At 40.8% G+C, this 239,051-nt stretch overlaps 7 protein-coding genes across 21 annotated transcripts; 6 read left to right on the top strand and 1 right to left on the bottom strand.

The window, feature by feature from the left end:
• Nucleotides 1-2,753: 2,753 nt before the first annotated feature.
• On the bottom strand, nucleotides 2,754-9,535 carry cxcr3.1 (chemokine (C-X-C motif) receptor 3, tandem duplicate 1). 2 transcript variants are annotated; one of them, XM_034696967.1, is made up of 3 exons: nucleotides 9,478-9,535; nucleotides 5,183-5,581; nucleotides 2,754-4,877 (listed from the first exon to the last, which is right to left on the bottom strand). In XM_034696967.1, exons 2-3 carry the CDS (start codon nucleotides 5,570-5,572, stop codon nucleotides 4,158-4,160), a joined length of 1,110 nt encoding a protein of 369 aa, XP_034552858.1. In that variant the 5' UTR covers nucleotides 5,573-5,581; nucleotides 9,478-9,535; the 3' UTR covers nucleotides 2,754-4,157. The 2 variants fall into 2 exon arrangements, with proteins under 2 accessions (XP_034552858.1, XP_034552857.1); XM_034696966.1 differs by lacking the exon at nucleotides 9,478-9,535 and adding an exon at nucleotides 6,492-6,869.
• A 14,663-nt stretch (nucleotides 9,536-24,198) lies between these two features.
• Nucleotides 24,199-29,900, top strand: trim35-28 (tripartite motif containing 35-28). Its single transcript, XM_034698278.1, has 7 exons — nucleotides 24,199-24,479; nucleotides 24,560-25,033; nucleotides 26,381-26,476; nucleotides 26,614-26,844; nucleotides 26,938-26,960; nucleotides 27,126-27,244; nucleotides 27,703-29,900. The coding sequence occupies exons 2-7, from the start codon at nucleotides 24,611-24,613 to the stop codon at nucleotides 28,236-28,238; spliced, it is 1,428 nt and encodes a 475-aa protein (XP_034554169.1). The 5' UTR covers nucleotides 24,199-24,479; nucleotides 24,560-24,610; the 3' UTR covers nucleotides 28,239-29,900.
• Nucleotides 29,901-33,463: 3,563 nt separating this feature from the next.
• On the top strand, nucleotides 33,464-57,463 carry megf8 (multiple EGF-like-domains 8). 2 transcript variants are annotated; one of them, XM_034697829.1, is made up of 45 exons: nucleotides 33,464-33,641; nucleotides 33,728-33,911; nucleotides 35,860-36,049; nucleotides 36,168-36,331; nucleotides 36,425-36,634; nucleotides 36,761-36,941; nucleotides 37,222-37,310; nucleotides 37,783-37,996; nucleotides 38,101-38,284; nucleotides 38,924-39,069; nucleotides 39,162-39,272; nucleotides 39,759-39,910; nucleotides 40,062-40,163; nucleotides 40,301-40,448; nucleotides 40,784-40,947; nucleotides 41,339-41,542; nucleotides 41,945-42,142; nucleotides 42,302-42,550; nucleotides 43,731-43,849; nucleotides 44,179-44,310; nucleotides 44,530-44,643; nucleotides 44,792-44,875; nucleotides 45,945-46,184; nucleotides 46,276-46,460; nucleotides 46,577-46,790; nucleotides 46,981-47,221; nucleotides 47,342-47,474; nucleotides 47,771-48,021; nucleotides 48,397-48,507; nucleotides 48,608-48,726; nucleotides 48,817-49,054; nucleotides 49,164-49,335; nucleotides 49,436-49,599; nucleotides 49,723-49,858; nucleotides 49,953-50,184; nucleotides 50,275-50,401; nucleotides 50,499-50,709; nucleotides 50,865-51,079; nucleotides 51,173-51,368; nucleotides 51,485-51,653; nucleotides 51,772-51,964; nucleotides 52,055-52,225; nucleotides 52,372-52,502; nucleotides 54,097-54,229; nucleotides 54,327-57,463. In XM_034697829.1, exons 2-45 carry the CDS (start codon nucleotides 33,888-33,890, stop codon nucleotides 55,815-55,817), a joined length of 8,652 nt encoding a protein of 2,883 aa, XP_034553720.1. In that variant the 5' UTR covers nucleotides 33,464-33,641; nucleotides 33,728-33,887; the 3' UTR covers nucleotides 55,818-57,463. The 2 variants fall into 2 exon arrangements, with proteins under 2 accessions (XP_034553720.1, XP_034553719.1); XM_034697828.1 differs by having other exon boundaries at nucleotides 33,464-33,911.
• A 2,157-nt stretch (nucleotides 57,464-59,620) lies between these two features.
• LOC117823213 (oocyte zinc finger protein XlCOF6) lies at nucleotides 59,621-63,559 on the top strand. Its single transcript, XM_034698313.1, has 3 exons — nucleotides 59,621-59,758; nucleotides 60,011-60,493; nucleotides 61,743-63,559. Exons 2-3 carry the CDS (start codon nucleotides 60,055-60,057, stop codon nucleotides 63,125-63,127), a joined length of 1,824 nt encoding a protein of 607 aa, XP_034554204.1. The 5' UTR covers nucleotides 59,621-59,758; nucleotides 60,011-60,054; the 3' UTR covers nucleotides 63,128-63,559.
• A 2,326-nt stretch (nucleotides 63,560-65,885) lies between these two features.
• Nucleotides 65,886-171,578, top strand: erfl1 (Ets2 repressor factor like 1). 5 transcript variants are annotated; one of them, XM_034698761.1, is made up of 13 exons: nucleotides 65,886-66,302; nucleotides 68,528-68,609; nucleotides 69,385-69,484; nucleotides 69,891-70,037; nucleotides 89,931-90,013; nucleotides 90,931-90,977; nucleotides 101,142-101,214; nucleotides 101,324-101,430; nucleotides 162,157-162,230; nucleotides 162,743-162,977; nucleotides 164,793-164,970; nucleotides 167,179-167,308; nucleotides 168,954-171,578. In XM_034698761.1, the coding sequence occupies exons 7-13, from the start codon at nucleotides 101,203-101,205 to the stop codon at nucleotides 169,781-169,783; spliced, it is 1,566 nt and encodes a 521-aa protein (XP_034554652.1). In that variant the 5' UTR covers nucleotides 65,886-66,302; nucleotides 68,528-68,609; nucleotides 69,385-69,484; nucleotides 69,891-70,037; nucleotides 89,931-90,013; nucleotides 90,931-90,977; nucleotides 101,142-101,202; the 3' UTR covers nucleotides 169,784-171,578. The 5 variants fall into 5 exon arrangements, with proteins under 5 accessions (XP_034554652.1, XP_034554653.1, XP_034554654.1 ...); XM_034698762.1 differs by lacking the exons at nucleotides 90,931-90,977; nucleotides 101,142-101,214; nucleotides 101,324-101,430 and adding an exon at nucleotides 131,259-131,450; XM_034698763.1 differs by lacking the exons at nucleotides 89,931-90,013; nucleotides 90,931-90,977; nucleotides 101,142-101,214; nucleotides 101,324-101,430 and adding an exon at nucleotides 131,259-131,450.
• Nucleotides 171,579-176,453: 4,875 nt separating this feature from the next.
• arhgef1b (Rho guanine nucleotide exchange factor (GEF) 1b) lies at nucleotides 176,454-231,783 on the top strand. Of its 9 annotated transcripts, none has more exons than XM_034697178.1 (32): nucleotides 176,472-176,737; nucleotides 200,280-200,363; nucleotides 200,486-200,599; nucleotides 203,989-204,087; nucleotides 206,707-206,749; nucleotides 206,849-206,954; nucleotides 208,220-208,360; nucleotides 211,764-211,793; nucleotides 212,643-212,754; nucleotides 212,946-213,018; nucleotides 213,274-213,303; nucleotides 213,687-213,887; nucleotides 215,922-216,063; nucleotides 217,024-217,032; nucleotides 217,810-217,974; nucleotides 220,408-220,598; nucleotides 220,714-220,860; nucleotides 221,179-221,261; nucleotides 221,641-221,766; nucleotides 222,057-222,171; nucleotides 223,193-223,293; nucleotides 223,483-223,557; nucleotides 223,641-223,716; nucleotides 226,219-226,386; nucleotides 226,476-226,563; nucleotides 226,665-226,772; nucleotides 226,979-227,031; nucleotides 227,117-227,260; nucleotides 227,362-227,487; nucleotides 227,666-227,850; nucleotides 228,517-228,621; nucleotides 228,765-231,783. In XM_034697178.1, exons 2-31 carry the CDS (start codon nucleotides 200,313-200,315, stop codon nucleotides 228,589-228,591), a joined length of 3,177 nt encoding a protein of 1,058 aa, XP_034553069.1. In that variant the 5' UTR covers nucleotides 176,472-176,737; nucleotides 200,280-200,312; the 3' UTR covers nucleotides 228,592-228,621; nucleotides 228,765-231,783. The 9 variants fall into 9 exon arrangements, with proteins under 9 accessions (XP_034553073.1, XP_034553069.1, XP_034553070.1 ...); XM_034697179.1 differs by having other exon boundaries at nucleotides 200,277-200,363; nucleotides 227,669-227,850; XM_034697177.1 differs by having other exon boundaries at nucleotides 200,277-200,363.
• Nucleotides 231,784-232,745: 962 nt separating this feature from the next.
• cd79a (CD79a molecule, immunoglobulin-associated alpha) lies at nucleotides 232,746-237,818 on the top strand. Its single transcript, XM_034697186.1, has 5 exons — nucleotides 232,746-233,218; nucleotides 234,708-235,037; nucleotides 235,744-235,859; nucleotides 236,448-236,510; nucleotides 236,687-237,818. Exons 1-5 carry the CDS (start codon nucleotides 233,179-233,181, stop codon nucleotides 236,813-236,815), a joined length of 678 nt encoding a protein of 225 aa, XP_034553077.1. The 5' UTR covers nucleotides 232,746-233,178; the 3' UTR covers nucleotides 236,816-237,818.
• Nucleotides 237,819-239,051: the final 1,233 nt, after the last annotated feature.

Raw genomic sequence — 239,051 nt, 5'->3', positions numbered from 1 at the left:
GACTTCAGTGTTTCAGGGAATTTCCCCTTCAGCGAATCCCGCGACCTTTTTGTATTTTTTGTGTCATACAACATGTGACATGGACTGTAGGACACAGGATGACACAAACAGGTGGTGATGTCATCGATCAGGTGACAGAGCGAGACAAAGGAGGAGGAGGAGGAGGAGGGGGAAAAAAAAGTTCTCTGTTTACTGTCATCATCTAAAGTTGTGTGTTCAGTGGAGACAGAACAGAGCCATGCTTTGTCTGTGAGGGAAATGGACTGGGAAAAAGAGTGTCAGTGGCAAATGAAGGAAAAAGAGGAGTTAAAGAACATGATTTGTTTTTTTATTTTGGAAACATCACAGCAGATGTTGTTCTGAGCAGAGAATAAGTGGTTTCATTTACAAGCTGTTGAGCAGGTTATGACCTGCAGTGCAAGGTGTACATGATTTCAAGGCTTGAGGAAAGACAATCACAATGACACATTCTAAGACCTGAAATAAATTGTATTTCCCAAATGGGTGTTTTTTTGTTTTTTAAGAAGTTATCTGCATTTATTTAACACAAGGAAAGACATTCTTCTCCTTTTTCTCAGACAGTCTATTTTCTTTCTCTTTCAGTCTCGACCGGAATGATGTTGACATTCATCTGCTGATTTAAGAGACAGTCTTGTGAGAGGGCTGGTTAACTGTAACAGCTGCAACGCCCTAACTTTATAGCCCTGCTGGTATTGTCAGCGTGTTTGACTGCATCAAATTGAAGTGTAATTTCCTGCATTAGTTGCAGCTTATCAGTTCAGTGAAATAGATTCAAGCTGCTACAGGGGAGCTAATTTAATGAGTAACTAACATTATCAGTACAAACACAAACTTTATTGCATCCTCCATGAAAACAAAGGGCCACGTTTGAGGTTTGACCCTGCTGGAGCTGAATTTCTGCATGACGTGATTTATGGGTAATTTATTATAAGGGTTAGCAGTGGTGGCACATCTAGGTTTTTCAAGTTATGGTTGGTTTAGATGTGTTCGCATCGTTTCTCTGTGGTCATCTGTTTCTTGTAACTTCTCTACTGTAGCCCTGTGCTTAAAAACATGCGGCTTCCTTTTTAGACACTTAGTTTCAGGTTCCTGTATAAACGGATGTAAGGTATTTCCACTGTAACTTTTACATGTGGGTTGCTGTGTTTGTGTTCCTGTGGTAGGCCTATCTTTTTAAATACAAAAGCTCAACATAAGCTTATAACATGTGTAAATTGTGTGATCTACTCTGAGCATATTAAGATTTCTTAGAAGTTTCATACAGGAAGAAGAAAATGGAAAGGGATGTTACACAATAATGTCTTTGAATGTGACAATTTCTGAGTTGCAACATTAATCAGTGTATATGCTGTATATTTGACAGATTGCTTAACTTTTGATAGCTTATGACAGGGGTGTCAAACATACAGCCTGTGGATGACTTCCCAAAGTGAAACAATTACAGAGAAGACATTAGCTGTAATTTTTCAATAAAAGTAACTGCTATTTCAGATTTTTCCTCTGGGGGTCGCATACAATCATAGTGCTGATGGAGGCGCACCTGAAAGGCACTCCGGGAGAATATTTGCAGTTTGCATAATCCAATGGAAATTCATAGACTTTTTAGAGCACTTCAAGATCCAATCAACACTAAGTTTTCGTATATGTAAACTTGTAACAGCAGAAGCGGTGGATCCACATTGTTATGCTTACCATACATGTGCGTACGTCATAGATCCTACTCTGAGACTCACCATGGAGAAAAATACAACAGCTGTTTTTCTAAAAAAGATAGTTCATGTAATGTGAACATTTTCAGAATGTGTTTGTAATTTTTTGCACTAAAACAAAGGGAAACATTTCTGAGTTGTCCTTCTCTATAGGTTACTATGTTATAATTTTACTGGTCTGGCCCACTTTAGATCAAATTGGGCTGTATGTGGCCCCTGAACTGAAGTGAGTTTGACACCCCTGGCTTATGAGATAAAAGCAAAGAAATATCTGTTTCTGATAATTACCCAAAAGAAAGAATCAGAATACAAGAATACAAGCAGGATGCAAACTCCAGTCATCGTGTGTTTGTTTGCACAGAGGAAGCTGCATACGGTAAGACAAAGCTGTATTTAAACAAAAAGATGAAGCTTGTCTGTGTGCGCAAAAAAGAAGGCCTAAGGCACTCATACAAAGAGAAAGAGAGAGAGAGAGAGAGAGAGAGAAAACGGATAGCTACTAATCAAACTGCACAACATTTTCTAGGTCCTACTTTTTAGTGTTCCTGAAATTGACATTTGATCTTTTTGTTTATTTACCTAACCTACACTCAGTTATACATCATAATAATTATAATAATAACAATACATTTTATTTATAAAGCACTTTTCATCTCAAGAAATCTCAAAGTGCTACAGGCACACAGTAAAAATAAACTTGAACATTTCTTAAAAGTAGTACTTAAAATAAGTTAAAAGCCTCTTTAAAGAGGAAAGTCTTTAAATGTTCATGTTAATCAAGACATTGAGGCTTATGATTAAATTTAAAAATATATTTATTTTCAAATTTCATAGTTTGAAGTCTCCATACGACAATATGTAGTCATGTGTATAAAATGATCTTTTAATATTTACAAGAATAAAACCAAAAAAAGTACATCAAAAATATAGAATACAATGTTAAATCTGGTTTATATTGTTTTGTCATGCAGTAAGAAACAGGAAACATGACATTTCTGCCCAACAAGAAAAACAGTACAGGTGTAAAACCGCAAAAGTTTTTTTTATTCAGTGAGCCGTCACGCTCATGTTTAGCTGCCATGTGGACTACAGGGAATTAAAGGAAAGCAAAGGAAAGAGTATAACAAGATAAACACAAGAACACATTATATACAGTCCTTCATTCCTCTTTCTTCAATTTCAGTTTTAACTGGTTCCCAAGGTTTAATAAGGTCTATGCAAGGACGTAGTATTGATTTTGACATTGGTGTGTAATAATGATTTCTGAACTTTACATGAGAGTTGATGATTTTTGGTAGAAGTTTAAGGCAACCCATGGATGTATTTTTTCATTATAATAATTAATCTTATAATTTTTCATAGTTTCAACACTCAATTTGAGTTCAGAATTTGCTTCATGAGTTAACTTGCTCTCCTGGACAGTATTCCAAGCAACTGATGTTCATGTAGTTCACATGCACTGTATTATTTACACCATTAGGTGGCGCCCGTGAGTCAGGGGCAAAACAACTCACAGAAGTTTTGTGAGAGGAAGAATGTTGTACTAGAAATTTAAAGCCTCTGTGGGTTATGAGTATGCTAACAATGGCAATGTAGTCTAATAGAATTCATTATCATGGCTTTTTATCTGGTCCCTTTTGTCAATACAGCTGAAGACCCATGAACATACTGTATCAGGTGGCCCCAAGAGCTCACCTTCAAAAGAGGATGTTAATGACTTCAGGTGAAATGAGGTCAATAGCCAGGCTGACTACCATTCCACCAAAGTGATCATAAGCATACTTAAAACTCACAGAAGCTTATATGTCTAGCACTGTCCACCAGTCATTTTGAAACTGAAGAAACCTTTCGGATGAGAAGTGAAATGTCTCCAGAGCTTCAACTAAGTCCAGTTGCCTTTTTGGATCAAATGAACAATAAAGCATACCATGGTTATTGTCTATATTACACTAGGGGTATTTTTATAACCACTGCTGGCCATGAGATTGTCACGACCCGGCGCAAAGTCATGGGAAACAAGGAGGAGAAGTACGGGTTTTACTAAAGGAACAAAATATATTTATTTACAAAACATAACCTCAAAAGGTTACCAACTCAATAAACAGGAACTAAACTAACAAAAGAAGTAATTAAACAAAACATGGTGCCGAGGAGGAATCACCTCGCTGAAGAACAGAGCTGCCAGTAAGAGGATAATAGCCAGCTCTTTATACACCTAGGGGATCAACCTAGGGAATCAACCCAGGCGTGGCAAGACAAGAAAACAGAAAAAAGGGAAGACAAAGCAACAGCAGGCCCTAGAGGCAGGAGGCTGTCACAGAGATCAACTCAGTTTTACTGCACTTCTGAATATGATTCACTTTTCCAGGACAGAAGGCTTAATCTTAATCTTATACAATCTATGATCAGGTGTCTGTTTCTCTTTAATCAGATAGCGATGGAGTTTGAAGTGTTGGCAGACTCTGACCAAAAGGAGCTTCTCCTGCTGCCAACAGATTGGAGTTGGACACTTGTCTTCAGCTTGCAGCCCAGATACCTTAAAATGTCCAGGAGCTGGCGTCGAAACTTCACACCCACAAAGGCATACAGGATGGGATTGAGGCTGCAGTGGAGGTAACCCAAAGAACATGTGACAACTATGGCTTTCCTGAGGGCTGCTCTGACTCCACAGGTGCCATTAGAAATAAGTGTGTCCACCATAAGTGTGATGTTGTACGGTGTCCAGCAGACAAAGAACACTATCACAACAGCCATGATGACCCTGAAAGCTTTCTGCTTCTGGAGGCCCTGCGAGCCACACTGCAGTCGCCGCAGGATGCAGGAGTAGCAAAATATCAGGACAACTGAAGGTAGCAGGAACCCCACTGTGTGGTAGATCACCCTTGATGACAGCCGCCATCCCTCCACTCCAGCGTGAAGGTAGTTGCGAACACACTCTGTTTTGTTGTCTCGTCTGGGAGCCATCACAGCCTCCAAAAAGTACCAGTCAGGGATGGAGAGGAGCACAGAGAAGATCCACACTGTCGAACAGCTGATGTGAACAACCCAGGGCTTCTTGCTGGAGTACATCTGTGTGGCGTGGACAATGGAGAGGTACCGGTCCAGACTGATGCAGGCCAGGAGAAAGATCCCACAGTAGAAATTGATCTACAAAGACACAAGTCAAAGAAAAGTGAAAAAAAATATTAACAACTACTTAAAATTCACTATTCTGCACTTTGATGCCGACACTTGTGTTGAAGTCTGGCATCCGTTACTGCCTAAAATATAATATCAGGTATCTGTGGTGGTGGAGTGTAACAATGGCTAAGTTGGATATTTTGTATCACAATGTTATCATAGGGCACTCTGTATTGGCTTGTACTGAAGAGGGTGTCTGAATTGGTAGGATAAGAAGAATTATACCAAATATCTTCAGTTTTGGTAAGACTTTCCTACTGCAGAACTCTCACCGTAAAAACAGCTCCCGTGATCTTGCAGAGGGGGGTGCCAAAGGTCCATCCGTCATCCTGAGCAGCCTGAGCGGCATAGAGGGGCAATGTAAGCAGCAGCAGGACATCGGCCACACCCAGGTGGAGAATGAAGGTGTCTGTCACACTCCAGGCCTTCCTGCTCCGAGCGAGAACTCCCAGCAGCACTCCATTTCCCAGCACACCCACAATGAAGGTCACCGAGTACAGAACCGGGATGAACACCGCCTGAAAATGCATGCCTTCATTCAGGTCACAGACATCCCCCTGATTACAGCAGTCGTCATATCCATAAGAGGTGTTGTCATACAAGTCATCTAGGCCTTCGAGGAGACCAACTCCTGTAAAGGTATAAATGTCCTCTTCGGTCATGAGTGAAACCTTCAGAAAAGATAGGAAATCTGTTTGTTAATCACGGGAACCGTTAAAGAAAACTTTAAAAATGACAAAAACTGCAAAAGTAAAAACAAGGCTTCACAAAAATGTCCATTTATTTGAGAAGCACACTGACAGACATGTATCATTTATGGTTTGGTTAAAAAATATAGATTTTTAATTGTTTAATGTTTTGAGTTTTTATGACAGAATACATTCATGTTCCCTGAAAGTAAATACAATAAGTTCAGAATTGACCTGTGTACCCTTTAACAACCACAAGGTGGTGCTATCTATCTATCTATCTATCTATCTATCTATCTATCTATCTATCTATCTATCTATCTATCTATCTATCTATCTATCTATCTATCTATCTATCTATCTATCTATCTATCTATCTATGTTAGTAAAGTGATACAGTTTGATTTCCTGTTCATATTACAGTCAATTAACACACAATTAAAAGCCAAGGACACATCATCATTTTAAATTTGCATTAATTGGGAGGCTACATTTAGCTGTTGGAAAACACATCTTAAACATAGTAAGCTGGCCGAAATAAATTGACCTCTGACCCTTCCAAACTTTTTAATGCTTAAACTAAATGCTCTAAAAGGGATTTTTTTTATGTGGCATTTATTCAGTCACTGGTATATGCACAATAAAGCATGATTATTGTGTATATTATACTAGGGATATTTTTACAACTCAGTTTTAATGCACTTCTGAATATGAATCACTTTTCCAAGACAGAAGGCTTAATCTTAATCTACAATCTATGATCAGGTGTCTGTTTCTCTTTAATCAGATAGCGATGGAGTTTGAAGTGTTGGCAGACTCTGACCAAAAGGAGCTTCTCCTGCTGCCAACAGATTGGAGTTTGGCACCTGTCTTCAGCTTGCAGCCCAGATACCTTAAAATGTCCAGGAGCTGGCGTCGAAACTTCACACCCACAAAGGCATACAGGATAGGATTGAGGCTGCAGTGGGGGTAACCCAAAGAACATGTGACAACTATGGCTTTCCCGAGGGCTGCTCTGACTCCACAGGTGACATTAGAAATAAGTGTGTCCACTAGAGTGTGATGTTGTACGGTGTCCAGCAGAGAAAGAACACCATCTCAAGGCTGGGGCCAAGGGTGTTGTCAGAGGGACACATTCAACCCTGACAAAAGAGACTGAGAAGGGCGAGGACCGGTTGAGAACAAACTGGCAAAACATCAGTGCATCCCTATATACTAGACATATATGCTACTGTGTACTATATCAAAATGCACTGTGACAGAAGTGTTCATGGTCTCCTCTAGATAAAGAAGTGAGCGGTATAAAAGTGGTGTATGCTAAATACCACCAAACAGTTTTTTACTTTTATATATCATTGAACATAGAGTCTTTCCAATATGTTGCTTTTAAGAGCTGTGTGACTTAATATAAACCAACATCTGAGAAAAAATTATGAATTTAGTTCTCTTCCTGTTGGGTAACCAAATCGCTCACTTGTTTTGTGGTTCCAGACATGACTGTGAGGAAGGAAGTTAACTAGCTAAAGAGGTGCTTACTTTTTAGAATACAGCTTTTATATTCACCTGTTACCTGCTTCATACATTATCTTTTGCCCTGTTGCATGATCCAAAAGTCTTTTTTCACCTTTCACCTCCCCCCTCATTGCTGTGTTTCTTAGATTTTTAAGCGCAGTGTCGTAAACCCTCAATCTACAGACCACATCACAGTGAAACACACTGGGCCCGATCTACTAAAGGTTTGATCATAAACATGTTCACAGATACATTTAAGCTGGTGAATCTTTGAGACAGTTGCTGGATGATGATATCAGGCATTGAAAACGTTCACCCGAAAGTTGCTCCCTGGGACAGTGAGGCGGCGGTCTTCATCCAAGTGACGCCTAACTTTTCTAGAGCAAGAGTGGCAGACTAAGCCTCATCAAATCGCTCTCTAAACTCCATCAAAACACTGATTGCGTTTTGGAGAAGAGTAGATGCGTTTATTTCATCGGCAGATCTTCTGTTTTTTCACAGCATTCACCTTTTTACAGATGGCCTCCCAAATCGCGTTTCTAACACTGAGAGGTCTCTGCTGGAGTTCACCGATGTGTTTATTTCCCTCCTCCACAAAGACCTCCAACTCCATAACTTCAAACTTCATTTATCGCTTAAGACCACTCTGCTTTCTCAAACTCTCTATGGTGACAGCCCATAGCACACGCAAAATCCTCATTAAAATAGGGCGGTCCACACCACTTTTGCACTCGTTATCATTTGCGCACGCAGTCTTAGTAGATCACCCGCAACACGCCCAGAAATAGCACGTGCAAAATTATTATTTGCACACGCAAATTAGCGCTCGTTATTTGAGATCTTAGTAGATCAGGCCCACTGTGGTCTCTGGCTATGAACTGGCCACTAGTGCCCCCTCTGTGCCACTTTTATAGGTCCATAAGATTCTATTTTTATTAACTCTAAAAGAAAAAACTGCATTGCAAAAAACTGCATTGAATAAATAGCTAGTCAAAAAGTTTACTTTAGAGAGATGCATAGTCGTTATTGCAAACTGTACTAGTAAGTGAGAATCATAGATAAGTTGTTTTTTTCTGTGGAAACAGTTTTTTCTGAATGCTACCACATCCCCTTTAAACATATATGACTCTGTGATAATGCTACACTGTGGTTTGTCTCTGGTCTAAGTTTTTGCAAACATTAGTAACTTGTATGAGAAAGTCTGTCACTGTGAGGGTGTGTCAAAATAGAGCATTCATTCATCTTTCTTTATAAGGCTATACTGCATGAACTGCCCTCTTATTTATGTTCTTCACTGACTCCCTAAAACTGTCAGTGGCTGTAGTCTCACTCTGTCTTTGGCAGAAGTGCTTCTAATGTTTTGGCTCCATCATCCTGGTCTGAGCTTCAGGGTCACCGAAGACCAGATCATTTTATTGCATTTTGAAAAAAAAAAAAATGAAATAGAAGCTTAAAAACCCTACAAACTTATAAAACCGACCCTTAAAATCAGAGCTAAAATTAAATAAAATCACACAATAAAAGCTTTCCTGTAAAAATGTGTCTTGAGTAATGGCATAAAACACGGGACTGACTCTGCAAGTCTGATTTCCTCTGGCAGGCTGTTCCAGAGTGTAGGACCCCTGACTGAAAAAGCCCTGTCCCCTTTGGTTTTCAGTCGAATCCTTGGAACAGCTAACAGAGCACTGCTAGAGGATCTCAGACTGCGACTAGGTTTGTAGCGGGAATAAAGCTCAGAGATATATAGAGGGGCAAGTCCATGTTGTGCTTTAAAAGTCAGTAAAAGAATTGTAAACTCAATCCTAAAATCAACAGGCAGCCAGCGTAGATGGATCATTAAGGATCATCTGATCAGCGTATGCACATGTTTTACCACTGAAGGCTGATAATGTACTGATGTAAGGGTTACTGGTTATCGTCTGTTGTTTGTCTTATTATTCTTTGTGTGAAACTTTTGATGCGGCTTTCTTGGCCAGGACTCCCTTGGAAAAGGGATTTTGCATCTACTAATTAGGAATTTTCTTGGTAAAATAAAACATACATAACTAACTAAATAAATAAATGAATCAATAGATAGATAGCTAAATAAATAAAATGCAAATGCAATAATACATAATCATGTTGATGAAATAGAACAGTTTGTTAAATAAATCATTGTTTTCATATATTGATCATAAAGTCAGATTTCTCCTGTGCTGTGAGCCTGCCACTTTCACCGTGTGGGTATTTCCCATGTCCATGTGTGTGTTTTATAGAAAAAAGTTGCAGCTCCTGGTTTCTGGTGTGTCTATTATTCTTAGTCAGTGATATACCTTGCTAAAGCATATTATGCATCAACTAAAAAGATGTGTAAGGTGGTAACTTACGTATTTGCAATCCTCTGGTGTTATATAATCCTCAGTGAGTCATGTGTTGAGCAGAAATGAGCTGCAGCTGAATCTTTAGACAGATAACAGAGGACGCAGGGGGAGTAACCAATGATGCAACATGCAGTGTTTTAGTGGTTAGTTATTACTGTTGTATTATAAAGATTTAGTGAAGTTAAGACCAAGTGTTATTTCTTTATCAGTTTTATTTTTATTTTTAAAAGACCCCTTGTACTCAGATATGTGTTCCCTTTTTTGGTCCATTTAAATACCAGATCTTCAGATTTTTCACAGTCCTCTGCCTTCTTCAGTGGTCTCTGCTGACAGACAAGTATTTCCAATTCTTCTTTTTCTTATCTGCCCTCTGATTGTGTCACATTTTCAAGTCATTTTGATGTGCTCTTCTTGCATCAAAGGGTGAATGAATTGAGAATTTCTCAATGAGAGACAAAGAGTAAGTTGGAGAACTCAGTGGACTTCATAAATATGATCCCTCTGAAAATAAAAAAAAACGGCTTCAATATGTTTGTGCTCACAAATGTATTTTTTAAATATCTATTTTCATCCAAAATCATGAAGTGACTTACTTCTCAAAACCATTCAGTACTTCATCATTTGATACACCTTCCGATAAACTGATTCATATCTCCACTGATTCATTCAGTAAAATACAGTGGTTTCTTTAGTTTCAGTATCTGTTGGCATTTAAAGGAAACCACTTTGTCGCATTTGTTACGTTTCTCTGTACGTTTTGAGATAAATGTGTTCATTGTCATTGGGGAAACATTGACAACCTTGAGAGATCTCCTTTTACTGCTTCTTTGGTCTTGAACAACAGCGCAAAGTTCTGCTTTCAGGTGCATGACTTTCAGATCACCTTTGTTTGACAGAAGTGCATCTCAACTACCTTTATGAACCAAAGAGGAGACAGACTACAATCATGCCATTTGAATAGATTATTATGTGAACTAACTGGCATGATAACTGAACGATGACTATCAAAAGGATTCTTAATGGAGTATTTAATGCAGATGTGTATGTGTATCTACTGAACTGATTGCATCTTCTGTGCTGCACATTTAGATTATATTATTTTATTAATTCCTGGAGGAACAGCAGACAACACCTTAAACATTAAAGACAAATACAGATTCAAGTTTGTCATGCAAAATACAGCATTTCCTGAATTTAGGTCATATTTCTCTCCATGATTAGCCTGAGTGGCAGGAAACACAGATGTTTGAACTTGTGGTTATTTTGGTTTAGATGCACTGACACACAAACACAGCATGCGACAGAAAATTATCAAATGAACACTCTACTGATTGAAATGAGGATAAATTTAATAAATGTATATGCAGATCAAACATAACTTCATCACTGAATGATATGCAACATCTGGTTTATCCAGAAGCCAAAGATCCTTGGTTGCACAGTGAAGATCTGGTGTTCTTCCTCAGGCTGTTGAGTGTCATTGATTCAAAAATCTCCTGGAAGGAAATAGACTTTGTGAGTTGTGTGATTTGAATGAAATGGAAACTGAGTCCCATTTTACTTTGTACTGTACCAACTATGATGACTGCAGAGAGTTATTGTTTCATGGAATTGCTTGTAAAAAGCCTAAAATATTGTGGTGGACAGATGGGCAAAAATTTGAATGGTTGTTTAATTTGGCAAGTTTAAGCTCGCTAATTTTGTCTCAAAAGCCTGGAAAAGAAGACACAATAGTTTATTTAAGTAGTGTGCATTTTTATTTTATTCTGTTTAAATTTTCTTCCTCAGTTTCTTGACAATGAATGAACGTGCTGTGCGCTCTGACACTACTGCATGAATTCATGGTGTCTTGTAAGCCCATGCAGGTTGGGCATATGTTTATGTATGACACAATAATGAAATATAAACTTCAAACTTCAAACTGTTGAACAGCTTCTTTGCAATATTTCCTTGCAGAAGTGTGTGATACACATTTTGTTATAACCAAGAATCATATGTTCACATGACTTTCATTGAATAAAAACCTCTCTAAAGCCTGTCAAAGAAGAGACTTATCAGTGTTCAATCTCTGTGTCAATCATTTTTACTAACCATTTTACATCTGCAAATATCCGCTCCTAAAACCTCAACCTCTTTATCACACCTTTATTTTTTTCTCAGTATCACTGATGTCTGCATGCATCCTGTATGCAAAAAAATGACACCTGTGAGAGACAATGTTTTTTGTGATTGTCTGTTTCACCTCGTGTGCAAAAGTTCTTAGTCTTTTCCTGTTTTTTCACACCTTCGACTCTAGTTTCTAACTGTGCGGTCAGATAGACTGACTGTGGTGCACACCACGGCTATGACAGTCTGACTTCAGCCCACTGTATTAAAATTATCATAATAAACTCTGGAAACAATCTGAATTGTGATATGAGCCTTCCGTTTCTCATCAAATGGAAACTTATTGCGCGCCGTCTGCTGTACTGCATGATTAAACTGAGATGCATGTGCTGAACTTGCACGTCTAAAACTCCAAAATATCTCTTGTAGCATTACAGAAGGTCGGCATACGGAAAAGTGTGGTTTAATATTTGAAAGTGTAAAGGTGTTGTTGAGGGATTGTTGATAGCCTTTAATGTGGTTTTGGACCCAGCCACTAATTCAGCCTCCATTTTCATTTGATTAAGCAGTTAGCAGTTTTCATCATTATTTGTGAAAGTCTTTTTCCCCCGTTTAGACCATGACATATGTACTTTAAATGTTCCATTAAGTGAAAAAAATCAAGCGTTTCTTCTAAATGAGGCCTGTTAAGATGTAAGAGAGCTCCTACATTTATAGCTCCTGTTTATATATATATGAAGCCAAGGCAACATGTAACTTGAGGAACTGAAACAACATAAAAAGGCACGTTTCCTTGGTGGTTTTGTTCCCTAAATTTCTGGCATTTGCTTCTCATTTTCCGTCTAAATAGCAACCAATCGTTTGAAACAACCAGCTGTAACCTTATCACTCATTATCACACATCAAGGCATACAAATCTTTGACAACAGTAAAAACATTCCCATGTCCCTGTCTTTCAAGTGTCTGAAGTTGAGACTAAGTTGTGTTTAAGCAGATTGCCACTGCTCTGCACTGGCAAAAAGATGTGCCAGGGCCTGACAGTTATTTTTCTGTATGTGTGTTTGGTGAACATCTTCCTGCAACTAGTGATAACTCCTTTATTGGAAGGAGAAGCAGTTCAGCACGGATAGCGACCGCATCATTCTGACACCCACTTTAACTTTTTCATATAATGAGAGCACAGTAGGTCACTGTATCAACAGATATAAAGTTTAGTCAAATTGGCACAGCGGCCCACATGTTCACATACAAACAAAAAATCAATATGAAGTATACTCGTCCTACTCACCACTGTTTGGACGAGCCTTAAGCTCCGCGGACTTGTCCACGATGCACTGTATGTCCATTTTCTTTGATCTGTCATTCTCAATAGATAACATGACATGTCCACTCAGTCTATTCTGTCCCATCGTGCTCATCAAGGGGTTTTTAATTAGTTTTAACGTGAATGAGCGCTCACTGAGCTGCGTCAGGCAGCTCTGCGTAACTCCTCATCTCGTGCTTGCAGCAGTGTGTTGGGGCGAATTGACTCAAAGATGTTCCCAGTTCCATTTAAGCTGGTGAATCTTTGGGACAGTTGCTGGATGATGATATCAGGTATTGAAAACGTTCACCCGAAAGTTGCTCTCTGGGACAGTGAGGCGACGGTCTTCATCCAAGTGACGCCTAACTTTTCTAGAGCAAGAGTGACAGACTAAGCCTCTCAAATCGCTCTCTAAACTCCATCAAAACACTGATTGCGTTTTGGAGAAGAGTAGATGCGTTTATTTCATTGGCAGATCTTCTGTTTTTTCTCACATCATTCACCTTTTCACAGATGGCCTCCCAAATCGCGTTTCTAACGCTTAGATGTCTCTGCTGGAGTTCACCGATGTGTTTATTTCCCTCCTCCACTAAAACCTCCAACCCCATGTCTTCAAACTTCATTTATCGCTTAAGGCCACTCTGCTCTCTCAAACTCTACATGGTGACAGCCGATAGCACACGCAAAATCCTCATTAAAATAGGGCGGTCCGCACCACTTTTGCACTCGTTATCATTTGCGCACGCAGTCTTAGTAGATCACCCGCAACACGCCCAGAAATAACACGTGCAAAATTATTATTTGCACACGCAAATTAGCGCTCGGTATTTGGGATCTTAGTAGATCAGGCCCTTAGAGTTAATTATTTGTTTTTGATTATTGCTGTAATTCTCATTACCAGTCTTTATACACTGCTCAAAAAAATAAAGGGAACACTTAAACAACCCATCCTAGATCTCAATTAATGAAATATTCCAGTTGAAAATCTTAATTCATTACAAAAGGGGAATGTGTTGAGAACCAAACAACATAAAAATGTGCCAAAGTGTTTGGAATTGATAATGTTGAGTTTGCCCAGCCAACTCCAGTCAGTAACGTCCCCCCTTGGCTGTACCCTGAGGTTAAAGTGGACATGAGTGTCCTAGAAATGAAGAGAGAATGGAGAATGAATGAGGTTGTAGTAAAAGCAAGTGTGTATCTGAGGGGCAATTATTTTAGATACCTTAAAATATATACAGATGGGTCTAACAACGCAAGTGGGTGTGTGGGAATTGGTGTATGTACAGTATCTCACAAAAGTGAGTACACCCCTCACATTTCTGCAAACATTTCATTATATCTTTTCATGGGACAACACTGAAGAATGACACTTTGATACAATGTAAAGTAGTCAGTGTACAGCTCGTATAACAGTGTAAATTTACTGTCCACTCAAAATAACTCAACACACAGCCATTAATGTCTAAACAACCAACAACAAAAGTGAGTACACCCCAAAGTGAAAATGTCCAAATTGGGCCCAAAGTGAGTGAAAATGTCCAAATTGGGCCCAAAGTGTCAATATTTTGTGTGGCCACCATTATTTTCCAGCACTGCCTTAACTCCCTTGGGCATGGAGTTCAGCAGAGCTTCACAGGTTGCCACTGGAATCCTCTTCCACTCCTCCATGACGACATCACGGAGCTGGTGGATGTTAGAGACCTTGCGCTACTCCACCTTCCGTTTGAGGATGCCCCACAGATGCTCGATAGGGTTTAGGTCTGGAGACATGCTTGGCCACTCCATCACCATCCCCTTCACCCTCAGCTTCTTTAGCAAGGCAGTGGCCGTCTTTGAGGTGTGTTTGGGGTCGTTATCATGTTGGAATACTGCCCTGCAGCCCAGTTTCTGAAGGGAGGGGATCATGCTCTGCTTAAGTATGCCACATTACATGTTGGCATTCATGGTTCCCTCAATGAACTGTAGCTCCCCAGTGCCGGCAGCACTCATGCAGACCCAGACCATGCTTGACTGTAGGCAAGACACACTTGTTTTTGTGGACGTATACACTTCTGTGCCAGCACAAGAGGGGGTGAGAGGAAAAGAGGATGCAGATAAACTAGCAAAAGGGGAACTGCTAAAAACACACTTCTTGACATCCATCACACTTTTCACAACACTATAAGCACAAAACCCAATTTTCAAACTACATTCACCAAACCTCTGATTCCTCTTGCAAAACCAAACAATGTTGTCAGATCATACCCAAAGTCAATCAAAATTTAAAACAATACTGAGGGTATGAGGGTGAACCCAAAAGCAGAACACTGGAGCCCAGGGAACAGCAGGTAACAGTCGTGACCAACTCAGCGGGTGGGCAAAACACAGGTAAGTGATCGAGTCTCTGTAAAGCCGGTTAATCTGCTGCTGGAACCAGCGCTCGTTATTTGGGATTTTAGTAGATCAGGTCCTTGGTCAGGGACAGAAGGCTGAGGTAGTTACCAGAGCACAGATGAGGAAGGCAGGTCGGGGACAGGCAGGGTCAAAACTGGGAGATCACTCCGAGGGAGAGTGCTGGAAAGTCTTGCATCGCAGAGAACAATCTAGCACTTAGTGAGCTGAGACCAGGGCGGGGCTTAAATACTGGCAGTAAGTAATGAGGAACATGTGTGTTGGCATAATGAGGAGGGTGTGGTTCAGGTAAAAGGAGAGAAACTGAAGGGGAGTGGCAATGCACTGGGGCTGAGAGGCTGAGCAGGTGAGGCAGGTGATAATTGTAACACTGAGCAGTCATTGCACACTACATCAAAAAAATTGAAGACACAATGCTCAGGACATGAAGCTGTGGAAATTATGTTTATTGTTCACAGTAGGCTAAATCAATTTTGCAAAAAAAAAATCCTCTTTGAATTTAGCACATGTATATAGTCAAAATAAAGTAAAAACAATTATAAATGGGAAGAACATTACAGTTCAATCCACAAAATCAAACTGAAGTGCTGACAGTATCTGCAATCATTCAGCCACAGCATCATGTCTACGTGTCGGGTCAGGCCACAGGACTTCATTCACATCACAGGCCACGTGCTCCCTAGCAACACAAGTGCATCACATTGCAACATGTGTTTTAGTGAGTGAGAAAGTGTTTGAAAGTTGTGTCTAATCAGATGAAAAGTGCTTATGGTTTTGCCAAAAGAGTGACTGATTCAATACATGGGTTCAGGCCACTAAGGAATTTGGCTCACACAATAGGGTTTAGTGTTTTAGCAATTGAGAAATACTGTAACAGTCCAAATACCTCTTGGGACAGGAGAAGGGAAAGCAGTGATTAAGCAGAAAGGAATTTAAATATGGCAGGAAAGGTGGGAAGAAGACCAGAAAGGAAGCAGCTTTTACAAAATACAAAAATCAGTAATAACAAGAACGATAAGGAAAGGAAACGAAGGGAGGAAATTATCATAATGAGACTCAGGGTGGGTCATACAGGGCTAAATGATACTTTGTAGATATTAGGACAAATGAATAATGATTGATGTGAGAGGTGTTGAGTGAGTGAGAATGTTGAACATGCGATTTTGAACTGTAGCAGGTATGCACCTGAGCGAGAGCAGTTCCAGGAGAGGGTTAGAGCAGCAGGACACGAGTGGAGTCTCACAGGACTGCTGGGAACAGAGGGAGAGGCGGAGGGTATAAGAGCAGTCAGGAGGGCGCTCTTTTTTTTCCTATTGGACACTAAGATTGATCACATTGTGTTTTCTGATTTGCCGTTGTGCTTTGCACTTCAGGGCCACTGTACACTCAAAGAAATAATTTGTTGGGTGAACGTAATAAAATTATGGAAAGAATTTCCACCTCATTAAAATGTTTTCATTTAGCAAGACACAATTTTGTTGAACCAACTAATTGTAAATATGTTGAGTGAACATAAAGTATTGACGTTACCATTACTTATTTGCAATGTTTGGGTCCAACTTAGTTTTAAATGGTACAATAACACTTATTAATCATGCTGACTGAACAAAACTAAAGTAAGTTCAATCCATTCATTATCTTGACTGCTTATCCCGTTTGGGGTTATGGGGAGCTGACTTCGGGCAGGAGGCAGACAACTATTCATGCACACACACACCTACGGGCAGTTTACAGAGACCAATTAACCTGGTGAGCATGTTTTTTTGGCTGTGGGAGGAAGCCGGAGTACCCGGAGAGAACCCATGCATGCACAAGGGAAACATGCAAACTCCATACAGAAAGGCACCTGACTCAAACCTGGAACCTTCTAACTTTGAGGCAACAGTGCTACCTACTGCACCACCGTGCAGCCCCGATGTTCAATCATCAGAAATGATTTGAACTGTGAGGCCAAACTTTTTATCATGTGAAAATAAACTCTCAAATAGTAATTATTGAGAAAATAAGACATTTTTGACATATCAAGAATGTTTACATTTAGCAGTTTAAACATGCCGACTTAGTTTACCTCCAGTTGGTGTCAAGTTTGGAAAAAGACCACAAAACAGACCGGTTTGTTGGAATAGAACTCTAACCCCAGAGAAGGCAAACAATGACAAACAAAAAATATGGATCTTGACTTGGTCACCTTTGAAATAAGTTCTTACTGATTAAGACATTTTTCCACCAGAGATATTGCACGTTACTGCCACCTTCTGCTCTGGAGAGGTATTGCAGATGGGATTCCTACCTAAACCCTTTAGGTTGTGTGGACATAAAGCGATCTTGTAGTTTTAAAAATTTTGCATTTCATGTTAAAACTACATGAATTAGAAATGTTTAACCACTAAACATGAATTAATATAATAGAAGCTACATGTCATACTTATGTTGGTAAAACAGACACCCATGTTGGTTTTTTTGAGTGTAGCTAGAAAATACAAACATACAAAACACTGGGTGGAGAAGACAGTTGGAAATTAATCATGTATATTTAAAGAAGAAATCAAACAAAGTGTGTGTGGGGGGGGGGGGGGGGGGGGGGGGGCAGAAGACCCAAATAGGCGAGGTGTTAATTCCTAGTTAACATTTCTTTGGAGCATTAGCTTGCTTGTTAAGCTGAAGCCTACAACTTCTTACCAGCTGCAAGTCCCCCTTCCTGCCCTCCCCATATTACAGTTTCTCTTGGTGATTCACAATAGCACCTTAAGGTGCACTGTGTGACATCCTTTCTGGGTAGTGAAGCATGAAGCTATAGCAGCCACACAGTGGAACCAACTTGTTTTTGTATAGAGTCCTCAAGGAAGACAAGATGACGTCTTTGCATCGTCTGTACATAGCCTAAATAGACTGACGGAAAATTGGATAGGGGCATGGTGACGCAGATATGCAAAGGTTCTTTGAGTGAAAAAATATCACATTTCCCAGATACTGGCCTCACAATACACACGCTATATAAGGGGAGTACTGGCACTTGTTACATTTGTCCAGGGGTCAATGGTTGTATCTCACAATTCAATATTTTACAAAGAAGACCCTTTTTTCACTTGAAACAGAAGCATGTGCCACTTCCTCTTGCTTTACTTTACAAGCTAAGCCTCGTAGGTTTAACAAGACCACAACATAACCCCGTCTGCAAACTCCCAAGAGAGGATAGAACTCTAACTCTAACTCTTGTTCTATTTTCCATTAAAACAGAACTTAAGTATCCTCATTTATTTCCAGTTCCGCTGTTACTGGAACAAAAATATTTTTAGCCTTCATTCTTTAGCAGTGCAGAAGTGGTCATAGCAATGGATGAAAAAACATTCAGTACAAAAGTGTAAAAATGCAATGAAGCGTCTTTCACTTTCATACATTTTTAGCCGACTGTGTCATCATTCACAAGTTTGACACTTAACACATTTACTACTGACAGGAATAAATGTGACAAAAAAACACCAAACTTTGAACAGTGTGATGGTGTTTGAAGAGCTGCCCTTCTACTATCAGTGTCAAATCAATGGTACTATTTTATCTTGCCACTAATGTAACATAGGTCTCCTGTATATGATGAAAGGTGTTTAAATGAGTAAAGAAAGAGAGCAACGTGTGAGTTACAGCTTCCAGTCCTTCCTGTTTGGATTCATGTGTTAAATGAACTATTTCTAAACAGAGGCAGTGAATTTATCATTTATGTAAACTGATAAAACACATGGAAAATGAAGGGGAACAAAAAGAAAGAATATCTGTCTTTGGTTATAGAGAAAACGTTTCCTTTTTATATTCCAGTTAAAGTGTTTCATGGTGTCTGAGTTTCATTATTAAACACTGAGCAACCTTCTGTAAGAGGGACGGGATACAGACTCCAGTGTGACGCAGTTTTATTTTAGGCAAGTTAAAACAAACTGTGTAACATTTTGTTGAGTTCATTGTAACAAAGATATTGAATCAAGTTTAAGCTAAAACTTCCTCAGCCTGTATAATAAAAATAAAGGCAGCGGTTAATGGTTCAATGCTAGCCCTCTTTGCCCTCTAGCCTCTAGTATCCACTCTCCTGTTCAGAGTCTTGGTGTTCACTTTAACAGTATTTTCACATTTGACAAACACATTTCTTCTGTAGTGAAGCCCAGCTACTTTCAGTTGAGACTCATGATTCCCTACTAGAGTTTTAGCATACGCGTAACCCCTCATCTTGAAAACTATCATTCTTTGTATGTGGCCCTAGATCAGTCATTTTTTTCAGCACCTGCAGCTCATTCAGGATGCTGCTGCTCGCCTCCTGCCTGGAAAGTGAAAGAGGAACAACATCGCACCTGTGATGCTCTCTCTCACGAGCTTTCAGTCCGTCTCAGGATCCACTTTAAAAATGTTGTTTTAACTCTTTATAGAATGGCACTGCCTTAATTAGCTAAACTTATCTATGTCCATTCTCCAGCTAGAGAACTGATCAACAATTAAGCTGCTCCCAGGATGCGTCCCCTGGAAAAACCAGGGATGATCGAGTCTTTGCAGTAGCTGGCCCTGTTTGAAATGACTTACAGGACATTTAAAGGACTGACACACACAACAGAGTACACTTATTTCACACTTCATGTTATTCTGAGCTTATAATGTGGTTGAATGTGTTGCTTCAGCACGTTTGCAATTGACCACAGGTGTCACATTGATGTGCCCTGTAATGGCACTATGGCTCCACCTGCTGGACATGCTTTCATCCTAAACTCCTAAAGCACTCTAATACAAAACCCTCTAAAGAGTAGAAAATGTGTGTTTGTAAGAGAGTTAACATATACATAACTGTTAATATGAAAACACTGCAGTAAAATACTGTACCAGTCATGCAGTTTTTTTAAAAAGGTTTAATTTCTGGCCTTTTTTGCCTATTTTTTTTTTACATAGGACAGCTGAAGAGAGACAGGAAACGTGGGGAACAGAGAGAGGGGGAAGACATGCAGGAAATGGTTGTGGCCGGGAGTCAAACCGTCAACCTCTGCTAGTCGTGTACTTGTGATGAATAGTGCAAAGTTGTGATCCTGGAGCACAGCTGAGAGTCTTACTGGAGCACAGACTAAACATAGATACAGTTAACCAGATTAAGACACCTAAAATAAAAAGTTTATGATGCTTAAAAATAGTCATAAAGGTTTTAAAGACATTCTAACACAAGTCAACCTAATCTAGTGAGTCTCCAAACATCATCTATCCATGATACAGCAGAATGATACAGCAACTGTTGATTCTGTTATCTTAGACCTGCAGAAATACAAGCTGGCATGCTCTTTACTGTGCAGGCGAAACTCAACAGGACATTTTTAAATTGTATTTTTCCTATAAGTTTGATAAAACTTTTTTCATAGTGCAATATGATATAATTGACAGTTAATTTAACAAAATCATTTAATGGGAATAGAAAATTAGTGCTAAATATCTGGTTGGTTAATGCAAGTTCTACAAAAGAGGGGTTATAAGGCAGGTCTGATTTTATTATATTTTCATAACTCTCCATCTGCTCATTTCTTCCATGCATTTTTGTATTATTGTAATCACAACTAATGTTGATTTTTTTAAACTTTGTTTTAGAGTTGGCCTATATCTTAAGACATGCTGCTGCATGTGCAAAGTGATTTAAAAAAAAAAAGCTAGAGTACTTGTAAAGGAGAAAGATATTGCTTTTCTGGTTATTACATTGATAAGGGTATGCTAAATATTGAATGTTAAAGCTCTATATCAGCATGTGAGGGAACGATTTCAACCTACTTGGCTCATGTTAATGATGGACAGGAAAGCCAAGATATTAATGTGTTTTTTTTTGTTGTTGACCTATTTGTGCTGCTTGAATATGACCATTAGGACAGTGTCCCCTGAAAGTCATCTGCACAAACATTTCATGCACACAAAAAACATCTCACTGTATGTCAAAAACATTTCACTAAACGCTTAAACAATTCACAAAAATCCCACAAATAATGTTGATTGAATACAATAAACATTTGTCAAAATGCTAAAAAAAAATGTATGAACAATTAAAACAACTCACAAAATAAAAAATATTGAATAAAACACAAAAATATTTCTGGAAATTCAAATACATTTTACAAAATGCTTAATTTTTTTCAGGTTTTGTCATACATTTTTTGCAGTTGATGAAAGGTTAAAGGTTGTTACAATGTTACAATGTTACAATGTCATTTAGCAGATGCTTTTATCCAAAGCGACGTACATATGAGAACAAGAACAACACAAGCAAAGATCTAGACAAGAGGAAACACGATCAGTAAGAGTAACAAAGTGCTTCAAGTCAATTTGGGTGCAGGTACTGCCACGCAGTGTAAAGGCAATGCACAAAAGTAAATAATGATTTTTTTTTTTTTTTTTTTTTCTTAATAAAATAAGGAACATCTACAATGAAGCAACCACACACTTTAAGACCTTCCATTATCATCATCAACAATTAACATCATCACAATAATGACCTAAGTACCAAGTGCTGGGTCACTCCAGAGCTGAACACAGATTCCCAGAGTAGAGCAGGACAGTGCGAGTCAACTGTAGCTGGAAGACATTATCTGCCACTGGGGACAACAGTGGACGCAGTCTAGCTAAGTGCATAGTGCTTCCTAAAGAGCTGGGTCTTTAGCTGTCTTTTGAAAGTAGAGAGGGACTCTGCAGATCGAATGGAGTTGGCCAATTCATTCCACCATTTAGGGACAACAGAAGAGAAGAGTCGAGCTAGTGATTTTGAGGCCTTATATGCTGGAAGGATTCCATATGTCATTAAATGTATTTTGCTTTTTAAGATATTTCTTGTGTTCTGTTTTTACGGTTTATAAAACAATTTTGAATATACTTTTTAAAACTTTTTTTTTTTTTTACCTTTCCACAAATGTCATTGCATTTTGTTCAGTTTTTCCGAGCTTTGCAACACAAATTGTCTCCAACTTTGTAAAAGTGTTTCATCTTTTGTAAAATTGTTTCCTTAAATATACATTTGTTTTGGCCTTGGTAAAACTGTTTTGCTGATGTAATTTTGTTTTATAAAATGTAAAAATGTTTTCCAAAATGTAAATTTGTCTCCAACTTTATAAGTGTTTCATCTTTTGTAAATTTGTTTTGTCCTTCAGGGCCACCGTAGATTGAATACGGGTGAGAGAGCACAGGTCAGGGTTTTGTTGGCATTCCTAAAGAGCACAGGGGGTTTTCACAGGGTGTGAGGTGAATTGGGGGGATACTGAGGGGATTAGATAGTTTGGATAAAGGGGAAGTTAGGGTAAAGGGGTGTATAGGGAGTATAAAAAGGGACTGCAACTCCCTTTTTACAGGCCTGCCCAAAAAGAAAGGAAACCGATCACATCCCCCCTCTTTTAAAAACTCTGCACTGGCTCCCTGTTTCTTTTAGAATTGATTTTAAAGTCCTTTTACTTGTTTTTAAAGCTCTTTACAGCCTTGCTCCTTCCCTTGTAAATGTTCCTCGTGTGTTTCACACAAACACCGGCCAGAGAGCTTTCTGTTTTTATGCCCCTAGACTATGGAACTCTTTGCCTCTGGACATCAGAACAGCGAGCTCTCTGGGTGTTTTTAAAAGTAAACATAAGACTTACCTTTTTAATCTAGCTTTTAATTTGGAGTAGTTTATTTTAGCCCTGGACTATTATTATTATTATTAATTTTTTTTTATTAATTTTTTTATTATTTTTTTTTTTATTATTTTTAATCATTATTATCTAAACCATTGTTTTAACATGTATTTATTTATCTTATTTATTTTGTGTTCATCTGATCTCGTTAACTCTACCTTATTTTAACTTTTCTTTCCACTCTTACTTATTTTATTAATTTTACTGTGTTGATTTTCTTTTATTTTTTTAAGTATTTCTTTTTTTTAATCATGCCTTTTATAATTTTACCATTGCTGTTGTTTTCTGACTCTCTGTTACTCTGTGAAGCACTTTGGGCTACATGTTTTTATGAAAGGTGCTATATAAATAAAGTTGAGTTGAGTTGTATTGTGGTTTTGGTTAGGTCAGGCATGTCCAAAGTATGGCCCTGGGGCCAATTGCGGCCCAAGGTCCATTTATTTATGGCCCCAAGCTTCCATCTTAAAATGTGTTATAGCACAGAAATTAATCACATGCTGAATCATCTGTACATTTGCAGTTTCTTTCAAGCGCACAAACAAAACTAAAGTCAATCCAGAAATGTCTCAAAAAGCTTCATATGGACTACCTGTCCAAAGCCAAAGCTCTGGGGATACCGCAAGACGGCAATAAAGAAGAAACACAAGAACTCTTAAAGCTGACAGGTTTTCAAATTAATGTTTTTATCATGATGTGAAAATGTTCTTGATGAATGCTAAAAGTTCAGAAGACACAAAAGAGAACACAAGACAAGATCAAAATCAGGAAATTGTACAGGAAAGGGAAAAATTTGGTGCAGAAAAAATGTTCAGAATGCAGGAAAATAATTATTTTGTTCTAAAAGTGTTGTCTGCTGATCAGACAAGTCTAAAAGAAGTGTGATGAAATCCAGATCGTGATCCTGCTATAGGAAAATAATGATATGATATTTTTTCCCACATTGCCCGACCCTTATTAAAAACATTTCCCCCAGAAGAAGATAAAGTCTGCTAATGTTTACATGGCTTGTGGAAAACTGAAGACTTCCTAGTTACTGTTTTATTGAGAAAAAAATTAAAATAATTGTTATTAAATAGATATTTCATATATAACTTTTAGGATTCCTAAGTCTCAGTAGGAGTCACTGGCCCCATGTATTCTGACAACATCAAATGTGGCCCTCTTTGAAAAAAGTTGGGACACCATTGGGTTAGGTTTTCGTTTTGTTTTGTTTTCTTGAGCTCACTGTTTGACTCCGGAGCAGAAGGGGGCGGTAATGCGCCATTAATCTGTGAAACATGAAAAAGAAGAAGAAGAAGTTGCCCGAACACGGAAAAGGAGTGTGACATCAACAGACTGATGTTGGGACATTATGACAGCTCTCTAGTTAACTGGTCTGTGTGAGAGACCTTGAAACACTTAGCTAACCAGTGTTTGTGGTCAGTACAACCAGCCGGGGAAACCAGGACCACCACGAAGAAGACTCACAAACTTGATTTGCACTGACATCAACTTCTACAGATCTTTGTTTACGAGCTTTGTTTACACTATATTTCCCTCCTGTCTTGATCTTGGTAAGTTAAACTAACAAGTGGAACCTTTAAATATCACGTAGAGTCGAGTTAATGTGTATATTTCTGTGTTTATCCGTCAGTTCAGAGTTTTGTCGAAATCGAAAGTACAGCACTGAGGGCCCGAGGAAGTCATGGCTGACAGTATGGACGAAGACATGTCGGAGGAGCCTGTACCTCTCAGGCAAGACCTCACCTGCCCCGTGTGTCAGGGCATCTACCAGGACCCCGTGCTGCTCCCGTGCTCACACAGCTTCTGCCGGGTCTGCTTGCAGAGGAGTCTGGAGATCAAGAAACGCTGTCCGGTGTGCCGTGGGGAGTTTGAGGAAGGCCAGGAGATTGCCAACCGTGCGCTCAGGGACGCATGTGAGACCTTCCTCAAACACTCAAGCTGGCGGCCCAACTACAAACCGGCCAGTGAGGACATCTGTAACATTCACCTGAAGCCTCTGGAGCTCTACTGTGAGAAAGACGAGGAGCCTGTGTGTGTTGATTGTGTGTCTCTGCACAACACACACAGGCTGTGGTCACTGAGAGAGGGAGCTCCAATATGTAAGGTAAAGTGTTACCAGGTGTTGAAACGATTCCATAAAAAATGTGACCATTTAAAACAGGGGGAACCTATCCTGGCAGCTTTATTAATGTCAGATACTGTTCCCAGTCTGTTCCATAGGAAATGAGACTCACACCTCTTTTAAATTCATACTACTGACTTCTTTCCCCACAACAGATAAGTCCTGTGATTTTCAGGCTGGTAACATTAGATTTGACCATTTAAAACATGGGGAATGCATCCTGACAGCTTGGAATACTACTGTCAGATACTGTTCCCCCTCTGATCCATAAGAAAGGAGGCTCACACATCTTTCAAATTCATACTACTGACTTCTTTCCCCACAACAGATAAGTCCTGTGATTTTTAGGCTGATGACATTAAATTTGACCATTTAAAACAGGGGGAACACATCCTGACAGTAATATTCCAAGCTGTCAGGATGCGTTCCCCCTGTTTTAAATGGTCAAATCTAATGAATCAGCCTAAAAAAGTCAGTTTTGAACCTTAGCTCTCTCCACAGTGCCTCTGTGGTACGAGCACAACAGCTTGGGGGGCGAGCTTTTTGTGAACGCGCGCTTCCTTCACCCTTTGGGCCATTTCGGACGGGGGCGGGACTAGGGGAAACATACTTCGACGACGAGGAAACAGAGCTTGAGCTTGAACAATTTGACATGAAAAACACAAAAAGTCCTCTCACCTCAAGTTCAGCTGTCTTACTCCAGAGAAGACTATGTAGATGAGCTCTGATCCTAATTCTGGATATCACCATACCCCAATTTAAGAGACAGCGCCCTTTGGTGGTGAGATATAACGAGTGTGACCGACCAACCGGTGTGACAACCAATCCCGTTCTCCCCTATACACCTCATGTGCTCTTTTTTGTTTTTAAAAGTTTGCTTCAGTGGCTTTTTATGGAAAATCTGATACACTCTCATACAGAAAGATTTAGCAGTGGTATATTCATTAAATAAATATAAGATTAGATGTGTTACATGATATGTAATAAATCCTTTGTAATGGTAGCAGAGCAATGATTACGATTATGATATTAAAATGTTGTAATCCTTCTCTGAGCCTTTAGTTCCATTAGACTTTGCATCAATCAGCCATATAGTCTATGTTTATACATCTCTTTAAGTGCAGCCTTTATATGCACCTCGCCTTTGGTTATAATCTGAATCAACAATTAGTGGTCACTTGTTGTAACCTTTCAACCACCAAAATGATCTTGTTATAAATTAGTACCCCCGTGTTTATGGGTTATTATACCAGGCACCAATCTTAAAACATTTTTCTCATTCAGCTTTCTGTCTTTTGTTACCTTGTGTTCTGCTCTATCTCCATGCAGAAGGAGCTTGGGTTCAAGGTCCAGATTTTTGAAAAGAAAATGGAACTCTACAAGAAAACAACGCAGAAACTCAACAAAGCTGTGGAACACATCACGGTAGTTAATGCTGCTGCTGTTACTGTTTTCATCAATCAAGACGTCCCATACTGTACAGAGAAACAGCTCACTTAACACTCTATACCGCACTGATTTAGATTTCATAATAATAAATACTCCTCTTTGGCTTAATGTAGCATCAAGCTGGGCAGGCAGAGAAGCAGATCAAGGCAGAGTTTGAAAAGCTCCGACAGGAACTTGTCAAAGAAGAAGCTATTCGTCTGCAGGCCCTTGGTTCTGAGGAGGATGAGAAGATCGCTGCCTTACGGGAGCTGAATGAAAAAACGAAAAGGGACATTGTTGCTCTGAAAGATATCATCGACTCTCTGAAAAAAGAGATGGGCAATGAGGATCTACCCCTCCTGCGGGTAAGAAAAGGAGGATCATCACCACAGTTTTATGAGTGTATCTTTTTTTCTCTTATGTTTATTAATCTGAATTTCTCGTTTTCTGTTTTTTAGAATTTCAAGACTTTAAAAAAAAAGTGAGTAACTGGAAATAACACTGAATGAATATGTTGCACTTGATAATCTCCACATAAATATGAGCAGTAAAGTGACAGAGAAGTACACTTCAACACATTTACATTGCATTTGCTTAATTTAATGTAATGTCTGTTGGTAAATATATATTACTATCTTTGCTTTAGAGCCCAGTGGACTGGTGAGGACCCTTGCCTTCGTGAAGACTCTCTTCTGAATATGGACAAGCATGTTGGTGCTTTGAGCTTCAAAATCTGGAAAAGCCTGCAGGCCCATGTCAAATATAGTAAGTAAATCAAACAACCAATCAATCAATCAGACTTGATTTATTGTAACACAAAGTGCTGTACATAAAAACAACTTAAAATAGAATAAATTAAGAAAAAGATCCCATCCCCAAACCCCCCCCACACACACACACACACAATCCTAAGGTTAAGAACACAATATATGCAACAATAGTAATAAAAACAATAAAAATAAAATAAATAAATGAAAAATAAAAAAGAAGTTGCTGAACGAACTGAGGAAACGCTCTCATGATATCTTAATGAGGAAACACTGGAGGTAAATTAAGATGTTAAAACTCAACACAGTCCTTATTAGTGTGGGGGAGTACCAACTTGAATGTTAGCACATTCAAAAAACATCCTTCTTTATGCTTTAATTAATTCTAAGGGCAACAGTGTGTTCAACAAATGTTGCGATAACACAAAACGGCATCTTGTCTTGTCCTGTGTGCAGATCCTGTGGTGTTGAACCCGAACACAGCCTCTCCGTGGTTCTCCTTGAATGAAGACCTGACCAGTGTGAAGGAGAGCAAAGAGCGACTTACCGTCCCTGACAACCTGGGGCGCTTTGATTCCTGTCTCTTTGTCCTGGGTGCCGAGGGTTACACCTCTGGGAAACACAGATGGGACATCATTGTCGGGGACAACCCCAAGTGGGTGGTAGGAGTGTGTAAGGAGTCAGTGGCCCGTAAAAAGAAGTTCACTATCTCTACAAAGCGAGGCGTGTGGTCCATAGGACTAAGCAAAGGGGTGTACACTGCCTTAACACCTGAGCGTACAGAGCTTCAGGTGCAGCAGCGCCCTGAAAGAATCCGAATCAAGTTAAATATCGATAAAGGAGAAGTGTCGTTCTGGGATGGGGGGACAGCGAAGCACCTGGTCACTTTAGAACACAAGTTTGATGAGAAGATGTTCCCCTTTTTTGGCCCTGGACTCCACGATTCACCAATGATTCTGGCTCCAGGGAAAATAGCAGTACACACCTCATGACTGGCTTATACACTGCAGTGAGATATGGAATGAAAAATCCATTCTAATAAAATTAGGATTAGCTTAAAAAAAGAAAGAAACAGGAAATACAGAAAAAAATGAGATAATCAGACGGAGATAAACTAGTTTGGATATTCAAAAATGGCACAACTTCAATCATTTGTTACACAGTATATATATGTAAGTGTATTAATGCACTGCTTCATAAATACTCATAGTCATTTGAGAAATGGCTGAAAGGATGAGACTGACACTTAGATTTGGCATAAATATCTATATCAGAAACAAAAGTAAATCAAAAATAGAACTTTAAGTGTATAAACCGTGGTTAAAAACATGCCAGCCACCAATGAATGGCTAACTTATGAGTAATCAAAAACCCTGTTATCTGTGTGATGATGGAAAAACTGGGAAGAAAATTAAAGACTGAAACTAAAATGTCATAAAAAGAGAAGGATACTTGTGGTTGGCAGAAAGACCAAAGATGATATGTGTGCCTTAGGAAACTAGATTGGCCAGTCGTGTCACCTCATGATGACAAAACAGAACAGAAATGTAATACAAACGAACAGGCAGCATGAAAGATGCTTATGACTAATAGTAATTAAGTCTGAAAGGCTTGATTACACCTCCCCGACTTATTTGTGCACTGAGCAAAACTACGCGCGTCCAGCTCTTCATTGTAAAAGAAATGGGAAACGGGCTTGTAACTATTCAAGTTGCTTTGCTTTTATGGCTGTTTTGTACATTTTTTTCTTGTTGAAAGAGGTGGTATCGTGCTTTTTCATGTTTAAAATATAAACATTTACTTAAATGGAGCATTTCACTTCCAATTGTGATCAAAGTGTCATACTGTGAGACAAACAGTTGAAATAATCACAGGATGAGATCCCAGGCTGCTCTGCTTGTTCAAAAACTCACATTCATGTCAGCTTAAGATTTGTTTAAATTGTGACGTTACTGATTTGTGAATCTTCTCAATAGAACAAAATCAACACTGAAAACAAAAATGTCCTCTGTTCTTCATTGTTGGAGATTTTCTCTTTTTTTTTGTCCCTTTCCAGACTTTCTGTGTCAGACTTGGAGTCCTAAACGTATGATCACATATGTTGATTAGTCATTTTGAAAAGTAAAACACAACTTAGTAGCATGGCAACAATGGAGGAGGCTTCCAAAGTACTGGGTTACGGGGTAGCTGGGCAGTCTTAAAGAGAGCGTCTAAATTAAATGTTTTGGAGGCTGAAATTAGGGTTTTTAAAAACACCAGCCTGGAATCAGTTAAGACATTTTTTGGAAGTGTAAGCTACTTCAAAAGGTTTCAGAAGGACAATATAAAGCTTGAAATTAAGCATGATACCCTCTCTTGAAATAGTTTCAAACCAAAGAATGGGCAAGCTTTACGCTTGGGGAATGAGTTTTTCTGTTGGTGTACTACTTTTATATGATGCTGATTCTGCTGTAGTCTAAAATGTTTATGGAGTTATGGAAATTGTTGGTTTTATGATTTTTATATTAGATTGGCGTTTATCAATCACGACATGTATGGGCAGGAAAATAGTAATGTTTAGCAGTGCTTTCAGTGGAATTTAGAAACTTCTATGGCAAATGCTCCTGCTTTGATGTTTCTATTTGAACTCTCAATAAAAATACATACAAACTAAATTTGTTCTGTTTCAATAAGAATCTCACATAACTACATATGAAGAGAAAGGAAATGCTTCCTTTGGGAAACAATGTGCAACTCTCATTACTTTAGTGAAGTACAGATACTCCTGGCCAAATGTTACTCCAAATTAAAGTTGCTCTGTCAAATTATTAAAATACTGAACCACTTGCTTTTAAAATATTTAAGTATTCAAACTATTTTTTTTTAATCACCAACAATCATTGGTGAACATTGTGCTACGTTATTATATTTTTTAAGTACATGCTACGGTTTCCAGATTCAATGCTCCAAAAAGCAATAAAATTAAAAACCAGCCATAAAATGAAAAATGACTACCATGTTATAGCAAGCACAGACAAGACTTTGTTTTAAATGCTCATCTAGAGGTAAACAAATGTTTAGCTACATACTTTGGCATGCTTTCTCGTGGTGGATGGTGAATTTTTGTTGGCCATAATTAAGTTTGTGTGTGTTAAACAGTAAACATGTAAAACAATACAAATCATTACTTATTTCAAAAACCTCAAACATGGGCTGAAGATATGTCTGTGGGTGTTCAGGTGCAGAATCCTCCTCCTCCTCTGTAGAAGCCATCATTACCACCACTATATGACCTGCCTAATCTGAGTGGCATTTGCTCAGTGTTTGCTTTTTTGTTCAACCATGGATACATGCAACATATGGGTATGGCAACACCACTTCGACAAACCACTTGCAGAATGATAGAGACAGTTTATTGCATTTTGGAACTGAACAGATTTTAGAATAGAAAAGAATATTCACCTGCTGACCTCAGAGCAAAGGCAGTGACTAACACAAGCATTCATAGAGAGATACTGGAGTCAAAAGTCAGAATGCTGGTGGATTTTCAAAATAAAAGCCATCTAAAATATGGTAATTATGTATTTGGCATTAAAATAAATTTCAGTTTCCACTGATATGTTTTGAGTCAGACTGAAAGGAGAAAACCTCACAATGTGATGCTGCCAATTTCAGCTACACCTGATTTGGAATTTCAAAATAAAAGCCATTGGAAATGTAGCATATTAGTGAGGACTTTGGATATTTTCAATGTGAGATTATTTAATAAAGCCGTGTTTCCACTGACTAATTTCAGTTCAGACTAAAAGTAGACAAAATTCTGACTTTTATCTTAGAATTCCGACTTCAATCTAAAAATTCCGACTTTATTCTCAGAATTCTGACTTCTTTCTAAACAAGTGAAATAGCCCACCACTGCCATCCAGCGGAGGAGAAACAAACCTTTTTAACATCTGGATAGAGCCCTCTGTGCGAAAGAGGATTAAGGCCACTGAAAAAAATAAGGAGATTATAGTCAGAATTCTGCGATTAAAGTCAGAATTTTGAGATTAAAGTCAGAATTCTGCAAGAGTACCCTACTGCAGGCAAGATGGCGCCGCCACAACATCCACACCGGAAGTCCATACCGGAAGTCCATACCGGAAGTTACAAAGCTAAAAACGTTGCAATAACACCCACACCGGAAGTCCATACCAGAAGTTACAAAAATAAAAGCCTTCAAAAAACAGGAACGTGAACGCAAAATAAAAGCCTTCAAAAACACGTAGGTTTACGCGTAATTCTATGAACTTTTTTGCACTTACATTTTAATCGTATCAGTATTATTGACTAGTTGATTGACTCCAAAAGTGTATAGGCTGTTGAGAATTCAAGTTACTTAGAAGCCTGCACGAATCACTAAGTTATAGTGTTAACGTCTCAGCCATGCACAGCCTTTTGTTCCGAGTGTGTGTTGAAATACTTAAAGCTGATTATGATGCTGCCATGATGACATCTGCATATGCCTCTCTTGTTTTGTCTGGGTCATATGTTATTTTATGTTGTGTTAGCCTGACTGTACCTCACCTGCCCACCAGTTCCCTGTGGTGTGTGTCTTGCCCCTGCACACCTGCTTGCCTTTGACTGATTCCCCCAGTGACCCCTCTTCCTTCCTGCACAGCTGTTCCCCACAGGTTCATTATGATAACTGTGCAGCGTGCAGGAGTCTCTTTCCATGGGGACTTGTCACATTATCTAAGTTTGCTGTAGTGTTTGTTCCAAATTACCTTGCATGCTGTCTGCCTATGTGATCACATGTATAGATTAATGAATGAATGAAATACAGATCCAGAGTAGATCCACAGTCACGAGAGAAGAGCAGAATGTTATCTATGGTGCAGGGGCGAGTGGAGGAGGAAAATGTAGAGGTGTGTGGTGACTGTTTCTTTTTTAACATAATTTGTAACACGTTACAATGACACAGTGACAGGGGTGTTCATTAACCACAAGAACAAACGGAGGGAATGGTTTCTCCTTCTATTTTGAGACATTAGATGGGCATAAACACTCTGAGCTTGTCAAACAGTTTTATTCAGATTGAATGCTTGATGCATGTACACCAATGTCTTAACAAGATCACTTTATTTGGCGTCCATGAAAACATTGAAGTTGGAACCTTCAATTAGAATGACTAGAAAAACTGCAAATGTATACATAGCTACTGTTTCTTTCCATCCAACCCCTACTTGAAATGTAGAATTATACTTTATTTTATGTTCTTTTAATGTTATATGTATGATGTCTTAACCCTTTTGTATTGATAATGTTGTACTTGAAAAAGAACAATGCACTTTTGCTATTACAAACTCCAAATCAACATAGAATATTAGGACTAAAATATTTCAACTTGAGGCACCACTGTCAGCCACTGATGATAGATGTACAGTACACATTTCTGGGGAGCCTCTGTTGTTTTTGTGGTGAATATAGATCTCTGTGTACAGCTTGAGTGTATTTTCCCTCTTACTTACAGTCTTTTCCTTCTCATCCCCTCCCCCCACACACACTAACACTCTACATTATTCTGTTCTTCATACACAGCGGGATCTCTCTCACTCACTCTCTCTATCACAATTAGCTTTCTGCTAATTGATTTAGCAGCGACAGACTAATGCAATCAATACGCTACACGAAGAAGAAACTTCCAGTTCGAAGCATCCGGCATTGGGTAGAGAGGGGGTTAAAGAATCACTTCCGGTATGGACTTCCGGTATGGACTTCCGGTGTGGATGTTGTGGCGGCGCCATCTTGCCTGCAGTAGGGTGCCTCTCGAATTCTGGGATTAAAGTCAGAATTCAGAATTTTGAGAATAAAGTCAGAATTCTGAGATTAAAGTCAGAATTCAGAATTTTGAGATTAAAGTCAGAATTCAGAATTTTGAGATTAAAGTCAGAATTCAGAATTTTGAGATTAAAGTCAGAATTCTGAGATTATATTCAGAATTCTGAGATTAAAACTCAGAATTCTGACATAAATGTCAGAGTTATGAGATTAAAGCCAGAATTCTGTAATTTCAGAAGTCTGACTTTTAATTTCAGAATCCTGACTTTTTTTTTCAAAATTCTGATTTTTTTCTCATTATATTAATAATATATATTTTTTAATTTACCTTGTTTTTTTCAGTGGCCCTAATCCTCTTTCATAAAGAGGTCTCCAGCTCTAATCCAGATGTTAAAAGGTTTGTTTCTCCTCCGCTGGATGGCAGTGGAGGGTTATTCCACTTGCGGCGCTGCCTTTTGTGTTGGCAACCACCACTGGTTTCTGCTAGTCAGCCACAAACACCAAAACAACGGGCATCTGTCCCTGGGATGGACTGCAGCAATCGGCCCGATACTGCTTCTAGGTTTCGCTGTTAGCCGGCAGCTTATCCTAACGAAGTAATGTCCGAATCTTAGAAAATGATTCTGTGATTACTCTCGGATTAAGTACACTTCAGAATCACTTGAACTGGTTGCTTTTGCAGCTTCTCGCTTTTGCGCATCTGGATCTGGATCCGTCTGAGCAGGGACTCCGAATCAGTTGCTACCAGCTAATCCAGCTAGCTGTCAGGATTGGCTCTCGTAGACGCCAAGTTAGCTGATGTGGTAGCTGGCTTTGAGGGGTCGCTGAAAATGTAAATTGTCATGGGGTCGAAGAGACGGAAACTGGTGAGTACGCACATTGAAAACCAGCCAGCTAACGGTATTCTGTTAGCTAGCTTAGCCTAGCAGCCCTACACGTTAGCTTTGTTGTGATAGCCTGCGGAGACCCCTGGGTGCGAATCAGTAGGCTTCTTTAAGGTATTCCTTCAATCAACTACATTCTGCTTTGTAGCATCTCTTTCAGTATCTCTGCCTTTGTTAAACTCGCGGTGTCACATTATTGTTATGTTTTGGTGCACTGGTGTCTGTAGCTAACAGTGTTTAGCTCTGGCAGGGCAGGATTTTTTTCCCCTTAAATGCGCATCAAGCAGTTTACTGTTAAACCACTGGAAATCGATTTCATTCTGCAAGTTTAGATCTTTCAGTAAAGAGATAAATGTCTTCGGGTATGGAAAATCATGGGCCACATGACATAGATTGACCCATGGCTTTCTAGAGAAATAATCCTCTGTATCCTGTCGGCATAGTTCATTTTTCTTGTGTGGTAGATGAAGAGCTGGACTCGACTGACATGTTTGGGCTGTCCACCTTTGCAGCATTATGCTACTGCATATGTATATATATATATTGTAACATGTTTTGCAGCTAGCCAAAGTAGAAAGAATTTTCCAGAAAGTACAGAGATACAGAAAAGATTCAAGATTCAAGAAAGCGAGCTCGCACACACAAGGAATTTAACGTGGTGAATGGAACACTGGTACTTAACAACAAGACAGTAAGGACACAACAAGACACTAAGGAAACAAGACAGTAAGGACACAACAAGACACTAAGGTAACTACAAGACAGTAAGGACACAAAAATACAGTAAGGACAAAACAATACATTAAGCACACAAGACAGTAAGGACAAAACAATACATTAAGCACACAAGACAGTAAGGACACAACAAGACAGTAAGGACACAACAAGACACTAAGGAAACTTTAAGACAGTAAGGACACAAAAAGACAGTAAGGACACAACAAGACATTAAGCACACAAGACAGTAAGGACAAAACAAGACAGTAAGGAAACAACAAGACAGTAAGGACACAACAAGACACTAAGGAAACAACAAGACAGTAAGGACACAAAAAGACAGTAAGGACACAACAAGACATTAAGCACACAAGACAGTAAGGACAAAACAAGACAGTAAGGAAACAACAAGACAGTAAGGACACAACAAGACACTAAGGAAACAACAAGACAGTAAGGACACAAAAAGACAGTAAGGACACAACAAGACACTAAGGAAACAACAAGACAGTAAGGACAAAACCAGACAGTAAGGACACAACAAGACAGTAAGGAAACAACAAGACAGTAAGGACACAACAAGACAGTAAGGACACAAGACAGTAAGGACACAACAAGACAGTAGGGACAATAAATATATAAACCTAAACATTAACCTTAAAAATACTAACTAAAAATGAAAATAATATCTGTACCAACAAAGGTATAGAAGTTATTTTAAAGGCATGAAATATGTCAAATTAGTCAGCCAGAGTGCACATGTAGTACATGAATATAATAATAAATATGTTATGGAATAAATAACAATATTGCACATGGTTATGAGGTATTGCACTGGAAATAAAGTATTGCACACAACATGTAGAAGACAGTTGTCTAAACATTCTTATAAAATGAGGTGATAACAGGGGTGAGAGAAATAAATATTTTTTTAATGAGAACCAAAGCTTGGCAATGCCATTGTGAATAAAAGTAGTATGCGGGGATTGATAAACAAATAGGATTGTTGTCATATACATCTATATACATGTATACACCCTCGCCTAGATAGATCAGTAAAAGAATGTAAATAAGCTTACAGTAAATATACTCTTACGTAAACCAGTACCCAAACTTACAGGTTTAAATCGCTACTGCATATTTTGATGGCAAATGTCTATTTAGACCTGGACTTAATGATTCTCTCTCATCATAAATGCTTACCATTATCCAGGCTGGGCCAGTGATGGCCTCCCCTCTCCCTGTCTCTGCCATCCTGGTGGTTCTGTTGTTGGCTGAGTCACCTGTGTGTCAGACCGGGGACTGTAAGGGCCACAGGCAGGTGTTAAGGGGACCACCAGGGTACGTCACAGATGGGCCAGGAAACTACTCTGTCAATGGGAACTGCGAGTGGCTAATCAAAGGTATGATAAGCTATGATTTAGTGATATGTTTAGAAAAACAGTAAGAGATGGGACTTAGAGCTTAGAGACTATATCAATTACCTAGTCTTACGCATTCCCCCCGTTTTGTGTCTTCCAGCTCCCAGCAACAGTCACCGCATTGTCTTAAATTTCACCTTCATGGACACAGAGTGTACCTATGACTACCTGTTTGTGTATGATGGAGACTCCTACCAGAGTCCTCTCCTAGCCAGCCTGAGTGGAAACACTCTGCCTCAACCCATCGAGGCCAAGTCTGGAAAGGTAACCAATTGGAACAAGATGAAAGAAAGTCTGATGCAATTTAACTTTGGAAAATGTTAAGTTTGTGTCTGTTATTGCATGTTCTTGTTCCAGATGCTGCTTCATCTCTTCAGTGATGCTAATTACAACCTGCTGGGCTTTAACGCCACCTACACATTCTCTGTGTGCCCTGGAGCCTGTGGTGGGCATGGCCGCTGTGATCCCTCTACATTAAAGTGCCACTGCCATCAGGGTTGGGGAGGAGCAGCATGTACAACCCCTCTTTGCTCCCAGGCCTGTGCAGTGAATGGCCAATGTGACAAGGTAAGAGTGGGGAGGTCAAATGAACACAGAAAAAAAACTAGTCAGATGGTCAATCATCCTTCCCTAAAAAACATTTATAATGTGCAGCTTTTTAAATATCATTGAATTCTCTGTATTTTGCTTCAGAAAGGAGAGCGGTGCCTGTGTAACCCCGGCTTCTTAGGTCATAACTGCCAGCTTGGTTTCCATGATGACAGTGGGGCTGGGCAGTGGTGGCGAGTGAGTGAGGGAACCCCTTACACACCCCCTCGGACAGGTTCTGCTGGCGTGTACCTGTCCTCTGCTGAAGCCATGTATTTGTTTGGTGGTAAGAGTGACAAACATCTTTATATACTCTAGTCTGTATAATCTTTTTATTCCAATGTTGTTTATCACACATTTTCTGTAAATTCTTACCTTTTTATTTGAATTATATGTATGTTCTTGTGGCTTCTGACTTCATTATTTACTTAGATTAGAAATTAAAGTCAGACTTCGACCAAAAACATTGAGGTCCTTGCTTGAGCTGGTGTCCTCTATTTCACTGAGTCTTCCTGAGTGTCTTGATGACAAATAAGTGAATTTAAATGTCTATCTTTTTTCTCCAGGGTTTGACCTGAACAGAGCTCTTGGTGACTTGATCAAATATAACTTCACATCCAACCAATGGGATAGCAGGTCTTATGGTCATTCTCCTGTAAGTGGTTTGCAGATACACTCACAAACATAAGCATGCACATACACACACACACAAAATCAAGTTTGGCCTCACAAAACAAGTTACCTCTTACCGATTTTAAGAAAACCCACAGCTTAATTTTTGTAGATAACTGGTTGTAGGAAAAATAAGCTGAAGGTCATTCAAACAGGTTCTCAAAAGTCATTGTGAACTTCAGACATGATTCTATATTGTTTTCACTGGAGAGCTTGTTTTATCCCTGTTTGCCTGTCTAGTGTGACTTCATCTAAAATATGCCAGAAGTGGTTTAAATGATAAATATCTCTGTTGCTACCTAAGTGCATAATGTTGATTTGAAATGTATCAGATTGTTGCTAAGCATGCTAACAACTTTATTTTTTTTGTTCATGTAAACATAGTCAATGTGAGTACAGAACTCCTGTTATTATTTTGCATTTCATCCTCTGGTTTTCCTCCCCCATGTTGTCAGGTGGCTCGTCACTCCCACACTGCAGTAGAGTGGATGGGTAACATGGTTATCTTTGGAGGAGAGCTGGCAAATGGCTCCCTGGCAAGTGATGTCTGGATGTACCGGCCACTCCAGGACGACTGGCAACAGCTTGGCTTTTCACACTCACAGGGTGCTCCTAAACTGGCCAATCATGCTGCAGCTGTAGTGGACAGTCATCTCTATGTTTTTGGAGGTGGGGCTCACGGTATATGTGTTATGTGTTTGTATCGACACAGAATCACCTCTTAAATAATGAATCATACTCATGCAGCTTCTTTCTTGTCTTTTATTCGCCAGGTCGCACTGAGGAGGATATGTTTTCCTCCTCTCTGTATCGGTTCGGCCTGCATGGCTCTGGACGCTGGGAGATTGTTCAGCCAACTGGTGGGAAGCCCCCGGCAACTGCTGGACACTCAATGGTGTTTCACAGTCCGTCCAGGACTCTGCTGGTCTACGGAGGACACCGTCCAACAACTGCCAGGTACACACCCTCTCATGCCTAGGCATTCTGGATACACATGCAGGTTATCCACATTTTGCACACACTTGTTTTAATGTGATTGTTAAGTGAGGGGGTTAAAAAATGGATGTTTCTTGGAAGAAAATCCAATCCATTTTATTTTATTTATATAGAATTTTTTTAAAATAACAAGGCTACTAAAGTGCTGCACAACAAATACAAACAGTAGAAATTGTATTAAAAGTCAAGGGTTAAAAATGAGTTTTAAGACGTGATTTAAAAGTATCCAGGGTGGGGGTCGTTTTGACTTGGGTGGGTAGCTCATTCCACAGTTTAGGAGCTACCACTGAAAAAGCTCGGTCACCCCTCGTCTTTTGTCAGCTTTTTGGCACGACGAGACGCATCTGATCAGCAGACTTCAGTGCTCTGAAGGGGGCGTAGATGTGTATGAGGTCAGAGATGTACTGAGGTTCCAGACCATTAGTGACTTAAAAACAAACATTAAAATCTTAAAATTTATTCTAAAATGGACAGGGAAAAGCAGAGGTAGAAATGATTTAAACTTGTACAATAAAGAACATGCTGAGAACACTTCAGCAGGTCATTATAAATAGACGTCTGTATGGATATTAAATATACCCTTTCTGTTTTTTCTCTAAGGTTTAGTGTTAGGGTGAACAACACCGACGTGTTCCACGTGGACAGGCGGTTCTGGACTTCCTTCCGTTCCCGTTTCCCAGCAACAGGCCCCAGAGAGAGAGCTTTTCACTCAGCCACCGTGATCGGCAACTACATGGTGGTCTATGGTGAGCATGGAGAAATGCAGACCTTATGATCCGATGTAATCAACACTGTTCTGTGTGTGTTTATCAATGTTCTTACTGTGTGTCTCTCATAGGGGGGAATGTACATATTCATTACCAAGAGGAGAAGTGCTATGATGAGGAGATCTTCTTTTACCATCTGGGCTGTCACCAATGGGTGTCTGCTGGGCAGAGATGGTCACTCAGTAAGTTTTAATCAGAGATGCACCAGTTCTCATCGGTCATTATCCACCCTGTTGACGGATAATAAGTAATTTGATATTCAAACGGCAGTAACCGACTGGTATATAGCTTGTATAAAGCAGGCTAGATGCTTTTGAAGAGGTCATTTTTTTATAGAAAATGTTTTTCATGTGAATTAAAGATTGTTTCGTGCTCATTCAGAGATTGTGTAATAAAGGCCAAAATGACAAACTGAACTAATGTTTTCTTAACAAAGATTTATAAGGATCTATGGCCCAGGTGGGGGAATCAATACCATTAAAAACAGAAAAAACAAACAAACAAATTAATAAAATCACTATCCAAATCTGCTTCTAACAACGCCATCTGATTTCCTGAATTAGTGCATCCCATGTTTCAGCTCACACATACCACATGTTTCATCTACAAGTGTTATTCATTTGGTTGTATATTTTTCCTGGGCTCATAAAAACTTACTTTTGCCTAAGGGGGAGATGCTGTGAGAGGGCGTTATTCACACGTTGCTGCTGTGATGGAGGGACGAGTGCTGCTGGTTGCTGGTGGTTACAGCGGTGTGGCACGTGGGGACCTGGTGGCTTACAAAGTACCACTGTTTGTCAGTAGCGATCAAGGAGATAGGGTGAGTGAAAGCGTCATAACAGGGAGTCACGTTGGGAGGAATGGCAGATTTGTGTATGCTCTGTGGGAGCAGTGGGAGAGATTAGTAAACTGGGATGAAAAAGAGCATTCAGGGAAAGATTGAATGTTCATGTATTTGTTTGTTTTACCAGGATGCTGTTTGTGCTGAGGCGCTGGATGAAAGTATGTGCCTTAAGAATCCAGAGTGCAGCTGGTGTGAAGGTCGCTGTCGAGAGTATCAACCCACTAATCCGGTAACTCTCCCCTTTACACAGCTTTGGTCATCCACTTATTATTCATTCCTCACATTGTGAGACATCCAAATCATACATTCCCTATGATGTGTCTGTGGTCCTGTAAGAATGAACAAACCATTGTTTTATTTTCTCAGTGTGGCAGTACTGGTTGCCTGGGCCTGGCTCGCTTTCTCTCTGATTGCCAGTCGTGTCTGGTGTTCAGTGGCACTCCAGCTTCCCTAGCCCGTGCTCCTGGGGAGTTTGGTTGGTGTGTTCAGAATGAGTCCTGCCTACCTACGTCAGGTGAGACCCAGGGAGGGAGGAAGGAGGGCAGAAGAGAAGGGTTAATAAGAAGATGTTGGGTGCTGACATGGGAGGGATGAGACTCCTGTGTGGCGTGTTTCACAAACGGAGAACACTGACTTGATTGCACCCTGCTGAGATTGGACAAGCTACTCAGACTATGATTTGACTTGCCTGTCCAATCACAGCTTTTCTCTAGTGCAATGAGGTCATGTGGTTGTACTCTTTTGGAGCACACGTCACACAGGAGTCAAAGATCAGGCTGCAGTATGATGAGATTTTTAAGAGGTCAGGTGTGTTCCTTGTGTGCTGACCTCTCCCTCTCGGTCTCACAGAGCGAAGTGCGTGCCGTGTGGACCAGATCTCAGGGGCGTACGGCTGGTGGGGGGAGCGTACCCTTTTCCTAACCTCCCTCCACTCCTGTCGCACCGAGAACTATGTCCCGGGACTGCACCTGCTCACCTTCCAGCACCCCCGCAACGACTCCCAGCCTGACAAGGTACGGAGTCCAAATCTCAAGTGCTAACTTTACCAGCTGTGGTTGCATATACTCCCCTCTCTACTAATATTTATCCCTCCTTCCTTCCTCCAGCATTACTTTAAAAATCAACGTAGTTCTCAAATATCACTTCTATAGTTGCTTCTTTTTTTATTGTTATTTTGTACTCTGTTCTCTTGGCTTTCTAACACCCTGACACCATTGCTCACCTCTCTTTTTCTGTTATGTCTTCACTGTCTATTTTGCAATACGCTTTTAGTGAAGATTCCTTTTTCCAGTAGTCTGTCAATCTATGTGGAGCAATTTGTAGAGAATAGTGCTTCTGTTGATGTGTCTCCACTTCCATCCACCTTCCTCCACTATCCTCCATCCTCCTCACCCCTTTTGCCAGGTGTCCATCCTCCGCAGCACCACCATCATCCTCAGTCCCACCACCGAAATGGACGTAGCGTTACAGTTCAGGGGCTTTGTCCACCCGCTGTGGGGGGCCCCTCCACCTGCACCCCCTCCAACAGACACTGTCTCCATGTGGGCTCGTATCCAGAGGCTCCACTTTGAGGCTCGGATGGCTACAGGACCTAATGCAAGCCAACTGGTGAGGGAAAATGCATATGAATAACTCATGTTTGTAATATTTTCAAATTCACTCAGTGGTTAAAAGAGGAAATACTCGCTGGAATAACTTCAGGACAAAATATTCCACATCTCCGTCAGCCTGAATTTGGTCTTTGTTTGCTTTGATTAAATCAAATCTGTAAAATCAAGGCTCTTTATAAGTATTTAAACATTTGAAATCATGCCTTATAATGGAATGGGACACAATCCAATATCTGGAATCATAATTAATGTAAAAACATTACACACTAAATTTTGAATTATGTGACTAAGAGATATTTATAAAAAGATAATAGTACTTCTTTATTGCCATTTTTACTTAAGTCTTCTCCACTTTCTCTTCCTGTCAAACCTTCCATGGATCTGTTATCCGTCCAATCAGGAGGTGGTTGGTCGTTGGGCAGCCCAGCAGGAGAAGGAGTTGAAGCTGCTGGCTCGCTCGGATGGGAGTAAACTGTTCTCTAACCTGACCAGAGGGAACCATTACCTTGTTCAGGCTGAGGGCTACCTCAACAACTCAGGCTCTGGACAGACCAGTGAGATGGCTCTGATCTGGAACAGAACATTGCCTGGAGGGAGTGTGAGTACTTGCACATTCAAACCCGTGCTTCTCCACAAAAGCAAAGAGGTTTAACTTTTGCATATCTGTCATTTTTCTGCACAATGAGCTTCCTTCAGCGGAACAAACCAGCTGACCTCATGCCCTCCTTTCTTTCTCTGTAATTTGCTCTACTTTCAGGAGATCTCCTTCTTGTTTTTGGAGCCCTTCCGCTCAGGTTCCTGCTCAGGTTACATGTCCTGTTTGGCCTGTCTGTCTGACCAGTCTTGCGGCTGGTGCCCATCTTTGTCCCGTTGCCTGCTGCGGGACAGCCCAGACCTTGAGCCTTGCCCTGAAGTAGAGAAGGAGGAAGGTCAGCGCCATCTGCTGTTGGCACCTCAGCACTGCACCTTGTGTGAAGAATACAGAGACTGCTCTGCTTGTACTCAGGTACATCACCTTGAAGTGTTCTAATCAGTTTAGAATGCAGTCTGTCTTTGGGGATCTTTGAGACGCAACAGGGTTAACCTGTCTTCCTGTGGGACCATTTCCATTGCATATAGCAAAGTTTCTGTGCAGCTGTGCAGCTTCTTTCTAGTACCACCTCTTTGTCATCTGCCATGTGGAGTTTGCAACCCTGGTAGCTACTGGTATGTTAGTTGAGCTCAGCTTATGTTAACATTGACAGTTTTGAGGTACGGCTCCACTGCCCAAGACCAATTCAACAACAGTTGCAACACCCACCTCTGCTGGTCTCTTGTTATGTTAAACTGAGGAGTCTTTTCAGTCAAACCAGAACTCCACAAGGTTTATTTACTTAATGGTGTACCACCGCTTTCTTTAAATGCATGATTATGACCAAGTGAGGGAGCAAAGCTGTTAAAGAGTTGCACCCCAAGCCTGGTCTTTGTCGCTTTGTATCCCAGCATGCCTTGCCAAGCGAAGCGGCTGCTTGCTTATTATAGCGCCATCTACTGGGTAACATGCCAAAACACAACAAAATACCTCTCTGCATTTAACACTTTTATATTGGTTGCACTAGTGCAGGGACGTCAAACTCATTTCAGTTCAGGGGCCACATACAGCCCAAGTTGATCTGAAGTGGGCCGGACCAGTAAAATCACAACATAATAACCTATATATAACGACAACTCAAAATCTTCCCTTTGTTTTAGCGCAAAAAGGTACAAGTACATTCTGAAAATGTTCACATTTAATGAACCATCTTTCTACAAAAACAGCTGTTGGATTATGCAAACAGAAAGTAATCTATTTTCTCACTTTGAGAAAAAAAGTCCTGGTAAAAGAAAAGCGCTGTTCAGGTGCGCTCCCTCAGCACTATGATTTTATGCGACCCCCCAGAGGACAAATTTGAATAGTAGTTACTTTTATTGAAAAATTACAGATAATGTCTTCTCTGTTACTTTTTCACTTTGCGAAGTCGTTCCACGGGCCGGATTGGAACCTCTGGCGGGCCGGTTTTGGCCCGCGGGCCGCATGTTTGACACCCCTGCACTAGTGTCTATTAAAACTGCATTTTGTGTATCACATTTTAATGTAGTTATGATTTCAATATAACTTGGAGTTAGCTGGTAATTCTGTCTAATGCTAAGCTCACTCTGGCCAACAGGACCCTTACTGTGAGTGGCAGATCAACTCCAGCAAGAAAGGAGACTACCAGTGCAGTCGACGAGGCAGACTAGACGGTTCCATTCGTGATTCAAGAGGATGCCCTAAAGTCTGCAACCAGTGAGTTGGAAAAACTGCATGGGAGCACCACACAAGAGCTGCAGTTAGCTCTGACCCAGAAGTCAACCATCAAAGTTTGGCCCTTGTCAAAGTCACCTACATCCTTACTTTTACCCATTTTCCTGCTTGTCCACTTTCTTATTAAACACAGACAGGTGGCATCGTAAAGGGATAGCCAATATTACTCACTTCATCTACAAATGGTCATGATGTTATGGCTGATCATTTTATATTCTAAACAAAGATGCATTTTTAGAATAACTTCAACATGAAACTACAGCTCATTCATGTTGTCCTCCTCTCTCTAATCATCTCCTTGTCTTGTTAAGGAGGAAGACGTGCGGTGAGTGCCTCTCTAACTCCAGCCAGTGTGCATGGTGTGAATCAGCCCAGGCCTGCTTCTATTTTGCTGCGTACCTCACAAAATACCCCTATGGAGAGTGCAGGGACTGGTACGACAGGTAAGATAAGGAGCTTTTTAAGATTTTTCTATATTTAATGTTTGGCAACTTTGATAACTCTGATAGTTGTGATGGTTTCTAACTTTCTGTTAATTTTGATCACATACAATAGTGCACATACTAAAGTACTGTCTATGTTAAATACATTTTTGAGTCAGTGAGTGAGTTGAAATAAACCTTTGATCAATCTAATTTTCTCCCTTTCTCTTTGCTCCTCAGTGTCCATTCAGTCCCTCAGTGTAAACAATGCTCAGCTTTAAACACGTGTACAGACTGCCTGCGGACATTCCAGTGTGGCTGGTGTGGTGACTACAACAATCCCACCATTGGAAAGTAAGTATGGCACATGTATATTTCTTTTAATCATACAATGCACAAAGAAAACTCCTGTTATTGTTATCAAATTAGAGATAGATAGAAAGTCATCAGTTTAATTTGGTTCCTGCACTGTTTTGTTCATTTGTGCCTTTTGTCTTTTCAGATGTTTGAGGGGAGACTGGGCAGGAATGGATGACCCCTTGGTTTATAACTGTAGTGTTGCTGTTGCTGAAGCTCGGGCTGCTAAGTAAGAAATGTCTTGGTACACTTCTGTGACATAATGATTGTTCAATTTTGTACAAACATGATTGTGCAGGGATTGTTTCTGATAGTTTGACAAGTTTTTGGGGAGGTGGACTTCAAATCTGGACAAAAATAGACTTCACTTTTGAAAATGATAAGCCTCTTCATTTTTTTTTTCCAACTTTTTCTTTTTATTTTATTTATTTGCATGAACAAATAACATGTGATCATCATGGGTGTTACAGTCAAGAACATACTATTCTTTTACACTTACATCATATGCCATACTATTCAAGGTGCATACACATTCCATTTTTCCCAGCGTTCAATGCATTTCTCCAACTGAAGTCTTAAAACAAAAGTAAGTCTCTCCATACAGTAAATTTCTTTAACAATCTCGCACCACTTGTCCACTGTTGGGGGACCTAGTTGCAACCATTTTCTAGTTATTGCTTTACTGCTACTTGCCAAAAGTATCTTCAATAGGTATTTATCTTTCTTTAGGACTGTTTCTGGTATTCTACCGAGATATAAAGTAACAAAAGAAAAATCGAATTCAACCCGTTTTATTTTATTTATCTTGGTAGCCACCTCTCTCCAGTAAGGCTGGATTTTTAGGGCAGGCCCAAAAAACATGAAAGTGATTAGCCATAGATGTACCACATTGTCTCCAACAGAGGCCTCAGCTCTGTGTGCCTGTTTGCAGAGCTGTTATTTTAGGGGTTATAAAAAATCTCACCACTTTCTTCTAGCCGAATTCTCTCAAAGACCTTGAGTTTGCAGTGGTTGCTTGTGTCGCACATATTTCCATCCAGATTTCTTCTGATATTCATATTTCTGACTCCCTCTCCCATTTTTGTTTAATGTATGTTGTAGAGTGATTTTTAGAGGCTTGTATACTTTCATATATTCTTGAGACCAAAATGATAAGCCTCTTGTCAAAGTAAAGCCTGCATTATGTGTTGTGTTTTTGTTCAGACAAACTATAACAGAGCTTCTGAATAGCGCTATGGGTGGGCAGGTGGATAGCGTATACACATCTATTTTGACCTCCTCTTGTCCTGCTCTTCCAGCCCTGAACCCCAGACCTCCGCCCCTCCCAGACCCCTGGACATGGAGATGGAGTTTGAACACTTGGAAGACGAAGAGCAGGATGCCATTTGGTCCTACCCCACCTGCCCAGATGTAGAGGAATGCAGGCTGGGTCTCCACAGCTGCCACAATTTCGCCACCTGCATCAACACACCAACCTCCTATGAGTGCCACTGTGAGAGAGGATACACAGGGGATGGCACACTGCACTGCAACCAGACGTAAGACTCTCTCTCGATTTATGTCCAACTCTCTCTGCGGCCATCAAAGCTGCATTTTGACCCCTTGCATTGTCTTCCCCGCCTCCAACAGGTGCTATAATGAGTGTCGTGAAGGCCAGTGCAGTGGCAGCCCGCGATTTGAGTGTGAATGCTCCCTTGGGTGGACATCTGACCCCGCTACCCTGGTTCTCAGTGGTGTTGAATGTGATGTGGACTGTGGTTGCAACTTCCATTCCACCTGTATTACAGCACCAGGGATCTGTGATGAATGCCAGGGTGAGACTTTAGTTTCTTATATTAACCTTATGTGTTTATTAAAACTGCACAAGGCCAGAAAGGTGGATTCATACATCACACATTTCCTCTGCTGATATCCCTCCTCTGCCATTCAGATTGGACCACAGGGCCTCACTGTGAGCACTGTCGACCCGGTAGCTTTGGATCAGCCTTGTCTGGTGGTGGCGGCTGTGTGCAGTGTGAGTGTAACGGCCATGGTGACTCTCTGCGGGGATACTGTCACAATCAGACCGGCCAGTGCTATTGCACCCACAACACTCATGGACCACACTGCGAGTCCTGCCTGCCTGGTTACTATGGGGACCCCAGGTAAAGAAATTTAAACAATACACCTTGAGTAATATACCTTGAGTGTAAAGCATTCATTTGTGTTCGAACTGTTTGAAAACAATGCAAATCTAAGAAATGACAATGAGAATAACATATTAATGAGAGTAAAAAAAAACCTTTAAATTTAGATTTCTTACAAATGACTGATCCATCTCTCTCTTCTCAACAGGAACAATGGCACATGCTACCGGCAGTGTCAGGGCCGTTCAGTGCTGCTCTCCTCCACCTCCAATTCTGCCATTCCTCTTTCCTCATCTCTTGGATGGCGAAGTGGCACAGAGGGGAAAGGAGGACTTTCTCATTGCCTGTGGGTTCTCTCTGTGAGTGAGAATCTGGCACCTTGCCTACCCAGACAGCTGTGTCCACCTATCGCCTTAACTCTTCACCCAGACTCCCACACACACTGTAAAGTGAGTACAAACGAGGCCTGGTTATACACATAATTTGCTTGCATGCAAATGATCATGTTAGCTTTTGAGAGAGCATCATAACGGTATTTCTTTCTCTGTAATTATCTTTTTGTTATGCAGAGCTCCTATGTCTATGTGTTTGATGGGCTTCCTCGTTTCCTGGGTAACGGCGTTGTACATTCAGACCACAATCTGATTGGGGCATTTTGTGGCACCACAAGGACTCAGCCTATCACAGTGGAGGCCACCTCAGGTATCCATTGATAAGTTATTAAGCAGTTAACACTGGTTGAAAAATGGAAAGTGCTTTGTTATTAGCACTGATATTCAGGCGCTGCAAGAGTTGAGTTCCCGTCCTTTGGGGCCACCATACACCCCTCAAAACAAATACATTACAAATGTATCATGTAACTTAACTCTTAAAGATGTTTTTCTTTAGTCCAGTCATAAGAAGTACTTAAATTACATCATGCATTAAAACACAGACAGATAAAAGTCACAGTGCCACTTTAACTATATAAAAATGCATATATATTTTCTTACCACCAGGTGTGATCTCAGTCTACTTCGAAGCCAACGTCACCTCTAATGAACCTCAAGGCTTCAATGCATCTTTCTGGGTGCGGCGGTGTCACCACAGCTCTGATGAGGGCGAAGACGGGTCACCTGTGTGTCCAGGTGGAGCCCAGTGCCAAGGTGGTCTCTGTCAGTGCCCTCAGGGATACGCTGGGCCGCACTGCAACCGGCCCATGTGCCCCCAGGACTGTGGGGTAGCAGAAGGAAGAGGAGCTTGTAATATAGTAAGAGTTTTAGAAATTTATACGAAGAGGCTTTGATTTTTAAAAAGAATGCCATTTTGGCACAGATATCATTTATAAATAATTATGGATTTAATAAAGAAGGGAAATGTAGGAGGAATATACTTACATTCTGCGTTAAACTGCTTTAAAATATGAGGTTATATTTATCCTTTTTGTAGTTGTATAAGTGCTCCAAGCTATTTATTTTTTGAGAAGTGATCATAATAACTTTTAGTAAATAACACTTTATAATAACCTATCCTCGATTTTCTTGCCTGCATACATCATATTTCATGAGACAAAAATATTGAGATACCTAAAGTAGGTGAAACACATTTTGTAAAGTTTGCTAACCAACATGTTTGTCTGCATCAGTCTCTGGGAGTATGTGTGTGTACGGACAGCTGGGCCGGCTCTGACTGTTCTGTCCCTCGGGACTCTAACAGCCTGGTGTGGGAAACACTGCTGGATACACAGCTGACACTGGTAAGAGCAGAACACAACTCAAACCAAGTGTCAGTTTTCACATTTCAAAAAGTTTACAAACAAACAGAACATTCACTCAGTGCGTATTAATGCTCCACAGAACCAGGCCCATAGGTTCCTCCACAGGATGGGGCACACTCTTGTGTCTGGACCACAGGGCTACCTCTGGATGTATGGAGGGCTCTCTCTGGCAGAGGGAATTCTGGGAAATGTCTACAGGTAGGCGGAATGTAACATTTTTTGGCAGTCTTATACTGCGTTGGCTGTCTTTGTATGCAAAATAATGCATTCTGCCCCTGGTTTGTTCAGGTACTCTGTGTCAGAACACCGATGGACGCAGATGTTAACGAGCTCTGTGGAAGAAGGCTCCACACCGGAACCTCGCTATCATCACGCCGCTGCACTGCTGACCAGCCATGAGCCGGGCTCTGGAAGCCTCACGGCTAGTCACAGCTTCATGTTGGTGGTGGGCGGTATAACTCAAAATGCTGTTGCCATGGATACCTGGAGTCTCAATCTCAGCAGTTTAGTCTGGAGAGAACACAAGGTAAGAAGTAGATTGATCATGGGGTAAATAATATATGTATATAAATAAGCACAGAGGGTGTTTATTATTTAACCACAAACTAAATGTATATTTTTTCCCTCTCTGACAGAGCTCACTGCTGCCCCCAGTGGCGGGCCACACCCTCACTGTACGCAGAGACTCCTCTGTGTTGCTGATTGGAGGTTACTCTCCGGAGAACGGATTCAACCACCATCTGATGGAGTTCAGCCCTCATACTGGAAACTGGACAATCGCCCCCCATACTGGAACACCACCCACAGGTTCTTTTACTAATCTTCCCCCTGCAGAAGTGCCGAGTTACTTATTGAATATTTTAAATAGATAACACATTTCTTACGTTACTCTGTAATGTTCCTCCAGGTTTATACGGCCACTCAGCAGTGTACCACGAGCAGACTGATGCCATTTTTGTCTTTGGAGGCTACCGCTTTCATGTGGAGACTGTGGAGCCTTCTGGAGAGCTCTATGGTCTGTACTACCCTAATCTCACCTGGTCTCTGCTGGTTCCCTCACAGGGCAATAAGGTAAGAGTTCGATGTTATCCAGTTTCTAGCCATTTTACAGGCCAGTAGATTTCACATTCCGAGCATTCATCCTCTTCTCAATGCCTTGCACAGAAGATAACTTATCTCTTATTTGCTGTATAGCCCCTGTCTCGTTTCTTCCATGCTGCGGCCCTAATCAAAGACACCATGATCATTATTGGGGGGAGGACAGAAGCAGAGGACTATAGCAACTCAGTTTCTCTGTACCAGATCAACTGTAACACCTGGATACAACCAGGTGAGTGTCTCAATGTCTTTCAGCACATTAATTCATGGTCACATTGTAACCAACTACTCCATAACCTGACAGATCATCCTCTCTTTACCTTTAGTCTCAGCTGTAGGAGATCCAGTTAACCGTTCAGTGTCTCTTGCTATGACAAGCTTGGAGGGCCGTCTCTTCCTGTCAGGAGGCTTCAACGGGGTCACGCTGGGTAGACTCCTTACCCTGTCCATGCCCTCTGACCCCTGTGCCCTGATGCAAACACCTGAAGCCTGCAACACGACCACAGGCAGCTGCCTCTGGTGTAGAGGAACCTGTGCTTCTTCCGATACCGCTGAGAGGTAATGTGTTTGTTCAAATGAGTTATTAGCACTATTATTAAAGGTTATTTCAGCTGCTAAACAAAATACATCTGTCCCTCTCTTCTGTAGAATGGGCTGCTTCACCGGCCAGTCTCCCTGCTCCCCAACCCCTCGTCAGCCAGACCAGTGTCGCAGACTGAAGACCTGCAGCGAATGCCTCGCCAGACACCCGAAAACATTCTCCAGTCCAACTCAGGTAACGTGCAATACCCCTATTTGTAACTATAAGAGTTGCTTGAAGTAAACCAACCACCGTCTGCCAAGTAAAACCTGTTCTTCTCTAAATTTCCCAGACTGCTCTGCAGTGTAAGTGGTGCACAAACTGTCCAGAGGGTGCCTGCATCAGCAGTTCTGTTAGCTGTACATCTGAACATGACTGCCGGATCAACCAGAGAGAGATCTTCCTGTCCAGCAACTGCACCGAGACCAGCTGCGAAGCTTCTGACTGCCCCAAGTGTACCGCGTCTGGAAAATGCATGTGGACTCGCCAATTCAAACGCACAGGTACAGGCAATTGAAACTGTTGCCTCCCACTAATTTATTTACATGTGACATAGATCAATTATTAAACATTTTGGAGATGAACATATCCATGGTTTTATCATTTGGAGTCACCCCAGTTTGACTTTAACTGTCTTCTGTGTTGTGATTTGTTTAAGGTGAAACAAGGCGAATCCTGAGCGTGAATCCCACCTACGACTGGACATGTTTCAGCTACGCCCTCCTTAACGTCTCCCCCATGCAGGTGGAGTCCTCTCCCCCCATGCCATGCCCACCACCCTGTCACACCCTCCAAAACTGCACCCTCTGTCTGGGCTCCCGAGGCTCTGATGGGGGCTGGCAGCACTGTGTGTGGAGCATGGCTCTGCAGCAGGTAACACTGCCCTTACTTTACTTTTACAGACTATTTTTGAGATATTTCACTGACGCTGGATTTTAATGGCTAACCTCTTTGTCAATCCTTCAGTGCATGAGCCCGTCATTCATGCCCCTGCGATGTGAAGCGGGTCAGTGTGGTCGCCTGCTCTCTGGGGGGGACTCCTGCTCACCTCAGTGCTCCCAGCTAAACCAGTGCTCCCAGTGCATTGGCAGGCCTCAGTGTGGCTGGTGTGCTTCTCGGGGTGGAAATGGGGCTGGACGCTGCCTCCAGGGAGGACTTGATGGTGAGAAATACCTCAAATTCTCTGTTCAAGCTTTACATTTCTTACTTAGTGTATCTTATCTTAGCAATACTTTTCTCTTTCTGATTCACTCCCCTTCGTTCATTCTTGTCACCCAGGTGTGAGTGAGGGTGTTTGCCCCCTGAGAAATAGCAGCTGGTCCTTCCTCCACTGCCCTGAAGAAGACGAATGTGCCAACAGTCATCACCACTGCAACAGCACCCAGGACTGCCACGATCTGCCCCAGGGATACCACTGTACCTGCAAACACGGTTATATACTCAGCAGGTAAGATCAGGAATCAGTGTTTGAGCAGAAATAATACTTTATGTTGGGGGAAAAAAATACTTTTTATGGTTCATCGACGAGTTAACTGAAATCTCCTCCCCTTGCTTTCCTCCTGTAGTATCTCTGGTCAGTGCGAGCCAGTGTGCGCACAGGGCTGCGTGAACGGGACATGTGTGTCTCCAGGAGTGTGCCAGTGTCACTTTGGATTTGTCGGAGATAACTGCTCCTCTCAGTGCAGCTGCAACAAACACAGTAACTGTGCTGGTGTCAGCAAACCAGATGTTTGTATAGAGTGCCACAATAACACCATTGTAAGTGCTCGTAGTAAAACACAAACACATAGTGTAAACACAGGTCTTCCTTGAACACTGATGATGATTTATTCCTTCTCCTGTCTCCAGGGTAAACATTGTGAGAAGTGCAAGCCGTTGTTTGTAGGCTCTGCAAAGGGGGGCGGCACATGTCGTCCATGTCGAGAGTTTTGCAGGGGAAACAGTGGTGTGTGTTTATCACGAGATGAACATAAGAAGGCCCTTGAGAATCCACGGCTCTTTCCTCTAGACCCCAGCACAGTAAGTGTCTGCTTTCATTGTGGCCTCTTTCTGATTTACATGAAAACAGATACACAAGGAGTGTGCTTACTCTGGTGTTCTGTCGTCATTCTTCATTCCTTTGAAGTTTCCGGGCTCTACCTCTTTTTTTTTTTTTCCTCTTTCAGATTCAGGACTGGGTTTCTGAGGGTCCCACAGAAGAGAACGCTGTGTGTGTGAACTGCCAGAACAACAGCGTAGGGGACAAGTGTGAGAGTTGCCTCAGTGGCTTCTTCCTGCTGCAGGGGAAATGTGAAAAGTAAGTAATGGACCCTTTTCCACTACACAGTTCCAGCCCGACTCGACCGACTCGACTTTACTCGGTTTGGGTACCTTTTCCACCAGCCCGAGTACCAACTCACGGTGGGCGGGGTCTTCTTAAAGGCCAAATTCCACCAGATCCGTCTCCGATCCGTCACAGCACCGTATCTGATGGGTTTCTATTCTAGTCAATCTATTAACCCCCACTGGATCCGCTCCGTTGCGTTCCGGCTGCATCTCTGATCCGGCAGGTCGGAACACAACGGATCAGATACGCAAGTAGCATCAATTCAGCACACAGCAGATGGAGCAGGACAGGAAGTCAGGCACCAAAACAAAATAAAAACCCTGTTCATTGTCAGAATAAAACACTCCGTGCTATTGTTAGATAGTTTTTAACTTAACTATGACCAAAAAAAATGTCATTTAGTGCGGAGTTAGGCCCGTAGTCAGACCCGGAGTCAGCAGGTCAGAGGTTTTCAGAGGCTGATAAAGACAACATGGATGAGTAGAGGAGGAGTAGAATCCTTGATTCAGTGATTGCCGCAGGAAAACCTCGGTCACATGACTCCAGCTGCCCGGTAGTCCTGCTCCGTGCTGCGTTCGGAAAACGCAACCGGTGGGTGTTGAGGAGAGAGCACGGAGCTGGACTGCAGCGGATCGGAGACGGACCGGACACGGATCTGGTGGAAGTCTCGTTTAACACAGCTGCGCAAAACTGTGTTCATGTCATTTTGAACGCGACACAAACACAGCAATCACAAACAATGGAGGACATGGAGGCAATGGTGTACATGCTAACTCAAACCTCGTCAACGGTCCACGGAGAAACTTTGCGTGCAGACATTGTACAGTACTGATGTCGTTTTTAAAAAATGGCGGTTTGGTTTGATTCCTGTGTTGGGCGTCACGCTCATGACTCTTCGGTGACAGCATTCTCTGACCAATCAGAGGCCGGCAGTCCGTCTACTTCACCTTTTAGTATCGGCTCAGCTCGCTTGGAATCAGAACAGAGCAGGTACGAAAAACTGGCATCTGACACGAGTTACCGTGCCTGTGGAAACACAACACAAACCGAGTAGAGTCGAGTCAAGTCGAGAGGAGTAGGGCTAAGACGGGCCGGTTGAAAAGGGCCATAATAATTGCTGGATCGCTGCACATCAGCTGTACATTTAATCTCCTCTGACGTCTCGTCTCTATTCTTCCTTGTTACCATTGCTGTATGATAAACAGCAACATGTATCAGCTCTAAATTAACACGATGCGTCTGGAATCACTGTGAAAAAGTAAGCAGAAAGTAGCAGGGCCGGAGATAGGCGACCCGACTATCAGATAAACCACACTGCCCTCAAGCATTTCGACACGACAAGGACACCTTGGCACAAGTATGTGGTGCTCACGTCCACGTCTGGCACTGTTGCTTAGCGTCAATTCAAAAGTATAAACCATCAGATACATTCTGCATCATTCGAAAAAGCTCAGCATGTTGTACTATTAATTGATGACACAGTTCTTACTGCTTCAAATACAGAAGTCTCCCCCTCCTCCTTCTCTCCTTTTTAAAGTTGATTTTTTTCTCCTCCTCATTGCAGGTGTCAGTGTAATGGCCATGCAGACACATGTAACGAACATGATGGTACAGGCTGCCCTTGCCAAAACAACACAGAGACCTCCTCTTGCCTCAGCAGCCCTCAGAGTGACAGGAAAGACTGTTACAGACAGCAGGTCAGCACACACAAGACATTATCTGAAACGTTTGTAGACTACAAACAATATGACATGGTTTTGCTCAAATTTAAAACTGCTATGCTCCTCTGTTTAGTGTGCAAAGTGCAAAGACTCCTTCAACGGCACACCTGTGAATGGGAGACAGTGCTACCGTCAGTTCAACGTGGACACTGAGTGCTGCTTTGACCCCACGTCCCAGACCAACTGCTTCCACGACCCCACCATTCGTAACCTCCTTAAAGGGCGCACTGTTTTCTTTTCTGCCCAGCCAAAGTTCACCAATGTGGACATACGGGTCACCATTGATGTAACGTTCGGGGAGGTGGAAGTGTACGTGTCCAACTCTCATGACACCTTCATCGTGGATGTGGATCGGTTCACAGGGATTCACACCATCAAGATTGAGGACGAATCTGTGACTCGGGGGACATCAACAGACAAGGATTCAGCGCCGTCCCCCATTAAGGTGTTTGCCAATTCTTCATCCAGTCTTGGAGGTCCTGTCCTTTCCCATAATCCACTTCAGCTGCAAGCCAAGGCTCCAGGGGGAGAGAGAGAAATAATAGAGGAGCGGGCAGAGGGCCTTATCTCCTACATTACTGTGTGGAAACCACAGACGGTGCTGATTGTTCGAGCTGTTCGAGATCGTGTGGTCATCACCTTCCCCCACGAGGTGCACTCCTTGAAATCCAGCCGCTTCTACATCGCCCTGAGAGGTGTAGGAACAGAAGAGAGACAGGGAGAGTCCCAAGGCTTGCTGTTTCTGCGACAGGACCAAGCCCACATCGATCTGTTTGTCTTTTTCTCTGTTTTCTTTTCCTGCTTTTTCCTTTTCCTGTCCGTCTGCGTCCTCCTGTGGAAGGTTAAGCAGTTCTTGGACTTCCGTCGGGAGCAGCGTCGCCACATCCAGGAGATGACCAAGATGGCTTCAAGGCCTTTTGCTAAACTCACCATTTACCTTGAGCCGGAGGAGCCTCAGCTCATCTACCTGCCTTCGACCGGGGGAGTGGTGGGGGGCAGCACTGTATCGCTTGCTCATGCCCGAACGAGCAAATTAGGAGGGGTGATGGTGGGCCAGAGGGGCAGGGCAGGAGCTGTCTCCTACAAACATGACCCAGGCTCAGGACCCACAGCCCACCACCACCATCATCTCGCCCTGGGTGGAGGGGGCAATGGCGGGCAGCACCTGCCGCTGCACTACCTGAACACCCACCACTATGCCAGCACTACAACTGGCACCCAAGCCTCACATCATCACCCATCCACCTACAGCGGCTACCAGCACTTTTGCCGGTCTGACCCTTTCCTTTCTCAACTCATGGGCTTTTCTTATTCCTCCTTTAAGGTCGGGCCCATCACTCTGGAGCCCACAGACGACGGCATGGCTGGGGTGGCCACTGTCCTCTTTCAGTTACCTGGGGGTGTTTTGGCTCCAAATCGTGCCTGTCTCGGCTCTGCTTTGGTCACTTTGCGTCAGAACCTGCAAGAGTACTGTGGCCATGGCAGTGGAGGAGGGCATCCAGGAGCTGGTGCAGGGCGCAAGGGGCTTTTAGGAAACCAACATCTGACCACTATGGCTATGTAGGAAAGCAAAGATATACATTTAAAGAGGGCAGGGATAAAAGAGTTAAAAAATATGGGATAAACCTGTAAAGTGTGTGATATATAATAAATTAATTTTTGAAAGAAAAAGACAAAGTCAAAAAGAAAGAGTTATGACAGAGCCAGTTAACGTGAGCAATTTGAACAGAGTTGTACATACACTGTATAATGAATTATTAAGTGTCTTTTATTGTATTATGTATTGCTATACTGTATTTCAGTGCTTCACATGACCAAGCCAGCTGTTTCTGGAATGCACTACAACTGCTATACGTATCAACAAAGCAATGTTGCAACCCGTCTGCGATCACTAAAGAGGTATGAGCGCATCAGAAAGTCAGTTTCTTACCATACTGAAGCTGGACTGTTGCTAACATCCTTCTCACTGACCAACAAAGGTGTGGAGGAAAAAAAGTGCATCTGCCCTCTTTAGAACCAACATGTGCTTTATACCCCAAAAAGTGACAATCAAAACTGCCGTTAAGAACAAAAGACTTCAATAGACTCAATGTGCAAGATTTTGATTGTCAGCTTAGTGCAGGAAAAAAAAGTCCACGTTGCTTGTGAGATGTTTTTTTTTTTTTATATCATAGTCAATATGAGTAATTTATAATTGTATCTCAGTATATGGCAGGCTTTTAAGCTACATGTTTCTGTCAAACAGACTCGTTCACCTGCTCTGTTGTTTGTTTTTCTGCTCATCTGCCTTCACTTCTTGCCTTGTCTGTGAGTCAACCGGCTTACACTTAGAACTTGTGTTGATGGAAATGGGTGGTGCAGCTCCTGGAGAACACAGTAACAAAAGCATATGTTACATTTTATTTCATGAATGGTTTTGTAATAGAAAAATGAAGGATAAAAAATCTTTAGTTCCTGGCCCTAATATAATATGAACTGCAGCAAATCTATTCCATGAATAATGAAAGAATTAGGCGTCCTTTTGAAACATTTCATCACATTTTATAGGCATAAAATGTACATTGGTGTTTGGCTAGTTTCGCTGGACTGCTTTTTCAGGTAACATGCCTGCTTAGATGATTGTATTAGTCAATCAAATCAAAAAATTGGATGTGAAAAAAAATACTAGAGAAATACTGCTCGTTGGAAAAGTTACATTCGGAAGTTCTCCTGGTGAGAGTTGTGGGAAGACTTGACAGCATTTTTATTTGTGATGAGACTGAATATCTTGTTCACTGTTGATAATATTGTTACTATTTTTCTGTTTTTCTTTTTGCACTGCATGGAGGCAATGAGCCCCATAAATCATGTGAAACACTACGAGGGGAAGTCGTCCGGCCTCAGTTAGCGCACAGTCATGGATGGACTCAGAACGGTGCTACTGGCTTTTTTTCAAATTAACTAAATCCTTCAAGGTTTTGAAATAAATACTGAGAATAAAACTAAAGCTCAAATAAATACTGTCACTATTTATAGCAGCCATCCACAAATAAGCATTAAAACTGTTTTCTGTCTTGTATCTATGTGTATGTTGTTTTTTTTAACATGCTTTATTTTTGTACATAACTGTTGTTGTTTTTTTCTTGTTTTCAAAGAAGGGAAGTGTTGAAAAGAAGATTGTGTCAAGGTTGTCTGACTCGAGTCAGCTGAAATAAAGTCTGTGGAACATGAGTGAGTGTGTTTTATACAGGTTAAAGATTAAGACTTTATTAATATTAGGTATATTAGGTACTGAGGGTCAAATTGGTATTGATCTTATAAATTACAAACCAGGAAGGCTTCAGATGATGCTGCCATTAAGTAGATGCTCTAATTTCAACTTGTAATTATTTTGTTATATCTGCAGTGAACACGATAGGAATGGAATAGCAGTTGTGTGACTTATTAATATAAACCTCAAATTTTTTGAAAACTGAACATTGTCCTTTACTCGTTAAACATTTAATGCTACTTCATCCTAGTGAGTTTGTCTTTAATTAAACACTGATTAGGAGACACATTCGGTTAATAAAGTATGCTCTTATAAACAGGGTGTAAAAAAGTCAAAGTATGAATGGAAAGGAGGAATAAATTAAGATATAAAATTGAAATAAGATAAAGTATATACAGAAGCGCAGAATAATTTAATGAATATGTCTCTTTGGAAAGCATGGTTTAATTTTAAAACAATATCCCAGCAACTTCCAAATTTTTTAAATCAAACAAAAATGAAAAAGGTCCTGAGATATAAGCAAAATGTTCCTTTACCGATTCCATGCTTGACTCAGGCAGAACAAGAACAATGGGCTCAACTTCAGTTCTAAGAAATTGTGATCTCAAATATGGGGCGCCGTTTGTAAAGCTGCGCACACTGAAAATAACAGCAACAATTCTCCACATTTAGCTCCAAGACGTCATAAAAATATAGAGTGAATTTTAAAAGTCACTGTATTATCATATTTAGAGGAATATTTGTGATCTTCTTCACATTTAATTTTCTTGTGAAATATGAATTAAGTTAAAATCATTATTAATTCCAAATGCTATGCATATCAGCCAAATATTTAGGATTGCAGAGCAACATTTAACATTTAGAGTTAACATTTAACATTTAGATTTAAGATTTAGATTTAGATTTAACATTTAGATTTAGATTTAGATTTAACATTTAGATTTATCGTTGAACATTTAGATTTTTATTTAACATTTAGATTTAGATTTAACATTTAGATTTAGATTTAGCATTTGGATTTAACAATGATTTTAACTTAATATATTTTCACAAGAAAATTAAATGTGAATAACATCATAAATATTCCTCTAAATATGATAAAAAAAAGTGACTTTTAAAAATTCACTCTACATAGATTTCAATTGGTACAAAATTCAGCAGCAAGACTTAACTAAAACCAAGAAGAGAGAGCACATTACTCCTGTTTTAATGACCCTACACTGGCTGCCCATTGCTTTTACAATAGATTTTAAGGTTTTACTAATCACTTTTAAAGCACTTCATGGCTTGGCCCCTGAATACATCTGTGACTCACCCTACCAGCCAGAGCCCAGCCTCCGATCCTCAGGCAGGAACCTCCTTAAAGTTCCCGTCTCAAAGTTAAAATCTAAGGGTGACTGAGCGTTTGCTGTGCAGGCTCCACGACTGTGGAACGACCTGCCCAAGGATCTCAGGCAAGCTGCATCAGTATCTTCTTTTAAATCACAGCTGAAAACTTATTTTTATCCAAAGGCCTTCCTGTAATATTGTTTTATCCATGAGTCTACATTTATTTTTAATCTACTTTTATTCATGGTTTTCTTTTATTCACTCATTGTTTTTATCTGTTTTACTTATTTTACTTATTTTAATTGTCTTATTGTTTTAATTGCTTATAGTAGTTTCTGTTTTACTCTTTTTTCAGCTGTTCCTCTTAAATTGTCTTATCAGCCCATATACCCCCCCAGGCTTTGTTCTCTTTATTGTGGGTTTTTATGATGTAAAGCACTTTGTAACATCTGTTCTGATGAGTGCTTTATAAATAAACTTTATTATTATTATTATTATTATTATTATTATTGTTATTATTATTATTATTATTATTATTGTTATTATTATTATTATTATTATTATTATTATTATTATTATTATTATTATTATTATTATGGCGTTTTGGAGCTAAATGTGGAAAATTGTTGCTGTTTTTTTCAGTATGCACAACTTTACAAAGGGTGCCCCACTGATAACAGTCAAGTTGAGTTAATCATTGAATGTCTCATGAGGGTAGAAGTTATTTGTTATATCACTTTTAGAGCTTTGTGGGCGGTAACCTGGACATCACTCCTGAGAGCTGATTGGCCAGACACACCGGAAGTCCGGTTTTGTGTTATTATCTTATTAACACAACAACCACACTTACGCCTAGTGTAGGCACTGAGGGGTCGCTTGCTAAAACACTTTGAAGATGTTTGTAATGAACCGTGGACTTTGCAAAGGTAACTTATGACTCTCCATCAGACATGTGCTGAATGACAGTGACAGAAGCTCAGTTATTGTCAAACTACAGCAGAGGAGACACAGTGGTAGCTTTCTGCTAAGCTAAAACTGCGGTAGTGTAGCGCAGCAACGATGCTAACATTTGGTGGTATGTTTGTTTTGCTTTTGCATTGCTGTTAATGACTTGTATTTAACTATCTTTAGCTTTTATGATACATGACAAAATAATGCGACATTCCTCTGGTCCACAGCACACTGAGGGGACCAAATCCTAATCCGAATTAATGCTGACACCATGAAGATGAAAGCTGCTAAGCAAAAGTCTTTGCACAACAAAGCAAAGACAGGAAAGACACAAGACGATGTGGTTGTAGTAAAAACTGAATGTAAAGTAGAAGAAGACTCCCATGAGGTTGACACTAACGGAGAAGGCATCAACATTCAAATCAAGGAGGAACCACACTCACCAGAGATCAGTGAGGAGCTCAAATTAAACTCATTAAGCTGCTCAGACAGTAATCCTGATACTGTAACAACCTGCTCAGATGTTCCCAATCATCAGACACTCATTAAGAACGAGTTTGAGCAATGTGGACTCACTGAGGCTGCTGTGAAGACTGAGCCGGAGACGTGGGTAAAGGAAGAGGGAGAGGAGGAGGAGGAGGAGGAGGAGGAGGAGGGGGATGCAGACAATATCCAGGAAGGTTTGGGAGAGGATGGGCAGGTTTGCACAGGTAAGAGAGAGGAGTAATAAGACACTGTCCCAGAATTTGTTTTGACTTTTGTTGGGTTTGGTTGTATTCAGAATCCCAGCACTGTTTTGTGATTAATCAGGAAAAAAAATCATGTTCCTCTGGCTAGTATTTTTCAAGTTTTGGTGCTGGATTTTTTTTGACAAAATAACATTTTACCAGAAGAGAGGCATGCTTTGTGACTAGGGTTGCAAAAGGGTGGAAAATTTCCACGGGACGCTAAACTGGAGAATTTTGGAAATATTCCTAATTGGAAATTATGGGAATTGAGGGTAATTTAATGGGAAGGTATATCCTAGCATAAATATTTGTTTCGTTATAAGCAGACATCCATCCAAAATAATACAATTAAAACAGATTTATTTGTAAGTAGAACTTAATCAAGTGTTAAATATTTTAATTAACAATCAATTCTTTCATTGAAGAACAAAAACATGAATGTTGAGTTAAATATTACTCATCCCCCCCGACCCAAAACATTTAAAAATTAACAACATTGCAATCCCAACAAAGTCCCATTCAAAATGTGAAATGAAAAGAGCCCCTCTCCCTCCAAAAAAGTCCCATTCAACATGCAAATAAAAAAGCATCTTCCCTCAAGCTTCTCAAGCCTAGCCTCTGCAGGATTCTAGAAATCATCTGTGCATGTGATGGAGGAATGCACAGTGCATGTAGGGGGCGTGGTCTCAATAGCCCTACAGCAGTAAGCATGAATAGCATCGATATTCAACCTGGTTGTTTTAGTCAGAACTATTCTAAAATATATTTTCCCCAACTTTATTTAAGTTCCCTTTTAAGAGCCAACCTTCAATTTAGTAAAATCCTGGTTTATTCCCGTTAATTCCCATGGAAAGTTTCCAACTTTTAAAATTCCCAGAATTTTGCAACCCTATTTGTGCCTTCATTTCTAATTTTTTTATTGTTCTTTTTTTAAACTTTGCCTTGTACTGTGACATTGAGTGCTCTGAAAGGTGCCTTTAAATAAAATGTATTATTCTTATCCTTATTCTTATTAATTTAGCTTCTTACAAAGAAGACTCAGTAGAAGTATCAGATGTGTTAAAAGTAGTTTATGCGTCATGTGATCCTTATAGCATGAAAAGTTGTCATTTGTTTTCACAATAGCAGGACTTTTCAGAACTTTAAGTGAGTATATTTTGGATTGTCAGTACAACAAGAAAGTTTAAATCATTCATATTTTCTGTATTCTCTCTATGTCTTCTCTCATTAGAGTCATCATCTGAGTTCTTTCCATGCCCTCACTGCTCTGTGTCTTTTACTGACTTGGAGTTCCTAGAGAAGCATGTGAAGTGGGTCCATCAGAAACAATATCTCGCCAGTCTGAAGAAATGCCTGTCAAGCCGCACACTGAACCTCGTCCCAAAACACATCTGCACTGTATGCAGTAGCACCTTTACCTCTAAAGTACAGCTGAGGATCCATGCACGTGAAGCCCACCCTGCTGCCCCTCCCCGCCGGCTTTACCCCTGCCCAACCTGTGCACGCAGCTTCCAGTACCTGAAGAATCTCAAGAATCACTGTCAGCGATGGCACAATATGTCTGTGGTTACCAGAGGAGGGCATCTCAGCTGTGCCGACTGTGGGAAGAGTTTCAAAGCTACCTGGGGTCAAGGGCCTCATTTGTGTCATAAACCAGATACCACAGAATCTGAGGATAAGCCAGTCTGTCTGGATATTGGTGTACCGTGTCCAGAATGTGGCAAGATTCTGCGCACACCTCAAAGCCTGGCAGATCATATGCGCACCCACACCGGGGACCGTCCATTTGTCTGCAAGGATTGCGGCAGAAGGTTTGTGGAACGAAGCGGTTGGCGGCAACACATGAAAATTCACACAGGAGAGAAGCCGTACAAGTGTCAGGTCTGTGGGAAGGCCTTCTTACGCTCACACCACCTCAACTGCCACCTAACTACCCACTCTGCTAAGAAGGAATATTCTTGCTCCGTATGTGGAAAGGAGTTTGGATTAAAGGCAAGTCTGAACCTTCACTTGAGGACACATTCCAATGAGAAGCCTTTTCACTGCAATGTGTGCGGGAAGAACTTTAACACAAGGAAAAATCTGAGGGTTCACAGCAAACTTCACAACAGCGAGAAAGCTCACCAGTGTGGGGACTGTGGGCTGAAGATTGGAGATCTAGGGGCTTTGAAAATCCACCTGCGGACACACACCGGAGAAAGACCCTACCACTGCACAGTCTGTGGTAATAGGTTTATTCGTCTTTCACATTTACGCAACCATCAACGCACCCACACTGGTGAGAGACCCTACAAATGTGATGAATGTGACAAGAGTTTCACTCAGTCTGGCGACCTTGTGAAGCATAAGAGGATACACTCTGGGGAAAAGCCCTACGAATGCCCAGACTGCCATCGCCGTTACACCTCCTCTGGTGATCTGGGCAAGCATCGGAGGAGTCACACTAACCTGCGTCCCTACACCTGTCCCGAATGTGAAAAGAGCTTTCGCTTGTCAGGCCACTTGAAAACTCATATGTTAACTCACACAGGGGAGAAGCCATTTTCCTGCCCTAACTGCCTCCGCAGGTTTGCTCGCTCTCACCATCTTTCTGGGCATGTGGCTAAATGTCGTTAAGCTTTCCAAAGAGGACTGCTAATAACCTTGCCTGATTTAAAGTGGTCATTCTGAGACACATATATCTACTACTAACTTTTCTAAATTAGTGTGTTTAAGTCAAAACCATTATCTGTATATATCTATTTAAAATAACTTCCCGTAACAATCTGGAGCCAGATGACTGTTTAACTTATTACAAAAAGAGAATTGAACACATTAATTTTGTTTTTTATTGCACAGAACTCCTTCATAAGCCTACCCAATGTGTTTGATTTTTTTTTACCCCCGGGTAGATGAACTGTTTTTTGCAGGACACTATTGTATTTGAGGTTTGAGGATGTGGTATGAATCATCATGTAATGGGACATGCAGATTATGAATTATTTTGTTTCACTTGAGATCACTGCTGTGTAATTTAGATAAAATGTAATAAAGTACATGATGAATGCACATACAGTGTTTGATGCTATTGTGTGTTTAGGGAGTGCAAGAGGCAGAATTATCACAAGTATTTCTGCACATTGTGACAAAATAGCTATGTTTCACCAGAAAATCTAAACTGGAAAGTTGCCGCAAAAACTTCTGAGAATTACAGATTTCATAAGATTACTGACAGGAAAGAAGATAATCTGTTCCTCTAGGAATCTAACAAAAATATATTTAACTCAGTTACAGCTTTAAGTAAACAATTATATCTGGAGGATTGGTATGACAGTCATTTTTTCTGCTTTATCGCAATTATGATTTCCCCCTTTGCTGTAAAGAAATGTGACTCTTATATTCAAAAAGCAATTAGTCCTTGAAGGTCTCCCAGCTCAGATCCCGCTTATTAAACTACCTATCCTGCTCAGTTGGATCAATGTTGCATTAAGTATCTGAACATTGAAGTTGGGAGTTTATCATTTCAACATTGACACTGATCATTACATTTAAAATTATGACATTATGTGAGGAACTACATCTTTTTCCTAAAATCTCTATAAAACTACATATTTTAATGTAAAAAATAACAGCTGGGGAAAAAACAAAACGTATATGCATCCAAGGAGGGAAAATTGACAGTAACGGCCAAGTATTTCAAAGACTGGAACAATAAAAATGTTCTAAAATATTTGTCATCATATGCTAAGTGACCAAAAGGGGATACAATTAGAGATGGACTTACGTTTATTATTCATGTTGGTACAGTACTTTTAATTAATTTATTTTCATATTACTTAGCATTTCAGTAAATATACCAAGAGTTAGCCAAAAGTCAGATGTTAAAATAAGCTCCCTAAAGAAGAACAAGATACAACAAAAAGGTGGGAGAAGAAGAAAAAAAAAGGAAAACTGTTTATCGTGAATGTATTAGTTGTGAAAATGGTGGCAACTAAAGACTATGTTTACCGTTTTCAGACTATAGACTGTATACAATCTGTGCTCCTGACTCATAGAAGCAGGTCATGGAGGGTTTGTTCAATGGACGGTTCACCCAGGTGGGGCTGTGCCAGCATCTCCATTAATGAAGAAGCCCCAGAAGCGAGATCTACGGTGGACCTGAAGGGCAAAACACAACAACATTTCACAAAACACAATGACTGCAGAAAACACAACATGTCAAAAAACATGACAACATGTCACAAAACATGACAACATGTTGTCATACCTTAACAACATGTCACAAAACCGAAAGGGTAGGAAGAACACTTCTTGTTTTTTGAACAGCTCGATGTAATTTCCTGTCTATATAACTACTACTCAGCTCAGGCCCTCCACAAATTTTAAACTGAGTTGGAAGGAATGGAAGGGGAGATGGAAATAATAAAGGAATATTTCGACAAAAGATACACGTTATGGAGCCTAATACTCCGAGTCAGGTTTCAGACCTCAGATGAGAAAGCATCAGGTTTTTTAAAACTTTTTTCATATCTCTATATATTTTTTTTCTATAGGTTAGGGAGAGGGTACTAACACCGTACTAATGGACTTAGTATACGTGAGGTCACCCATCTGTTCCTAAGAGCTGTTTTGAAGCCAATTGACGGAAGCAGCCATATTGGAAATGTGGAACTCAACTAGGCAGAGTGTGACGTAGTGTGAGTCTCTTAGCCAATGGCTGTGTGTTCCCGACCGGGAGTCACGTCAGTCATGTCCTTATTTGGGCAAAACTCGTAATCCTAATATCTTCTGAACCGTCACGTTAGAAAAAAATTCACTCCCCGTACAGTGTGTGCCATTAGAGAGATTAGCTTCATAGGGCCAAGCCGTTTTTTGAACCAGGCTGTAAACATGTTTATTAATGCTGCAAAGATTGTCTTTTTCCCATTCATGTCTATGTAGTTTCCGGTGTTTCTGCAGCCAGCCTCAAGCGGATTCTCGATGTACTGCAGTTTATAGCACTTCCGCATGGGCTTCATCGTTTGAGACCGGAGTTTGCCGCTTGCACAAGACGCTGTGTGTCCTTTGAAGTTTCCCTCTACAGCAGCTGTGAATCAAAGGAAACCCGGAAGTAAAACCCAGTTTTTTAAACTCTAATAACTAACGAAAAAGAAAATTTTCAGAAAAAAGAGGCATTGGATACAAAACAGGCAAATACTAACTACATATCACCACAGCATACGGATGTGAGAAACATTCGTACAACGTGTATTTATTTTTTAAAGTTTGACTGCTCCCCCCATCGACGGATTTTTTTTACCTATACTGCAGCCAGCCACCAGGGGGCAGACACTCTGCTGAAAGCTTCACTTCCAGCTGGGCGAGTTGCACCCCTGGTTTTGCCCTTCAGGGCCACCGTACAGGTGAATGTGAATATACAAAAACTCCTACAATTGAAGCAGGCAGATTTTGCTGTTTGACTGTCAGGTAGAAAGCCGGCTACACGATTTGTCGAACTAGTGTGTTTTTCAAGGCTCCAAACAAATAGCGGCTTGCACATGTTTAAACACCTCTAAATAACACACTGGAATATGATTAAGAGCTTAAAATCGCCTACAAGAGCAACGTGGCTAGCTAGCAAAGCAAGTAAAGTGAGGCAGTTGGAAAGCCGTGTTATGTTGCCCTTGCTGGTTAGAGTGAATAACAAAGTTAAACAAAAGTGGTTCGTTCATAAACCAAGAATATATGGTTTTAAAAAGTGTACCGAAAGTATTGCATGGGTGCTGAAGCCAAACCTCACCTCTTCAGTGGACGCCTAATCCTGTGTTTCCAGGTAAGATCTCGTGCAGCACAGAAAGTGGTTGTTCTGGATTTGTATATTTTGAAATGTTTGATGGAGATTTATGTGTGGTGGTCAAGGAAAGTTTGAATTTTATGAAACAATCCAGTGCAAATTTAAAACGGCATCTGATTTTTACATCAATTTACCCCATTTAGGAAATTATTGTCTCAGCCTACATGGAAATGCTCCACAACAAGTATAAATCAGGCTCATACACATATTTAATCTCTATTATATCTCCCTCTAGTTAGTGCTGGGCATACCACACTGTTATGATTTCTATGATTCGATACATACTGATTACTTTATTGGCAATTTATTCGATACCCGATACCGATACTGATACTTTCAGTAAAGTAAAACAAACAAATTGATAATAAATATACGTAAGCGAGTAAAACAGATGAGCATATATTCTCCAGGCTAAATAGTTTCAATTCGAATGTATCCTAATCTGACTTTCACATTCCAACAAATTTACACAATAGTGTGTGGATGGCCTATTAGGGTCTCTACTTATCATACTAAAAGGGAACACTTCACATCCCCACATTCCAGAACATTCTCACCTCTCCCTGAACAATACAACAAGCAACCCCGCAAAACATTCAGAACCTGTTTCTGCCTACTCTAATGCAACAAGAAGCTATTTGGGCTAAAAAAAACAAAGCCCAGGATCAGTAAAATGATGTCTTTTTAAAAATCTGTTAATTATATTTAACTGATGAGACACGGATGCAGTTTCAAATACTGCTACATATAGAATTTCATATACGGCAACCAACAATAATTTAATTAATTATTGTCTAAACTCAAAACTTTAACAGAAATCACATTAATAGTTTGTATTAATAGTAATCATCATATGAATTATATTTTTAAAGCATATCTGTTCATATATGACCATGTGAGAAGTGCAGTGTCCCCGTGGAATGTGTCAGGTGCAACTGCTATTTTGACTACCACGTTAACCCAGGGTTGTAGAATTACAACATAGACATAACATGCTCAAAATCACATTTGATGAATGAATTCCACAATAACTAAATATAATCATGTTATAGACATTGTAATCATCATTACAAAAATATTTGAGACATTTTACTCACTTGAATCATGGGAAATCCAGTCCAATAAGATAAAGAGATGAGTCTGAAGAAAAGTCTGCAGGTTGTGTGAGTTTATTGCCCGCTTGCCGGACCTATGAACACATTGACCACCCAATTGCAATGCAGGGTTAAACAATAGGACCCATTGACTATGTAAATGTGGTCTTTAAAAAAAAACTTTGTAGATTTTTTTTTAAAGAATATCTTAAACTGATTTTGTAATTTTGCAACCGTGGGTCTTACAGGGTTAAAACAGCCTCTTCACCATATCTACTGTTAAGATGACACTGGGATCAGGATGTCTCTGAATTTGTCGGTACAAAACTTTGGAGTAAGTTACCCTAAAAGAATCAGAAGTGACACATGCGCTTTTATTTCACATGTATTAATTAGTATCGATATTTTATTAGAGTAATCGATACTCAAATGAGTAGTGTGTAAATATCGATATATCGATACCACAGAATCGATACGCCCACCACCAGTTCTAGTATTCTGTTCATACATTGGATGCTACCTCTGAATTGTTTTCTTTTCTATCAAACATTCAGTCATTATTCTCTGTATTATAAATATATCAGGGGGGTGATGCTTATGTTATAATGGTCCTTGTAACTGCATGCCCCTTTTACCATACTCTATTGTTGAAATAAAATCTTTACAGTGTGACGCAATTTTTTAGGTATTTTAAAGCTCCTATGGGAAGTTTTTGAGCGGTTGTGAAACAGATCCATATTGATACTGATGTCCCTCTATGACCTGCAAAATCAATCTAGACCATCAGCAACACGATTGAAAATTTCCATATACTTATTTTTTATGGATGAAACTGCTGTGAGGGGTTAGGTGTAAGACCAGACGATTGAAAGCGTGCTTAAAAAACAGCATTATTGTATAATTTAAAGTAATATATTCACAGTAAGTGATCCATTGGACTGTTGGTCAGAAAAAAAATCTACCGTTACAAGTACATCATCAAGGATTAAATCGAAGATTTTCAGGTCAAAGTTATTGTTCAATTGATGTTCTGAATTAAGCAAATGCAATGCCTTATTTTCAAGTTGGTGCATTAGCAACTGTGTAAGTGTCTGCCTTCTCTATTTTAAGATCACTTTCTCTCAACAAAAGATGAAGGCAGCAGGTGAGATGATCCAGTCTGCTGTGATGTACGAGGTAACTCCTGGAAAAGGTAAGTTAAAGACCCCCTTGTTCAAAAGGAGATCATGTAGCTCTGCAAAAAACTGAAACCACATACACATAACCCCTCATAAATCAAATAGTAAAATCAATAATGGCAAAAAAGTGCAGTGAAGACTCAAAAATGAGCAGGACAGGGTTCAGCTGGTACCCTGTTAACAGAACAAAAGAGACAGAAAACACTGACACATGCATATCAACCATTTAACAAAGTTTGGAAATTAGGAGTGTGTAAGCTTGTAGCATTTGTAGAGAAAGAAATGGAGACAGTTGAAAGTAACACAAGTAAGTCACCTGACATATTATTTCTTATGTATCCTGTGGTGCAACTTCAATAAAATCTGTATTGCTCCTTGGAAAATGTTCTTTGCACCAAGAGCTTAACTTACAAAAACATCAACAGCAATACAAGACGGCACATGATACACATTAAGCAAAGTCATTCAAAATTACATAATTGAAAAAAAACAGTCCACAAGACGAGGACTGGTAATTGATTCATGGTAACTACTAAATACAATTTGAATGTGTGTCCCTGAAAGTGGTGTCAAGGTTTTTTTTAGTGGAGATTTGGCTTGGAGTTTCAGAGACAGAGTTTGATTTAATATTCTGGTTACATGCTAATACTTCTTTGCCCTAAAACGACTTCATTGTGTTGTTGAAATCTACAATCATTAATTATTACCTCCCTTTAAGCTCTGAAAATGTGAATTTATTCTAAATTAAATGCTCCCATTCTATTTCTGTCTTCTGCTTTGTCTCTGCAGGACGCTCCACAGTTTTACCGCTGTATTCATTCAGCAAACTGAGTCCGGCTTCCTGCAGCAGTATGTCTCGGCCAGTGTCGTCACCTGGCTGAGCACTGAGGTATAATTATACACCTGTCCTCTAGATACAGTCCTTCCAGTTTACACCCCTTAAGTGTCCCTGGTGAAATTCTACTTTCCTGACTTTGATGCAGCTCACAGTCCACACTAAAGAAAGCCATCCTTAAGCCATCTGTTAAATAACTATATATATATATATATATATATATATATATATATATATATATATATATATATATGTTTATCATTCAGCATCCTTTGCACTCCTCATCATTGCAGCATTATCTTTCACAATCTTATAAGTAAAACATTTAATGTGGGTTTGTACACATTAGTGTAATGTTCAACAAATATAGCAAAGTTTACCAGAGTCAGATTCCTTGTATGTGCCCACATACCTGGCCAATAAAGCTGATTCTGATTCTGATTCTGATTCACCTTTCCAGGAAACTTCCCACTGCCCAGTCCATTTTTGCATACCTGGAGACCTGTGGACTGTCAGAGTTGGCCAAACGTGCCAGTTCTGTATGTCAACAGGAACCAGTCAGACAGCAACGTTTCTGCAAGTCCTGCAGGTCCTTGTTGGTGTGTTGGTAAGAATCTAATTTTCTCATAAAAGTGCAACCCCTAATTCACTTTAATGTGGGTAAGCTGTCAGGGGTGTGATGGGGTATTTATAAACCTTACATGGGTTTTTGGACGCACATGCATATCCTCACAGGTAAAGAAGATTGATTCCCTATTACTGATGCTAACTGTTGGCCCGACAATACACACATTATCATTTATTTTCTGATAGCCCAGAAATAATTTGAACAATAATTCTGTCAGACCATTTAAAATATTTGTAATAGTCTAGAAGGGTGTTAACATTAGCCACATGTAAGAAAAAAATCATGCTTCTGTGGCAACATATTTTCAAAATCCTTGACTACTTTTTAAATTTCTGTAAAAATCAGTTCTGAAAATTATCAGTTCTTATTTCTTAATTTACTTAAATTAACTGACACTGTTCATGTGAGAAATGAACAGTAGACTAGAATAAGAATTCCTGATTTGCTAGGTGGAAGTCTGGTGTAGTAAAATGTCCAAACATTGATGTATTTTGGAAAAGAATCAAATCATAGTTCAGTTTTCCACATGACAAAAGAAACCCCAGGAGGCGTAGGAAATGCATCAAAAACACAAGAAATGCCTTAAAAAAAATCACAAACTGGTTATGTCAAAGTGTCTCTGAGGTGGAAAACACTATTTTAAAAGCAGAATGCATGAAAAACAATTCTGGAAAGAAGATGACTTGCTAGCTTATTTGCTTTAAAAAAAACTAAGTCTTCTTTTATTTTTAGTCTCACTGTGTCTTGTGCATTGTATTTCCTGTGTGGATTGAATAGATGTCGGTCTCTAGTAGAGCAGTCATCAGAGGAAAACCTTGCTCACACATTAATTTACATCCAGGATATGCATCACCAGGACAAGGGCCACATCCAAACCTGTCTCGGTCAATTCAGTGGGAATTGGTCTATTATTTTTATGTCCGCAATTACGAGGACAGAGCAGTAACTACGACTCCGGCACAGATAACAAAGATATATTTAGTAGTAAATAATATTGACTGTACCTTTGTTTAAAGCTGGAATCAATACTTCTTAAAGCGTGTCCATTTTTCATTTAGCCGCGTCATGTCTGTGCGGAGGAGGGGCAGAGAGATGAATGGGTGGATTCTCTAATTCCCCCTGTTGCAGTTATCATAATTGTTGAACAACCACGGTTTTTAAAGATCGGGCTCGAGGAGAGGCAGGCCACACAAAGAAAGTTAATAGATTTGGAAAATTGAGATAGATTGCACAGCAGCCGTTTTTGGAATGTTCCATCGGCGTGGCAGGCAGATGGACAAATATGATCCAGGGATGAGGAGGTGGAGGGTGGGGTAGGGGTTCACTGCAGCGCACAAACATGGGGTGGCAGAGAATGCATCCTGATAAATAAAGGTGTTAGTGTTTACCCTTTTTGTGCAGCGTGTGTAACTTATCATCTGGTGCGTGATAGCCGGATACATCACAGTGTGAGGCCTACATCAGCTGTACGGCAGATGAGTCGGCTGATGAATCCTCCCCGCAAAGGCCGCAGTGAAGCAGCAGTAGTTCCTCTCTTGAGGCACCAGGGGGAAATGGATAGCTGTGGAAAGGATGCTTCAGGGAAAAGGCGAGCTCAGGAAATGCCTCTTGCTCAGAAGTTTGTCAGAAGTATGATGTGGGAAAAGCCGCTGGTTGGGATTGCATATAGAAAATATCTTTTATGTCCTGTTGTAAAACACTATACCACCTCCTCCATCATAAACAGTGTTGTTCCAGCTGATAGTGCTCCCCCTGTTAGACCTCTGACCCTTTCATTTGTCTGCTGACGACAGCTTTTAGAACCTCCTAAAGGATATTTTACAGCAGTGATTTATCCAGAGAGGAGCCTGCATTTGTTTCATCCGTTTTGATACCGGTCATTGTTTCCACATTTGGTGCATTCAGGCTCTTCTCTCCTCCTCAGAAATCTTTCCCCCATATCCAATTTTCGCCTTTCCCATCTCCAATTTTCCCTAATATTCAGATGATTATGGCATGATGCTTTCCTTTCCTCCTTTCAGTGTTCCACTATTTTTCTCTCCTGCTCCTATTTTCCCCTGGTTCTCCTCCACTCCTCCCTATCAGATTCTGACATACAGCTACATGATGTGAATGTTTATAGAGCGAAATAATGTTTAATCAGCGCAGATATAAATACACTGAGATGGCTGAGTGTCTGCTGCAAATCATCCACAAATCGAAACATAAATCCTTACATTTATTTAGCCTTCTCTTCCCGAAAAAACCAAATAGCAAAAACATTTTCAATCTGCCCTCTTTGACAGACAGTTGGTGGTGCTTTAGGTTGCAGTCTGAGGATTAAATTACCTCATATTGAATCTTATAAAAGTGCAGTTGAGGGGATTTTCTTTTTGTGATGTAATTTGAGCCATCCAATTTTCCTTGTATTTACTGTCTATATTTTTGTCAATTTGGCAGAGGAACACATCTTGTGCGTTGGCGCTGGGTGTCACCGGTGTCATCACGCTGCAGTGGTTTTGGTGTTGGCTGGCCTCGGAGGTCAGTGTGTGGGAAGAGATGGTGGCTCTGCGGGGCTTTGCAGCGGCTCTTGGCCTGTCCCTTTGGGCTCCGGCAGGCCCACATCCACTCCTCTTATTCATGAAGGGGTCAACACACGGGTCAAAACACACCGTTTGACTCCCCGCAACACACTGGTGTGTGTGGGTGTAGATGAAACCGGGTATTTTGTGGGCCTTTGGTAAGCTTCAGCTGGTAGCGGCTCTTACTCCTCTCCCTCTCAAGTCAAAATGTGCCTAAAAGCATGGCTCACACAAAGGATGGAGCGAGAAAACTCCATTAAATTGTGTTGCATTGAGTGCTGAGAGTGGGCTGCTGAGTTACACACAAAGAGATGGAAAGACGCTGTTTATTCCCTATTAGTATCACCACATTGACAGGTTGGTCAAGGGGTAAGGAAGATTTCTCTCTCCCTCAACCACCTCTAATGCTAGCACTGAGAAACTACGCTGCTCAGGACTAATGTGTTCCCCACCAAGCCGACTGCTGTCGTAGTGACTCCCGGAGTGGATCTCTTGACCACGGCCTCCCTCCTCCTCTCATCCCACTGTAACCTCTTGCTCCCTCTGTCTCTTTAGTGGAGGGATAGAGATGTGGAGGGCGAGAGAGACTGACAGTGTGTGCTCCCCTGCTCAGTAAATATGAACTGCACCCAGCAGACAGACTCATTCATCACAGGGGAAAGAGATGGGGGAAAGGGGGTGTAGAGGCAGGGTGGAGGGATATAGAAAAGACTAAGAGAAATGTCCAAAAGACACAGAGAGAGTGAGTGAGGGAGGGAGGAAGAGGAGGAAGAAGAGAGGTGGGAGGAATAGGAAGCAGATGGAAAGAGGATGAAAGAAAGGAAAATGTTCTGGGTGAAAGGAGTGGGAGAAAAAGATAACAGGCTGGAAAGGGGGAGAAAGTCCTGAGTGATTGAAGGATAAATAAAGGATAGCGGATGTGCATGAGGAGGAAAAACCTCAAGCATGGGGAAACTGATTTAATATCTGAGGACATTTTATATCATCACCAAGAGATCCTGTTTTGTCAAAGCCGACTTTAAGCCTCTTTGTATGAGAGCAACATTAGTTTTGTTGCCCTGTAGGCAGGGAGCTCATTTCTCACTTTGGACTTGTTGCTTATAACATTTTGACTCTGGATTTCAGCTCTTTATTTTATGTGCTTTGATCCGGAGGTCATGCTGTATTTTCGAGCATATTAGAGTTTAAGTGTGACTTGGGGGGTATTGGATGACATGTCATAGTTGTCTAAACGCTACTATTATTAAAGCAAAAAGCTTGCCGTAGTCAGTGTTTTATATTCTTGTCAATAATTGGCGATTAATTGACGAACCCAACAAGGTATTAAAAGACATCTCAAAACCTCAAACTTCGGCTACATTTTTAATTACAATTTCAGCTCCAGAAACTCAAACAGGAGTTAAAGGGTATTTGTAGGAGACTATTTTCAGCTGTTGAATTTGGTGCTTTTGTTCCTAAGTTCCCAAACTCTTTAGGCAATGTGCCACCACCTATCAAATGAAAATATACGACCACTGCCCCAAAAAAAAGCCACCTTCTCTGTAATAATGGTGGTCTTGGAGGATCGAGTAGGAACTGTTTTTGCACTAATTCTGCTTTAATCAACAAATGAAAGGATTCCATACAACTGCATTGAGATTTCTGTAATGTTACTGCTTCAGCTTTTCTTGTACATCTTATCAAGTCCACACTCATTTGCCACTTTTAAAATCTTCAAATGTTTATTGTGATGGAATTCATAAATAAACTGGACACTGGACACAGAAGACACAGGAGACTCTGACGGATTACGTTGCAATAGTTTATGTAGAACTTAGCCGAGGAGAAATAACATAACAGTACACATGCAGGGGAGTGCAGTGCAGTGCAGTGCCAAGTCAGTTCTGTCAGACAAATCCCCAGGCATGTACCTTTATTCCCCCAAATACGACACTACAGTTAGATAACCATATTTGGACAATAGGAAACAAATAATTGGGAAGAAGAGCTGTGCTCTAGTCTGGAGACAGTAAGTTGGTCACAACACACAGATAAAGACAGGAACAGGGGGAGAGACCTTGATTACTACACTGACCCTGTCTCGTCTACCCCCCCCCCCCCCCTGTAGCCACAGCTGACATGGGAGAAGTTACTCTGCCCCTGACACCTAGACTGGAAGAATACAAGAGTTAAACATTCTATTTTTTTTTTTTTTAAAATATTTTATTTTGCTTTTCAAATTTAAACACGTGGACCGAAAATAGACTTATACAAAGACACTAAGAAAGAGAAGGAAGCCTACTGTATGAGAATAGTTAATATTAGTTAAACATTCTTACATACATATAAACAGGACTATGAAAATTCCACAACATTTATCAAATACTTTTACATAATTTGATGAAAGTAAGAAGTCACTGTTGTCTGTAATTAAATTGATTTAAATAACTTTTTTTGTTTGTTCCTTTCAATTAAAGCTCATAGGACACTCCACATGCAGTTAGGCTTTCAAGGGCAAAGCTTGCATACTACAGATTAGGCATCACTGCTTTATCACTATTAAAGTACCAAGTCTGTGTATTTGAGATTGGCTACAATACACCACAATCAATGCCCATGTCTAATGTAATGAAGGAGCGTGTCACCCAGGCCAACAGTGGAGCTGGATTATTTATTTTAATCAGATTTATAAAACAATAGAACCCTATAGTAAAAAAAATAATCTACACCATGCTGTGCTCAACGGGGCGATATTTGAGAGTGAAATAAAAATATTTTTTGTTCGATCATTTTAGGGTATTTATGTTGATGATAATAAAGTTTATGTCAAGAGTAACCATTTTGCCATGTGCATTTAAAAATACCAATTTTAACTTTAAAGCAGCTTATCTTCTTATTAGTGCATGATTTATATCAATGGCTGCTGAGATCTGAACATTTCATTATTTTTGGTGGTATGTTAATAGAAATTCCACTACTATGTCAGATAATGTGTAGCTTTTATACATTAGCCATGGACCAGAACTGTAAACATAGATCTGGAGGGGGACAGGTTCTTGTATATCCATTTGAGGTGAGAAGAACAGGCTTAAGGGAGTAAAACCCAATATTTAATTTGAATACAGGCTTGGTAGTTTAAAGTTGGGGTTGGTAGTCAGATTTAGATACGCTCTTTGTTATGGTTAAAATGATCTTTATGTCCCGATGGCAATCAAAACATAATGTGTTCTTAAAAAAGAAATATATTACACCATTGCTCAATGGGGCTTTATTTGAGAGTGAGAAAAGTATTGTTTGTTTGGTCATTTTAAGATTTTTTGATGATTATGATAAAGAGATTATGTCAAGAGTCGAGAGATCATTTTGCCATGTGCATTTAAAAATACATTTTTAAACACTGGAGCTAAATACAGCTTATCCTAGCAAATTCAGTCAAATATACAAATATCATATTATCAGTCCCGATGTTCTATTTGTTCTCTTTTGCATGTATTTTAACAAACCAATGACAAAATTCCTAAACAACAGGAGAGCTGTTTTTCGTGGCATCCCTCAGTGGTAGTTTCAAGAATTGAAGCAGCAGCCGGCAGCAATGTACAAGATGTATTTGATTACTGAGATACGTACAGAAGTTATTGTGTATTGATTATTGGTCACCCCCAGTGGCAAGCAAATAAATCCAGCTTTTGTCAACCTCAGTCCAAGAAATCAGTCACAACGACTGACATCAGAACTGCAACTTATGTCTTTAAAGCTATAACTACACAGGTCATGTTAGTCCTGTTCTCAAATTGAAACTTGACTTGACCTGTGCCCTGTACTACTTTGCAACAGATATAATTTGTAACATGTACCCTTGAAACACCATTGTTATGAAATTTTCTTATTAATACTTTATTAGCATTTTGAACAATCCAAATATTTGCCAAAGCAGCAGTCAACAACTCAAAAAGATTTCTTAAAAATCCTGAAGACCTTTACCCTTTCCGGTCCATGTCTTCAATTTCCAACAACTTCCCCCTTTTCACTCCCACCAAAAGCACCTCCTCCCTCCTTTTCCACTCGGCAGAAAGACAGGAGAGAGGGAAGATGATGTGTGACAGATGCCATATTTCGACTTTCTGTCAGGGAGATTAATATTGACACAGTGTTTCTTACCAGGGGCGTCTTGGCTGTGTGTGTTGGGCTTTGATTTCATTATCCTCTGCTCAGCCACTTTTTTCTTAAGAATCAGACAATAACAGATGTGGCGACTGAAATAGAGACACTGATATTGGAGGGGCTGAGTGAACAAGTCATATTGCTGGGTGGGTCGGCCATCAGTCCTGTTTGCTGTGGAAGTGTAAACCCCCCAAGGATACCCAGAGCCCAGTGACCCTTCAGTTTTATCAACCTCTTCAGCTCGACAGTAGCACAGGCCGCAAGCTGCTGTACATAGTGCTGTGGTTATTAACTGACATATCTGTTTGGAAGTATCTCTTAGCTTGGCTTTAATCTGTTTGAAAGGTACATTTGCTATAGAGTAAATCAAGGATTCTTTATTATTGACCTTTCTACATCCCAAGAGAATCTATTGTTATTTAAACTCAACTTTTATTTCAATGACAGACACATTACAATACTTTTTTGAAATAAGGATTAACAGATAAAAATGTGGGTCTGAATTTGCATACAAAATTTGATAGATTTTTAAAATGATAAAAAATGGCCCAAATGATAGTAGATTTTTGTGTTTGAAACAACTGATTAAAAGCAATATATAATCTGATTGTGAAACATTTTTTAAATAGAAATGCATGTGAGGCAAGGACTCTCTACATCAATCTTATTTAAAGCTCCTGTGAGGAGTTTTTAGCTGGTTGTAAGACAGACGGGAATAAGTATGGGTCCATACTAATTCCCGTCTGTCTTACAACCTTAAAAAGCAGACCAGCCCAACAAAAAGAAGCGTGACTATTTCGAAAGAAGAAGAAGAAGAAACGTACTTTATTAATCCCAGGGGGGAAATTCAATTTTTCCACTCGTGTTATATTTTTTTAGGTCATGCTACATGCACAGTTTGGTGTATATACATACAATTTTTTTATGCACAAACATGCAGTGGACATGCACTTAGGGAGACATGTCAGAGTGACGACGCTGCGACCAACCAGCGCTACCCAAGCAGTTCGGGGGTTCGGTGCCTTGCTCAAGGGCACCTCAGCAGTGCCCAGGCAAGTGAACCAGCACTTCTCCAGCCACCAGTCCACTTGCCAGACATCGTCCATGCTGGGATTCGAACCGACGACTCACCAGTTGCCAAGCCCCTATGGACTGAGCTACTGCCGCCCCTATATAGTTGTTTTTAAAAGTCCTAAACCACTAGCAGGTGGGGTAGGTGTCAGTCCAAGTAATTAGCTGCATGCTGATGATACAGCCTTTTTCCACATGCCTTGAATGCTCTCTGACTGATACACAGTGAAAAGAAGCAGTATGAAACAGCTTTGTCCTCAGGTGGTGCTGAAATTGATACAATCTGAGAGTTCCTCACAGTCACAGGAGCTTTAAACCGAGATATACAGAGCAGGGGGTTTTGTTGTTAGAGATAGAAGTTGTCAGTGGACTCTATGGACAACTGATGTAATGGCCTAACTGTTTATAGATTACCTGAATTACATCTTAGCCCAAACTGATACGATTTGTGTTTCACTGACATGTATGCTTCACTGGATCTGTACTGAGGTAATATCTGCTCAATGGTTTAGCTGTGATCTAGTAGATTTTTTTTAATTCTCTTTGGTGGCACAAAGTGTTTTAGTTTTTTTGTACTTCAATCAGAGAGAGGCCCTTGGGCTTCTTTTGAACATCAGATTAGCCTTATTCTTTCAATTTGCATTTCTTTGGATGTTTTATTGTCTGAAGTCATTCATATTTTCTTTGTTCAGCCATAGTGCTCATACTCAAAGCCTATAGCAGAGATTGGAGAAAACGGTACACGTCATCTCACTGATCCTTCTGGTAGACAAAAGACTGCAGGCTGATGATTGCTGCTTTTACTTTTTTCCTGAAAGTCAACATGAGCTGTTAATACAAAAAAGATACTGGGCTTCATCAGCAGGCTGTTGACTCCATAAACACTGTGTTGACATATTCAGCTGAACATACTGACCTACAAAAACATAGACTGCATAAAACATGGATGTAGTCTCAGCGATGTCACACATTGGGGTGGCTTCAAAAAGCTGTTTAGGAAATTCTGACTGAAGCTAGCTTTAGCAAAGAGGGGGAGTCAAGGCGGGTGTTTGGCCTCCTGGAACAGAGCTACATTGTGTAATAGTGGTTCACTTCATATTAGTGCATGATTTATATCAATGGCTGTTGAGATCTGAACATTTCATTATTTTTGGTGGTATGTTCATAGAAATTCTGCTACTATGTCAGATAATGTGTAGCCTTTATACATTAGCCATGGACCAGAACTGGAAACATAGATCTGGAGGGGGACAGGTTCTTGTGTTTATCCATTTGAGGTGAGAAGAACAGGCTTAAGGGAGTAAAACCATACACTGTATAAATAATGAACGTAGTATCCGTGACATCACCCATCTGTTTCTGAGATCTGTTTTGAAGCCAATCGACGGCGGCAGCCATATTGGAAATGTGGAACTCAACCAGGCAGAGTGTGACGTAAAGAGGCGGATTTTGAGCCTCCTAGCCAACAGCTATGTGTTCCCGACTGGGAGTCAAGTCAGTCATGTCCTTATTTGGGCAAAAACTCATAATCTTAATATCTTCTGAACCATCTCGTTAGAAAAAATTCATCCCCCGGTACAGTGTGTGCTGATAGAGAAATTAGCTACGTAGAGCCAAGCCGTTTTTTGAACCAGGCTGTAAACATGTTTATTAATGCTGCAAAGATTGTCTTTTTTTAATTGGGGTGTATGTGGTTTACGGTGTTCCTGCAGCCAGCCTTAAGCGGATTCTTGATGAATTGCAGTTTATAACACTTCTGCATGGGCTTCATAGTTTGAGACCGGAGGTTGCCGCTTGGTAAAACACCATATTTAAGTTGAATACAGGCTTGGTAATTAAAGCTGGGGTTGGTAGTCAGATTTAGATACACTTTTTGTTATACTGGTTAAAATTATCTTTCTGTCCCGATGGCAATCAATACATAATGTGTTCTTAAAAAAGAGTGGGAAAAAAGCTGCTATCTACAGCCGGAGTAAACCTGGGAAAACACCAACCAATCCCTGCCATCAGGAGCCAATCTAGATCGGAGTCCTGAGGAAATGCTACATGCAAATTCATGCTAGTTTTCCGTGGCTACCAACCCTAGCTTTAAATAATTTTGATGTGTAAAAACTGTCAAGGCTCACTAAAAATAAGTGTTTCTTCAAACTGACTAAAATAGGTACCGTTGCTTTAAAACTTTGGCTAGCCACTCCTAACGAGTAATAGTGTTAATGTAAGACTTGCTGCTCTTTTCTTCAATTCAGGTCAGTATCCTCCTCACCTTAGATCGTACAGGGTATGTCATCAGGGGTTTTGAAACTGGTTGAGTTGAGTTTTGAGCCTAGGTTTCAGTATTAATCTCTCTGTCAAATATTACAAAGTTCTCATTTCCTTAATCCCTTCCTCCCTTCATAGCCTTCACGTTCCTGTAGGGCTGTATGGACTCATGGGTTTGGCAGACCATAATAACATCAGATTGATTCAAATCTAATTCCTTTGTTGATTTTAACAATCTACAAGTGGTACCATGTCTGCGAGCCAAAGCTCACCGGCCTTCATCTCCAACTTGTAAGCCTCTGAGAACTTTCTGCCGCTTACCGAAACATTTCTGAGGTGGATACAAAAGATGGATCCTACAGCTTCCTGATTTTGTAATTTCAAAGCGTGGGGCTTGCTGTTAGTGGGAGGATAAAATCAATAGGACTCCCTGGAGAGGAGTAGGTATAGCTTGTAGTCCTATGATATGAGAGAGGATCTGAAACAGGAAACACAGCGGATGGAGGAGGAAATAGGGAGGAGCGAAGCAGCTTCAGTGCATAAACAAATAGAAGGCAAAGCAGGAGAGATAATGCAAGAAGGAGACAAGAGACCGATGGGGGAAACAGTTGTCGCCAGAGACTTTTATTGACTTTTTCCCCCCTCCTCTGTCCACGTGACTACCAGATAAATTCACACAGAGAGAGGGAAGGGTAGTGAGGGGAGAGAGAGAAATGAGAAAATAAATTACTCTGGAAAGATATGACGATAGGCTACACGCGGCTTTAAATCTAAAAGGGAATTCGCGACACACTCGACCAATTTGTCACTGTGCTTTTTGCCTCTTTTCATTTCTTTTTTGGTACTTCCTCCCCCCTATTATTTTTCACCCCCCCAATACCCCGATGCCCCTAATTTACCCCACTTTTCCTGTGTAGGCCTGTCCAATTCTTCTTCACTCTATGTTTTCCAAATTTATTCTTCAGGATCTAGGAATTGTGGAGCTGTCATGAGAGGATACGGTCTTTCTTTCTTTTTCTCTTTCTGATTTCTACCTGGCTTAAAGGTGTTTTCCTCATGTCCAAGCCTTTATGTGTCTCTTTGTATTTTATGACAAATCCATAAATCCATCCACCTGAGCACCTCTTTCAATAGGTTTCCCTTCATCTGTAACTACAATCAGATTTGTTCGTCTTCCTCCTCCTCCTCCTCCTCCTCCTCCTCCTCCTGCAAACATTGGTCTATCAAAATCTGAGAGAAAGGAGGAAATGAGATGCATCGTAAAAAAAGAATGAGCTGGCTCACGGTAAAGGATGTCTAGAAAAGAGGTGGAAGAATGGAATGGAAAAGAGAAAAGAAAGAAAATGCAGACTTAAAGTATACCCCCCTCTCTTTTATTTAATTTAGACGCCAGGCGAAAATCGATCCTGCCATTCGATACGCAATCCGAATCAAGGCGAATTAAGCGGGCGGAAATTAACTCTGAAAATATTTTTGATGGAGTGGCTTGTAGTCTCTCGGCCAAATGGACTGCAAAGTGGAACAAATGACAGGGGCCTAGTGGTGGAGACAGCGCCGCTCCATCTTCCATTAGGCCGTAATGGGATAGGTCCAGCCCCCTAGCTCGACTCGGCTGCATTAATCAAAACAGCCGCTATATGAAGATTTATGGTTCTCCACTCCAGCGAAGCCGGAGCCGGAGCCAGTTCTCGGTGTGTATGTTTGAAGGAGGGGGTCGGGAGTCCCCCCCTCCCCTTTACCCAGCCTCCTTCTCTCCCTCTCTTCCTCTTTTTCCCTCTCCCTTTCTCCATCCATCCTATAGTCTTTGCACCTACCTGTGGGCCTGTACACAACATGCGTGTCTTGCTTTACGCACACACGCACACCTTTAATCCAGAGACTGTGTAATCGCATCCTGTCATTATTTGTCAAGAGGCGTGACAAGCCCTGATTCTTATGTTGAGTGGGTAATATACCTGTGAAAGCTGGTCTATATGCTTATGAGCATGGATAGTATAACAAGTGTTCTGTTAAGTGATGTGGTGGGTAATAAAAAAAGGATCTATATGACCTTCAAAATACAGAACAAACAATATATAAAAAAGTCAGATATCTTTAAACCTTAAACATGTTCTTTCTTTAAAAATCTGTATTACATTTCTCTAAGTTTGATGTCTTATAGGTTTAAAATGTCAGTCAACTATTGTCCAGATAAAAAATGTACAAACTTTGTGAGTTTGCCCTCCTCCAAGAAAAATCACAAGCCTGATTATGTTTTTGATTTGTTGTTTTGAAGTGTTTCCAGGGCCACCAAGAGCAACTTCTCCTAAATCTCTGAGCTGTATGGTTCGCCTGTTGTCACCTCTTAGCCACCCAACATAACCAGCAGACAAACAAAATGGGCATCCTCTGGCGTTCAGTGGTGAGACTTTAGATTACAGCCCTGTATTGCTGCAGCTCCTCTCTCCATGGCAGCCTATTAGGAGTGTATAGCCGGGGAGCGGGCCTGCTGCTGTGACGAGCCAAAGGGACAGACAGGGGGAGACAGTGTGACGGAGAAGAGTGTGGCGGCTCGAGTAGATTGGTGCTGGGATCCATCCAAAAAACTTCAGCCAAGTTTTGATGAGATGAGACTGATCGGACCCACTGCTGAGAGACCCTGTTTTACTTTCTTTCTCTTTCTTTTTGTGTGTGAGTGTGTTTCTACCACAGGGTGAGGATGGATGAACTCTTCCCAATAGATAGATCGCACCTCCATCTATTCACACACACAACTCTCTATTACCTAACTTTCACAGCTCTTTCCTATCCTCCCCTCCCTTAACCCCTGTATCTTGTCAGTGTTTTCCCCATTATTTGTGTCCCCTCTATTTCTCCTCCATCTAGCTCCCTATCTTATTCCACTTCTCTCTATATATTCCTCCATTCCCCATCCTCTGGCCTCTTACTCTCCCATGCGGATAAGCAAACCAGCATGGAGACATCTCTATATCCATCTATCTATCTCTACTTTCCTTTTACCCTCCCTCTTTTCCCCTTTCTCTTTCTTCTCCCTCTTTTCCTCTCAAGCAAAGGGGAAGCTCGCTGCCAGTTTGAGTCTACAAAAGGGTTTATTTAAATTAGAAACGCTTCAATCTCCTCACTCCCCTCCCTTTCCTTCGCTCCTCATGCTCTCTCCCCCTCATTCGCTTTCTTACCTCTTTCTCCCGGCCGAGGGTGACTCCCACCTTTCCTGGCCGGCAGCCTCCAGGGTCCCGTCAATGCCAGGCAACTTTGTTTTGTAGATGGAAGTGGTGGAAAGCAGAGTTGCAAGGAGAGAGGAAACGAGGGAGAAGAAAAGTAGAGGCGGGAGAATGGGAGTTGGAGAGGGGTCAGGGGAGACCTGTTAGTCAGTGTACTTTAGTTCCTTCTTCCTCTCACGGCTCATTCCTCCCAGATTAGGACCTGCAAATGGCTTTAGGGCTACCTCACCTGGCTTTGGATCTCCCTATCTCGCAGGATTTCAAGCAGACTATTACTTTTTACTCTCATTATCACACAGCCAGATGTATCATGTCCTTTAATTTCTTTACCTCCTGATTAATATCTATTTTCTAAAGTTTTTTTAACCTCTTTTTTCCCCCCTTTACATATCTTCTCCACTGTCTCTATTACCAGCAAGGGTCGGTCATCACACCTCATCATCTCGTCTGTTAACATTGACCCATCCCCACAATAATCCCACTTTCCTCCCTCCTCTGACTCTAATTCCCCCAACCCCCTCACCCCTCCTCCTCACCCATTAACACACAATTATTTTGGGGGGGGCCGACTGGGGCGAAGGGGGAGGAAACGAGGTGTGGAGAACACAGAGAGACTGTCTCCCTAATGGCTGAGTGACACCAGACGAGCTCATAGATCATGGAGATTATTAATACCACTGTTAAACACCCCATTCAAGGGCCGCCACCATCCGCACAGGCAGACACACAACCAAAACGTGCACACACAAATCCCCTTCATCTCTCATTCCCAGCACACATCTTCATATGAGCTGTCATTCATGCTTGGTGAATCAGCATCAATTTCATTTGAGTCATTTAAACAATGCCATGTGCTCATTACAGCACGGGGTTGAGGGGTAGAATCAGATTTACAATTACAACTCTCATTGGCAGTGCAAGCTATTATTCAGCAGGTCGTTTCCTTATGACTCGCCTCCTGCAATATTTCTAATGACGCTAATTCCAGGTTTGATCTGATTATCGTGCATACAGTGAGGTGAGAGATTCCCTTTGACTTACCGGTAATGGCCAGGGAAATGCGGCCTTTATATGGCAGAAGAGGGCCATCAAGGGAGAGGAGATTGAAAGGCAGGCGGGGAGGTTATGTGTGTGTGTGTATCAATGACCTGTCCGTTTAACTGTTTGGGTTCTTGGGAGGTGGCAGGGGGCGTCAGGCGTCCCTGGAGAGCAGGGTCTGGGGAAATCACACTCTCACTTTCACCAAACAACCTGGAGGCTGCATGGCAGCTGGCAGCAGCCAATGCACACTCTCCCACTCCGCATATCCTAGTTTATATGCAAAGAGACTCCTAAACACACTGGATCTGTGATGTATGGCCTGCATAAAGCATCTGAATTCAGTGAGAATCACACATCTAGCTCCTGTAGCATCAACAGCTGCATGATCTGTTAGTTAAATAAGATAAAAGAATCTAAAAAGAATACAGGACCTCATCCATTATTGATCATGCTAAAGGCACTTGGATTCCTTCTTTTGTTGATGTGGTGTTAAACAACATCCTAACTCCCAAAATTTAAAGTTTACTCTTGCAGGAACCAGCCAATAACAAAAGGTGTGGTAGTCAAAGCAGGGCTGTAAAAGCTTACTTTAGTGTTCAACCGCTCCATTAGCTGATCTCAGGTCTCCCTGTGAGCGCTGCTAGTGCCAGCTCATTGATTCCTTAACTAATCACTCTAATTAAAATGCCTTTTATTCATTCAATGGTTTACATGGCAGCCCAGTACTTGCATTTAAGGTTGAATTGCCACACAAATAACTCTGAAATTTCTTCCAGTTTTTTGTTGTTGTTTGCTTTTTTGTCCAAGTGCTACACTTTTAAAGACTCCTTTTTCCCTCTGAGTACAGCTCACTGTTAAAATAAGCAGGGTACCTTTTTGAACAAGTTCAAGACCTTCAGTACATAATGAACACAATGTGTTGCTACCAAGCTGGCTGTCTTTTAAAAAAAATATTGTCACCTGAGGAAATTGGTTTCCTGTAAATGCTGCATGTTGTAAATCGTTCTCTTTGTCTATGAAAGATTCTGGCAGGAAGAATTTACACCCTCATTATTTGGAGAAATTAGAACAGTGCAGTCATTAAATAATTAAAAAAAACTACCAAAGAATTATACGTTGTCTCAAGCTGTCTTGTTTTGATGGATGTCTGTTTATGACTCGTTCCGCTTAGAAATTCCTACAACATTTCTTTCCTGATAATATATCAATTTATCAGCAGAGGTTTTATGTTAATTTCCTCCCTCCCGCACCTCTTAAAATAAAGTATCTCTCTCACAAACGATCTCGAACTAATTAAGCAAGCGTTAATTAAAAATTCAAGAGAGGATAAACGTGGTGGGATTGTTATGGAAACGTTGAAGTTAATCAAGCTTTCAAATTATTGATAACATCCTTAGAACAGTGATCGATCGGGAAGACATTAAGTGGCAAAATAAAGCAGCAGCGTTCAGATTTGATGGGTGCTGCGAGCGCGTGTGTGTGCGTAAAGCAATGTGCAAAAACAATTAGGTCCATAATACATAATATTAGTCCGCATGACAAATAGGATATCTTTTATGTCATTCCAAACTCGCATGTGTGCACGTGCGAGTCCGTGGCTCGTGCGTGCGCAGTGGGGATATAGCAGGGGGGGGATCTCTTTATCACACGAACGCCATTAATCAAATGTGTGCGTTCAAATTGCATTGTGGACTCCAAGAGACCGAGGTATTGACGTTTGTTGATATGAATATTTCCCCTCTTTGCGCAGCTTTGCGCTCATTCTAAAAGCAGCGTGCTTCCCCGCGTGTTTACATGTTTGTCCCCTGCCTGCATGTCTGTTTACGCGGGTGTCAGAGCCTGTGTGGCATGTACTTACAAGGCGCTTCATCATCCCACCAGCGATAGGAGCAATTCACCCATAAAGTGGGTCTTTCGCCCATAAATAATATTCAAGTCGCTCTATTGTTAAGTGAAAAGTTGACTGGTGTTTGATTTTTTCTCTCTCTTTTTTTCCTCCTTCTTCTTTTCCACGGCGACCTCGGGTTAGGACTCATACATCACGGGATGACAGCTATAGAAAGGCCCTAAATTAGCAACTAAATCGAATATTGATCAGCTATGTGCGGCCCTGCGAGTCGCGCCTCCTTGCCGTTTTTCCAGAGAGAAAGAGAGAGAGAGAGAGAGAGGGAGGGAGGGAGTGGGGGGGGTGGGGGGGAACGAGAGATAGAGGGGGGAAGGAGGGGGAGTGGGGGGCGGTGAAAGGTGCTTCTGTCTCTCTTTCTCTCTTTTCTTACTCTCTCTGTTTGAGTTTAAGTATTTGTGTGTGTATTTTATCGCCCATTGCTTTGGAGTCAGAATAAAAGCATCATCCTTGGTATTGGATGTTTATTGTTATATATGCAGTTTTTTGCATTCACAGCCAAATAAGGCAACAGAGTGATGCTAATCAATACATGTCTCAGGGGGTAAGCAGGCTCCAGTTCCGTGCGTTTTCTTGCTTTGGCTGTCCATCCATCTGGGTTACAACCTTCAGATCTGCCCTGCTTCTTACTGCTTATTGTTTACATAAAGTTCAAATGAAGTCCCTCATTACCCACTCGCCTATTGGCTTCTCTTTATGGATCATTGACTGTGTTGGCGCTGTTGCATCGACTTCCCCCTTATCCCCGCTGCCGGGACGAGTGGGAGGTCGGCGGCGCGCGCGTGTTCTCTCAGCGGGGACGCGTTTGATGAAACGATCAAGAGGCTCTCTCTCTCTTCCTCCCGGGAAGTGTTGTGTGTCCGGGGGCGGCGATGGACCAAGCCCAAGGCCGGGGGAGTATAGGTGGTCAAGGTTGAGCCGGGTCAGTGAGATTAGCTCCGGCGTGCTCTGTAACAAAGGGCCGGATCGCCAGGTGCCGCCGAGTCTGGATCAAAGTATCGGGTGTTGGACAAGTGGGGCGTAAGACAGGGATGAGCTGCGGATGACTGCGGGTTAATTGGAAAGGATGCTTTTAGTCCATTAATTGGGATCATATAGGCCAGGGGGTTTCAGTTTGTCGCTGTTTTCTTGCTTTTGTGCGGCAAATTTTCTTCAGTTGAGTTACTTTTTTTTTTTTAACATTCTTTTTATTTATTTTCACATTGAAAACAATAGCCCAGGACAGTTTAACATACATACTGTTTGCATAATTGGTATAATAGTCGCATCCAGCATTCATCAGTCCAGCATAGTACAGTTGTCATAGACAGTTGTATCGTACATTAGTAGAACAATCCTTAAGCATCTTCATTAGAAGTTGCACTTAATATTTAGAAGATTCAGAGGTTCCTCCCATTTTCTTTTAAAAAGATGAACTCTTCCTCCAATACAGTATCTCAACTTCTCCAAAGTGACAACATCAGATATCAGAGACTTCCACAATATGATAGATGGAGATTCATCTCCCACCCACAGTTGAGTTACTTTTAAGGGTCATACCTCCATCCTATCTCCTTATATTTTATTGGTTTATTTGTATTTAATGTTGAATTTAAAGTAGAGATAAAACTTTGCTTGAGTGAACGTGGCGATATAAAATAAATAGGTAAAATACAAATAGTTACAAGTAAAGTCCTGTATGTTGGAATGTGCTTCTCAAAGGTTTCATTGACATATTGTATTCAAAGATTTAAAAAGTAGTCATGATGAAGAAGACCCCCTTAACTTTAAAGTCACAGTTTTTGTGTTTTAATTGTTGTTGAAGGAGCTGACACGTGAGATATTGTCTGATAAATGTTTATGGATCATCAAGTTTAAGATGTCTTTTGTTTGAGAATTCTTCACATTCAAAGTTACTTTAGCTGTGAAAGGGATGTGGTTGAAAAGATAAAGATTTGTCTCTGAATGTACAAATCATCATTCAATGAAAATATCCAGGTAAAGCAGTAGTACAAAAGTGTATGAAAGTACTTATGTAATTAGAAATTTTTCCCAAAGACAGTTGTGTTGTTAGGTCTTAACACCTCTGACAAAACCAAGTGTAACCTTAACTTCTGTCACAAATGAACTCCACATGATTCTCATACGGTACATGAGTACTATTGTGTCTTCTTCCTTTATTTGACTGTTTAAACATACCCGTTGGAGCAATCTGCATCACATTTCACATAGACATAACACATTCAGTACAAGCTTGGGTATGTCCTTATATTATCTTGAACATATAACTTCAGTACTGTTGTTTCAGTAGGTCATTTGTACCACGTTGTTCAAGTGTGCTTCAATTCGCTGTCCAAGGTGCTGAATTTGCTGGAGTCACGGTCATCAGCTGTGGACACCCGTTCGTTGTCCAGGGTGCTGAAATCACCCGATCTGCACTTTGTATCCTCAATCAACAAAAGGCAAACCATGTTCCTTCAAATAACAGCATCAATCATTTCATCAGTTCAGAAAATAGTACCTCAAACGCTAATACCTAATCAAGCGAAGGGAAAACCATCAGTCATCCTATCGATGTCACTTAAGTTCGTGTTGATTTGCTCAGGGTTTCCCAAGCGTTGTCATATTAGCGACAACGCTTGGGAAAGCACACATTGCAACGAGGAAGTTTGATGCAAATCAAGCTCTGACTTGTATCACAAAGGGAAAGCGAGACACATTTTACACATGGCGCAAGTGCGTAAAATAACAGAATCAACCCGCTTCTTTAACTGCTGCTGAATCTGTACTACGTGATACAACGATATTCAACTTCTAAACAATTGTTAAGTATTGTAGTCGAAAAGGAAGACAGTCTAAATGTGAAAGTCAGATGAAGTTAAGTTTGTAGCAGAAGACACCGCGCCCCTCCCTCCTTCACGCGCCTCTCGGGCTACTAGCAGCTCTTCGGAACTCTGCTCGAGGACATTCCGGGAACCATCTGTTTCCGGCAGAGCACCGTGCGCGGGGCATGCAGGAAGCGAGGCTCACAAATTTGCGAGGAAAGGTGGTTGTCTGCCAATGTGCTTGTTGTGAAGTATCGCCCTCCCCCTTCCACCTCCTTCCACTTGCATTCTTTTCGGTCGTGTCTTGCACACAACAAGAGAAACAACAAAGTGTTGCGAGAAGAGAACGTACCAATATAACTCTGCACGAGAGGAGGGTGTCACATTTAGTGTACTTTGTAGAGATATATCACCAATGACTGGATAAGGGAAAGTTGTTCTGGTGCATTTCCGTTTACCTGTTCACACCTACACAATCCCCATTATTGATATCAGTTAGAGCAGGTGCACTACAACTGTTCAGGAAAGTGTTTATGCACGTGTGATAGAGAGATAAAGAGTGAGTGAGGAGAAAGGGAGGGAAGAGATGGTGTCAAGGTAAACTGGCTGAGAGACAAACTAATCTCCACCTTTCTGATGTGAAGTGCCCAGGGCATTGTCTGTAGAATGTAATGCTGCACAGAGAGGATGTGATCTCTCCATCATTTCTAGTTACAATGTAATCTAAATAAGATGCATTTCTCATTGTGGCCTGTTTTTTTTATCTTAAAAATTAAACCTGTTTAAAGCATACTGCTTTTAGCTAAAAGACACTATTGTTACACATTGTCATCCAGCGATATGACAAGACCCCCCTCTTTCTCCCAATTTAGTGGGCATGCTTTCTCCTATTCCCCTGCAAAGGTGAGATGACGGGGCCTGCTGATCCATCACCCGAGACCAAAGAAACTTGCAGGTACTTCACAGTGAGTTGTAAATGTTAGCAGGATCATAGCCTAAGGCAGAGGAAAGAGGTCTTGATTCATGTGTGAACAAGAAACCTCCTTTCACTATCATGTTTGTATTCTCTGTTGCAGTGCAACACACAAGAGTTGAAACAAGGCTCCTAAAATGAAATACATAGAGGCTGTTCTCTTATTTGGCATAATGATGAATAAATGTGTTTTCACTTACTGACAAGACAGATAAAAATCACAAAAGTTGTTCAAATTAAAATAAAAGCTAGACATTTTTTTCATCAATGAGATGTTAAACAAATAGCCAATTTGTGGAATGTTTTACTTTTCTTCAAGCTAACAACTATATAGTATAAAAAAGAAATATATCGAAAACGTAGAATGACTTATCACAGTTAAAAACACTTCTACAAAGGTGTTTTATATTCAATACAATGCCAATTAGCAGAGCACTTTATAAAACAGGTCTGGCAATTAGCACTTTGATCTGTGAGTTTTCAAAGTAACATGAAGCAACTCAGGGCTGACAAGAAGGCAAGTTATGAAAAAACTGGGAGCGTGTAAATAAGTAAACAAAACTGCAAAATTATGAAATTGCTTTTGAAGAAAATGTGGACAAATATACCAAACACAAACTTAATTGACTGATATGAATGTTAGCCACAAGCTACACAGAAATGGGTGTTATTGGACAGTTTAAACAGATTTCAAAAATACTGCAGGCAACCCAATATAACCTTCCCTTTTTGCTGCAAAGTCTTTGATGATGAAGCAGTAGGTATTTTTTTTCTAACCCCTGTATTTATCCACAAGTATTATGTAGCTTTCTCTTTGCCATATTGTAGGGGCTCGGAGAAGAATGTTATCACATTTGGAGAGTGATATTGATGAATGAGAACCTTTTTGTCACACACAGAGGCTACGGGAGACTGATCACTAAAGATCAAAACAAAAGAGAGCCAGGTAAGAGCAAACAAGGAGAAACAATAAGTACAACCGACAATGGTAGATGCAGTGTTGTTAGCCTGAACATGACTGAAGAGATAACATAAAAGAGGGGGGGGGGGGGGGGGGGAGACAAAAAATGTTACAAAGTAAAACAGAAAAGTACCATAAAAAAGAGAAGGACTGAATTAGGAGAAACAGAGGGGTAAACAAGGGAAAGAGGAAGGAAAGGAGGAATGAGGGATAATTGCATTAGAAAGAAGAGAGGGCCAAAAGGAAGGAAATGATTAGAGGAGAAGGGACTGATATCCGATAGAGAGAAGGAGAGACGGAGGAGGGGATGGGCGGGAGAGGAGGGTTCACTTACTGCCCGCCGTTCAATATATACTGACACTCTCTTTCTGTGTCAATATACAAACACGCTGTGTGTACCTGTGTGTCTGTGTGTGTGTTTGTGTGCGTGCTGGAAAAGGTCTGTTAATCCTAGTCTAGCTTCAAATGCCCCGTCTGCAGTCTCAGAGGAACGTTCATGTCAATCTGACTCATTCACCATGTCACAGTCATCTTGAACTTCTATGTTGCCTTCTCCAGTTTCTGACAAAGCTGAAAAGATTTGAATTCACATTAAATTGCTTCTTTACTCTATTTCACATAATCATTAGCTGAGTGTAACTCTGCTACTGAACAATTGTAAATATTGTCTTGTTTGATCTGTGGGACACCATCTTTGAAATTTAAACCACCTTTCATCTTCATGTGTCTTTGTTCCTCACTTTGGCATGTTCTTTCTTCTTTCACCTTGTATTTATCTTACCTCTAAGTTATACTATCTCGCCGCATATCTCCTGTGCCTCACCATCTATCAACTGCCTTCCCCTTCTTGTTTTTTACCTCTCTCCCTCCATCCCCGCGCTGCCTCTCTCCAGGCGGCCTACCTTTTGTCATTGACCCCTGCCCTGGGTGTCTGGGCATTGACTGGCTCTCTCCGTGTCACTGGAGCTCCCTGTCAATACTTACCAGGTTTGGCCACCCTCTGCGCTGTGGTCGGAGAGTGGGGGGAGAGCGGGAGATACAAGAGATGCTCCACAGCACCGGGAGATAAAATAAAAATGAATGAGAGGGAGAGTAAAACAAAGAGGGATGGAGAAGAAAATGATGGAGGGAGGCAGTGTGTGAAGCAGCTGGTCAGCAACCTTATAAGGTTGTTACACTTTAGTAGAGCCTTTTTGGTTTTTGACATTTGAAGCTTTACAGTGTATGAGCTCAAGTACAATGTTACACCACTATTAGATTCCCTAGATATCTGCAGCCATCAAATACAATTCTTCAGTTTTAACAATCTATGTGTCTACCTCTTCTTTTACTTGATTAAACTTTGAGACGAGGCAAGTTGAGATAAAAAGTTCTGGATTGCATTTTTTTTAGAGTTATAGGTTCTGGGGATGTAGACAGACATATTTGCTGTTATATACTGTGCAATTTAACATTGAATTTCAGAAAACTTTGCTTTCTCACTTAATTTTCAGTGTAAATCAGACATGTTTTTGCAAAATGTCCTCAATGGGTCATGTGTTTTTCTGTAAGCAGTGTGTCCTACCTTTCTAGTTGCATTTCAATATTTATTTACAAGGTGAATGCTCATCAACCATATGTTTTTAATAGCATAAGCCAATGAGCAAGGTTTTAGCTGCAGGTTTTTGGCAGGAGCTCCAACCCCTCAAATAAATAAAATTACCCCTTAAAATCAATACAGTCACAAATATAACAGCATAGGACAGTAAGACGCCACAATGACAGCAGAATCTGCAAATAAGTCTGACATCTGTCTGTATTAATAATTCAAATTACATAGAACATATAAATATCAATACAGTGTAACCGTAAACACAAATCAAAGGTTGATAAGTGTTTTGAAGAGTTGTTAAACATTAATAACACATATGACCTAAACATCATAAAAGGAGACATTGGCCTAGCTTTTAAAGCACGCACCCCATATATAAAATGTATATATATAAGAATATTACTTCTAAATGTAATGTCATCTCTTAGGGCCTGTGTCCATTAATGGTTTTTATTTGTGCTGGCTGGCAGTGCCTATTTTCTACCTCAGCTTTTGCAGTGTTTAGTGCCAGGGGTGCGATAATGCCTTTTAGCACAAGCTATTTTTGTCGCTGAGCTCACAGCACTCCTAGTTGAAAATAGTTCAACTTTTGGGGCACCACCAAACTCGTCAATGTCACTTCCCCATCACGATCAATTAAAATCAAGAAGGAGTCAGACTTTTGATATCAACTTTGCCAACCACAATGGTGGATGTACATACAGAGAAGAAACTATTCACACTTGTTTTCTTTAACCCTCCTGTTATGTTGCGGGTCAAATTGACCCTTTTTAAAATCTGTTTTAGGCAATATATGTCTCCCAAACCAGCTAAAGGCAGCATAAAAATCTGGGCAGCATGTGACAGAAGATGTATTGTGTTAATTAATCAACATCACTTCATGAAAAAAAAAAAAATCAGAATGTAAAATAAAATAAACAAAATCTATGTCATGTAAAACTATTGTATTTATATTTAGGGCTTTTCAATGTACATTAAAAAAAGTTTTAATATGAATTTTAATGAAAAACGAGTGAATTATCCTCATTTAACCATGATCTGAGAGAATTAAAGAACGCAAATGGACTAAATCTTGATTTAAATGGTTAGTAAGGGAGTTAAGGATTAGATTAAACAAAAAAGTGATTGGGATTTCTTTTGGGTTTTGACACTTGGATAATTGAATATGCCCCGGGTCAAATTGACCCAGGAGCATTATTGCTGTTCCAGAGGAACAAACATAACAGGAGGGTTAAAAGCACTATTTTCAAGTCTAAAGCTGCTGCCAATGCTATGAAACAATTTTCTATCTTTTGTTTTTACATTTTCATTGAATTAGATAAAAAATGAAGTTTACAGAGCGATTCAAAACAGACTTATCAGTCCATATCAAGGGAAGCAGAAGTACAGCGGGACACCTCTGTAACCTGGCAACATTAAGCACAGGTGAGATGTGTTATGCACTCTAGGTTTTGGGTGTTACCGCACACAAAAGTGGACACAGGCCCTTACATTGGTGAAAATATTCAATTTGAACCAATGGCTTGTGAAGGGCATTGGGAATTTATGTGGATGCTGACATTGGCTCACATTTCTTAAGGAGAACAAAGTAAAAGCTAAACCATGCTGAAACATACATGTTCATACTTACTGATAAAGATAGATGTATTGTAAGTCAAAGTGTTAACTCAGGCAGACAACAATAACTATGTGATAACCCAAATCATTTTACAGGCTATATTACGAAACGTGATTGTGTACATCCTCATCTGGAATTCATACAGTATAATTTATAAACTCACTGAGAGCATCACTCCCTATTTTACAGTCTACTCCATCTGCAGCGCGCTCAGCCTCCCATTCCCTCTTTCCCTCTTTCCTCTTTACTCTTTTCATTTCCTCTAATCTCTCACTCCCCCTTGCTCTACCTCCGTGTCACTTTGATTTCCCTATCCACTGGCCTGTGGGATGTGTGGTGGTGTGTGCCTGTGCGAGGGAGAATGAGAATGTATGTGTGAGCATGTGTGTTGTCTGTTAAGAGAGCATGACTTAATTGTGTAAAGCAGTTTCACAATCGTTGTAAGTGAATCAGTGGATGTGTCCTTAAGCACATCAGCGTATGTGGCATTGGCATTACATGGAATGTCGCATGTAATCCGTGTACCTTTGAAACAAGCACACGCATTTTGCTGTTTTGGTTGCAGGTGTCCCATCACATTCTCTGCTTATGTTTCAACTACATTTCTATGGATATCAGCATGAGGTTTTTCAGGCATACGTTTATATGCCTGTTTTAGTATATGATTTGTGGTCATGCTTGTGTGTCGGTTTCATGTATATGTCTGTCTTTTTGGATGCGTATGTGCATGAGTAAATATGTGGTTTTTGTACTTATGTGTGTGCAGAGACGCCTCTGCGTCTGGGCTGCAGCCTGGATGGGCCTGTCTATATGAGAGTAGACAGTGTGCGCGTGGAGAGCAGGGGAGTGAGAAGGACGTAGCGGCAGTTGGGGGGGGAGAGGCAGCGCCTGGCCGAGGGGCCCCCCTCTCGTAGACAGTTTGACTGATGACATGCATTAAACAGTTAATCTGTCTGATTGAATGTTTGCTTCCTCCAAATTGAAACATTAAACAACAAGGCGAGAGAGAGAGGGAGGGGAGAGCCCGAAGAGGAGAGAGGGATATGGCTTCATCTATTGCCCAAATCATGCAAAGCATGAGACTGGAATATATAATACTGTCCTGCGAGCTAGAGAGAGGGGGAGCTTGAGGAGGAGAGAGATTGGAAGGGACAGAGAGAGGAGTGTGAATGAGGGGAAGGGAAAACAAGTGAGGGAGAGAGATGAGAATGGAAAGGCTCTGGGTAGGTTTAGGGGGCAAGAGGAGAGTAGGAGAGGAGCGTAAGCGGGGAGGAGAGGAAAAGAGAGAAAGGGATCAGTGAGATGTAGAGGATACACGAGAATAGGTCCATAGAGAGAAACTGCAGAGCCAAAGTTCTCTTTAGCTGACAGTCCAAAAGAGACAAAAAGCAAAGATTAAACTGCATCACTTTAAAAGGATTATACTGGTGTTAAAAAGAGAGGAAGACTTCAACAATTAATGCAATTTTGTCTCTTGTGAACCTCACACAGCCTCAGCCCAAACATACTTCTCTATATTAATCCCAAACGGGCTGAAAGAGGCATCTTCATCCGGCTATACGTTTCATTCAGGAAGAGGGAAGGTAGTTGTCGCTATTTCCTAACCTGGTTTTACTTCCTGGGGTCATGACCCCTCTCACAGAGCCTGGTACCTCCTTATGTTGTCAGCTCTCTCCCACTGGGACTGACACGGAAAGCAAGATGCACCCTTTTAGTCTACGTCATTATGTGCTCATATTATATAGTGTGCTTCCTTGATGCATTCACCCATAATGCTCAGTGGTAGTGAGGCTAAAGAAAACAAAACCAGACATTTTTGATATTGTTATGAGATAAGCCTCCACATTAAGTATTAAAGTTTTTCCCTTATGCCTTTTCAATGCAGAATATTTTTGCCTATATTAGATAGGACAGCTGAAGAGAGACAGGAAATGTAGGGAGAGAGTGGGGAAAGACCAGTTGAAAATGGCTGTGGCCCAGAGTCAAACCAGAGATGCGACAAGGACTATAGCCTCTGCACATGGGGTGCACTCTTAAACTGCTAGGCCAACAGCCCCAATTATGCAAATCAATACATGACTTTCAGTCTTGATATATCCAAATAGTGTCCATGAATTAAGAACATAGCTATTACGACCATAACTATATACCAAGCTGTAAACATTCTGAATAATTGGGTGTTTTGGAGTCTGCCTCAAGTGGACATTCTGGGAACTGCAGTTTTTCTCAAATATGCAGTTGAGTATTTATCAACCCCCGGAGGCTGCTGCTTGTTTTGTCACGGCCTCTGGGTACATCTACTAAGGTGGGGGATCTTGCAAGCATGAGCAGCCAGACTTTAATGTAGCGTAAATACCAAATGACAAAACTGTCAAAAATAATAGCCCTGTTTCTTTAGCACGCTGAATGCTATCCCATGACAGGAATGATGGTATTAAGTTTCTTACATAGTTGAGGTAAATCAAGAAGTGCCTGAATCCCAAATGTGAACAACAGATAAAAATGTCAGTCCACCTTCAACTAAAAGCTAGGGTTGGTAGCCATGGAAAACTAGCATGAATGTGAATGTAGCATTTCCTCAGGACTCCGTCTATCCCCCCCTCGGAGCTCCTCCAAATGAAGCCCCTGCTAACATGCATGAGCACCCCACCATGGTTTGTGTTTTGCACTATGTCAACTCATGTCTCACTCAGCTGTAAGAAAACACCAAAACATTATCTTAGTGAAAGTTAAAAACACAAACAAACTTGGCTGCTGTTAGTACTCACAACTGTCATGCTAGCATTATCCAGTTGTACCGGTGACACGATATCAGGAGAAAAGCTATAATACATATAATACATCTACATTTTCTGTTGGACTTACTAAATGTCATACTTTTTTTTGCTTGTCAGAGCCCCCATGGTGAGAGCTTTTTAGACTCTGATCCGGACTACAGTCCTGAGCAAAGCACCTCATCGGGTCAGAGGGGACAGGCCTGAGGTCAAGCGAGAGGGGCAGTAAATAGAGGCAGAGGCAGGGGACGGGGAGTACACACGCACAAAATGTATGCGCAGGAGACGGGCAGAACAAGAGGACGGGATTTGATTGGTTTCATAAAATTGGACCCTAATGACCGTGATTGTTTGGTGTTTTCCCAGGTTTACACTGGCTGTAGATAGCGGCTTTTTTTCGCTCTTTTTTAAGAACACATACTGTATTGAATACCATCGGGACATAAGGATAATTTTAACCAGTATAACAAAACGTGTATCTAAATCTGACTACCAACCCCAGCTTTAATGCTGTTGGTTAGACCTGAATGGTGTGATGAAATATTTTTCGTGAAACATTTCAAATTAGTAGTAACAACAAAATAAGAATATAATTAAAATGTAGTCTGTCATAGTTTTTGTTAGATAGCAATCTAAAATGATTCCTAGTAAGATCCGTGTCTAAGTTTAAGTTTTATTTCATTTTTTCATAGCCCAGAAGATGAACCTATGGGCAGAGGAAGAGCAGGACTAGGAGACAGACAGAAAAACAATGGGTTAGCTTTTATCAGAGCTGTTGCCACAGAATTGCTGGTAGTAGATTGGGAGAAATTGGGTGACCCCGAGCTGGTAATGTGATATGTCATTTAGCCTTAGCCCGACCCTGTCCCCTCACAGGGTTCACAGCCGTCACCACGCTCAAAATGGGCTTCCCTTCCCTTTGTCTCAAGTGCATATTCTCGTCAGTCAAAATGACCATCATTTTCTCCACCAGCTGATTTTGGTCCAGCTCCAAGACTGCGGTATAATTGCAAAAACAGACAGCCACTAGGTCTTGAAGAGCACATAAGCTTAAAGCCACTTTACCACCCAACAGTCAGCAGCCAGAGAGAAGAAAAAAAGACAACAGAGGAAGATGAAAACATTAATGGATAGGTTGCAGGATGGACGGATAAATTGATAGATCTTTTAGAGAAGGTCAAACTTCTGTGCCCACACACGGGACCATCATGGAGAGAAGAGAAATTGATTGCCGCTCACAAAGGCGCTGAAATGACTAGAGAAATTATTTTCTGGGCAATGAACATTCTAGGAGGTATGGGGGGATGTGTGGGGCCGAGAGAGAGTGCAAACCTTTCTCACAGGGAGCAAAATGGCTCGAGCAAACTGCTGTCAAGTGGAGTTGTTGGTGAAAGATCATTGAGTTGATCCTCAAGTAGATCCCTACCAAGCTGGCTGAATAGCTGTGTATGAATGTGTGTGTGTATATAAATGTATTCATGTGAATTCCTACAAGTTTCTAAGAGTTGCCATCATTGTCACAAAAACTAACATGTAGTTATCAGCGTGAAATGGTCAGTTTGATTAGGTTTAGGCACAAACACTACTTGGTAATGCTAAGACAAAGTGATTACTGGGTTTGGTGTCTGAATTTAATTTCAGAAATTCGAGTATGACTTTGCATTATCATGTGCTTTACAATGTTGGGTTGTATTACATTAATAATCAAGCGCAATAATACATTTAATATCAGAGGCCATGTGCAGTATTACTGATCCTTAATGTGAATTGATACCAATATTACTTCAACTGTCACTCTCATGTGAAACCTAACTTACACATTTTTAGTGTACAATTACATTTAATACAAGTTGTTATAATTACATTTGTTATCTGCTGCAATTTTCTTTTTTTATTACCTTTCATTATCACTGCCATTACTACTGCCATTACTATCGCCAGTGTAATTGCTTTTACTTCTTTTTCTGCTTCGCTAAAGGCAATGTTTTTTTAAACCTTAAACACTTCGAATTTTATAAGTGACTTATATATGAAGCTTTGCAGTGTCATGCTTATTTTACTTTAACTGGAATTTAGGGGCAATCTGCCACTCAAAGATCATTTGGGATTACTGAAGTTGTCTTTTCTTAAAAGAAGGGGAAAAAAATCACAACATGTTTCTGTCAAAACCAAGCGGCAACCTCCGGTCTAAAAATATGAGTCCAATGCGGAAGTACTAAAAACTGCAGTTCATAGAGGATCCGCTTGAGGCTGGCTCCGGAAGTACCGGAAGTCACATACACATGAATGGGAAAAAGCCGATCTTTACAGCAGAAATAAACATGTTTACAGCCTGGTTCAAAAGACGAGTGTAGTCTGGATAGCTCATTTCTCGATCGACACGCACTGTGATGGGGGTGAATTTTTTTCTAACGCGGCAATTTTGAAGATCTTGAGATCTCGAGTCTTCCAATGAGAGGCACAGCTGACTGCAGGAAAACTGTAGCTGTTGGCTAGGAGGCTCAAACTCCGCCTCTTTACGTCACAATCACTCGACAGCAGCAATTTGGCTGCAGCCGCCGACTGGCCTCAAAACAGCGCTTCAGAAGTAACTCAACTTTGACTTGAGCTCTTACACTGGACACAGATCCTGTGTTTGTTCGAACCATCCAACCACATCATCAGCTCTTGACGGCTACTTCCTTGCCCTTTATACTGCCTCACCTGACTCTTTCCTTTGCTCCTCCTCTCCCATCATAAGTATTTTCTGACTCCCTGACACATTACCTCAGGTCGTCCGAGGCCTGCTATAGGGAAGCCAGACGTTGACCATGATCCTCCACTTGAAACCAGACTTGGTCGACTTGATTATCAACAGGCCAAGAGAGGTTTTGCAGTCAGCAGTTAGAGCCTTGTGGTGCTGCTCCAGTTGCACTGAGATTGCATCAACGGTTAAGCTAGCTGCTGGCGATAATTTGTCCTTTTTCCCAGATTTACCACTCTTCATAGACATTTTGAGGCAGATTATCCTTTTAATTTGGTCAAAATATAAGAAATTATCCTTTGAGGTTGTAAAATGTTGATATGAAGGAGTAAAAGATGATAACAGGCAGGAGTGATGCCAAGCTGCTTCTACTCCATGTCACTCTACTCTACCAATGGATGATACTGGCTAACTCAAGATGCTAGAAGGTGCAGTAGGGCCCAATTACCCCATATCTGTGTTGACATGGAAACAGGAAGCAAGCTGCGGCATTACCCCATCAAAGTCCAATGTTACATGGACCTAAAACACAAGTTGAGTGACCTTTACAAAGTCAAATTTCAGTAGCTACTGTAGGACTGTCAGTGTCATAGTTTGGAGTTTGCTGAAACAATTATCGTCCTGGACTCTCTTGAATAATGATTGATTGATGGGACTTATAGTTATATAGTTAAAGTCTACGACTAAATTTATAGTAGTATAGTTAAAGTCTGACATTTCTCTTGCATCACAGCAGCTCTATTTTCTGCTCCAACATTAAAGAGAAGATACAAAGATACATACGTTTGATGAAAAATTTGAAACACTGAGAAAAATGTTTTTAAGGCCCTTCGAGTACTTTGATCTGGGATTATGCTCAATGTTTGATTTTAGGATTGACTGACATAAAAGAGTGCTTCAGTTGGACCTTATTAAAACATGGAACCCTGTATCTTTGGTTTTATGGGAACAGTTTAAATTGACTGTTCATAGTATGGTTGGAGTCAGAGATGTTGTTTACCAGCCTCAGCAGGTTTTAATGTGGACTGATTGAATATTATACAAATTGTAAAGCTGCATAGGACATTCTTTTACTTGGGATTATAAATAGAATTGACTTGCTTTAACTAGTTTCCCCTTTTTCTTGGTCAGTCTTAAACAATTCTTACGGTACATCTCAACATGCACTTTGAAAGAAGACTTGGTCTGTGCTGTCTGAGAAGCTTTGCCGCCTAGCTTCATGAATACTATTGGAACAAAAGCAAAAGCAAAAGTGAGAGATAGCAGTTTGATTTAAACTGTTCAGATATTTGAAACCACGGATCAGGGCTGACTAATCTTTGTGACATATGTTATCACAAACAAGAACCATAGCTCTCATGAAGTACACAAATATGTCTTTCCCCTCAGCTAGCCTTACAAATAATTTCCCATTTCCTTTCAGCCATCAACACTCTTTGGACAACACATATGAACTTCATCTCAACGGACCTTAATACAGGTGTATGACCAGGATGGTAGGTCTTAACTATTTTGAGATAGACATGATGATTGTTACCTTTGATTTGCTTTAACTCCCAAACTGTTGAATCTCTGAAGCTCTCACTCCACTCTTCCCGTCATCAGGTTTTATTCTGGTCCCTGTCTCAAAGGCCTCCGTCTCATCCCAAGCATTGCTCTTTGGATTACTCCACCACTGGTGCATTAAACACCACCACCACCATGGGGTATAAGTGAGTGCAAAACAACAAACAAACAGCACCCAAGAGGCTCTAATGAAATTAGTTTCTCTCACATTACAAGAGACCCAGCACTTAAGCATTCCCCCACCTTACCTTAAAAATGACAGCAATAATAATCCGCTTCACTCTTGGGGTTTGCTCTAAGTACTCATCAACATACTCATTTGATCAGTGACAATAAGTGATCCTTGTACACATGAATCCTTCTCTGTACAAACTTTGCACAATTAATTTTAAAGATAAACAAATCTTTCACTTCTACATCCATACCCCATCATCAAAATGAACAATCCTCCCTTCTCTTGATGATCCCCCCCCCCCCCCCTTTAGATGACAGTGAGGCCCCTTCCTCTTCTTCAGCTCTCCTAATGACACTCAGATTGATAGGGAGGCCTCAACCAGCAGCCCAACAAATGGCCCCACAGCAGGACCGGAGGAATGGTGCACAGTGGCAGATATGTAGATTGCGGAGTGCAGACAGAGATGGATCAGGGGGGCTTTTGTGCGGATAAACAAAGTGAGGTTGATTGCTAGCACAGAGAGGGGCCATTACGGCGAATCCGCACGCTAATCATAATGAATCACTTACTTATTAAGCGTTAATTATGGCACGCAAATACATCCCATGCAAGCCAGCAAGCAGGGAGGCAGGCCGCTGTTCTGGGGGGGGGTTCAGGAGGAGGCGAGGAGGCCACATTAATTTATTCTTATTTATTAATTTCCCTAATTAAAACAACAAGGCTGTGGAATAGAAGTGTTTTCTTTGGGTGAAACAAATGAAGGCCCTGGAAAAGCAATATGAAACCAGGCGTGGCTTGGTGTAAACATTAAATCAAGTGAAGTGATGGTGCTTGTTCAGCTGTTCATTATTAAAATAGCTTTATCCAATTGGGCTGCCCTCTCTTACCCCCTTTTCTTTGTTATTCTATCACACAGCAGCCCAACACACACTTGTACTGTGCTGATTTGGATGGATGGCAGATTTCATCATCATTATTCAGTGAGTGGTTTACTTGCAACACCATAATAAGCCGCAGTCGTCCTTGAACGCATCCTCATGAAATGCCATAAAATCAGACAGAAACGTCCCATATTTCCTACTTGATTGTTTAATGTTTACTCATTCTCTTCCACAACTGTACAGCCCTGTTACTGGAGCTGAACTGCTTCCCCTATTTTCTCAAATTCGTTCATTCACCCCACCGTCCTTCTCCCTCCTTTTCCACACTACCTTCTCTCAATTTCCTGATCTCTCAGTCCCGGAGCCCACCTGATCGGGCGAAGGGCGGTAATGGCGTTAATGCCCGGTAATACGGGCCAGATATTATAATCTCAACACTGTCACATTGCGTTAGCCGTGGGAGACTGACGTGTCAATGCCATGGTGAGCAGGTGACGCGTGGGGCTCAGGAAGCGTGGCCCGGTAATCGCCCAATACAGACACATTTATTTTGGACTTGAATATTTTCACCATGCTGCTCTTGCTGCAGAGCAGCTGCTGAGGGAAACTTGAAATGGTCCTTTAGGTCAGGAAAGAGGGATTACACCTCATTTTTAAGTAAAAGATTGAAACTTTACGCAGAGCTCCAAAACAACTTTGATAAAACGCACTTCTTTTTCTTTTGCAGTTTCAAATTCAGCATTGATAGATTTTCTAAAATATAAAATACCCCGGGAAGAGCTAAGGGTCTGTTTAAAATCAGAAATATCAGTGACATTTTTATGGAGGCTTCTTTTAGAGATTGTTTAAAGCACATCAGACAATATGTACCAAATATTTAGAAAATAATTCATGATGATGTTTGTGTGTGGCCTCACTTAGTCCTGTGCTGTAACTGAAAAGATTAATGTTAAATGTTATTATAATGTGCTGTTTTTATAGAGTGGGGACAAATTTAGGGACAAATTTAGCAAAAAGGATGAAAGCTTTGAGCTCTTAAGTTTGAAACTTAAGGCCCTCTGCAGTTGTTGTTGTTTACAGTTTGTCAAAATTGAAAATGTAGACATGCAGTGCACACCTCATCAATGTAAAGATACATGAACAACACAATACATGATACATTGAATCTGTCACGTTGTCAGAAAACCAAAAAGAGAGGGATCCAAGTGCAGATTAAAATGATTAAAATAAAAGACTTAAATTAACAAAAAAAAAACAGAAACTTATTTCAAACAAAAACACAGGAACGCAGGAATACACTTGACATGATCACAGACCACGCATCACACCACACACAATGAACCAACACAACAGGGAGGAAACACAGAGACTAAATACTCACAGGGGGTAATCAGACACAGGTGAGACTAACGAGACACAGGTGGAAACACTCAGAACACAATCAGAAATGGAGGGAAAACAGACAAGCACAGGAAGTCAAACTAAACGGGACACACACACGGAGCAATAACTACAAAATAAAACGGGAAACACGATAGACAAGGAACACACACAAAGATCACTAAGAAACACAAGGAATAAAGAACACAATTACCTCCAGAGGAAACAAAAACAAATCTGAACAAAAAGCAACTCATGATAGACCCTGTTTGTTTTTGCATGTTGGATATACAGACTGCTCACTGTGAATGTGATGCTTTCACTGCATTCAGCGCAAGCAATTAGCACTGTTACATCAAATATTGTATTAAATCTTATTGATCTGTATCAGCACAATATCCAAGTTTTTAAGACAATGTAAAAAAAGCATCTCCTTCAGTTGTTTCTGAGGTTCTGTCTGAGTCTGGTGGCACAGTTTGGTGTCGCACAAACTCTGATTTTCTTCTAGCCACCAGCACCTTCATTTGACATTGTAGGTGTCCTTGTGAACTACCGGCTACTTAAACAAACTTTGATTTTAGATTACACCTTCATTGTCCTGCAAATGAGCAATGCTACATATAGAGAATGTTTTTGACAAGAATTAAACAAGATTTTGTCTGGATTAGTTGTTCAGTTGTATTTATTTGATCCAGATCACATGGAAAAATGATTACAGGCCCTGGTTGCTCATCCTGACATATGTAGGCCATGTTGGCAAAGCTACACTAGCTCAAGAACCATGTTATTTGCACATTATAGAAAGCACTGAGGAAGTCTTTCCAATCAGTTGACTCCATTTACCATCATCAGTTAAGCGTCAAGAGTGTTGTGTAAATTCCCTTTAGTGCACCTGAATTGTTGAAAGATAAAGGTCAACCTACGGGGAACTAATGCGGCATAGGGTGATCAAATGAGCTTGAGATAAAAAGGCCAACAACTTCTTGGTGTGAGCTAATGGTATTCACAGATGAATTTTGGCAATGGTCCTGGGAGTGGGTCTGAGCTGAGCAACTTTGGAGACACCACTTTTTAAAAATCTGACAAATTGTCCATGTTTTTGAGGGACATTTTTGATTGTTGGAAACGATCCTGCAAATGCCTCACAGAACTGAAAACACAAACTAGAATCTAACAGACAATAAAACGACATATAAAGAATGACTCACTCTTTCCATACAGTGTCCCATCAATTGTAGAAGTATTTTTTTCCCTTATGAAAAGGCAGTGCCAAAAGAAAATGATCCATCCCTCACATGGTAGCCTCCAGTTACGCTCTCCTGGGTGCACGACTCGTCAGTGATTTATGCGTATGTGTAATTGAGTGTTAATAAAAAGTGTGTCCGGAGCGCATGTAATTGTGTGTTTTCAGGAGCCACCATGTGTGAGCTTATGTGTAATTGGGTGTTATCGATGTTGTGAGTGTATGTCGGGGCTGAGAGAGCGGATGGACAGGTCAGAGTGTGACTGCAGTTTGGACACTGCCTTTAAAGTAAACACTTTTTCTTTTTTCTTATAGATCAAAGGTGGGAATCTTTTTTGAGTTTTTTTTAATTTTATTTAATTTACTAAATAAGTAACTGAACTGAACTCCTCGTTAAAATTCATTTTAAAACCGTCCTTCGATTGTTATTTATTGTCTCTTAACGATCAGAAAAAGTGTTCAAAATTCTAAACATTGACATGAACGGATAATGACAAATTTGTTGCATATCAGCGTACTGGTGTTGAATATTTCAAAAAGAACACATTATTTGTTATGGTATTTTCATTTTGGCTATGTATATAACATTGTATGTTGTCGTTATGAGGAATATTTGTAATTTAGTCGTATCACTTTTTCCTGTTAGTGCTCCTCTAACATAATAGTGATGTGTCTAAACGGTATATGTTTGTGGCTGTGATGGCAGTCTATAGAATAGGTGCATGTGTGTGTGTGTATATATAGTGTGGTACGGGTGCTGTTTAATTGATGCGGGCTGGCCATCGATCCCTCCCGCCCAGCCTAATGAAGGCCTGATTGGTTTGTGAGGGCTGGCTGGTTCTGCTTAGCTGCCTCTGCCTGCTGCCCCGGCTGCACTCACTACAACACACACAAAACGTGCACACCCACATGCACACACTCAATTCACCATCATTCTTCTCTTTCTCTTTCCCTCTTGGTCTCATGCTTAGTCTCTGTCTCCCACTTTACATTTCTGCTCTGACTTTCTTTTTTTTGTCTCACTGTCTATAACTCTCTCTATCTTCTTCCCTCTTCGCTCTTTGAAGTGCAGCATCTATTCTCTGTCTGAAATCCCCTAAAATGACACCTCAATTCCCCATAATTTACTGCAGAGTGCTACACTTACTGATAATGAAAATTCATTTTTTTGGTGAAATTTCAAAATACAAAACTCAATGATCCATCAACTTTACACTTTTATGTTCAAACTTGACCCTGGCGGTGTAAAATGTTTGCTCTTTTTCATAAATTTGGACAACTTTGGCCCTCAAGTGTCGATACAAGGAGTGAAATGATGCTAACATGGTTCACGTTTAGCTCTCAGACAGGCTTGTAAAACATGTGAATCCTCTTCTCTTTCTGACAGGATTTGTGTGCTGTCTTTTGTCACCATCACTGTCTCAGTGGTGTGGGTTTCTCCGTCTTCCAGCTCGAAATCCAGTCAGTCAGTCAGTCAGATGTCACAGTGCTTCTCCTGTCATGGCAATGCCCATAAATGTCTTTTTGTGTCACACAGCTCACTACAGACACAGGTATTACATCGCCCTGTTAATAGCTTTGTCAGATGGCCTTTTCACTGAGCCAGTCAGGAAGACGGACAGCGGACTGCTATCAGTCTGTGTGTGTACGTGTGTGTCAGAGTGTGTACATGTGTGTACATGTGCATGTTTCAGTCCCAGGCATCGAGACTCAGAGCAGGAAATAAAAGGCCACCCAACTATTGGCCACAGTCATGTATCAGCAAAATACCTCTGAGGGACTTTCCAGTCAGCCAGTCTGTTACTGTCCGTCACAAAGCCTCCATTACATTTGGTAATGTGTATGATGTTATTTCTTAAGTCCCGATCAGTACAGTAATAAACACTTCAAATAGTGATAATATGAATTAACAGTGAGGCAGTGTCTTATCTACCTAACTCATTCCTATAGTGTCACGAATGATGACATTAGATACAATAAATAACTCTTGATTATATCTAGTGTTCTGTTGAATAGTTTTTTAGTGGTTATAAGACAGACTGACTTTAACAGTGAAGTCTCTTTAACAGCTAAAAAAGCAAACATCACCATCAGTAGCAATCAATCAATCTTTATTTGTGCCAAATCACAACAAACGTTAACTCAAGACACTTTTTTGCAAACATAGCAGGTCTAGACCATACTTTATGTTAAATCATTAACAAAGACCCAACATCAATTGCACCTCACAGTATTTAGTTACAGCGGCGAGGAAAAACTTCCTTTTAACAGGCAGAAACAGACTTGTGTTAGACAGTCATCTGCCTCGACTGAGTTGGGGTTGGAAAGAGGGATAGAGGAGATTAAGAGAGAGAGAGATGATAGTGATGAGACGGATTGTAGTAGTTGTTGCCGCTGGAGTCTGGCACGTCGGTAGCAGCTGTAGTCTGGAACGTCAACAGTAGCAGGCCGTCTGCAGCAGCGACTCAGAGGAACAAGCCTAAAAAATCCTACATTGTTATTTTCAACATTTAGAGGGGGTAAAAAACTGACAGCATACTGATTTTTTTAAACAGCAAATATAAAAAACACTTAGTATATTCATTTATCCGTTAAAGGAAAGCAGGGTGAGATTTCTTATCTGAAAGCACTTCTTACACATGTACATCAGCGAGGGGGGGTCCCAAAATCGTCATGAACAGAAGTTTGTCAGAGAAGCTTCAAAGAGACTCAATGTTATCTGTAGGAAACCATTTCCAACATGATATATTTCATATTGTTTGCTCAAGAAATCCTCTTGGCACTCAAAAGACTTCAGGTGCATGATACAATGCCAAAATGAAAGGTCTTTCTCTCAGGGAGAAAACCACTTCAGCACCCTCTGCATGGACAGCGCCATGCTCAAAGCTACCAGCACTTTATCCTTAGTACTGTATGTTCTCTTACTCACTCATATACATCCAAATTGGAGGTTTACGGTCTGTTTTGGCCTTTTCTACTGTCTTGGAAGAAAAACACTATCCATTTAGAAGATGTCCTCTATCAGTCTATTGTAAAGCAGTCGCCCACTTTCATAAGCCATTTTAACATTTAACACCCTAACTCTTAAAGCATTTTTAATGAATTCTGTCTTTAAAAAAATACTTGAATGATATTGCAGCTTTGTGGTCTCCACCAGATTTACTGTAAAATCTAATTTAATTAATATACACAGTTTTGTGTTGAATTAAAGATACAGCGCATTCTGAACACTCCCTGAAGTTCCTCGTTTATATGTAGTGTTTAACTTCAAAGAAGTAGCTGAATTTCTAACTTTGGTAAAGTTTTATTTTAATACACACAAAGTATTGCAAATGAAGTATCTTGGATCTGTTACATGCTCAGTGATACCCTAGAATCTAGTGAACTTAACCCTCCTGTTATGTTGCGGGTCAAACTGACCCTTTGTAAAGTCTATTTTAGGCAATATATGCCTTCCAAACCAGCCAAATGCATCATAAAAATCTGGATAGCATGTGACAGAGGAGGTGTCTTGTGTTAATTTATCAAAAAAATATATATCAAAATGTAAAATAAAATAAACAAAAATCTAAGTCATGTAAAACTATTGTATTTATATTTAGGACTTTCCAATCTACATTAAAAAAAGTTTTAACATGAATTTTAATGATAAACAAGTGAGTTATCCTCACTTAACCATGATCCGTGAGAATTAAAGAACACCAATGGACCAAATCTGGATTTAAACGGTTAATAATGGAGTTAAACATTAAATTTAAAATAAAATGTGTATTTGGATTTTTTGGGGTTCTGACAATTTTGGATGATTGAATATGCCCCGGGTCAAATTGACCCAGGAAAATTATTGCTGTTCCAGAGAAACAAACATAACATTTGGGTTAACACTTAGCTCTCACACTGCATACTTTTAGCCTCAGATTAAGTCACAATTTCTCCTCTGCTGAGTTTTTGTGGTACCATAGTGAGTTGGGATCGACCCAAAGTAAAAAGCTCTTTCAGACTTTCCAATAAAGAACATGTTGTATGTGCAGCAGTGTCTCACTCATTATTTTAGTTAAGAGTAGATTAGCTCAGCAAAAACTGAGGTCTTTGCTAAAGGGAAGCCTCATTCAGACTGGGATTAATTAATTGACGGTTTTGCTCTTTCTTTGTGCTTTACTGCAGATAAACTCAGAATCTTGATAACAGTATCCTTTAACGTCTGCTGAGTCTCCCAAACAGATAGCACAAGGCTTGTTCCCCACAGCTTGTATATATACTCAACATACTCTTTAACTGTGCACATTTCAGCAGTTGCAGTCTTCAAACAGGAGGCTATAGTGAGCGACCAACAGAGCATTGATCAAACTGCCTTTCAACCTGTGGTGCATCTTTATTTCACATCTCTCCATCTGGCACTGTAGCCCACACCTCTGGCCCCATATACCACAGCCTTCACCTCGTCCAGCCTCTACCAAACAAATACACAACAGCATACACTGCGATAAGTGGTGTGTGTTTACAGCTTGTTCATTTCCACTCTCCAACTCTCAGCAGAGGAAAAAGAACGGGGGAGAGTGGGGAAAAAAAAGGAGAGGAGAGAGAAGGGCAGAAACGATGGGGAGAGAGAAGGGGCTATCGGAAAGGAGAGGGAGGGCTTGCGGGGAGTGTTTTTGTCCTGGAGAGAAATAGCCCTCTAGGTTGTAATTGGAGGTAGAGAGAGAGGGAGAGAAAGAGGGGGAGAGAAAGAGGGTGAGAAGGGAGGAAGAGACAGGAGAAATTGCTTGGCTGGGGCTGTGTGGGATGATAGTGTTTTTGACAGGTAAATAAGGCTGTGATTGTCGACAGTTACACTGCACCTCGCTGACCCTCACACACACCGGCCTCCTCCATCTATATTTCACTCTGACACACATGCTGACTCTCCTCTCTCTCTCCCTTGCTCTCTCTCTCTCTCTCTCTGAGACTATGCTCACACACACACTCACACACCCACACACATTCACGGAAGTGCACGTGCATGCACATGCACAGGAACACTCAGATGCTAGTTGTAAATATGCCACAGAGTTCACATGCTAACACTCATGAAGTTAAACCAAGCTGCTGCTACTTCATCAACTTCTTTATTGGTTTAATAGCCAGTCACATGGCCTCATACTGAAATGCAACTTCTGGGTTATTGAGCATGTCTCATGCATCTCACTTTTCCTTAATATAACCTGACAGTCCTTGAGTTTGTAAAAAATACCCAATCTGAAAGAACAGCTAAGAGGGAATCAAGATTTCTTCTACATCAAGTGGTTCCACAAAATATCAAGTACAAGGAACCACAGCTGCAAAATAACTGAATTTAACACTCACATGACACAATTTGAACGAAAGAAGGGAAGTTAAAGTGCCAAAAATGTAGTAGGTATTATTGCAAGAACATGTTATGTAGTATTGTGTAAGTGTTGTCGACTATTTTGAGTCTACATGAAGCTATGTCTCCCCAGCCTCTTATTTCCTTCGTGTTCATAGAAAGAAAGAAAAATGGAAAGAAAGACAGAAAAATAGAATGAAAAATAGAATGATAGATAGATAGATAGATAGATAGGTAGATAGATAGATAGATAGATAGATAGATAGATAGATAGATAGATAGATAGATAGATAGATAGACTGCTGCTGTTTTTACAACACCACCAGTAGTATCTCTTCTTCCTAACCTCCTTTCCCCTTCCTTCTATCTTCCCATTCTCTTTTATCAAGTCAACAGCCGTCTCCCCCTCCCCTCCTGCCTGCCCTTGCCTCCCTCCACTCCCCCCACTCCCCCACCCCCTCTCTCCCTCTCTCACTTCAATCTCAAGTGTTTTCAATTTTATTCTAGAGTGGAATTAACTACCCCCGATGTCAAATTGCCGACGAAATCGATAATAATATCTTTACAAAAGAGGATATTCCAGTCTCTCGCGTCGGCTTTTGAAAAATGGAAAATTTAGCCGAGATTGATTCATTAGTTGACACGTTATAGGACGGTATAAGTATTGATCGCGGCCTGTCATGTCCCATCTCGGCTAATCGAAGCTGAGGCGCTCTGTCGATGGGCGCATTTTTCATAATTCCGTCGCCGGGGAGAGAGAGCAGCCGGCAGAGGCGACTGCAAGGCACAGAGAGAAAAAGAGGAGAGTATAGGGGGGCAGAAGAAAGATAGACGGGGGGAGAGAGATGACTTGGGGGGGAAATAGGTAGGGGGCAAAGAGTGGAAGAGTGAGAAACAGAGTGAAAAAGAGGCATGGGGTAAAAAAGGGAGAGAGAGCAGGTTTTTTGTGTGTCCGTGCGTGTGCGCGCGTATCCGTGTGTCCGTGTAGCAGCTCCAGCCCAGAGGCCTCGGGGTGAGGCAGAGAGGGAGCCACGGGGAGGAGAGGCTATGTTAATGGTGCAGGTATTGGGGCGTAGATAATTAATGCATTAACTAATTAAAGTCAAACGGGGGAGATAACGAGGTTGAGGGAAGTATGAGGAAAAGGGAAAAGACGGCGGGATGGATGGAGGGAGGAGAATTAGGGCGACAACAGGGGGAAGAGTGGGTTTTAATAGCGAGGAGAGGTGTGGAAAAGGAGAGATGAGAAGGAGGATGAGGGAGAGCGAGGGGGGTGTAGGGGTTGGCGGGGGTGAGGGAGCTCGAGGAGTGGAGGGTGGAGGAAGGGGGGGTTGAAATAAATAGAAATTGAATGGCTTGGGTGCGAGCAGAGAGAAGTTCTGAGGCGGAAAAAAATATAAAGAGGAGTGAGAGAAGACACAACGACAATGATGGAGAAACTTTTGATAGTTGTGCAATTCGTTTGGAAAAGTTGGCATTGGCGTGCTCAGGACTTATAAGTCCAACATAATGCCACTCCTCTGGCAGTCTTGTCACGAGTTTGCACAAATCCAGGGGCCCTGTCAATCAACAAAAGGAGGTTGTTGCAAAGGAATGGAGTCTACCTGTTTGTCTTTGGGTCTGAAAGTCTGAAGCCCCCAGACTCCTTTGTTCCCCGGTGGACAGATGCGCTAGATTAGAGATCATCATTTTGCACAGGGGGCCACATAGGTTTGAAATAGAATCCAAAATGGTGCATTGACTTACCACACAGAAAAAAAATAGCCAAAAGTAAAACAATGTAGTCTGCTAATGCATCTACACTTTCAACTTTTTGACTTTATTTTCCCAAATTGTTGCCCAGTGTACAGCAATCCTTGAGTTTCACCAAGTAGATGCCAGGATTTCTTTCATCAACCATTCAGTACCACCTTAAAAGGAAACTGCACAGTCATGAGAAAAGAGGTTCTCAAAAATCAGCATAGCTTATTCTTCCTTCTTCTTTAGTTTGGTCATTGCGTCTGCAATGTCTACCTGTGCGCCTTTATCTTGTCCATATTTGCCCTCTGTAAGATCATGAAATTGTAGCTCACCGTATTCTGCAAGACATTTTACAAGATTCAAAGTCAATACAATTCAACCACGTTAAAAAAACAATAAAAAAGAACAATCCAGCGGTCAGTCAGTCTGACCATCTTCCTATAATCCGTCATGCTTGTTCCTGGTCTCCACGCCTACTTTCATGGTCCAGCTAGTTCCAGCGGATGGCTTTCTACCAATGAGTCTTGTTCTGTTTGAGGTTCCTGTCCATGAAAGGGGTAGTTTGGTTGCACTATTCGCGAACAGTGCACATATTTGGTATTTTGCTTGCAAAAGAACTAGCCTTATTACTTTTTCTTTGGAAGCCTGAACAGCTGATTAATGCACCACAATGCAAAAACCAATAGGCTTCTTGCAGCAAAGTAAAGCACTGAAAGAATTGTAGATACAGATACAGTACACTTACACCAACATCAGTGTTTGGGTTGGACTTACTCAAATTAGCTAAAACCCTGGTAGAGTCATCCACGTCTGCAGCGGTTGATAGCCTAGCTTCCATGCTTCCGGCATCCCCTGTGTAATTCAGTCACTATTGACAAGTACCTTATCCAACTCAACTTAAAAAAAAAACGAGTTATACCTTTAAAGGGAAGTCTTCTTATCACTGCTGCCAATGGCAGTGGATGGTTGGTGGATTAATGTTGGGTCTATGTCTTCATACTACAAATAATGGTCTGTTTCCTGCTCTATGTAAATGTAATGAGGTAACTTTGTTGGCATTGTAAATGAAAGTTGAAGGATGTTCATATTTTCTCTTGTTTGTCATTATTATTCAACATAGCATTGCCAAAGCAATGATCGTCTGTCATGTCAGTTGCTTTGGTTTTGTTGGTTGGTTGGTTTGTTGGTCTGCAATGTTTACCCGTACTGTTTCATCTTTTGGTCCATTTTTGTCCTCCATAAGACAGACCACCAAATTCTTGTTCAACATTTCTACGACTAGTTTTACAGGTTTTCGCAAATTCAGTCCCAAACATAAATTCACCCATCTTAAAGGAGGAGTGTACCAAATTGGAAAATAATCCAGTAACAGGCTCAAAAGTCAGCTCACCAATCCATCTGCAGTCTGTCATATTTATACCTTTGCTTTGCTCGTTTATTCACCATTATATAACAAGTCATAACCCCAAATATGAAATCTGTCAAGGTCATTGCTTTACTATGGTTGTTGCGTGCAGCAATGTTTATCCGTTGGCTTCTATCTTATAGTCTATATTTTGTCCTTGGTATGATGGACAATCACATTTCAGCCCGCCACATTCTACAAGAAGCCTTACAGGTTTTTACAAATTAAACATCAAACATGAAATTACCTCTTTTAAAATGTAATAATGACAATTCATGAACAAAGGCATTTAATTTGCCATGGTTGTGCTTTAGTTCTGTTGATTGTTAACTGCTCCTTCAAAGTTAAGCCTGATGTATCCTCCGGTGTAGGACCTAAGCCATAGGTTTGTGTACCCCTGTGCAGAAGTATACGCATGTAGCATGATGTTCGCCTCCTCTGATGTAAAACGTGTAAAAATGTAGCTATGCACTGAAACAACGCATACCACAAATCCTCTGCAGAAGAAGCCATGTAAAATTCCACACTTCAGAGCACAATTAAGTAGTACTTAGACCAGCTTATGCCACTGTGGTGTAGCTATGGCATAGAGTCATCGCAGAAGTATAAACCAGTTCATATAAACTTTGGACCAATTTTTTTTGTGTCCTCCAATTACCAATATACCATTTTCTGCAACTAGACATGTTTTACACATTAAATGTAAAAAATAAACCAACCCACAATGATAGGGAACTCTTTCCAAAAGAATAGAGAAGAAAATATGGAAGAGTCTTCTCAATATTTACAACATTTTAGCATTAAAACAATTGTGTCCTTTAAAAACCCAGTGTAATTTATTAACATTATGCTGGGTTAGTTAGTGTCTTCGAGGGCATGTTGTGTTGAAAATGTGCTGAAAATGACACCTGAGTTGTCAAATTAAAGCTGAAGCAGAGTGTGCCACTAGCTCAAATGAGCCTGTGCTCTAACACCTGAGTGAAAGCAATGGGAATCTCAATCTCATAATTGATTTTGATAAACTAACATGCATGGTGTGAGGAAGTCCTCTTGCACTGGGAGAAAATTGGGAGTGTGTCCGAGGGGCCACCCCCAAATCAGCAATGATAAAAGTGGAGCTGAAATGGGTTGTGGGATGGAATCAAGAGAAATGAGATACACCAAATTAGAAGAGATTGGCCTGATGGACTTGGATTAGAAGGAAAAGAGGTGTATAGGGAGGGGATGACGAGAAGAGGAGGGGAGGAAGGGAGTGAGGGAGTGCATATGTGGAAGATGGGGAGAAGTGGAGGGGAGGGGAGGGGGGGGTCTCGGTACTTGGCAGTCTCTGGGTATCTCAGGTTCTCTCCGGCCGGGAAAGCGGTCGATATTTAATTGTTATTGCTAGCATGGAACGCACGGAAGCGGGGCCTGTACGAAAATTTCTCATTTATTTGGTATTCTTGTTTTCTCTCCTTTTCCTCCTTCCACCCGCCGCCTCTCTTTGCGGGGGTGAGGTGGTGGAAAGTGAGGGTGGGGTAGGGGTATTGTGTGGGGGCAAATAGAGAAAGGGGGAAGAGATGTTTGGATGGGGGTGAAATTTAAAGGGGGAGCGAAAAAAATAACTGCGTCCTCTTCTCCCAAGTTTAGTTTTTGTCCCTAGACACATCATATCCACCCCCTATCACCTCCGCTCTGCCCCCCACCCTCCTCTATCTCCCCCCCTCTCCCCTCACTCCATCAACCCCCACCTGTCCAAAATGAAAAATCCGTCATTTTCATCAAACGTCCAACCAAATATTATCTACACTCCATTCGCAAAGATCGAATCTTATTTAGGGGGCGACGGGATTCGCCATCTGTTTTCAAATTTCATTCCTCCATGAACTTTATTTTCCCTCGACTTTGGACAAAATTATAACCCGATCGATCCGCTTTCTGGCCACCACCCGTCTACATATATTTTCCTGGTGCGGGCTCTTCACTGTGCAGGTCAATTTGTCAGTCTCACGTCCACGAGAACACGTGCAGATCAGAGTCTGCAGCTGATACAAACTTAAATGCAGTCAGGCTCATGTGAGGTTGGAGGTTCAGGCTCAGCACCTTCTCTCCTTTTTTCCTCCCCCTCTCTTTCTCTCCCCCTCTCTGTCTCTGCGCTCAGATCTCTCCCCATGCGCGCTTTCTCCCCCCTAAACACCTGCCTGTTTCTCCTTCCTTTTTGGTTACATGTAAACTAGATCCAATCCGGACAGCCGCCGGTTGCAGTGGAGTCCCCCCTTTTTTCCCTGTCAACTTTTTGTTGCTCCGAGGACAACTTTTCTCTCGCTTTAGTCGCGCGCGCTGCTTCCCCACCTTACTCATCTTGATTTTTTTCCCCTTCTTTCACTCATACTGGAGCTTTACACCCATTACCACACACAAAACATGCTACTCTTCATCAGCGTAGTTTAATGCAGGAGGAAGGAGGCGCGGTCCGATCTGTTAAATTGCCTAGATTTCCATCAGTCCTCTGCGCACGTCGACAGGATTCCCAACAACCCAAGTGGGAGCTGCCGGACAAGTCAATGAAGGTGCATCGGTGAAGGTAAGCATCCTACTTTCCCTGTTGTGTTACGGACAAGTGGCATTAATAATTGAAAAACGCGTCAGAAATGAAAATCTCTTGAGTAATATAATGCACTTTGGAGAGGGGGGAAACATGCGCGCCTCCTGCAGAAATTGATTGATGCAGGCTGTGTGCGCTCGTGCGCCGGAGAGCGATACGTTTCCCTCCAAACAGATCGGCAACAATTCCTGATGGGTTTCTGCTTGAAACTGGAGACGTGTTTGTGCGATGCATTTGAGCTTTACATCCTTCTGTGGGTTGAAGCTCTTGAGCTGTGATGCTGGACAAATGTGAGATCAAAGTATTCTAGCGGCCGAGGAAGGGGAACACGAACTTGGGGATTTTCACTTAAAAAAGAAAAAAAAAGTTAGCCAAGTCGACACGGCAAAGGTGGGAATGCGTGTGTTTGCGCGTGAGCAGCCAGTTCAATATTTTACAACTTGCAGGCTACTATGATACACATATTGTATGGATACTGCGTGTGTGAATGTAGTCGTAACCAGTTATATACTCAGTTTAACATGTACCATTACTGGCTTCATTACAGAATAACCTTTGAGCTGATTTTTCATTTCATTTCAATTTCATAAACCTTCACCAGTCAGTTGCTTTACCTGGAGGATATTTATACTGCTCCTCCGTGGTGCATTTTGCTGCACTAATACTTTCCATCACAATCTGAATCTGCTGTCTTAATATAGTGAAGCAAAAATATGGTCAAACTGAATGAATGTAATGATGAAGATAAACCTCCCTCAGTTTAAGAACTCAGCATCATGTTGTTGAGGCCCAGGGTGGTCCTCTCAGTTCTGTGATATGAAGAACTCTAAAATAAAGAAAAGGGAGACTATAGTAATCCTTGATGTCTGTCTGATAAACAGACTGTGGAAATGCTGCTCTGATACAAACACGCTAACTTTGTGAACTCATGTTTGGTTGAGTTTTCATATCTTTGCAAGTTTTTATGTTATCCTCAGGGTTTCGGTTTTGAAGCAAGGGAATGTGCTCCAGAGGTCAAAAGTTTCATTGACTCACTCAGCACAGACATTACTTATACTTTTATTGAGGTCCTTGAGTGAATGCTGTTTTGATATTGTCACCATCATATACCTCTACATTGGGGGGAAATTCCACTATCACTATTAGATTATTTCTTTGAATTGAAGTTAATCATTCCTACATTTAGCTTAGACGGCACTAATGAAGTCCTTCTTCATTATCACTGGGAAGATTTGAAAAATGTAAAACTGCCTCTGATACTTGTGTAATGGTTTCTCAAACATCATAAAATGCCCAATTGGATACTTTCAGCATGATCTTTTCATTGATTTAAAGTTCATGTCACATAAGGTCAAAAACATCCCTTGTAACACTTCCATCGGCTACAGCTGTTCTTTTTATTTATAAATCAAAATCCAATAAGCAGCATGACATCAAACTACTCAAAGTGTTTGTAAAAATACGCTGTTTTCATCTGAGTCTGTGTTGGCCATGCAGTCACAGATGGAAAATCCCAGCTAGTGACACTGCAATACTTCCTCTGTTGCTACATGGTGCAGATTTGGTTATCAGACCTTTAATTCAGTTAAAGATATGATCACAATAGATGAGTTGCCAAGTACAGAGAGTTCTAAATCTGACACGTGAGCCTGATCAATATCTGCAACATTCAAGTAGTTCATCACTAAGCTAAAATACAAATACACAGTTATTAACTCTAATAAGGCACAAAACTGGTAATACAATCAAGACATCAGAAAGACAAAGACAAGATTACATGAGGTGTACATGTGAATTGAATGTGTTATTGAGACTCAAAAAATGTAAATACACCTTGGATATTAGTTTGGAGCCATACTCCCTATGTAGTTATACTGTTTCATACTTGATAATCTTCAACTGATACATTATCTTGTTAAAAGCATATACGGTTTCTCTATAACATTTAGACTCCAATGACAGGAGATACCCAGTTGAAATTTCTTAAATACCAATCCCTCATCTAAAAATGTATTTGTTGTGTAGATTCTCAAAATACTACCCTTCTCTGAGAATATCACACAAAACATAGTTTTTCAGTTCATGTTTAAATCTTTGCTTTTGCGTTGTGCTACAAAATTACCCTAGATGCTGAAAAGACCTATTCCAACGTACATCCCTGCTGTTAGAGGAAACTCCTTTCCAATCAACTTTTTTGCTTTATAAAGAATAAAACGCTGGAGCAGCACAATTCAGAATTAAAATTCAGTGTTATTCTCCTTTCAGTGATTGAAATGTAGCAGAGCAGCCTTTGTTAACGCCTCACAAACCTAAATATCTCCTTTCTCGGCGAATGGATCTTCCCTTTGTCGACTGGGGGGATGTTTGGATTTCCTGGGGTCGAAGAACCTGGACTCCTCTGTAATTTGTAGCACTGGCACCCAACATGGGGAGAGTGACCCCGCCTGAGACCTCTTAAGTCTGAGTTCCTTGCTGGTGCTGGCAGGAAGATGTTCAGTTCCCACTGCAGTCTTGAAACGTTTTCACTCAATGCCACCGCCCCATCACTCTTCACCTCCTGAGAGAGAACTTTTCCTATTGACAGTGATTACGTGTTAATCAATTTGGTAGTTTTGTGCTTATTTAAAATCAAATTGTATCCACACTCTCTGTATGAATCAAGGCTCTGTGAGGGGCCGACTGCTGGGGAGTGTCCCTCCATTGATTAGGTATTAGCTTCACCACCTCCCAGCCACTTGTTTGCAAACGACTCTGTATTCCGGAGGTATTCATTCACAATCACTACACACGGGAGCCAATATTTATAGAGGCTTTAACGGCTTCATTATTGTCAGTGGGGATGGTTCCATGGAGGGTTGAAACACTCATAAAGGGCCCGACGGACATGTCCCCAACCACTGAACGTTTGACAGTACAGTCAATGGCTCCAATCGTTCCTCATCGGCTTTACGGCCGCACCGACGTTTATAGCTGTTATGGGGTTAAAATAAAAGCATTAATGGATGCTAAGGGCAGGAGCTGTATTCAGAAGGGGGCTGCATTTAATCAACAGGCACTCTGTGTGTAGTCTATAATCCACTCGGTGACAGTCAGTGCCACCACAGGGTTACACACACTGTTGCTTCAAGGGGGGTGGCGGGTAAAATCCTATACACTCCTGATCAGTTGAACTCGGCTTATCTGTAATGTTTCAGTCTGAAGATCTTCATCGCTTAAAGCCTCTGTGGGAGTTTTTTGATGATTATAAAGCAGACCCTGATTGGGACGTATGCCTTCATGAAACCTACGTAACCATTAACTAAAAGACTGACTTGTAGAGAGTACATTTTGTATGCCTGCAAACCAGTTGGTGTCGGACAACATGATTGCTGAAACAGCCTTTGTTCACATTTTCCATCGCAAAGAATCACAGTGAGCGATATGTTAGACGGTTGTAACAAAGCGGGGTGATAGACTACTTACAAATATACAGCAGGATCAGTTAAGAGATACAGAATTAATTGCTACTTTGTGACTGGGGTTTCTGATATTGATAAAAATGTAAGTTCCTCACAGCGGCTTTAAAATCATACGAACAAAAAAGCCATCCGAAGTCACCTACATATAGAGTCAGACTTTATGCACTAGTTTGCAATGTCAAGATGTCAACATGCACTTTTGTAGGCTTAAAAAATGAATGAATAAAAATATTTAGATTACAGTGTGATGATATGCTAATAGTGCTACAGTTAGCTTCACCTTCTGTAGGCCTATTTGTCTTGCTATGCACGTGTATTTCCCTTTTCCGTGTGTTGGCACAAATGTAAGCTTCCAACCTTGTGTCCACTCATTCCTCTCCCTTTCTTCTCCAAATCATCATTATTCTCTTGCACTCTCCACAATGCCTCCTTCTTCAGCCCCTTTGAGCTCCTGTGAATTGTGTCTCTTGCTAAAACTACCTATTTGTGTTCCCCACTTTCTTTTCTCGGCCACCTTCCCATCTTCCGCTACACCCAAAGCAGCTTTCCTTTCAGAAAGCATGCCCCCTGTTTTGGAGTCACTGACCCCCCTCGGCTCTCTCCTCTCCCTACCCCGTCTCCCACTTAACCCCATATTTCACAGCTGAACTACGGCTAATTTCCCCCCAGTCCTCTGAACAGCGCTCTCTCTACTGCTGGAGCACGCTTAATTACCCACAATTAAAGCCAAACGCTAACGAGAAAATTGCTCTGTTATGAAATTACTTCAAAAGGACTAGAGTAAGTAGAATGGATTGGAGGAAAAGTTGGGTACAGCCTCGGGTGGCAGGGAAGAGCTTGTGTGCTGTCTTTCCCCCTCAAGCTGTCTCTGTGGACGGGAGTAAGCAAAGACTCCAGCGGCTGCACCCAGAGCTGTGGAGTATAAATTCAACAGTTAAACTTGAGTGTTGGCACTGAGGAAGCACAAGTGTTCACTTTAGTAATGGAAGAGTGGATGTTTTAAAGCTTTGTTGTGAAAGGGGAAGCAAGGCAGGTTGGTCTCTTTTTAATCACAGCAGTTCAAAAGACACAGAAGGTTCATCTTAATTGGCATTGTTTTGTTTATTACTTTTAGGAATGTGTTACATTATATCTCATGACTGCACAGAAATGGTTGCAGTCACTCTTGATGGTGCGGCCTACAGAATACCTGCGATGCAAAGAGTTATGACTCAATACCTCCTGTTTAAACTGATGCCTATCAAATGTCTTGTGTTGTAAGTCGAAACCTGTTATCACTGTACACGTCACAGTCAAGGGTGTAAATATTTTTTTGTAAGATATGTTAACTCTATTATTGATGTATTCTTAAACAAGCACATACAATAATGCACCCAAGCAGATTTTGGTTTTCAGTGGCCTGTTGCAAAACACTAAACAATTAATAGACTTAAATTATACATTTGAAGAGTTCATTTGCAAAGACAGATGAATCCGTTTTTATACATTTTCAAAAAACATATTTCTTTTTGATATAGATTCCTAATAAAGTTACATTTTCAAGATACCTCTGATTAGTAAAGTAATTTTGACTTAGTCAAAACCACCCTACCTCAGTTGATTGATAATACCAAAAGCTAGTAATAGAAAAAATATTTTTTGAAACATTTTTTTTTTTTGTTTTTCAAAAGTGAGTTAACTGTTTTTGCAAATGAACTCTTCATTTGCTCTACAATCTATACAGTTGTTGGTTCAAGTAACCCAAATTTACTACTACAAAACGACTCTATTAATGCCCATGCTTTTGTTTTCATTTGCACGCTTTCGTTTTGTTATATCTTTCTCAGAAGTTTCTCCACAAAAATGCACAAAATAAGAAAGCAGTCTTAACATGTAAGCATGTTACACCATGTAAAAGATAGGTGGTTCATTTCCCAGCCCTTGCAGAGTCTACATTTCAAAGTGTCCTCAGATGAGAGACTTTACCTTGATTGCTTCCAAAGACATAGCCATCGATGGATGACTGTGTGAAAATAAGAAACATTAGTACTGATAAGCTGTATGGTATCCTCTGCCATTGGTGTATAAATGAAGTGGAAGTGACAAAAAAAGCGCCATAAAAGCACAGTCCCATTACCATTCTCTTTTAATTGAAGTCCATCCATTTTTTGATAGAATGTTGAGCTAAAAACACACACTTAAATCCCATAGTGGCATGTGAGGACAAGTCAAGAATGATTTAAGTCATTGTCAGGGCGTCAAATTAACTTTTTACCTCATCTGCCAGCCTCGTCAACTTTCCAGTTTTCTTTGAAACGTCATATAGTGGCATTACTCCGTTTAGCTGTCTGTTCCTCTTCTTGATCGTCTCCTGCCTCTTTGTTTATCCTTTTTGTTTCTGGTGGCTTCACGCCGGGAATGTGTCGCCACATCTTCCTTGAAACGCTCTTCCAGCCGTGCTTCTTCAAGCAAAGGGAATGAATAGAACTCCAGTAGCTGACGTCACGCCATTCCCGACGTACCAAATCACGTCACAAGTACAGCATGCAGCAAGGGTCAAAATAGCCTGACAGTCGGCAGAAAAGGGCGAAAGTATGAAAACAAAACCTCTCAAAACCAACCGCCATTGGTGCTTGGCAGGTGTTCATTTTATGCCCAGGTTTTTGCTAAATATTTCTTCAGATAATCAAAACTTGTAGCGATGTCCTTGTCTCATCAAAGCAAAGACCAATCAACCGACATTGCAATCCAAATATCAAAGCTGCTAGCATGGCTAATACATTTTACGCTAGCTCACTTCTTCTGAGAAACCAATGCAAAATTTTGGAGAGGGATGCTTATGTGAAATTTGATAACTCAAACTCTTTATTACTGTGAGAAACATATTTAGATTTTGAACTGAGTGAATCAACTAATGCAGCATTTATCCCAATGGGTTCAGTTTGGTTTGATTTGGTATGGTATGCAATTATTTGTATTTCTACTGTCAAAAGTAGGGATGCAACGATATCAAAATGTCACGGTACGATATCGTCACGGTATTAAGGCCACGGTATGGAATTATTGTGGTATTGTCAAAAAAATAAGATGACTTTGAAAAAATGTCATAGTGTGGGAAATTAAGTGCCAGGAATGATAAGGATAAACACACTTAGTGTAAGTGAACACGAACATAATGCTCAAATGTTCTAATCAAGCGCGTTCACCAACCTTTTAGATCCCTCATTTTCCACCACTGAAAACGGCTGCAGGCTTTTGGCAATGAACTCTCCGATACACCTTGAGATTAGTTGAGTTCTCGTGCTGTCATGAGGAAAACTCGGTTGAAATACCTCCAGAGTTGATGTTTGGCCTTGCTTGCTTCTTGGTTTCACATCAAGAATCTTTTCCGGGTGATGATTAAAACTACAGTAGCGGGAGTACTCCAAGTTCCTGTTTGATTCCATCACATGCCCCGGCATTATTTTGAGAATTTTGAAACCGAGATACCGCCGATATTTACAACATCGTTACATCCCTAGTCAGACGTTATGAACGGTACCACAATAACCGCTCCATGCCGTCCTACTTTTTTGGCACCCTTATGTTGGGGTTCCAAGCGTTCCATTCCGACCCTGTAGGATGGAGCTAGACTTACTGCAATCCATTGATTGGGCAAAGGTTCATCACGTCATGTGCAATGGCGATAATAATCGTTGGACAGAATGCCGCCTGCAGTCTTCTCTCAGACAAAGCTTGTCTTCTTCTTGTGTTCCTGGATTGTGTTACAAAATACGAGATGTCTTCCATTATTGCCCTTTGTTTACACACTCTGTCGCATTCTTCTTCTACACTGAAGTTATTGACAGGCTACACTGAGTTGCACTACTATGTTGGTACACTATCACGTAGCTGATGCAGCCATTCAGCTTACTAAACCAAGTAAGGCTGAATGCTGTGGAAACAAGCAAGATAAGGGTTTACCATACCAAATTGTACTGAACCAAATTAGAACGTTTGAGAAGTAATGTTACCTTGTAACGCAGAAAACTCGTGATTTTATTTGACTGGCAGAAAAAAAATGTCAGTTTGGTGCCACCAAATCAATCCCCCTGCTATATTTAATAAGGTGACACTGAAGTCATGAAACCTTCTTGTAACATAACAGGATTTTCTCACTCAACCTTTCTAGAGACAGTCCCACAGCAGCAATTGAGACACCCAGATGTTTTAAGTGTATCTGCCACAATATACCTGACCACATACCCCTTCACCTAGGAATGAGCCTAGCCTTCCACACTGACTCAACCTGCCCTCCCCCCCTCAACCTCCCAACTCAATCCAATCTACCGACGGCAACATGAAACAAATAAACACTAATTCGGATTATTTACGTCCAGTTTACACCACATGACGCGGGGTATGAGCTGGAGAAAAAAGAGCTATATGGTGGGTGGATAATTGTAACAGTGGTGGTAATAAGTGCAGCGGCTACAGTGATAACAATTAGATTTGATTTCATTTGAGAATGCCTCCACAGCTGCTCCCCACTCACCCCCTTAACCCCCTTCTTCCCCTTTTTCCCTCCCTCCCCCCTCCCCTCACTCCTCTCCCCCTAGATTAAAGTGGGTGTGTTAATTCCGTGGTGTAGCGATCGAACAGCTCTGGCAACAATGGGAAATGGGCTATTGATCAGAACAGCTCAGATTAAGACTAGGCAGTGGAGCTCTTTCTTGCTCTCTTTCCCCTCCTTTTCTCTCCATTTCCCACCTTCTTCTGCCTGTCTTCCTGTCTGTCCTGCTTGTGTCACCCCCCACACCCCACCCTTCCTGCTCTTCTCTACCTCTCTCTTGTCTTTCACACCCACAAAGAAGAAGAAAGAGTGTTTGCATGTAAAAGAGTCTATGAGGATTTCCTCGTCCTTCCATTTTTGTCCGTTCTCTTTTGCTCTCCCCTGTGTTCCCTCTCCTGATTTCTGCACCACAGCAACCTCATTTAGAGTCTTCTGTTTCTTTTTTAAAACATCACATCTTAGCTTTGTCATATCTAAATAATGTACACAAGCCAACAAATCTACATTAGTAGCCTCAAGCAAGGTATATTGCGCACAATGTGAGCCTTTTAACGGTTCACTCTGCTGCAGTTTGACGTCCGTTCACATGAGGTTTTATATCAATCAGTCACAGTGAGACCCCTTGTTGTGCCACAATTAAAATCCGCCCTATCAAAACGGCTCTCATACCAAAATTAGCTGTCATGATCGGGGCTGCGGGGATAGAACACATTGGATTTGCATTGAACAGACATAAAACATACCAAATGTGAGGAGACAGCAAATCCATACAGTGAAAAGTGAGCTAAGAATCCCCTGCTCTACTTATATTAATTAACTCAGTCAATGTGGATGTGATAGGTCAGTTATTCATCCTCTTCCAGCACCTCCCCACTCTGTCACACATACCTCCCAGGTGTCAGAGGCTCAGGCGCTCCAGCTGCTCAGAGAGACCACGGGAGAGAGAGAGAGAAAAAAACACACGCACACACACTGTGGTGCATGTGAGCATGAGCTGGTCTGAGATCAGTGTTTGGAGGTTGCTGGTGTGTTTCAGAGCATCTGCTTTTTTCCCTTTTTTGGGGATTTTAGAGGTGGCATGGCTGAATTCAACAGACACTGCATGCATGTACATAAAACTGACATGCACTGACAGTTTACAAACACACACGCACACACTAGTGGTCGCATCAATATTACCATGACCCTCAGGGGACTTGCAGTATTGGCAAAGCTTTCATCTGCTGAGTGTATGAGTGTCTGATACCCCCTGCTCCCACACACACACACATACACACACACACACACACTTGACATACTGAAGAAAAAAACAGTCATATAGCAAACAAATCCACTTTGGCTGTGGCTTTGTGCAGCTGTGAGCCCAAAAGTGAAAAAAAAAAAACATCAGGGCAGAGAGTTGAGAAAGTGTCAGTAGGAGGGGTTAACAAGCAGTGATGGAGGGCTAAGATCAGCAGTGGACACTAGAGGGCGATAAAGAGGCACCTGAGTGTGTGGTGATGTATGGCTGTGACAATGGCAATGTTGCATCAACACTGCCCTTTTCGGTCTACATATTTGGTAGACTGAAGTTATGTGTAGGAGGTTTTTTAAGCTTTCAAAAATGTATTCAAACGCAGCGTGAATGCCAATGACTGAAGAGTGAATATGGCTTTTTTTAATTTCAACATAACCAGTTATTTTTTTATCCTTTTATAATTGTTTTATTGACTCATTCATCAAAAGTTGGGTCTAAAAGTGAAAAAATAATCCCAAAATGACATATTCAAGGTGCATTTCTTGTCCAACAAACACCCCAAAACACAAATATATTTCTCTTTCTGAAGAAAACAATCTGAATCTTTACATGTGAAACACTGGAGGCTGTGTAAGTTGATCAATGTTGCTTTTATTTGCTCCAAAATTAACCAATAATCAAAGTAGAAGAGAGTTGATTTTCTAACTAATTTCTTGAGAGATTTATCAGCAGTGAAAATACCCCTCATTGTCACTTTACCCCTTCTTACTATCAACTCCTGGTCACTGCAGATTTGACCTTTGTCCCTCTCAGCATGGGGAATGGGGGGTGATTGGGAGCATGTCACATTAGTTGACAACGAAAATGTGTTGTTAATTCCCCGCCAAAGTCAGTCAAAATCAGAGTGACATCTTCATCCTATTCTATTTTACACCTCCAGTCCCCTTTTTTAAAATCCTGCATCCTCTCCTCTCCTCTCCTCTCCTCTCCTCTCCTCTCCTCTCCTCTCCTCTCCTCTCCTCTCCTCTCCTCTCCTCTCCTCTCCTCTCCTCTCCTCTCTTCTCCACTCCTCTCCTCCTTTTGATTCTCTTGTCATACACTCCCTCTCTCTGCACTCAAGTGAGTTCCATAGGTATACCTAATTGATTATTAAGTTGCTGATTGGGGATCAATTAAATAATTAAAGTTTGTTAAGGGCAGGGTCGATTTACTGGCAAGGGAGGTAGGCCATGCTCTTCTCCTCCACTTTGTGTGCGTGTGTACATAGGTGTGTGTATATGTGTGTATGATTGCATTTATAGAATGTTGATAGGAGTGATGCTTTGGAATTGAAGGCAGAAAATGTGTTTGTGATGTGGATAGGAACAAAGTATTTCTTCAGGTAGTCAAATACACACAGATGGGTAAGGGTGACCTTTACTAAATAGAGTTTTGGGTTTCCTCTATTTTCAGATATTGTGATCATATGTTGCTGTTTTTGCCACATTAGGATGGATACACTGCAGTGGTCGAGTTGGATCCAGATTTTGTGTTGAGGTGGATGTTTTGGGGCACTTTGGGTCCCAGCTGAAGTGGCTCTTGCAACTCCTTCTAGAGACCACTCTCATTGCCTGTGTAGGGAGTTGCTCCTTGATTCAAGTTGAACAACTTCTGGGGTCAACATGTTGATGGACACAGTGGCACCTGGTTGCCATGGAGGTGAAACCAGCTATGAAGGCTCACTCTGTGGTGGCAAAGGGTGCCCTGAAAGACAAAAAACACCCACACACAAAGTATTACACTACACACACTCTCTCTCACACACAGAGAGACCTCATATATGAGACACAGGAGCGGAAACGGGTCGAATCCTACTTCAAATTCTCTTTCCTCTCGGCTTGTCGACCGGGGAAAACAAACCGACCCGAGGCACTGCGAGTGGGGATTTACTAATTAACTACTTACACACGCGCACACACACAGGGAGAGAGAAAGAGAAAGCAAGGGTGGGAGAGAGAGAGAAAGAGAGAGAGGGATGCACACCTTCCCCTCCTCCTCCTTCCCTCCCGCCCTCCCCCTCCCCTCTCCTCTCCCCCCCCCTCTCCCTCCCTGTGCTCTCCTCCCTGGGTTCAGGTTGGTAGTAGTGCTGCCTCTCCGGTCGCTGGCTCGCTGCGCCGTCAGAGTGAATACATGTGGATAGACTGTTCGCGCTTCAGCCGGTGAGAGCTTTTACGCCACTTCAACATAACAACAGGCGGTATGTCTTTTTCTTTATACAATTCAATGTAATTCAACAATTATCTTTTTTATATTATGAGTGAGATTTTGAAATGATTTCTTTTTGTTTTCTTGCAAAAAAAGTTGTTGTTTTACACCACAAACTGTGCTCCAAATATTTCGTGATGTCTGCGTGTGTGCTGGCGATATTATTGGTCATTGTTGTATTATTTTTGCTTCTTCTGGAACATTTGTTCTGCCTGTGTTGGCATCAGTTTGAAGATTTGAGCGTAGCTCTGCAAAAAAAAAAGAAAAGTTGCACCGTGCGTAATCTACGCGTGCAGACTCCTTTTGCGCCTAGCCTAATTTGGAAGCACAGGTTTGGCATATCATCTGAAACGTTGTGAAAGTTTGCGTCTTTTACAAACACACTCACACACACACATGTGGGGCAGAGATAAGTATCCTGGTTTTGGCGCGTGTTCAGGTGTGAATGTCTCGGCTTACAAGGGAGCACTTTGATGCGTTGAGCTGTCGGCGTTGGCCCGGATTAGCCTTTAAGTGTCTCTATTTGTTAGCGCGTCCAGCCCTCACCTCCTCACCGCCGTATCAATCAGTCAATTAAACAGGCACTCACACACGGCGAGCTGCACGAGACCTCAGCCGGTGCATTCCCCCCCCCCTCTCTCTTGTGTGTGTATGCGTGTATGTTTGACCCCGTTTAATTTACCTTTATGAATATGTAAGCAAGTGTGTGTGTGATATTTATTGGCGCTGTTGGATTTATTATTTTCTTGTCACACTTTGTGCTTTTCCCTCAGTTTTAAGAGGTTACTGCTCGCTCTAAAATATTTGTTTATCTTTATTTTTAATTGATTAATTAATCAATGAATTAATTATTAATGAGTTTGTTTTAGTTTCTAGTTTTAAAGTTATAGCACATTTCAAGTTCGACCAACTGCCAAGATCATCCTGTTGATTTGCACCAACATTTGTTTTTCCTGTTTGTATTCTCATGCACACCAAACTTTAACATTTAACCTTAAAAAAAAAAAGAAAGAACCGAGCTGCACTTGTGGACTTTCTCTGACCATCCGTCAATGTGTTCACCCAAGGAAAATACTCAAGTTTACTGCATCAGGAGTAAAGCCAGTGATGTTTGTGTGTGAGCGTGTGTTTTCAGTCTCGCATGGGAGTTTGTTTCAGAAGTCTGCGCATCGATACAGCGCGAGCCAAACTTGAAAAAAATAATATTTTGAATAATCTTTATGTGAATTCGCTGGTTTCTCCTCGGATTTTTTTGCTCCTCTTTTTAGGTGTTTACCCCCTCACAACTTTGATGCATATTTATGCGCGCCGTGGGTGTACTCCATCAATTATTTGTGCCAGTATATTTCCAGATAAACAGTGTTTGTAAATCAATACTTGCATGTAACTATTGCAGATTAAGAGATCGATCAATGGATCCACCCTAACCCCGGCCAATGTTGTTTTTCTGCCGTCAATTATTTACATCTAACTTTACACAACAGAAGCAGCCTATCTCTGCAAAGTTTTAAAGCGTGTGTGCGCGTGCGTATCTGACAGGATTTACACACGAGGAAGCTTTAAATCAATTCCTTAACTTCCAAGTTGGAAAAAAAAATTACCAAAACTTTAAAAATAATTTAAAAAACCGACACAAAAGGGATAATTGATCTACTATAAATCTTTTCTTCTAATTTGTAAAATATCTTTAATGATTGCAGTTTAATATTTCTGATTTGTTCTTATTTCCTTGCACATTTAAAGGTTTAATTCTTCATCACCCCAGCCTCCTCTTGTCCAGGATCTTTTTCTCCTCTTTCTGCGCGTGAACTTGGAGGCCACGAACGTGTTGAACATCTTCAGGTCAGCTTCCTCCGCGCTGCTCGTCTCGTACAAGCCGTTTAATTGGATTATTTCCCCGCTTTTGTAGCGCCTTTTCGCAGGCCGTCTCATCCGTCTCTGCGCTGTCGATACTTGGTGGAAATATTTCCGACATTAAATGGCATTTGGGGAAATTCTGCCCACGTCACTCACCCTCCCTCTCTCTCCATCCCTCACCTCTGCACGAGCACTTTTCAACTCGTTTGGTTGTCCAATTATTTTCATTATCATAAGAGCGCTTTAATAAGGCTGCCGCTGTTTATCACTGTAGACTGTGGAGGCAGATTTACTAATAACTCTCTACTCCTATTAACAGGAAAATAATAACAACAACGATGATATTGATAATTATAAAAAAATAATTATGGCCAAATTGTAATAATTACAACAGCAACAGGAACGATCGATTGCATTAAGTAGGCCTGCTCTCAAAAAAACAAGAGATTAACACGGTATTTTACAATCTCTAATCCTACAACAAATTATTATGATTATGATTTATTTTATTATTATTGTTATTACCATAATAATAATTATAATCATTATAACTATTATTATCATTGTTTATCGAACTAAGGATCTGCATTCAAAAAAATCATTTCACAAAGTTCCATAGTTTAAATTAAACTCCTGCTTTTGCACTTAATTTTTTTAATTATGTTGTGTGTTTTGTTACCCTTTAATTTTCGCGGATTAATATGTTTAATTACAATTTTGAGAAGGAAGGAATACATAAAAAATCTAGCTTTTTGTGCGCAATGCCCTCCGCGTCAATTCCCCATAAGAAAATGTTGATATTGTTTGTATTTACCGGTAAATATATGTATTTTTTTGAATTACCTAGAAGAAAATTGTCAAAACTTTTATCATATATTTAACTCCACTTTTGAAGGAGTGTTCAGAGAGTCTTGAGTTCTATATTTTCTTTGACTGAGGCTTACTTTTACGGTAACACTCACGATTCTTTGGTGAAGGAGACTCAACATTTTGGATGTAACTTCCCCCCCTTAATTTTTTTTCTTCATTAGTTTCCTTTTTTTCTTCTTCCTTAAGAACATACACTCTTGTCTGTCTTTTATTAATCAAACCAGTCGACCCATGGGCTTACTCTCTCTCTCTCACCTCTCCTAATCGCCATCTCTCTCGGAAAAAAAGAAACTTCTGACAGGTGCAGGAGGCGGGTTTGATTTTCTAAAAATGCTCTCATCCTTAATGTGTTGTCATCTGGAAAGCAATTGCGTATGATCAAAGTGCGGCTAGTTAGTGCGGTCAATATCCTTTCCAGCAAGCTTCTCACATATCGATAACAAGGCAGCAGAGCCTCGCGCTGAGCTGCGATCAGGGCCTCTGGATCCGTTCTGCGTGCCGACAAACCCGGATTACACCCCGTGCGTAAAACCCGCCAGAACCTCAAACAAACATTTCAGGAGGCTTTAACATAAATGCAGAAAAAATCATGAATCCCTCTGGGGGAGTTTCTTTGGAAATTGCAAAGACTCCTACTGCAGTCAAGTTCGATAATGTCATTCAGTAATAAGTGTGCAAAATACGCGCCATTTTCTGTCTTTGTGGGGGTGTTAGAGTAATTTACTCCTGCTAGCACGTTTTCCTGCCTCTCACTGTGTCCAGTACTGTACGACAGTAAAGAGTAAATAAGGTGATTGATCTGTGGTCAGTAAGGAGCAGTGGTCCTGCGGGAAAACTGCACAACACAACCACCCTGATCGGCTCCAATCAGCTGGACCAAAGTGTCGCTATCCCGGAGTTTGTTTCCTGTTAATTCGTTTGTTTTGAAGCAGCATTATTTTCGTCTCAATTAGATTTTTTTTACTCCTCTATTTCTTTCTAGCTTTAATGAGGACTACATTTTTTTTTATATCTGTGTGTTTCAGTGACGCCTTCGTGTAGTGCGACAGCGGCACTCTCCCTTCCCGCCTTCTCCTTCTCCATCTCCTCCTCCTCCCTCCATCCTCCATCCTCCTGGGTCAGAACCAGCGAAGCTGCGAACGAGCCCCAGTCCGAGGGACGGTGATCGGGCTTTGGCCTCAGGTGCATCTCTGAGGCGGGGCGACGCGGTAGTCCAGGTTGGTGAATTTACTCCTCATCGTCCTCCTTCCGATGTAGCTTTTCTTTTACACTCACACTCATGTGTCTTTAGACAACATGGTTACACAAAAAAACTCCATATTCCCCTATTTTTGAAGAGAACTTGAACTCACTTGAGGTCAAGAAGTTTTTTGTAGGAGGTGTTGTGTTGTTTTAAAGTTCAGGACCACAAAAGAGACTTTGGTTCTTGCAGTTTTATAGTTTTTGTAATTTTAATTCACATGACTGCACACTATGAAAACTTTTGCAGCAAATTAGGATTTTGATTGTGACAAAATGTTTAGCTTCACATTGAAGTGCTGTTAGATTTCCTTTTGATCTGGAATCAATGTATTTGTTTTTACCTTGTAACACAGCTCTGTCTGTGAATAATCAAAGGTGTCCAATGCTCCATGTAATCGCCTTTGGCCATTACCGATCACATGCAACATGCTCCTCCAGCCAGCCAATGTCTGAACGCTTCCTCCGGCTCCTCTGCTCCCCCCCTTAATTCTTCCTGTCTGATATTAGCCCCTCGGCACACCTTAAAATTTCTGTTTCATTATTCATTATTCATTACTGTGTGGTTGCAGACACACTTCTACCTGTTACACCGCAGGCCCATAGGGCAATTGAAGGACTCCTCTGTATCTCTTTCTCCATCTCCAAGCCTCTGTCCTGCCTCCCCCCTCCCTCGTCTCCCACTCCACCCTCACACCCCTGTTGTCTCTCGCTGCCACACCTGGTAACTACAAACTTGTACACAATAATAACAGCCAGATGTATCCATCTATCTCTCGATCTAGCCTGTCGGCAGTTAGTGGAGTGGCTGAGAGACTTGCAGGCGTGAAAGGTCAGTTAATCAATGGCGCACAATTTGACAAATCCCAGCGACTCTTATCATCCTCACGGGCGTTTAGGGCCGAAAGGAGGACCACCGAGATAAATGCCTAATCCTGACTGCTCTGTGAGAAAGAGAGAGAGAGCGAGAACAGATGCTGGGCATGCAAAGGTTGAGGAGAGGAGTTGGAGAGAAGTGAGAAATGGGAGTATGACGGAGACGCAGAAGTGGCTGGAAGGTGAACAGATGTGGCTGCATTTGGAAATGACAGATTCTCTCTTTTTTTATGTCACAATCAGACGAGGAAAACGGGCGACTTTGTGGCTCTGATCGAAGCCTCCCCGGGCTGGACAGGCCAAGCACATGCCTTCTGGACTGACATCGAAATCTTGGTTTCTGCTCTCAGTTGTGGCTCTACTGCTGTGTGTAAAGTTGAGAAAAACCTGAGGAAAACAAAGGTGTATGAGTGGTTGAATTCTCTTGTGGCATGTTAGCCCGCCTGCAGCAGTGTGCAACCAAGAGGAAAATGAGCTTTTGTCCACAAGGCTGGCCTCTTTTTTTTCTCCTCAGTTTTCTGAACTGCAGGGGTTTTGGAAGGTGGCACAATTTCTTTGCCCTTATACCCTTAACAAGAATCAGCCCAGTATGACACTGAGGCAGTTTTTTCTACTTGACTGTAACACACTTTTGATCTCTTGCTGAGGCTTTATTGGACTTAATTTCAGTCTGATTAATTGTCAAAAAGGTGTCATCCCACTGATTTCTTCACTGTGTGTGTGTTTCCACAGGAGAGCTGCTTGAGCGGTCACACAGACACACGCTCATGTCCTTTATCTCCATCTCAATACAAGTTCAGTGTAATTCAATTGAGATTAGTTGCACTGGCATGACAGCAGATCCCTAGTATTGCCAAAGCACTTAGGAGGCAATGACAGGACCACATTGACGTGCGCTAACACACATAGAACACCCTGCGACCGGCCAACCTTGCAGAGAAAGAGAAAGACACAGGGGAGGAAACAGAGATGGAGTGACGGCTAGGAGAGAGAGAGGTTTCAGCAAAATCTCAGGATGACAAAAGTTAGAGGATGATAGAAAGTTGTCGAAAAGAAGTCTGAAAAGAAGAGGAGAAAATGATGAAGGGACCCGGATGGCGAGCGGAGCCGAAGCATGACAGAGTGCGTCCAAAAAGATGAAAGAATGATTGACTCACAGGGAGAGTGATGGGGGAAGAATGAGGGAGAGGAAGGAGACAAAGAGTAAAGCAAAAATAAAAAAAAGAAGGGGTGAGGAGACGGAAAAGAGAGCAGGGAGAGAAAAAGGAGGGGACACAAGATAAAAGGAGAGAGAGAGGATAAAATGTTTAAGAGTGATGTACGAGAAGAGAGGGGAGGAAGAGATTTACTAGAAGAGAGATTAAGTCAAGTTGTCCCCGGTCAGTCATTAATCCGATTTAAGAGCAATTAAGGTGAGACTGATTCCTTCCTAGAGAGAAAGAAATAGATGGAGAGGGTAAGAGAGGGGGGGAGTAAGAGAGGAGACAGCGGGGGAGAGAAGAAAAGAGTGATTGAAAGAGAAAAGTGGGAAAATAGAACAGGTGTCTGAGCCTGTTTGTGGACAAATAGGACAATAAAGAGAAGATGTTCAGACATCTCAAAATAAAGAGTTGATTATTTTCCACAGAATATGAGTTAAAATTAGAACAGGTAGGTAAAAGTGTCAAAGGTCAAAAAGAGGATGATAGTTGAAGGTTTTTTCTTTGAATAACATTCCTTTCTTTTCAAACCCCCGTGAGATCAGGGTCATACTGAAGTAACTCCTGACTCTGTTGACAGAAGCTTAATGTGAAAGCAAGCAACCAGGACCTCCAGTCTGCGTGTTGGACCTCTGCTACCTGTGAGATTATTCCTCTGAGAGTGGGCAGAAGTTGCAAAAGTTGAGTCTGAGGTGAAAGTGCAGTGGCAGAGACGGAGACTGAGGGACAAAGTGGAGCATCTCCTTTGAAAGAAAATGAATAAAAAGAACTAAAACTAGCTCCCTCCCTCTTTTCCTCCCTCCTCCTCCTCCTCCTCCTCCCACCCCCAGCTTGCTGTGCTCTGTTGTTCCAGATGTGTATCAGAGGTCCCCGGGTCGACAGAAGGGTCCCTCCACCGCTGTAGCATTTCTGTGTCTATTGGGAGATGCTGGTCGTGATAGCTTGGCTGTCTGACACGTACACAACAGTACATAAATCAAACGCACACATACATGCAGTCGCTCCATTTATCTCCCACTCGAGCAGCACGGTGATAGCAGCCAACTCTGCATAGAGTCAGAGAGGGAGAGAGAGAGAGAGAGAGAGAGAGAGAGAGAGAGAGAGAGAGAGAGAGAGAGAGAGAGAGAGAGAGAGAGAGAGAGAGAGGGGGGAGAGGTGGTCGGTCTTCTTAAGTGGGAAAGTAATGGGGAGCTGTAAAAAGGTTTATACTCGTGTTGCTGCCTTCTCTATTGTTCGAGGCCTTTGCCAGTGTCTTTGGCTCTTTTGTTTGATGTGCTGAGGAGTATAAAGCGAACTCGACTGCATCCGTAATTGCTGTTTGGGACAACGGTGTATTATTATGAAGCCTGTTAGGAGAAAGAAAGGAGCAAATTGCAAGCAGAGGTCATAGATTTTGTTCTGCAACATGTTAGCCCTCTGAATGGAAATGTTTTTACATGATTTCATTGACTTGCATCAATGTTGAATATGTGGTTTTTCAAAAGCAGCTCACCATTATGGGGGAAAATGACTTAAAACACATCTCCTTACTTTGCTTCATTTTTCAAGAGTCAGTCTATTTTTCTGTGGTGTTTCTGTGTACCAATCTGCAGCCCATCACAAGTCCCAGATTGAGAGGCCATTTGGCTGCTGTTGACAGGAGGCAGCAGCTATTGACAGGGCCCTGCCGGGGAGGCGTGTCTCGGGCTCCACGTCCAAAGCGTTTGTGGCGTTTAATACACTGTAGCAGTGGTCCTCGCAGCTCTCACCCTGCATGCTACTGCCAAAGGGATCAATATGCACTGGGTTAGAGAGAAATGGACCATCTGATGCACACTCAGAGAGGGGGATGAGGGAGAAGGAGGGAGAGAGACAAAAACAGCAGGGAGGGGTAGGTTTAAAGGAAAAAGAGAGGAACGGGCTTGGAGAAAAGGAGAGATGGCAAGACCAAAAAAAGGAGGAAATGATTAGAGGCACGATTTAAAAGACATGGAGGCAGAGAGCGGCCTGGCACAAAGATAGATAGCAAGCGAGAGAAAGTGGTCAGCGGTTGAAAGAGACATTCAGCTGGGAGAGAAAACAGATTGGAGTGAGCGGGGATAGACACTGAAAAAGAGGAAGACGCTAGACACCAGGGAGGATACACACAGGAAAAGAAAAAAAGACATAAGGGAAGGGTGGGAGATAGAGAAAGGGGGGAGAGGAAAGGAGGGGGGAGAAAAACAGAAAGAGAGAGGGGTGTAGGGAAAGGATGAGGAGGAAGGGAAGGGAGGGGAGGGGGGTAAAATTTCCATCAGGTTTTCAATTGGGGCGGATCAATAGTGTATTAGAGCTCACCTTGACCCCGTCTCTCCCCCCTTCTCCCCGGCCCAGCACACAGGCCAAGCTACTCTCCCTCACAGCAGGGGACGGAGAGGGGGAGAGATTGCATTACGGCCTCCCTTTCTTAGACCAAAGTGGCAGAAAATGGCACAATAAAAGCAAGAGCGGACAGAAAGAAAGAGGAAAACTAAGTCGCGGCGGGCAGACACAGAGAAAGTGGGAGACAAGGAGTAGGAGAGAGCGGGGAGAGACACCAGCGGGGGTCATCGTGCTTGTTTGGACAGAGATTTCTGGGAGAGGAAACTGGTTGGGTGGTGGAGTTTGTGCATGAAGACTTGACTTGTGTGTTTGTATCGCCACAACCCTGAAAAGGGGGCAGATTGCAAACAGTATATGTCATAAACAAGGAACATGCATCTATACTGAGATATGTATTATTGTGCTCCATCTTGATACACTCCATAGACTTGATATCTGTATTGAAGCGTCCTATTAGTTGCACTTCTGCTGCCTGTCAGGGTCAAACGGTCTGTATGACGGAGTGCTCACACACAATCACAGAGTGTGTTGTAGTTTTATTTACATTAATTTGAGTCTTTTTATCTTCACTCAAGAAAAATCAACTTAAAGCTGCGTTTTATGATTTCTGACCACTAGGGGGAAAGACACAATTCCAAAGAATCCCCCCAAAAATCGGCGCACCTGTTACAGTGCTCCTACTAAGTGTTCTTGGTATATACGTTGTCATCAGACTTTGCTAACTCTGTTTTATATTTTATGTATCTGTTTTATTCTATTTCTAATGTTGAGATTCAGTGCCTAGAGAGCAAGTGGACCGGTTATGTACTCTATCAAGATTTTTGTCATCTGGTGTCTTACTCACATGTGAAGGAGACATTCTTTCATGGGGTCGTTAAAACAGTTGTCGTGTTTTGTGACTGCACTTAACACTTTCTGATTTTTTACCTGTTTAGCCCATCCAGCTCTCTGCACGAAGGCTTTGTAGACAGAATTTAAATATCCGAATGTCATTAGGATAGATTTCCATTTATAATTGCTTTTCAATTACCCGTAATTTTTCACCGTGCTGGATCATCCTGTTGTTGCCAAAAACTGATAAAGTAGAGCACATTGAACGTATATTGATATGGATGCCGCGCATTCATGCTCCTCCCATTGTGAGATGTGAAGCCAAAAGGCTGCCCCAATGGGCACTGACATTGCGCTGGTGGTGCCAAGGCATGCACAGAAGCGATCAGCCCCTTCCGCTAACTAAAACAAGCGTTTAACTTACCAATCAAACATCAAAGATTGATCAGGTGGGTACAGTCTAGCAGAACAGATCCTTGAGTCGGTTTGAAGCAGACACTCTTGGTAATGGAAAGATCAATGACTCTTGTGTTAGTGTTTGCTACGTTTTCACTCACCATTCCTCCTCTACTCTGATGATCTGGTAAAGCCTACCTTTTTCAACAGAGCTGTCATTCAATCATCTTTTCAACATCAAATATCTAGTTACAACACTTCACACACATAATGACAGAAACCATGTTTGAAAACATTTCTGTGACGTGTCTTTCAACATTTCAGTTTAACTCTTATTCCATCTGTTATGATGGAGGAGGTTGGCTTTAAGAGCTATACTGCAGCCAGTCAGGGGCTCTGAATATTTTGACTTAACAGTCCATAAACAAGTATCTTCTTCCCAACATTCTCAGGTCTTTTTGCTACTTTTTGGTCCCCACCACTCCTTGATTTTCTGCTGTTTCATGCTAGCCTAGAAGCATACACTCAAGCTATCCAACCATATGGCGTAAATGTCTTCTAATTTCATCAGGATTTTCTAGGTCTCAGTGAAAGCTGAGACTCAACCTGCGTAGCGTAAGTCGTTGATTCTAAGTTGGTTGGACACCACAACTTCACTCACAATTCAAAGTGTCAAAAGTAGTAGTTCTCATAACTTTAGTAACTAATTTTGTCATTTCAAATAGGATATGGTGAGAGAACTTTTGCTTTATCATGTTTTTGTTTGACTTGCTGTGAGAATAAGTTGCACTCAGGCACGCAGAAAGCCACGACAGACATAGGACATAAGGCCGGGAGGACACCCTCCATCACTGGAGGACAGTTAGACATGAAGCTGTTTGAAGGGGACAGAGGCCAGGGGCAGAGGGAGTGCGTTGATGGGGGGGGAGAGGTTGAATAAAAAAAATTGATCTGGGAATTTAGCATTTAGACACAGTTTACAAAGTGATACAGAGGGGAGTCATGGGAGCAGAGGGGACGTCGCGGGGGAGGACACTTAACTTTACAATAGGTCAGCTCTGCCTATTTGACTAACATCCTGCCTTCTGTGCTGCACCTTGCACATACCTCAGAATATAAGCACGATTCTCAGATTCTCCTCTCAACGATCCATCTTCAGACGAGTGTGTGATTTAGCTGTTTAGACAGGAGCTTGTTTGTAAAAGCGCAGACCTACTAGCAGCACCATCCTCATCTCTTCCCCACATTTCCTAATGCTGTTCCTATTGTCACCCATCCACACTCTGGTGCACATGCACACGCCAAGACAACACACAAATGCACATGCACACACTCAACCTATGTCAGACACACACACACACACGGTACACACAAACTCTGTCCCACTCGCTGAGGGGGAGAAAAGGAAAGAAAAAAGGAGAGAAAAAAGAAATCGATCGCCGGGGATAGCGGTGCGCGTCGGAGAATCGTATCTTGTCAAAATAATATATTACCCTCATCCCCGCCTGATCGATGCGGTGGATTAGGGACGGAGGGCTCCCTCTCTCCCCTCCTCTCTCTCCCTCTCTTCCTCCTCGGTGCTTGGTGCAGTTTAATATTTACCTCCGTGAAAGAGCGGCCGCGACGGCTCTCAGCCCTAATTGATTCCGACACATGGGGCTCTGTGCTCAGGCTGCGGATGAGGAAGGGAGGGCAGGCTGGAATGCAGAGGGAGAGAGGAGAAAGGAGGAAAAAGAGTGGAAAGAAAGACAAAGAGAGCAATGAAAGAGTAGGGAAAGGAGTATAGATGGAGGAACAGAGGAAACTGGGGGTTAGGGAACTGTGTAAGTAGAAAAATGGTGGAAAATGTGATCAATGCATGCACTTATTTCAATAAATACAGAAAAAGACAGAAGGAAAAAAGCTGCAGGGAGAAAGAGAAGGGCAAGAGTGAAAAGGCCAAGCTTAAAGAAGTGGAGGGATAAACTTTCAAGGGCTGATAGAGAGATATAATGACATCTGAAGTAAAAAACTGCAGAGGAAAACCATGGAGGTCAGAGGAAATATAGCTGGAAAAGTGTAGGATGGAGACAGGAAAGCCCTGGGTATAGAGAGATTGGGCATATGTTGCACAAAAAGGGGGGGTAGAGGGATGAATGGAAAGGATAGAAGAGAGGAAATGAATCAGGAAGAATGAGGGAAACAGAGAGGAGTAGGTGGAAATGGGACAGCACGCGGAAACGGCTTCTGGAGAGCAGGAAGAGAAACGGGGAGGGATGAGGGGCCGAGGAGAGCAAATGAGAGGGGATTAAGAGAGCGACATGAAGATGGATAGAAACAGAGGAGTGAAACATGACGGCTGGAATGTAGAGCACCTATAAAAAGCGCATAGAACAGGGAGAGAAAGAAATAGGGGGGATGATGGAAAAAAAGAGCGTGGCGCAGAGGTGACAGAATGATATCAGGTGGGATAGACAGAAAACAGGAGTGATAGCGGAGCGAGAGGCGGGAGCGAAGAGAGGGACCATATTTTCCGTTGAAGGAACTGGCCTGTCATGCTGTTCCGCCAGCGCAGAGCAGCTCTATAAAATACATGGAGCAGGCGGGTCGTGTCGGGTGACTTATGTGTATATCTAGGCTTTGTCAATATTTCTTTCTGTCTTCCTTCCTCTGTGCTCCCCCTATTGCTCCCTCGCTCCCGTGCTCTCACTCCAATTCTGCTTCCACTGCCTCTCTAGGTGCGTGTTCATCCTCACTTCTTCACTTTGTTTCTGTTTTTCCCCGTCAAGCTCGTGCAGAAACCCTGAGGGCTTTGGAAGTCACTTTTGCCTGTGAATGTTTTCAGCACTCTCTCGAGGCCTTACATCCCCCCAATGATTCTCCATTATGATACAATAGGCAGGGTGATGAGCCTCCCAGTTAAATCGACATCACTGACAGAGTGCCAACGCATATTCTCATTGATGTCGGCTTCAAAACGTCTGCGTCTAACCCCTCCAAAACAAGCAGACAGATTCTGATGTTTCACACCTACACAGTGTCTCTTCTGCATGTATGAATGAATGCATGTGTTTGTGCACTTCTCTCTGACTCCTCCAGTCAGTCTTTGCCCCGCTACAGAAGCACCGGGTGGTATGCTGATTTATTCATGTGGTCCCAGAGAGGATTGCACCTCCTCTTCCTCATTTGGCGTGGTTTAGTATCCTGAGCACAGGCCTGCGGAGACCACGGGTCCATGGGGGGGCCCAGACATCCTGCAGATACACTGTACAGGTCTACACTGGTGGACACTCACAAATTAGCCTGCTCTACATTTCATGTTTATTCATTGAGGCAGCACGTCAAAACTTCTAAGAAGACTTCTCCGTGCCAAAGCTACAAGTTTGGTACAAAGTTGGCTTTAGTTTTGTGGCTGGACTTTGTTTTTCTTTCCACCTTGACCACATGACGGGGTTCAGGTTATGTGCAGGTGGGGCCTCATCTTGAAGTTTGCTCACGAGACAGAAAACAAAGGATTTTGGTCTCTTCTGAAAAAGATGATGTCATTGGGGTCTGAATCTGTTTGGAGCTGTGTTCATAAGTCTGTGATAACTGACTGTCAGCGTGGAAACAGACAGAGAGGAAAGAAAGATAACAGACAAAGAAGTTGCACTCCAACGAAACAGAACTTATTTATTTTTGCAGAACAAGCTGAAAATCCTTAATCTATCCCCATGACTTCCTCCATCTCTGTTCTATTTTCTCTCTCTCTCTCCTTCTGTTTCTCTCTGTCTCTCAGTCGCTGTCTCTGTTCTTTATTTACACCTCTCCCTTGCTCTCTGCAGTGGCTCAGGGAGCGGTAACAGAAGTGTCACTTGTCATTATTGGTCTAATTCAGTAATCCGTCATCGTGCACTCACTGTATGCGGCGCATTATACGCCAGCACAGCAGGTGTACTACGCGCCGAGGTGGAGATTCGATTTGACACGCACACACAGGCGAGAGGGCTGGGGCAGACGGGTGCTGTATGTGTGTGTGTGTTTGGAAGTGTGTGTGAAAGCACATTTTTGTATGGGTTTGTGTGAGAAAGAATGGGAGAGAGGAACACAAATAGAAAGATGGAGAGATTGAAATTTCTTGGTGTGTGTATATGGCTTCAATAGAAATGCTTCAGTCCAAGAAGTGTGTGTAATGGGAAGAGACAGAGCAGTATTGAATAGAGACAAATAGGCATTAGATATTGGAGGAAATAAGGTGCTGGTCATAACAGAAGACTGTTGTCATTTTAAAAAGCATATTCCCTTAGAGAAGTGTGAGAGTCTATAGAGATACAGTATATGGAGACCTATAGTAAAAGTAGAGTTCCCTGCGTCTAGGTTTAGTTGGAAACATTTTTCTTCGATTTAAAGTCGGGGTGAAATGATTAGTTGGCATGGACGGAAGAAAATTGATGACAAAAAATTTCGATAACACATTGGTTACGTCATCTTGTGGGTTTTTTTATGCCATAAGAGGACACATCATTTTCCAGATCTGAGCTGCTGAGAGGTGAGCCATCTCTCGTCCTTACCTTCTCTGCTAACAGCTGGACGTGCAACAGAGTTACTGCGATGTGACAGTCAGACAAAACATAGCAAAATGGTGGCAGCTGATGCAACACCATCACATCCAACAACTTTTAAAGCATACCTTACTTATCATGGGAGCATGTTGGTAATGCCAAAGAGAAGGCTTGGTGGACATCTCTTCATAAAAATGAACTGTCCAAAGTAGGGATAGACCGGTTATCGACAGAGACGATTACCGGCACCAATATTCAGCATTTTGACGCATATCGTCATCGGCCATTTTTTTAATCCGACGGACGATAATAGATCTATTTAAAACTGGGTTATTTTGGTTCATTTCTCCCTGCAGTTTCTCATCACTGGGGACGGGCTGAGCAGCATCCGTTGTGGCCTCTACAACTACTAGTGATTAAAAACTCATACAACCCCACTTCAAAAAAACTGAAATATCCCTTTAAAACAAAGATAAGTGAAGGATTAACATTTCAGTTATATTGAAATTTTGGAAAACTTTATTTACCGTAGAAAACTTTAGGGAGCTATTTATTTGTTTAAGTTTTCATTTAACTTTATAAGACATGCTGCTGAGCCCGGGAGCTCCTTGCACTTTGTGTTAGAATTTCAAAACAAAGATGTCTATTGTCTATGAGAAAAAAAAAAAAAACGTTAGCATGTTGAAAATCTGAAAATCTGTTTAATAAACATATGCTTAAAGGCATTTAAACGAAGTTAGGTGTTGGAGTTTGTATTATTCAACATTTTGACAACAATATTTTCCCTTTTACTGCAAATGAATATTGGCTCTAAATATCGGTTATCGGCCCCCTTGACTACCAGTAATCGGTATCGGTATTGGCCCTGAAAAAAACACATCGGTCTATCTCTAGTCCAAAGTTACAGCCAGGTTCTGATCTTCCTCTTATTTGCATTTTCAGTCCCTCAACTTAAAAGAGTCCTCCTAAAACCTCATCTTTTTCTCGTCTTCTCATCTCCTGTTCTTTCTCCCATCCCACCACCAAACAGTGAAGCTAACTTTGCCGTGTTATCAAAGTCACAACGGTACATGCTAACTCTAAAAAATCCACCTTACTTTAACACTAGTAATGTTAAAATTTGAGACAGAAATATGGCTTAAATTAATTTAATTTAATGGCATCTTTTTAAATTAAGCGACTTCTATTACATGTAAAGGCTGATACACTGTAGCTGTTGGCTAGGAGGCTCAAAGCCCGCCTCTTTACGTCACAGCAGCAATATGGCTGCCGCCGACGATTGGCCTCAAAACAGTGCTTCAGAAACAGATGGGTGACGTTACGGATACTACATCCATATTTTATTGTCTGTCTGCTCCCTCTCATTAGGCTACAGCAGTATAAGGATATGTTTGATGTCCTTTTTTACACATTCCAACCCTGCATTGGTTTAATAACTCCAAATATAGAGATGCAAGCGTAAAGTCACCTTGATCATTGGGGAGCTTCTGCATGATTGTACTCTAAGGAGGCCAATAGTGTTGTGGAACCAAGCATTGTAATGATCCCAATCCAAAGCTTCTGACCATGTGAGATTTATCTATTTGGATTTTGAATACATTAACCCATGAGAATTTGTTCTGGTTCAGCTTTGGCATGATGTGGTTGGGAAGTAGTTGCTCAGCATACTTCTGTCTATCTGACATAGCGCTGATATCACAGCCTAACCCCTTAAGTATCTGTTTTCTGCTAGCTGTTGTGGCACATTCACATTGCTTGAGACAAACATAATGCTTACACTTTGCAGGCTGCTTTTAAAAGCCCACTTTGTTGCATATTTTGGAATCCAGGGCACACTAACAATGTCAAATCTCAATAGTATTAACTAGCATAAGGTCTCGCTAACAATTACCTCTGCTTACAAGGTTGTATGTTAGCTGTTGCTTGTTTTTAGTCATCAGAACTACACAAAACAAACTGGTCCAACTATCATGTAACTTGGTGGAAAAATGCAAAACCAACCAAATAAAACCTGTCAAATTTTTTGACAGGAGTCAGATCTGACCCACATAAAAGTCATATTACCAAACTGTGACTGACTGTGGTCATAAAATATTTCAGTCAAAGCATTTAATCATTGGAGAAATGTACATGACAATCATTTTTTTCTTCTTTTACGGGTGTATGTTTGGTATTTGAAATATTTCCAATTCAGAAAACACAATAAACGCAAAGCTGAGATGATGACGCTTAAGTTAGGCACAACAAAATCTAAACCTTACTTTTATAGCTTTGAAAAGATATCCAGACTAATGTAGTGGTTTCTCTTCTTGTAATACTTTAAAGTCACTCATTCAAACTTTTTATTGGCTCCAAATAACCTATCTTGGGATCACCATGGTTGTCAGTTGGTAAATTTGTAACTGCTGTGTGTCACATTTGTTATGGTGGGTCTCTCTACATTCAGACTTCACTCATGTAGTTCATCCTCCATCATTGATGGCACCTTTGGGCTCCAGCAGTCCCTGGCTGCACTCTGCTGTTAAAGGTCACATTTGGAGTTTAACAAAGCAGAAATTTTCCTACATGTCATGTCACCAGGCTCGATTGCATACACTGTGGTGGGATGATCCCACATCAGAAAACAAATGGCCCTGTTGAAAACAATGATGAGGCAAAAAGTAATTGTTGTGCATTACTAATTTCAAATCTCTCAGTGTCACTGATGGTGCCGGCTGCAGTGAACTCTGGATAGGAGAGGTGTGTGTGCGTGTGTGTGTGTGTGTGTCTCTGAACTAGTGTGAGAGCTGTGTGGTTTAAGGTTTGTGAAGGTGGGGTTTCCCCTTCTCTCTTTATCAACGGCAATTTGTATGTGAGTGCTCACCTCTGTAGTCCCAGCAGGCATGGCGGATTTTATCAAGTTCTTAACCCCACAAGGCTCCAAATCCAGTTACAACTGTAAGTGTTTTAAACTGTTTTAACTATCAATACACCTCATGCTGAGTCCTAGAACACGTACCAGTCACGCCCAGACCGCATATGAATTTAACTGCATTTACTTTACTGTTTTTTCTCATTAAATTTATGCTTCATACAACACCTGCCATTTCCACCGCTCTGTCAAACTCAAGTTTCAGACTCACTCCAAGGGGATTCAGAGCTATTGCTTTGTGATAGTTGAAAGTTTTAACTGTTGTTGATGTTGATTGATTTTTAACTTTCTCTTTTTTAATAACCCATAGGCAAAAAAAAAAGATTTAATGTTGTTTAACTACAGTTCAATTTTGTTTTTGCTTTTTTTCCCTGAAGAATAAGTTGATTTAGTATATCCTGTAATATTTATAATCATCAATACAAGTGATGCACTAAAGGCCCATGTTATAGGCTTTTCGTCTATAATAGGCTAGCTGTAAATACATAATTGTAATGATGAAGTTTTTAGTCTTACAATAAGAATTGAGTGAATCTTAGATAACTTGTATGCCCTTATGAACAAGTTTCAAAGTTCAAAAGAAGGTGAGGGCAAATTACTGCGAGAAGAAAGACTTCATGAGAGGAGGCTTCAGGCTGACTCAGACAAGCCAAAAACCATAAGTGACAACTATTGTCTCAGTTTAATTCTTTGCTCATTTAGTGAAAAAGCTGATCATTTTTGACGCCAGGGTTTCGGTTTTTCATAAGCCCTCGTCCAAGAAAAATACCTATTCTCAAACATCGCGATAACTGAGCTTGTCCTTAAATGGGACCTACATCAGGGTTATCATTTCTGTTTTTAAGAACCACAGCAAAGTTTGTAAAGAGACCCCAGTTAGATTTATCGTATAACAATTATAACCGCTCAAGAAATGTCAAGACAACGCGTTTTGATTTGAATTCTTTACATATATAAAAATAATGCTGAGTTTTTTAACCTCTTATCACCTTTGACTGTGCAGTGCCAGTCTCCTTACCTGCTTCCCTCGCTTGATCTCATCTCCTCCACACAAGGACAAATGAGTGAATCTCAAAGTTTACCTTCAAATCAGTGACCTAATTTTGTTGCATCATACATACAGACATAACTGCATTAAGAGAAACGATCGCAAACATTAGCTCACTAATTGATTCTGTAGTATAGAGAAAGAGACTCAGCATCGATTTTATCGCGGTTGCTTGCCTGATTATGATCTCTGCGACTGGAGGTTTATTTTCCATTATATGATCAGAGGCAGTCAATACAGATCAATAACCCTCCTTCTCTCTAATCCCCTCCTTTCTTCAGTGCCTTAAAGTGCCCATTCTAAACCTATAGGCCTTTACTATAATACACCTTATTAATGATCTGAACTTATTGATCCATAGCCATACACTCAGGGCTGCTTTGACTGAGTTTAAGAGCTTATTTGTGCAACACAAAATCATGGTGAAATACATTTTCTGCCTGGATCTGGCAGTTAAAGAAAGCTGTAATTATGTGGTTAGTAAAAAACATTATTAGGAAAAAAAAAAGTGAGGTGAGAGAAAAGAGTCGATGGGAGGGGGAGAAGTTGAAAAGGGAGGGAGGGAGGAGGAGGAGGAGGTGGAAGAAGCAGGAGGAAGGAAAGTGTTTGAATTATTATCCTGTATATGCCTGAGTGGACACGAGACAGAGAGCACGATGGAGGAGGAGGAGGAGGGTGCATGAGTTGTTGAAGAAAAAGATGAGAGGTGAGCCCGAAGGTGAGGAGGAGAGAAAGAGAAAGAAAGAGAGGACGAGAAGGGTGATGATGAATGGATGGAGAACAGGGATGAGAGACGGAGCAGCATGAAAAGAGTGTAGGTATATGGGCTGTACGGCGCGCGGTCCCGCTCCGAGGATGATGAAACGTTAATTAAAGTAAACGAGCTACCTGAGCTCCCCGGCTAACCCCCCCTGTCACACTCTGTCAGGAGACAGAGAGGCGGAGGAGGGAGGGATGAAGACAAGGAGGAGAGGGTGGGGGCATTTAACTGAACTGGAGAAAAGTTGGGTAATCCAGCTGTGGCTTTAGTTCAAGGTTGATCTCTGTCACAGTTTTACGCACAGTTTTACGCACAGTGGCCTGCGAATGCAGAGGACATTGTTATGCTTAGCCTTTATAATACATGCAAATGCTTCTGTGAAGAGCCAGTTTGGGCTTTTATCAACATATTCCTCCACTTCAAGTCGAACTTCTTGTTTTTTTTTACATTCAAGTGTGGTCGATTTCCTTACAAAGACCGCTTGATGAATTTAGGGGACAATAACTTTAAGGACCATTGCACAATTTAAATCAAATCTATCAGAAACAGTATGCTAATATGCACCTCTTATTATTTGCTGAACAAAAAAAGCAGGCCCCTTTTTTTCAGTCATTATCGCCTTCAAAATAAAGTCCCCATTCTTTTCCTTCATGCATGTCCCTCCTCTGTGTATAAAATCCTTACTTCCCATCAGTCCACGCAACGTTTATCCGCCAAGATCACCTTTGTTTCTTTTTTTTAATGCTCATATTCATTCAATTAATCTGGGCTCTAATTCGTTTATATATTTATTTACTCGCTCTCGCTATCACTCTCTCCCTTTTTTTCATCTCTCTCCAACGATTATCCCGGCGTCTAATTAGAAATCGATGCAGCTGGGCCGCCGGGTATTTGCAATGTGTTTGTGGACGTTGAGAACAATTCCCCGGACAGAAAAGACTGAGAGAAGAAAGAGAGAGGAAGAGGAAACGGCTACACTACACTGCACTGCACTATATATGCACACACACACACACACACACACACCACACACATTCTGACAACCGACTTTACAGCTTGCAGCTATTCTTCTTTCTAAAAAGCAGCAGGCTAAGTTAAAAAAAATAAAAAGGGAAAGAATGGAAGGAAAGGAAAAATGAAAGGAAAATCATTTTTTAACGACTGACGCTGGGGATTTGTGCAGAATTGTTGAGGAGTGTTTCCCCGTCTTTTAGGAAAACAAACAAATCTCGGAGTGGAAAAGCACTTTATGTGTGATGGCCTGCTGCTAACCCCAGCCTGCGCTCTCAGCCCAAAGTCCAAGAAGCAAATTCACCACAAAGTTACGGCTGTGGACATCCAGTTTGAATTTCAATATAATTGTGATTTATATAATATTCTGTTTATTCTTACATATTTGAGTATAGGCCACCATTTTCTTAAATTGTCATTCATGCGTTTATCCAAATTGCGCGCTTTATTTTGAAGGTTTATTTCTCCCAAAAAGTAACCCAGCTTTCTGCTGGGTTTTTTGTTTGATGCTATAACAATTAGAGTATTTTTCCATAATCAATTTGCATAAAGATATCTCTTAAAATATAAAAAAAACCATACAATATCTTAAATTCTAAAGTCTACATCAGCAAAAAATGAAAGGAAGTTCAAAAGTTTGGGGCATGAGTGCACACAGACTTTATGCTCTTCTTCTTCTTCTTTTTCTCACTATCAACTTATTCTCCTCTTTCTTCTTCTTCTCCATTTTCCTCCTCCTCCTCCTTCGTCGGTGTTTGTCTGTTGCTCACACCGAGCCTGAGTCGTCTCCTCCCCGCCGCGTCCCGTGGAGACGAGTCGGTATAGAAGCGGGTTAGCGTCATTACCGGAGCCAATCGAAGCTAACCGGATTAGCAGCTGCTAGATGAAAAAAAAAGAATGTGTTCCAACCAAGTGAAGAAAAAATAAATGTAAGGAATGAGAGCCTCCGCACTTTTATTAGTTCAGCTTTACAGCACGGTGTGTTTACCGTCTGTGCTCTGCGTTTTATTGGCTCGCTCCATAATCTGTTTTTCACACGTTGTTTCTCTCTGTTCTCTGTGTTCATCATCCCAAACGAGATGCATCACTTCTCTCTCTCTATCTCTCTCTGTGTGTGTGTGTGTGTGTGTGTGTGTGTGTGTATGTATGTATGTCCCTGACTCTGGCTGCACCAGTCAGGAAGTGTCATAAAGGGAAATGCAGTGTTGGAGTGTCACCCCACTCTGCATGATGAGGAAAACTGAATAACTTGCCTTTTCTCGTTGTTGCTTCACATTTCGTCAACCCCTGTGATGCTTTACTTGTGCCAAAACCATCAGTCTGGACTCCCTCTGTGTGTGAGTGTGTGTGTGTGTGTGTGTGGAGTTTACATGTGAGTGTGTGTGTGTCTTTGTTGCTCTGTGCAGTAAAGCAGTAAGTCATATGTGAGGGTCCATCCTTGCATTCTCTGTCAGCCTGTCTTTCCATCTTGCACGCTCATTAAACGTCCCTCACACATACACACACAAACACACACACACACACACACACACACACACACACTGAGTCTTTCTCTCTCTCTGAGTCTCTCTCCCTCTCCTTCTTCTTCTTCTTCCTCCGCGCCTCACGCTCCCCTTGCCCGTGGCTATATGATCGTGAAAAATGTGTTTACAAAACTCGCTCTCTCGCAGATCAAACCGTACGGACGAATCAAAGACTTTGGTGGAGAGAGGCAGAGAAGAAGCCAGTGAAGAGAGAGAGATAGAGAGAGAGAGAAGGGGTGCGAGCAGAGGGTGTGTAGAGGCCTTATAATTTTAAAATTCTCTGTGTGTTATTCTCCTTTTTCTCTCTCTCCTTGTGTGTTTGTGTGTGTGGATGTCTGCCTGTATCTCCTTTGGTAATACAATATCTTTAAGGCCCCCAAAACAACTATCTGTGTCTCACAGTTAAACATGAGATAATGCAATATTGATGTCTCCTCGTCTTTGCTATAACGCAATCCTGGGCCCATTCTGGCTGGACACACTAACATGGGCTGAGAGTGCCCTCGCACTTAAAAGAATTACTGTGATCCTGCAATAAATTTTAAAGGGATGCTACACAAATATCACGTCCCTGAAGGAATACAGTGAAAGCATAGGAGATGAAAATACTCCTAAAGTGGCATTGGGTCGCTTTCAGACTGTGTATTCTGCACAAGAAGTCCAGATTGGATGTGATTATTATTGCCTGCATCAGTCTTGGCATACAGATTGATGGATTGCAAAACCACAGACAACATTGGAAACAAGCACAGGCCTTTTTAGCCGTATAAAGGTCGTCAGTGTACTTTAAGGAGGTGATATAACTGTTTTTATGACGTTTAAAGTTGTCAGACATGTACTATGTTTTTGTAATCTTCTTGATTTACAAGTGTAAAAGGTATCATTGTAGTTCTAATCTGGACCATTACTTTAAAATGTGCTTCACCTTTTCTCATTCAAAGAAAATCAATTTATTATGAAAAGGTCAACATTTCAGCAGGTATCTTTATTTACCCACCTTTGACATAAACTTACAAGTTACTGTATGAGAGGAGTAATTATTGTAAGTAATTATGGAAGGACAGAGAAACAGTGGGCCACTGGAGGAGAGGTAGAGGAGTGTCAGTTAGTAGCTAAAGAAGGGGGTAAAGGGTGAAGAGGGGAGAGGAAGGAGAGGAGGGGAGGGGGGCAGACAGACAGGCAGGGGCAGCGATTATAGCAGGGTTTATGTATGAGCTATTGATTGAGTCGGTGGTGACTTCTTGAGTGGTTAATTCGGGAAGTGAGAGCGATAGAGAGAGTAACTCACTGACCAGCGAGGGGAGGAGGGGGGTGAATGGGGGCGAGAGGATAAAGAGAGAGATGGGGAGAGCGTGAGGAGGATGAGAGAGAAGAGAGAACTGCGTTTCTTCAGGTGAAAGTGGAAGACACAATTTTGTGAGGAGTGTTGAAGACAAAGGGCAATATTAGTACTTGTGTTAAATGTCCTTGTTGGGGCGTCACAGATCTGCTGCTCCCTCCACAGTGCAGTGAGCTGGGCTTTCACCTAAAGATGACTAAACAAACCTCAAAACAAGAACAAATTATATGAGTTATTACTATTATTAGGTGTAACTGAGGAAAAGTATAATCCTGTTTTAGCCAAAAAGTCATTAAGATGTAAAAAATGTGTAATCTTTCATCCTGTCTGGGCTCAAATACACACAGATAAAGCTGAAATAATGGACTGTGTATTAGTCAAACTTGGTGTTCGACCACTTAACAGACGGTGCTTAAACTTCAGCAGCACACATCCAACATTTACAGGAGGGTTCTTAAAAAACATGCAACACTTTATCACTGTAAATTGATTTCTACATTTACAGTCTTTGAGACAATAAAACATCCCTACATTTTTGAAGTAGACTTCTGTAACAAATCCCAAGCAGTAAAAAAAAAAACGTTGTCAATGTAATTTAAAGAAAATGTAGTGTGTACTTTTCTTCATCTATATAAAGTTGGTTTCAAGGTCCCAAAAAAGGAGATTACACAGGAATCCGTATTTGATATAATGTGCAGGCTGTTAATCAAAGAGACGTGTGACATTTGATAAGCTAAGTATTATCATAACTACAATTTACTTAGGGACATATATATAATATTATATATATATCGTTATGTTATGGATATATATATATATATATATATATATATATATATATATATATATATGTATATGTATATGTATATATAAATCCATAACATAACGAGCGTCGTTTAACCTGCTTTCACTCCTTAAAAAAACTTAGCTCCTCTTTTTTTAAACAGCTGTTTTTCCAGCCACTCACCTCTGCTCTCTCTCTCTCTCTCTCTCTCTCTCTCTCTCTCTCTCTCTCTCTCTCACACACACACACACACACACACGCAGACGCAGACGCAGACACACGCAGGGCTTGCACACTCCTCACATTGACACACATAAAAACACACTCACACACACCTCTCTTCCTGCTCTATGGGCGTGAAGTTGAGCCCATAGGACACTCATCTGCTCCATGGAAACAACAGATGGTTTCCTTGTTCTCACTGTGTCACCTTGTCTGAGGAAGTTAAAATCAAGAGCAACATCTTGGACTAGGAAGCAAGGTGGTTCACGCGCGTGCACGTGTGCGTTTAAGCGTATTTTTGCGGCGCGAGGAAGGATGACTGACGAGTATCTTTGTTGTAGATAAATTGGGTGAATTTCAAAATGATTGCAGTGCATATTCATCAGCAGTTTCGTTATTAATTCATCTCTTATAGGTTGTTTGCTTGTAGGATATCCTGCAGTCAAATTCCTAAAAGCCGCGCGCGTGCGTCAGCTATGTGTGTTTTGTGTGAACGCGTGTGCGTAAAGGTCAGCTCGCCGGCGCAGTTTCTTTTCCTATTTCTCTTCCCTCTCGCGCAGGTTTTGATCTCTCAGCCGCGAGATCAAAGGCGCTCTCTGGCTATTAGTCAGCGCGAGCCATTGATCCCTCATCGATCCACGCGAGACACAGCCGCCCCGTGAACACCGCGCGAGGCTCCCAAAAGCTCCTCCCGCGCGTCCGGAGAGAGGGAGAGAGAGAGAGTGAGAGAGCAGGAGGGAAGGAAAAGGAGGGAGGTTGAGCAGTGTGTGTGTGCGTGCGTGTGTGTACTTTTCTACTGGCGCGGGCAGAGCCAAACTCGAGCTTTTTCTTTGCCGCGGGACATGAAACAATGAGGCTCGAGCCGGTTTTAATAAAGCGCGCTTTCCCTCCTTTCAACTCTGGCGCGAGGCGGACGAGCCGGCAGCGGAGAGCGATCGATAATTAATGACGATGAATAATTTAACCCTATCGATTGATACTTTTTTCTTCATCCCTTTTCCCCTTCTTTTCCTTATTTTCTTAAGGCCGGCGTACCATACCATACTAATACCGTTTCATGCGCTCACATCCTTATCTTCGCTCACCTCTTCTTAAACTTGTTGGACTTCTCCACCTTTCATCAAAGTCTGAAAAATCAAGTTTCCTTATTTATCTGCAGCTACAGTATCTTATTTGAAACCTGACTCAACTTACCATCACTGCAGGAATCATTTAATCTCCCCTCATGAATGACACAAGGATATGGTTGTTTTTTATTCCCTATATTTGATGCTCCAAAATTAATTCAAATACAAATTAAAGGGCAATAATTTGTCTTGCAAGCTTTTTGGACCATAAATAGGCTCACTGCTGCATTCATCCGCAGCTGAAAATAGTCCTCCTCAAGCATAGGCTTGATGTTCTTGTTTGGAACACATTTGCAAAGAACTCCAAGAGAGGTTGTTCAAAAAGTAGTCACTCACATTTTTGAAGGTTGTAATTTTCAGTAAGGTCAAGTGAACTTGTGTCTTATTCTTTAAGCTGTTAACCTCAGGTTTGTCATCGCACTACTTTTATTTTTCATCAAAAAGGTTTGAAAATATTTTAAATATGTAAATATTTTTAATGCATGTTGATACATTTTAGTCATGGACTTTCAAACATTATTTCTGAATTCATATCCTACCTCCTTCATCCCCACATTAAACATTACTTTAAGCCCACATCTACTATACTAGTCAACACATGTATAGCATATATTTCAGGCTTGATCTTCTTGTTTCTCTGTCAGTTGATATCTCTTGCGTATCTCTCAGTGTGATGGACTCTGTATCAGCTTAGCCCCTCAGTGTGGAGTAATGGCTGCTCTGTGGGAGCACAGGCAGAGTCAAAGAGACTCCAAACTCTATAACTATCCATCTTTTTAAATACACTGACAGTATTACACTGCTGTCTGTTCTTTTTGCCTTGTTGCACTGGATTCTTACTGTGTCACAGTATAGTCTGCAGAAAAGAGACAACGTTTAAATCAATCTGCAACGGAAGTCATTATTTGTCTGTATATTGTTGTGCAGTGTATACAGCACTTTGAGTCTTAAACTATAAACACTAAACAGAATGGGTCAAAGTGTTTTCAGCAATCAGTTTTACTGAAAATTGATTGGTTTATTTTTGATATATTTTTGGGTCTACAACACACTTACTTCAATCATCACAAAAGTGAAAACCCTTTTATTCTAACAAAGTTCCAAGATGTTTAAAGACGGACGTGTAATGAAATGAAAACAATCTCAGTTTTGCAATTGCAATCAAGACTTCTAGTTTCATATAATCAGTGAACTGTAAAGACACAGTTAGTTAAACTTGGGGCTGTGTGTTTGGGGTGTTGAGACCAAAAACTGATCCACATATAGAAGGTTAGGGGGCAGAGTATAAGGTTGTGAGTTAAGGGTTGTTGCTATTGTTTCTATTGGTTTAATGAAAAGTAAATAGAATTTAAAAGTTTAAATACAATCTTATATCTCATCACATACTGGCATATTTCATGAGAGAACCATTCTTATTTAATTGTAGTAAGAATAGGAATTTCCTGTTAAAAGGATAGATAGATATTTACCAGTGTACGACTCTTTATTATACCGTATGTTTTGACACATAAGCGATAAACTATCCATTATTTATCTTTTAAGGCCAATTGGAAATGTTATATCAAAATACAGCCGTGATATTTAGCTAAATCAGATCATTTATAGCACTGCAGTAGTAAAATTTCATTCAGCGTTGACTTTTCTTTTTAACATTTGGATGGACAGGTTTCTTTTTCCTTCTTCCTGACCAGCCCCCACCTCCTTCGCTCCTCTCTCTCTCCCCTCCTCGTTCCTCCTTCTCTCCGTCTCCTCTAACAAACCCATCGCAGAGTCCCTCTGTTCTTCCACCCTGAGGCTGACCAGTGTGTCAGAGCTAACCAGGGAGAGGAACAGAGAGAGAGGGAGAGACAGAAAAAAGCAAGAGAGAGGCAAGTAAAGAGAAAGGGAGAGAGAGAGGGTTCAGTCGGGCCTTTTTCAGGGGCAACCGAAAAAAGGAAGATGAGACAGATGTACTGAGCCTGTTTCATCTGGTGGAAAAAGAAAGCGGGAGAGGACAGACTCTTCATGCTTCTCATATTTTTCTATCTTTTTATATCGTGACCCATCACTCTTTCCTTCTTTAGACAACACTGGAGACATAATGTTGCCTGAATGTCAGCCTGCCCCCCCTTCCTCCCTCTACCCCAGTCACTCTGCAGAATTTCAAAACACAGTTGGTACTATAGTGTGTTCCTCACACTGTTTCCTCTTCACTCCCGTCATGGCCTACTAACCCTGGTTCTGCAAGTGCACCATTTCTGCTGAGGGGCCTCGTCCAAAAGATTACATGCCTGGATGCAAACTTGCATCAGTGTGGATCAGTCAGCCTTGTTTGGAAGAAAGATTTTATGATACAGCTGAAAACAAACCAGTTTTGACCCTTGTAACCTCTGAGATGTGCATTTAATTCTGTTTTGACCAACTTGTTATATCTTTGAAGCAGATCAGACAAATTTATGTGAAATTATAGGATTTTAACAATGCTATCAAAAATATGACTAACTTTAGTGCTATTACACTTTTCAAAAGTGCTTACAGGGAAAAGAGACAAGGAATCAAGCATTAAAATATAAAGGAGAAGGAGACAAAGAATACATAACAAAAAAACATGAAAATATGAAAGACAAGTAAATAATTGACTTTAAAGCAGCTTTCATCAATACTTTAATGTTCAGAAATGATCAAATGGCTCTATGCAATGGGAACTCGCAGATAATTACAACCAACTCTACAAACATTTTAGCATCTTTCAGCTCCTTGTTTCGTTTAACTGTTTCAACCAACAACTGTATAAAAAGATGGATGAAACAACAGCTCCCCAAAAGTGAAGCCATAGTTTTCAGAGCTCCCACAGGTGACTAGCAGCATGAAGCCCTCAATTACAGTAGCTAGAACAGGGGTCAAACTATAACATTAAAATACATGTTAAAAAAATGTTTTTTCAAACTTGCTCTCTGCCATGACAGTTAGTTCTTATGTTGCTGAATTATGCTCAAGGATTAATATTTCAGAGATGTTTATTTTAAGTTAAAGGTACTGTGAGGAGATTTCACGTTGTGTTGATTCTGGTGACCATGTTGGATGAACTTTCTGAGATGAATACTGCATTTCCCATGAGCACTATCACCCACAGTCATAAAGATTTGGCTCTTGCCAAAGAGTGCATTTGTTGTGGAAGCAAATGAATGGAGTACAGATTTTATATTGTTTTCTCAAGAAAACTTTTGGCAGGCTGCAGAGCGATGAGGTAAATGTATGAATTTGTAGCTACGTAAAATGATGAACAGTAACGTAACAATGACAAAACTTTGTAAACTCTAATTTATTGCTGTTTCTAACTCAAAGATGCTTGAACCAAGCGGCAACCTCCGGTCTAAAAAATATGATTCCAATGCGGAAGTGCTAAAAGCTGCAGTTCATCGAGAATCTGCTTGAGTCTGGCTCCAGAAGTAACGGAAGTCACATACACATGAATGGGGGAAAAGACGATCTTTACAGCAGAAATAAACATGTTTACAGCCTGGTACAAAAGACGAGTGTAGTCTGGATAGCTCATTTCTCGCTCAGCTCACACTGTACGGGGGATGAATTTTTTTCTATTAGACAATTTCAAACATATTGAGATTATGAGTCTTCCAATGAGAGGCACAGCTGACTGCAGGAACACATAGCTGTTGGCTAGGATGTTCAAACTCCGCCTCTTTACATCACACTGGCTCCACAGCAGCAATATGGCTGCCACCTCAAAACAGCCCGTTCAGAAACAGATGGGTGACATCATGGATACTACGTCCATATTTTATGCAGTCTATGGCTAGAACGCACACTTGACGTCTGTGGTAACGATTCCATAGTCATGAGCTCTCACAGAAACTGGCGTGATCAAACATGACCTTAAACGAAACATGAACATGGAGGACAATCAATTTCGTCACTACGTTCACTGCCATGTTTGTGAGCTATAAAAGTTAAGCAACATCCAGTTGGTGACGCTCTCCAATCTGCTCCTCTCACTGGTTATTGTGGGTATTCCGTTAGAGGCAGTCCGACCTGGGATCGTGAATATCAAACATGTTACAAACATGCTCGGGAGCAGTAAAATAGTCGTAATGACACCACACACTCGAGGATTAGTTGGACAAATAATCACTTACGACAAGCCCAGAGTCAGGTTACGTCCTGCGTCCATATGGGGTGGCAAATCAGGCCCTAAATGCGGCCTGAAATTGTGTACTGTGTGGCCAGCCTAACACTGACACAAGAGTCATAAAACTTTCCCTAACAGGGAGTGTCTGCTTCAACTGAATCAAGAATCTGTTCTGCTGTAGGTTGTGCTCATCTGCGAGACCTTAGACCTCTTATCAGGAAGTAAAATGTGTGCTTGGTTAGTGGAATCGGTGTGACGTCTGTCCCACAACTTGACCAGCCAGATCCCTTCTGCCCATGTCATGGCTCCACAACACATTACAGGTCTAAGATTTTATAGAATTTTGCTTCCTTTTAAATAGGAGGAGATGGAGGTGTGTCGTCCCTATCTATATGAAGTCAGTGGTCTTAACTTTGCTTTTTGTTCCACTCTCACTGCTCTCATCCACGTCTCCTTCAGATGGAAGGTTGCTAAAAGTGCTCTACATTACCTGCAAAGACAAACTTTATACCTTCACTATTTAGCTTGTGAAGAGATTTTCCCAATAGCCAGTTGAAAAGGGTGATTATTGGACTTACACTGACCGAATATCCAGAAACAAGACTCCTAGTGAATGCCAATGTAGCTCTGTGTCTGCTGGATGTGTAAATAAGACACTCTGAGCTAACAGGTTCACCATATCAACTTGTTGGTGATGTTATTCCAAAAGTTGTGTTTACAGCTTGTTTCTGTAACTCCCAAATGTGATTCTGATGCTTTCAAGATGATTTGGCCTTTTTGAGCCTTTTTTTGCCGAGTTGTTTGAAAGTTTAAAAGCAATGAAGCACTCTTCAGCTTCGCCCAAGCCAGTGTGAGTTCTTGCATCATTGTAGTGTCCACTAAAACCTGCACACTCTTTCAACTGTTGACTGAGTTATCAAAGCCAGTGACTCATCAGCACACCAGAGTATGAGCAGTAGGTGCGTGTGTTTGCTAAATCTGGCGTAGGTTCAGAAGCATGTGCAGGACCAAAGCTGAGATTTCCTTTGAACAGTGAAGGTGCTTTTGTCGAGGTGTGACTCTGTGTGCTATCTCTGTGCCCCTGTTGTGTGGTTCTACTATTGTCACTGCTAACTGTGTGATCCATCATCCATCCTTTGCTTTATTGGTGGCCTTTTGTGGGAGCAAGGTCTTTTGTTTGCTCCGTTGTGTCCGGAGTTGCTCTTTTAAAACAAAACGCATTTGAGTTTTTTGTCTCTATCAGCACCACGGCGTCTTTAGTAAACAAAGTGCATTCTGTCTTTCAGCTCAGCGAGATGTGTGTTAGTGTGTCTCTATTGATTGAGTCAATATCTATGGGCTCCATGTCTTATTCTGTGTGCTTCTTCTCCCTGTGTGAGTGTGTGTTTGTGTGTGTCGGGTACCTGAATACTTCTGTATTTGTGGCATATCTGCTCGAGACTGTGTGTTCACTGTGCATGTACAATCCATTACAATCTGTGAGCGTCTGTATCTGACAGCCTGTGCATGCATGTGTGTGTCAGAGTGTGTGTGTGTGTGTACGAGGAACAGTATTCCCTGGGCTGCTAGTTATAATGTTTCTGGGGGTGATGGGGGGAACTTGAAAGCCCTGCGCTGCCCAAATCAAAACTAACAAGGAAATGATGGGGGCTCCTTTATCTCCTCTCTGGCCTGGGGGGCCGAGGGGGGGCGAGAACGGGAGACTAGGGAGGGAGAGAGGGAAGGATGAGGTGGAGGAGGAGGAGGAGGAAAGGGAGGGAGGGAGAGAGTGAGGGAAAGGAGGAGGAGGAAGAGGAGGGGGGCAGCCTGGCTTCCTCTTTGATTTGTAAAAAATGCATTACCTCCGAAATCAAACGGAAAATTACTGCGCCGAAGCAAAACACACAGAGCAGGACAGAGAGGGAGAGAAGAGGAGATGGGTGGGGCGGGAGGGAGAGAGGAAAGGTGGTTGAGGAGACGGAGGATAGGTGTGTGTGAGTGGAAAGAAGGTGGGAAAGAGGAAAGGAGGATTCACCTGTATACATCGAGGGTGGATTGGGAAAAGGAAGATGGATATAGATATAGGCGGTGCGTAGGTGGCTTAAGAGGTAACTAGAGAAACCCTGACAGAAAGGAGAGCACATGTATCTAATCCTCGGAGGAGACGAGTGTATACATGCTGAGAGCCACGAGAATATGCCAAATGAAAGAGCTGATATACTACTGATGGCCTGTAGCCCACAGGGAAGAGGAAACTTATAGATTACTACCTCCAACAAAAAGAAAATCTCTTTTTGAAATAACTCCAAGCTCACTCTGCCGACTCTCTGGTCAGTTTGTTTTGAAAACGTACTGCGTACAAAATAATCTGTTGCACAGTACTTTTGTGGGAAAATCCTGCACGATAACTGTGCTTTCATGGTGAAGATGTAACTTCTAACTGCTATTTGAACCCGCGTGATAACTTCGACTCATTACAGGATAGTGAGTGTAGGCAGAGACACACGAGACGGAGCATGAAGAAGATGAAAAAATACGAAGTGATAACATGAATGATGTGGTGGGGGGGGGGGGGGGGGGGGGGAGTGTGTGAGCGAGATAGGATGAATGCCAACTCCATATTTGAAGACAGAAGGAGAGGCTTGAGAACAAGAAAGATGAAGAGAGGGAGGAGAGAGTGAGAGGGGCCACCATCCAAAGGCTAGAAGCAGGGTGAGAGCGAGCGAGTAAGAGAGAGTTGGTCAGAGAGTGAGAGAAAGAAAGAGAGAGAGAGAGAGAGAGAGAGAGAGAGAGAGAGAGAGAGAGAGAGAGAGAGAGAGAGAGAGAGAGAGAGAGAGAGAGAGAGAGAGAGAGAGAGAGAGAAATGCCTGGAGTTAGCAATAATAATTTATACAAACACACCTTAATAATTCACGTTCTATTTCAATGCTGGAGGGAAAATCCAAAATTCACAGAGCATAATTAAATATAGGCAGAGAGTGAAGGGAGAGAAAGAGGGGTCGGCATTAAAGATAGCAGTGTAGTAGCAGGGCATCTCTTCCATCTGAGCTTTGTAAAACAACCCTGATCAAAATGTGATATCCAAACTAGACGCCGTCCTCTCGCTCATCATGGAAACTCTGAAATCTACGTACTTTCTCATGTCAGCAAATGTGTGCTCTGGTCTATATAGCAGACTCTGTTATCATCTGTGTTTTCATAAATCATCATGACTCTCTCACTACACACACTATAGTTTCTGAGGTGATCAGATCTTCTGGTTGTGTTTAAGTCCCATGATGCTATACGATGCTGTGAAAATCAACAGTTTGTTTAAGAATGTCATGCACACCTGTGGTGAATTCGTTAAAGTACATCCTTTTTTTTAATTTATTTTTTTAACTTTGTTTATTGGCTTTTTCACAATTACAATAAAAAAAACTAAGATTTTGTGTACAAATGCACAAATAGAGACATAACACTGGACAGTCAACTTCCCCCCATAAAGAAAAAACAAACACACAAAGTGAAAGTTAAAATAAAAAACAAAATAAAATGTATATAAGTCAAATAAAGCAATTAAACAACAACAATAATAATCATATAATAATACATATACATACAAATATACACATTTATACTTTTTTGGTTGTTATTTTGTCAAGGTCCTTCTCTCATATTGTCAAAAGTGGACCATGAGACAATTATGAGTGTGAAGTGAGATAAAGAGTGGACATAAAGAAAAACAGAGCAAGATGGAAAGTATCAGTAAATAAACAATATAAAAGTTATGTGTAACTTACAATAAAATCCTATGATAGAGTTTAAGAATTCAGCTACAGTACTAAAATCTCACAGCTGCTCAAGCAGATGTACAATGAAAGGTTTCCATATCTGCTTAAAGTTATCTTTAGATACCCGAAGAGAAAGTCTGATCTTTTCCAGCTTCAGAAATTGTAAAGTCTCTCTGACCCAGTGCTTAAAGGAGGGTGGCGCAGGCTTCGTCCACTTGATCAAAATGAGCTTTCTGGCTATAAGAGTGACAAAAGCAATGCAGTTGGACTGGTATCTAGAGAGGCTGTCAAAAGTACATCCTTTTAATACAACTTGTGAAAGATGACTGGTTTAAAGAAAGGAAAATTTAATATTTTTTAGCATATTTAATAATTTTCTTCTTACACTTTTGTCCTAGCATCTGTATTTTCTTTTCATGTTCTTCGCTATAGCAATTATTGTTTTATTCTGACAAGTCTTTCTACGTCCTCCACTACTGCCATCTTCATATTTTATAACCACTCACCTCATACCAAAGTTTTAGTAGTAGCAGTTGTAGTTTTTCTTACTGTGAGAGGTTTAAGTAGTGAAACGAAATGAGAATGAGCGTTTAAAATTTTGATTTTGCAGCCGTAAAAAAATGTACTCTCTCAAAACACCACCAAGTTTTTTATCATCTTTACACCAGGAAGTAGTCAGCAGAGTTTTAAGGCGTGAAACTTCAAATTGTGACCCTTAACCTTCCTGTTATGTTGCTGGTCAAATTGACCCATTTTGAGCTAAAAAAAATAAGAATAAAAATGTTAAAAGTAATTTTTTCGGTATGAAACTTATTCTGCTCGGCTTAATTAGCGTGGACAACATATTAAAAGAAAATGGTTCATTTCACACATTTGCAACCCCTCTGCATGTTTATATTACATAGACTGTTTGTGGGTCAATTTGACCCTGCAGTCAAAGTGGAGGCTAAAAGGGGTCAGAAGTGTCAAATACTAAATGTTTCTTTGCAACTGTGCGACATATTTCACCCCAATCACTTTCCAATGTACATAAAAAAAGTTTGAACGTGAATTTTCATAAAAAACAAGTTATTTATCCTCATTTAAATATAATCTGTGAGAATTAAAGAACACCAATGCACTAAATGTTGATTTAAGTGGTTAGTAATGGAGTTAATAATGAGATTTAAAAAATGTTTATTGGGATTTTTTGGGGTTCTGCACACTTTTGAATCATTAAATATGCCCAGTTCAAATTGACCCTAGAACATTATTGCTGTCGCTAAAAACAAACATAACAGGAGGGTTAAATTGACACTCAACCTTATTTTCAACCAATGAATTTCAGTTTCAGATCTAAATGAATAGCATACCAGAACCATTTGTACACGCAGCATTCTTTGATTAAATATGTAGCTTTTAATTCTACAAACTTCCCCACTGAACAGCCGTATTATATGTTAAAGAGCTCTTTTTCTGTGTTATGGCTCAACTTCAACTTAGCTTTCAGGAGTCTATTTAATTCCTCCTGTTCATAAATACACTTTAGGGATGTCCACCATGTTGCATCAGACTCTGCCTCAGGTGGCCACACAAGATCACATCCATCAAACACCTGATCTCTACCCGAGACATATGAAACATAACCTTGCCATATTTCACATCGATTTAAGGTCTGATTTTGAACTAATTCACCGCCCTTAGACCCTTATGCAATACCTCCATTTTTCAACAAAGTTTACACTCTTCAACTCGTTGGAGTAAAGTTGTAGTCAGTCAGGAGGAGCTGACTCTGGATGTAGGGAATAACTTTCCAAGAAGTTTATCCCCTCAGACTTTTATTTTGCAGTGTTTTGAGTCATCTGCAGAGAGTCATTGATGAGTCGTTGTTAACTTACTTTGCTCTTTCCCTATTAAACCATGTGTGTGTTTGATTTCAGGTGTTGTGGAGGCATGGACTGTAACTGCGTCAGTGATCTGCTAATGCCCCCGGTGCCCGCTCTCTGGACGCCAGGTCAGTTAACAAGCAGATTCAGTTATTTAAAAAAAAAAAAAAACATCACCATCATCAACATCATAGTAACACACGTTAAAGTAAATTCAAAATTTTAATGGAAAAAAATCACTTTGCTTTTTTGGTAAACAAATCCAGTCTCTGGTAGTAATTGGTTGTATTTCTAATATTTTGATAAGGCTAGTTAGTGCCAGCTTCACTTGTGGGTGAGTCAAAAAGCTTCTTAACTCCATCCATGTTATGCATACAGTTGGCTTTTAGAATTCAGACCCGAGCTACATCAATCAGATCTCTCCCAGCGAGCTGTCATCATCCCGCTGACCAATCTGTTGAGGCTAGAGGGCATTAGCGCAGACTAACATTGCTCAGGGCACGAGCTGTGATATTAAACACATCATCCCTCACCTCCATCACTCATCAGTCATTCAGACAGCGATCCCCCATGGCAAACGGCAGGACAAATGACAGGCCTTGACCTCATCCTCCTCTCTTTCCTACTCTGCACTACCCAGGGTTCGCCTTCCCGGACTGGGCCTACAAGCCCGAGTCGAGCCCCGGGTCCAGGCAGATCCAGCTGTGGCACTTCATCCTGGAGCTGCTGCAGAAGGAGGAGTATAATGGGGTGATCGCCTGGCAGGGGGACTACGGAGAGTTTGTCATTAAGGATCCGGATGAGGTGGCGCGGCTGTGGGGGATTAGGAAGTGCAAACCTCACATGAACTATGACAAGCTGAGCCGAGCACTGAGGTACATGCTTGTGAATGACGTGTTGAATGTAAAAGTAATAACCCTGAATCAGATAAGTCTTGATGGTTATCGCAGCAGCAGCACAGTTTACATACGTTGTTTACTCGTATCTGACTGAATCCTCACTTGTTTTTTTCACATCAGTTTAATGGAAAGATAAAGGTGGAGCTTTTTCCAAGGGAACGTCAATACCCTCAATTTCTCCTTATCTGTGGACATCCTGATGGAAAGTTCACCATTGAGCTGCCAAATAAAAAATTCAATAGGGATTTTGAAATTAAAGCCCCAGTATAAAATTGTTGGACTTCTTTTTCCTCGTAGTGCAGAGAAACTGCTTCAGCACCGAACTTGCTGAAGGTGATTTAAACAATTCACACTCCACACCTTCAGCAGTTTACACCCCCTCAAACACACACACGGTTTTCTTATGCAAATACATGCTACCCCGACTTATTCCCCCACCCAACCCCCCCACTTCTTTTCTGCGCTTTCCTTTGGCCTCTTGTTAATGGGGGCTGTCGTCGGAGTCTAATTGTTATGAATTGGCTGGGGCCACAATTAGCCTTCTTAATTAGCCTCACTTAATTGCTCAATTAAGGGCCACGGCACAATTGCCACGCAAAGCAAAACACGTACACATCATTGCACCGGGCGCAGTCACTGTGGCTACATGCTGATCCGTACATGCTGCTGTGTGTGTGTTGATACAGTGCGTCTGCATAATGAGGTGAAGCTCAACAGTATTTAATGCTGAGCTTGTCTAATGCATTCAGTATTTGCTGTGCTTTAAAACAAACAAATCTAAGTGCCCGAGATTTCAACTTCCATCTCGTGAGAACAAATCCACAAGTTTTTCAATTTGCCGTTTCCCTGCTCCCTCCTCTTCTGAGTTCCCTTACCTTGGCCAGATGGCTCCATGTTTCCTTTTACCACTGATCAACCTGGCATCCTGGCAGACCGTACACTGTGACACCTCGGTGGGTGGCGCAGGAAGCTGGCATGACGGCAGCTTGACATGCCCAGCGGGAGACACCTGAGGTTGTTACCATGGAGACTTCTTCCGTTTGTCTCACCTTGCTGTAAAACGTGCTCTGTGTGGTGGAAGCATTGACAGCTTCCCTGTGTCAATTACAATGAGACGTCACCTGGCTGGGATGTTATGTTTCACCTTCGAAACGGCTTGTGATTCAAATTGAATATTATTCTAAAAAATAAAATCCATCCAGAAATGTGCTGAATTATTTTAAGCTTTAAAAAAAGTGTTTTTCTGAATAGAATCAAGTTTTTTTTTGTTTGTTTTTCACTTCATTTCTCATTTGAAGGACCATATTGGTATTTTCTCATTAAATATCACCATCATAATTATTCCGGTTTAACCCCCTGTGAATTGTTAAATAATGAGACAGCATTTTGTTTGTTATCTCATTGTACTTCTGCACTGTTGTGTAACATTCACTATATGTTAATGGCCTCTGTAGCTCAAAGGGATCCATCTTTTTGACTTTTTGTCTGTTAACAGCTGAATAAAATTTCCCTTTAAACAAGCCTCTTGTATGGAAACAGGGTAGGCAGACATGAATTGATCGGCGGTAGGAGGAGATGAATAAAAACAGTGGGAAATCAGCATACTTCTTGCCCAACAGCGCTAAAATTGTTTACTTATTCTTCTCTGTTAGCGATGAAACACAAAAACCTTGATGCGAGCATTATATTAATCCTTCCCTCCTCTTTTCCTCTTCCTCTTCCTCTTTCCCCTATCCTTTATCCCCTCACTCCATCCCTCCTTCGATTTCCTCGACCTCTCCTCTGTTACAGGTATTACTACAACAAGCGCATTTTGCACAAAACCAAAGGGAAGCGGTTCACCTACAAATTTAACTTCAGTAAGGTGGTGTTGGTGAACTACCCCATCCTGGACATGGCAAACTCTCCCTTCTTTCTGGCCCAGAATCACTTCAACGGGAGCTCCACTGCACCCGACTGCACCCCTGAGGTACGGAATGGAGTGATGGAAGAGGGGGGGGGGTATTTTGTAAAATAAATATGCAAATGATTAAGCAGATCTACATACTAAACCACAGTTTTATTGCTAATAGACGTAAGCATTCGAGAAAAACACATTCCAAAAGTCTGATTTTATCTCGACACTTTAAAAGAACACACTGTGTGTGAAGAAATGAATGCTTTCTCATTTAGCGTGCCTACATTTTTCTTGTGGATGGAACCCTGTGTATAATAATGGCACTCCTTTCACACACTCAAGCTAACTATTAACTGCTTTTAGATTAATTTGCACCAATTTGTTGTTTAAAAAGGAGGGTTTAGATTTATTTAGTACTCAGGAAGGGCATGCTGGGAACATAGCTAATGTTTGTGGCATAAAAAACAGCACATAGACATAGAGACTGTGTGTTAAGGCTGAAAAGCACTCTTTAATATTATAATTTTTTTCACTGTTCTTCTTTATTGTCATTGTCACAATATTCAACAATGTATATTTTTCTCACATCCTGTCAGCCTATGATGAATGTGAGAAATATTTTATCTTCTGTACTTTTAATACCATGTAATTAGCTTGAACAAAAAAGAAGCTTTCGTTTCACATTTTTAAATTAAAAAAAAAACTAAAATGAAAAAAAACATCTAATATTTAAAGTCTGACACATCCCGGAAAAAGGCTAACTAAAAAGAGTTAAATCTGTATTTAACAGCATGTAATAAGCGTTTTCATTCACAGTTTGTCTGAATCTAAGATAGTATTAACGCCATTTAACACACAGGATTGTTCTAAAATCAGAACAAAGAAAACAGAAAGAGAAACAGAAAGACACGGCTCCCTACTCCTTAAATTTTTTACTAATCGAGATTTAATACAGGTAACTAAATCCATTCCACGGTAGTGATTTTGCTGTTGTATCTCAGGCCCCTGCTGTGCCTTTTTCTGCTTTCTGCACGGGAATGGGTGGTATCATTGCAGCGATCTTTTATTCCCTCTGTAATAGAGATATTAATAGAATACTTACTGTTTGCCTGGAGAGATTGTACATTTTTACAGAGGCAAATTGTAAAAAGAAAAAAAAGGGCCAAAAATTTGGATCAGAACTAAAAACTAAATTATGTCTTCACGCGTTGCTTTATTAGAGTGATGAGCTAGTTAAAGACAATTAAACAATGAAAAAGACGATGTAAATATTTTAAATTCTACGCTACATAATGGATAAATTCAGAGGAATGTTTGAAGTAGACTGCTTTTATTTTGGAGTTCTTCTTGTCTTGTGTGCAGATGATTTTAATTAACATCAGACGTTCTAGAAAGTGCTCCCAACTTGAAAGTACAGTAAGAGAGAATCATCCGTCATTTGTCTGTGCGCTTCTTAAGATGGGATAAGACGACACTGAATCTGAAGGAGACAGTGAAGGGGGGGGAGGCGGTTTTAACTTGTCCTTAAAACAAAAGAAGACGTTATCCCCTCCCGCTCTCATCCCCGTCTCCGATGGTGTATCCATCTGTCATCGATTGAAAATGAAAGAAATTGAAAGCAGAGGGGTCGCGTCAGATCAGATCAATGGCGGGTCATTAATGCGGTTTGTTAAGCAACGTGGATCCCCGCAGCTTGGGAGTACAGTCTCGCCTTTCAAAGTTGCGGGGCTGCGAGGTGACAGATACTATTGATCCAAAAGTTCTGCCAGGGGGGAAAAAAATCCCCCCTTTGTCCCCTTCATTCCTGAGATTCAACTGATCCGTTTATTTTACCTTTGCCTCCTTCTCCTTCATGTGTTTTACACAGAGAAAATAGTCACACATCGGCACACAGAGCTGTCCTACATCCTGAATGCACGCCGCTTTCTAAGATCTCAGTCCTATCTGTCCTGCATCCCTTCTTCTCTCCCCTCCTCATTTATCCTAAGTGCCCACATTCTTAATCGCTGGTCTCCATTTGACTCTGAACTCTTCCTCCCTTTAAGTATTTGAGCCCCGCGTCCTCCCTGTGTCCCTTTTCTACTCAAAATCCCACGACACCTCTTTTTATCCTGTCCTTGCTGCGGCTCTGTCACTGTTTGCATCACACTGAACCGACTGATGCACATCACAACAGCACCATAAGGGAGGATTCATGGGAAGGACATGTGCTGTGTTTTGTGAAGTATGAAAACACACTGTAATATTTATTTTCTTGCTCTTCCTCTTTTTGTCACTCAGGCTATACAGTCCCTGTTTCCTCGTTTGCCAGACTCAGGCAGGGGGACGTCTCTGTTTGATCGAGGGACCGCAGCGCCAGGGCCAGAAGGAGACAAGCTGAGACTGGACACATTCCCCTTCCTCAGTTCAGGTGAGGAGAAAAAAAAGGAATCTTTTAGTCTCCCAGAGTCAAAACCTTCTTCTTTTTCGTCTTCCTTGTGAAGGAAGAGACAGCTTGTATGGAGGGCATATAGGTGGTGTATACACAGAAAGAAGGAAGGAAGGAAGAGATGGTGGAGGGAAAAGAGGAGAGCAGGGAGAGGAATGAGGATATGGAGAGGCATGAACATTTATTGTTAAAGGAAATAAGAGAGATGGCTGTCCCATCGCAGCCTGCAGTGAGGCTGTGCTTCAGGTAAGAGAGTCCAAGTTAGCTTGTAAATTATGCATGTCAGTGCTGGTACCAAACAGGTTGAAGGCTGAAGAAATCATCCTCCTTCTCACAAAGATTGTTTGCATTTGGAAACTTCTCTTCCACACCGGAGTCTCAGGAAATGCAGCGTTGATTTTGTGCTAATGCGTCTGCCTTTGTTTGTACTTCTGCACTCTTAACGTGCATCAGAATGTGTTTGATTCTGCCACAGAGATAGAGCGTGTAAACAGATGTACCCCCACACACACACACACACACACACACAAGCACTCTTAATCACACAGCCTGCCTCCCCCCTTATCTCCCTCCCCTCTCTGTTTGTCCTCAGGTCCTTTTCCCCCCCTTCCTCCCTTCTCACCCTCCTCTCCCTCCCATGTGTCCCCGCTGTCCTAATCCCTTCCCAGGCAGGAAGGCCCTAATTGAGGGTGCAGGCTTCAGTTTGTGGCCTGTGGGCGCCCATTACTGTGTTTTCATAAGCAAGTGAGGCCTGCCTGACTGATTCAATATTCATGTGTCTGCCAGCTACTTCTGGCCCAGCACGCAGAGACTTCAGCACTGTCAAATTAGCCCTGCATAGTAAATAACGGAGTGAAAGAGAGAAAGAGAGAGGAGAGGTGGAGGGCGAGGAGAAGGCAGAGAATCTTTGAGTTGGTTGTCAGTTGGAAGGAAGTACAGTAGGTGGAGTGGCAATGCTTTTGTTTGTTCATTAAAATTGAATTCCAGCATCACCTCAAGTTTACCTCATTTCTCCGTTCTGAAAAGGCTAACAAGGAAGGGAAGTCAAACACGATGCTACATTTTCTGTATCTTTTCCTCTTAATGATACAGTGACAGATATTTCTGGGGATAGAGATCGACAGTTTGTAAAGTTTTTTCTCTGTCACTCTCTTAACCTGGAAGTGCAGAGACTGTCAAGCTGATGCATTCTTTATTAAGTCTCAGCTGGATTTGTCAACATGGTGACTGTCACCACAGTGATGATGTGCCGCAGCAGCAGCAGAGCAGGAAAATCTCCACATATTTCCCTCTGAACATGCCGACATCATGACCTGAGTGGAAGACAAACTGCTGTGTTAGCTGTCTGATTAGTCTGATTCTTAGTGTTTACTGCAGTGTGGAACCTTTGTGCTCACATGTGGTTTGCAGCAGTGTGAAGTGGGTGTACTACACAGTACTGGCATGCATAAATGAACCATCAGGTTTTTGTTGAAAGCAGCCGTGCCAGAGTTGGCCCCTGTGGCTTCTCATTAGACTTGCTAATACAGCTGAGCATAATTAGTGAACATTCTTGGATGTTGTATGTCAAGAAACCTTTGGCCCTTCTGAGCACTAACCTCCATCTCTGGATTTTTCTCCATCCTAGGTGCCCCATGCTACTCCAAACCCCCATCCTTGCTGGGCCCGTACCCGCGCAACCCACCCTTCGACTACCCCTGGGGCTTCAACCCCTACCTCCCAGGGGCCTTCTCTCTCAATAACTGCCCCAAACTGCCCCCTGGCTCGCTTTACCCCTCCCAGTTTTACCCCAACCCTTTGCAGAGCAGCCTTTCCCAGCTGCCTCACCCCTTCTCCTCCCTTCTCCCTCCAGGGGAGGCAGGTGGGGGTGAGAGGGGGGCAGCGGGGCAAACTGGAGGCACAAACGGCACGGCGGGTGGTCAACCAGTCAGACTGTGCCTGCCACCCTACCCAGGCCTGTCGCTGGGTCGGACAGACATTGGGGCATCATTGGGGGAAAGGGAGAGAGTGGAGGCAAATCCTCCAGGCTCGGTTTTGGGTCTGGGTCTGGGTCTTGGTCTGGGTTTGGGAGCAGTCGGACTGGGAGCCGGGACTGTGACCGGCCAGCAGAGCCCCACGGAAAGGAGAGGAGGAGGGCTGAAGCAAGATCCAGAGTCAGACTCAGACCTTGAGATCACAGATCTGAGCGACTGCAGCTCGGACAACGAGAACGAGCACGAGTTTGGCATCAGGAAGGAATCCAGCCTGGCGAGCCGATCACAAATACTGCTGGATGGGAAGAAAGGGAGCGTGCTGCCACCCATCTCCTCTCTTCCTCCGCCTGTGTCCCCACATCCTCTGAAGAGCATGATGCCCCTCTCTCCTCAACCCCCCTCCCTGCCTCCGTCGCTCTCCCCCTCCATTGCTCTGCATGACAAACACAGGGAGACAGAGACTCTCAAAATGATCCACAGCTAATACTTTCTCTCCTGCGTCCACCATCTTGCCAGTCTGAGCTCTGATAACTCTCTTTTTCTCTCCTTTCTTTTCTTGAAGACACTTTCCTGCTTTAAAATGTCAACTCTTGATGGACACTTTTTCCAGGGGAGGCAGTTATGTTCTTACCTCTAGAATTACTGTTTCCTTGTTTGCTGTGTATGTTTTTAACTCGCCCTGTAGTCCATTACACCGCAGACGTGTCTGTCATAAGTGTACATTTTTTGAGGGTGTAGGCTGTCCATATCACCATCTTGTCCTTTCTGTTTCGATCTCTCACACCAAATGATCGCTCCACGCTTTGTAGACTTGTTAAACGCGTTGCCAGCAGGACTTTACAATTTGCTGTCTGCTGTCGGCCGAGCTATGATGGAAGGCAGCGAGGTGGTAAATTACAGCACAGCAACGCTTGCACTGACAAACATTAACAAACAACATCCCTATACTAACAGAACAGAACAACAAATAATGCTCTGATCGATCCAATTTTACACATTTGTGCTGTAATTCTTGAGATTTGGACCATATATATATAATCACTATGAGTTCTGGGACATAGTCATATACTGCCACCTAGTGGTCTTTTCAGTCAGTGTCTCCTCATGAAATCATCTCATCTGCCGTTATCTTGAGACGAACGTTGTTGCAACTAAGTTTGTTTTGCACTTCCTTTGACTGATATTTTTTGAGGGTTAATTTCGATGTTAAATTCCTTATTTTGAATAGTGATGCCTGTGATAGTGTGTGAATATTTATTATTTTGTCCTGTGGTTCAAGTATTTCCTGCACATTTCCTTAAAAAAAGGGGAAAGAAAAAGAGAGCCAAGGAAGCTGGACCAATCTAGAAATTTGTATGAATATTTCTGTGTATATATTTTATTATTGTGTACATTACATTTAATTATTATTCAATATGATAAGATTTAGCTGTATTGTTGTGATTTAATTCAGTATTTAAACATGTTGGATAAATTATAAGCTTAGGTGTATCAAAGTTTAAATTATTAATGGCAGAAGATCTGCACTCTGAAGATGTTTTTCTATGATGAGGACAGAGTTCACAGTGGGAATCGTCTCTACCCCAATTAATTGTGCCCTTTGGTCATTTTTTGCCAGATGCCCATCGTACAAACCCTTTGGGTTCAAAAATATGCTGGTAGACTTATTTTTATAGTTAGCATTCACCAAGTGTAACTGTAATGTAATTAGTCTAATGTGAATAATATTGGTCTTTGCGTTCTCTTTTTTAAATTCTCCCCTCTAAATCTGTTTTTGATTATTTTTCAATCAGTGCTTTTTGTCCACACCACTAGCAGAGCAATTTGTTTTGCTCAAGGACACGCCAGTGTTGGAAAAATGATTCAAAAGCGGTTTATTTCTGCTCTAACAGATCTAATGAAACCACATCCTTTCAGCACAGAGTGAACACTAAACCATGTTGTACAGCTTCATAGCCTTTATATCCGATGGTTTGTCAAACAGTGGCGGTATACGACTCGTTGTGAAAGCTCTATTGTAAAGTTAATGTAAAGCTCTATGTTCGTTGAGTTGCTACAGGAAAAAGGCCTCCAGTCACCTCCATGTGGAGTTCACCAAACTAACAGCTGTAAATACTGTTTCCTCTGTGTGTATATGTGTGTGTACACATCCAAAAACGACAATGCAGTGCTTTTACCTGTCATCTTTTTGTTTTACTGTAAAGAGGAAAAATGGAGAGTGGCAAAAAAGAAGAAAAAGATTAATATCTTCAAAGCAATAAACATTATTCTGGATAGTGGACTGTTGTTGACTCTGGGTTTGTCGAATGGATTCATTGTGTGACATAGAGAAGCCAAATGCGTCTTTTTCTATTAACCTTTTTTTTGTTGAAAGTCTTCCCTTATGTTTTCTTTGACAGAGGTGTTAGACATCTATCCTTTGAAACAACCAACTGCTCTATCTTATTTATGAAAACTACTAATACTTTTACTTAGCAAATAACAATAACCGCTAACAGTGATGGCTCATCTCTGCCAAAATTACAGTAGTGGCTATTTTTTTATACTAGCTTAGTTTTTTACTTTGAAAGACAACCGTTATCCTAAAAAATAATAGTAATCGTCAGCACAACATCATATTGTAATTGCATTTTGAAAATGTATTTCTTTTGAATATCTGCATTTTTGTGAAAGCATCATTTTGACTTCAGGAAACTAAGGATTCAAAAGGAGAAGTTACATTTTTAGTTAGTTGAACTGACAAGATTTCTGTGATAACCCACCTCACTTGCCCTTTTGATTACATTACTGAGAGTCTTGATCAAGAATTGGAAAGTGACAGCTACTAGTGTCCTGTATTTTTACAATTTCCTATCTTAGTGTATTTATGTTATTAATCACTTTTCACTTTCAACGATTAGGTACAAATACAGACACACATCCTCCATGTTTTGATAATAATAGCACACAGAAAATATATAGTCTGCAGAACGTGTGCATACAACACTGACATGCCTGCATATTGTGTCATCGCTCAGGTAGATACACTTTTCAACACTGACTGTTGAGAAACCCTGTTTGCTTTATTTTGGGGCTTGTTTATTTCATTAACCATGGTATTTAATTCAGCTGTGCCATACTTCTAGTGAACTAAAATATTAGAATATTATTCAACACTTGTGCTGCTGATAAACAATAACAAACTATGTCAATTTTCTTTATTGCAATCATCTCCAAACGCCTCACCACTAACCAGGAAGTTAGTCATCAGAAAGCCAAAATTGTCAGACAGCATCTTAGATCATTTTTAAGCTGTAATCTAAGTGAGGCCTGCCCGTTAAATGGCTATTCACCTCCCTTCAATAAGGAGAAAATCATGATATGAGGCCTGAAACATGTCTAAGTATACTCATTTATAAAATGAGCACAATAGCTGCAACAACCATAAAATCTTAACGATCATCAATCACCATATTTACCCAGGAGTAGTCACTGAAAATGTGCCACAGTTCTACTGAACCAAGGTATTGATCAAGACCATGATCAAGACACAAACAATAAGGGGCCAACCAAGCAGGAAACGAACAGTTTCACTTCAGCTAAGGGGAGAGTTAAGGGGAGAAAAATCAACAAATGCAGATAAGTGCCTTAAAAATCTTGAAACCCCAACAATCCACTAATTCTCTGAAGTTAGCAAATAATATAAATGTCTGAGTTTAAAATAGGATATAAAAAGAATAAGATGTACATTGAAGTATTCTGGGAAATTGTGATGCTATAATTTGCAGAAGCCCCCAGTTTCTTCTACAAAGTTATATGTAGATGAAACCCTTTAAGTGCATTGTATACAAGAGACAAACAATAAAATCTCTCCATGAAAACTAATTTGCTAATTTGCATGTGACAATAAAGACCACTGAAGGGGAATTATTTTGCCACCTGTTGTCTCCCGAGGTTGGAAATAAACTTTGATTTTATTCTGTTGCGACAGGTTTTAATACTGATGTTGTTTTTTGACTAACTACAGAGATGTTTGTGAATGTCCATCACAGCTAGTCAGTGCAGGCTCAAATTGTGTTCAGTTCAGTCAAACTGCGGCTAAGAAGCGATTGTGTCATGTTCATGTTTCTCCACAAGGTGGCGAACAATGGCCAGAACAGCAGCGAGGCACCCAGAGAGATAAGAGGGGAGTACAGTTTGATCTCTGGTATCAACTATGTAAACACTTACTTTGATTTCACGATATTCAAATGTTCTTTGTGGTGTTTAAAGATTTGCTATCCGTTCACAGTTGCGTCATTCACGAGGGAAAAAAATATGAATGATGCAATTGAGCTGCTAAAAAAGACAAAACATTATTTGAGACTAAAATAGAATCAATACAGCAGATATGGGTTACTGGATGGGAAATATGAGACCCTCTTTAAGAAAAACAACATAGTGTGAGATAAGTAACTAAATGCATTGGCATTCCTAAAAGTAACGCAGGACATTTTTAAGATAGGATAGAAAAAACAAAATTTTGTTATCTTCTTTTTGCATGCAAAAGGCAGAACTTTATCTTTGACTTTCCTACAAATGTATTCTACTTTAATTACAAAGCATCTCAGTACATATGATTATGTGTAGGCTACATTTTTGGTACATTTAAAGCAACCTTTCAAAACTTAACGTAAACATGCTAAAAACAAACAGAGGCTACAATGGATCAAAATGAAGGGAGACACCAGGGTATTTGAAGGGGCATTATTTTAATTAATATTTTAGTAATTGCTTTAACCTTTTTTAAAAAAATCTTATTTAGTTATTTATTTATTTATCTATCTATTTCTTGTATTCTTCTGATCTTGTTACCGCTACCTTATTTTTAACTTTTCTTTACACTATTACTTATCTTATTAATTTTACTGTATTTATTTTATTTTTAAGTATTTTATCTATTATCATGCCTTTTATAATTTTACCATTGCTGTTGTTTTCTGTCAATCTGTTATTCTGTAAAGCACTTTGGGCTGCAGATGTTTTACTGTATGAAAGGTGGTATATAGCTCTTACATCCCTGTTATATTGTTCTACTGGTTCAGTAAATTCTTTAAAAATGTTGTTTCTTCCTCTCCCCAACTATATATATATATATAGATATATATATATATATATATATATATATATATATATATATATATATATATGTATGTGTGTGTGTGTGTGTGTGTGTGTGTGTGTGTGTGTGTGTGTAACTGGTTCTTATCTGAATAGATCTTTCAGTTTCGCAATCCTATTTAAGTACTTACTATGTTACTGCTGTTAAAAATGTGTGTCCATAAATAATAGTCATGTTAATAATTTAAGACCAGAGTTTACTGTACAGAAGCTTGTGGCTGCAGTTTTTAGACTGTTTACACACGGCACCAGGCCACACTTTTGTTAGATGTTTTATGAAAGAGTTTTTTTTCTATACAAATATTTGATGTATGTTGGGCTGTTACTTGTACTCCCTGATTTAATATGTGGCCAAAATGGTATTTAGTCAGGATTGTGCAGTTCTTGTGATTTTTTTATGTCTTTATCAGGAGAGGAGAAGGGGGAAGTTTGAAGGAACTAAAAAAAAAAAAAAAAAAAAAAGAAAGTGCTTCTTTTGTCTATACAAAAGTCAAGTTTGACTTCAGTGTATACCCGTTGTAAGGAATAATAATATGTAAATTGAAATGTGAAGAATGTTTTTTTGCAACACTCAAAAAAGAAAAAAAAGAAAGGTGCTATATAAATAAAGTAGAGTTGAGTTGAGGGTATTAAACCAATGACGGAGCCAGGGGGTGACCCGGGGTGGCCATGGACACCTCTGAAAACTGATTGGCCACCCCAGTGGCCACCCTGAATTTCTTAAACATGATTGGCCATTTCAGAGGCATTACTTATATTGAAATTAGTTATTGTGTTGTTGTGTTTCAACAAGCTGCAGAGACAGTAGTTTCTTTGCATTTGAATATTGTTTTTGTTAATGCTTTGACTTTGGACAATCATCTTCATTTTGAGTCCTCAAAGAGTTCACTTCAGCACATTTAAGTGTTGACACTCTGTCGAGTTACATTTTTAATCTTAACATTAGAAATCTACAAATGTGTAACACTTGTTAAATTATTCTATGAAAAGAAGTTAAAGTAGATGTGATTATTGGAGGTAACCCTACTAGGTTTGGGGCAAGCCCCTAATGTTTTCCACGCCTGGCCACCCCTTAACAGTCAGTGCCCCTGTTTAGCCACCCAGGTCCAAACTGTCTGGCTCTGCCACTGTGTTCAACCGATGGGCTAATAACATGGCCGTGGGAAGTAGGGGTGTTGAGGGTGCTGCAGCACCCCCTGTTGGAAAAGGCATCACACATTTTTTTCTGAATGCATAAATAAGTTGAAATAAATACATTAATTAACACAATAAAACAGTTTTTTAAAATCATTTTCATTGTATTATTTTTTGAAAATGTAATGCCTGAGGAAGATTTGAGAAATTATTATAACAATCTTAAAAAAAATGTTCATTTTAAAATAACCCGATGCCTGGGCCCTGTGTGTGTGCCTGCCTAAAAACTGAACGTATTTGGATAAGTTCTGTTCAATGCGCTTTACTGCCTTATGGGTCTGTTTTACCAGGTTTGGCTTGTATGCTCTTTACTGTACAACAGGGTATGGAAGTTGCAAGTCGGTCATTTGATACCTATTAAAGTAGCCTGTATTATAGTCGTTATTGATGTGAATTTATAATGAAAAGTTCTCTTGAAAGCTTGTATTCAAACCAGATAAATAAAAATAAAATGTATGTGCGCTATAGCCTATCAGTTGCATACGTAACCTAAATGCAAAAAGAAAAAATATTACACCTCTTACTACAGCACCCCCAACTTAAAGCCACTTCCCACGGCTCAGGCTAATAATGTAAAGTGCTATAACATTATTTAAAAATTTTTTTTTTACATATGGCTAATAATGTAAAGTGCTATAACATTATTTAAAAAAAATATTGTACATATGCAGACTTCACCAAATGTATGTCAAAACTTTAAGTTTCTCACAATAAATCATGGATGATGTGCAAACGTTAATATCACTTTTACACATTGGAGTTCAGAGCAGGTTCAGAGTAGCAGAAAGTTTGTGGATCAAGGGGGGGAAAGGTTTGTGTGTAACACACTGCGGAAACAATCCGTTAAAACACTTACTTTTTCAATACTGTCACTAGAACAGAACACAACATGAAACCAGTACAAAAAAATTACTTCAGTTGGAAACATTTGTGCATTTGAGCGGATAGTTTTTATCTTCATTGTTTTTTACCTTCTAATAACTCAGTGCGTTTTTTTTTTGCGTGTGTACTTCCGCGTACAATGTTTTTTTCCCACTGACACACGACAACTTTCCAACAGGAAACCTATCAGACGCTTCGACTGTCGTTTTCTCTGTATTTAAGGGTGAGTATTGTATTTAAACTCTATGCTGGGGTTCATGAATAAGAGGTTGAACTTTAATGGCTTTGTGCAGTTAATTTAAAGTCGACATGGATATTTGTTTTACCGAGAGAAACTGCTTAACCCCCTTTACCCTCCCCTGCTGCAGCAGCGCGAGAGAGTCCACATACAGGAATGTAGTGCTCGACTCTCTGCATGCACATACCTCCTTCTCTTTGGATTAAAAGAACATTTTGATAACTTTAGTGGACATTTTGTTTGATAAATGCGGTGCCGGAATTGCTCTGACATTTGTTCTGCATCTTAAGTCTGTGTCAGGAGGGTGGAACAACTTCAGGTAGCAGAGTTTGACCGTGTGTACTTTCTGGGAAAGTCATACAGGGTTTTTTTTTTTTTACGACGTTTAGGACTGATCTCAAACTGCAAATCACTTTAATATTCTCAAAGGGAGTTATGATGTGTCATTGGTAGTCAGAGGGGAATTTATAGCTGGTGACCTTGTGCAATTTTATTTTCTTCGAGAGTATCCTTCTGACATTTATCAACAGTTCTGTGCTTGTTTCTCATAAGGAAAACAAGGGTGTGACATATAAACCTGTGTGTCTTTCTAGTAGTTTTACCACTCTGTCCATTGGTATGGGAGCCAAAAGTGGACATGCATCCATACATGTCATCTTCCTTTGATGATGAGGACATTTCAGTTGCACCTAGATGGCAACTCAACATCAGATGATCTGATTTACATCCTCAGAGTTGCAAAAAATGGCTAAACTAACCTGTTTTGGTGAGGTGTCATGTCATGGTCTCACTGTAAAATGATCCTTTCAGTACAAGAAATCAAGTGTTGTTAACTTGAGATGAATTAATATGTCATAATGGGAAAACCAGCTTTGATATTCTGTTAAATTCTAACAAAAATCCACTACATGTTGTCTTCCTTTGATGATGAGGAAACTTCAGTTGCACCTAGATGTCAACTCAACATCAGATGATCTAATTTACATCCTCAGAGTTGCAAAAACTGGCTAAACTAACCTGTTTTGGTGAGGTGTCATGTCATGGTCTCACCTGGTCTCACAGTAAAATGATCCTTTCAGTACAAGAAATCAAGCTTTGTTAACTTGAGATGAATTAATATGTCATAATGGGAAAACCAGCTTTGATATCCTGTTAAATTTGAACAAAAATCCACTTATAATAACAGACAAAATACAATGTAAGGATGCAGTCCCCTTTGGGCCTCTGTATATTTGTAACAATAGCTCTCAGCAATGTGATTAGAGATTAAAGTAATCAGTGCCAGATCAAGCTTTGTGTTTTCCTCTCATTTACCCATCAGCGTTGTTTTTGTATGGCATGAAAAGAGGCTACAAACATGCAGCACAGAATAGCCCCTCCACTACCCCCCTCCTCTGCTCCTATAGGCCTACCGCTCACTCATTTGGTCAGCCTATATAGAGTGGGGGTTTGAGTGCAGACAGAGCTCAGTAATTAGTGTCTGCTGATAATTGATTAGCCCTGATGATATTGCCCTGTGAAACAGAGGACATTGCCTGTGAAGAATAGGCAAGAGTTTCCTGTGCTCAGAGGAAGCTGCAATTACTGTACATCTACAAGTGTGGCTTTATTATCACACTGCAGTCATTAACTACAGACGGGCTGGAACAGCGTGGGTTGCCAGTTATTCGTCATGTTTTCATTAATCTCTCCTCAAAGAAGAGCAACGGTTGCATAGCCAGGTTGCCAGTCCAGTTTGTCTTATTTTTGCTTCTCTGACTTTGCCTCCTCTGGAGGGGGGGGGGGTTTAGTCTGAAAAAGGAGCTCCGTCTGAGCAAACTGATATTTCCTGTTGATTTTAATAACATTTGGGTTTGCTTGGTTGTTCCACGTTGCGGTGCACGTTGTAGGACTTCGCAGGCAGACGTTTGTGGAGACTGTGACGTGTTCCCAGTGAGCCTCTGCACCCCAGAGGCCCCATGTGAAGCAGGCCCTGCCACTTCCTGTTACGCTCTGCTAGAGGAGAGGAGCCCTGCACTTGTCATCTCTCTCTCTCTCTTTCTCTCTCTTTCTCTCTTCACATTTTACAAGTGCAGGCTTGTCTAGAGCCCAAGGGCTACCTTCTCTTCCTTTTAAAGGAATGTTGGCTATTTAATCAGAGTTGCTGTGCCGCTGTCTCCCTCACTGTCTCGGGCTCTCTCGATTGTTACAGGCCTACATTAAGTCACCAGCATGCCGCTGCCCCTCGTAGCATTGCAAGACGTACTCTGATGAAGATAAAGTGAGACACTACTGTCTTAATTAGCCTCTGTGAGAAAAACCCAACAACTGTGATGACAGGTAATGGCACCCACCTCTGGAACAGCCAGGGGGTGTCCTAAGGGCCTGGAGCTGTGTAGCAGGCAAGCTAATAATTTACTGTAGTCAGGGCCGGACTTCAAAGGGAACACAGGTATTCTTCTCTGGCTGCGTTCAGATTGACGCACAGGCTGCAGATAATGAGAGACAGAGCCGACTGCAGGGCTCTGCTTCTCTCCACGGGTCAGAAGTGAAATCTACTGATTCCACCTGAATGAGCTCAGTGGGTGAGGTGGGGTGAAGATACTAAAGTGTGTGTGTGTGTGAGTGTGCATGAGTGCATGCAAAGTAAAAAGGGAAGATGGTCATGTTGTGCAATACCCTCGGCACAACCACTGACCTCGAACCCAAGCAAGGTGAGACACTGGAAGGTTATAGCAGATGTTTCAGCATATCATAGATCAATGATGTGTGAATACTGTATTTGTCAGTAGTATATTTGTGCATAGATGTTCTCTTAAACCATTTCTAATTCTTTGAGGTAGTTTAGTAAATTTACAGGCAGTGTATTGTCTGTTACTACTTTAATAACTGAATGAGCCTCAGGTAGAGATTGTAGTCAGTCTACTTTATTTTGAAAGGGTCCTTTAAAGCTAGTGTTGGTAGCACAGACTGTATAAAATATGGACGTAGTATCTGTGATGTCACCCATGTTATTGAGCGCTGTTTTGAGGCCAATCGACGGCGGCAGCCATATTGGAAATGCGGAACTCAACCAGGCATAGTGTGATGTAAAGAGGCAGAGTTTGAGCCTCTTAGCCAACAGCTATGTGTTCCTGACCGGGAGTCAAGTCAGTCATGTCCTTATTTGGGCAAAACTTGTAATCTTAATATCTTCTGAACCATGGCTTTAAAAAAAAATTCACCCCCCGTACATTGTGCTGATAGAGACATTAGCTACGTAGAGCCAAACCATTTTTTTTAACCAGGCTGTAAACATGTTTATTAATGCTGCAAAGTGTCTATGTGGTTTCCGGTGTTTCTGCAACGAGCGCCGCTGATCCGCGACCATATGATCGTGACTAATTCAAAACCAGTCCTTAGCACATTGTTTGTGTTTTGCACTACGTCATCTCATGTCTCACTCAGGGGTAAAAAAACACCAAAACATTATCATAGTGAAAGTTAAAAACACAAACAAACATGAAAAGTACGCGCAGGAGGCGGGCAGAACGGCAGGAAGGGATTTGATTGGTTTCATATTTTGGCTCCTGGTTGCAGGGATTGGTTGGTGTTTTCCCAGGTTTAATATTTGCTTTTTTTTTGCTCTTTTTTAAGAACACATTATATATTGATTGCCATCGGGACATAAAGATCATTTTAACCAGTATAACAAAAAAGTGTATCTAAATCTGACTACCAACCCCAGCTTTAACAGATTCTATAAGAGAATAATCTGAAGACAGCTGCTTAAAAATAATCTAACACTAAAACAGATGGGGTCTTTGCAGTTACAGGCACATAGCTGTGAACAAGATCATTAATGATTATTGACCAATGTTTGGTGTCTTTAGTTTCAGAGTAATGCTGTCGACATTGTTTGACCACTGTCACACTGTAATAACTTGTTGGACTTAAATAAAACAGTCTTTGTTCATGTTATGTAACAAAGTGCTATTAGTACTATGATGACTCAAAATATCTGATCTAAAAGAGATGTTACTATTAAGGATTGAGCCAGTGTTCTTGTTATTTTATTCCCCAGTCAGTATTCGGCCTTTCTCTGTAAAGAAGACTATGTCATGTTTTGTTATTGCACTGGTATCAGAGAGGTTCAGGGTATCAGCCAACATTGCAGCGTTGGTACCAAAATCATGAAGTAAAAATGTGTCAACATGGTTTGTTGTTTTCTTAAAAGCTCTTGTGATGGTTTGTTGAGAGATGGATTCTAATCTGAATGGTGAAAATTAAGCAGCAGATGCCAACATATCCTGACTAAATATGGGCCAAGCACTTGATCCTAATGTTCCAGCTCTATTATATCTTTAATTCCCCTTGTGCTGGGTAAATTCCAAGCAGCTACCCCTGGTGTTAACAATGGAACCAATGTGGTAGTGCAAAATAATGCACTTCGTATACAGAGGGTGAAGTTTTCAATATATCTCTTCCATTAGAAGAGTCTAGGAGTTTTGCATTATTTGGGGTGTGGCTGATTTGACTGACAGGTGGTACATAGCTGCTTCTCAGGAGGCCTCAACTCCACCTCTTCCGCAGTTTCTCCTTTAGCTGAAGTAAAGTCGGTGTCAAATTTTCTAATGTGGCGGGTTGCCTGTTAAGTCCTGTGCCACATGTATAGAGGCTATAGTCCTCAGGGCAGCAACGAGGGTTCAGTCCCGACCAAGCAGCAACCTCCGGTCTAAAAATGTGTCCAATGCGGAAGTGTTAAAAACTGCAGTTTATCGAGGATCCGCTTAAGGCTGACACCGGAAGTACCGGAAACCACATACACACCAATTCCAAAAAGACGATCTTTACTGCAGAAATAAACTTGTTTACAGCCTGGTACAAAAGATGAGTGTAGTCTGGATAGCTAATTTCTCGATCGGCACACACTGTAGGGGGGTGCATTTTTTTCTACCGCAGCAATTTCAGAGATATTGAGATTCCGAGTCTTCCAATGAGAGGCACAGCTGACTTGATTGACAGGCGGGAACACTAGCTGTTGGCTAGGAGGCTCAAAGGCCGCTCTTTACGTCACAATCACTCGCCAGCAGCAATATGGCTACTGCCGACGATTGGCCTCAAAACACCTCTTCAGAAACAGATGGGTGACGTCACGCATACTACGTCCATATTTTATACGGTCTATGGTCCCGACCCACGGCCTACTCACTCCCCCAGTTTCCTGTTCTATCAGCAGACCTAACCTCTCATTAAAAGCACCAAAAGCCTCCAAAATAAGATGAAAAAAACAAACATTTTTGGGTATCACAACCCCTTCTTTAAAAACCATTGTTTGACATCACTGAGAATACATCCATGTTTCCACAGTCTATGGAAAAAAAATATCTTAAAGAAGCCCAAACTGAGATAACCCAGAAGACATCATCCGGCTTGCTTTCTCAGGCTTTTGAAAGTCTAGGTCAAGTGGGAAAAACAACATTTGACCACTATATCTTTCCAGTTGGAAACATGAGGGAAACATTGAGCTGAATGATTACAGATGTTATACACCTTTTATATAAATGACGCATCATGGTTTCAAGTCATTGAATTAGGGTTGGGTACCATTTTTATTTTATCTATTTTGATTCTGATTCCAGTTCCAGTTCCTATACTACTTTCGACATTGGTTCTTATACATTCTTGATTCCTTTTCCATCAGTGTTGGAGAATAGAAAACAACAACAACAACAAAAACAAGGTATTTTAAGGACAAAAAGTAGCCTGTCTTTATCGTTGGAACATTTAAGCTCTCAAACTGTGTCAAGGATTTGTCTTTTTTCTTTCATTTATAAAAATAAACATGACTCTTTCAGGTTATCTCTGTAGGAACCAGGATTGCAGGGTGCTGTATGAACATGTATCTAACAGAAGTATATTTTAAATACTTGTAGACTTGATTTGTTTACTTCAGTGTTATTGCCGACATGAGCTCATCGAGTTTTGTACCTGGGTGTTGCTAAAGTGGCAATTGCTAGCTGTGCCAAGGAACAGGAGACCACAGCACATCAGATCATGCCATATTAAAGTAAATGCTTCGTCATATTGGACGTACTTCCCGTCTTGCACAAATTGTCTTTGTCACATGTGTTGCACTTTGCTGTGTCATTATCTTTTCAGTGAAGCTTTGCGAAACTTTTGATCCCTTGCTGTGGTTCCCTATGATCCTCTTCTCCCAACTTTGTTGACATACGGTGTCACAAATGACTCGATGTTTCATCAGCACAGCAGGTCCAGGCAGATTAGTACAACTTCTGTGGACTGCAAAAATCCCACTGAGGTTTAATCCTGAAAGATTGATGTTGCTGTTGGGAACCAAAAAGTGGAACCAGACTTGACGTGCCTTATCCAATCCATGAATATCAGAAATTTGAAACTGGTACCGAGTTAGATTCTTGATACCCAAACTTACATGGCACCTTTGGCTCAAAGTCATTTAAATCAAGACAACACACAGGTTGTTGTTGACATGACTTATTCTCAGACCATCCATTATGAAGCTTAAACATTACCTCCACGGTTAGGTAGTTGTGTCAGCTCATTCACAGGACAGTGGTTTTAAGTTGCTGTAGCACACGGGCAGCTCAGTGTGTTCACCTGCCAATCTCTGTCTTCTCTCTGTAGTCATTCAGGACCACTTCAGTCAAACCAGCTCTCTGCTCAGTATGTGTGGTCAAACCATGGGCCATGTGTGAGACATGTGAGTCATGTGTGCACAGCTTGGATAAACTCTACAACTGGATGACCCCTTTAAGGGCCAAAACAAATGCAGCCAATCTCAGTGTAAGTGTTTACGTGCCCTCACACTTGATGATAACAGGATTTCGTACAGACAGTATTCTCTTTGCAGCAGCCCTCCTGTTCCTCACACTCTGAAAAAAGGTAGAAAATGGAAAGAGTTACATCCGTCTGTTCAAGTGTGAGTCAGAGAGATGGCTAAGAAAGCTGATGTGACCGAGAGTGTTTGAGTGAGTGAGAGAGAGGGAGGAAACAGAGAATGAGCTCTTTCATTTGAGGGTCAGGGTGGAAAAAGCGAGACTGGACTCCATAGATGATGTTTACTCTGGAGGAGTGAAGGATGGGGGGTATGGAGGGGTGAAAGGTCCTCCAGTCTGAGAGAGGGTGTGCAGACAATTTGATGACTGTTAGCACTCGGGCCTCAAAACATGAGGCTGTCTTGTATTTGTTATATTGTTGTAAATGTCATGATCCTACAAACACATAATGATGGCACTTTTTAAATGATAAATCCGGAAACCCATTTACATTTTGAAGCTTCATTATTTAAATCTGATTAAATGTAACACCACCACTTGTATAAATGTCACAGGTAAATTGCTCATAATTTAACTCAACAGTTTCTGCTTTATTTGTCGTGCCTTTTCTTCTTCTTGTATGTGTTTTCTTCTAAAATTGATTATTACTTTACTAATTCATTGTAGAGAAATGGCTCAAGTTCTATGGATTCATTTTTGCAGTTTTCAAATAATTTTCATAGTAGCATTTGAAAATGATTTAAGTATCCCAGGGCAGGATTTGGTTTTTTTTTCCAAAATGAGCAATTGAAAAATTGGGTTTGGTTGATTTTTGACATCTTATAACAATGAACAGAGAAAAAAATTCAACATAGTACTGATGAAGACAGTTATTGTAAGTTGTTGCCTGAAAGTGCTTACTGAAAACCAAATGAGCCAAAAGTGCTCCAGTTCACATTTAAGTTCAAGTTATTTATATATCCTAAAATCACAAAATTTGGGTGAAAAAATTTATGTTTTCAAGAACATGTTATTTTTTTCAGCTTTTCAATCAATCAATCAATCAATCAATCAATCAATCAATCAATCAATCAATCAATCAATCAATCAATCAATCTTTATTTGTATAGCGCCAAATCACAACAAACGTTATCTCAAGACGCTTTTACAAACATAGGAGGTCTAGACCACTCTATGTCAATATATATCTAATCTATCAGAATATATTTTTAAAAAAAAGAAATGTTCATCAAAGACGACAGCTTGGCCATAATCCTCCTGTCAGCCACCACCTCCACAGGGTCCAGGACTGAGCTGGCCTTCTTTACCAGTGTGTTCAGTCTTGCTCTCCTGTATCCTGTCCGCCCACAGCAGGTTTAATCCTTCCAATGTGGTGTTCGTGTCCGGTGTTAGCTATGTTAGCATGATGCTACTCTGCCAGTACTTTTGCACATATGACACAATACAATGTTTCCTTACTTTACGTTACGTTACGTTATGTTACATTACAATACTGGGATTCGATGAGATACAATTCGACATGATACCAAATGATACGTTACGTTATGCTACATTATGTTACGTGATGATTCACTACCACGATTCGATGCTAGACAATATAATATGATACCAAATGCTATTTTACGCTACGTTACGCCACGCTACGTTATGCTACATTACAATACAAAACATTACGATACATTACAATAGGATACATTACGATACAATACATTACGATACAATACATTACGATATGATGCCTTACACTTACAATACGGTACGATACAGTATAATACTGTACAATGCAATTCTATACAGTACCATACAACACTTAATTGTACCCTTAGGGAATTGTGTCTTGAGTTCAAGATCTGCACACATTTAGCTGCCTTCATATCAGCTTTATTAAATAAAAACAATGAAAACAAACAACAATCCACACATTCAAGTAAATACCAATGAAATCCACAAGCAATAATCTGTATATTGCACATTATCCATTTGCACATATTCCATACTAAAGACAACATGATTAAGTGAAAAAGACAACATGATGACACTCTTACGCATGAAGCACTCTTTAAAAATTGGAGTTGTTTGCATGGGAGACTCTGTATTTTCCTTCACCTAATCTATCAAATGACTAATAATTGGTCACTTTTAATACTAAGCACTATAAGTCTTAAGTCTGTATCTTGGGAGCTCTGATACATATAGGAAATTAAGTTGTTTCCAGCCTGTTGTGGCTCTAAAGAATCTATAGAAAAATACATTCATTGCCTCAAGTGTTGTCATATGAGTCAGCTTTGTTTTAATGTGCCGTTGGAAAGAAGGGAGCAAACCAAACCTCTGTTTCCAACTTGTTTTCTCTGCAAGAGGCTAGCAGCTTGAGGCTACATATGCTGCAGCTCGCCTAACATACGCAAATCTCCAAATGTACTGTATGTGGTTGAGTTGCAGCGATTGCATACTCTCAGCTATCAGTGGTGTTCTTTTTCTTGCCTAAATAGTGTTATCAAAGTAAAGTCAGTGTCATTATGTCATTGAGGGTATTACAATGGATCAGTTTTATCAGTGTAAAGAAATACTGTAGATATAAGATAAGATATACTTCATTTGTATCAGTGATGAATATTGAACAGCCACTTTGTTTACAGACCCATCCTCCGAAACAGAAGAATGCTGCATGTCTGCATTGCACTCTGTCAGACTAAAGTTAGCATTAAGCACTGAGGTGTTCTTGTGTGTAAGTGCAAATGCATTTTTGGCCTCAGATATGACAATGCGGATATTAGTCTAAGAAAATATTCAGTCAGGGGATTTTATTATCTTCTATCTTCCTGGTTAAGTGGCAGTGTATGATCTGCAGCGAATAAACACTGAACCCAAATACGCACAATTCACCGCAACACACCGCAATCATTGAGGACTGCTTTTTGTCCCGAAATCAGAAGTTTCTATCTGGCCTTTGCAATTACTGCGCCAATCACAGTCGTAGACAAATGCTCACAAACACACACACACACACACACTCACACACACACACACACATGGAAGCAGTTAGAGCAAGCTGGAGGTTCACTGTGAGCTGCCAATCCATGCCAGTCGATTGGCCCTGGCCTATCGAATGTTTCCATGAAGCAAATGACCTCTATATGGGGACAGGCAGAGAGAGATGGAGGGGGTAGGAAAGAGGGGCGTTGGAGGGGGTTGGTTTGGGTGGGGGTGGCAGTATGTTGGAGCAGGAAAGTGAAGTGTACTTTGGCTCCAAGGAGAGACAAGGAAAAAATGAAGAGGAGGTGTGTGTTGAGCCTCGGTGAATACGCACGGCTGTGTGCGTACAGAAGGGAGTAGCTTGTTATTCGTGGTACCTTGTTGAACATCATCATCAAAACGCTGGGAAGTCGTGCTCGGATTTGGGGGATGGGGGGGGAGCAGCAGGGGAATGGTTCAGCATCATTAAAAACCTCTGAGAGCGATGTCTCTTCAACTGAAATCATATGTAGAGAAGGTCAGTGATTCTCTGCAGTGATGGTGTCCAAATAAAACCATCAAGTAAAGGTCATTGCTGTAAAACTCTCAGAGATGTGCTGCAGAGAGTCTTTTTTGAAACCGCGAGGCATTCAATGATATGATCCCTTTCTGCTTAAAGCTGTGAAAAAGAACAACATTTAAGGTAGGATCCTGTCAAGCAATGAAAAGACCCGCCTGTGCTTTTCCCCGCACTGCTGGGCATAATCTTATTTTAGCCACTACGTAATGGTCATTAAATTACATAATTGGCCCTTGTCTGCCGGCCATGAATGCACTGGCTGTCTAGATGCGATCGCACAAGGGACGGTTTTATTTAAAGCCAAGGTGTAGGAGAAGAAGGCGGGACAGGGAGAGAGAGAGAAATAGAGAAATGAAGAGAAGATGCAGAATGAAGAGAAAAGATGGTAAAAAAAAAAAGGATGTGGTAGTCAAAAAACACGAGGTAAAAAAATGTGTTAGAGAGCGTTTTCTCCACCGCAGAAGTTACTGCCTCTCACCCTCGTACACTGATGTCACTTCCTGTGCGCACACACTGCTCTGCTATCTTCTGTATCTCTGTTGTTTGCTCACTGTCAGTACAGTGACAAGATATCTGGGATAACGTTGCCCTCAGAAATGTTCAGACCACTATTCTTGTACTTGCTAAACATTAAATCACGTTTTTATCTTGAAATGTCTTATCTGTGTGAAGTGAAAAGCAGCATATCTTTTAATCAGGGCACTGTTTGTAGAATAATTTAAGACGCCCGTGTCGTCTGGTGGCATAATGTGTTCAAAAGTCAAACCTTTTGAAGGTTATTCTTCACTTACAGTACGTGTAGCGGGTTGCGTTCAGGTTACATTTCAAGAAAGCTCAGAATCAGAGCAGGTTGAGGTTGATGTGTTCTGTCTTTTGTGTGGGTCAACAGCACTACACACTACACACAGGTCCTCTTCAGGCTGCAAAGTATGAGCCACAGGTGATAGTTATTTGTGATCGGCAATGAAAGGCATTGATCGGCATACACCGATCACATACTTTTTCACAGAAATCGGCCGATAATGATCGGTGGCCGATCGATCGGAGCATCCCTAGTTTCTGATTATCATACAGCAATACAATGTCGAGACCGGTCTTGAGACCGCTTATTTTAGGTCTCGGTCTCATCTCGGAATCGAAAGCATTTTTACTCTGTCTTGTCTCGGTCTCGGACTGGGCGGACTCCGTATTTTATATCAAGACTGGTCGAGACCACCACTGATGCACTCCCTGTCCCTGTCATTACTGTAATAGGAGAAAAAACTAAACTTAAGGAGTCAAAAGAAAGCCAACAAAGACAAAACCAAACCTTGTTTGTTGCTGTCAATAGTATTCAAAGCAAACTTAAATAAAATAAACAGAAGTCTTTTATTTTGTTAACTCTCATGATGATTTTTCATTGATATATATGATCTTGGTCTTGTCTCGGTCTTGCCCTGCCTTGGTCTTGGTCTTGGTCTTGGTCTTGACTCGGTCTGGACCCCTTAGTGTCTTGGTCTTATCTTGGTCTTGGTGCACTCTGGCCTCGGGACATGTCTTGCTCTTGGTTAATGTGGTCTTGGCTACAACACTATAGAGAGGACACGTCGGAGGAGGTTAAATACCCGGGGCCAATGTGTAGCCGATATCTGGGATCTAGGGAGTGCTGTAAATGCGGGAAATACAATGCCACCAAGTGGGCCAATCACAGGGCTTGAGGTCTGCATCAATTTGACGCGTAGTTACATTTTGGGGGGGGGGGGGGGGGGGTGCGCGTCAGCTTGAATTTAGGACTCTGCGTAACGGGAGCTATGCAGACCTATATATGTAGGCTACACCGTCGAATCAATGCAGAAGTATAAATCAGGCTTTAGAATCTGATTGACCACCCCAAAATCCTAAACGATGATTGGGTATTTGCCTAGTCAGAGGCCATACTTAGGTTAAAGGAGACCTATTATGCTGATCTGTATTTTGATACATGTAATGTAAGAATGTTAGATGAAACTATCCAACAGATGTTATATTCCTGTGTATTTGTATTATTTTTTACTTTAAAAAGTAACACAACAGAGTGGCAACATTGAAATCTTCTTTAAGGACTAAAAAAGATGCTTGTTCGGACTCTCAATTTAAATTATTATAACTAACAAAAGGAAAATATGTTACATTAAGATGAAAAAAAAATGTAACCAGCATGTTGCAACACAGCCCTCTGTGTTGAAAATGGTGAAATGTCTTCCTCTTTAACAGGAGTAAGGAACCAGTAAAAATGTACATATTTTTCAAACTCTACTTCACCTGATGACTTCATTTGAGGTCATTCATCATTGATCCTCCAACCCTTATAATCTATGCAGTCAAGTAAATCTCTGTTTGATAGCTTGCATGAAATTATTCTCAAAAATGTGTTTACTTTGCATGTTTTACATTCATGCATGTTCACACGTGAGCAGAATTCAAATTGAGTAGTCCACCTTATGATTGTGACATGCACACATGTTCCAACTGTGTTTTCCAAACTCACATCCACTCAGTCAGCAACAGCAAAAACCATTAGGTGGCGTTTTGAACCTTTTAAGGTTTATGTCATAGCTTGAACACGGTTTCTGGATGCTTCTGTGCTACTCAGACTTTCCAGACTTTCTCACACGTACGGTTCCATCGCCTGTTTTCTGTTTTTTCCCTGCTATTACTGCCTTGTGCTTTGTTTCCTGCTACACTGTGTCCCCTCTTTTTTTTTTTTAATTTGTCCTCCATCCTCCCTCACCTCCTCCTTCTTCCCCGTGGTCCCTCCTCACTAGGCCCCTTGCTTTTTCTTCCCTCTGTTTAGTCTGCAGTGTTCTAACAGGCTCACGCTTGCAACCACAGTCAAGTTAACCAGACATTGTAAATGCTAGAAGTTAATTTACACTGAAAGCTGTAGATGTAGCTGTCTGATGGCAATCAGAGGCCAAAATGACTTGTATATGGCGTCCCAGCATCAAATCATAACGCTGGTATTTGCAAATTTGCATTTGAGCTCTGTTGTTTTAGGCCGTCTTTCCTGTTCCGCCCTCTTGTCACACAAAGTGTTCCTCATTTGTTCATCACTGCATGTTGTTCATGCCATGCACTTCCTTATTTAGTTCCCATGTGCACTTGAGCAGCACAGGGGTTTCTTTGATGCACTTTTATTTTTTCAGCATTTCCTCATTCTCTCTGTCTTTCTTGCCTACTTGCCTTCTTTCTGTCTCACATTCTCTTTCTCCCCCTCTTTTCATCTGATAGGTCATATATGAAATGGCTCTGATAGCTTCCTGAGGAAATTACACCCACTTCCTGTCTGTGTGCCTCCCCATTTGCCACCTTCCACTCCCCCAGTTTTTCTTTTTTCTCCCCCCCTCCTCCTTTCTCTTCTCCTGTGCTCGGGCGCCTCAAGGATCTGCTGCTGCTGCTGGAGGAGCAGCAGTGCTGGGAGGAATCCCCTCGTCACTGCTAATGAGGCTGGGGTCTGATGAGAGAACCTGATAAACAGCAGTACAAACACAGCAAGCTATAGCCATTAGCTGCTTGTCTATTTTTGGACACTGCCCTCATAGCGTATGGAGGACAGGACACAGCCCATTGTGACCAAGTGTAAGAAGAGAACATTGACCTGTGTTTATACAATGGATACTGTGTCCAGGTGCTTGTACTTACCCTGGGAGAATGGAGCTTGTGTTTTGCTAATGTTAGGTCAGGAAGATCTGAAGTATGCCGAGCTTTGCTGTCAGTTTGTTGCGTGAAAGTAGATGATAGTGATGTTGTTCTATCCAGCTCTCTCACCCATTTACATAGCCCCCTTTTTTTGTCTTTGATGCAGCCATCTTTTTTTTAAAAATACCGGCTCAGTGATGAAACGACCTCACCCTGCCATCCTGCCTCCTTATCTTTAAGGCCAGGCATGCCCTGTTTGATTTTATACATGTTGTGGTGGAACAGCAACTCACACTGTGCGAGTGAATTACGCACTCACATTGTATGGTCTGACTGTCGAGCAGGACTTGGGTGCTAACACTGGATGTGTTAAATTGAAATAAAGCATTGACAATGATGTCTCCATGGTAGGGATGTAATGATACACTCAACCCACGATTCGATTCGAATCACGATTCTCTAACGATTTTCAAGTAAACTGGATTGAACTCAAAATTTAAATAACTATTTTATTTCAATTATCAGATATGGACAGTTGCAATATATGGAAAGTTAATTTGCAAAAACATTTAACTCACTTTAGAAAAATTAAAAAAATGTTTCAGAAAACATTTTTTTCGAATACTTTCTTTTGGTATGATCGATCAACTGAGGTTGGGTGGCTTTGACTAAGTGAAAGTGACTTTACTAATCAGATATATCTTGAAAATGTAAGTTTATTAGGAATCTATATCAAAAAGCAATATGTTTTTTGAAAATGTATAAAAAAAAAAGTTATGTTTTGCAAATGAACTCTTCATATATTTTTTCTCTTATATTCCTTTGCAAACAAAGTAATCCTTTTTCATTTTTAAGGTGTGTTGTAACTCAAATAAAACCACTGCACAATTTTTTTCTGCAACTTGCAAAAAAAACTAAAATCACCACACACACAATTTCAGAACAATTATAGAGAAATGGAGAGTGAACAATTCCCAAATGAAAGTATTAAATATTACAACAAATAAGGTAAATCTCTTTAAATTAGGGATGTACATTTGAAGTATTTTCCGTGATCGAGCTTTGGAAATGTTAACGATCAATTATCGTTTAATCATTAAAAAAACATGGACGTTTTCCATGTCAAAAATAATGCCAAAAACGTTATTTCCCCCGAAATCAAATTTTCCTTCATGACACAGTGTATATAACTGACGGTATTAAACAGCTACGGATCATACTGAGGCGTTCAAAATGTTAAACACGCTGAACATCAACGTGAGGGCAGGCAACAAGACAACTGAACAGAATCATATTTTGGACTCACAGTGTCCAGTTTTCTCCTTCTTATTTAGAAAAATAAGCATTTAAATGTGGTCATGTGTCAGCCGGGAGCGCAACCGGGTCAGAATCAGTCCGTCTGCAGAGAAAAAAAGCGCTCGTGGAGACCTGTCACTCAGCCGCAGCCCCCAGCTGAGCGTCTCTGCTGTGTGCAGTCAGCTGATTCTGAAACATGCTTTTAACTTAAAACACCTCCACAAAAATAATATCCCGATACAAATTATGTTGAATCGATTTTAATCCACCCTTATTTGTATCAATTTTTTACCGTCTTCTGATATATATCGTTACATCCCTACTCCACGGTGCACATTATTTACCATTATGCACATCTGCAACCAGGAAAAAAAAACCTGGAGTTGCTTGCGGCTCTGCTTTCAGTACAATGTCAGCAGACCAACATTTTTAACATGCAGGAAATAAATTCCAGCAGCTGTGAGAAGTTGAGTGCCCTCCTGTACACTGCACGGCAAATGACGAGTGATTGAGCTCAAATTTAGCCTGACTTCAACATCAGTTGTGTGACTCAAAAATCAGGTCAGGATTGGCTTCACTTTGCACAGAGTATGCCCAGCCAGGAGGGTGAGGTGTGACAGAGGCCTACCCTGCTTGAACAGGCTGTGTAAGGGGCTACAGATACTGTACACATCCCAGATCTCCGTCTGTTGGACTCAAACTACAGTAGTGAGGAGGAAGTGCATATTTATGTGTTGAGAGAAAATGTTGTTCAATTGGATATTTCAAAAGCTAGCTTACTCCTGATGGTTGGTCTGAAGTTGCTTACCCTTGCTTTAATTTTGTTGTTGAGCTGTTGTGTTGGGGTGGAGTCATTTATTAGAGATAGACCGATATGTTTTTTTCAGGGCTGACCGATACAATTATTAGTAGTCAAGGAGGACAATAACCAATATTTGGAGACAAAATTAATTTGAAGTAAAAAGGGAAATATTGGCGTCAAAATTTTGAATAATACAAACTCCAACACTTAACCTTGTTTAAATGCCTTTAAGCATATGTTTATTAAACAGCTTTTCAGATTTGCAACATGTTTAAGTTTTTTTTTTTATCTTAGACAATCGACATCTTTGTTTTAAAACTCTAACAAAAAGTGCAGGGAGCTCCCGGGCTCAGCAGCATGTCTTAAAAAGTTAAATGAAAACTTCAAAAAATAAATAGCTCTCTTAAGTTTTCTATGGTAAATAAAGTTTTTCCAAAATGTCAATATAACTGAAATGTTAATCTCTCACTTATCTTTGTTTTATGGGGGTATTTGAGTTTTTTAAGTGGGATTGTATGAGTTTTAAATCACTAGTAATTGTAAGGGCCACAACTGATGCTGCTCAGCTCGTCCCCTGTTATGAAAATCTGCAGGGAGAAATGGAACACATGCTAGGCTACGGTTTCTGCATACGGTGTAATTTCTGCCACGTGATTTAGTGAATTTGGAGCCTAAATAACCCAGTTTGAAATTGATCTCTTAAAAAAAGGGTCCAGCATTACCGCTTTACAACATGAATTTCATTGCTGCATATTCAAATCATACTATGTGTGTGTGTGTGTGTGTGTGTGTGTGTGTGTGTGTGTGTGTGTGTGTGTGTGTGTGTCTGTGTGTCTGTGTGTCTGTGTGTCTGTGTGTGTGTGTGGTATCAACTTTGAGCTGCACTTACTTTCTGCACAGTCTGCTTGTAAGTGCAGCTCAGATCATGTGACCATGTAAGAGCCTTATTGTGAAGAAACTTGCTCCATTAAATGTAACACTCTTTGTTTGGCACTTTCAACTTTTGATGTAAGTGTAGGTGAAAGTTTATTACTTCAAATGCTCTGGCCCTCTTTGTGGCACCTGTCATGGTTTGCCTTATATTTTGTTTTTTTTGTGTTAGAGGGCACTGTTAGCCGCTTTGAATGACATCATCTGTGGGGTCAAAGGTCCATGTGTGGGAGATTATTTCCAGATAAAGAAGACATAAAAAATGCAGCAGGTGTGCAAAAATAAGCTAATCCACTGTTTTCAAATCCACTTAATGACCCACTTTGTTCTCCAGTTGGTCTTGGAAACACTTAACACTTTGTGGTGATCACCTGCATGAACGAGCTCTGGATTATGTAACATTGTCTTAGTCCAGCTCCTCTTAACTCATCACCCTCCCCTCTGACAGTCACCAATCGACAGGTGTGGGACCCTCCTGTCGTGGTTATGGACTCTGAAGATGCCCACTTTTGGGTGAGGTCACAGCTTCGATCCTCCTCCTCCTCCGAGTGGTTTCACAATGGATGCGGGGGTTTGCATAAGATCTGATGTAACGGGTGACTCAGATATTATTAGGCTGCAGAGTAACCTCTTAGTGACCTGGTGGAAATATGAAATGCTGAACTGTGCTGCCTTCGTCTCCTAAATCCTAAATGTTCCACAGAGCTAATGGAACAGGTGCTTTATTTTCTTTCGCTTATGCACGGAGTTCAATCTCTTCCTGGTCGGCCCTGAGGTGGAGAGGAATGCTGCTGTAAAGGACCAGTTGTCATATAACACACACATATACACACACTCTCGACAATCACATAGGAATGGCCCCCTCCCTCATACGTGCTCAGTCTTAACTCTCACACACACACACACACACACACACACACACACACACACACACACACACACACACACACACACACACACACACACACACACACACACACACACACATACACACAAAGGCACGTACGCTTGATGGCTATCATTGGATTGATGCCACCTGACACTTAGTTAGTACAGGAATGTGATGAAGGGGAGGGAGGGGAGGGCAGGGTGGGGGGCAGCTGCTGACTCTCAGGAGCACACTGAGCTGATCTCTCCTTCTTCTAGGGGCGTTACGTTAAAATTCTTATCCTCGCCCGTTTCCTCTCGCCCTCACTCAGCCACGTCTGTATGAGCCAGAAGTGACCCTCGCAGGTCGGAGCGTATGCCAGGCTATCATGCCCCAATGGAGATGAAAGGAGGAGGGTCTGGTTACTGTTGCAGCTCACAGACTGTCTCCATCTGTTGTCTGAACTGTGCCACATGCTGGAATGCACCACCTGGCTCCTCACTGCTCCACTGCGATCTCTTTAAATATGGAGCAGAGTTGACCTTCCCCACTTCCCCTCCTGAGTAGCCGCAATTAGCTTCCCCCCTGACTGCTCCGGTTTATGTCTCTGAGTACAAACACGGATTACAGTACTCAGATATCCACAGAGACACAACAATAACAAGGGATCGGCTTCAGCATCTCCTGTAATAAGGAAGCTGAAGTGATGTGATATAAGTACCGTAACATCAGAAGCAGTAGTGGTTTTATAAGAGTCAGCTTTCCTAGAGGGTTAAAAAGCATCAGTTTACTTTTCATTGTAAAAAAAAAAGTTAGACAAATAAATCACTGTCAGTGCACTTAACTTAAAACGATATATTGAAAAACACTCTTCTATACCATAGACTGTATAAAATACAGATGTAGTATCTGTGACGTCATCCATCTGTTCCTGAGCGCTGTTTTGAAGCCAAACGTCGGCGGCAGCCATATTGGAAATGTAAAACTCAACCAGGCATAGTGTGACGTAGAGAGGCGGAGTTTGAGCCTCCTAGCCAACAGCTATGCGTTCTCACCCAGGAGTCAAGTCAGTCATGTCCTTATTTGGGCAAAAATTCTTAATCTTAATATCTTCTGAACCGTTAGAAAAAAATTCATCCCCCCCTACAGTGTGTGCCGATAGCGAAAATAGCTACGTGGAGCCAAGCTGTTTTTTGAACCAGGCTGTAAACATGTAAACATGTTTATTAATGCTGTAGAGATTGTCTTTTTTGAATTGGTGTCTATGTGGTTTCTGGTGTTTCTGTAGCCAGCCTCAAGCAGATTCTCGATGAATTGCAATTTATAACACTTCCGCATGGGCTTCATAGTTTGAGACCGGAGGTTGCCACTTTTTAATACTCTTGGATGATAAAGTATTCTGCTTTTCTTGGTTTTACTTTAATTTTTAAATTAAAGTTTACACCATCTGTGATTACAAAACAGGACATTTAATGGCATCAGCTTGAGCTCAACATCCAATGTGAAAGCTATTTTTTCAGTCTCAAAGCTTTCCAAACAAATTAAGAAGATAGTCTACACCTTAGTGGATAGTGAGGATATTAAACTATTAAATTATTTTTCCATTAAACCTCACAGATGGTCAGTAAAAGTAAACCATACAAAGTAGACAACAAAAGAAGGAAATAATAGCAATAGCAGAGTAATGATAAACTTGTCAATAGAGAATTATACACAACTGTATTGAGTAAGCGGCCAACTCCAGCCGAGAAAATTGAAGCCAATGCGCAGGTGTTAAAAACTGCAGTTCCTTGAGTGTTCACTTGAGGCTGGCTCCGGAAGTACTGGAAACCACATACACACAAATTCACAAAAGCTGATCTTTACAGCAGAAATAAACATGTTTACAGCCTGGTAGAAAAAACAAGTGTAGTCTGGATAGCTCATTTCACTATCGGCAAACACTGTACGGGGGCTGAATTTTTTCATAACCTGGCAATTTCGAAGATATTAAGATTACAAATCTTCCTTCATAAGAGGCACAGCTGACATGATTGACAGGCGAGAACGCTGTAGCTGTTGACTTGGAGGCTTAATGCCCGCCTCTTTACCTCACACTGACTCAACAGAAGTTAGGTTGAGTTCAGCATTTCCAAAATGGCACATGCCGACGATTGGCTTCAAAACAGCGCTTCATAAACAGATGATGTCAGGGATACTACATCCATTATTTAAACAGTGGTATTGATATGTGATTAAACTGATCATTCAAAGATACCTGGAAATATCCCAGTTAAATATGCTCTACTCTGTGCAAATAATTAAGACACTATATTTTTGGTGACAGCCCTACTTTATGCCATCTGCTGACTTGTGCAATTATCAGATCACCTACAGGGGGGCTTCGGAGAAAACAGAGCTCTCCACAAACTGACTGAAATATAAATCAGGCTAAAAATCTCCCCCTTGATGAAGGAAGGCCACACCGATCAATCAAAATATGTTCACTAAATGAGGAGGGTAAGCGGGACACACTGCAAAGAACTCAGAGGTGACTCTTTGTAATCAGAGTCACACCTGTCATCAAGACTTTATCTTATCTGTTTTCACTCGAGATGTAACAGCGCAGCATTTTATCTTCCCACCAAGAAATGACTCGCTCTGCTTTTGCAGGATTGTTGTTGTTGTTGATGTTGTCATGGGGACATAACTTTTTGAGTGTTTGGGGAAGGTGTCGGTGGTTTCATTTGGCAAGTTCTCTCTCTGTTTGTGTGTGCATGCAGATATGAGACTCTGTTTGACTAACCCCTCCTACTCATGTTGCTCCAGCAGTGGCCTTTCTCAGCCCACAGCCCGCTGAATACGACCATGAATGAATAGTCTCTCTCTCTCTCTCTTTTTCAGTCAGTGTATATCTCTGCTACACTCTCTCTCTCTCTCTCTCTCTCTCTCTCTCTCTCTCTCTCTCTCTCTCTCTCTCTCTCTCTCTCTCTCTCTCTCTCTCTCTCTCTCTCTCTCTCTCTCTCTCTCTCTCTCTCTCTCTCTCTCTCTATGTCCCTCTGATTCTCAGCTCTGTTCTCTCTCTGTCTTTCTTTACAAGAACTCACCTTGACCTCAGAGAATTTGTCAGCTCTGCCACTGTACACACACACACACACACACACACACACACACACACACACACACACACACACACACACACACACACACACACACACACACACACACACACTCTCTCTGTGTTTAGGCTATTAATTGGATAGCGGTTGAGTACTCAGACACATTTCCTTTTCTACAAACCACTAAGAGATTTTTCAGTTCCTACTACATAACACTCAGCCTGCATAACCACATATTCAGCAGTATAATTAGACACCTTCTGCTAACACACTAACATGTTTTTGTGTATATATATTTTATTAATTTTCAAAGTGGACATCATCAAAAAAATAACAATACAAATCAGTACAAGACAAAGAAAAGAAAGACAAAGTATTGAATGTTTTACAAGACCAAAACAAGAAGATAAGGACCCGACAGCCCCCAGATCTCCCAGAGTGAATATTTATCATAACATGGCAATTTCAAAGATATTAAGATTACAAGTTTTCCCTTATAAGAGGCAGAGCTAACTTGATTGACAGGTGGGAACACTTCTGTTGGCGAGGAGGCTCAAAGCCCGCCCCTTTACCTTGACGGAAGTTAGGCTGAGTTCAGCATTACCAATATAGCTCTCGCCGACGATTGGGTTCAAAACAGTGCTCAGGAACAGAAGGGTGACGTCACATTTACTACGTCCAGTCTATGAATGAAATATAAACATAGTTTTTACCATTCTTATTCTCAGATACTGAGTGTAGCTGGTTGTTCCCAATTTATCCTTTAAAATGATGCAGTGTCCTCTCTTTTGCCCATGAAGCCACTGAGCTGTTGCGAAGGGTGTTTCAAGTAAATCAAAGTTATCATCCTCTCCATTAGACTATTACAGAGAGTTTGTTCCAGTCAGCAGAACACACAGCTGGAGACAATGATTCAATTGTTACTGTTGCTGTAAAGTGACAGCAAACAATAGGAGAAGTGATAAAGTTTTAGAGCTTGATTGTAAAGTCAAAAAGATGGCCCTGTTGAACCAAAGTGTGCACACACCCCAGAGCAATAAAATGCACAATAAGCGAGATTAAAACAAGAAAGACTTGAAATACCGTGGTGAAACTACTGATAAAGATTTGGAACACTGAAGGCAGGTTAATATTTACGATTTAAGAAGTGATGTAAAAGAGGAAACAGACTGGGATAGATTCTGTAAAAGACAGCTGCTGCAGGATTTCAGGTCTAATAAAGGTTGTTATTGTCCTGTCACCCAATCCAAGGATTTGAAACTTGAATATGTTAAGTTAGGGAGTAGTATTCATAGCTCTTAATCCATAAAAATAGATCCTGTATGTATACAAATAATCCTCATAAACATTTTCTGACAGCTCTTTTCCTTACAGAGATTATAAGACACACTTCCTCCTGCGACACACTCAGACCCCCTTGCCCTCTGTTCTTATACTTTGCCCTTTATACTCACCAAACAGTGGACAATGGTTGATGTTGTACAGTGTAGCTGTCGGGTCCTTTTTTAACGTGTGTTTGTTTGTCTTTGTGTGTGTGTGTGTGTGTGTCTGGGTGTTGCCTGGTGGCGGCTCTGGGTCTGCAGCCTTCAGAGGATTGAATGCATGTGTTATTTGTGTGTTCTGGGTGTGTATGTGTTCAGGGGAAGTGGTGTGGTGGTTAAATTGGTCAACAGTTCTGATGTAAATTTTTTTCCCATTCATGGATTTCAAAGGCAAAGACTTGCATGAAGCTTTAATCTCAGATTAGTTTAGCTACATTTTTATACCTCGAGGGTCCACATCATTCCAGCTTGAAGAGTGATTTTCTCTTCGTCCATTTTAAACCCATGAAAAAGTACTGCCAGAGTTAAAAATTGGTCCAAACTTCAGGGACAGCTCAAATCGAAAAATGTCTGTTTTGCAATGCATGTTAAACACTGAATTATTCCCCTCTGGTTTCAACACCTTTACTAAATCTTTCAGTGTGGCCTGGGGGAAGAGAGGACTTCAGCTTTTCACAAAACACCTCCCCAATTCAATAAAATAATTAAAATTATTTAGTTGAAAAACGATTTAATTGCTTCATTATCACTCATTATCTGCGTCCTATTCCAATTACCTTACAAGCTATTTCAGGGAGTATAACTTTTATTTGAACACAAGTAAATATTGTTAATGTTGCATTGTTTGTGTAAGGTTGTCACATATATTGAATATTTTTAGTGATAAGTAAAGTCTAAACAATTCTCTTTCCCATTGACTGGTGCTTTCTACTTCTTTGCCTTGATTGGCTCATATGAATGGGATCCTTCTTGCCTATAGAACTGCACACTCTACGGTACATCAGGTCTGTCTGTGTCTCTGTCTCTCCTGAGGAGGTGGGATTGGATTCCGGGATGTTTCCCATCTTTCGGCTTGATGTTACTTCACTCGCAAAGTTCACTGTGTCCAATCTTTAATCTGGCTTTATGTCTGGCTTGGCTCAGCGGGGGTTCAGGAAGTCAGCGAGGTTGCCCACTGGTTCAAAGTATAGCTTATAATGTTTGCTAATTATCTTGTTTTCTTCCCCCCTCTCTCTCTCTCTAGCAGGGCGTGTTTGGGGCTCATAGCTCTAACCCAGCCATGAGCATCATAGGGGCAGAGGATGAGGATTTTGAGAACGATCTGACTGATGTGAGTCATCAAAGAAAATTATCATCTCCCCCTATGGCCTTTTTTTATAGTTCCTTTCATTATATATTCTTCCCATTCCTGCCGTGTCTCATCTTTAATTCTGTGTGTCATCTCTCTCTCAGGTGGCCGATGATCAGTGCACAGCCTTCAACAATATAGAAAGCTTGAAGGATCGGCCGACCCACCTGCTGGTCTTCCTGCAACATGTCATTCTACAGTTTGACCCCGCTCCCCTGGTGAGAACTCTTTAACCCAGCTCTCTGACGACATAGGATCTGTGTCAGGCGTCCTCCGACTCACACAAGTCTGAACAGATATTTTTTAATCAATACAGCTGTCTGCAGAGGCAATAGAGAGGATCACATTTCAGCTGCATTTTACACTCAAACATATGCATTTCTACAAGTCGGGTTTGGGTTGACGAAAATGTTGAAACGACACCCTACCCAAAAGCTTTTTAGATAGTTGAAAGGAGAACATGTTTCTATTTTAAATGATAAGTATTTACTTGAAGCTTTAAAATGAATGGATACATGTAGACAGAAAGATGTCTCAAGTATTTAACAAGATCTGTAAGAGTAGAAGAATTTGTGGACACTTTTCCAGAGTGTGCTCAATTTAAAATATGAAAAGCAATTCTGCATTGAAATGTTCTCTGTCTTACTTTTTTAGGTTCCCTTAAAATGTGTCCCTTAACAGTTCCTTTTAATGTAGATACAGATGGGAAATGAGAGAGCAAGATATAAAGAGAGAAGGGGGGAGAGGTCTGGCCAAAGACCAAAGGTTTGGGTTAAAATTGAACTGAGTGCATTGCAGTGATACGGTTTTCATCTCCACTACAAGACCAGCCAGATTCCTCCGACATGTGAACATTTACTCACAATAAACCAAAATTTGGACTCCAATATTACCCCAAGAAATTCCTCACAAAAAAAAATTGCAGGTCTTTTCACCAATGGCCTTCGAAACACAGTCCCAGCTTTGCACCTTAAAGATATTTTTGAATCACTAAAGACAAAGCATTTCAAGATCTACTGAGCAGCTATAAATTGTAGATTAGAATAGCTTGTAGCCTGTTTACTCGTGCGCGCCTGACTGCATGTGAGTCAGTGCTGACATAAAGCAGGCCTGTCCTCTCCTCTTTGTTCTGCATGCAGACACTGTGACCCACCCAGGTACTGTTACATCTCCAACAGCCATGACATCCCACTCCTTTATCACCCCTTTACCTCAAAGAGCTCCATGTAAAGAATAGAGCGTCCACAGAGAAGCACTCTGACCTGAGGACAGTGTTTATTACTGTTGCATTATTGCTTTAGTAAAGTGGTGTGTCTTTTAGAAGAAGGTTTTTATTGGGTGTAATGAATAATTCAGAAATGACTGTGATATTGTGACATGCTGTCATTAGGATTAAGATAGCTAATTTGACTTTGATGAACAACTCAGCCTTTTGTGCATTTTATGCCAGCATCATGAATTTGAAGAGCATCAGGGGACATTACATTTTTTTTTCCGATTGCTTAAACACGATTTTGAAAGCGGGGTCCATTTTGTCAAAACACTACACACAGTTCACACAACCACACACACAGTAGCAGAACACCTCAGATCCTTTGCAAAATGAAACACTCTTGTAAAAACTATACACTAATTTACCAAAACCACATTTTGTTACCATATGAAACACACACGTTTCATATGACTTAATTCTGTTTGAACCAGTTACACACTGATGTTGCTAACCTAAAACACTTTGAGCAATTCTACATTTCAATGAGAGTTCTGTAAGTGAAGTATACAGGGAAAATGGATGTACAATAAATTCACCAAACATTACACAAGAGCAATGCTGCAGACTGATGAAACTATCATTTATTTATCTCTATATACCCAAATCAGTCAACACGTCAACATGGAGAATCATAATAAAACATGTCCTAGTTTTCATGCTACTACAATAGTGTGCATAACACTGTAAGCTCAGTAAATATCAGACAAACATAAAATACTGTATCCAGTTGCAGGTGAACTCACCTGCTGCATTTCTATAGTGCTTAAACCTGATTGGTGTGTATACAATTAAGCAATCATGTGTTTGCGCACCTGATGGCTGTGTACCAATTGGCTCATAGGTGTGGTATTGTGACACTCAGTGGCTGTTTTCGAAACCACCTACTATACTAGCAGTACGTACTGATTTGGCCAAAATTCAGTATGTAGTAAGTAGTATGTGAACAAGAGCAAAATCTGCAGTATGCCAAAACTCCCTGGATGTCTACTGATCTGGGAAAATGTTACAGTATACATCGGACCAGTCTGCCTCGCGTACTGTTTCCCACAATGCACAGGGCTTGTTCCGCTTTTTCTTTCCTCTTCTTTTTTTTTGAGGGGAGCACTCAGTTTTTAGGTGCTGTGAAAATTATTAAATTACATATAACCCACTTCCTAACTTTTCAAATCATAAATTGATGCTAAAGAATAAGTTTCTCTATCAGCTTGGCCGTTGTTTACTTCTGCATTCCGAAACTAGAAATCCAGTGACGTCTGGCCCAGTGTACTGCAACACAGATCGAACAGATCAGTCATACTACATACTAAATTCAAATGCAGTATGTAGTAGGCAATACCTACTGCCTACTAAATTAGTAGGTAGTATGTAGCAGGCCACTTAAAAAACAGCCAGAGCTTTGGAATGGCAAGGAAGTGACATCATGATATACTTATGTGTCTAATGTATACAGGTGTTTAGTGTGTTGAAAATCACTGTGGCTGTTTCCGAAACGGCCTGCTACATACTACTTACTAATGTAGTAGGCAGTAGGTATTGCCTACTACATACTGCGTTTGAATTTAGTATGTAGTATGACTGTTCTGTCCGATCTGTCATGCAGCATGCTGAGCCAGACTTCGCTGGATTTCCGGTTTCGGAAAGCGGAAGTAAACAACGGCAAAGCCGATAAATAAAATGCTTATTTAGCATCCATTTATGATTTAAAAAGTTAGGAAATGGTTTATATGTAATTTGATAACTTTCACAGCACCCAAAAACGGATTTCCCCCCGTCAAAAAATGAGGAAAAAGAAAAAGCAGAACGAGCGCTGTGCATTATGGGAAACAGTACGCGAGGCAGACTGGTCCGATGCACACTGAGATATTTTCCCGAATCAGTAGACATCCGGGGAGTTTTGGCATACTGCAGATTTTGCTCTTGTTCACATACTACTTACTACATACTGAATTTTGGCCAAATCAGTACGTACTGCTAGTATAGTAGGCGATTTCGGAAACAGCCTGTGTGTATTGTTTTGCAAAAAGTGTGAGGCTGACATTGTGCTTACAGTGGTGCAGATCTGGGCCGATGTTTTGCTCCTTGAGTGTAAGGTTTTGATAATTGTGTAATACTTTTGATTTGAGTGTTTATTCAGTAGTAAAAAAGGGTAAGTAAAATAAATATAAGTATAATTTGTCAGGATGTAATATGATTGTGCAACTTTATTAATGATATCAAATACTTAGTAAACTGTGCACTCAGAAACCTTACAGTACATGCTCAATGAATGTTACAATACAGCTCACTGAATTTTTTCTACTCTTACTGATCTTCTGTCCATCTCCTCTCTCATAGCTGTGTTACCTCCATGCTGAACTCTTCAAGAACCTCAGTGCCAAAGAGACCAAGAAGCAATTTGTGGAGTTTAACAACACTTTCTTGGACAAGGGTGCAGTAAGTAATGCACTACACGACAGCCTTTTGCCACAGCAGCACCATGACACTGCTCTGCTGTCACCATGCCTTTGTACTTTCATCCTGCAATAGTGTAATATTGGGAGGTGGCGGCTGGGCCTTGTCGTTAAATGGTGCGCCCCATGTACTGAGGTTATAACCCCTCAAAGAGGACAGGCTGGGTTCAGTTCCAACATGCAGCCCTTTACTACATGTCATTCCCCACTCTCTCTCCCAGTTTCCTGCTCTGTCCACTGTCCTATCCTCTTCCAATAAAGGTGATGGATTGCCTTTAAAAAATAGTGTAGTATTGGAGTTCCAATTTGTTGTTTACACTGTTTTATGGTGCTGCAGAGGCGCGAGAAGTTGCATACAGTGGCAGCTACTTATACACACACACCCTCGGAAATGCATACCCGCACAGTGCCGCTCCCCTGCCTTCTCTATCAGTTGACAGTGACCTCATCTCACTTCTGTAATGACTCTGTTACTACCTCGATGCCGGCGCTGCAGGGGGGAAACGGCCCCACCTTTGCACCTCTGTGACATTCAAACTGAAAGTGAAGGTGTCACAGGGGGGGCAAATATCACACCTTGAAGTAGCAGTAGTGCAAGGCGTACTCAGTACTCAAAAACAAATTTAGACCTGATGGAAAGAAAATGTGATCACACTGGATTCACAACATATGGCTACTGTATTTCTCTACATGAATTTCAGAGAGTCTTCGATTTGCAGTTATCACTTTTCCCTCAAGGAAGTGCAGCAAGTTTGATGACCTTAAAAGACCCTTTTCCATCTCCCCACTGTGTGTCTGGACTCCTTCAGCACTGGTTTCTCTATTCTTAATGTCAGCCTTGGGTTTGGACCCAGTATCTTATTGTGATGACTTTAGCAGTTGCTGCAGATGTAATAAGACTTAAATTATCAAAAATTATATTTGCAAGATTTTGTGGTTAGAAAAACTTCCAGTAGTCCCAAAGACTCGAAGCTCAGTGGTCTTAATCAATGTGGAGTCTCCGCTCTTCGCCCTTTGTCGTTCTGTGAGTTTTCAGTTTGTCACTAATCCTCACTCTCTCGGTCTTTGATGGTGTGTATCTGAAATAACAGATGAAACCACAGATCCCTGTGCAGCGTAGGTATTTATTCTGCTCTCGTTTTGTTGTATCAATAGACTCTTGATATCATGCCCAGCTGTAGTCTTTAAGCTGGACTCTGGAGAGAGGAGCACACTGTGTACACACACTTTATTAGTGTGTTCCTCTGTCTCGTCTCTGTGACCCTTCAGCACTCTTCACTTCCTGTCTGTTTTTTTTCTGTTGTCTCTTCCCTGCACACCTGGTCTCTGTCACATCTCTGTAATATTTCCTCCTCACAGCTCCTGCACTCTACATGTCTGTCACTCGCTCCCTGTCTCTATTTCCCTCTCTCTCTCTCTCTCTCTCTCTCTCTCTCTCTCTCTCTCTCTCTCTCTCTCTCTCTCTCTCTCTCTCTCTCTCTCTCTCTCTCTCTCTGTCTGACCCCACAGCTTCCTGTAAAGATCGTGGGAAAGCCCTTTGGGAGGAATCATCCTCTCTCTTAGCTTCTCTCTCTCTTTTTTTTAAACCTCTCCTTTTTGTAAACCCACTGACTTTACCTTGGCCCGTGTTGGTGCACGGCCTGCTCAGAGCTAGGCATCTCCCAATTTGGAATATGTATTTTGACTTGTTTGGTTTTTATTTCTAATGCTGAAATGACCCCTTGTGGTGGTATCTTGTTACTGCACATTTTGCTCTGATTCTTATCAGGCCATCACATAATGTGTTTCTTTGTCTTAGCACATAACAAAGGACCAATACAGCACAGTACTTAGTTTGCAGTGAATTAGGTGCACAATGCCACAACTAATCCATATTTTCAGGAGCTATTTTTCAACCTAATGGACATTTTTTGCGGATGTAGTTTGTGGCAAAAAATCCCTATTCACTTTTTTTTTTAAATCTAATTTTTAACTCCATTACTAAACATTTAAATACAGATTTAGTCCAATTGTGTTCTTTAATTCTCACAGATCATGGCTCAATGAGAATAACTCACTCGTTTTTTATTAAAATTCATGTTGAAACTTTTTTAATGTACATTGGAAAGCCCTAAATATAAATACAATAGTTTTACATGACATAGATTTAGTTTATTTTATTTTAAATGTTGAATCTCTTTATTTTTATGAAGTGATGTTGATAGATTAACACGACTCCTCTTCTGTCACATGCTGCCCAGATTTTTATGCTGCATTTCGCTGGTTTAGAATACATATATTGCCTGAAATAGCCTTTAAAAGGGTCAATTTGACCCGCAACATAACAGGAGGGTTAAGTTCAGGAGGAAATGTTAAAAGAAACAACAATACGAGCAATGCAAACAATTCAGTCACAGCGTAGAAGTTGCTTCGCTGAAGCAGATGAACAGATAAAGACGGTTCTGGCAGTTTAGTTCTCTTTAAGGTTCAGTTAAGTTATCAGAGTATATTCTAAGCTAGGTAAGTGTCAATCAAAGCAATAGACTTAATGTTCTGCAACAAATGTCTTACATTATGTAGTGGCAATACTTATAATCATATTTGTTTCATCTTTTTTCTCTAGGTTCTCAGAGTTGCAACACCTGCCAATATATGCTATGAACTTGGTAAGATATTTTCTAGTGTTGATTTTGTAAAAATGCATTATTTTTGTCTGTAGCGCAGAAAGTGTCTCACTCGCTTACTTTCCTTGTGCACCTCTTAAGACCGAACACGTCCAGATCTGCTCACTGAGGACACTCAAAGGCGTTTCGCTCAGGATATTCAGATTCTGCAGGCATCTGAAGTGGCCAAACAGCTGGAAGATTTCAGGTGAGAATCTAAATGCTGATCTCTTACAGGGCACTTAGATATAGTCTGTCATACTACTTTGTAACACCAGAATATTTGTCTTAGGTTAATATGACATCCCTCTGATTTTGGACTAATGTTTGTTATGTACTGAGGGAACTTGTCCCCCTAGCTTTGATAATTACCGGTATATGAAATAATAATAATAATAATAATAATAATAATAATAATAATAATGTATTTTATTTATATGCGCCTTTCTTGACATTCAAATTTAAAAAGTTTTAAGTGAATGGACAGTTGAGTTGTGGTCAGATGGAGTAAGCCAGTTTAAACAGATGAGTTTTGAGTTTGGATTTAAAATGTGGGAGTGAGTCAGTATTACGGAGGTCAGATGGGAGAGAGTTCCAGAGCTGGGGAGCTGAGCGGCTGAAGGCTCAGCTCCCCATGGTAAAAAGGCGAGCGGGGGGGGGGGGGGCAGTGAGGTGGATGGAGGAGGAGGATCTGAGGGTGTGGACGGGTGGGTGTGGCAGTATGTAGGAGGTCAGAGAGACATGGAGGGGCAAGGTTGTGTATGGATTAGAAGGTGTGGAGAAGTATTTTGTAGTTGATCCAGTCTGTGATAGGGAGCCAGTGGAGCTGTTGCAGGATGACTGTAACATCGCAGATCTCAATGTGCATGTATTCCATTCAAGATAATTAATGTTTGATAAAGCATGAGATACCAGCTGAGAGTAGTTTTAAAGAATGTGAAGGAATATGAAAACAAGAGTAAAACTGCAATAAAAAACACAACAGGCATCCAGCATTAAAACTCACTGTTGAGCATTTGTTTACACTTTCTGTTTTTTCCTTCCCACTAACAAGCCTTACGTTATCATTATTACATGTTGGCAGGCTGCTACCAGAAGATACCTTCAGATTTTTTCAGGTCTATGAAAGATGAATTCTGTCTCTGAGAGGCTTTGCTTGGGTTATTTTTTCATGCCAGAACAAAAAAAAAATGAGATAGATAGTCAGATGTGATGTTTACAAAGAGACACAACATATAACAATAACACAATCAAAATGAAGGAGAGCATATGAAGTAGAAGTTTGTTCTGTAAGTTTGTATTTGTTTTTGAAGTGTTATTTAATGCATGCTAATGCCCTGAGGCCCTTTTCCTCTGTAGCTCATTATGTGTCTGCTCACTGAATCAGGAAAACATTCATCAGAATACTGCATCATTTCTTTGTTTTCAAGTCTAACCTAGCCAAATTCCTGCCTCCGTCTTTGTGTTGCTCAGGCAGAAGAGGATGATGGGTATGACCCCCAACGAGGCTGAGCTCATTGATGTGGACAACCACTATCCCACTGACCGCATCCCCATGGAGATGAAGGAGAAGTCTGTAGCAGAGAACCTGCTGGACAAGATGTCTGAAACACAGTGAGTGTTTCTTTTTCTCCATTGCTTCTTACAACACCAAGGGGAGAAATAACACCCCACACAATTTAAAATGTGCCTGTTTGAAAAGGTTGCTGTAGACTCTGGCAGGTCTTGAAAGAAAAATCTAGCTCTCTTTCTTTGGATATTGTTATATGACTGGTATTTGGAGTGCCTCAAAAGCTTGGATGAACAAACAAAGAAAAATCAGTTGTGTCTTATATTGGATGAGCCACTGGTTTAGAGAATATGTGATTCTTTGCTTAAAAGGAAGTCATTTGTGCCTATCAAGGAGCATTTTGGTCATGTTCGCTGCATTCAGTCATTCTGGGCTAAATATTACTCTATTTTAAACCTGATGAACACATTTAGCAGTTTGAATCACAGCCAAGTGGAAACCACTGCTGTTAAAAAGTGAAGTCAAAGCAGAAGTTCCAAAAATGAACGTTCCTCGAGCGCTCACTAGAGCAGGGGTTCCCAAAGTGTGGGTCAGGACCCCCTGGGGGGTTGCGAGACACAAATGGTTATCTAAAGTTATCTAAAAATTGTTAATTTTTTTGTTCATTAATGATTTTCCTGCCTTTCTCTTTGCCAGATGACTCCTAAGTTTAGAGTTAGAGAACAGTTAATTATCAAAAGCATCGGTAGCAGTAGTTTAATTCATAAGAGCACAGTAAACACAGCCACATGCTCATACAGGCAGGGTCATTTTCTGCAGAACAGCTAAATGAAGGCACATTTGATCACTTTGAGGGACAGTGGGGGTCACAAGTCTTTGGCAGGTATATTTTGAGGGTCGCGGGCTGAAAAGTCTGGGAACCCCTGGTCTAAAGGATTCAAAAGCCAAGGAAACCCTGTTCATGTGAAAATTACAATTTTGACAGCAGGAATAAAAAATGTTTACATACCTCATTTATTTTTTGATTTCTTAAATGAGTCATCCATTTTTTTTATATAAAAGCTTAGAGTTTTGCATAATTATGTGTAATGTGGGGCGTGGCTGATTTAACTGACAGGCAGGCATGTTGATGCTGTTTGCCAGGCGATAAGACTAGCTCTGCCTTAAAGCCTAAGCACTGAACCTTCAAAGACTTGGAAAGTGTCAAACATGCATTAGGCCACGAGGGCTTGAGACGGTATAAAATGAGGACACTATCATGATGTCACGTGGCCTTGGAAACAGTATGTTGTATAAAACAACGAAAAAGCCCACCTCCAGTGTGTACCTGTAATTCTACCATGACATGTTTTAGTAAATTGTCAAACATCAGAAACACCATAAAACTCTATTAAGGTGCCAAAAATAACTACAAAAGTGATGGACTTTTCAACTTTATTTCATATTCTCATATACTTCAATATCCAAACATTTGTTCACATCAAGTGGAAGGTGTACAATCCTTCACATCACTTAGTTGACAATGAGCTGATTTATTTCACATTAAAATTCACATCACATGGAAAGTGTGTAATTGGTGTTTTAAAGTCGGTATCAGAGAGTTCATGGACTTGATGATGTGATTGTGGAACAGAACTAAGCTCTCACGCTCATACTGGAGTTTAAATAACTGAAAAGATTGGCATAACATAAGTCTATACAGCTCATCAAAAATGCAAACTGGTGCAAACTGAGCAGCGTTCCAGAACTTTTTGGGTGTCACTTTTAAATATCTTTAGAGCAGCATGCCTTGTGAATTAGACCTCGAGATGGAGCAGGTAATGGGGGCAAAATAATGATGCACAATTCTTAGTGCTCTTGGAGGCCGAAATCCATTCTCAGTGATTTCCCCCCAGAATGTTTAAAAGATATAATTTGATAAAAACTTTAAATAAGTTAGTTTGAAAAAATGCATCTGTCCTGTCTTTTAATTACTATGTCACCTGCTTAGCTGAGAAATAATTGGTCAGTGAGAAATAGTCAAAAGAAGCCTTTTTTGCCACTGCACCTTCTGTAAAACTCTATAGTATGTTTAATTAACAAGCTGTTCACATTATAAATTTTGTAGAATCAAAACAAACACAGCAAGGAGGTGAAAATAATCAAGCACACTCTACAAGCGGGACAGAGAGGCAACAGTGATTTGAAGAGAGAGCAACAGAGTGAGGAAGGAAGTGAAGAGGCAAAGAGGAAAAGATGGAGTCAGCAGTGCCACGCTGGCAGGAAGGCTCTCTGCTGGCTTGTTGCCAACCAGAGGGAGGGATGTTGGTGTTTGGTGGAAGTAGAGAGGGGTTACACAGCCTAAGATAGGAAGGTAGAGAAAAAGGACCAGAGGGTTATCCATGCTGCATAGCACCTGCCCTGGACAGGGTTAAAGACACAAAGCAGAAGATCTGGAGGGAAGTTAATCTGTCCTTGACCTTGTGGCACACTACAATTTGATATCCTCCACAAGAAGAGAGTGAGGCAGAGAGGGCAGAGGACTGTCTAACTTCATCTTGTCAGAGGAGAGTAAAAAATGAACAGAAATAGAAGATGTGCTCATCCTCTGTCAGTGGAGAAAACACAGAAACCCTGCAAAGCTGTCTATATCTAAGAGTTGATCATTTAGCTTTTCCTCATTCAGTTAATATTACACACTCAGATCTGTATCTCCAATGAATAAAGAATTCATTCAGCTCACTCTATTCATCCCCTAACAATCATCTCCTTTTTTCCCTCACTGTACACTCCCACACTCGTGCACCCGGTCAACCCCATCAGACTCCCCCCCACCACAACAGAGTGACCTCGCCCTATCTGTTTCTCATTGGTTTCTCTCATGATGAGAACCAGGCAGCCACACAGTTTGATTGGATTATGCAGGGAAATCCCGGGGAAACCCCTCCCACCCTTTATGTTCATAGCAAAACACGAGTATCTGATTTCCACAATGTTGCCTGCCTGTTGCATCAGACAAAAACAGAGTTAAATAGACATTTCCGCTTTGCTGGACCATTCCTGACTTTGGATTCCCTTTGCAGACAGCAGACAGCAGACAGCAGACAGCGGCCAGTGCAGATAAAAGTTTTACAGACATAAAAAGATAGTTTGACTTTTGCAGACTTCTAGTTGAGTTTTAAATTCTTTTTTGGAGCAGCGAGAGGTGCAGCTTTGGATGCATCTTTCACTTTTTTGATTTTCTTTAGTTTTTTTATTTTCTCCTTTTTTTCCCGTACCGACTTTAGATAATGTTCAATAGCTTCTGCTCTGAACACAATAACGCAACAGTCAGCTTTGAGTTGGATCAGGAAAAACTTAGTTGCTTCAGATTCCACAGACCCAAAACACACTTAACTATCTGTCGAGCTAGAGAAAGAAAAAATGCTACTTAAAAAGAAGAGGTGAGCTTGATGCTGCTGCAGGATGTGTTTCCTTTGTCCTTCTGTAACAATAACATCTCTGACAGCCTGTCTCTTTTTCTTTCAGACCTTCTATCGTCTCAGACGAGGAGAAATGGTGAGTAAAGATGTTTTTGATGAAGTTTAAAGTATTTGCATGAGTGTCATATGTGAGGGTGTATTTGTGCACATGTGGCTGATTTGATGCCTGCATGCTCTCTAAGCATGGGTGTGGTCAAACCTCAAGAATTTTGCATACCGGCTTGTGTGCAGCATGTTTGTTTGAACACTTCCTTCTGTAGGGTTTGCAATAGAAAATGTATTTTCTAAGAGCATGTGTCTTTTCGCTTTGTTCTTAAAAGCTATTTAGTGACTTAGTTGCATTGATAATGGGTATGCTTGATTATCATGTTGCATAGATAGTGAATTACCAAACTATGTCATGCAAGCTTTTCTTTCCCTTTAATAGTGTTGGTCCTTTGCGGTTAGAGTTCTTTGTGTTGCAGTCAGTGTATTCAGACTCTGTAAAACTGAGACTGATGCAAGACACTTGTGCTTTTGTTTTGTGCTCATCCCCAGACGCTCCTCCCTCAGGTCCTTTTTTTCCTTCTAACTGTTTGTATTTCCCTCGACTCCTCCTTTGTGCTTCTGTGTCAAATGTTCTTTCTCCTCCCTGCTCTTTACAACTCCTCCCGTTCTGGATATCTTTAATTCTCCACCTCCCTGCATCTACCCATCCTCATTTTCATCCTCACACTCCACCCTCATTTTCACTCTTGGTTTTGTGCAGGTCTTTCAGCATCATCATCATCTCTGACATCAGAGCCCATGCTAATGCACTAAGGACAGATGCTCTGATTAGAAAATCATACTAATTTTGCTGTAGCACTGAATGCAAATGAGATGAGTTATTTAATTAAGTAATACAAATTATTTACCACAATCTTTTTTCGAACTTTCTCTGTAGCCAATCCATCTTTTCAGCGGTGGTCTTCTACATGAAGCACCTCGGTGTGAAAACCCGAGCAGTTGACAGTAAAAAGTCCAGAGGGGGCTTCTTCAGGAGCAAACTGGCAAAGGTGAGCTACCGCCACATATGTAAAAGGATCATTTTAATTCCTATCTGGTAATGAAACAAAATAATCAAATTAATTCAGATATATCAGTCAATGCAGTGTTGCTCTCCTTAAGTCTTTATTTGGTAGCATTCATATTTTTGCAACCTGAAGATGTCATTGTTGTTCTCTGTCTTACTTTTTTATCACTCCAGAACAAGAAGGACGAACCCTCAAAGACTAAGCCGAGAGGAGGGTTTCCAATCCCCAGCTGGATTGCAGGAAACAGTATGTATCTACTATGTGTCTTACTGCAACACACCATACATTTACTATTTATACCCAGTGTTTTATTCCAGGCTGTTACTGAACGATATGTTAAAATATTTATGTGTGCAATCTCCTTATGTACATACATACATTTATAACTCTGTATTATAGTTAAATTACGTTAATTAAGTGTATGCTGTATCTTTAAATGTTAATGTCCATCCGTGATCTGGATATGAGAACCTGTTGTTCTGCCCTTCTCTTCCATTACAGCTGAGGTCAAACCTAAAACGGAGGCTGAAGGTACTCGTCCTCAAGAGTTCCTCCATTTCCCCTCTAATGTGTAAAATGGTCACATCCCTACTAATTACCCATAAAGCATGTCTGCATGTCCCAAAATCAAACTGGGAGGGGATGTGGATTGTTGTTTGAGGAATTGATAGCTCTGTGGTTCTGTAATCAGCAGAAAAACTCACACACTTACATCATCTGCAGGCCTTTGGGTGTTCTCTTGTACCAAACTAACCCCTCTTATTCACTACAGAGGCCTTAATTACACCATACTCATCCTGTTTGTTTGTCTCTTTTTTCACTGGCTGAAGTGCTTGTGGGTCTATTTTTTTTCTGCAGCTGCTTTGTTTGTGGTTTGGCTCTCTTAAACATTTCACACATTTCTTCATCTCCAGCTGAAAAGGAGAAGGTGAATCCCGAACGTAAGGGTCTGGCTCCGGGCAGAGGATCCTTGACCGAATCTGTGGTCCCTTCCCTCCCAAGCAAGAAATCTATATCCAGCGGAAGCCCCGCCTTCCTGCCGGGGTTAGAGATCAGTGACGGGTCGGGCAACAACATCATCTCTGCCAACAGCCCTGAGTCTTCAAACACGGATGGTAAGCCTGTTTTCTGGGTTTGTTTGATTAATTGAGTCTGGAGTTATAGAAGATTTATACGTGTTTGATTATAACCAGCGGATTTAAACGATGAATAAAAATAGAAGGACAATGGATCTGCAATGTTGTACTCAGGCACAATCCTTCAGTCTGTGTGCTGATATGCTCACAATGACATCATTAATGGAAAGCAGTTTAATGTTTACCTTAATAAATTAATTTATTAGCGTCTTAGGGTGCAAAAAATAGCAGACTACGAGAAATATACAGGGTTGGAAGAAACATCAGGAGTTATTAGTTATTGAATTTTCATAAATGAATGTCCATATTTGATTCTGTCAAATGGTTGTTGAGGCGTGTTCCTCTCATCATAGCGTCACTACAGTAAAAGTCTTGATCAGCTCACTTCTGAAGATTATGAATATTTATACAGAATTCACAACAGTTATACATTTATACAGTATAATCACATATTATAAAGTTTTACATCTCAGTCTGGACAAATGTGATGTGTAAACTAAGATCTTTGCTGAGGCTCTGCATTCACAATAATACACAGAGGCATCAGGAACTCTGATTGGCCAAATGTTGTGTGTTTGGAGGAGTGTTTGTTGTTTCTCGGGGGGCTTCTCTCTTGATCACATTTAATCTACACACAAGCACTGACATTGTGTCTGCTGAATAGTCAAGAAATGCAGACTGTGAATGTTAAAGTTATACTCTAAATATGTACTTTTTAAACAGAAGAAATTGATTGTGATATTGCATAATGATAGGTAGATATACACTGTGAGTAAACAGGATACAAATAATGATTCAAAGAGCTGTTATGGAGGCTCGAGGTTGGAGTACCGCCCCTTTGTTTCCTGTTATCACTAGTCTGTCCATTTGAATCCTTAAAAAGAAGTGACATTTTGCAAGCCTCTTCAAAATAAATTGAAAATTACTTAATTTTTTTTAATCAATTTATTATTTTAGCAGGGGTTGGGAGATTGGGATTATTTATTGTCAAATTTAAAGGTACTTTTTTTTTTTTAGTAGCAAGATGAAAAAAAAATCTTTAATATCAGAAAAGTCTATGATAGTTCAACATCATATAGCTTATGAAGTGACGCAACTAAGTCATAATAAACATAATACTAACTTATGTTTGGCACAAAAAATCTTGTCTTAGTTGGATGTTTATTCTCTATTTAAACAAAAAAATGTTCTAGGCAATCTCTTTTTTTTTTTAAACAGTTTTGTTTATTAAATTTTTTGTACACAAAGAGGTAATAGGTTCACAATACTTATGAGTGACAGTGTTGAGAGATTTACAGCAACAAACAAAAAACAGACAACATTAGAACACGGTGGTCAGCTTGATCATACTATGGATCACGGCTGTTGATATGAATAGTAATCATAGTCCTCAAAGCAGAGTAGGAGAGGGAAGCCAAAAGACTAAAGAAGTACATACATCAATACAATAATTACAAAACGTACAAGACTTAATTTAATTGACAGAGGCCAGCAGAAGGACAGAGCAGGATCCTATTCAGGAACAAGTGGGAAAATATTTTTTTCTGCATAAACAAGGAAGGGGCCCCACACCTCTCTGAATTTATGAGACGATCCTTTTAGTATATAACAAATTATTTCAAGTTTTAAGTTATTAAAAATCTCTTTCACCCAGAGGGTGTGGGAAGGGGGTGTTGCTGATTTCCACCTGATTAGAACGAGGCCTCGAGCCAATAAAGTAACAAAGGCGATTCTATCTGATTGCGGTTTAGGTAAGGGCACCAGAGAGATGCCAAACAAGGCCGTTATAGCATTAGCTTGTAAAAAAGTCCCAGTTACCTCCAATAGAGTTTCAAAAATTGCAGTCCAATAATTATACAAAGATGTGCAGGACCAGAACATGTGGACATGGTTTGCGGGCATCTGGTGACATCTCTCACAGGACGGGTCAACTGTGTCATAGATCTTGGAGAGTCTAGCCTTAGTCTGCAATCTCTAATTTGTTTCTTCCTATTCTCTTCACTGATCCTCCAGGCCTGTCCAGCAATCGTTTAGAGCCTCCAACCCTGTCAGACGGGGGTGATGTGTCACCAGTTGGTCTGGCTGGAGGCCTGAACATCGGAGAGCCTTTCTCAACCGGTGACACTCCCACAGAGGAGAACCTGGAGAAAGAAAGGTGAGGGGGATGGAGACAGTAAACAGTAGCATAACATGAATATTACATGAAAAGTGATTGTCTTCAGATTATAGTTAGACCATGTGGGAGAAGCTCTTTTTGGAGAAATGGGGAGCTGTCTGAAGTGCTCAGGCTGAGGGAGCGTGGTAAACTCCCCCAGCTGTCTGTCCCTGCTGTGTGCAAGCTTCTGTCGTGCTACCCGTTGCTCGCTAGCTAACAGAGCTTGCAGTTCTGTGAAGGACCCTCAACAGATGGACTCAGACCTGGTCTTACCTACAAGGCCCTTTGCCCTCCCCTCTCTGCCTCATGCCCTCCTTCTCTTTTCTTCTCACGTTAAAACATGGGCTCTGTTCCTAACTTCATCCTCTCATTGTTTCCTCTGTGTGTGTCCTGTTGTGTCTTTAGTGCACTTTTTGTCGCACTTTGTTTTTGCTGTTTAGTTGATTTTTTTATTGGATTTGTATGAAAGAAAAGTCAAAACCTTGATCATTTCTTCTAGACTGAGACATTAATGCAGGGCACTGATAATTGGTGTGACTCCTTCCTCTGCAGCCTCTACATATTAAGCAGATCTGAAGCTAGAGATTTCAAATAAGCTTATATTTTGTCTAAAGTTTTCAACAGAGGAGCGCATATTTAGACTATACTTCTACTTAGCAGATTCAAAAAAGTGAACTCTTTGTATTTGAATTTGTGTTGCTCACCCTGTGTGCTTTTCAAGGTGTCTGCGTCTGTTGTGGCCAGGGCCCGTCCTCTGTCCTGCTCTGTCTCCACAGTGTGTGCGGTTCCATGTTGTGGCCAGGGGCTTCGGCATTGTATTATTTGGCATGCTCCTCCTGAGAACGACTCAAAGTGTTTACTCTTATCATGTTGGAGTCAACAGCACTATGTTATGGTTGTTAAAACAGTGGTTGCATAGCATGCGGGCAAGTAACAATGTGGTGTCCCGTGTTTTCACAGAAGGAAGAGGTGGGTGTCTACGCCTTGACAGAGTCATGGACACGCTTCAGGCCTTAAACTGATCAAACAACACGCATACGCAGACAAAACAAACAGCAGTAACACTCAAACAAACCTCACATTTTGAGCCTTGCATTACTGACGCATAACACAAACACATGGTTAAGTATCATGTTCCTGCCTGTGAAGGATTTAGCTTGATTGTTGAGGTCAGTTGGATTATTTTTTCTGGATGTGAATGCAGGTTGTGTGAATTTGATCGGCATTGGTACGAATCATTTTGAGAGGCAATGCATGGCTAAATTTTAAACTTCCTGTTGTTCTTTGGTTCCCAGTAACTCATTAGGAGTGTAAAATGTACTTAGGTGGAGCCGTAGATACTGTATATGAAGCATATTTCAATATGTTTCATTGTCTAAACAGTATATGCATGTCATATGTCATGCATATTCACTTTGCATGATCACTAATTTTCTCTTCTTTTTTTTTGATGTGACTCTTCTTTTCCTGTAAAAATCCTCTTTATCTTCTACTCCTAATCACTCATCTATCCCTCATCACTTCCTCAAATGTCCTTACTGCATATGACTTTGATGTTATCCTCTCAACTGTCCTTCCTTAAAATCATTTATTTCTGTGGCATCACCCTTTTTCTTTCTTCCATACTTTTACCCCCTAACATTTGGTCCTTTCCTTCACTTTTACCCACTTCCTATCCCGATTCTCTCTTCCCTCCACTCTGTCTCTATCCTCACCCCCATCCTCTCCCACCTTCCCTTCCTGCAGTAGGAAAGTGGGGCGTAGCGAGAGTGCCCGTATGGACCGGCACTCCTCTCGGCGCCGTGGCTCTTCCCGGGCCAAACAGTCTCGCTCCCGTAGCGATGTGGACCTCCAGCCGCCATCTGCCACGACAACAACACCTACCCCGCTTACCCCCCAGCACCTCCGTCCGTAAGATGGACAAACCCCGTCTTAAAGCCTCTCTGATTGGAGGGCTGCACAGCAGGGACAGACAGGATTTCAAACAGTGACAGAAAGGAAATAACACAGCTTAACTAAAGAGGTTCAATCAATCCGACTGACAGGTTCACTGACTAATTAGTGACTGTTAGACCAATCTGTCTTTAACAAGCAGTGATTTATACTTAAACAGCACTCGAATTTTCTCTGAAAGGTCAGACATTAAGGTTTTAAGTTCAGGAGAACAACTGTTTAGTCAAGTCAACGCTGACCATCAGGTAAACATTAAGTCCAGCCTTTCAGAAGTGATTCATTTACTCACCGTCACTAGACTTCAAATTCACAGCGTGATCAGATGAGATGTAGAAATCTGAATAATCCAGAGGGAACCAGTTATTTTCTTAAAAGACTATTTAGTCTTGTAGATATGGGGTTGTATGAGGTATTTGTAGTAGCAGGTATTGATGCCCAGTGTGCCTACACAGACGGGCTCACCTGAAACATGTACTTGAGCCACAAAAGAAACCTCTACATCTAAACAACATTTCATTTGAAGTGAACGTTATATTTTTTATTATTCTCACTGCTTCACTTTAATGTAAGATGGCCCTTTCCTTCATCGCTGTATCAGCTGTTTGGGTTAGACAGTGGTGTGGGAAGCACACACATAAGTCAAACCACACTGCTCTGAAGATATCACAGCTGGTAGTGGCTTGTTTGTTTTTCTCTAGCCTGTTCAAACTTTGAGAACCAGGGTCATAATATAGATTACACAGAGTAACACAGAGTGATTATGGCTTCAGAAAGCTGTGGTTCCGCTCTGCTAGCTAGCTTCTATTTTTTTTTTTTTAAAGTGTATTCTCTGTTAATTGCCACTGACTAGTGCAACTCCTCTGATCCTTTGTGCTTAAAGCTAAAGAACATGCAGGTTGAAACACTGTTGCAAAAGAAAAGGGCCATTAGCGTGGAGGTGAAGCAGTGAAAATATGCACAAATACAGCTTAAACACCTAAACTGAGATGTTGTTTTACATGTAGAGCTTTTTTAGTGGCTAGTGTATGTGTTGTTAAACGTGACATAGCTTAGCTTCTGGCTGGCTTTTCCAAACAGGAGCTATCGCTGACTTTTATTAACTAGTGTACGTGTAAAACTTACATTTGATAATCACGTCACTTAAAAAAAGAACCCTTATTGTCCCTTTTAACCCTCCTGTTATTTTCGTTTCTTAGGGACAGCAATATTGTTCCTGGGTCAACTTGACCCGTGGCAAATTTAATAATTCAAAAGTGTCAGAACCTAAAAAAAGACATAAACATTTTTTAAACCTCATTATCAACTCCATTGCTAAACATTTAAATCAATATTTAGTACATTGGTGTTCTTTAATTCTCACAGATCATAGTTAAGTGAGGATAACTCACTCGTTTTTTATGAAAATTCATTTTAAAACTTTTTTGTGTACATTGGAAAGTGATTGGGGTGAAATATGTCACACAGTTGCAAAGAAACATTTAGTATTTGAACCTTCTGACCCCTTTTAGCCTCCACTTTGACTGCAGGGTCAAATTGACCCACGGACAGTATCTATGTAATATAACATGCAGGGGGGGTTGCAAATGCGTGAAATCAACCATTTTCATTTTCACTAATTAAATCAAGCAGAAGGAGTTCATAGTAAAAATTACTTTTTACATTTTTATTTTGTTTATTTGAACTTTGAAATGGGTCAATTTGACCTGCAACATAACAGGAGGGTTAAGCATTTTTTTCATTGAGGTCTGCACCAGTATTGAGGTACAGATCAGCATTTCACAAATAACATCAACCAAAGAAGATGAGTTAAAATAAAAAATGTTCTTCAAAATAGCCTGGAAGTGTAGTAGCGTTGATTTTAGTAAATTAATAAGTACAGTTATAAAAAACATCCATCATGTGATGCTCCTGTGTAACATTAAACCCCCATGCCTCTTCCTCTGTCCATTAATTCTTAAGTTTTATTTTGAAACATTTTAATCTGTAATTAGAAAACCTCATTTGGATTACCTTTATAATAACCTGTTGCATGTAAATTTTACTTCCACAGCTAGTCAGCTGAGCTTTTACAGCTCAGCATTAATCCTACAGTACATCTTGTAGCTGCTCTAAATGTGAGACTCACCTTATTCTGCAGCTTCAGTAAAACAACAGGACACTGATGGATAGCTTCTCTGCCAGAGACTCTGGCTTGCTCTTTAACGTCCCTACATTATTTAATGATGTGACATCCCCGCTGTACATTTAGAAATACAGCCAGCTGTTCAGAGCTGACATTGTCTCACAGCCAAGAGTCCCAGCAGAGTGTGATGTGTGACATGTCAGACACCTGAGTCACACTTAGCCCCCGTCTCACTGATTCATTCTCATCATTCATCTCTTGTTCTTCAGTTACGATGGACCACTTTTAAATCCTGAAGGGCCTGGACACTCCCCCACCAGCCCCTCCCCTCAGCTGGAGGAGATGGAGCCCCGTCTCCTGGAGTTCGAGCAGGACCCTCCCAACTGGAGAGAGCTGGCCTCCCCTGACGCCCTAACTCGTCTCAGCAAGAAGGAGACCAAGAGGCAGGAGATCATTAACGGTGAGGAGAGAGAGATGAAGCAGCATGTGATGAAAAAGGAAACAAATATGCAGATGAACCCAGGCTGCAGTGTATACTCTCCCTTATTTATATCTATTCCCTCTCCCCCTCTCAGAGTTGTATGCCACTGAGCACGCCCATGTGCGGATGCTAAGTGTCCTGCAGATGATTTTCTCCAGGCCTTTGGAGAGAGAGCAGCTCCTGACCTCCACTGAGCTGGCTGCCATCTTCCCTAATCTGGATGAGATCATTGAAATGCATTGTGAGTGACGCTGCCAAGAGGCTGACTTGTGGTTGTATTCTCTCAGATTCAGACACACATGCAGACTGGGTAGATAGAGTTCTCCTTCCATGCCCAGCAAACCATGGGGAAAAAACTTCAGCTGTAAAATGAACGATGTCTAAAAGTGTGAGCCAGCTTGTTTGGTATATCAAGACAGGTGAACAGGGTATAACTGGATGTAACAGTGTTTCTCAGCACCTTGCTTTCATCATTGCTTCGTGGCAGCTGTTGAAGAAGAGTTAGTCATAATGCTTTTGAGTAAACGGCTGAATTGTTTTCCTCTGGCTGTCATTCCAGATAACTTCTACGAGAGCCTGAAGAAACTGCGTTTGGATGAGAGCTTCATAGTGAAATCCATCAGCACCACAATGCTCAGCAGAGTGAGTCATAATCTTTCTATTTATATCACCCTGTTACTTTTTACTCCAAGTAACACCAACTGATGTTCTGACAATTTAATTTAACACAACTAAGTGACAGGTCTAGTTTTATTGTCACGACAAGACCTGAAAACTATAGTTTTTATATCAATTATCAAGTCTTTACTCTGTGGCTTTTCCAGTTCTTTCTTTACCTGCCCACCTATTTGGTCCTCTTGTTCTTTACTTCTGGCTACACAACACAGTCTGATTTTGTGTATGTATGTGTGTGTGTGTGTGTGTGTGTGTGTGTGTGTGTGTGTGTGTGTGTGTGTGTGTGTGTGTGTGTGTGTGTGTGTGTGTGTGTGTGTGTGTGTGTGTGTGTGTGTGTGTGTTCCAGTTTGAAGGCCCAGAGGGGGAGTGGTTCCAGAAACTGACAGCTCGGTTCTGCAGTCACCAGTCGTGGGCCTTGGACCAGATCAAGAGCAGGCAGAAGAGGGAGCCACGCTTCAACTCCTTTATACTGGTAAAACACACACACACACACACACACACACTCGCACACACACACACACACACACACACACACACACACACACACACACAAACACACACACACACACAAACACACACACACACACACACTCAGATAAACTAGCTTAGATGTGATGTTATAGATTAAACAGAAATATACACACAGGTGAGTGCTATCTCAAATTTATGGACATGCTAGAAGTAATACAAGTGGTTTGAACTTTAATTCTGACACTGTGTGTGTGTATGTATGTGTGTGTTTGTGTGTTGTTTTAATCCCAGGAGGCAGAGAGTAAGCCCCAGTGCCGCAGGCTGCAGCTCAAGGACATCATTCCCATAGAGATGCAGAGACTGACCAAGTACCCGTTACTGCTGGACAATATTGCCAAGAACACAGGTGTGCGTGTTTCTGTGTGGGGACAGGGTGGGGGGGAACTTAGTTATCCAGTGGAAACACTGTATTGCATTAATGCATTAATGCTAAATTATAGAAATACCCCAAATAACCTAAAAACAATCATAATGTTAAATGTAGCATTGCCCATCATGGTCCAAAAAGTTACTAAAAGAAATCACGCCGTGTTTGAAAGATGATGTCATTTTACAGAGGGAAAACTTTCAAAGATTGCTTCAAAGATCTGGGCCCGTATGCACATCAAGCCATTAGCAAAGAAAACTGCCCGTTTGTACTAATGTTAAAAAAAGATTTGATTAGCGATATGTATGAGCCAGGTTAACGCCCCAACAAAGCATTACATTTAATGGCGGTAGACCCCACCATTACAGGTGCTCATGGCAGGATTACCACACCTGTTAGGCTGTTTAAAGGATGGCAGACATCGTACTTATGCGTTACCGTTTGAGACGAAATATGCAAAGACATTATTTTATTTTTTAGGTCTTCTACACTGTGCGCTCAGAAACACCACACACATTTACCTGGTTCAAGATCTTAAACCAAACTTCCCCTTTCTCTTTGTTTGTTATCTTTGACGATTGACTTGCTGATAATAAGTTTGTTCATTCTATATTCTTGGAATAAAATGTCCATTTCTTCTTCCGCTGAAAAATTGTTCTTTCTTGATCTTCTCTCAGTCACACCGGTACCGCTCGCCCATGTTTATTGTTGTTCATGCGTAGCAGGCATGCGCAATTCGAATTTGCATTTTCACATTTTCAAATTAAAATGCATCAATTTGTCATTCTAATGTTTTAAACTTACAAGTTTATCTATATCAGAACACAGGATACATGTAGTTAATGTTTTCCAACAAGCTTTACAGCACACCAACAAAACACTTTAACAATCAATGACTGTCCGTCCCAGATCCTTGTACGTTCATGATTTATGGCTTTTGTTTGGACCCAGCTGTGAAAGCTGTATTTTCCTAACCTCTGTGTTTTCTGTCTCTCCACAGAGGACGTGGTGGAGAAAGAGAGGATCAAGCAGAGCGCAGAGTGCTGCAAAAAGATCCTCAACCATGTCAACGAGGAGGTCAAAGAGATGGAGAACCTATTGGTGAGAAACACACAATCCATCACTCGGCACACTGTTATGTGGTGATTGAGCACCGATTGGAGTCTGCTGAATTCATTTTGAGGCCTCTGAAGGTCTCTGCTTGTTAGACTACTTCTGCTTCAGAGCTGTGCTGTCTTGTCCTCTTTCTGACCCCTCCCCCCCCCCACCTTTCTCACCCTCTGTTCTCAGACTCTGAAGGACTACCAGCGCAGATTGGACACATCAGGGCTCAAACCGAGTAATGAGCTTTACACTGAATATAAGGTGAAGGTCTTTCTACAAAGTTTGTTTGCCCATACTTTTGCACAGTTTTTGTTCTTTTACTAGAAATATTCTGTCTCCTCTAGTTCATTGACCTGACCCAGAAGAAGATGCTGTATGAAGGCCCTCTGACCTGGAGAGTCACAAAGGAGAAAACAATTGGTAAACAGATGTGTATATTGTGACTATTAGGGATGACCCCGAATCTGATTCTTGCCATAGTCGACGAATCATCAAATGTTTGTTTTTTTTCTTCACTGACCCCAAAGTCTGCATTATGGTGACCATATGACGATAATACACATAACCATTTACAATTAAGAGGCTCATAACTCAAAGTGAAAGAGACACAAGAGTAGATAGGTATAAAACTTTTATTTTTTTAATCTATTGCACGCAAAAACAAAGAGGTGATGAACGAGAAAAAACTCATGAGGCCACCGTCCGTTAAACATAAAAAATGTGACATTATAAAATAAACATGTAAAAATAGACATTATGAGCTCAGAGCACTGCACATGATTTATCTGAACAATGTTTCAGTGTCTGCAAATTAAATTAATAACGACTGAAATCACAAGTCGTAACACCTGAACGCACATCATAATGTTTAAATTCTATTCATCCATGAAAATAAACAAAAACATATCATTATATTGGTAAGGAAAAAACGTCCTGAATATGTTAATCATGGCTTAAACGTCAAAAAGGTAGGACATCGAGAGATATTTAAATATTGTTCACTCTGCAGAGACCAGCGCTGCGGAGGGTAGTTTGTCTAACTTGAGGTTAACATTTCTATAATGTTCAAAATCAAACCTGAACCAGCTAAAGGGTTTTTAAATCCCTTAGCGGTACCTTTTAAAAGAGTCTGTCACTGTGTCTTTGTCCACTCGAGGCTTTACAAGAAAAAAACAACGTGTTTACGGGCAGAAGTGCGCTCCTTGCTTTGTTGACAATAAGACAGCTCCCTGATCTCACAGCCCTCTTCATGAAGCCGCTCCTCATCTTCATCACTTTTTTCCAGGATCATCTGAAGTTTATTTTATCTGACATTTTAAAGCTGCCATGAACCTAAACAGATTTAAAGACCAGCTGAGGTATCGCTGCTCTACAGGTCCCACTAAATGGGACAGTCCACCTTTAATTACCAGGAGAGATTTAATTACCACCTTAAGGAGATGTAACACTTCAAAAGATATTTCCAGAATTAAGTATTTATAAGTTTGTATTTACACTACCGGTCAAAAGTTTTAGAACACCCCAATTTTTCAATTTTTTTATTGAAAATTATGCAGTTCAATGTCTTATTGTGCTCTGAAATGAAAACATCAAACAATTAAACAATTGAATTTCAAAAGTAAATCATGTAATCAATTCATAAACCAAAATGTAGTCTAAACTTTTGACTCATTGAAGTAGCCACCTTTGGCACCTTTTTTTTGCCATTTATTAAGCAACACATTACTTTCTGGAGTACAAGACTGTTCAAATATTGCTCATGAGGGTATGATACCACAGTGTGTTCCAACACTACTTTTATGCAGACACAGGGGGTTGGAAGTAATCAAGGAAAGTTGGGACACCTGTAAGAATTGGTAGCACCAACGTTCAAGGCTTGACTAACCTCAATTGCTGCAGAACAGCAACCAATTTCTTGTTCCCTGAAAAAGGCCTTTTTGTATTATTCTGAAATTTACATTCTTTTTTCAGTTTTGGATAATCTTACCCTTTCTTTTTTTACCTCTGGCAGTTCACCACTTACCTTTGTACCATTTAAAGCTATTCAATGGACGTGAACTGCTTGGATTTCAATAAAAAAAAGTGGAGAAATTGGGGTGTTCTAAAGCTTTTGACCGGTAGTGTATATCAAAATAGGATATATGAGACATGGTTTATACTGAAAACAGGAAAGGATATAAAATTAGACATTGAGCGCCCCCATAGTTTGAATGGAATGGTCCTCTTCATGCAAATGTTCGACTATGAGTTTGGCAGTCGACTAAGGCTCTTCAGACCGAATCGTTGAATATTCGACTATTTGGGGGTCACTCCTAGTGACTATGCATGAAAACTACCTGGGATGATTTCTTCTTCTTCTTCTGCAGGAAGACGTTTTGTAGAATTATTTCAAATTTGCTTAAATACACTTTGCATGTTCTCCCACAAGCCAAAAACCTCACTTCAACCTTTATCAACCTGTATTTTAGGGCATTGAGGCATTTGTTATCAGTGTTTCTGTTTTCATTTCCCTTTTTTGAATGTATAGTTTAGAGTTTGCTATAAAAAAAAGAAACAGCTGCAGTGCGGGACTTTTTATGAGATCTCTCTGTCTTATTCACTTCTGTTTTTCTACCCACTTGAATGAATTCCTCTTATCTGAGCTTCATTTAAATTCTCTTCACTTTATTTATTTAAAGATGAGGAAACTCCTCTGCAGCTGTTTGCCATCTGAATCAACTGATACACATATTTATCAGACATATGAAGAAAAACTACTTTTTATATTATAAGAATGCATGAATAATTAATCTAAAAGACAATCTAAAGTAATAAAGCTATACTTGAAATGAAACTAAGAGCAACAAATAGGAGAAAACCTCTTTATCTCTGTCCTCTGCTATCCTTCCCTCTCCCTCACTCCTCTTCCTCTCTGTCTCTCAGAGGTGCAGTGCGTGTTGCTCGGGGACCTGCTCGTGCTGCTGCAGAGGCAAGACGACAAAATGGTCCTCAAATGCCAGAGTAAAAGCAACATCGCTGTTCAGGAGGGCAAGCAAATGCTGAGCCCCATCATCAAGTTGGACTCAGTCTTCCTTCGGGATGTGGCCACAGGTCAGCTCAAAGTAACCCTGCAGATAAACACCGTCACTTCCATTGTTTGGATCGATTGTTCAACCTCCTGTTGTTTTTTCTCTTGTCAGATCGAAAGGCCTTCTATGTCATATTTACCTGGGACAGCGGCGCTCAGATCTATGAACTGGTGACTCAGTCTCTTGGAGAAAAAAAGATGTATGTGTCAGGAAAGAACCAAAACACAATGAATCATGTTTTTCTTTCCAGAGAGTAAGCGCAGGAAGAGTTGTTTGATTTGTGTGTGTGTGTGTTTGCAGCTGGACTGAAGTGATTAAAGAAGCAGTGGATGATCTGAAGAAGAGCGGAGCGCCCATGAGGTTGCCGTTGCCTCTTGGAGCTGCAGGAGCTCCCTTCAGTCCCTCCTCGTATGTACCACTTTGTGTGTGTGTGTGTGTGTGTGTGTGTGTGTGTGTGTGTGTGTGTGTGTGTGTGTGTGTGTGTGTGTGTGTGTGTGTGTGTGTGTGTGTGTGTGTGTGTGTGTGTGTGTGTGTGTGTGTGTGTGTAGAGAAGCTGTATTATTGTGTGTTAAAGTTTATCCATCTTATTCCTTTTGTCATTTTCTGTCCTTCAGACTGACAGCCCCTTTGAGCCCGACTGAGAATGGAGGTCCAAAAAGCAGCAGTGGTGAGATTGCAGTGCTTCATCATCATTGTTGTTTTTCACATTTTTAAAAGCTTGAGCCAAACTGAAGCTGCGTTTCTGTCTTCAGATAGAGATAAAGACAGCCTGACAGATGACAAACCTGCAGACCACCCACACCAACTGATTGATTTCCTGTCAGACAAAGGCTTTGACTTGATAGGCCACACTAACAGTGAACAGGTGAAGGTGGCAACCGGCGCTCTGGATGAAGGTGAATGGAGTTCTTGTGCTTACTTGAATTCCTTCATTGTTTTTTTTTCACAGCACCTTCCTTATCTTTTTAATAAAACTAACACGTTTCCTCCTCGTTAGTGATGTCGCTCAAAAGGCTGCTGATCGGCAGTATCAGCCTATCAGAAGACTCGCAGCTGGATGCAGAAAACGGAGAGGACCAATCAGAGAGGCCCAGCCAAGAATCAGATCGCTGTCGGTCAACAGGTAGGAGTTGTGAAGTTAGGGGTCTGGTTTTGTTTTTATTATTTCTTACAAAGGCAGATGTGATGATCAAGCGGCAACAACATATGATGTTCAACATCATATCTATTGGTCTGACTTTCACATAATTTAAAATGAAACTGACTCAGGACATGTCTAAATGAATTTTGTTCTTCCGCAGAAGACAGCCGGACCACTGACAGTGTAGTGGAGGAGGAGAACGAGAACTCCTGCGAAGGAGAAGGTGCAGCGATGAGAGGAGAGGAGGAGAGGAACATCAGCGCACCCCTGGTGCTGTCCCAGGGGACGATGGAGGAAGTGTGCAGGAGGATCGACAGTCTGCAGGAAAAAATAAAAAGCCTACAGGTGAGGGGAGGTGAACAGAGAGGGACAGAGGGAGAGAGAGATGAGAATATAGAGCAAATGTAGCAGGGAGCAGATAGTATGACAGGGGAGGATAAAGATGAGAGACATAACAAAAGATGGGAGCCGACTGAAAAGAGACACACAGTCGAACATGGAGGATTTCACTGAGGATAACTTAAGTAAGGAGCGAGCTGTGGTGTAGTTTGGACAAATGGGGCCAAAATGGCACAAAAGAGAAACTAGAGAATAGAAAACCATTTAACCACTGCTGTTATTGCTTGGCTCAAAATTGCTTTGTGAAATTGGACTTCTCTGAAAATGGCTATTATGTCCAGCACTTGCAATGGGATGTGTCAGAGAAGCAGCGAGGGAGACGAAGAGAGGATGTTAAAAAGAGGAGGTAGAAGTGTGTGTGTGTGTGTGTGTGTGTGTGTGTGTGTGTGTGTGTGTGTGTGTGTGTGTGTGTGTGTGTGTGTGTGTGTGTGTGTGTGTGTGTGTGTGTGTGTGTGTGTGTGTGTGTGTGTGTGTGTGTGTGTGTGTGTGTGTGTGTGTGTGTGTGTGTGTGTGCGTGCGTGCGTGTGTGTGCGTGTGTGTTTAAGTGAGAGCTAGGGGGATGCGGGTGTCTGTCCTCGGTTCCTAAGGTGATATTGATTTTGTGTGTTGCAGACTGTAGAGGAGGAGCACCACAGACTGCAGGAGGCCCTTTCCACATTCTCTCTGGAGTGGAGAAACTTCCAGTAAGACACCATCACGCCACCTGCTGGCCTTCAGGTGAGAGCACTGATGTAGAAATTTAAAGTGACACTCCAGTGAAACTTGAGCAGATACATCTGGTTATCATTCTGTATCATGGGAGTATGTGAAATAAGTCCATTGAGGAAACTAACATTACGCTTTTCTCCTCCTTTGTTCAGATTTTTACTGGTGCTGGTTTGAAGTGCAAGACTTCCTTTCAGTGGCTCACCTGGAAAATTCCTAAACCCTCATGCCTGGACCTCTTGCCACCTTAGGGCGGCTTTGTGCACAGTGCAGTGGTTCAGTGATGGAACATGGGGAGGTGTGTGCAGGTGTAAGTTGCATATGATTGCGTGCATGCTATAGATAGAGAGGTATACATAAAAACGGGACCTCCTACTTTTGAGTGGGGGGTTGCTTTTTGCGGAGAGAGGTGCCAAAAAAACAAACAAAAACAAAGCAATATGTTGCTGTGAGAGGGATGCTGCCTAACAACTGTAATGATTGTGATCTGCTGTAACACACATACGCACACCATGCAGGCTACTGAAGAATTGACTTTATTGCCAAAAGCAGATGTACATAACAGAGGAATCCTCTGTAAGCAGATAGAGCCTTAAGGGGCCAGTGTAGCGTTTGAAGATATATTGAAATACTACTGCTGATATATAGTGTTATTTCTCACCTATGCCAAAGCACCACAGAGATGCACTTTGTTCTAACCAAACAAGTTGAACCCACACTGTTTTTGCAACATTTATTATGTTTGCTCTCGATTCAGTACAGTTCGGGCTTCATGTAGGCAGCCTGCATTATTTAGAAGATTGCATTCAAGACCGTGTGTGTATGTGTGTTACAAAGTTTTTAACTGCTTCTTGGAGGGTTCTTATTGTTATTAGGTCACTTAGAAACATTTATGAATAGTGGCACTGTAGGTAATCATGCTGTTTATTCTGGAGATTTGTATTTACTTGCTTTTATTTATTCCTCTGAGTTCTGTTGGGTCAACGTGTTGCCTCTCCTGAGTGGAACTGTTACAGCACTGGGCCAAAGTGAAACAGAGACGTGAGGTAGGAGAAACATAAATGACAGATGGTTAGCTGAGAATGTGTATGAAAGGTGGAGGTAGAGAGGGAAGATGAAGGGATGAGGAGTGAGTTCAGAGGAAGGTTGATGTTGCTTTGGTTCATTTGTAGTGAGGAGGAGTCATGATGAGATTAGGATTTGCACTCACTGTACTGGAGAAGATGTTAAAACACAAACACACACTCACACACACATATAACAGTTAGATACACTGAAAGCCCAGTGTCACATTAGTGCTCACGAAGGTCCCACAGGTCTCCCAAGTTCACAGCTCCTGATCCAAACAACAGACATCAGACGAGGTTATAAACTATATCATATGACATTAGAGTGACTTGTTATTGGTAACAAACTATTATCTTCCCCTGTGTAACAGTTGAGCTATGTTTTTGTATTTTATTCAGCAGTTGATTGTACTTTAATTATGGTTATGTGATTTCTGAGTGGTTGAAAAACTGTGTCTGTGCACACAGGACCAAAGACAAAACAAAGATCCTCATACCAGCTGTTATTTTCTTAAAGGCTTCATCTGTGTATTCACACAGTGCTGTCGGACGCCCCAGAATCCTACATGTGGTATATGAAGTGAAGGGATTTCAAAAAGTGGTGAAAAGAATAGTGCATTTGTTGTTGATAGAATCACCCGGTTCAGCTCATTGATAAAGAAAGTACAGAGATTAAGACTGTAAGACTGTAAGCCGTATGACCAAAACAAAACCAGATCTGTTGTTCTGATTTTCTGCTTGCTTTTCATTGACTTTAACTAGCAAAAAAACAACAATAATAATAACAAAAGTTGTCTGTTTTGGATAATAAGTGTAACGTAAGCTGGCACTGACTGTTTTGACCTGGAAAAAGGAGTGTTAAAGCAGAAATCAAGGACAAGACTACAGACAGGGAAGCCAGACAAGGGCACAAAGGAAAATGTGGAGGAAGGAAAACTGCAGTCTCATTCCATGATTCCTTTCAGCAGTACTGTAATCATGATCACTTCCTGATATGCATTCTCATCATTGTTACCACACACACACCCCTTTGACCCTAATGAAACCTCAATGAGAAATTATGCAAATAATGCTTCCATTATTCATTTAGATGTCACAAGTTGTTAAATTATGTCTGTGTTTGTGCATTGCTGCCATGTCTGTTTCTTAGAAATTGTAAATAAATGTAACCTTGAAGGAAAACAAATTGTAGAAAAAGCATAAATTAGCTCCCCTGTTTGTGTTTATTTTGCTTGTCAGCTACACACATCTTCATAACGCCCTCATTTGTGATAGCATGATCACCTCCTCCTTCTTCACAGTCCATATTTTGTTGTGTATTTCATTTGATTTCTTTCGAACGGGCCGCAGAGATTTATGTTACCGTCTTCCACCAAGCTAGTGTAATTATGTACTATGCATTTGAACATTACCATGAGAGAGACAGGGCTTGTCTGTAACAATGTCTATACATGAATGAAATGAATAGTTATGCAAATATTGTAAGTGTGGCTTATGTTTTGGTGTCTATTTTGCAGTGTAAACCCTGGTGTGTACTGTGGCTAACAAGCGACGTAATGGGATAGATTTAAGGAGAGCATCTCATATCGGGATTTTAAAAACACACAACATCTCATTGTGGAAATGACAACAGGCACTTCTTGCTGATTTCCCCCCAGATGCTTTTCCTCATTACTTTTATAAAGAAAATACCAAGGTGTTTGGAAAAGAGTGTATTTATAGAGTGGTGCCTTCTCCGTCAGTCTGCATAAGGGCTCCTGAATCTGCAAACACAATCCCAGATGTTTTGGTCAAAATGTTTTTCATGGAGGACTGAATATGACAGAAATGGCCTAATCAAAGTGTTGTGACGTTGCCATAAGGTTCTGTTTTTTTTTGTGTCCACATCCATCACAGCAATAGGATTCAAACCCTCTACCAACTCAGAAAGGACACTTCTATTTTTGCCATTATGTCTCTCTATAAACAATGGATATGCAAGAATTATACTGTGTATTTGGCTTTTGATTTTTATTGTGTAAGAGGCTCTTTAATGATGTATACTTCAGGAAATTTGGTACGTTTGTTTTTTAATCCTTCAATTTTTTAATAAATTGGGAAAATAAAATCTTGTTTGTCATTTTATCCATTCATAAGCCCACCTTCAGTAATTTAAAGGCTAACGATGTTGGGTCTGTGAATGTTCTCAGTCATCCAGGTCATGGTAACGCAAACCTTGATCCGTAAGGCAACTGGACTGGTAGAAATTCTTGAAGACGTTTCACCTCTCCTCCGGAAGGCTTCTTCAGTTCTGACCAGACTGGGGAAGAGCTCAAAGATATAAGCCACTAACAGTCGTGGGTGTGTCCAGGAGTCACAAAGGGTCCTAAGTAGGGTCTCTTAACAGCCTTGCTCCTCCATACATCACTGATCTCCTGTCAGTTTATGTTCCAGCCCGATCACTGAGGTCCTCAAATGCTTCCCTTTTAATTGTTCCTCGTTTGTTTCACACAACCACCGGCCAGAGAGCTTTCTGTTTGTATGCCCTGAAGCTGTGGAACTCTTTGCCTCTGGACATTGGAACGGCGAGCTCTCTGGGTGTTTTTAAAAGTAAACTTAAGACTTACCTTTTTAATGTAGCTTTTAATTTGCAGTAGTTTATTTTTAGCCCTGGACTACATTATTATGATTTATTATTTTTATTATTTTAATTAGTTTAAGCATTATTATTTTAATCATTGTTTTAACATTTATTTAACTTATTTATAAAAAAAATATTATTTATTTATCTATTTATTTCTTGTGTTCACCTGATCTTGTTAACTCTACCTTATTTTTAACTTTTCTTTCCACTCTTTCTTATTTTATTAATTTTACTGTATTGATTTCCTTTTATTTTTAAGTATTTTATTTATAATCATGCCTTTTATAATTGTACCATTGCTGTTGTTTTCTGTCTCTGTTATTCTGTGAAGCACTTTGGGCTGCATTTTTTTATGTATAAAAGGTGCTATATAAATAAAGTTGAGTTGAGTTGAGTTAGTCTAGTTCCTGACAGTCGTTAGGGTGATGGGTCAGCTGTGAGTCGTTAGAGTCACATGGTCTCTGGTGTGAATATGGTCTTACTTGTTTTGACGGTTTTGACAGAGAATTCAAAACAGCATTGTATGTAGGAGACAGATGGTGTCTTAGTTTCTTGATTTAGCTCTGATCTTTATTCCTCCTATTCATGTTGTTAGGTGTTTATATAAAAATATAGAGAATGTGTCTTTGCTCATGGAGTAACCATAATGTTCCTCATGAAGGCATAAACATAGTCTCTGAATGCATTCAGCATTAACTTCATGCAAATGTGGGAGGTTTCAAATCCATTCAAGCATAAATCCTGACAGAGACAAAAGCAAAAGAGTAGAGTGTTAGTGCAATAACGACTAAAACTGGGACCTGTGCTCCATGAGGAATTCCATCTACATTATTTGAGTCACTTTTTATTTTCAATCTCCTGACTGAGCATTTTGAAACTATGGGAACAGTTACTAACGTACTTCTTTGCATCTTTGTTGGTGAGTCAAATCAATTTATAATACACATTATTATCCAAAATGCTAATTTTACTATGAACTATTCAACATTTTTAGCTTATGTTGATGCAATTAGCCTCTTTGTAATGGAGATTACTAGAATTTCTCTGAGTTTATACATTAAAGCTTGATATATTTACACTTTAAATTGAATCCTTTTTGACATCAAGTTCTGCTTCAGTGAACCACATCTCCTGTCAGAACAGGTGGCGATGGTGTCATGTTACTTTCTTGCTCCACTCTGCTTAGATATGATGTACAAGCATAATTCTGCAAAAAGTTGAGATGCTGTGTAAAATGTTAATGAGAACAGATTTGGATGGTTTCAAATCATTTTAATCCTAGATTTAATTGAAAGTAGTGCAAAGACAATTGCCTCATTTAAATTTTGATGCCAGTTTCAGAACAGTTGGGACACGGCTATGTTTACCCCTCTGTTTCATCGCCTCTTCTTTTAACAACACCCTGTACATGTTTGGGAGCTGAAGAGACCAGTTTCTGGTTAGTTTCCTGTTGATTTGTGATATTGGATGTTATCTGCTCAACAGTGTGGGGTCTCTTTGTATTTCTCGGTTCATAATGTGCCAAATGTTTTTAATGGGTGCAAGTCGGGACTGGAGGCAGGCATATTTAGAACCCAGACTCATCTACTTCAGGGCCTTGTATTATAATACATGCAGGATGTGATTTGGCATTGTCTTGCTGAAATATGCAAGGTCTCTCTGTACCCAGGACAGTTTTCCACTTAGTCTCAGTCCATCTGAAATGAGCTCGGGACCAGAGACGTTGCTAGCATTTCTGAATTATGTTTGGAAATGTTTTTTTTTTTTGCATGGTATTTTTAACCTGCATTTGTGAATGCAGTGACAAACTATTCACAAATAATGGTTTTTGAGAGAAATTTCGACCCCATGCAGTGATTACCACTATAGAGTCATGTCTGTTTATAGTGCAGTGCCGCCTGAGGGCCATCCAGTGTTAATTTTCAGCTTTGTCACTTTTGTACAGTCGTTTTTGTAGATTCTCTGAATCTTAAACAATGTTACTCTAGATGATAAAATTTGTATTCTATGTTATGCTCCCATTTTATTACACATATTTTTCAGTCTTTCGTTTTCCCCTCCAATATTTTTTAAAGGTATTGCTGGCATCAAATTTAAAATGAGCATTTATTTTTCATAAAACAAACCATTTTTTAGTTGCAACATTTGAAATGTGTTCTTTGCAGTACTTTCAGTTGAATAAGGTTTATATGATTTGTAAACCAACAAAATCTGTTTTTAACAACATGTTGTACAATGACCCAACTTTTTTGGCAATTGGGTTTGTGCACTTAATCCTAACCTTGATCATATTTTTTAACTTTTTCAGCCTAATTTGTCCAGTGTAAATCCAAGTTATTGTAGTATGTTATTTGCCTTTTATGATTACATAACTTTAAACCATGTGATACTTGCTGTTCCTTCCACAGTTGTGATCGCTCAGGCTGAGCTGATTTTAGAGGCAGACAGACCCTTCTTGAGCGTGCAGCAAGGACGAATGGCTGTCCTGGAGTGCTGCTACACCAAAACAATGGAGCAAAAGAGTTTCAAATGGTTCAAACATGTTGAAGTGGACAGCACAGTCATAGGTCCTCATGAAGTGAATCTTACAGACTTTTTGACTGTTGATACAAAAAACAACAAACCATTTTGTGGCATCCTGAACTTCCTCTCAGTCCAACCGAGTGACTCTGGCTTTTATCAGTGTTGGCTGATAGAGAGTAAAGTCTTCACATATGGCACCTACCTACACGTCTTCAGTAAGTGTTTGAGTGTGTGTAGTAGTGGAGGAGACCTATCTGTAGGACAAACTAGTACCAAAAGCTAGTATGTGTGTGTGTTTAACAGAGAAATGGAGTCAAGTGAGCTCTAAGCACTGCTTACACCTCATAAGCTATAAATCTTGTTAACTGTCATCTAGCTGAGCTGGTGAGTGGCAGCAGCCTTATATATGGCAGCTTTGTTAATCTTGATATCATTAGGATGGTCTCATTACAGTCTGCCCTTTCATTTACTTTAAATAGCACCAGTATTAGGTCAAGTTGCACCCAAGCTTACATGCAGAGGTGTTTGTCACACTGCAATGCCTTTTAACGTCATAATCTACATCAAATACAGATGGCAGGAATGTAAAACAACCACTTTACTCCTTTGGGGATTACATCTTAGATAACCTGCACTAGATCACAAGAACACCATCATACTTACCCGAAAATAACATCAGCTGTTTAATCTCTCTATATATAGAAACTGTAAAACAGTTTTCTATATGGTAACTATTTTCTTTGTGCAGTTATATAACGAAACAGTCAATCTTGTAATAAAAGACAAAGTAAGCTTGTTAAGTAATTATGTAGTTAGCCTAATTTTTTTTAAACAGCCCATTGTCTTTAAAATGTTCATGCTCACTTCCTTCACAATGAGAGCCTGTATTTAAATTTAAGATTTATTTTTGTGCATACTCAGAGCCCCTGGGGAAGGCGATAGACATCAAGGAGAGCACCAAAAACAAGATCCTGACAGCTGAGGGAGTGCTGCTGTTCCTGTGTGTGATTCTGCCTGCTGCCACTCTTCTCTTCCAGGTCAGAATTACAGATATTACAGATAATGGTTTTAGCCGATGGAGTGATTTCCTTTTTTGTTTTTGCTGTTTTTATTTATTTATTTATTTATTTTTATCTTTTGTATCTGCGTGCTGTTTTTTCTGTCCTTTGGTATTACCTGCTGCTGGAATCTGAATTTCCTGAGGGAACCTTCCCAAATGATTAATAAAGTATCTATCTATCTATCTATCTATCTATCTATCTATCTATCTATCTATCTATCTATCTATCTATCTATCTATCTATCTATCTATCTATCTATCTATCTATCTTCCACTATAGAGTCATGTCTGTTTTTAATGCAGTAAAAGACCGACTGTACATTCACATACACTGATTTGTCAGCAAACACTGACCCCAAGCACCGATCTAAAATCATGATTGATTTCTCAATAATTGTATTGACTCATTCCTTATGTCAACAGAGCAGAAATTATATTATACGCCTATCCTATACTCACTCTGTTCTAATTCTTAAAGAGACATTTTACTTGGTGTTTCATGCTCTTCTTTCATGGGAAGTTTCTCCATTCTGCAGCATAACATACATCTGCTTGTCCCTCACAGTCAAAGAGAATAAGTGAGCTGGAGAAGAAGAAAGAGAGGAAGGAAGAGGAAAACATCTATCAGGTGAACTTTGAGGATTGAGTCACATGAGTGTAACGCACATGATCATGAGCATATAAGAATTAAAATTCGCGTTTTTGAAAGAGGGAGCATTGATATGTATGAATGAACATGTTGTTCAACTAATCAATGGATTTCTGTCATTGATTTTTGTGGTGGTCTTATCTCACACACCACAGGGGCTGAATCTGGAGGATTGTTGCACCACATATGATCAGATCGAACGCTCCCAGGCACATGGGCAGTATGAGGATGTGTGCACCCCTATGCAGGAAGAGGAGGAGGAGATCCAGCTGGAGAAACCTTAGAGGAGGGGGGGGATACAAAATATTTGATATTGAATTAAGTGTGTGCTTTGAAATTTCCGCTTTTTTCTACACAAATCATGACTTGCAGTTATGTAGCCTATGCAGTTTAACAAGCACAACATGAAAAGATATACAAAGAAGATACTGAAACAACAAGGCCTTTCACTCCACATCATTTCACAGAGAAGACTTGTATGTGTGTGTGTGTGTATCTTTGTGTGTGTGTTTGTGATGCACTCATCTGTATATAACATGCTTTGTTTAAAAAGCTCCAGCTCCACATACTAGAAACATCGTTTGTTGTTCCAGAAGAGTTTCAAGTGAAGTTTGATTTTCCCACTTTTTTTCTTTATAATATATTTGTATTAGGTTTTTCTGCTGTACACATCAATCAAAAAGTGCATGTTACCCAGTTTTATATTTTCACAGACAAAAAAGAACACATAGTACAATGACAACTACTAGAGTCCAATCCAATGTGTTTAGAAATAAGAAAACTGGAAGGACTCATGAATTAGAAAGAAGATGTGATACATAAAATTAAATAAAAATAAATACAAATAAAAATAAAAAGTATACATATAAAAAATGTAAATAAGAAAATAATAAAAATAAACTACAATCAAAATTATTTCTAACAAACAAAATCTTGTCATGAATTTTTGCAACTTGGCCTATGAAACATTTATTACATTAGTCCTCAAGAGAGGGTATAGAATTTACAAATGACAGCAAAGGACCCCAGGTCTTTTTAAAATGATCTGAACAACCTCTAGAACTAAACTTAATTTTCTCTAAATAGAGGAAGGAAATTAGGTCTTTTAGCCAGGAATTTTCAGATGGCGGTTTATGTTGCTTTCATTGTTTCCCACTTTTTTAAACTGCATTGAAATATGTATTTGATTTTTATAATTATTTCATTTTTTTACAGAACAACTTTAAGGTCTGTAATAATTTTGTTGCTTGTGTGATCAAAGAATAAAGTTTTCTTTTAACAGTAAAACCTTACAAATGCCCCCAAACAGTGTCTTGATAACCATTATTTATAACCAGTGGTGGACAGTAACAGAGTTAAATGTACTTGAGTACTGTGCTTAAGTACATTTTTTGAGTATCTGTACTTTACTTGAGTATTCTTTTTGGAGGATACTTATTATTTTTACTCCACTACATTCAGAAGACAATTATTGTACTTTTTACTCCACTACATTTCTATTAGTGCTCTAGTTACTCACTACTTTTGCTTTGAAGTCAGCTCATGAATTTCCTTCTCTTTTCTGAAATCTGATCCCTAAGACAGTAAAATGTGTTTGAGTAGTTCTGTTTGTCTCAGTGGTTTAACTGTGCCTGTATATTGTGCGTCTCCACGATTGAACGTGGAGCAAACACAGAGCAAATTTCACTCAGATCAGGCAGTTCATTTATGGGTGGTAATGATGGCTATAATTCTCCACCTGAGCACCCATGGCCATATCTTCAGCCCGTGTAAGAGGTTTTTGAAATGAAGAATGATACGTATCGTATCGAGCTACATAAGATTTGTTAAATTCCAGATGAACATAGGGTGATCTGTGCTTGGAGTAACTTAGTTTTTATTCCATGGTATAGTTTTCAGATATTTCAAGTAATGGTTTCTAAATAAACATAATGTAACAGAATGTTCTCCTTTGTAGTCTTGACTGCACTCATGCTTTGTGAAAATACAAAGTTTTCAGTTGTTGCAGCAACCCAGACATAAGTACAATCAAGAAAAAGTTCCAATTAGAAAAATAAAATCAGTGAATAAAAAATAAAATAATGATAAAATAAAAATAGATAAATAAAGATAGAATACAATTTAGATATATACAATGTTACTAATGGAATTTAGATAAATACAGTATTAAAATGTTTTCAGTAGTGACAGGTTGACATAGTGTGATTATGGTTGGTAATGACAGATTAAGCAATATAATAAATAAATATGGGTATATAATATGACCATAAGTTGTAATAAACAATAATAATGTAATACTAATATAATATAGCAAGATAATTATATAATATAATGTAATATGCATTATAATGTCATCAGCAATAATCTGACAGAGCAACTTTCACTTGTATTGGATTCATATTTGACATGGAGGATCTATACTTTGACTTAAAGCTGCTGTGAGGAACTTTTGATTTATATCAATTTTGGCGCCCCGTTGTGGACAAAGTGATACCTCTTATCTCTTGTTCTGTACATGCA

This window comes from Notolabrus celidotus, chromosome 12 (genome assembly GCF_009762535.1).
Source record: "Notolabrus celidotus isolate fNotCel1 chromosome 12, fNotCel1.pri, whole genome shotgun sequence".
Taxonomy (NCBI): domain Eukaryota; kingdom Metazoa; phylum Chordata; class Actinopteri; order Labriformes; family Labridae; genus Notolabrus; species Notolabrus celidotus.
The sequence above is the reverse complement of the archived record's forward strand: the minus strand, read 5'-3'. Positions and strand labels throughout refer to the sequence as shown.

Bases quoted from the DNA above. Each gene is read 5' to 3' on its own strand.
- erfl1 (XM_034698761.1), top strand. The intron at 101,431-162,156 runs GTGAGTGCAAAA...GTTTGATTTCAG, and splicing joins ACCACCACCATGGGGTATAA to GTGTTGTGGAGGCATGGACT. The intron at 162,978-164,792 runs GTACATGCTTGT...CCTCTGTTACAG, and splicing joins AAGCTGAGCCGAGCACTGAG to GTATTACTACAACAAGCGCA.
- megf8 (XM_034697829.1), top strand. From the start codon at position 33,888: ATGGGGTCGAAGAGACGGAAACTG. The intron at 37,311-37,782 runs GTAAGTGGTTTG...CCATGTTGTCAG, and splicing joins GGTCTTATGGTCATTCTCCT to GTGGCTCGTCACTCCCACAC. The intron at 40,948-41,338 runs GTACGGAGTCCA...CCCTTTTGCCAG, and splicing joins ACGACTCCCAGCCTGACAAG to GTGTCCATCCTCCGCAGCAC.
- cd79a (XM_034697186.1), top strand. From the start codon at position 233,179: ATGGGAACAGTTACTAACGTACTTCTTTGCATCTTTGTTG. The intron at 235,038-235,743 runs GTAAGTGTTTGA...GTGCATACTCAG, and splicing joins CACCTACCTACACGTCTTCA to AGCCCCTGGGGAAGGCGATA. The intron at 235,860-236,447 runs GTCAGAATTACA...TGTCCCTCACAG, and splicing joins CTGCCACTCTTCTCTTCCAG to TCAAAGAGAATAAGTGAGCT.
- LOC117823213 (XM_034698313.1), top strand. From the start codon at position 60,055: ATGAAGATGAAAGCTGCTAAGCAAAAGTCTTTGCACAACAAAGCAAAG. The intron at 60,494-61,742 runs GTAAGAGAGAGG...TTCTCTCATTAG, and splicing joins GGATGGGCAGGTTTGCACAG to AGTCATCATCTGAGTTCTTT.
- trim35-28 (XM_034698278.1), top strand. From the start codon at position 24,611: ATGGCTGACAGTATGGACGAAGACATGTCGGAGGAGCCTGTACCTCTC. The intron at 26,845-26,937 runs GTAAGAAAAGGA...TCTGTTTTTTAG, and splicing joins AGGATCTACCCCTCCTGCGG to AATTTCAAGACTTTAAAAAA. The intron at 26,961-27,125 runs GTGAGTAACTGG...TCTTTGCTTTAG, and splicing joins TTCAAGACTTTAAAAAAAAA to AGCCCAGTGGACTGGTGAGG.
- cxcr3.1 (XM_034696966.1), bottom strand. From the start codon at position 6,584: ATGTTCTTTGGGTTACCCCCACTGCAGCCTCAATCCTATCCTGTATGC. The intron at 5,582-6,491 runs GTATCTGGGCTG...TCTTTTCTGAAG, and splicing joins CAGCTCCTGGACATTTTAAG to GTTTCACTCATGACCGAAGA. The intron at 4,878-5,182 runs GTGAGAGTTCTG...GTGTCTTTGTAG, and splicing joins TCACGGGAGCTGTTTTTACG to ATCAATTTCTACTGTGGGAT.
- arhgef1b (XM_034697178.1), top strand. From the start codon at position 200,313: ATGAGCATCATAGGGGCAGAGGATGAGGATTTTGAGAACGATCTGACT. The intron at 223,717-226,218 runs GTAAACAGATGT...TCTGTCTCTCAG, and splicing joins CACAAAGGAGAAAACAATTG to AGGTGCAGTGCGTGTTGCTC. The intron at 227,261-227,361 runs GTGAATGGAGTT...CCTCCTCGTTAG, and splicing joins AACCGGCGCTCTGGATGAAG to TGATGTCGCTCAAAAGGCTG.